Consider the following 288,358-nt stretch of genomic DNA (forward strand, 5'->3'; position numbering starts at 1 on the left):
AGACCCCATCTCCAAAACATGCCGAAAGACACACCATCCAACTCTACCCTGACTGTCATGGCCCAGCTGCACTGCATCAGGCATTTAAGCCATAGGCCCAAGCTCTGCCACATCACCACCCTTTACTTCATTCCCCTGGTGCAGGAAACTGTCAAGCAGAAGCCGTGGTTGCGGGGAGAGGGGTGGGAGGCGGGGGCAGTTGTGTGGCTCTGCTGATGGAAGTACCTAGTGGTGGTATCTATCTTCACTGTGTCAAAAAAAAAAAAAGGGGGGCTTGAAGGGGATACCACAAAAGGTTCAACAATGCAAAGGGCAGTAGGGTGGTGATCATCTCAGGCTCATAAGAAATCTGGGATTATAAATGGGAATATCTGCCCTCAAGGAGACCCAAGAGCATGAAGATGAAGACAGGATGTCCCTGGCAAACCCTCCACTCAATAGGTCCCAGCCCTGCTACGAGGGACACCCAGCACCCTCCGAGTTCCTCCCTAAAGGCCCGTATTTGAATTTTAGTAAATCAGCTCAATATGTTCAAGGACTTTGGGTATTAAATAAAAGAAGTCAGTGAAGTCTCCAAACAATAAGCTCATTCAACACAATCTTTTTTCTCCCCCATCTGGGGACTTGAATACAGTTAACATGAATAAATCCTGTTGTGTAAAAACTGGGAGAGAGGAAAGGGGGGCATGGAGGATGGAAGGAAATGGCAGGACTCCCATTTGTTGGTCTAAGAGAAAGGCTAAGACAGAACCCCACCCCCTCACCCAAAAAATGCCAGCATGGCAAGGTAGCCCAGGGAGACGGTGGTAATACTTTGCAGTTCAGGTAAGGAAGTATCTGGAATTTCCCCGCCTATGCATTCCCAGTTTCTCTGCAGAACTCAGACTAATACTCATGTTTGCACTCAACCTAGAAGTGGGCCCTTGGGCAGCCCCAAAGCTCGCCACAAGCCAAGCCTGACAATGTATCAGGGAAGATTCACTGCAAATATGCACAAGTATTTCCTGCCTCTTTCCCACCCTCGCTGGTGTCCTCCAACATAGTTGAGACCATTAGGACTAAGGACTGCAATTATTCGATTATTATTCTGTTTATTATTCAGGAATTCTTCCTAAATACCCCCAAGAACAGGTGGAACAGCCTCTGTGGGTAATTAGCGTCCTAGACACACGTATGATTAAGAAGAGTTGCGTGTGTGAAATTCTACAGCGTAATTCATGGTTGAAAGTCATCTGGGCCCACACAGTCCTCACAGATCAAAGTTCTACAGCCTTCCAACCCAAAGGAGAAGACACAGAGTCAGCTACGGGGGTCATAGAGCCAGACACCATTCACCTGAGTAACAAGCCAATTCGACTTGGGGTCTGAGTTTTTAAGAAATGGGGAACCATGAAGCTCCTCAGATTCCATTAGGACCACCAGATTAATACTTCCTTATTTTTGTGGGATTCCATATCCCACCTCCCGGACTGGCGAGCAAGGACTAGTGCTGGTTGTGCATCACAGGGTTTTTCCCTGCTTGGAAACAAGAGTTATTGTTGTTGCTCAGTTGCTAAGTCTTGTCGGAAACAAGACGTCTTGTTTCCGACAAGGGGTTAGCCCTTACCTGGCATGAGGCTAGGTGCGTTATTTTGCTAAATCATGCATTCTCCCTCCTCAGAATCAATCCTATCTAGCATAGACATGCAGGACTGCCAAAAACAAAACGTTGGCCGGGAAATAACTATGGTGGAGACTTGGGTACTCAATTCCAATTCAATAACTTCACTGGTGAAAAAAAAACAAACTTGCAGCAGAAAGGCTGCCAAAATGAATACATTAGAGCCATATGTGTGCAGCAGAAGAGTTCCCAGGGTGGGAACCCGGGGCGAAGGCTTCAATATTCCATGACCTTCCTGGGCACATCTGTTGCCTGGGTTTTAGGAGATCAGCTTTTCCTTTTCTCTCAGTAGAAGAAGAGCTTCCACCATCACCCTGGTTGTGCCTCACAGATAAGTCTCTTGCATGGAAGTTACCATCAAGTAGTCACTTGTTTTGTACCAGAATTCTTTGCCTTCTGCTGCACCTCCAGATGGCTGCAGGCATGATCACACCAAGACCTCAGATTCTATTTACAACCCATGATGGCCAACCACACGCTCAATGGATTCTTCATCTTATACCACAGTGTCATAAATGGCTAGGGTTTGTTTTAAAGTCAGCTTTCTGGAGGTATAATTTACATGAAGGGCGAAAACAGAACTGCCCTGTTGACTGCACAGTTCTAGAACTACATAACCAACAGATTCAAGAAATGAAGATTTCTATCATTTTAGAAATTTCCTTCAAGCCCCTCTGTGGTGAAGCCTTTGTCCCAGCCCTAGCAACTACTGACCTGCTTTTCTTTCGGACAGTTTGGCCTTTTCCAGAAAGTCACACAAATGGAATCACACAGTGTGTAGGCTTTTCAAGTCTGGCTTCTCATTCTTAGGACACTGGTGGTATCATGCAGCTATAAACTAAGTTACAAAGTGCTGGTTTTTAAGCTCTGGGCTTTTGCTTTCTTGTCAAAGAGACGAAATAACTGGCTCCGTTCATCTTTGCTGTGGAGTAACCACATTTGATTTCAGAGAAGGCAATGGCAACCCACTCCAGTACTCTTGCTTGGAAAATCCCATGGATGGAGGAGCCTGGTAGGCTGCAGTCCATGGGGTTGCTGAGGGTCGGACACGACTGAGCAACTTCCCTTTCACTTTTCACTTTCATGCATTGGAGAAGGAAATGGCAACCCACTCCAGTGTTCTTGCCTGGAGAATCCCAGGGAAGGAGGAGCCTGGTGGGCTGCCATCTATGCGGTCGCACAGAATTGGACATGACTGAAGCGACTTAGCAGCAGCAGCAGCAACCACATTTGATTTAGCCTTTTAATAAAGCTGAGGCTTGGGAACAAGGTGACTTGACCTACCAATTTCAGTCTGTCTAAGACTGAGGGATTTCCTGGGATGTGGCACTTTCAGTGGCAAAACCAGGAAAGCCCTGGGTAAACTGGGACAGTTGGTCACTCTCCTTGGCAAAGTCACCTCTAGGAGCAGGAATGCACATGGCCCCGCTCAGATTCCTCCTGGGAGCAGAAGGTTGCTCTCTTAGAGCTGACAGCCAACCATCCTTCCCCCACTGAATCAGGAGCAGGCAGTCAATCTGCAGTAGGCTGGGACCGACCTGACCACACTCAATAGGCCTGCTGCTGTCTTTGAAGTCCCTGGGAGGGGCTCAAGGAAGTAAGAGGAGAACTCAGGGATCTGTTTAGGGGAAAAAAAGGGCAGGGCTTCTGTTGCTGTCAGCACAACTTCCCCCTTGCCCTCCCTGGCAGATATTTAAGGTCCACAGAGAGACGGGACATGAGAATATGCTGGGCTCATCTGGTTTATAACCAGCACAGCGTGTCCAGGGTAATGCAATGCATGTTCTTGACTTTTTCTATGCATTCTCCTTACTCCTCCCTTTCAGTGGAGTTTTCCATTAGTTTGAGACCACGGGCTTCCCTGGTGGTTCAGATGGTAAAGAATCTGCCTGCAGCAATTTGGGAGATGCAGGTTCGATCCTGGGTCAGGATGATCCCCTGGAGGAGGGCATGGCAACCTACTCCAGTACTCTTGCCTGGAGAATTCCATGGACAGAGGAGCCTGGCGGGCTACAGTCCATGGGGTCACAGAGAGTCAGACACAACTGAGTGACTTTCACTTTCAAGGAGAAGGTGAGAGTCAAGCCACAGAAAATTAGTAAAGAGCTTGAAGTCCTTGTTAGAATGCAAGGGCCTATCCTATACAAACTTAGTGAGACAGCAGAGGAATTCTTTGCCCTTCCAGCTGACCTCGAGGGAATTACATAGCTGCTCTGAGAACCTAGGCTGCCTGGGAACAGACTAAGCATCCCCAGCTCAGAGCTTCCAGAAGCATGAGGGGCACAGCTGGTACCAAATTAACTGTGAGGACCACCCAGCCCCCTGAAGAAGGCAGGAACTGGAGGGGTCAAAACCATGTCAGAGGTTTCCGGGTATCTGCTCCCCTGAATTAATATAAAATTGCCCCTTACAAGTACAGCACAGCAGCTCTTGCAAGTTATTCCACTAAGCAGCAGTTAGTAGTCTTTATCCTCATTCGTACAGATGAGGAAGCAAGGCCAAGAGGGATTAATTGACTTGCCCAAGGTCGCACAGAGTTAGTGGCCAAGGCCAGATTAGAACCCTAAGCCCCGGAGTGCCCAGGCCTGTGCCCAGCTCCAAAACATCCCTCAGAAATCGGTCCAGAGCATGGGCAGAGCCAGGTCTGTGCCCTCGGGAGCCCTGGAGGCCGGGTGAGCTGCTGCAGGGGGCACAGGCAGGCTCATACTCACAAGCAGAAACCTGCAGCATCCTTCTCTGCACCACCAGACAGCAACACCCCTGTGCTGGAACAGACAGAAACAGGCTCAAGTCGAGAAAGCCAAGGGCGGCCGCTGTGGGCCTGCAATCTCCACGTCTAGAATCTGGCTTTGAGACCGTGCCTCATTTTCCTTGGTGCCCAGGGCTCCTGTTGCCTGGAATTCATTCCTTCGCTCATTCCCCCAGCATGTCCCAGACACTTACTATGTCACCTGGCAGTGCACTGGGGCTGAGAGGGAGCCATCCTTGGAGGAGAGAAACATCCGAGTTTTGAACGGGTTTCAGGGCAGACAGACATAGAGACATATAATGATAAGACAATGTGACTTGAATTCAACAAACAGTTTCTGAGCACTTGGGATGTGCTGTACCTAAAATAGTGAGGGAACACAGAGCAACTCAGGGAAGGCTTCCTGGAAGGGGCCGCACGTGGGCCTAAAGACTGAAGCAAGTTTCACTGAGTGGCTTAATCGTTTCCTGGCTAAAAGGACACTGATAAGGAAAGAGCCTGAAATTGTTCTGAGCACTTCTTTCTCAATAAGCCCTTGCTGTTATTAGAACAGGACCCTACCCATTAGAAGCTCATTTCTTGGGGATCTCTTATCTGGGTTCTGACTTTCTGAGTTAATCTCTTTCATCTCAGTGGATCTGTCTCTCAAATGGGAGCGAATAATCCCACATCTTAGAGAGGCTTCGGGCTTCGGAGGCACGTTCACACAAAAGTGCTTGAGCCACAAATTCCTTGCACAGCTGATGGCATCCTCTTTCCCACCAAGGCTGCCGTGCTCCACTCTCAACAGGAAATTGGTTTTATTTATAAGAATCACAAGCCTCAACTGACGTTTACTGGGCTGCCCACATTCCCTCTCTCACTTCCCTTCCCTCCCCCCCCCACCCCCCGCCCCCGACACATTCACCCTCCAGAGATTCCTCAGCGACCACAGAGCAAGTGGCGCTGAAGAGTGCTCGGGAAAACCGGATGGACAGACGCTGGAGACTGTTTCCTAGAAGGGGATACTGAGGCCTGGGGAGTGACTCACCCGACCAAGCAGAACCCGTGGGGCTCCTGGTTCCCAAAGAGCTGCCTCTTCCTTGCACCCTGACTGTTCTCCCCTCCCGTTTCTGCCTAGGCTCTGGGAAGAAGTGCCATCTTCCCTCAGCTTGGGGAAAGCCTCCCATCTCTGGATGACAGAAGTCTTTAGAGAAACGCTTCCCATCATTAAAGGGATTTGGAAGAAAGCTGGCACAGCTTCCTCAGCTTTGAAGCTCCTTGGCCCCTCCTGCCCTTTAATGGGGCTTGGAACCAGCCCAGTTCTGAGAGCGCTCGCCCCTTCTGAAAAGGGCAGGGGCCCAGAGCAGAATTCTCCCCACCCCTCCTGGCCTTTCAGCACCAAAGGTGACCTCTCAGGATTTGTTTCAGACCACTTCATTGCCAAAGCATTGAGGGCTCCCACACAAAGAGCTTCAAAGTCAGGAGGGTTCAAGGTCAAGTACGATCATGAGCAAACCCCGAGCTTAGGATTCGGAAGCATCACATCAGAGACTGTTCTTCAGTAGCGTTCCCACAGCCTTTTAAAGCCTTTAAAAGCTTCGAGCAATTACGTTAGATTTCTGCACCATCACAAGATTTGGTTAAACCACATCACGTAAGTATGGAAAAGGTATCTGTTTCACTCTACACTTGCTCTTAATTTTCTAGGTTAGGAAAGTGTCACATACTTTTTTTCAAAGGCTCGCATCATTGGCTACACCTTAGAATCACCCAGAGTTTTAAAAAACACACCACCTAAGCTGAACCCTTAAACCAGTTAAATCAGAATGTCATGTGTGTGTGTGTGCGTGCACACGCACATTCAGTTGTGTCTGACTCTGCAATCCCATGGACTGTAGCCCACCAGGTTCTTCTGTGCATGGCATTTTTTTCAGGCAAGAATACTGGAGTGGGTTGCCACTTCCTTCTCCCAGAATGTCTTGGATGGGGGTCATATTTTTAAAGCTCCCTGAATATCTCCTACACGTGTTTAAAGTTACGACCCTCTGCCTTAAGTAGAAATTCAACTGGAAAAACCTGAGCTCCTCGACAAGCAAGAACAACAAATTCAGATGACGCTTCCGAAGGTGAAACAAATACTATCAATCTGTTCATCCCTTTTAATTAGTTTTCCTTTTTCAGACCTTCCTTGGCCACAGATCACGTGATTCCCACATAAGCTTTCAAGTATTTTTACTGGCTTGACTCTTCACAGCTCATCTCTATCTTCCAGTGCCCAAGAATTAAGTGCCCTCTCCTGGCAATCAGGTGATCTGACTCAGAAACGAAAGAACACAGGAAAGGGATGATACACTTTTGACCAATTACTGTGATCCAAATTAAAGTAGCTATCTCAACTGGGCCTGTATGCCTCCAAGTGTGACGCAATTTCAGGAAGCTTTGGCATGGACTTCCAAGTGCAATCCACAGATAGTAGGTCAGTCACATTTGGCCCTGAACACACTCACCAGCTGGAAGAGCAGTAGGAACCAGAATCTCTGACCACATGGTGCGAGTTCAGCCAATGGGCTCATCCACAGGGACACAGGGATGCTCTTATGAGATTCATAAATATGTAAACACCCAAGGACAGGAACCATCTCAAAGCACCCCATAGGATTTAGCACAGCTTAGACAATACCAAAGAAATTCACATGCAAAATACAGCAATTCTACCATCACTTTCTAGGACAACTCTTATAAAAGCTCTACCTCTCTGGGGAAGACACCCCCACATACTTCCTCCTCTACCACCTTCGTTTTGCTTAGGAGAACCATGGCTGTCTAGTGGAATGGCTTAGAAAGGATGAGGAGAAAGCCTGGAAGTTTTATTGCATTACAGCTTATTGCATTACATACTGGGTGATATTCCAAAGACTATCCAGACATCTCTTTACATCTTAAGAAACAATGGAAAATCAGCCCAGAGCCTAAAAATGATAGGCTAGCTTTGGAGATGCACAATATGTAATATGCAGACTGGGGAATATGGAAAACAGTTTCTCCTGTACTGACTGATTTGTGAGATTTACAAATGAGAGAAAACATTTTGAGATTCTGGAGATGGTGATGAGGCAGTTTACCTATTCTTAAAACAAACAATTCTTTACAATTTTTACAAATGTTCTGAGACTCCAAGTACATCTTGCACTTCGATTTAATTTTGCTGTTAAAACCACCATGGGCCTAGTTATTTCATAATTATTCAATCTTACCTTTAAAAGAAAAAGGTCCTCAATCTCTGATAGGCAAGAGGAGTCTCAGATACTAGAGGCTGCACTGGTTAATGGAAGATTGAGACCAACATACTTAATTTTACTTTGTTTGCAGTAATGCTTCCTAAGGCCCATTTGACTTCACACTCCAGGATGTCTGGCTCTAGGTGAGTGACCAAATCATCATGGTTAGCCCAGTCATTAAGATCTTTATGTGTAGTTCTTCTATGTATTCTTACCACCTCTTCTTGATCTCTTCTGATTCTGTTAGGTCCATACCATTTCTGTCCTTTATTGAGCCCATCTTTGCATGAAATGTTCCCTTGGTATCTCTAATTTTCTTGAAGAGATCTCTAGTCTTTCCTATTCTATTGTTTTCCTCTACTTCCTTGCACTGTTCATTTAAGAAGGCCTTCTTATCTCTCTTTGCTATTCTCTGGAACTCTGCATTCAGTTGGGTATATCTTTCCCTATCTCCCCTGCCTCTTGCTTCTCTTCTTTCCTCAGCTATTTGTAAAGTCTCCTCGGACGATCACTTTGCCTTCTTGCGTTTCTTTTTCTTGGGGATGGTTTTGGTCACTGCCTCCTGTACAATGTTATAAACCTCTGTCCATAGTTCTTCAGGCACCCTGTCTATCAGATCTAATCCCCTGACTCAATTCATTACCTCTACTGTATAACAATAAGGGATTTAAGTCATACCTGAATGGACTACTTTCTTCAATTGAAGCCTAAATTTTGCAATAAGGAGCTGATGATCTGAGCCACAGTCAGCTCCAGGTCTCGTTTTTGCTGACTGTATAGAGCTTCTCCATCTTCTCCTGCAAAGAATATAATCAATCTGGCTTTGATACTGACCGTTTTGTGATGTCCATGTGGAGAGTCATCTCTTATGTTGTTGGAAAAGGATGTTTGCTATGACCAGTGTGTTCTCTTGACAAAATTCTGTTAGCCTTTGCCCTGTTTCATTTTGTACTCCAAGGCCAAACTTGCCTGTTACTCCAGGTATCTCTTGACTTTCTACATTGGCATTCCAATCCCTTATGATGAAAAGGACATCTTTTTCTGGTGTTAGTTCTAGAAGGTCTTGTAGGTCTTCAAAGAACCAGTCAACTTCAGCTTCTTCAGTATCAGTAATTAAGAGCACAGACTTGGATTACTGTGATGCTGAATGGTTTGCCTTGGAAAGGAACCAAGATCATTCTGTCATTTTTAAGATTTTTTGTTTGCATTACTGCAAACAAAGCTAGTGGAGGTAATGGAATTACAGCTGAGCTATTTCAAATCCTAAAAAATGATGTTGTTAGAGTGCCCCATTCAATAGGTCAGCAAATTTGGAAAAACTCAGCAGTGGCCACAGGACTAGAAAAGGTCAGTTTTCATTCCAATCCCAAAGAAGGGCAGTGCCAAAAAAAATGTTCAAACTACTGTACAAGTGCACTCATTTCACATGCTAGTAAGGTCATGCTCAAAATCCTTTAAGACAGGGTTCAGCAGTATGTGAAACAAGAACTTCCAGATGTACAAAGTGGGTTTCGAAAAGGCAAAGGAACCAGAGATCAAATTGCCAACGTTCATTGGATCACAGAGAATGCAAAGAAATTCCAGAAAAATGCCTACTTCTGCTTCATTGACTACATGAAAGCCTGTGACTGTGTGGATCACAACAAACTGTAGAAAACTCTTAAAGAGGTGGGAATACCAGACCACCTTACCTGTCTCCTGAGAAACCTGTATGTGGGTCAAAAAGCAACCATTAGAACCTTACATGGAACAACTGACTGGTTCGAAATTGGGAAAGAAGTATGACAAGGCTTTATATTGTGATCCTGTTTGTTTACATGCAGATTACATCATGCGAAATACAGAGCTGAATAAATCATAAGCTGGAATCAATATTGCTGGGAGAAATAAAAACCTCAGATATGCAGATGATACCACTGTAATGGCAGAAAGTGAAGAGGAACTAAAGAGCCTCTTGATGAGGGTGAAAGAGGAAAGTGAAAAAGCCAGCTGAAAACTCAACATTCAAAAAACTAAGATCATGGTATCCTGTCCCATCATTTCATGGCAAATAGAAGGGGAAAAGTGGAAGCAGTGATAGATTTTATTTCCTTGGGCTCCAAAATCATTGCAGATGGTGACTGCCACCATGAAATTAAGACACTTACTCCTTGGAAGAAAAGCTATGTCAAATTTAGATAATGTATTAAAAAGCAAAGACATCATTTTGCTGACAAAGGTCCACATTGTCAAAGCTATGGCTTTTCCAGTAGTCATGTACCAATGAGAGAGTCAGACCATGAAGAAGGTTGAGCGCCAAAGAATTGATGCTTTCAAATTGTGGCGCTGGAGAATACTCTTGAGAGTCCCTTAAACTGCAAGGAGATCAATCCAATCAATCCTATAGGAAATCAACTTTGAGTATTCATTGGAAGAACTGATGCTGAAGCTCCAACACTTTGGCCACCGGATGCGAGGAGGCAACTCATTGGAAAAGCCCCTGATGTTGGGAAAGATGGAAGGCAACAGGAGAAGGGGACAACAGAGGATGAGATGGTTGGATGGCATCACTGATGCAATGGACATAAATTTGAGCAAATTCTGGGATATAGTGAAGGACGGGGAAGCCTGGCCTGCTGCAGTCCATGGGGTCACAAAGAGTTGGACAGGACTTAACAACTGAACAACCAAAACAAAACTTAATTTTGCACAGGTCAACCTTTCAATGCAATGACTGTTCAACATACAACTCAGCTTTTTCAGTGAATGGGGATTTCTACAATCTCTAGCGAGGGGGGGCAGGGAAATTCCCAGATTCCTTAGCTGAAAGGTGCAGTACACAGATCAGTAACGTTCACTAGGGAACCTTGGAGAATTTTCTCCAGAATCAAACACTAAATGAGCCCCTGCAATCCAGATAATTCTCAAGTGTATTCCCTTATCACTGGCTGTGCTTGATTTACTGCAAAATGAGGAGGCAGATGCATGGGTTACCCAAAACATAAACACTCTGAACTGGCAACTAAAATTTCCTTCAGCTGGCATAAACCATTCAAGGATCTTTGAGGGTGGGAGGATTTTAAACTCCCAAGAGAAAAAGATAACCAAGAAGACTTACTCAGGTTAAGGGCCAAGTCGAAAGCTATTAAGACAAAAACCTTCTGATAATCACTGGGTGTTTGGAAAGATGACCCAAAATGTTATCATTTGCCCTAAACTCAGAAGGATTAACATACCGATTTGAGAAAGTAGCTTGCAACTTGGACCTTCCATCAGGAGCTGACACAGTTCAGGAAGGGCAGACTCCTGAGCTGGAAGGGTTTCTCAGAGAGACAGCTCAAAAGTCGAATTCCCCCTGAGGGTCCCTCCCAGAGGGCGGAGGGGGCCCAGCGGGGCAGGGAGCAGCAGCAAACTGCCATTTTAGAAGGAGAGGGTCTGTGGCCTCAAGTGTTCAGAGACTACAGAAGGACACATTCAGCCATCCAGGCACAAAACTGATGTGATCTCAGCAGAATTTGAGACAAAAAAAAAAAAACACAACCCGATTAGAAATGTGAGAGAGGCTCCAGGGAGGGTTCACAGGAAAAAAAAAAAAAGGAAGGTTGCCAGCTTAGTTAACCCTGTCTCCCCAGCCGTCTTCTGTGCTTTTGGCAAAGACCCTTCCTCACCTGTAACCAGCTAACCCAGATGAGAAAAAAACATGAGAAAAATCAAAAGATCCAACTTAGTTTAGAGAACCAAAGCTGAGCCCTAAAATTTATGTCAGTTCAGAAATGAGAAACCACTGGGAGAGAGATTCCTTGGGAATCTGAGCATTTTTCTACATTACTCTTTCCCAGGAGAAAATAAATATAGAAATAGTATTTCCTTTTGCAGGTTTGGTAGAGACAGACCAGGAAAATGCTAGAAGTTTCCCCAAAGGAAAGGAGTTTGGGGGGGGGGGGTGGTCCCCACAGCTTCACGATTAAGGGGCAGCTCCTTAACCTTTTCCAAAAGACGTGCCATGTGCCATCGGAGGCTTCTAGACTCCAGCCCCGGCGGCGGCGCGGGGTCTGAGCTCGGGTGCGAGCCGGGCACAACCAGCACAACCCAGGCCGGCCAGCAGCCCAGGAGGGTTTGGCCGAGATATCAGGGCCCAGGCCAACTCCGAAACTTGCTCAGCTGCGCCGGAGCTAAGCCTTTGGGCTGGGACGCGCTCCACCTGCCGGGCACCCTACTCGGCCCCGAATCCCGGCACCCCGCCCCTGCCTGGGGATAAGGCAGTTACCGGAGCACCCGCACGATTGCGGTGGCCCGACCAAGCCGGGAGACGAGCTGCGCGCCCACCCCACCCCACCCCACCCCACCCCACCGCCCAAGTGCATCCCCTCGCAAGCTTTTATTCGGGGTCTGCAAGAAGCCCTCCACTCTGACTGGCGCCCGCTCCAGAAACCCCGACCACCTGCCCTTTCGCCCCCCAAGCAGCCCCGCACTCTTCCGACCTCACTCGGAAACTCCTCGGTCCCTGGCATCTTTCCGAGGTGGCCGGGGCTTAGAAGGTGGGTCCCCATGTGCACCCCCGGCCCTCCAACAGGTGAGACGCCTCGTCACGCCGAGCCCCCCGGCCTCCGCGCCTGGGAGGATCAAAAGATCTTTGGCACAGGTCCGGGCTGGGCAGGGGTAGCCAGCCTGGCTCACCTGAGCCCCGGAGGAACGCGAGGCGCACTCGGTGACGGCCCCCGCTACCCTCGGCCCTGCTTTCTGGCGCCGTGCAGGGGGGAAGGGGTTGGGGGCGCGCCGCCCCGGGACCCCGCGTCCTCACCTTTGAACCGCTCCATCGGGGCCGCGGCGTGCGCTCCTCGCGGCTCGGCTCGGGCGGCGCTGCGCTCTCGGCGCTCGGCTCCGAGCCCAGGGCCGCCGCGCTGGCCCCTCCCCGTGAGGTCACGCTCGCGCCCGGACCTCCTGGCGCGGCTGCCGCGCCCGGGCCCCGGACCCGGGCCCCGCCCGGCGCGTCGGCCCGGCGGGGGAACTCCGCGGCCGGCCCCGGAGGACCGTCAGCTATCGCGTCCGCTCGCGCCCGGGGCCCCGCTCCCGCGCCAGCTGCTTCACGTCCCGGTTCCGAGGCTTGACCAAACGCTGGGGGAGGCCCCCGGGAGGGGCGGGCTCGGGCGGCTTACGCGAGCTCTGCTTCCAACCACCAGGCGGCGAACCCACTGCCAGGAGGTGGAGACTGAGGTCTGAGTCGGGAGGCTGAGAGGTACCTAGAGCACACCCCGCACCCCGGTTGACCCCTGGGTCTGCGCACTTTTGCCCTTGGCATTTCTCGAGGTGGGACATGGGGAGGGGGGTGGGGACAACCGAGTCCGTCCCCAGTTCTTCAGGACTTGCTGCTACTCTCTCGCAGTCTTTCTGGGTAGCCGATCGCAAAGACGTCTACTTGCTCTCTTCCACCCCAGCCCAGGTTCCCTGGGCGCCTTGTGCCAGGTTCTCCCAGGACTAGAATTTATAGAGCCGCCTAGATAAATCCCGGAGAGCAAGGTTCCTGGACAGGCTAAGCGCCGACCGCCCCGAGGGGCAGCATCTATTCCCTAGGAGCCCAGTCTTGGCTCTAACTCCACCACTGCTGCCGGGAAGCTGCACACTTCCCGTCTTTTACCTTCCTTTTATAATCATTCGTCCCTCCAACAACAGGCCCATGTCCTCCCCACCGGCCCCCAAGGAAGATCCATGTTTTGCTTTAAACTTCCATTTTCGCTTTAAAATTTCAATCACAGTTTGTGCTGAATGCCTGGTTTTGCAGCAAGTCTCCCCCAACTTCCTTGAAGGAACACTTAAGGAAGATTTTGTTGCTGCTGCTGCTGCTGCTGTTTTCCAAAAGACTTCCTAATTCTTTCTTGGAACAGCAGAGTTAGCCCTGATGTGTTGAGACCTTCTGCCCCAGCAGTCTTAGAAATGTTTTTCTCAGTTCCATTAGCAGCTCAAGTTCTCCATAGCATCCATGGAGCTATCCTTGCAAGCCAGGCATGGGATGCTAAGGGCTGTACATGCATAGCCTTTCATTTTTTCCTATAAGCCTGTGATCTGAGTAGTATTATTTCTACCATGTAGGTAAAGAAATTGAGGCTTACAGAGGTTAAACAGCTTGCCCAAAGTCACACAGCCAAAAGAGAGCCCAGCAGACATTAAGCCCAGGTGGTCTGCTTCTAGATGTATACCCACAAAACTTTGCTAGTGCTCGAGGAAGTACCAGGCTGTCTGTCACTGTCTTGGGAAGCCTTAGATCAGAGAATAATGATGGCCCAGACAGGTAGGGGCTCTGGTTAGACCCAAGCACAAGAGATTCTGGGAACCCAGTGGAGGGCCCCAATCCCACCTGGAGAAGCCTCTTAAACCTTCTAGAAGAGGAAATGACTGAGCTGAGTCTTAAAAGATGAGTTAGAGCTAGTTGGGCAGAGTGACTACAGCCTTCCCGGGAGGAAGCGGGGAGCCACTTTAAGGGTCCAACAGTTGCGTGCTGCTGAAGCCAAAAGGAAGACCCCAGGAGCGGAGAAGGTGAGGCTAGAGGGGCAGGCACAGGCCTGCTCTCTACACGGAGTGATCTGAAAGTTAAGAGGATTGCAGCCCTGAAAAGTGAAGGTGTCCGGGATTTCCTGGGCAGCTGAGTGGAGGGTGGAGTGTAGGAAGCAGTCGCACCCGCCAGGTGAGAAGTCAGTGGGGTGGTAGAAACCTGGAGGAGAGGACCGGGGCATAAATAGGCAGAAGTTCAAGGCCAGGGCTCTGTGCCTGAGTGCAGGGCTTGAGGGAGATGGAAGGGCCAAGGCAGACCCTGCGGTTTCCAGCAACTTAGGTGGCCAGGGGGCGAGTGTCCCTACTGGTCAGTTGTGTCTGACTTTTTGCAACCCCATAGACTGCAGCACGCCAGACTTCCCTGGCCATCACCAACTCCTGGAGCTTGCTCAAACTCATGTCCATCAAGTGGGTAATGCCATTCAACCATCTCATCCTCTGTCATCCCCTTCTCCCCCTGTCTTCAATCTTTCCCAGCATCAGGGTCTTTTCCAGTGAGCCAGTTCTTCGCATGAGGTTGCCAAAGTATTGGAGCTTCAGCATCAGTCCTTCCAATGAATATTCAGGGTTGATTTCCTTGAGGATGGACTGATTGGATCTCCTTGCTGTCCAAGGGACTCTCAAGAGTCTTCTCCAGCAGCACAGTTCAAAATAATCAATTATTCAGCACTCAGCTTTCTCTACAGTTCAACTCTCACATCCATACATGACTACTAGAAAAAACACAGCTTTGACTACACGGACCTTTGTCAGTAAGTAATGTCTCTGCTTTTTAATATCCTATCTAGGTTTGTTATAGCTTTTCTTCCAAGGAGCAAGCGTCTTTTAATTTCACGGCTGCAGTGGTTTTGGAGCCCCAGAAAATAAAGTCAGTCAGTCAGTCCTCAGCTATTTATTCGCTAAGCCCCTGTTAGGTCCCAGCTGGTACCAGGCGCTGCAGAGAGCAGAGGCCAGGTAGCAGAAGGACTGCTGTTGGGAGTGTGGGGTGGGGGTGGGGAAGACAAGTGGGAAGAGAGATGAGCATCCTTGAATCAGACGCAGATAAGTGTCAGCAAGTTGGGGTGTTGGAAGCAGAAAGTGAAGGACCCCCACAACTCCAAGTAGGCCTAGGGACCCAGGTCTGAGCTCTCCAAGTCACCCCCGTGCATCATTTCAGTTCTCTCAGCCTCTCTTCCAGGTGGACTGGGCTCATAGGGGTTCAGAAAATAGGAAGAGTGTGGGCATCTCAGGGAACAAGGGAAAGGAAATAGTGTTCCAGGGGCCTCGGGAAGCAGGGACTGGGAACTGGGTTGGGATGGGAGAGGGTCTCTTGCTTTTTTATGTTCTCCCTCCTCCCTCCCTTTCCTCATCTTGCAAATGGCTGGGCATGGCACCCACCCTCCCATGTACAGTGCCCAGAGACAATTGGACATTGCTGGGTCCCCGGTTTCCTTTCACATTCTCCAGGGGAATCTGGTTGTGCAGCTTGGCAATTTGAGACCAGCCTCAAGTCTGGTGGCGAGTCATGCCTGACCAGATTTCAACTCCAGCCATCAGCTGGGACCAGTAGGTTACAGGGTCCAGCCCCGCTCCTCAGTCAGGCCTTTGTCACCGCTGACCCTCCCAGAGGGGTGAGGCTGACTCTAACTGAGGTCACTAAGTACAAAAGGTAGCATTCAAGTATTTCCATCCGATGAATGGAGAGGATTTTGGGGCCTCACCCAAGTCACCAAGTGAGGTAATCTCTTTCAGAACTCAGATTCAGAATTCAGGTTTCCTGGTTCCAAACCCTGGTCTGTGTCTCACCCCTGCCTGGCTATCCCGGGGCTCTAACAGGGCTTCAGCCCAGCCAGTCCTCTGGTGGCCGGCTCTGTTAGCACTTTCTGTAATGGCACCATCCTCTCAGAAAGCTGCGGGGGGCTCCATGTCTCTCCTGCCTGCTCCCTCTCCCCATTCCCCCCACCACCACCCGGCTCCAGCCCTTTAATTGCCTCTTCTTAAATCCTTCTCTAGTTTATCCACGGAGACTTGGCAAATCTCCGAGCCTCTAGACAAACAGAAATCAATCAGAAATGTAAGCAGAATGAATTTAAAATGGGACTTCACCACACTTTTCAAGAATGAAACTGAAACACTGCTTCAAACCATCAGTAGGAATCAGGGCTTTGGAAGGCTCAGCACTGCGTTCCCCTCTTTCCAAGTCACATGTGTGTGTGTGTGGCTCAATTGTGTCCAACTGTTTACAACACTATGGATTGTAGCCCACCAGGTTCCTCTGTCCATGGGGTTTTCCGGGCAAGAATACTGGAGTGGGTAGCTATTCCCTTCTCCAGGGGATCTTCCCCACCGAGGGATTGAACCCCGGTCTCCTACATTCCTATCTTAACTTCCCTGGTGGCTCAGATGCTAAAGCATCTGCCTACAATGCAGGAGACCTGGGTTTGATCCCTGGGTGGGGAAGATCCCGTGGAAAAGGAAATGGCAACCCACTCCAGTACTCTTGCCTGGAAAATCCTTTGGACGGAGGAGGCTGGTAGGCTACAGTCCATGGGGTTGCAAAGAGTCGGACATGACTGAGCGACTTCCCTTTCCCTTTCTCCTACATTGCAGGGAGATTCTTGACTGTCTGAGTCACCAGAGAAGGTCCAAGTCCTGGATGCAGTTTAACCCCATGTGTTTAGTCCCTTTGCAACTTCGATAAAGGAGCCACCCCATTCAAATTCTAATTAATTGAATTTCTGGCCTCTAGGATCAGAGGATCTGGTTTCCTGCACCTTCCCAACCTTCGGAGGGCTCTGACCATCCCCACCCCAGACAGACCACAGGATCCCTAATGGGCTGTTCTGTTGCAGGCAGTCCTGAAACCAAACTGAGTACCTCCAATCTGGAGGGAAGGTAGTGGGTGGCTGTTCCCAGCAAGTTCAGCAGGGGTGGGGGTGCACCAGGGCCTCTGGGTGTTGTGGAAGAGTCTGGAATCTGCTAGAAGGGCTGATTCTCCCCTAATTTCTAAACCAGTTCTCGGTACCAGACAGGTTTCTTCAATCATAAAGTATTGAGGCAATTGCCAGCTAAGGCAATGAGAAGGGAAGCCCAGCTTTATAAAATTTTCCTATTTAATTCTCACAGCCATCCAGGCAGCATATACATTTCCCCTTATTTCACACATGGTGATCTTGGAACTTGCCCAAGGTCACCACTTGGCAGGACCCAAGCCAGTCCCATTTGAGCACCATATCTGACCCAACTACCTAGGAGTATAACTGCTGGGTGATTTGCTAATTCCATGCTTAACTCTTTGAGGAACTACCCAAAATGTTTTTGCAGAGGCTCCACCATTTCACATTCCCACCAGCAAGGCATAGGGGTTCCCGTTTCTCCACAGCTTCATCAATACTTTTTATTTTCCATTTTTAAAAATTATCCCCATCCTAGTAGATTTCATTATTTTTTTAAGACAAGTCAACATGACATGAAGGTAACATTTCTTCTTAAATCTGAGTGGTTGCTACAAGAGTGTATTTTGTATTATATAGTGAGGACCACTGGCTCAGGTCAACCCGCTCATAGTTTTGTTGATGCGCTTGAAGAAGCCAAGGCCTAGAATTTTGAAGTAGAAGTGTTTATTCAATATTCAGGTGACTGACCCTCCTGGCCAGCATGTTTGAAATACTTCAGAATTTGAAATAAGTAAATAACGATAAATATTTGGGTGGCTCAGAGGGTAAAGAATCTGCCTACAATGCAAGAGACCTGGGTTCAATCCCTAGGTCAGGAAGATCACCTGGAGAAGGGAAATGGCAACCCACTCTAGTATTCTTGCCTGGAAAATTCCGTGGAGAGAGCCTGGCAGACTACAGTCCACGGGGTCACTAAGAGTTGGACATGACTGAGTGACTAACACTTTCAAAGAAATACAGACAGCCAAGGCTTTGAGGAAGGGGTGTAGATGGAGGCGAGGAGAGTGGGTGGACACACGCCTCCTTGCTCTGTCTTTTCCTCTCCCCATGCTTGCTTTCCTAACGCTTGCCCTGGCCCATCTCCAGGCCCTTCTGTCTCCTAACTTCTGCCCAGATTCCCAGTCCATTGATGCAGAACATTTCAGGGCTGTTCTGAAACCAGGAATCACCAGAGAATCCAACACTCAGGATGCCAGAATCCAGAGAGGCGCCAGCACCAACCGAAACAGACCAGCAGCTGGCAGGTGGCACCAGCGCCCAGTCTCAGCATCCAGCAAGAGCTCTTCTTCCAGCTGCTTGTGCTCAGGGCTCAGCTGCCCCTTCTCCCTGGGTAGTCCCAACACTGTGTCACCCTAAGTTGTACGGAACCCCTGAAATGTGCCTGAATTATGGTGCCTGGGCAGTGGTCAGGGTCTTGATCTTGGTTTCACTTCTTTTTTTTTTTTTTTTGCTGACTCTTCCTGTGATTGGTAAGATAGTCATTTCTCAGATGAGGCTTGGGCAGAAATGCAGCCGGACCAGAACTGACAGCCTTGCAGGTTCCTCAGAGTCCCCAGATAAGGACACCTTGCAGAGGAATCATTCCTTTGTGCCTGGAAGCTAAAAGTCCTTCCTGCTTCCTTCCCCAAACTCCCTTCCCCCTGCAGAGCCCCAGCTGGTCCTTCCAGACCCAGCCCAGAGGGCCTTTCTCCTTCGTCAAGTCTTCCCAAAATATTTTGAAAGGACTGAGGGATTAAAAGGATTCTTGAAATCCTGTTAACACTTTCCCACTTCCAAAATCCATTTCTCATTTAATATCAGAAAACAACAACCTTCTTTTTAGGTCTTAGGCTCTCCAAAGAGCCTACAGGATCTTGTGAGCAGGAACTCAGTATAAGCCCCTTGATGGCCAGCCAATCAGGACTGGCAAGCCTCAGGTGCCTAGGTTTATAGACTGGCTGTGGGTCCACAGTCCCTGCCATAAGCCCGCAGCCACTTGTCTGCAATAGGTGCTTTCCCAGCACTGTGCTGCCAACAGGCTCAGCTCCCCAAGGCCTCTTAGGGCTGCCTGGGCCCACACCAGGCCAGCCTCTTAATCCTCCATCTAGCAAGGCTGAGCTTCAAATTCTCATCACTACATTTCAGAACCCACTCCCTCCAGGCTGACCTGCCTGGTTACTCTTCCTCCCACTCCTTGGTGTACTCTTTTTGGATCCCTTTCCAATGGCTGGATGAAAGGAGTGCAATTTTAAGTCTTTTGCCCTAAAGTCACTGACTGGGGTAAGGGATAAAATATAAAACCTGGTATTGTTAACTATGGGCTTCCCTGGTGGCTCAGTGGTAAAAAATCTGCCTGCCAATGCAGGAGATGTGGGTTCCTTCCCTGGGTTGGGATGATCCCCTGAGCAGAGGGTGGTGGGCAGATGGCAACCCACTGCAGTATTCTTGTCTGGAGAATTTCAGGGACAGAGGAGCCTGGTGGGCTACAGTCCATGGGGTCACAAATTGGACATGACTTAGCAACTGAGCACTCATACATAGGGTAAAAGGGATGGAAATGGGAAGTAGTTACTGAGTGATTGCCTCAACCTTGCAGAAACAAGATTTCATTTATATTGAAGATAACGTGGGCATGCACAGACGGAGCTCCTGCTAAGCAGCCCCAGGGTAGGCAGGAGGGATTGGAAGGCTGTCTGGGGTGCACAGGCGCATCTCTGTGACCCTGATCCAGGAGCCTTCCCCAGCAGGTCCTCTGTGCTGCTGCCAGCTCACCAATATGCCTACCCTTACACACACAGCATGGTTTTTCTTTAAAAGTATCCACTGAGTTCAGTCCCCCCAGTCTCAAGTTTGATAAGGGATGTGCCGAGAGAATGACTGACCTGGAGCCACAAGAGCAAGATTGGAGTTGGACTCTTGAGTCTCCTGATTCCCAGACCAGGGCTCTTTCTGCAGCAGCCACTGTGCTGAGGGTAGAAGCAGGTCTGAACCCAGTTCCTCCAGGATGGAAAATGCTGCCACAGCTGACCAAGGCGCCTGGTCCTGTTCTGCTCAGACAGTCTTTCTAGAGCCCCAGGCACCAGGCTCTTCACTCTGGGTACAGCCTAGCACATAGAATCATCCACAAGTCATCATGAAAGAGTGAGGCAGTTTCCACAGGTGTGATTGTATCCCTGAGGGGACAAAAATTTGTTCTTGGGAGGGGCAAGAAATATCTCATGGTATATAAACACACACATACAGCATATAAACAGATACACAGTATGACTATGGCATTAAAATTTCATGGGCGAGTAAAATCTCAGCCGCCAATTAAAACATGTTTGGAGCTTTTCCCCACACCACCAAACAATGCTCTGATATCAGCTGAGTACTCTATGATTCGACTCAATTCTGACACCATCTACCTGGAGATAGCATCAACTCCAAAAGATTAAGGGTTCAGTCCTACGAGACTGCACTCCAAGCCCTTCCCCGCCCTTAATCCCCACAGCTTCTGATGCCAATCCTAAGTTCAGGTTATAACGTGTGCTTCTAATCAATTGCCTATATACTGCTGACGCTCAAGACTTTCTTTTCAGGTTTGGTTAATTTGCAAGGGTTGCTCACAGAACTCAGAAATACATTTTACTTCCTAGATTCAGTTCACTTCAGTCGCTCAGTCATGTCCGACTCTTTGCGACCCCATGAACTGCAGCACACCAGGCCTCCCTGTCCATCACCAACTCCTGGAGTTCACTCAAACTCACGTCTGTTGAGTTGGTGATGCCATCCAGCCATCTCATCCTCTGTCGTCCCCTTCTCCTCCTGCCCACAATCCCTCCCAGCATCAGAGTCTTTCCCAGTGAGTCAACTCTTCACATGAGGTGGCCAAAGTACTGGAGTTTCAGCTTTAGCATCACTCCTTCCAAAGAACACCCAGGACTGATCTCCTTTAGAATGGACTGGTTGGATCTCCTTGCAGTCCAAGGGACTCTCAAGAGTCTTCTTCAACACCACAGTTCAATAGCATCAATTCTTCGGTGCTCAGCTTTCTTCACAGTCCAACTCTCACATCCATATATGACTACTGGAAAAACCATAGCCTTGACTATCAGTTTGTAATAAAAGGAAACAGCTCAAGAATGGCCCGATGGAAGAGATGCCAAGGGCAAGGTCTGGGGAAAGGGCACAGAGCTACATGCCTCTCCCAGCTCATCGCTATCTCCATATCTCCAGGTATTCATGAAAGCTGGAAGTTCTCTGAACCCTTTTCTTTTGGGTTGTTACAGAGTCTTCATTACATGGGTATTATTGATTAAATCACCAGCCACTAGTGATTGATTCAACCTTCATCCCCTTCTCCCCTTCCTGGGGGGCGGAATGGGGGTCAGGGGGTTGGGACTGAAAGTTCTAACCCTTAAGTCACATGGTTGGTTCTCCTGGCAACCTGCCCCCAACCTTAGGAGTGCTCCAAAATCACCTCATTAACATAAACATGGGTGTGATGAAAGGGGGTTGTTATGAATATCAAGACACCTTTATCACGCTTATCACTTAGGAAAGTTCAAGGGTTTTAGAAACTTTTAGACAGCTATAAACTTCTTGTTATAAATCACAATATCACAAATAGAACCTAGGAGAAAATGTCTACAAAGGCTCCTGGACAGGGAGTTCCCTGGTGGCCCAATAGCTAAGGGGGGTGATCCCTGGTCAGGGAACTAAGATCCCACATGCCACAACTAAATATCCTGAGTGTAACTTAGACCTGATGCAGCCAAACAACTAAATAAATAATTTTTTTTTAAAGGCTCATGAACAGAGGCGATGATTGAAGAAAGGCGAAAACACCAGAACATAGGCTCTAGAGTCAAGGTTAGACTCTCCCCTCTACCTCTTTCTAGCTGATGACCTTGGGCAACATACTCAACTTTTCTGTACGCCAGTTTATCCCTTAAGTCAAATCAAGATAAAAATTGTATTCACCTCACAAGTTGGCTGTGAGGATTCCATGAGATAGACAATACACATAAGGCACTTAATTCCACGTCTGAGACGTAAGTTCACAACAGGTGTTAGATGCAACAATGATCAAGATGGCTGGAAGGGAGGGCGTCTTCCCCCCACGTGGTAAGAGTCATTCGTGCCTCCTGTGGGCTTCCCTGATGGCTCATTGGGTAAAGAATCTGCCTGCAGTGCAGAAGACACGGGAGACTCGGGTTCAACCCCTGGGTTGGGAAGATCCCCTGGAGGAGGAAATAGCAACCCACTCCAGTATTCTTGCTGGAAAAATCCCATGGACAGAGGAGCCTAGCAGGTTACAGTCCGAAGAGTCGGGTGCAACTAAGCACACATGCCTCCTATGGCAGAGAAAACAAAGCTGCGGCTGGTTTCAGAAACCCCTCTACAGGAAGAAGGGTCCTGCTTGGTGCCAAGGATTAGAACTGGTGCTAAGATGTCAACCACTCATCCACTCACCCACCCACTCAGGTCTCTGCTCTCCATCTCTACTTCCCGGTGTCTGACACTAAGCATGGCACCTGGGGCTTTATTGGATGATAAACTGCACAAAGGGATTTATAGCCTCAAAGGGGACCAGAAACGCCATCTTCACTGGCAAAAAAAACTCTTATCTACTAAGTGAGTGCTTCTTGGATGGTAACATGTATAGCAATCACCTGGGGATCTTCTTAACATTCAGCATCTGATGTGGAAGATCTGGAGCAGGACCAGAGAATCTGCCTTTGTGACAGCCTCCCAGGTGATGGGGATGCCCTGGTCCAGCACTACCAACTGAGGAGCCAAGCATTCACGAGGCTTTCCTTTCCCACAGTTAACCCAACGGAGGGAATGATGCTTCCCTTTCTCTGCTGATGGTTGCCTATTATTTTTTCATGGGCCCATGATAAAAGCATCTAGAAAATGTCATGCTGGTAAATTCTAGAGAAGACTCTTGAGAGTCCCTTGGACAGCAAGGAGATCAAATCAGTCAATCCTAAGGGAAATCAACCCTGAATACTCATTGCAATGATTGATGCTGAAGCTCCAATACTTTGGCCACCTAATGCGAAGAGCTGACTCATTGAAAAAGACCCTGATTGTGGGGAAAGATTGAGGGCAAGATGAGAAGGGGGCAACAGAGGATGAGATGGTTAGATGGCATCACTGACTCAATGGACATGTATTTGAGCAAACTCCAGGAGATGGTGAAGGACAGGGAAACCTGGAGTGCTGCAGTCCTAGGGTTGCAAAGGGTTGGATAAAACTCAGTGACTGAATGAACAACAACAAATTCTGGAACAAAATCTTCAAGGCGAGTCCATTCTGCACCTGGGGTCACAACTGGTTACTGAGGATTCTGAATGCTGAGTTACAGTGAGCTCGCTTCAGTGCTCCTACTGGATCACACAGTCGTACTTGTTTTTCTTTCAGGATCAAAATACTCTGGGGGAGTGAGAAGAGAAGGGGGTGAGGAGGAGAGAGGGGAGGGAGAAGAAAAGGCTGGCCAGAAGGAGACAGCGTGGAGAGAGAGAGGAGGATCCTAGCCAGGAGCTTCCAACTTCCCTTTTGTTTGGAAACAGCCTCAGGTAGCCAGCGTTTCTCCAGCAGAAACAACTGAGAGGATGTAAATGGGAATAGAGGAGGCTCCACCAGGGCAGAGCACTTGAAACCAGGCCACTAAAATCCGCTGGTGTCTGGGGACCGCGTTCTGTCGCTCGATTAGAATTTTTAGTGTAATTCAAGTAATGTTTACGGAAGGTCCCAGAGCAGAAGGGCCTGGGGTGTGGGGTTTGGAGCCAAGAACAGGCAGGTCCCAGATGGCAAGGAACAACAATCGTTTTTCTTTTTTTAAAAAAAGCACTTGAGGAGCAGTTTTCTCAGAAAAAGAGTCACCTGTTAACACACATAACGGTGAGAGTCCAGTCTCTCAGCTTGGACTGTTAGAGAATGCAGCTGCCCATGTGCATGACCTGTGGATGGAATCTTGGGTCGGCCCCGCCCACCTCAGGGCTCTTGGTAGGATTCACATCCTCCCACACACAAATACTCTCACAATTCAAACAACACGTGGGGGGCATCACAGTGCTCAGTGTCTTAGAGTCCATGGTCTCCCCAACAGATGGGCCACCTCCAGCAGGGCTGTAAGACTGGGAGAGCTGGAACTCCCCCCTGCCAAGTGGCTAAGACTGTGTTCCCAATGCAGGGGGTCTGGGTTCGATCCCTGGTTCAGACACAGATCCGGCATGCCACAACAAAGACCCAGCACAGCTAAATAAATAAGTAAAAATAAATATTTAAAAAAAAAAGAAAAGTGGGAGAACTTGGGAGGCTATGATAAAAGATTTTCCTGAGCTGGGTCATAGCTTGACTCAGTCCTTCAGACTGAAGGGCTGGCATGACTGAGTTATCCCAGATCCATCGTTGATGATCAGTATGACACTGGGCATTCATCATCTGTAAAATGGGGATAATAATAATACCTACTTCGTAGACAATGTTGTAAGGATGCTCCAGGATGAAGCACAGAAAAAAGAGCATAACATCTGCTATTGAGTGAATGTTCAAAAGCGGGTTGTGGGTGCATTTATCTAGGGCTTAAGTCTTGGAGTGGAGTGGATGGAGGAGAGAGGTAAAGGAAAGAGCTAAGAGCTTAGAATGTAGTTTATCTCCAAGTGCTTTCCTTCATGTGCATAGAACCAATTCAACACCCTCATCCTAAGCCATAAACGTATATCCTTCCTGCTCAAACTTCTTGCCCACTCTCCACTAGGGAGAAAGCTAACATGGCCACTTCAGAGCCTCTAATGACAGAGCTCTGGAAACACAATGCTCTTTTTTTTTTTTTCCAGTTGTTGCATGCAAACTCTTAGTTGCGACATGTGGGATCTAGTTGCCTGACCAGGGATCGAACCTGGGCCTGCTGCACTTGGAGCATGGAGTCTTCAGCCACTGGACCACCAGAGAAGACCCTGCCCTCGCTCTTGATTTCCACTATCTCCAATCTCCCATCCTTCTGCATCTCCAGTCAACACTTGGTGGAATCTCATTCTTCTCCAGAATCGATTGCATCTTTCTCCACTATATAGCTTTTGGTTTTTATGATAAAAATAAAACTCTGTTTACATTTTTTCAAATTAACTGCCCTTCTTTTAATTGCTGTGTTGAATCCCAAGTAATTGATATGTCATAATTTTTATAATCATCCTCCCACAGAGGGGTATTGAAGTGATTACTAGATTTCAATGTTCTAAATAGAACATAAAAAAAAATCTTAATACAGATTATCTTTCTTCCTTTTAAAAACATTTTTATTGAGATATAATTGACATACTGTGCAAATCACCCATTTAAAGTGTACCATTTAATGCTTTTTACTGAATTAATGGAGTGGTGCAGCTGTTCATGGGGTCACAAAGAGTTGGACACAGCTAGGGACTGAACGACAACGACCATCACCACAGCTGACTTTAGAACATCTTTATTACCCTAAGAGGAGATCTTATAGCTGTTAGTCATCACCCCATTCTTCCCATTCTGTCACCATTAGGCAATCACTAATCTATCTTCTGAATCGACAGATCTGCTTGTTCTGGAAATAAATGGAATTATTTAATATCCCCAAAGACATTCCATTCCACTGTCTCTTCTGCCTGGATTCTTTCAATTAGCATGATGTTTTCAAGGTTCATCCATGTTAGAGTATGTATCAGAACTTGTTCCTATATATTTTCAAGTAACATTCCATTGTATGGCTATATCACATTTTATTTATGAATTCATCAGTTGACAATGATTTGTTTCCACTTCGGGTCTATTATAAATAATGCTGCTGTAAATATTCACATACACTGCTTTCTATGCACGTGTGTTTTCATAGCACTGCATAGCTATGCCCTTACTCAGCTGTTGCTCTTATGGTTCAGCCCTTGTTCATACGCTGAGCTCACGCTCTCCTCTCCACCCCAAACCTGCTCCTCTTCCAAAGCACACTACAGGTTCCACCACCTCTCCTGTTGCACAACCCAGAAACTCAGCCATCATCCTGTATGCTCCTCTCAACTCTTCCACCCTCCTCCCCATTGCAGCCCACATCCAGCCCAGTTGCAATTCAAATAGAAGCATGGCCCCAAGAATGCTTTGCAAATGGTCTAGAATCAGTCAGGCCATTAATTCTTTACACACTCATTCCCCTCAGTTTATATTTGTCGAGCTACTGGATTAATGTCTATTTGCTCACTGTTTTATCTTAAGTGCTCAGCATAGCATCCACTGCCTACTTTATAGCAAGACTGTAAGCCAGTTTGGGTATGTATCACATTCCTTTTATAACATCTCACAGATCCCAATATACTAGTACTGCAATAAAAATGCGTTGCCTTAAATTGTTGTTGTTGTTTTTTTTACAAATTTTTATAGAAAAGTCAACATTTTTGGTGTGAAGTCCCATGAGTTTTGAAAAATGCATAGTCACAAAATCGTCACCACAATTAAGATGCAGAACATTTCGTCACGTCCCAAAATTTCCTTGTATTGCTTTATAGTTAACGCTCCCTCTTCCCTATTCCCCAGTAACCTCTGATTTGTGGTTTTGTCAAGTATGGATGTGAGAGTTGGACTGTGAAGAAGGCTGAGCGCCGAAGAATTGATGCTTTTGAACTGTGGTGTTGGAGAAGACTCTTGAGAGTCCCTTGGACTGCAAGGAGATCCAGCCAGTCCATTCTGAAGGAGATCAGCCCTGGGATTTCTTTGGAAGGAATGATGCTGAAGCTGAAACTCCAGTACTTTGGCCACCTCATGTGAAGAGTTGACTCATTGGAAAAGACTCTGATGCTGGGAGGGATTGAGGGCAGGAGGAGAATGGGATGACAGAGGATGAGATGGCTGGATGGCATCACTGACTCGATGGATGTGAGTGAGTCTGAGTGAACTCTGGGAGTTGGTGATGGACACGGAGGCCTGGCGTGCTGCGATTCATGGGGTTGCAAAGAGTCGGACACGACTGAGCGACTGAACTGAACTGAACTGAGTGGCAACCCACTCCAGTGTTCTTGCCTGGAGAATCCCAGGGATGGGGGAGCCTGGTGGGCTGCCGTCTATGGGGTTGCACAGAGTCAGACACGACTGAAGTGACTTAGCAGCAGCAGCATTCCTATAGTTTTGCTTTTTCTAGAATATCATGTAAATCTAATCATATATCTGTGGCTTTTCGATTCTGGCTTCTCTTCCACTCAGCTAATGACTTTGCACTTCACCCATGTTACTGTGAGAGCTCATTCCTTTTTACGGTCGAGTACTGTTTCATGGTATGGAAGAACTACAGTTTATCTGTTCCCCAGTTAAAGAACATTTGGGATGTTTCCAGCTTTAGGCAGATTGAATCATGGCAGTATAAACATTCATGGACAGGTTTCATGGGAGCCAAGGTTCTGGTTTTACTTGGATGAAGACCTAGGAGATGGACTGCACTGTCATATGACCAGTGTATGTTTAACTTTCAAGAAACTGTCAAACTGTTTTCCAGAGCAATTGTATCATTCTGTATCCCCACCAGCAGTATGTGAGAGTCCAGTTGTCCTGCGTTCTTGCCAGCACTTGGTGAGAATTTTTATGTTGCCTGGATTCCAGTACTTTAGCAGATCGGTGATTTGCAAATATTTTTTTCCCACCTGAGGCTTGTTTCATTCTCTTTCTCCAGAGGATTTTCCTGACCCAGGGATCAAACCCAAGTCTCTTGCATCTCCTGCACTGGCAGGTGGATTTTTACCACTTGTGCCACCTAGGAAGCCCTTTTGAAGAGCTTAAGTTCTTAATTTTAATGAAGACCAACTTATCACTTTTAAAATCTTATGAATCATGCTTTTGGTATCATATCTAAGAAGGCTTTGCCTAACTCAAAGTCATGAACAATTTCCCTTATGTTTTCTTCCAGGAAATGCCTAGGTTTAGGTTTTACATTTATGTCTTTGGTCTATTTAATTTTTTTTATCTCATGAACTTTTTCATCTGCTTTAGGTAAATCTAATCTATGATATACTTGTCCATATTGCTTTCCACCCTTCAAGCTCCTTGAGGGATCATGTTATCTAAACATCAATATTTGTGTGACCCTGGGAGTGAGGTCTCCTTAAATTGTGAGCCCTCGGCACCTCACCTGGCTCCTTCTAGTACCCACCCCTTATTTTATTCATGTTCATATTTTCCATAACACCAAGCATCATGTCTTTCACATTAGGTACTAAATAGATGTTACTGAAATTAAAAGGTGAGATAAAAGAATAATTTTAGCCTGCTTATCCCAATGAGAATGAATAATTAGCACAACCAGGAAAAAGCATTTCTTGACGATGTACTGTATAGCACCTACTGTGTGTTAGATGCTGGAATGCTTCCTGGTGGCCCACAACTCCCAGAGAGTTACTTCATCCTAAGTGGCCTTCTTACAGCAATGCTTATCACATCACCCAGTAAGCAGAAATAGAGTGTACAACTAACCAAAGTGCTCTGGTGGGATGTTTTCAAAGTCTGAAACACATCCAAGTAAAAAGTGTGCTCAGTCGTGCTGTCGTGTCCAACTCTTTGCGACCCCATGGACTGTAGCCTATCAGGCTCCTCTGTCCATGGAATTTTCTAGGCAAGAATACTGGCGTGGGTTGCCATTTCCTTCTCCAGGGGATCTTCCAGACCCAGGGATCGAACAAGTGTCTCTTCCCTCTCCTGCACTGGCAGGCGGATTCTTTACCACTGCGCCACCTAGGAAGCCAAAGTAAAATGCATGCTAGAGAAATAACACGTGAGCCCCCGGAATGGCAGAGATTCTAGCTTGAGTTCAGGTGGAGGTCAGATGTGAAAAGTTAAGGGTCAACCTTGCAGGGCTACTTCTCTCTCTCATTTTCCCTCTATTTCCCCCCTCCCCCACATGCTAGAGTTTTCATGAAAAACCCACTTTGTGGCTCCCTGGGCAGGGAGAAGGTAAGCGGACTTTCTCCATTCAAGGCATGCAAACTCAGAGACTGGAGGAAAAATTCAGTTTGTCTGGCAGGTGACTTCCTATTTAGGCCATACAAAAATACCATGAACTGGGTTCTTTACAACAGAAATGTGTTTCTCACAGCCCTGGAGGCTGGCGGTCTGAGGTTGGGGTGCCAACAGGGGGCGTATGAGGGCCACACCCAATTTGCAGACTTCTTCTGTCCTCACAAGGCAGAAGGGGCTGCGGGGTCTTGCTGGAGCCTCTTTTATAAGGACATTAATCTCATGATGGCTCTGCCCTCATCACCTCATCACCCCCACAAAGGCCTCGCCTCCTGATCCCATCACTTTGGGCACTAGGATTTCAACACTGGAATTCGGGGATTCATGCAGACCAAGCACCAACCTGTTTTGGAACGTTTTACAGGGGGTCCCTCACCTCCCTGTCAGCAGCAACGCGAGAGGCACCCTGGGGCCTCAGAGCAGCAGACCCAGAAGGTGGGCAGACTGGGCTAGAGAGGGGCACGGCAGGTGTACTCAGAGCGGCCAGGAGATGCTGGACCAGTCCATTCTCACCTCTCGAAAGATCTGAAAGAGCACTGAAGCTTTGACGGAACATTTTGTCCCAGACTTCAAAAAAAATTTTTGTTTTAGAATACGGTGCAGTTGTTGTTTATCTTTTCCAATTATATAGGTTGAGAAATGCGGAGCATAAAGCTTAATGATTTGAACTTAAGCACTTTCTAGGGGCAGGAAAAGACTCATTAAAATAAACTTTATGACCTTGGCATTCTGTACCGTTTCAAAGTAACCAATTACAGAAAATGGAAATGAGATGTCAAGATTTCGATTTTAGTTTCAAAGCAAATGCAGTCCCTTCCTAGTGATTAATAATTAAAATAAACTTCATGGTTTAGGGAACAGCCTAATTTGGGCAATGTTTTTAAAAATTATAATTTGTAAACCACCAGCCCCAGAATCACATGAGAGTTTTGTTATTAATCTGCCTTCCTCCCTCCCTCCCTCTTTCTCTCTCTCTCACACACACACACACAACTAGGTCCTCTATTAAACTTATCTGGTGGTGAGGGACCTGGGAGTTTGCATTTTTAATAAGTTCCTGGGATCTAGACATTTTCAATCAGGTTTTAAGCCATTAATGTATAGACTCTTTCCCCTTCATGCTGATAATACCCAATACAAAATACTAATTTAGTAACAATAATAATATTTTTCTAACCTTTTATTATAGTGTTAACATGAGCCTAAGCAATGGTTAGATACCATCACCAACTCAATGGACATAAATATGAGCAAACTCCAGGAAACAGTGAAGGACAGGGAAGCCTGGTGTGCTGCAGTCCATGGGGTCACAAAGAGTAGAACAGGACTTAGCAACTGAACAACAACAAATGGGGCTGTGTTATCTCATGCGTAATTGTTCAGTGTATCTCATGCATAATCCTCTCAGCAACCCCTGGGATAATCAGCATGTTCCCCCTCATTACAGGAATGCAGAAACTGAGGCAGGAGTAGCCTGTCCAGGTCATTCTGCTGGGTAGTGGCTCTGAATTGAAGGAGTGAGCACCCGGAGCTCCTGACAGTCACAGAGAGAGGCGAACTCACAGGCCCCTCTGCCCCTGCACACTGGCTGACGGACGTTTACAGCAATATCCTCGCTGCTTCTAGGCTAGCCAAGGGCCAGGCTCTAAAGACCAAAGTCCCTGGAGGGAGGAGGAAATGCCACCTGATTGGCCAGCTCGGTTCTGCCCAGGGACGCCCAAGGTGGGCTGTGCCTGCTTCAGGCCTTACCTCCTGAAAACATCATAACCAGGTTGGGCCATTGATGCCTGCCTGGCCAGCCAATTGATAGCCAGGCAAATGTTGAACATTTTTTCTAGAAAGAGAAAAATCCGATCCTTATCTGTCTCTCTGGTGTTGGAGAAGGAGGCCTTGTGTCTCCACACCTGGGCAGGGGCATCAGAGTGCCCTGGGGACCTAGGTCAGCATGATGGAGGTATCTGGTTTAGACCAATGCTTGCTCCATCTTGCTGAGGAGTTAAAGACCTTTTTTCATTGATAAAAATGCAATATTAACTTACTGCCGCTACTGCTACTGCTGCTAAGTTGCTTCAGTCGTGTCCGACTCTGTGCGACCCCATAGACGGCAGCCCACCAGGCTCCCCCGTCCCTGGGATTCTCCAGGCAAGAATGCTGGAGTAAGTTGCCATTTCATTCTCCAATGCGTGAAAGTGAAAAGTGAAAGGGAAGTCACTCAGTCACGTCCGACTCTTCGCGACCCCATGGACTGCAGCCTACCAGGCTCCTCCATCCATAGGATTTTCCAGGCAAGAGTACTGGAGTGGGTTGCCATTACCTTCTCCAATTAACTTCCTAGAGCTGCCATAACAAATGAGCAGAAACTGGATGGCTCAAGATGACAGCAATTCATTCTCTCATCATTGCAGAATACAGAAGTTCAAAATCAAGGTGAAGGCAGAGCCATGATCCTGCTCAAGGTGCCAGATGAGGATACTTCTCTGCCTCTTTCAGATGGGTAACTCTTGAGCTTATGGTGGTGGCTGTTTAGTCGCTCAGTCATGTCTGACTCTTTGGTGACCTCAAGGACTATAACCCTCCAGGCTCCTCTGTCCATGGAACTCTCCAGGCAAGAATACTGGAGTGGGTTGCCATGACCTTCTTCAGGGGATCTTCCCAACCCAGGGATCGAACCAGTATCTCCTGCACTGCAGGTGGATTCTTTACCACTGAGTCACCAGGGAAGCCCAACACAACTCTAATCTTTGTCTTTGCCTTCATATGGCCTTTGTCTCAGTGTGTGTCTCTGTCTTCTCCTTTTGAGTGTCTTATAAGGGCGTATATGATGAGATTTAGGGCCCACCTGAATCTAGGATGCTCTTACTCCCAGAACCCTGTCTGAATCACATCTTCAAAGACCCTAATTCCAAATAAGGGAATATTCTAAGGTTCTGGGTGGACCTATCTTTAGACGGACAGTTTTTCAACTCACTGTAGATGCTTTACATATAAGAATTCAAAAATAAAAAACAACCACACTTATGTAAAAGAAAACTTTGCAGACATAACTCTTGGTTTCCCTGTTCTTATTCTCTCTCCAGCCAGGCCTAAAGATAGTTCCCAAATTTCCCTGGAGCAACTATCTCCACAGAAAACTCAAGACTAGCATTCTTTACATGTACCCTACCAGCAAACAATAGAGTTTTGCCAAGAAAATGCACTGGTCATAGCAAACACCCTCTTCCAACAAAACAAGAGAAGACTCTACACATGGACATCACCAGTTGGTCAACACCGAAATCAGACTGATTATATTCTTTGCAGCCAAAGATGGAGAAGCTCTATACAGTCAACAAAAACAAGACCAGGAGCTGACTGTGGCTCAGATCATGAACTCCTTATAACCAAATTCAGACTGAAATTGAAGAAAACAGGGAAAACCACTAGACCATTCAGGTATGACCTAAATCAAATCCCTTATGATTATACAGTGGAAGTGAGAAATAGATTTAAGGGCCTAGGCCTGATAGATAGGGTGCCTGATGAACTATGGAATGAGGTTTGTGACATTGTACAGGAGACAGGGATCAAGACCATCCCCATGGAAAAGAAATGCAAAAAAGCAAAATGGCTGTCTGGGGAGGCCTTACAAATAGCTGTGAAAAGAAGAGAGGCGAAAAGCAAAGGAGAAAAGGAAAGATATAAACATCTGAATGCAGAGTTCCAGAGAATAGCAAAAAGAGAAAAGAAAGCCTTCTTCAGCAATCAATGCAAAGAAATAGAGGAAAAGAACAGAATGGGAAAGACTAGAGATCTCTTCAAGAAAATTAGAGATACCAAGGGAACATTTCATGCAAAGATGGGCTCGATAAAGGACAGAAATGGTATGGACCTAACAGAAGCAGAAGATATTAAGAAGAGGTGGCAAGAATACACAGAAGAACTGTACAAAACAGATCTTCATGACCCGGATAATCACGATGGTGTGATCACTCATCTAGAGCCAGACATCCTGGAATGTGAAGTCAAGTGGGCCTTAGGAAGCATCACTATGAACAAAGCTAGTGGAGGTGATGGAATTCCAGTTGAGCTATTTCAAATCCTGAAAGATGATGCTGTGAAAGTGCTGCACTCAATATGCCAGCAAATTTGGAAAACTCAGCAGTGGCCACAGGACTGGAAAAGGTCAGTTTTCATTCCAATTCCAAAGAAAGGCAATACCAAAGAATGCTCAAACTACCGCACAATTGCACTCATCTCACACACTAGTAAAGTAATGCTCAAAATTCTCCAAGCCAGGCTTCAGCAATACATGAACTGTGAACTCCCTGATGTTCAAGCTGGTTTTAGAAAAGGCAGAGGAACCAGAGATCAAATTGCCAACATCCGCTGGATCATGGAAAAAGCAAGAGAGTTCCAGAAAAACATCTATTTCTGCTTTACTGACTATGCCAAAGCCTTTGACTGTGTGGATCACAATAAACTATGGAAAATTCTTAAAGAGATGGGAATACCAGACCACCTGACTTGCCTCTTGAGAAATCTGTATGCAGGTCAGGAAGCAACAGTTAGAACTGGACATGGAACAACAGACTGGTTCCAAATAGGAAAAGGAGTACGTCAAGTCTGTATGTTGTCACCCTGCTTATTTAACTTATATGCAGAGTACATCAGGAGAAACGCTGGACTGAAAGAAACAAGCTGGAATCAAGATTGCCGGGAGAAATATCAATAACCTCAGATATGCAGATGACACCACCCTTATGGCAGAAAGTGAAGAGGAGCTAAAAAGCCTTCACTTCATGGGAAATAGATGGGGAAACAGTGGAAACAGTGTCAGACTTTATTTTTTTGGGCTCCAAAATCACTGCAGATGGTGACTGCAGCCATGAAATTAAAAGACGCTTACTCCTTGGAAGAAAAGTTATGACCAACCTAGATAGCATATTCAAAGGCAGAGACATTACTTTGCCGACTAAGGTCCGTCTAGTCAAGGCTATGGTTTTCCCAGTGGTCATGTATGGATGTGAGAGGTGGACTGTGAAGAAGGCTGAGTGCCGAAGAATTGACGCTTTTGAACTGTGTTGTTGGAGAAGACTCTTGAGAGTCCCTTGGACTGCAAGGAGATCCAACCAGTCCCTTCTGAAGGAGATCAACCCTGGGATTTCTTTGGAAGGAATGATGCTAAAGCTGAAACTCCAGTACTTTGGCCACCTCATGCAAAGAGTTGAGTCATTGGAAAAGACTGTGATGCTGGGAGGGATTGTGGGCAGGAGGAGAAGGGGACGACAGAGGATGAGATGGCTGGATGGCATCACTGACTTGATGGACATGAGTTTGAGTGAACTCTGGGAGTTGGTGATGGACAGGGAGGCCTGGTGTGCTGCGATTCATGGGGTTGCAAAGAGTCGGACAGGACTGAGCGACTGAACTGAACTGAACCAGCAAACAATGCAGGAGATCTGGGTTCAATCCCTAGGTGGGGAAGATCCCCTGGAGAAGGAAATGGCAACTCACCCCAGTATTCTTGCCTGGAGAATTCCATGGATAGAGGAGCCTGGTGGGCTATAGTCTATGAGGTCTCTAGAGTCAGACATGACTTTGTGACTAAACCACTACCACCAGCAAACAGTAGATTGAAAGAACTGTGAGCACACTAGGGAAAAAATAAACTGTTTTTGGTATAATAGTGGGATTTTGAGGGCATGCTTTCAACCTTCAGGGGTTTCTCAAGCGGAGAAAAGGAGGAAGAGAGATGCCAGTGGATTGTTTTTCCTTTAAGAGACTGGGCACCTGACCTGTTCTCGCTCATCTCATGCTTCTTTCTTTAAAGAGAGATAATCTCCTTCACCTCCTTGCAAAGGAGCTGACATTTGGACAGGTTCTGATTCAGAGAGCTGTGTGAAGGACGGGGCCAGTGATTTCTAAGGAGTCCTCAGGCCTCTTCACGAGGGCAGACTTCCCAGGCCCTGGTCTGACTTCTGGGTGACACTGGGTGACAGTGAGTGACAAGGTTCACAGACGGATGTTTGATGAGTCACAGGCCAGTTCCACTCTAAACCTGAGGCCGTGCAGTGTGGGCCAGGGCTTCCCAAGCTTGGTTGATCATCAGAATCACCTGGAAGCTTTTTTTTTTTTTTAATTCTTTATTTTAATTTGACTGCACTGGGTCTTAGTTGAGGCAGGAGGGATGGAGCTCCCTGACCAGAGATGGAACCCAGGCCCCCTGCCTTGGGAGCACGGAGTCTTAACCACTGCACCACCAGGGAAGTCCCACACCTGGGAGCTTTGACATTTTGCTTTAGGTGACAGCTTTCTCCCAGCTCCCTCCTCAGACCTACAGAATCAGAATCTCCTTGTGGACTGAAGCATGAGCTTTTGTTAGCCCTGGGGCCACATCTTGACTCTCCCCCAGTTCTCCGTGTGAGTCTGGACAAGTCAGCCATGCTCCGATGTGTGTATCGAGGGCAGTGGCGGCTCCCCAGGTTGCCTGTGGGCGTCAGAGGCAATGCCTGTAAAAGTGCCACTTTTATAGTGGAAGCCATTTGACTCAAATAATCATTAATAAGGGACTTTCCTGGTTGTCCAGTGGCTAAGACTTCACACTCCCAATGCAGGGGATCTGGTTTCAATCCCTGGTCAGAAAACTAGATCCCACATGCCCCAAGTAAGAGTTCACGTGCTGCAACTAAAGATTCTTCATGCCACAACTAAGGAAGAGCCAGTGCAGCCAAATAAATAAAAATAAAATAAAACTCAAAAATTTTTAAATGATAAATAAATACTAGCAATTTAATCTGAGTTGTCTGAAACGCCTTATTTTTATGTGGAGGAAGAAGTATTTGTTCTGTTTATTAAAAAAAAGAAAAAGAAACACAGGGTAATCCAGCCGGCTTTGACTCCTATCTGATGGGAATGTAACTGCTCACAACATTTCCTAACTTTTTATTATGAAGCATATGTTTGGGGACAATAGCAGGAATTAAAGAACCTACATTTTCTGTGCCAGCATGTGCCCAGTTGAGAGCAAAAGGTTGTTATTCCTGGCCAGGCTCCACCTTGCAGAGAAAGGTTGGGATTGGTTTGTGCAAAGATGGTCCTTTTGCAAACCTTAGAAGCCATGTGGGCTTCCCAGTGGCGCTAGCGGTAAAGAACTCGCCTGCCAATGCAGGAGACCTAAGAGACAGGGGTTCGATCCCTGGGTTGGAAAGATCCCCTGGAGTAGGAAATGGCAGTCCACTCCAGTATTCCTGCCTGGAGAATCCTATGGACAGAGGAGCCCGGTAGGCTACAGTCCACAGGCTAGCAAAGAGTCAGACACAACTGAAGTGACTTAACAGGCACACACAGAAGCCATGTGCTAATGAAGAGACCCCAGAGAGCCTTGACAGCCTTAGAAGAATATGCCTGTTTGACTTGATGGGAAGGCCTAGAGTCCCACCCACTTTTTAGTGCCCCTTGCAGTCAGAGGTTTACCTTTCACAGATGAAATCATCTACACAGAGTACTGAGTCCAGAGGCTCTCAAAGAACATCAGCTGCTGCCATCAGACCATCACCACTCATCTTCTTCTTAGACCATCTGGACTCACATACCCTCCAGTCTGGTTCTCAAGCTTTGCTTCTGAAAGCTAGGAGGCTCTGCCCTGCCTCAAGGCCTTCTGGAACATCCCAGGATGTTCTGGGAGGGCCCACAAGTAAAACATGCTCAGGACAAAGCAGAAACAGTCTCTGCTTTGGAGGGAGGTTTTCCCAAGCCAACTTTTCTTTTTATCTGATGGGAAGGGTTGAGTTTACACAAAGCAGTGGCGGGGGACAGCACAAATAAATACAGAAAAACCTCTCCAGGGGCTGCTATTGTGCTTAGCACAATGACAGGCCCTGAAGAGCGTTTTTTAACCAGTTGAGATTGGAAACTGAAAGAAATGTGGTCAGATTACACCCTCCTCCGGAGCGGAGCCCTAACTTGCTACAGCCCTCCCCTGTGTGCTGTAGGATAGAAGGGGCATTCCTTTAGTCAGAGTCCTGGCTGCTTCAGGGGAGAAGGGAATTTAGGGTGTGTAGGCAGGTCTGCAAATTTGGGGCTGAGAAGCTTTGGGCACTAGTCCTCTGACCATCCTGGGCTCTCTCAAAAGCTGTTAGCACAAGTTCCCACCCTTCCCAGTGCTTTCCGGCCAACAGTGGGCCGTGTCCAGCAGGGCAGGGCTCATGACACACCCAGGCAAGGCTGTTTGATCCTGAAAGGAGGTGGAGCGAGGCCCCCTTCCAGCAACGGGGGTTGGGCGTGAGGGGTGGGGGCGGGAGTTAAGTAGGACTGGTGGCTTTCTCAAGCCCCGAGGAAATGTCCCCAGATACTGTAAGGACTGGCAGCTCAGCCTCTGTGGCCTTTGGTTGCTTCGAAGTGAGTCATACAATTGGAAAGATTTTTCTGGAACCAAAGTCATCTTTCATGGGAATGAGTCTCAAGTCTTCTGCAGCTGGTGTTTCTATCCCTCGAGTAAGCTGGAAAAATCTACTCAGAAAACACCAGAGTCCAACAGCTTTAAAACCCCTTGGGAAAAGCTGAGCCCCGCACCACCGCCCCCCACCCCCACCCCACCCCTGCAAGCTGGCACCTTAGGATGCTTCCATTGTGGGTGGTCTGGCTCCTGCAGTACCTGTGGGGGCACCTGAGCCCTTCTCTGCATGATACTTACATTTTGAGCTTGAAACTGGGGAGATGGGGTCTGAATCCCATAGGCCAATCGTGTATAAGGCACTTGGTTTCCTTGGGTCTGTTTCATGGAAAGCAGAAGCAATATAAGGGGCTCCATGAAACAGAGCATGTAAGATGCTTAGCTCAGAATGGGCACACAGTGAGTCCTCACTGCATGGCAGCAGTTCATAAATAAAAGCTAATATTTGTGACTTCCCTGGTGGTCCTGTGGTTAAGACTCCATGCTTCCACTGCAGAGGGCCCAGATCCCTGGTCAGGGAACCAGATCTCACATGCTGTAACTAAGAGCTTGAATACACAAGATCAAAGATTCCACATGCTGCAACTAAGACCCAGCACAGCCAAATAAATAAATTAATTAATAATAAAAAAAAGAAGCTAATGTTTGAGTGAGCATTTCATATCATGCCCAGTCCTATTCTACTTGATTCTCACAATAGCTTTTTGAGGTAGGTATTATTATTATTGAAGGCAGGAGGGGATGCCAGAAGATGAGATGGTTGGATGGTATCACCGCCTCAATGGACATGAGTTTGAGCAAGTCCAGGAGATGGTGAAGAACAGGGAAGCCTGGAGTGCTGCAATCCATGGGGTCACAAAGAATTGGACACGACTTAATGACTGAACAGCAAATTGCTATGATTATTCCTATTTTGTAGAAATTAAAATTCAGGCTTAGAGAAGTTAGGCAAATTTTCACTAGTTACACAGCTAATTCGGAGAAGGCAATGGCACACCACTCCAGTACTCTTGCCTGGAAAATCCCATCAATGGAGGAGCCTGGTTGGCTGTAGTCGATGGGGTTGCTGAGGGTCAGACACGACTAAGCGACTTCACTTTCACCTTTCACTTTCATGCATTGGAGAAGGAAATGGCAACCCACTCCAGTGTTCTTGCCTGGAGAATCCCAGGGACGGGGGAGCCTGGTGGGCTGCCGTCTATGGGGTTGCACAGAGCTGGACACGACTGAAGCGACTTAGCAGCAGCAGCACACAGCTAATTATTAATGAAGCTGGAACTCAACCACAGGGAGTTTTATGCTATAGTCCACACTCAACTACCATGTAATATGGTACCATGTAATATGTTATCATTACTATTAACTAGCACATCTTCAGGGGCTCTCAATCTTAAATGATTACTGGACAAAGAGTGTGCTGTTATTGAAGCATATAAGACACATTGTGGGCTTGTTTTAATGTTGGAGAATTCATATAAAGACCAGAGATGACAAAAAGCCCAGAACAAAAACTAAAATTCTTGAACGATCAAACTATTTAAAGTAGTAGTAGAATGCTAGTGGGAATGTAAATCGGTGCAGCTATCATGGGGAACAGTATGGAGGTTCCTTAAGAAACTAAACATAGGGCTACCATATGATTCTACAGTCCCACTCCTGGGCATATATCTGGAGGAAACTATAATTCAAAAAGATAGGGACTTCCCTGGAGCTCTAGCAGCTAAGACTCTGAGCTCCCAAAGTAGGGAGCTCTGGTTGATCCCTGATTGGAAATTAGATGCTGAATGCCACAAGTAAGAACCAACATGCCACAGTGAAGATCCCACATGCCACATGCCCAGAGCAGCCGAATTTAAAAAGAGATGCACGCATCGCAATGTTCATAGCAGCACTATTCACAGCAGCCAGGATACGAAAGCATCTTAAATGTCCATGAATGGACGAATGGACAAAGAAGTTGCAGTATAGGACTTCCCTGGTGGTCCAGTGGTCAGGAATTCACCTGCCAATGAAGGAGACATGAGGTTGGTCCTGGTCTGGGGAGATCCCACACACTGCGGGGCAACCAAGCCTGTATGCCACAACCGAGCCCAAGCTCTAGAGCCTGCGTGCCGCAACTGCTAGACACCACATTTCTAGAGCCTGTGCTCCACAACACGATAAACCACCACAAGGAGAAGCCTGCACATTGCAATGAAGAGTAGCCCCTGCTCGCCGCCACCAGAGAAAACCTGAGCAGCAATAAAGACCCAGCACGGCCAGTAAATAAATATTAAAATAAGAAATTGTGGTGTGTGTGTATATACACACTGCAACTTTTAAACGATTTATTATATAGTGGAATATTAGCCACAGAATTGAGTGAAATAATGCCATTTGCAGCAACATGGATGGACCTAGACATTATCATACTAAGCCAAAGACAAATATTATGGTACTGTTTATAATGTGGAATCTAAAAAAAATGATGCAAATGAACTGATACACAAAATGGAAACAGACCCCCAGACACAGAAAACAAACTTGTGGTTCAGTTCAGTTCAGTTCAGACCAAGGGGTAAAGGGGAGGAGGGATAAATTAGGAGTTTGGGATTAACATATACATACTACTATATCTAAAATGGATAACCAACAACGACCTATTGTACACCACAGGGAACTCTACTCAATATTTCGTAATAACCTATAAGAGAAAATAATCTAAAAAAAAGATATAAATGTACACATAACGGAATCGCTTTACTGTACACCTGAAACTAATAACATTGTCAAGTAAGCATACTTCAATAGAAATAAAACAAAATAATAGCAGACCCTGTCCAAGGGCCAGAAACCCTCATTACACAATATCATCTGTAAACATAGTACTTTCCTGTTTCTGAACAGTCTACTTCATCTGGCTTCAAACCCCATATGATAGCCAGAGAAGGTATTCATTCCTCCTTTACTCATGAGGAAACTGAGGCTCAGGGAGCTTTGGGGATTCTTCAGGTTTAAGTGGCTAATTATCCTTAATGAAGATCACTCAAGCTTCCTGACCAGTGACGACATGCTAGCGCCTGTGCTGTGCTCAACGGATGTTAGGATTTGGCAACTATCTTTTTTTGTGAATTTATAACTTTCTTTAGTAAAAGCCACAGACACAACTGATGAAACACTGCTCTTCTTCACTGTGAAAGAACACATTTTTGTTATTTAGTGTAGCTGCTGCAACAACTCACTGTTTTTACAAACACAGAAACCAAAAACAGATTGTTTACTTTTTAATTTCAGGTTAAGATTAGAATACAAGGCTCAATATTAGACACTAATTTCACGTACATGATACTTTTTAAAAGTTGAAGTGAATTTTCAATTGATTTCAATGTCACTTCCAAAAAGCCTTTGAAATTGACACTACAGAATTAATAAAATTGTCATTTTCTTTTAGAAGTTGTCATGTTTAGCAAAGATCTTCTGATGGGTCTTATTACTTTTATCAACTTTGCAGATGAGCAAACTGAGGCCTAAAGAGGTTCAATGGCTGGCGCTGAGACACACGCCTACTGAGTACCCCCCAGAAAAGAAAAAAAGAATGCTTCGCTTCAGTCATGTCTGACTGTGTGTGACCCTGTGGACTGTAGCCCACCAGGCTCCTCTGTCCATGGGATTTTCCAGGCAAGAATACTGGAGTGGGTTGCCGTTTTCTTCTCCAGGGCATCTTCCTGACCCAGGGATCTTCCTGACCCAGGGATCGAACCGGCGACTCTTATGTCTCCTGCATTGGCAGGCGGGTTCTTTACCACTAGGGCCACCTGGGAAGCCTCAAGCACCATGTATAACTGTGCCTTGGTGGGAGTACTGGAAGGGCCTGGCCAGTCTCACACTGAGAGGCTCCTCTGCACAGTGCAGCCCCCAGAGATGTGGAACGTGGGGGATGTAGTCCTTGCTTTCAGAAAGTCACAGGTGGTGAGACCCAGAAGCAGCACAGGATCCGCAGTGGGACAGACCTGGAGAATCCCAGCTTTGCGGCTCCCTGAGCGATTAGGCATGTTTAATTAGCCTCGGAGCTTTGGTTCCCTCACCTGTTACAGAGGAGCTACAATCATCTGCTCCTGGGGCTGTCCTGAGGGATCCAGTTAAGGGGACGGCTAACACAAAGCACTCAATATGGAGACCATCTCACTGCAGTTCAGCTGAAGAGCAGAAACACAGGCAAAACTAGCAGTATTAGGCAACAGTTGAAAAGCACCAAACGTGATGTTCACCCATAGGCATGCAAAGAATTTACTGGGGCAGGTTGGGCTGGGCCCATCAAGGCAGGCTCCGAGAGAGGGTGTGAACTCGGGCTGGTCTTTGATTTAGGGCCAATGGAGCCCATGGGAAACTCACACGGTAACTCCAAAGAGCTGTGGGCAACTAATTTCAGATAGTCAATACTGCCATTACCTTCCGTCCATGGGGCCAGGTCCTCACGCCTCTCCACCGCCTAGAAGAGCTGGACCTCGTACAGAAGACATGCCCGTGGCAAAGCTGCAGAGGCGGAGAGGGCATGGTGCGTTCAAAGAACTCACAGTGCTTTTGGAAGAGCTGGAGGGCGAGATTCAAAGTGGGAGGGTTGGCTGAGCAGTGGGCAGGGCGTCATGGGCGGAGTGACCTGCAGTGGGCGGGGCCAGGGCCAGTCAGGAAAAGCCTAGGATTCCCAGCACAGCTTGAGCTCCGCTGTGGACAGGCAAGGGTGACCCATCAGTGAGTCAACTTCAGATGCAGCGGTGATCCACGGCGGCCCATGCCACAGGACACTCAAGATCATCTCGAGTCAAGATTGACACTGGCTGTGGGAACCACAACCCAACCCAAGTGGTGATGCGGGTGTGAGCTGCGGCAATAGTGAGTAGAACACAGACCCTGAGCCAGGCCTCCTGACCCGTTTTCCACGGTAGCCAACTAACCTGCCAACTGCCTTGAGAATAACCCATTTCCGGCTTCCAGGTGAGGATTCACATGAATGCTAGGCGAATCCCTGGGTCTGTGTTATATACTGGGGACCGCATGTTTGTGTGCTCCCCAAACCCTTAGACTGAAGTCCTAACACCCAAGGGAATGGTATTAGGAGGCAGGGCCTTTGGGAGGTATCCACCGCAAGGGTGGAGCCCGCCTGGTGGAATCAGTTCTAAGAAGAGATGTCAGAGAGATTACTTCCTGTCTGCTCTTACCATGTGAAGATGCAACTAGAGGATGGCTGTTTACAAAACCAAGAGGGTCCTGGCCCGACCCTGGATCAGCCACCACCTTGATCTTGGACTTCCAGATTCCACAAAGGTGAGAAATCACTGCTGTTCAAGCCATCCTGAGTTTGGTGGTCTGTTACCGCAGCCCACGTGGAGTAAGACACCAGGCTTGTTAGACACACAGTAGGATGGCTATAGTCAGAGAGGCCGTTGTGAGTATACATATATCCTTATGTATTCCGGCAAGCCCCAAATCTTGGCAGTGAAGATAACAATCGAAATCCTAAAGATTTTCCTTGATAATGCAGTGGAGGTCAAAGATGTTTTGAAGACTGTTTCCTTCCCACTGCACTCTAACTTCTTAGCAACGTGGTCAACTCGTGGTGGAACGGAAGTGCTTGTCCTCCAACCTCAAATTCCCAGCCTTGCTTCAGTGATGAGACCACTCCTGCTCTGTGTTGCAAACAAAACTAAACAACAGCTAGATCAGCACAGAGCAGCAGCTCTATTACCTTTTTTTTTTCTTTAGTTGACATGGTCAATATGGTCTGGGTTATTGGGCAAACATTCCTGTAATATACCACTGCTATTTCATGCATTTTCCCCTCTAACCTGCCTGCCTAGATGATAAAATTGCACTCCCAGGACTTTGATTCTGATTTTGTTTGGGTCTTAAGAAGTTGGAATGGCACTTAAAAAAAAATTTCTAGGTCAAAGGATATTTAATTTTTGTTTATTTATGGCTGCACTGGGTCTTTGTCACTGCACTAGCTTTCTCTAGTTGCAGCAAAACAGGGGCTGCTTTCCAGCTGTGGTGTGACGGATTCCCACTGTGGCGGCTTCTCTTGTTGCAGAGCACGGGCTTAGTTGTCCTGGCATGTCAGATCTTCCCGGACCAGGGACTGAACCCATGTCCCCTGCACTGGTAGATGGATTCTTAACCACTGGGTCACCAGGGAAGTCCTCTGGCACTTTTCAAATGGGACAGACCTTTAAAGGGAGCAAGGAAACCAGAAAGGAAACACAGCGTGGAGGCAGTAACGAATAAAGCACACACTTTATTCACTGAGGAATACGTGAGGATAACCGTGAGGCCAGACAGCGGCGGGGGGAGGCAGGTGCTGATTCCAACAGGAGCGCGGAGCAGGTCAGCATCACAAGCGCGGCAGCTCGGGCCCAGGGCCACCCCCGCCTCTGCGCACTGGCGCGCGGCACTCGGGACACCGACAGACACCCACACACTTTCACGGGGGACACGATACATCTTTTAAACAGCAGTTCTTCCAAATATTTGCTTTCATATTTCTGGAAGGGGAGGGGAGGCACGAAGAACAGTATGCCTTCCAACACTTGCAAAAAAAAAAAATTCATTAAACTCAATTTCAAAATGAAGAACTGCAAAAGCTTCAATGCAGGATTGTCGGCAACTCACAGAAACCACACGTTTATTACTGGACAGGTCTGTACAGAACACCCCAAAAGAACACCAATCCCTTGGACACTTCTCTTCCGTAAGAGTAAAGAAACATACACGTATACAATCACTAAGTAGCTCCCTGCCTTTGTGAATGTTAGTGGATGCAGGCTTCTCCTCTACCTTTGCCAAATGGGCTCAGAAAGCGACTAAGGGGTTGGGAGAGACTCTTTGGGGAAGAATTTTATTTAATGAGAGCAATTGCCACTCCATTACACTAAGCATCAGAAAAGATTGGCTTTAATTTTGCTGTGTACAAGCAGATTGTTTAGAAAGCTTTCCAGCTTAAACTGACCACTTCCCCCTTTTGAGTCTGTCATAAATGAAACTTGTCCCAAATGAAAAACACAAAGATTCACATGCAAAGTGTGTCAGTCACCATCTCCCCACTGCTTCTTGGCAGCAAACAGAAAGTGATTTTTTTTTTAATACCAAAGTTTCTCTTTCTTTCATTAAAACATAATTGGGAGGGCATCTGGGAGGGAGGAGACATGGTTGTATGTATGGCTGGTTCTTGATGTATGACAGAAAACCACAAAATTCTGTAAAGCAATTACCCTTCAAAAAAGAAAAAAAAAACAGCATAATTGGGTAGTTCCCTTAATGCAGTATAAGGTGTCATTACAAATCTCAAGCCTGAAATAATCTGTTTTTTTTAATAGAACGTACTTCAAAAGGGAGTACTAATGAGTAAGTTTTAGGGCATCCTGACAAACACTTGTTTTATCAAAGGGAAATAATCTTAATAAGTCAGATAAAATCAAGTCTGGCCTAGGAAGTATAGATTAAACAGTGACTGGAAAAACAGACAAGATGATTTGTAAAAACTGAGCTTCCTGCAGAGGACACAGAAGGGTTGATGGCACAAAGTTCATCTTCCTTCCACCGTCTTTCCCGGCAGTCAGAGAGAGGGCTCTGGGAGCCTACAGACAGGAGGGTCCCCTGCCCCTCAATACACAGGAGAATGCTAACACCAAGTTTGCCTTAAAGAGTTTTCAGAAAGACCTATCTAGTCAAAAGTGAATTTGAATTTTTAAGCTTGTAAAAGCATATATATTTTATATAATCATCTGAGAAGCAGTTCTTTAGAAAAAGGTGTTTGCTTTAAAGTGTAAAGAAATTGGGTGAAAGTTTAAGAAACATTTCCAGTGAGACTTTTCCCAGTGGAGCTGATTGACATCACAGATGGAGGGGATGGAAGTTGAAAAAGGCGTAGTTCCAGCCTCACCCTGGAAGAGGAAACTCAGCTTGGACACAACAGAACTGGGAGAAGAGGGGAGACTGAGGACATGACAGGGAGAAGCTATTTTTCTTCTTTGCACCTTACTACCCATTGACGCTAGCTAGCTTTTCTGTTCAAGGTTTCCGAGAACAGGCAGTTTCTCTTTTGTGATTAAAGAAGTCACATTAAGAACATTTAGTAACGAACCCAAACCAAGAGATAAACGCCCAGCAAGATGGACAAGTTTCCAAATGCTCTTTGTGTCTTGACATAAATCACACCCAAAGACTAAATGGTATCCTGGCTTTTCTGGAAGAAACTCTAAAGGAAGTGCTGACCTTCATGTAACTATAGAGGCCTCTTCATGCAATCAGCCTATGCTTCAAGAATCACCAGTCAGTCCAATGCTCAAAAATGTAGCCCTTTCTGTATGTACTAGGGAAGCTTGCCATGCATATACTTCCTTTTCCTAGAGTAAACAATTCTCATTAATTTGACAGTGTTAAGAACTGGAATTTTTTATGCAGGGCGGGATTCAGGCAGAGAACACTGATTTCCTGTGCAGTGACCTGGACATTCTGGGGACAAGCATGCTGAGCTCAGTTCAACGAAACAGATAGGGTGTTGTAGCCCACTGATTTGATTTGGCAGTTGGGAGAACCAGGTTGTGCCGTGACCCATCACTCCGCCTGGAGCTTTCTGCCGGGGAGTGGGGCTGGGGAGCCCCCACTTCAGAGAGCAGCACTGCTCTGCTTACAGACAGGAAGCCATCGGCACTTCTGGAAAGGCAGTTTTGCATGGTATAGTTTAAATTAGCTAATACATTTGATATGCAAAGAAGCGTTCCCCTCACCCAAGGAGGATGCTGAACTGAATTCAAAAGTAAGAAGAAAAGTAAAGTTTCATTGGTGGGGGCAAATTTAGGGCTCAGTTCTTTAACTATCATTGGGGTTTTTATTCCACTGACATTTGATCGGCAAGTATGTGGGTTTTAATTCATTCACCAGTGAAAAACACTGAGGGTCCTTCTTATCTCCATCATGAAAATCTCTCTCCTCTAGCTGAGCCCTAGGATCCATTCGGCCATCTTTGTCATTGGTCAAGGCAGGGAAACACTGGGTCTACACTGTGGTCCCCACGTTCATACTTGGCCAAAGTGAAGCGAGGATCAGGACACACAGGTGCTGAGGGCTGCCCATGCAGGAGAGGTTAGAGAGAAGATGGGCCAGTGGATGTATTGAATGAAGCAAAAGGCAACAAACCAAACAGATGAAGGGATAAAATTGAAGGGGCTGTGATCTGCCTTCAGTCCAAGGAGGAGCTGGTTTCCTCACATCAACCTCACCAGAACCATTTGCTAAATACATCAGTAGGTCCAACCCACGTTCACACACATACACAGTCCTCAAACATTCAGTGTCTAGCAAAGGTCAGGCAGGTTTAGATTCCTTTGGGAAGAGCACAGAATACAATAAAGCAACTGTCATGTTCATTAAGACACCCAGTCTCTACAGTGTGTCACAAGTTAGGTCTCCAGCACAAGGTCAGAAAGAATATTCTTGCTTTTTGCACTGGTATCAGCTACTAACTCATTCTAATATTTGGTGCCAGCAGGAAGAACTTCTGAGCTTTTACAATTAGTGGCATATACAGGTTCTCTCCTTTGGCTTTAAAATAGAGTTTACAAGTTCTTAAACAGAGCCCCCAAAGCATGAGAATTAATGTGACAACCTCCTATGCTTTCTCCTTTGGCTTTAAATACGAGTTTAAATTCTTAAGCAGCCCTCCAAAGCACACAAATAAATGCGACAACCTCCTACATGTATCTGACATCACCTTCAAGTCTCAGCCAGAGGCTTTCAGGAACCATGGTGGGTGTCTTAAATGCAAGTTTGGGTGTAATCCTTGGCTCCAATGTGAATCTTGTGTTGCTGAGTTTGAGGACTCTGGTGGGATGCTCTGCTGTTGTCTCCTCCCAGCTTGATCCAAAGCCTCGGTCTTCAGTCTGATGCTGACTTGAGCTACATGTGTCAGGGAATATGCCAGCTTCTAACCACCAGCATCTTTCCATGATGGACCTGCTGGCCAGGATGCAGTTAGCCTCACTCTTGACCACTGAGTCACATGCACCTGTGCAAATGTCCCCTAGAAACTGCAGCTGAGTGGGACAAACCTTCAAGCAGGAATGAAATTTAAAAGCACAAGCAGACTCCCCAAACTGTCATGGGTGAGTGAAAACATGAAAACACACACACACACACACACACACACACATATCAGGAAGTCAGCAGAGCTAGGCGAGAAAGCTGGAAAGACCAAATTAAATTAGCTGGGGGCCATCGCCCTTGAGTTTCAGAGCTTTCAAAGAGAAAAACATGCCTTTCCTTAGCCTACTACTGAAAAGACCTTAAAGAACTCAAAATCATCGAGGGCTTGGTGTGATATATAGGATGCTGGATAGAAAGAAGAGGAAGCTGGGTTGGGAAACTTGCATTGGGAAGACACAGATTTTTTTTTTTTTTTTTTTTGGTCAAGAGGGCTATGGCCTTTGGACCAAACTCATCTAACAGTATCCAACTGGGCCAATCAGGAGACAATCTTTCCCTTTCCTTTCTTTGTGAGAGTGGAGGGCTGGGGGCTGAGACAGCTCTTGTCCTTGGTGGGGAGGAACACACTTCCTGAAGCAGAAAAGGGGTAAAGGAGAATTTTCATCCATTCCTTTTTCCTCTCTTTCTCAATTTTTTTTTTAGCAACAGCTAAGTAACTTGCCAAGTTGGGTCCTAGCAAACAGTAGGGAACAAGGAGCTTGTTAAAAATGCCTTTGGTGGCTATTGAAACAGAGCTCCTGGGGAGCCCGACCCTGCTGTCCATCCTGCTGAGGCCTGGGCAACTGCAGGAGGCCAGTGAGGAAAGAGGCAAAGGCTGCTGCCACATGGACCTGTCCCCCAGGCTCTTGCTTCTCAGCCAAGGCGCTACAAGATAAATATATTCATACTTTGGAATTATTACAATTGCTTGCCCATGCGGCATCTTAAGGGCACTTGCTGGCTCTTATTCATACAGACGCACTACTGTTGGATAACAGTTGAAAGAAAATGAAAGAAGTAGCTCCTGTTGTGGACACAAGGTGACGGGAAAAGGTCACAGGTGAACGCTAATGTCGAGCATGGAAACACAGACATTTCTACCCCACTGCTGCTGGGCGAGATTGGCCATGGGCTGGCCCCATATTTGGCTCATGGGTGTTTTAATCAGATTTTTCCCTTTTGGCTGTTGCTGAGGGACTGTAGTTTGCAAATGCTCCAATCAAGTTTGGGCCTTAATTCAACATCCTATGTGTCCCTGCCGTGGTCAGTCCTCCTAATGGCTGTCTACGTGTGGGACTCAGAAGAGTTTTGCTTTTTTCTTCATGTCGTTGCGTCTCCAAAGAGGTAACTTGTCAAACTCCTGGATGGACATTCCAAAGATTTCCCGAAACACTTCTGGGGCTAAGTGGCGCTGTGATGGGAAAAAAGAACACTGGTCAGTCCTGCTGGCCACCTGGGTGGCCTCGAGAGTTGTTCTTCAGTTAACAAGTAATTGTTTTGAAGAGCAAGACTGAGTGACGGAAGAGGAGTTTATCTCTGAGGCTTCCTAGCAGGCACTGGACCCAGCAGTTCCTTACCTGGATGGGTCAGGCGAGGTACCCCTCCTACCAACCAGAAGAGCTAGTGGAGTGCTATTGATGATTATCGTAACACTGAAAGCTGATGGGGCACGGAAAGCTAATTCATTATGCTGGAGGCGACTCTGTTTCAGGTCATTGGAACACTGAGTAGATGTGGAGAAAATGGACCACAGCAATAAGAAAGTCAGAGAGAGACCGCCAGGCTGGTCCTTTGGGAGCCCGGGGGCTTTTTCCTGACTCAGCAACAGGAGTTCACCTGGATGCTTGGGCTACTGATAATGAAGACGTGTGTCCTCTGTCATGTCTGACTCTGTGCCACTGTGGGACTGTAACCTGCCAGACGCTTCTGTCCATGGGGTTTTCCAGGCAAGAATACTGGAGTGGGTAGCCATTTCCTTCTCCAGGGGAATCTTCCCGACTCAGGGATCAAACCCATGGCCCCTGTTGCACCTCCTGCATTGCGGGTGGATTCTTTACCGCTGAGCCACTGGGGAGGCCCTGGTCTATGGACTTCAATCTCTGGTGCCGTCTAGAAAAGTTCTCTTAGGATGGTGGATCCAGCCTTTCTCCTCTGTGCTAGCCTGAGCTCACATACAAAGGTACAGACTTTTGTCAGGGAAAATTAACAATACTTTATGAGACTGGCAGCCAGAGTTTTTCTTAATTAAAACCATTCAGATGGAAAAGTACAAAGATGAGTCTCCCATGTCTAAGGAGGGCGGTTTAGGTATGTGTACCCTGCTTAGCCTTCATCCAGGAATGTGGAAACAGTCAAGATAGAAACTTGTCTAGTACACATCTCTGTATCAAATGCTCCCTCCCTAATCTCAGCAGACTCAACTCAGGCTCAGGGAAAGATAAGGATTTAGGGGTATCCGAAATGTGGTGGAGACTCCATTCTACATTGCCCACTAAATTCTGGCAACATTACATTTCTAAGGAAAGTGAACATGAAAGTCACTCAGTCGTGTCCAGCTCTTTGCAACCCTATGGACTATACATACAGTCCATGGAATTCTCCAGGCCTGAATACTGGAGTGGGTAGCCTCTCCCTTCTCCAGGGGATCTTCCCAACCCAAGGATCAAACCCAGGTCTCCTGCACTGAAGGTGGATTCTTTATAGCTGAGCCACCAGGGAAGCCCAAATTTCTAAGAAAAATGACTAAAATGATACTGCATTTCTTGGGCTGTTCTTCTGTATTTTACCAAACATTTTTACGCTGATTTCCTAGATAGAAATCTGGGTTTTCATCCAAAGTTAGTTTTACCTGGGTTGATCCTTTCTCATTTTTGCCTTAACTGGAACAATTCTTAGGGGAGAGTCACAGGAAACGCACAGGAATACACAGCTGGGACAAGTTTTGTTTTTTACCTCCAGCCTGGTTCTGTCCACATCTCTTAGGATTTTGTTGCGCCCCCTGTTGGTCACCATCAGCATTTCATACGGAAATATCTGCAAAGAAAAACACCTCTTCTAGAACACAGCTGTACCTTTTATTAACAAGCAGAAGCTACCTAAAACCTAGGACTCCCAAGACAGAGCTTCTAAGACACTATGATTAGAGCATTGGAGTGATGGGTGTTCCTCGCTCGAGTTTCCAGTGGACAGGGGCAGGTTCTTACACATTCGCAATCCCCACTGGTGTCTCTGTGCCACTGGGCCTCTGGAGGGCGTGGTTGAGTGAAAGGACCCCACTTACTATATACTGGGTATGAAGGTAAAGATGAGAAGAGAATTGAAATGACAGGTACACGTTTGTATATGGCAGGACATCTTTGCTGGGCTCAACAATCTTGTTCCATGACCAGCTCATGAAACCAGGGAGCCGTGCAGCCCCAGCAGCGGTGATTTAGTGGGTGACATACTTAAATAACTCCCAGTTATGGTCACCAGGGGGCACACCCCTTGGACACCTCTAGAGTCAAAGAATGTTCTAGAGCTGGGGCGACCAGTGATGCCAGTTTTCTGGGGATTGCAGAGGATCCCAGGATGCAAGACTTTCAGTGCTATAACCAGCAGAGTCCTGGGCAAGTTGGGACATGGTCATCTTATCTGGGGTGGGCTGCAGCTGCTCCACGTGGTGCTGGGTAGGCTTTGCTGTGCTCAGGGCAGGGGCTGAGTGGGTACCAAGGTCACAGGAGGGAAGTGCTGGCACCTCACTGTGAACACAGCACCAGACCCAGTGAGGGTCTAACCCTGCTGGCTTGCTGAGACAAAACCAAGGGACAGAAGGATGCTTTATGATACAGCTTGACTAACGGACTAGGCAGAGCCAGGTGGGTCTCAGCACTGAAAAAATAGAAAATCAAGTCTTTTGGGGGTTACGTCCCAGTTTCATCTCCAGGTGAGAGGAAAGAGAAGAAGAGCCACGCTTGCCTTTGGTTCCAACATGTTGGGCATGGAGACCCCCCGGTCCATCCTCATTCCAGGCATGTGGCCATCTGGGAGGGTCTGCAACAGAGAAGCAGGTTTCAGGAGGAGCCCATGGCAGTGTAGGGAGCTGGGGAAGAGCTCAGCAGGCTCCCAGACCTCCTTGTCTGGGTCTCAAATCCTCACCGCCATTTTACAGCTGTGTCATCTTAATGACCATGGAGTTTTCAAAATGAGCTCCTTGCTGAACAAAAACAAGGATACTGGGAATACTGCCCTCTTATAATCCAGCTGATGAAAAGATCCTGGCTTAATAACTATTCACTAATCCCTGAATGCAGACTGCATGCATGAAAGTATATGGTACATCAAAGATTCGCCAAGTCGATGACTTTTTTATTTATTTAAATTTTAGTTTTCTTTGCACTTTTTCCCTTTTCTCACTCTCCATCATCATTTTAGGTTTAGGTTCTAAGGGAAAAAGGAAAGCTACACACAGCAGCTCTTTCCTATTGGCCAAGACAGGGGTTTCATTTGTGACCACAAAGAGGAGAAGAGGGCCTCAAGGAGTGACTGGTTATGATTAAAAGAAAAAACAGCTGTACATGTGCAGACCCTTAATGCTGGGCCACTTCCACCCTGGAGAAGACTCTCCAAGGCAGAGCGAGAGAGTCCTTGCCATCTGGCCTGGTTCATGCCCTGTCCGCAAGGCCTGCAGGACTGGCTTGATCTGGGTGCCAGGCATGCCTGCTGCTCATGGCTTCTCACATCTGTGGACTAATGATGAGATGGATCAACCAAAAATCAGAGTCTTCTCAACAGAAACTCTTCTCTGGAGTAGCAGAAGAGCACGTCTGGATTGGAAAAAGGCTGTTTTGCCCATGTAGCCAACTTGAGAAAGACAGGGGTCCATACCTGGTAGTCTGGAAAGGAAAGACAAAGAAACTCTCAGAAGGGGCAGAACCACAGAAAAATACAGAAGCATAAACACAGATTACATCCGATTGCAATTCTCCAAACGTGCCCCCATGAGCCATGCTCTCCCCCAGCTTTGGGTCTCTGCCCATACTGCCCAGGTGCTCCCTAAAGCCAGGAAATGCCTGTCCCAGTTTTAGTTTAGTTTAAATACCGTTTCTCGTGGAAGCTGACACCCTGAAGATGTGGTTCCCTTTTCTTTGCGTGTCCAATCATACCATTTATCTCAGAGTTTCTCTTTCTCTCTCTGCCTCTGCCACATGCATTCTGAAGACAGACCCACGGCTTGCTTATCACTTTACTTCCAGTGCTCAGCACATAGTAGGGCCAATGAATTCCTTCCTACAAACTTGCTTCGTGCCGTCTCATGTCAGCTAGAGATACTGACATGTTGGCTCAGAGGACAGACGTGATCTGACTGTAGGATGTAACACAGTCCAGCCAGTGTGCCTGCGACAGCACGGCCCCACCCCACCGGGTCGCGGTCAGCGGCACCCGCCCTGAGGCCTCACCTCGCGCTCCCCCGCTGACGTCCCCGTAGCTGTTGTACTGAGCGAAGTCTGTAGAAACAGGCTGAAAGGAGGGGAAACACACCATGAGAAAATCCGCTTCACAGTACTCATTTTGGGGTCAGGTGAAAAGGAAGAAGAGATTTACAAAATCCTAAGAAATTCCGTCCAAGTTGAGTTGCTGGATGAAATCCTTGGGTTTTGTTGTATATTCAATGCTACTGCTCAGACTCTCTGTAAGCAAGTATCTCTTGCTGATAAATAAAAACACATTTCTCCGCTACACAATTCTCAGAGCTACACAATTACACTTGTTCTATGCTTTATGGGGAGGGAGGTTGCAACAAACTTTCCTGTATCATTTTACAGCAGAGATAGTGGCTCCAGTATATAATTACTTTTTACTTGATTGTGGAAATTTGCCACACAATCCAGTTTTCCCACAAGCTTCTATAGGCTTTTTTTTTTTTAATATATTTTACTGAAACCAAGGCTTCCAAAATATTATCATTCTAACATGCAATCAATATAAAAACTATTGGTGAGATACACTTGTAAGAAGGTTTTTGTACTTCTGATATGTTTTGTCCTTACAGCATATCTTAATTCAGATGTTAAATTGTCATGGGATACACTTATCTCATAAAATACAAAGTTGAAAACATAGATTCACATGCATAAGTTGTTCCAAACATACTTAAAATTGGCCAATAACTTAATAAACCATCAAAAAGAATAATCTGTATAGGCTATTGTTTTATCTAAAGTCAATTTCCCTTTCTCTCAAAAGAAATATTTTATTTTGCTTGTAACTCAAAGTGATTTACCAGGAGACCAGAGAGATTACAATTTTCATTATATTCCAATCCTGAGATCATACTGTCAGATATATTCAGATATATTCATTTCAACCAGGACTGAAGAGGGAAGAAACTCAGAAATTAGTCACTGAGAAATCTTACCCGGTGAAGCCCATTTCTTCCATAGCCTGGGAGAGATGAGGTTTTGGACGATAGAACATGTGAAGCTGAATAAGAGAAAGATTTTATAAAAGCAATTGTTAGGAACCGGAAGTGTAATTCTTTCATGAAATTGCCAGTGTTTCTTCTACTCTGCAGAACAGAGGATTTAGACAAGGAAGAAAAAAACAAACCCTCATCCCTTCTGTCTCCTATATCAGCAGGTGGGTCTTTAACACTAACCCCACCTGAGAAGCACCATATTGGGCTCAAATGTTGACAAACCACCACCAGATTTGGGTGATACAGGGAATGGGTGGGCAGTGACATTATCAAGGAGGGGTTGGGAAGAAAGACATGCTTGGCATGCTTCATCTCTGACTCCTCAACACAATCCTAATAATGCTGATATTATTTCCATTTTACAGGAGAAGAAATAGGGACCAAGAGAAGTTAAGTACTTGCCCGAGGTTGCTCCGCTTGTAAAGATCTGAGCAATGATTTGAACCCAGGGCTACTGGGATGCATAGACCCAAGCCCTGGCTGGTATGACAGTGATAACTGATCTGGAGGCCAACATGTAAGTTACCAGGATCTACTGGCCAGCCACTGCTAGACTCCTGGAAGGCCTGTGAAAAAAGGTGTCCCACTGATCAGCAGCATGGATGCCTCATACTGCTGGGTTTTGGAAGGAGCGGACCTGGGCTTGAATTCTGGCTCTGTGACTTAACACCACTGCATCTTTCAGCCTGGTATTCCATCTTTTAAGGTCTTCACTGCTTGACCCATGTAGATGGAGTGCTATTTACTCTTAGAGAACAGATCTGCAGAATTGGAAGGATTTATGCTATAGATTGGACTTCCCTCGTGGCTCAGACGGTAAAGCGTCTGTCTACAATGCAGGAGACCTGGGTTCGATCCCTGGGTCGGGAAGATCTGCTGGAGAAGGAAATGGCAATCCACTCCAGTATTTTTGCCTGGAAAATCCCATGGACAGAGGAGCCTGGAAGGCTATAGTCCACGGGGTCGCAAAGAGTCGGACACGACTGAGTGACTTCACTTTCACTTTACTCTAAAGATTAGAAAACTACCTAATCTAAGATCAGTACCAGTCAGGCATCTGTGAGAGGGAGGAGGGCATTCTAGCTAACAGTGTGGGCTCTGGGGTTATAACACTTGGGCTCCTAATCTTAGTTTTGTAGTTTTCAGCAATGCGACACTGAGTGAGTAACTGAAACTTCCTGAATTTGTTTCCTGATCTACAAATTTGGGATGATAATATCATGTACTTCTGGGTATGCTGTGACAATTAAATGAAGTAATATTCAGCAGAAGTATTTGCATAGGAAAATACTAAACATATGTTTAAAGGAACCCTCAGGAGAGAAAATTATGCACTAGTTTAGAACATGAGAGAAGAAATCTTACAGCTTGAAAGAGCTTTGGCTTATGATAAGTATAAGCAGGGGAAAATTACTGATAGACTATTTCAGCCCAGCAGATGAGTAATCTCTTTCAAAATTATCAAAAAAATCACTGTTAGCCTTCAGCTCTTACACTGAATATATTAGAAAATATAGAAAATAGTGTTCATGCTCTCTACAGTTAGAAAGCATTCTGTGCTCAGACTTCTCTGGGACTCCAGTGGTTGAGACTCTGCACTCCCAAGGCAGGAGACGGGTTTGATCCCTGGTCAGGGAATTAAGATCCTGCATGTTGCAGAGTATGGACAAAAACATTAAAAAAAAAAAAAAGAAAAGAAAGAAAAGCGTTCTGTTCTCTATAAGAACTTCCTTTTGGCCACTTCCCTCTGAGATGGATAGGGATGTATGTTCTAGAAGGTAGACTCAGCACAAGGAACCTGACCCCTCCTGGTTCGTGACACCCTCCAAGGGTTCCCCCCATTTCTAGCAAGAAGGAAACACACTTATGGAAGAGCCGTGGCAGACTCTTAAGCTGAGTCGACACAGATTCCACGACAAAGGATTGTTACACTTCCTCTCCTGGAGCAGCCCTGGAACAGTCAAGATAGGTTCCCCACAGGCAGGTGGCCGGCTCCCGGCTCAGGGAAGGCAGTGGGTCCGCTGCTCACCTGAGTTGATGGGGGAATCACAGCGACTGGCGGCCAGGGAGGCCCTCTCCCGGCTCTCCCTCTCCTTCTCCATCTCTTCTTTCAGGATCAACTGGCCGAGGCCTGAGTTGAGCTATTCGTGGAGAAAAGAAAAATGAAAGTGGAGCCTGCAGTCACTTTCAGGGAGATGCACTTTCTTTTTAGTGGATCCTGCAAGAAGTTCCTGACTCTAAAAAGGCCTGAAGCATAGTGTCCCCAAGCCTGGGGGTTCCCTCAAAAGTCAGCCAGGTTTTGGACCTTGAACCCCACTTGGCCTCTTCAATGTCAAGGCTCGGTTGCCCTCAGCCAGGCTCCACATTGGAAGAGTGTTCTCCTTTCTCTGCCCCTCTCCCCGCCCCCAAAGTGCCAGCAGGGAAACTCAAGAGGCAGTGTGCGAGGGTGTACATATTTTTGACGTGGGAAGGGAAGCTTGGGGATAGCGGCCTTTAGAAAGAAATTATACTGATTTCTTTAAAAAATAGGGAAAAAAATAATGCATGCTCACTGTACAGATTCTAGAAAATCTGGAAAGAAAAAAGAACAGGCCATAATCCACCAGGGATAACCACTATTGCCATTTTGACCTACCCCATGCAGTCTTTTTCTATGCACATAACATATAAAACTGGGATCACATAATACACGCAACTTTGTATCCCCATACAACTAGTATATGTGCATTCCCCAGATGATTAAGTATCTTTGGAAAATAATCTTTATCGTAGGAGTTTACAATTTCTCAGCTCCCCCAACCTGGCTACAATTGACTATCCTTCCTTTGGTCTTCTGGGATGCTGCAGGACTATGCTAGAGACAGAGGCTATCATGAGGGTGCTTTGGTGAGAGTCCACTTTCTCTCTCTCTCCTGGCTCAGATATACACACAAGGTTGTATGAGTCCAAGGAAAGACTTGGAGAAATGCTCTGTTCCAATGGAGTTCCTTCAGAACAGCCTGTGTGAGGGAAGGAAGGTATTGTACTGCCTTGAAGTACACTTGGGCTGTGCCTGGCCTTTTAGCATCCTTTCAATACAGGTACCATACCCACATGCCCCACACGGAGTCTCATTCTCCTTGAAGAAGCCCTAATATTTACTCTGTGCCCATCTGACCTCCAACCTCCACATGCTCTCTTCCAGAACCCACTAAATGTGCTGCCCTTATTGAAGTCACTATGTGCCCATCTCGTCTCTCCTACCGGACAGCAAGAGGTCTGGGACTATCTCTTGCTCATCTTGGTGGCTCACCCACAGTCATCATTCCATAACAAGGATCCGCAGAACTGAACTGAAGGTCTCAGCAAAGTCGTTTAAGGGACAGACCTTCATTAGTTGCTCCTCTTGAAGCTGCCGGCGTCTCAGAAGTTCTTCATCCTCTTCCTCTCGGCCACTAGATCTGCGTCTGGCGTCAGCTCCTAGGTCCACAGCAAACATAACTTCTCACGTTAGCCCCAGGGAAGGGGGGTTGGGTCTCCAGGGATTAGGGCACCTGTGCTCAACTTGTCAGGTGAGCAAAGTCAGCAGTGGTCCTCAGCGTTCGTGAACAACACAAGGGGGAAGAAAAAAAAGAGCCTGCCACCAATTCAGCACCCCTGACTGGCTTCTTGAGACAGGGAGCCCTATTTGACAAGCCAGTGCAATGTGTGATTCAGTAAGGTACGAATTTTGGCCTGGCAACAAATCTGATCTGCTCACTTAGAACTCGGTTTGCGATTAGGATCGGGTCTAAGTCATCCCATTAGCCACCGGCCAGAGTGTCCATAATAGGTGGGAGGGGCATCGACAGTTATTATTTTGATGTCCCTGGGGTCAGTGTTCAAACACAGAGGAATCCAAATTCATCTAGCTACCATCATATAGGCAAGAGAGTCACTTTCTTGTGAGGAGTTTGAAAATCTTATATTTTCCCTTTTTCTGAATATTTAGGTCTGTCACCACACTATCACCCTGCCCTCTACTTTCAATAAATTCATTAAGAAGCATGCTTTATTTTTTTCTTTTAAGGGATGGGTCTCTAATGTTTCCTTGCCTTCAGTCTCTTGGAAAATGGTCCAAAAAAGTTTTATAAGAATGGATCCATAAAAAGGGTTACTGCAGCTATGAAGTTACTTATTTCAGTACAATATAGCAGATAATGTACAAATTTTAAGTTTCCTGGAAAGAAGGAGCTGGGGTAGAAAGGAGGCATCTGTCTGAATAGTTGGAAAAGCAAGATAATTGCTATTTTCCTTCGTTGCCTGGATTAGTCTGGCTGTGGGAGGAAACAGGAAAGCTTGCTAATCTAATCAAAATAAACTTTAATAGTTTCAGTCTTCATCATTTTGATTAATGGACCAGAAGTTTTCTTCATTTTGCAAACCCAAAGAGCTTTAAACTATTTACTGATGACAGTTGATAACAATAAAATGTTAATTCTTCCCCAAAGTTTAGCTGTTTAATGTCCCCACTAAGCAACATGACTGAACCAGGAATCTCAGTAGCCCCAAGAACTGCCTGAAGGATGTGGACTAGCACAAAAAAAGCTGCTGACTGTTTTAGTTTTTAAATGGCAATGTGAATTTTCTCTCTTTAATCTACACTAGCAAAAGTCTGCAAGAACTAGCAATAGATACATCTTAAGCCAACATAATGTATAAAATACACGTGAATAATGAACCAAGGAGGTAGATTTTTCCTTCAACCATTTCTATAACTATCCATGGCTTTAAAGTCCACTTATATTTCTTGTAAAAGTTATTCTAAAAATAACTTGATAAAAAAAATAGGATGAGGAAAATTTGGGAGTTTTGGAAAATTGAAGGCCTTTAGGTTGTCAAGAGAAATATGATAATATAGTCATATCTTCGTAAAGCTAACTCACTAAGTTTTCAGTAGTAGCTTCTGAGTTTGCCGATGCCATTCTTTAGGGTCAAATGATGTAACTAATGACAAAACGGTAAAGACAGAGACACAACTCTAAAGCACAAACGTGCGGTTCAAAGCAAAGAATGAAACAGCTCAAATGTGACATTAGCACAGAAGTCATGGAAATGACAGATGTGAAATCATGTAACTTTGCATGAGCAATATTCCAGAACACCTGCTACTCCGTAACAGCCCTTCTTAGTAATGGAGAACGTGATCAGGCAAGAAAAATGAAAGTGCTTCAGTGTTACGACTGGTTGTTAAGAATTTTAATTACAACCCAGAAATCGTCTAAAATTTAATTCAAAGAAGTCATGCTTCTGTGGACACTCAGTAAATTCACCCACTGTAACTGTAGAGAACAAAGTTCAAGGCAGGAGGCTTTGATTCAACTACATTCAAAAGAGTTACTGATTTTACAACAACCACTGAGAGTCCACACAAAACACATGTTTTAGACCAGTTCTGCCCCTTGTTGGGTTTGGTTAGCGTCAGGCTCTGGTGGTTGGGTTTTTGTAACTTGGAAGTATTCTGCACACATCTTAATACTACATTAGTTCTTTTCACTCTTCTACCCTTGGTCATACTTTTCTTAAAATCTTTACACATTTCCTTGCATATTTTTTAAGCATTTCATTTTGAAATCTCCTAGCAATCCGTCCATTTGGCTTAGCTGCAACAGTGGCATACCTACGGCGGCAAGTGAGGGGGGACCGGGCCAGTGGTCCGTCTCAATCTTTGGAATCTCGCTGGGGTCTGGAGCCTGGGCTGCTGGGAACTTGGAAAACTTGATGATGTCTTCCGAAGATTTGCTCTGGGCTGCCAAGGCAGCTGCATCTAGATGGGAATCAGGGGCAGCTTAGCTCTCAGTCTGCAAGGCCACAGTGGTACAACCCTCTGACATCGCTTTCTTGTGCTCTGGCCAAAGTGTCAACTCCAGATAGCTGCTTATCACCATTATCAATAGCCCAGTCACTAACCATGCCTGGGTGACAACTCATCTTCCTTGTGTTCTGCCAGAAGCAAACTTCACTCCACATCTATTCTACATCTGAAAAAACCCTGTTCTAGAGCTGTGCCGTCCAATACTAGCTTGAGCTACGCGTGGCCATTTACATTTAAATTAATGCAATTAAATAAACCAAAATGATTAATAAAATTAAAATTCAGTTCCTCAGCTACACTAGCCACATTTTATGTGATCAACCTGTGATTAGGGGTCACTGTATTGGACGGCATAATTAAAGAACATTTCCCATCATCACAGAATGTTCCATTGGACAATACTCTTCTAGAGCAATTAGAAACTTGAATTAGTAATTTGAAATTAAAGAGGTAAGTAAAATGCATGACACTGTCAATTGACTGTAGGTGTTAATTGTAAGAGAGTTGGTTCTGGGTCTTTGTGGCTTCTTAGCCATAAAAATATTGATCCGGTTCATTTTAATCCTTGGATATTATATATGCATCCTTGAGTGCCAGGTGAAATGGCAGCAGGAGAGTTCACTATCAGTTTGCAGGAATTAGCCTTGAGACTTAGGTTTGCCATACGCATTTGGTCATTCTGTTCAAGGGTCTGCATATACAAGTGAGTCATCCAACTTTAAAACAACAAAGTCAGACTAGGAGCAGCGTTAGCTCACAGTGTGCTTCATGGCTGTGCTTACAGGAGAGGCCACTGGCTTAGAGCCCTGAATGTTATCACAGAAACAAGCCAGGCTAAATGGTCAGTCTCCGACTCTGGCTAATTTTGCAAACTGATCTGGGATGTTACTAAACATGTCTAAATATATTAATAATATGTATTTATATACCATAGATACAACTTGGCCCCCTCCTGGAGCTTATAGATTTTTAAATCTGGAAGTAACTTTTGAATTTTCAGCTCTGATTGCTCATTTTTTTAAAGTAACCTCTGAGTCTCATTTTGGTTAAATAACTTGACCGAGGTTGCCATGTATAAAAAAGGGGTAAATTCTCAATCAGGGATGGAACAGTGTTTTTCTTAATCTCTAACCTTATGAGGAAAAAAAGATAAAATCAGCTTGGAAAACACTGCCTTGTATATCCTCTTCTTAAAGAAGGATAATAGGTGCTAGCGTGTTAAAGAATGAGAAGTGTGACTTTATTTAAATCTAGCATTTTCGAAATGCACAGAGCACGGACATCAGCTTTTGGTATGGTATGACATCTTTTTCTATCACACAGAGCTGCTCTCTTGCAGAAAGTCCTTTGGATGTACCCCTCTGCTTGTGTTACTCTTCATTCCAATAGACTGATAGAAAGTAAAGCATAAAGTCAACATCACAAAAAGAAGTCAATTCCCTCCAAATAAATAACCTAACATTATCCAATCTCTTTAAATCTTATTTGATTATTTTTGTCTAGAGAGGCAGGGTCTTAGAGATTTTAGTATTTAAAGAAAAAGTCTCTAAATAAATAGTTTCTGATAAGTCAAACTGGGAATCTTATTCTTAAATTTAAAAAAAAAGCCAGACTTCAAACAGTACTTACGCATTAGAATTGGTGAAGTCAGTAAACATTCACATGTTAATGAGTGGGTGAGAAGACATAAAACCATAAAAAAGCAAACAAAAACAATGTTAACAAACTTAAAAAAGCAAGCACAAGGTGTAAACTAAAAAAGAAAAACACAAGTGAAGAAAAAAAAAACCTAGTCTTACAGCCATTACAATATCTACTTTCTCTTTTTTCCCCTATAATGCTGGCCTGAATTTTTTTTTTTCCTTTTTGCATTTCAACTTTAATTGCTTTTCATATCATCCTAAGCCTTCAGAATACATTAATGTCAACTGGATTCTAAAGGCAGCCTTCAAATTTCCAGGCACAATTTGGGTACAATTTTCTGAAATCACCCAAAGTCTTCGGTTTCTACCTATTCATGAAGATTTACAGCAGCGGAATCTATAGAGACCTAAAAATGGTGGAGGGAATAGTGACTTGCAAAGAGTAATACAATTTTCTGGGTTTTAAAATTCTATTTTCCCTGAAAAGGAAAACACAGTTCTAGAGCCACGTCAGTGGTTCTTAGTTTGCAAGAATTTCAGAGACAAGCTGGCCTCAGGCACTGGCTTTTGCAGATGAGAAGACTGAGGGACAGAAATTTCATCTGTGATATCTCGGAATGGTTTACGTGATGAGCTGGGACCAAGGCTAGGGCCTGTGAGTGAGGCTGGTCCACTCTACCACAGGGCGCAGATGTCTGCAGGCCCCATCAGAAACTGGGGAACTGGACAGTCAGGCTGATGGGGGCTTGTTCAAGTTAATTAATTCATTTTCTCTCTCTCTTTTTTTTTTTTTTTTTGGCTGTGAAGCTTGTGGGATCTTAGTTCCCTGACCAGGGACTGAGTCCATGCCCCCTGGAGCAGAAGCGTGGAATCGTAACCACTGGAACACCAGGGGGTTCCCTTGGTCAATTGAATTTTTTACATAGCTAGTGTTCACTCGTTTTAATTAGTTAAACGGCAAGCTCATCAAAATTATCAGAGAGGCTGGTTAAGTTCTTTGATGCCCACCCCCCCACAAAGAAAAGTCTTGTGAGGGTGTTTTGTGAATGACTGTGTGATCATACTTCCCCTCCTGTATGAGTGAAATGATACATGTTGATGGGCTCAGAAAAAGGCACGGCACGGTGTTTTCTATCTAGGAAAACCAATTTTACAGTATTTGCATCTTAGCAGACCATAAAGGCATAACATGCTGGACACCCCAGTTTGATTCTCAAAAGCAACAGCAGATGAGCATTTCAGAGGACAGCAAAGAGTTGAGCCGACGTTGCTACTTAAAAGCTACGTGGAGGAAAGTGGGTTTTACCATGCTGTTTGTAGATGGGTGGTTTTCGGTAAATGTTGATCCCTTGATCTGTGGAAATGAAAAGCAAAGGTGAGTGATTATGGGAACCTGTTCAGCGATGGGAAAAACAGATCAACCCAGAGGCAAACCGAACTGAAGACTCTTGAACAAAAATAACCCAGAACGTTGACTTTTTTTGTATTACAAAGATTGAGGTTACTAAAGAAGAAATTACAGAAATGAGTGAATTACTATAGACATGTGACATGGAATTCTTTGTAATACATCTTAGGATATAGAAAGGTGTCACTCACTCATGAGCCATTTATTTCAAATACACACTTCAGTAAAAGTGGCGTTAAAATGGGGAGAAATGCAAGCAGCGGAGATACTGTGATGGTGAGGAAGACATAACCAGTTTGAGGAAAATCCCCAAATTGCTACTGTCTAGAAATTGAGCTCCCAGTAGAGACTAGCAGCTCAATTTACTTTTCAACTAATGAGTGGAACAGTGGAAAGCAATGAAGTAAAATTAAGAGTACCTTTTTGTAAAACACAGAAACAGTTTTTACGTGCAAGGCTAATCTGATGTATTGACAAGATGTTGGACAAAATCCTAATGTGCATAGGCCAAATTAAAAAAAAAAAGGAAAGGAAAAGAGATGCCAAATATTATTCACATTTTTATACAGAGCCCCATTTGATTGTACAACCATTTCACTTTGCAAATACTCGGGAGGTTTCAAACGGTTTCCCCAGAGCCTTGGGTACTGGATTCTTGTGAAAAAGCCACAAACGTACAACACTAATTTTCAAGGTTTGATGAAACTTTCTTTTTTAAAAAGGCAGTTGTATCTCAGTGGGATGAATCCTATTGAACTTTGTTTGTTGAGTTTTTAAGTTTGTTAAGTTTTTCTCAAAAGAGAGAAACTAATACAGATTCCAAATATGTGTGCTAACATTAACGTAGCAGTCATTTATTAGACTACTTTCAGTAGCTATAAGAACCAAAGCAATGTACTTCTGATGGAAAAATAATATCATGACCTCTGATGGCCAATCTTGCCTTCACAAATTGAGCTGACCCGAAACATGAAGATATTGATATGGGTTCTGACTTTTCCAGTTCCTGTCAGCAAATTACTGTTTGCACCATGACACTAAAGCTTAGCATGCCAAGCCTAAATTGCAAGATCTCTCTGTGGGCTATGGAGGGTTAGTTAATTATACACTGCAGAAAGACCCTCCAAATGACCCAATTTTATAGCTCTCTGAAAAGCCCATAGAAAGAATCTCCATGCTGAAGACAAACAGAGAAAATAAAAGTACTTTCAAGAACGCTGTGGTTCAATCTTTACAATGAGAAGATAACTCGATTGCCATCGTGATAGTCAATGACAGTAAGCCACAGAGTGGTAGCTTAGAAGGTTCCAATATAAGGCTAAAATTAAAATTTTAGTCAAAACAAAATAAAGCGATTCAACGGTCCTTCCTTCACCTTCTGCCTCCCACCCTACTTTAAAAATTTTAGAGAAAACTGACACTTTCAATACAATCCTGGCATTTCCCATACACAGCTTCTGAAAGGCCCTCTAGGTCAGACACTGCAATTTAGGGGTTATTGGCTGTGTGCATCTCAATGAACAGAGCATGAGAGATGGAGACGAGACAGAAGCGACAAGGCTACATTCTACACCGTGACAGGACACCAAGACACAGACCGTGTCAGCTCCTACCTGGAACATGGAAATGTTTAGGGGCCTGAGCGTAAGTTGGAGTGAGAGGGCGGCTGTCTGGCCGGTAAGGGAGAGGGGAGTTCCGGCCGCTGGACGGCTCATTGCCTCCAATGAGAAGAATGGAGAAAACAAAATGAGAGGAGGGAGAGCAAGAAAGAAAACAAAGCAAGCATAATAAAAACTCAAAACAACAAACCGGAAGGAGGTTCATCAAAAAGGAGAAATCAAAGCAACAAACTCAATTCATCAATTTGGCTCACAAAGGTGACTGGAATAAGGTTGAATTTTTCCAAAAGAGAGACTCGAGTTCAAGTGGAACTAGGTTAAAAGCAGCTAGCGGTTAGATGCATCATTCCAATGGCATGCGGTTGAAGGCTGTGAGCTGGCAGCGAACTGATTAGATGGAAAGTACATTGAGGGGAATGGAAAGTCACTTGCTAATGATTTAGGGTCAGTATCAGATGGTTACATCCCAAGCATGTAAAGGGGTGCGATATGCAAACCCAAATACAATCACTTCCAGGCATGATGGCAGAGGCTGGCAATCGGAATCTATTTCTTTGAATGGAAGGCTGAGACTGGGAACCTGTGTAGTCATCCGGTCCTTTCCCTGAGCAACACAAAGTGCCTTTACTGCAACCTACATTTCTGTTGCCTCACTTTGAAATGTACATAATAGAGTCAGATCCCTTTCTTCCAGGTACTTTGGGACCACTTTCTCCACCTTTCTCTTAAAGACAAAGCTTCATCCAGTCTAACAGTTCAATCGGTAAGACATTTACTGAGCACCTACTGTGGCTGGGCAATGAGCTTCAGCTGAAGCTAAGAAGGTGAAGGAGATGTGGTGTCTGGCTGCAAAGGGCTCAGGGTCTACCTAAGGAGACAGAGTTACAACAAACGAGTATATGTAACGCCATACGGGTGCTGACTCAGGGTTATACAAAAAATTCAAGGCACTCAGATGAAGGTGCCATTGATTTTTCAGAAAGGCTGTGGAAAGACGCTAGAATTGAGATTGTGTCACTAGGTGGGTGGGTGGCTAAACGGGTGAGAAGGTCCAGAATCTAGGGAGCTGGAACATCGTGGGGAAGGAAGGGCCGCAGTGCATGGGAGCAAGAGGACAGGCCCCCGTGGCTGGGCAGCACAGGGTTCTTGGAGGGTGGGGGGCAGTGAGGAGGAGGCTGGAAGGGGCTGCTGGGCGTGGCTGCAAAAGCGTAGAGACCCACTTCCATAGCTACCACCACTCTCTCTGATGAGAGCTGCAGGGGTGAACTGAGACTTACGCAAAATCAGAAAGAGGTCAGCTCTTACCCTACTGTCTTCCTTCCACACGACTGAGCAAACATCCATCCCAAGAAAACACCAAAAAATGTAGGACTATCAAAAGTTAATGAACTAGTAACATAATTGTCAAGTGTTAGCTGCTCAGTCGTGTCCTACTCGGTGACCTCATAAACTGAGGACACCACCTGTCCTCAGTTTATGAGGACAGAGATCCTCTGTCCATGGGGATTCTCCAGGCAAGGATACTGGAGTGGATTGCCATTTCCTCCTCTAAGGGATCTTCCCAACTTAGGGACTGAACCCAGATCTCCCATGTTGCAGGCAGATTCTTTACCATCTGAGCCACCAGGGAAGCTCCATAATTATTGAGTTGGCCAAAAAGATCATTTCAGTTTTTCCCATAAGATTTTATGGAAAACCCCCAAATGAACTTTTTGGCCAATATAATACTTTTATGATTGAGTTGTAAGGGTTCTTCACATATTCTGATACAAGTCTCTTATCAGATACACAATCTGCAAATGATTTCTTTCATTCTGTGGTTGTCTTTTAGTCTCTTGATAGTGTCCTTTGAAGCACAAAAGTTTTAAATTTTGATAACGTCCAATTTATCTATCAATTAAGGCTAACAATTTTAAATAAATCACAGATCTTCAGAAAATAGAGCAGGAATAAATTTCTTTTTTTTATCTTAAATTTTAAAAAACAGATATAACTGACATATAACAGTGTATTAGTTTTAGATGTACAAGAACCAATTTCTTCAAGTAAGTTAGTTTTAAATCTGGCCGGCAACACATGAGAGATGTTAACTGCTGCAGCTTCAGAATAATGTTTAATAGGCTTTTTAGTTTTTCAAAATGTGTAGTTTTAGATAACCAGAGTACAGATCTGTACCAAATGGGCAGTAAGATAGTCCAAATGTGAGATCTGAATTTGTTACTCTCTCTAATTTAGATTCCAGGTTTTTGATTATCATGTTCTAAAACTTTTGCCCCTGCTTTTTTCCCCAAGAGTCAGTTTACCATCTAGTTCCCAATATATTATAATGCTGTCTATACTAAAGTCAGTTATTAGCTTTTAAAAATTATGAAGCTTCACCCCAAATTACTGATATATTAAAAAGTTCATTTAAAGAAAATGTTATCTCATTTACTTTCACTCTCCTAAGGAGAAATAACCCTGTCTGAAAAAAATGAGTATGGAAAACACAGGTAGAGGCCCCAAGGGAAGGAAGGATATTATGTTTAGTAGGAAATCTGGCTTTAAACCTAAGGTTGAATCAGAACTAGGTCTCTTTCATATTGGTGTGTTCAGCACAATGCCTGGCCAAGACTAAGTGCTGAATAAATGTCTGTGAATAATGACTGAAGTAGACCAACTAAATAATTCTATAGCAACGAATGACCTAATTTAGTGAGCACCACTCCAGGGTCAACCCCATCTTTCTCTTAATTAAAGGCAGCCAGATGCTAGGGCACAACAGTGGGATCACAATAGCATCTTTTTTGTTTTTTTTTAAATAGGTTTCCCTGGGGTTGATCCTCAATAACCCCAACTGAATTGTGCCACTTCAGAAGAATCCTTTACTCTTGCACACATTAGAAATTACTCACAAGAATAATCCCTAACTGAAAAACAGAATAATTCTTGTGGGCTGTTCTCAAAGGAAGATGTAGAGAGACTCAACTTCCTTGCTTTGAGTGTTTTTTTGAAGACTCTGTATATCCTCAACACCGATGCTACTGCTCTAAATCTACATTGCTCTCTGCCCTTAATCCTGCACCTCTAACCTTCCTGTACCTGGAGAACATCAAATTTTCTGGGGGATATGTTCTCACAGGTTTTGGTTATAATATCCAAACAGATGAAACTCGATTAAGTTTGTTCTGATAGTTAATAGCCAGAGTCATTCACACATAAAAACATACATTTACAGGACATCAAGATTTAAAGTCATTAGAATTAGCATTTGCCCACGAATTAAAAGTCTTTCTATCATTAAGATGCTCTGCTGGCAAGCAGAAGCCCGTAACCTCTATGGCTGACGGCTCTCAAAGTCTATGGGGTGTGTGTGTGTTCAGTCATGTCACTCTTTTGCAACCCTTGGACTGTGGCTGACCAGGCTCCCCTGACCATGGGATTTCCCAGGCAGGAATACTGGAGTGAGTTGCTATTTCCTTCTCCACGGGATCTTCTCAACCCAGGGATCAAACTCATGTCTCTTGAGTCTCCTGCATTGGCAGGCGGATTCTTTACCACAGTGCCACCTGGGAAGCCCTCAAAAGCGATGGTTTGACCGTCTAAATTCCCAAAGGGTGAATTTTGGCTGAATGCTGTCTCCAGTGGGGCAGAGGTTTTTCTGGCAGCATATCTTCAGCAACCACTGCCCTTTCTAGTTGATAGAAAAAAAAAAACCACTACTATGTTGAAGTCTCTATAAGTAGATTTAATTTTATAATCATTTAAAGCCTCCCATAATGACATCTTAACATGCTAGGTAAACAGACACTCAGCAACACAGCCATCTAAGTGCTCCCGAACAGTATGATTTCTACATGTCACATGGCTTGTTGGGAATAAGGTCTTGGAGTATATGACATTGCTAGGTACCAAATTCCTAGTCCTTAAAAGATGAAAGGCATTAAAAATTTTGGCATTTTTAAAAGAAAGAAATTCTCAAGAGGAGGCCTTTTCTAAATCAAACACTCAATCTGTAAGTGATAAAACATTTCACTCTATCCTGAATGGAAATAAATGGTGAAGGCCCCAAAAGGTTATTTTTGTGTGCATTTCATTACTCAGGCGTAAGGGATATATGGGGCATCAGATGAAATAATCATATATGGAAGGTATCATCATCAATATCAATCAGCCTGGAGTTAACGCTGTTTAAAAATATTAGTATATATATCTCATACTCAGCCATTTTGTTCTTTAAATAAGTCCTTGTGTTGGTTAAGTTGTTAGTGATCTTAGCTATTTGGATGAGGAGCTATCATGTATATAGATTTATATTTTCCTGGTCTTCACTTTTAGCTCTTTCCATGTTAGTTTAATGTGTCAATTTTTCAGTCCTTGAGAGATCATTCATTGGCAGGATTCCCACCGTGCTTAACAAATTCAAATGCTCTGTCCTACTTTCATTCTTCTTTCTGGAACACTGAGAGCCTCAGTGACAAATCCTAAGACAAGTCAATCTAAATGGCAATGCTTGTGTCTGCTGTGGGAGTCTGCTGGCGTACCACTTAGCTTCTGAGCTCTAAGTGCTTATGTCCTAAAATATAAATGCCAAGGGGACCTTAGAAATTGGCAGCTTCTAGAATTTCATGACAGAGTTTCAAGATTACTGCTTCTTGTCTAAAGCTTCAGGAAGTGTTAGGGTTTCCTTCAGCAAGTGTCAAATACATATTTGCATCATAGCAACTCATATCTATGGCAAAACAGGGAAGATTCCTCTCAATGAGATTTAATATATGTAGCTCTCCTGTTTGCAAGCCTGATTCACGGACACAGAAAGTAATGTCTAATAGTATTTCAAAGAGAAACTCTGCAAACAGTATAAAGCCCAAGTGAAAGTGAAAGTCACTCAGTCGTGTCCGACTCTTTACCACCCCATGAACTATACAGTCCATGGAATTCTCCAGGCCAGAATACTCAAGTGGGTAGCCTTTCCCTTTTCCAGGGGATCTTCCCAACCCAGGGATTAAACGCAGGTCTCTAGCATTGCAGGCAGATTGTTTACCAGCTGAGCCACAAGAGAAGCCCACAAAGCCCCAAACAAGGTGAAACAGTTTCTCCAAATAGGCAAGCACTTGTCCAGATGGCCCAACAATGACATACTGATATAAAATGAAACTGCAAGGAAGGTCAGAGAACAGAAATAAAAACACAATGAGAAACAAGAAGGGCATTACAGAAAGTAGATGGGGAAGCCAATGACACAGAGAGACAGCTGGTGATGCGCATCTAAGCTCTACACCCACGCAGGCGTCCTTAGCTCAGTGGACCCTGGGGGCCTGGGCCACTTAAGTCTGAAATAAGGGCTAAGAATTAAACTAGGGCAGTGGAACGAGGGCTTATGGCTGCCAGAGTGGCAAGAGGACTCCTGCTTTCAGCTACATCTTCCTGAGACGGACAACCTACCCTAGAGTCCTCAAGCTCCTTGGTTTGTATTTGTTTCAAAAATAATTTCCTGAAGATTACAAAACAAGCTCCAAGATACAGAGTGAATGCTCAAATGAAGAGCCATGGAAAACCTTGGGAGATTTTGCTCCTTTAAAGATATCTTAGATGTGTTTCTCCATGGTCCTAAGTTCCTCTGTGCTAGAGAGGACTTCCATGTAGATATATGTGTTTCAGAATAAGAAAGACATAATTCCTTAGAGAATCTGCATTTAGCTATTCAACTAGACTAAACTTTAAAGCAATATCTTTGATATACAAATTCTGCATGATTGGTTTTGCAGTGTAGCAAAAAGCTTTTATAGCTAAACATATACTGTTATAAACTTCATAGTTTATATCTGAAATACATGAACTATTTCATCTGAACAAACTGTAGACATATGTCCAGTAAAAAGAAAATGGGAAAGAGAGTATTAGATATTTTTAAAGTATAAGTGTGAGACGAGCCAAGGTTTTTTAGGATTTAAACCTATACAATTTGACTGCATACTTTGAATTCTGACAAAACAGAAAAGACTGCATATCTGTATTCTTAATAAAGCACCATTTAGGCACATTGAGGTACTGTAATTTTAATAACTAGTTGGTGTTTCTATTGAAAAGTACACATTTGTTAATTTTATAATTTAAATGACTCAAATAACTGTTTTAGCCTCCATAAGAATGAAATCGCAGCATGAAATTAAAAGATGCTTACTCCTTGGAAGGAAATTATGACCAACCTAGACAGCATATTAAAAAGCCAAGACATTACTTTGTCAACAAAGGTCCATCTAATCAAGGTTATGGTTTTTCCAGTGGTCATGTATGGATGTAAGAGTTGGACTATAAAGAAAGCTGAATGCAGAAGAATTGATGCTTTTGAACTGTGGTGTTGGAGACGACTCTTGAGAGTCCCTTGGACTGCAAGGAGATCCAACCAGTCCATCCTAAAGGAGATTAATCTGGGGTGTTCATTGGAAGGACTGATGTTGAAACTGAAACTCCAATACTTTGGCCACCTGATGCGAAGAGCTGACTCATTTGAAAAGACCCTGATGCTGGGAAAGATTGAGGGCAGGAGGAGAAGGGGATGACAGAGGATGAGATGGTCGGATGGCATCACTGACTCAATGGACACGGGTTTGGGTGGACTCCGGGAGTTGGCGATGGACCTGGCGTGCTGCGGTTCATGGGGTCGCCAAGTTGGACACGACTGAGTGACTGAACTGAACTGAACTGGAGAATGAAATTTTCTAGTTAAAAAGGGATGGAAAGTAAAAAGTTGCTTTAAAAATTATTCTTCAAGTATGTTTATATTGAAACACATCCCTCTAACAGGAATGAAGGTTGAGAAGGCTTGGGGTCTCTCTAGTCCTGGTGCTGTCACTTCTGAGCTGCGGGTGCTTGGCCGGGTCACTTAACCAGGGCCTCAGCTGTTCATCTACCCCAATGCCTCCCGCCTGCTACTTTAATCACAGGATACTGTGAGGAGTGATGTAACCGGAAGTGTTCAAAGACCATCATGCTGAGAGGGAAATCACCGATGCACAGAGCAGGGTGCTCATTATGAGGCGTGCGTGCTCAGTCGCGACCAACTCTTTGTGACCACGTAGACTGTATGTAGCCCACCAGGGGATTTTTCAGGTGGGAATACTGGAATGGGTTGCCTTTTCCTTCTCCAAGGGATCTTCCTGACCCAGGGATTGAACTCATGTCTCCTGCATTGGCAGGCAAATGTTTTACCACCATGCCACCTAGGAAGCCCGCCTATAATACACCAGGGCATTTCACCTTGCCAACTACAAACTGGCACTTGCCATCTACCTCTACAAGGATTAAACCATGAGCTGCTGCAGCTGCTGACCTTCAACACCCCCTGAGAGGAGCTCAGGGTGGAGAATAGGAATGAGGCCCTCTGTGCTCTGGGAAAAACTGGCACAAATAATCTGTCAAGAATTTTAGAAAGTGCTGTGCCTGCTGAAAAAGACAGATGTCTTTGCTAAAGCCAAGTGGTGTGTGTCTTCAATAGGCATATCAGCAATGTTATTTTCACAGCCTAGAAAATGCAAAAAATAGCATGCTCACAAAGTAACTGCTTAGTGATAGGGGCAGGAAATTTCTATTTTAGGACTCAACTGAGTTGGACTCAACTCAATTGTTGCTTTTGAACTGTGGTGATGGAGAAGACTCTTGAGAGTCCCCTGGACTGCAAGATCAAACCAGACAATCCTAAAGGAAATCAGTCCTGAGTATTCATTGGAAGGACTGATGCTGAAGCTCAAATTCCAGTACTTTGGCCATCTGATGCAAAGAACTGACTCGTTTGAAAAGACTCTGATGCTGGGAAAGATTGAAGGCAGGAGGAGAAGGGGACAAGAGAGGATGAAATGGTTGGATGGCATCACCTGACTTGATGGACATGAGTTTGAGCAAGCTCCTGGAGCTGGTGATGACAGGGAAGCCTGGCATGCTGCAGTCCATGGAGGTGCAGAGTTGGACATGACTGAGCGACTGAACTGAACTGACTGAACAACTGAGTCCTGAAAATCCAGATGAGTAAAAAGGTTGGGTAGACTGCAAACAAAATTCAGTCAAAGAGCACAACACTTAGGCTGTTCGAGAGAGTGTTAGTGATGTGAGACCTTGGAGCTCAGGGTTAGAATCCTTCAGGTCTGCCTTAAGACCCATGACAACATCTGTGCTTGCCTGCAACTCTCTCCTTCAGCTCTTGGGTTGGCCAAAAAGTTTGTTTGGGTTTTTCCATAACCATTTATGAAAAATCCAAATGGACTTTTTGGCTAACTCAATATTCTCTTCAGTTACTTTGTTCAAATCAAGGCTATGGAAGAAGTCAGCTTCCCTTTGGGAGCTCCGACGTATTTTAAATTATGGCCCCTTCATGATCCCTCTGTGGCTCCTGGCTCCCCCACCAAGTAAGGAGAACTGAGAACTCCGATTGAGGACTGCTACCAAAGCACAATGAGAACAATGGGAACGACACAGAGGGAAGGGCAGAGATGGGCAGGAACAGAAAACGGAAGGCAAAGCCCCTCTTCTCCATCATGCAGACATCAGGACAAGTCAAAGGAAGATCACCCTAAGAGTTGGCTCAAGGAGAGAAATTTCAGTTACGTGGCCCCAGGTCTTTCATACTGTCCAAACATCTTAGTGGTTACGTGGCTTATCATCATGAGGACAACTTTGGAATCCTTGTTGCTAAATACCGTTGGGTTTTGCTGAGCCATATCACATATCAAAACCAGGAAAATTCCCCAGATATATATTATATTTTGCTTCTAACACAGAGAAAAGCAAAATAATAATATTTTTTTTTTCCTAAGCAGGAGAGAAGGTCTCCAACGTACTTCCTGTTACTTCGTCTAGAGCCCTTAGAAATGACATATTTCTCCCAAGGAGAGATGCTATGCCAGTTCTAAGACATGGCCGGGTGTGAAGTCATGATGCACGCAGGCATGCTGAGAGGTCCAAAGCTGGGGGCTGACTCTTGGAGATGCACCTTATTAGCCTTCCCAGGGCGCTAATAAATCTCCGCTTTGCAGGGTGCTGCCTGGAGAAGCCTGCCTCCTTACCTTTCACATGGGGAAGGAAGTGGTGTCGGAATGGGGAGTTGGGGCGGGAGTCGCTGTGGGCGGAGCTGAGGCTGCTGGTGCGCAGGAAGGACCTCTGCACACCAGGAGACAGCAGCTCTGTGCAGCAAGGACCAGGGGCAGGGCAGGATGGAGACAGAAAAGAAGAGCAGAAATTAACACAGGAGCAGGGATGCCGCCATCGTTCCAAGGGAGGGAAAAGGGAAAAAAAAAAACAAAATAAAGAACATTAATCAGGAGTCTGAAAACAGAGGAAGGAAAAGGGGTTAAGAAGGCGCCTGCGAGGGGTTAGGCACAGTGGGGAGAGTCTGCCAACGGGTCCAGGTCAGTCCAGAGTCACTCTCCGAGGATAAATGGTTTTAGTGGGAGGGAACGGCCACCAAGACATTCTGGCAGGATGACACCCGCGACTGCTGAGTCGGGACCAGGCATGCCACTTAGACTCAACCATGGCTGTTTTTAAAAAGGCACTTAACAGAATCCTCTGACATGTATGTTTGAAAGTTCCAAGAACCTTGCAAAGAACTATTAGGCTGGCCAAAAAAGTTCATTTGGGTTTTACCGTAAGATGACAAACTCAAATGAACTTTTTGGCCAACCCAATACCAATATGTCAGGGTCAGATTCTCTCTTTTTTTTCTGTTGAAGTGGTAAACTTCTCCTATTAGAAGTTTAATTTTACTTTGTACTTGTCTGTGTCCCCTGGGTGGCAAAGAACTGCCTATGATGCCGAGAACTGGGCAGTGGAGGCACTGATGAGCTGGAAACTCAGTTTCGGACCTTTAAGCTAAACCAGACCAAGGGGCGTGCATGACTCTCTGGCGTCTAGAACTTACGGACTGGATACTTCAAGGTGCTCTGTGTTGACCATGACTGTGCTAGCAGAGCCCCTGCCCTGAAAAAATAATCTTAATAACTGGCATCACACAGGCCCATAACACATCGTGGAGGGGGAGAAGAGGTGCTTAGGACGCACAAAATGTTCTGAAGGTTCTTGGCCTCAGAACTACGATGGGAACACAGGAACACTTTCTACTGCCCCGTGAGGACATGGCCTTTTTGGGAAACCAAGTCCCTGACTGACCACTCCCTGGCTATCCAGTGGTCTCTTGGACAGTTTCCTGGCAACCCCATGTCATTCTGACAAGGTCACGGCTGTAGCCTCAGTGACCTTAGGGTATACCCACATGTAGGGATGGTGGCATAAAGGATTTCTCATTACCCAGGCAGATAAGGACTTAAATCCAAACCCAGGAATAAAATAGATATAAAAGTGGAAGTGAAGTCGCTTAGTCGTGTCTGACTCTTTGCGATCCCATGGACTGTAGCCTACCAGGCTCCTCCCTCCATGGGATTCTCCAGGCAAGAGTACTGGAGTGGGTTGCCATTTCCTTCTCCAGGGGATCTTCCCGACCCAGGGATCGAACCCGGGTCTCCCACATTCCAGGCAGACGCTTTAACCTCTGAGTCACCGGGGAAGCCCTAAAATGGATATAAATGTATATGACAAATAAAAGGAATTCCTTTCCTGAAAATTTTCCTTTAATGGAATTCAACAAATACTGAGTAAATGTTTAGGAGCCTAGAGACAACTATATATTATTGAAGGACCCAAGAGTAAAAATTTAATCCTCTACAAGCACTAAATTTCTGGCTTTAAAGAGAAGATTGCAGCCTTTTTACATTTGGTTCATTCCTTTGGTTTTATTTTATAAAATAAGTTCCCATATGAATGTGCTTATGAGCCTGCACAAAAGCAAGAGGCTTAAAATGAAGTCTTGGTAAACATGTGTTATCACCAAGTTTGTTTAAAAAGCCAAGATCTTCCTTGGTGAATGTATTTCTTCTGTGAATTTATTCATCTGTCTTCTGTGATAAGATTATTCTTGTTCTACTCCACATAGGAGACACCATCTAATATGAAAAAGGGCTACATTTTGCAGAGATAAAGGTCGAATGATGATCATCACTCTTAATAGTCTCCATCATAGCTCATCTCTAGTGTTTTTATATTTTCCAAGTCTGATTCAAACTTTTAGGTTGGAAGGCACCTTAAAATTGACCAAATACAGCCCGTGCCTACATATGAGACTTCCTTCTAGTGGGTTCTTAGTCAAGCACCCACAGTAACACCATGTGCCTGGAGAAACATAACAAACCCATCCATAAATGACTGACACTGGATTTTAGACAATGCTGGTAAGCCTAAAGGGCACATCACCATATTTTCTTTCGGAGATCTCCATTTTAAGTCTCAACGTGCTGAAATTATCTTCAAGTCTTAAAAAAATAAATTCCTTTACTTTTTGCTGTCCGCTGTCAAAATGTAACGATTCAGTAAATCATAATAAATATAATCATAAAATGTGTCCTTTTTTTTAAGAAAAGAAATAACACAAACTGTACTTGGGATAGGAGTTTTTGATTTTTTTTTTCTGGGAGAAGGGAAGGTAGATTCGGCAGGCAGCCAGAGTTTTAAATACACTACCAGCGGCGGGGAAAACAATCACACCGAAACACAGAGGGTTACCCGGAGTGAATCCGGGAATAGGTGCCCTTACCGGGTCTGTGAAAATGCTGAGGAGAGCGGGATGTGGTTGGAGTGTAGCTGTGGCGGCTGTACACCGGGGAGTTGATGGAGCCCTGGCTTGTGGACCGGTGGATCATCCGGTCCCGCCCATCCGGGTAACCCTGGAAGAAAGTGTGAGACGGTGGGTGCACAACCCACAGGCAGGCTGTTGTCCGGCTCAAGTGAAGTCGAGCTGCACCCAAGTCCCCCAGGAACTATCGCATCGGCCCGCTCCTGTATATATTTTAGGGGCACGTCCCTTAAGTAGGTACGCAAACGAACACTCCAGGGGTAACACCTTTTGTTCAAAACCTGTAGTCCTTGCCTTTACCAAGATTTTAAGATGTTAAAGTGATAAACTCCAATGTTGACAGAAGTCTGGGAAAAGAGGGAATAATTCCCACGACCATGTCTATATGATGCTTTTCAGTTTTACAAAGTGCATTCACATAGGTTGTATCATTAGACCTGCATCAGAAGGAAGGAAGAACACGTGGTGTTCCCTCCCTTCTCCATAAATGCAGGCTGTTCCAGAAGGTTCCACGCAGCTAAGAGACCTGTGGGCAGGTGTGTAGCTCCTACAGGCGGAACCTGTTTCAGAAACAGCCTCCTGACTCTACTCTCACCCCTGGATCCAACCACCGACTCATACCATCTATGATGTTGATCTGGGGACATTCTAAGTTGATTTTCCTGGAGAATAAGCTTGTGGTGGCCTCAAATCCAATAATTCTATCTCTAAGAGGCAAATCCTAAAAATACTTTAATGATCTTTAAGTAGAAAAATTTCCTCAGATATTTATAATGTCACCATTTATAAAGACAAAGTTTTGTATTATGTGCTCAACAAATGGGGGGTACTTAAGCTATGGCATATCAATTTAATAGAATACAGTAGCATCACACCATGTCCAAATCTAAAGAATACTGTACGTATAAAATTCAAAAAAAATCACACACACAACCATAACATAAAACTGTATAAGAATTAGACGAGTACACGGAATGTTTTACACTTTAGGAGTCTGCTGTCCTGTGAAGTTTTTACTAGCACAGTAAAAATAAAAGTTTGAAAAAATGCACAAAAATGACTTGAAATCTCAATTACCATAGATATATGAAATGCAAGAGGCAAAAAAGCTTTGGTTTGATCCTAGTTGGCTCTGACAATAAATTGAAACAACAACAAAACAAAATTCCTGCGGTAGCGTGCCTCAACCTTGCAAGTGGTCAATTACAGAAATGACTGCTTCATCACTTCAGTTATAAATGCCCATAGAAATTATTCATAGCACTCAGTATAAACCATCACAATACTACAGAGATTGTACCATCTCAAATTACTGTGATTACCTCAGTCCAGTTTTATATAGACTATCCAGAAAGTTACTTGACTTTAAGACAAGACTACTGATTTTATTTATTATTATTCGTAGATGGGGGTAGACCTAACCCCTGAGGAGTTTGCTCACTAGATGCATAAAGAAATGCAGAATAAGAAGAAGCATGCTGGAACAAACAATCCCTTTATTATTATCTCTAACAGCTTACATGAAAGAAGTGCTGGGGTGGACCTGGGTGCTGGACCATGCTCAGATTCGAGTTGGCTGCTTAGGCTGCTAGTTTCAAGCTACCGTCCAAGAGAAAAATTACACAGGAACAATAGGAAGTACTTCTAAGGCTTCTGGTAATCATGTAGGTAAGTCAATGTGGATGAGGGCAAAACCAAGAATTTCTGGGACCAGGGCTATAGTGGGAAGGTGTTGTTTCATTTTCTAAATCAAAATCACCAGCTTCCTGAAGAACGTTTAATAAAATGGGTTGGGAGGAAAAATCATTTGGGAGCTGTGTCTTTGGTGTTGGATGCTACAGAAGGGAAGAGCATGTTTGGGTTGACACGGGACCCATAGCTTACTATGGAACAATCACTGACCACTCTATGTGATCCAGACACTCAGGAGGTTATTCCCAAGGGAACAGACAGGCTGGTGGACTTGATAAAAGCCACTCTATGGTCTATCTACCCTGATAAGGGAGGTAAGACTATTGATTTTAGACTAAGAGGGCTGGTCTTCCATGAAGATGGCTCTGCTGATAGAAACACCACGGCCACGGCTGGCCATTTCAGATACTCTAGTAGGTTGGGAATCAGATCAGTTAATTATGGCTGATGAGAAAGAGCCCAACATAGGGACAGATGGCCCTACTCCCTGAAAACACTTTCCTGCTATTCAGAGGTGCAATGTACAACTGGCTTAATTTCCTTGTCTCCATTTAAAAAGAAATGTGCTTCTGCGTCTTACAGTCGTATCTTACACTAAGGATTCCTACATTCACCATAATCTTACGCAGTTTTTCTGTTCGTTTAATGTCCTTTTGCAAAAATGTGAGTCTAGGAAAGGTCCAAGTAATTCTGCAATTCCACCCATTTAAATTTTCAAAAATGGCACTTACTTCCGCTGATGGAGTAGGAGAGAGAGTCCTTGGAGACTGGAAGAATAAAAGAGAAAGTCACAATGTTAACTCGCTTTAATTAGAGTTGCTTATCAGAATCATCTGGAAACGTTATTCAAACCACATATGCCAGCACCCTTGCCTGTCCTCCATCTTCTGATTCAGAAGATGAGAGTGAGGCTCAGACAGGTACACAATGACAAAGCCCTTGGGGGACTGGGGCGCATGTGTCTGCCTGATAACCATGGGTTTTGACAAATATGCTGTAATGCTTCTAGGTAATTAAGTTAGAGAAATTGGAACTATTTCCCCTCTATATTCGTGGTTTACCACCATGAGTTACAGTGTCTACTGAAACAGAATTTGGTAAGCACAGTTGCTGACTAAGTTATAACCACAGTAAGTAATCACGTAATATGTCATGGTGACCGCCTCAGTGGCATCTTCCCCAGGAGGCCTTGTCGACCTCATCACCATTCACCTTCTGGCTTCCGTCTTTCTAGGATTCCTCGAGGCAGCCAGCAGGCCAAGCACTCTCTCACCTCAGGGCCTTTGCACTTGCTGTGTCCTCTGCCAGCAGTGCTCTCCACTCGGACACCTGCAGGGCTCACTCCCCGTCCTCAGTGAGGCCTCTGCTCAAATGCATTACCACCCAGTACGTTCTGTGATCCTCCCACTTAAAGCAGCAACCCAGCACCCCCCGACCCCCGTGTACTTTCTCCTTACTCTGCTTCATTTTCCGTCAAAGCAATATCACCCTGTGATATTATGTTCTGTATGTGTCTGTCTATTATATGTCTCCCACTTTCCACTGCAAGCTCCATGAGGGCAAGAAATCCATTCATTTGCAACTAAGTGTTCCCAGCGACTGGAGCAGCTCCTGGCACATATTAGGTACCCAATGAATATTTCCTAAATGAATGAATGAAATGTTCACAATTAAAAATGCAAAAAAGCTTTCAAATAGAAATGAAATGCAAATGAAGTGTTCTGAAGAACACAGCCAGTAGCGGATTTCTCAGTTTCAAAATTTGCCCTTCTTTCCTAAGTGTACAAGAAGTAGCTAGCCATCTGTACTCCAGACTTCCTCGAGCCCCGTGGTCTGGTCTGATCTGCTTTCTGGAGGCACAGATGGCTACACAGAACTTCAAGCTTACTTCTCCAGTGTTTCTAAAACGGCAGTATATGGATTCTACGGAAGTGCTAATGATTGAAAGGATAACAAAACAGCTTGCAAACTTTTCTAAGCTGCAAGCTTCATGGGTTGGAGACGAGTTCATGAACACATCTGATTTCTGATGGGAAGGCATCCACCTAGTCCAGACTCTATGCTCAGAGAAACCAGCAGGCCATCATTCTAGGTTATTGTTGAGTACTTGTTATGTGCCAGAATCTAAATATTTCACTTAATCCTTACAGAAAACCTCTACAGTACGTGTCCCTATTATCTTGATTCTACAGATAAGGAGATGGAAATATGCAATTTTCCCAAAGTCATATGGAGAGTAAATATCAGAGTCTGGTTCCAAACACAGAAATGTTCACTTCAAAGCTCAAACATCTGGGCCCATAACACCATAAAGCAACTCGCCTCCCCTTGCTTGTAAGGCTTGAACATTAGGCAATTCTCATTCACTTCCTGTAGGACCAGCTTCTATGCAGTCTGTTCAGGAACCTTCCTTTGCCCCTTATCCTCTGTGAAACTCTGCCCTGCAAAGGCAACTGAACCTCCCAAGCCAATCGGTCAATCAACCTGCACGTCAAAGACTGCAGATGCAGTTACAGCAATGTGATCACTAGGTGGCACTACATGAAAACAGACACCACTTCCCACCCTAGGGATCATTTCGCCCAGGAGCTATGCTCTGGAATACAAAACCAGATTAGAAAAATTAAAATAAATTAAAGATATATATATATGTAAATATATACACACATATGTACATATATACATAGATTCTGTCGTTATCTGCTTTACAGACAAAGAAGTTAGGATTATAAAGGGTGTCTCACGGTCAAAGTCACATAACGAATGAGTGGAGTCCCTGGGTTAAGCCCAGGTAACTTGATTCCAGAAGCCCATCTCATACGACTGTGCTGTACTGCGACCCTATGCATTCTTTTCTTGCCTATACTAATTATCTTACGATGCTGGAAGACACAGTTGTCAAAATTTAGGGGGTGTGCTCTCTCTCCTCACGATCCCCATGAATATATTTCAGCTCGCCCCAAGGCTCCCCTCTCACCCCAGAGGACCCTTTCCCCCAAAGCCTCTGCTCACAGACTCTCCCCAGTTTCGGCTCCCTTCCCAGCAAGTCAGCTCCTCTTCCCTCCAGCTTGGTCCTGATACTCACTCCTCCTGCACGGTTGTTTGCTATGGTTGGTCTGCTTCCCACCTCTCCACACCTCCCACAGGGAGGGGACGGTGCAGTAGGCTTCTGACTACCTGAAGCACCTGCTACAGAAGCCTGCAAACAGTGAGCAATGAGAAGGACTCTCTGACTCATCTTGATTCCAATCAGTAGTTTTTATACAGGTGGCAAAAGAGAAAGAAGTTGTGCCATTCACAGCTTCTGGGAATTTATTACCTCTCCCAGGCTCTGCCTCTCCTGTTTGTCATCATAGCCCGAAGAGTAGAAAGGCTCATAGGTAATAAGATCTGGACGTTCAATGTCATAAATTGCCTTGACCTTGGGAATGGCTGCTAAATCCTTGTAATCCAGGATTTCATTGTCCACTTTTGCCTGCCAAAGTTAAACAGAAAGAAAAATCATTCTGCCATCTTATCTTTGAGGAACTGTGGTTAGTGCATCTCACATCTTATTTAAAGAGTTAAAATCTTAAAAATAAACAAATCCCAAAATACTTTGCTCAGCATGGTCACTGTTTATAAAGTTGCCTGTTTTAAGACTCACAGACATGGAGAACAGAATTGTGATTGCCTAGAGGGAGGGAGATTGGGGTGGGAAGAATTAAGAGTTTGAGACTAACAGATGCAAAATTTCTTATGTAGAATGGATAAACAAGAGTCTTACTGTATGGTATAGGAAACTATATTCAATATCCTGTGAAATAATGGCAGAGAATATGAAAAGTAATATGTGTACATATGTATAACTAAATTATTTTACTATACAATAGAAATAGATACAACATTGTACATCAACTATATGTTAATAAATTTTAAAAACAAAGTTGCCCATTTATACCAGATATTCATGTTTTCAAAAAAAGTCACCAAAAGCTTGGGAAAAAGTCTAAGTAGAATTCATCAAATAGAGAAGAATGCAAACCTTCAGGATTTCCTAAATTTATGACAGAGAAAGGAAAGCTCAAACAGATGGTCAAAAAATCCTCCCAGATGGCTAAAAACAAGAACTGCATATTTAATAAACTAAATATTTAAAGACCTTTGTGGCAGAATTTAATGACACTCAGTCCTGGAATTATAAAACATATAATTAATCTCCAAATATCTATATGCAAGTTAGGTGCAATAATTTTTCAAGTCCTGTATCACATTACTGCATTCTATAGGGTTATCTACTCAGTCACTCTACACTGATAGTCACATCCACAGAAACATTCGATCGTCTGGAGGAAAATGGGATTGAGATGGCTGATCTACAAGAATGAAAATTGGATCTCATAACAGAAATAGAAAGCATTTTGAATTATTCCCTTTCAGATTATCCAGTCCACACTTACCATCTGCTACCTTACCTGGCCTGGAAGTATCTCTTCCAGAAGCGGATACTTACATAGATAGTATGACCCGGGGATCCAGGGATGCTGGAGCCTGGTCGAGAGTAAATGCTTTCGGAGGAAGTCCTGGTAGGCTGTAAAAGAAAGAGTGACATGTAAGATTTCAGATTGTGGCTTCCTAATCACTACTGGCGGAAGTCCCTACACTTGCCTAAAGACTTAAGCTGACTAAAGAGAGAAAGACTTGTAACTGTTCTGAATAAGGGGAAATGTAACCGAGGAAGAAAGGTCAATGAGAACGAACTGGGCCGTCAACCTTGAAAGTGCACTTGGGGGCTTCTTTTTTCTCCTTGTCCCCGACAACACCATTGAGCACATTCCATCTCCACGGCCACCATCCTAGCATCATGCAGTCACCACCCGTGCTCGCCTGGACTCCGGCCATGGCCTCACCTCCAAACCCACTAGGCACCACAGAGATCTGTGAAGAATACAGTCTGAACGGTTACTACCCTTCTGGTGTCAGCATCTGCAAAGAACGGAGTCACCGCTCCCAGGGCCTCGGGATCTCGGCCCGGCCTGCCTTTCCTGTATCTCTCACTGCCCACCGTCACTCACAGGACAGGAACATGTCACTGCCCCAGGATTCTTATCCTTGCTGCTTCCTCGACCTGAGAAGCGTGCCCTTATCCCCCGTTCCACTTGTGCTTTTCTTCCTCCTTCAGTCTTGGCTTAAATATCACCTCCTCAAAGAAGCCTTGCCTGTTCTCTTCCTCTGGAGTTGGTGATCTTGCTGTTTTCTCTCATGGCATTAATCCTGTTTTCTCCTTCATGAATGAAATGAATAATGCCGTACTTGTTGGTTTCATCACCATGTCGATCTCGCTCATTGTTATGACCTCTGCCCTCAGAGGGCTTCTTTTCTTACCACTGTACGTGCCCACCGTTTTGCACAGGTACAGAGTAGGCATAAATATTTGTTGGGGGAATCAGAATTTATTATTTGCAAACAACTACTCAGTTTGTGGATACTTGACTCATGTTAATTACATGATTTGAGCTTAACCACATGGAAGGTCACTGAGTTAAGGTCCGTGGTCGGCCACCAGGGAAAGTATAAAGTGGACTTTGTAACACAGACTTAGAGAACCCTGAGAGGGAGGGATGGTGACAGAAAAGGGGGGGAAATGCATGAACTGGGATTAACGGCCCCCCACCCCTGCTTGGTATGTTCTGGAAAGCTCTGCAAAGACACCAAAGGCCTGGTCTTGGAAGGCTTCTCCCTTCCATGCAGTTATTTCTTGGAGAGGATGATTTATAGATCTGTTAGGAATACTGTTTCTGCTGATATTTTGGTATCCTGATGTGAATATAACTGAGTCCCTACAATCCCCTCTAAAAACCAGGATATTATATCACTATGGACCTCACATCTGAAACAAGGAAAGCAAGCCCACCTGGTCACCTTGAGGCAGGCAGTGCTTGGACCTGCTTTGACAGTAAGAATCCACTGGAGGGGTGGGATCAGTCATTCTCACCAGCGTCCCTGACGTCTCTGAGACAAAAGGGTGGCAAGGGGTGGAGAAAGTGGGCAGGGCACAGTGGGGGTGAGCCAGGCTCGACCCTTCTGGCCCTCCCTCCTTGTACAAGCACTTTCCTCCTCAAGTGACAATTTTCCAATCACAGGAGTATCTCAAGATGATAGAATCCCCACATCTGAATATGTTACAAAAGAAAGGATTCACGTAATAACAGGACTCCCAAAATCCAACTCCTGGATCAATCTGCCAATCAAAACATACAAAGGACACCATCAAAGTGCAGCCTTCCTATAAAAAGAGATGCGACCACTTCAGAAAGCTGAGCCAGTAACCCTCTCTGTGGGATAACTGGGCTTCCCGGTGGCTCAGTGGTAAAGAAACTGCCTGCAATGCAAGGGACTCAGGTTCAATCCCTGGGTTGGGAAGATCCCCTGGAGAAGAAAATGGCAACCCACTCCAGTATTCTTGCCTGGAGAATTCCATGGACAGAGAAGGCAATTATTCACTACAGGCAGTCCTTCAGCTTCAAGTTGCCAGGATCGAACATTTGCCAAAGTCAATACAGTAATGAAGCCTCTTAGGCAACAACATGAGGTTAGCAGTACTGAACATTTCTTCCCCACTTACTCTGTGGCAGGCCCTGTGCTGAGCACTCCCCAGGTATGCTCTCATTTAATCTTCTCAATAACCCCAGGAAGGAGATTCTGCTAACATCTGCTAACATTCTGCTAACATTTATGCCTTTTTCTAAATGACGGGAAAGTCGCACAGGTGGGCAAGGGTCAGGATTTGAAACTAGACACTTTAAAGGCAGAGCTCGAGCTCTTAATCCCCGCACTAAATTTTCTGCCCACGTTGGAGGGCAAGTGTAGCCATTTACTTTTCATCACCATGACTTTGGGACAAATGAGGTGAAAGTAGGAGAAAAATATGGAGATGAACCAGCAGGAGAGAGTGCATGCTAACTGAAAATGTTTTGACTGCCACTTAGAAGCTTCTAAGAAGCCTGTAATAGCTCACTGTTGGGCTGGGGTGGGAGAGGGTGTTCCCCAGGAGAGTCAGATGTTTGGGGTTGCTGGTGTTGCTATGACAATGGCTTGTTTTCATTAACAAGCCATGAGGACGCTGTGTGAATAGCCAAAGTGCTCGCTGAGCTTTGGGGTCTCTCCCACGTTCCTCGTCCTTATTTCTGCCAAAATGTGGGTCAGGTACCCTTTGTGTGTTTCCTGTAACAACGGACCTGGGGGTGGCTCTGAAGTGTTTCATTCCCTGATGTACTGTGCACACTGATAGGACTGCAGCTGGGGAAGAAGGCGCATAGGGATCAGGAAAGGGCCCTGAGCGCTCCCTTCCAGAGATGGAGAAATACTCGGCTAAACCAGCCTGTCCCCAGCTCATTCTCTCTCTCTCTTCGTTCTCCACAGGACTGAGCATGCTGTGAGTGACACAGGCTTTCTCTGAAGCATTTATCTTAGTCATTTACTGTTTTAACATTGTTGGGCTAAAGGTATTAACATCCAAAAATTCTTCTCCAGTTCCACTGTTTTCAGATTGGAGCCTCCTCCGATTTGCATCCAGCTGCCCTGGCTTCTCTGACTGCAAACTAAAGACTTGAGAGTTTCACAGTCAGTTTTTGAAGTCAAGCCAACGTTCAACAAACCCACTGCTGCTCGGGCTCTCTTTTGAGATCACTGTGCCCAGTGTATCTTCAGACCACTTAGTGTATTTCAGAAACAGGTACAACGTGCTGGACGTTCAGAACTTGCTGTCTTTCACTGCCTTTGCCACTGTTTGTTTTAGCTTCATTCTGACCTCCTAACCTTACTGTCAATTTTACTTCCACAGAATCTTGCTTATGGGTTGAGTTACGCCCTTGCTTGCCTGTTTTCTTATAGTGGTCCTAATTTGTTTTCCTGTTTAAAATGAAATAATGGGATAAAATACAGTTCTGTATTGCATAATCTAGGGGGGTTAAAAGGCTGGCTTTGGAGTCTAATACCTTGATGCATATATTGGCTCTATTGGTTGTGTGACATTACATGAGTGTCTTTTCTTCCCTTTCCTTCTCTTTCTCACTCTTTCATTGTTTTCCCTTTAACTTCCTTACCCTTCAATTTATCTACATATAGAATGGAGGAAAGGGTACATACAACACCTCTTTCCTAGCGATAAATGAAACAATACATACAAAGCTTCAAGCACCTTGCCCCGCACATGATGAAGACCCAGCATTTTCTGGCCAGCTGTCATGAGACTGGAGTTCCTTGCCAGCGTCTCAAATAATGAAGGGCAGGACTCACTCTGTTCTGCGCCTCATGACTGGACAGTCATTTTGGATGTGAGCTCCACTGACCAGACTTCCCTCGAGTTCTCACCCTTGGAGACCTTCCCATCAGAACTCAGGTAAGTTAACTGTCTCAGTGGATGGGGCAGTGGTCCCACCCAGAGCTGACAAATGTCCTTCCCTTTCTTGAGAACTCCATGGAACGAATCTGTACCCTCCCAAGATAACGACTTCTCCAGCTGGCGTCTAGGCCCTAGTTCCTATCACCCTTCCATGATGGATAGCAGAGAGCTTGCTCAGGCCTGTCTGATCTGCCAGGATAACTCCTGGTCTGCGCCCTCGTGAACTGTGCTCCAAGTTAAATGGTGCACAGGGATGGTCCACTTACGCCGCAGTTCCTAATGGCTCCCCACACTGGGGTATTTGCTCAACCAGCAGAGGTTAGCGGTCTCTCTCTTGTGAAGATAAAAAAAAAAGTTACTCCTAAAAGTGGGACTATTATTTTTGAGTTTGAATCTTAAATATTTAGAATTTTACATTTCAATTCTAAACATCTAGACTTCTAAACAGGTTGCATTTTATTTTCTCTGTGTTTTAAAGTGTTAATTTAAAAAGAGCCAATTCCTAATATTACATCATATGACAAAAGAAACCCAAATGGTTTAAGACCTGAATGCAAATGTAATTTGAGAGTAATTTAAAACAAGAAAGACAAGAAACATGCTGAATTTTAAATGAGCGTCTTGTTTATCACTGAAGTTCCCCTTTTCTTCTAGCTGTGTTTCCCTTCTAATTAATACACAACTTGCTAATTGTTTGATGGCCTTCAACATCAAAAGGCATAGAGCTGTCTTCTGACATGACAGCTCATATACACACACTCAAAATTAAGGCTCATCTTAACCTCAAAAGCAACAGCTTACTGACATGTTTTCCCTCTTTCAAATTCCACTGACAGTTTCTTCTTTATCATTAATTTAATTCTAGTGTCACCTCTTCAGGTGGTAACAAAGTTACAGATAATCCATATTTCTACAGATGATCTTTACATGCAATTATTTCATCTAAATTACTGTTTCATCCCATTCAGATAACCAAGTTCACAACAGTGATTCACTGAATTAAATCAAGAACCCAAATGAGTCAACAGGCTTTGTCTCTGGAATTCTCTATGAGAGCTATGATAGACACAATTACCCTGTTGCCTATATTATAAATGAAGATAATTCCAAATATTTATCCCCAAAGGTCTTCCCACTTCTCTTCTACAGAGCGAAAAAAACCAAACCTATAGACCTGTGATGAAGTTGTTAAAGCAGATGCAATCTACTTATTCTCACTTTTTCCTTCATGCCTTACAGAAAAAAACAACTTGAAAGCACAGTTGGAAAAATTCAGTTTTTTCTTTTGATGCCATCTTTGGGGGGTGGGGAAGGTAGAGGAAAGCATGGGAAAAGCAAGGTAGGTATAAGAAGGATTATAAACAGTCTGTGATCTTTCAAAGGACTTTGCCAACAGATTAACCTTTAATCCTCATTTTGGCAACAAGTGAAAAGGTTCACTTTTCACTTAGAACCTTCTAGTTGTATGTGGCTTATGCAAGAAAAACTCTTTCATAAAGAAAGTGTCTAAATTTACATTTATTTCTCCAGCACACCTTCACATACCTACTTTCAGTTTCAAAAAAGCTTTTTATTTTCCCTCAAAGGAAGGAAGTAAATCAACAAAGAGAGGTCTCACCAGACTAGTAGTTCATTTCAACGAGAAAAAATGACATATGATTGCTAATAGTAGATGCTTGAAAAATGCACATCTTTTTGTTTTCTGTATAAAACTTTTTAAAAACTCTCTAACTACATTTCACTTGCTATTTCTCTTACCCCTTGACTTTGCCCACCTGCTCTACACTTCAGAAGGCACAATCACAGGATGAAATTACACTGGAGAAATTTCCCAGCCCTCATCCATCTTTAAATGTTTATCATTAAAAACACTTTCCGGAGCTTTGCCTGGAAATTAACCAGAGAAATGACATTTTCGCTTATTTCCAATTGTGGGCTGCCCCACACACCTGGTCCCTTCTTAGAAGCAGAGAGCTGGAGAGCCCTCTTCCCCCAGACCTCCCCTCACCCTGCAGGAGCTGGGGAGTAACAGCTATGTTCATCTATGCTGCATTCGTCCTAAGCCATGCTCTAAGAAGGGAGAGAACTACAGGCAACTGGATCCCAGGTCAGAGAGGTCGTATGAGCGCCTACGGGACCGCTACTCATATAAGGTAGTTGACACCTTATACGAAGTGCTGCTAAGGCTGACAGTACCTGCCTTGGGTTTTTGTCGAAGTTCACCAGACAAGGAGGTGATAACAGCTGCAGAAGAAGGAATACTTTAAAAAAGCTTAACACATACTAAGTATTCACTGCTAAGTCAAAAGAGGAAATCCTTTCGGTTTTTTTGTTTTTGCTTTTATTTTTGGTTTAGTTTCGGCTGCACCACCAGCTTGCAGGATCTTAGTTCCCTGCTGGGATCCAACCCGTGCCCTGAGTAGTGAAGGCACAGTATCTTCTCCAGAACCAGGTGTGCAACCGCCATTAGCCTTTACTATGGCCAAGAGTCCTCATTGTGCAGGATAAATCTTAACACCTATACATTCTGATGAATTGTAAAGACACACCAAAAAGAATAAAATATCTGAACAGAGAGAAAGCTGGGAATAAAGTGGTATGTCTGGTGGCAACATTAATAATACAGTAACCAATAGCATAATTTCCTTATTCTAGATATACTTACAGCCTCTAATTGGCTCCTTTGCAGAAACAGACACGCAGTATTTGTTTGGTATATTATGGGTCCGCAAGTGCATACGTTATAACACAGTGAGTGTTAGTTTCAGAAGAGGAAAAAAAACTCATGCCCATTTTGGATGGCAGCCATTCATGCTTTAGCCTCCAAAGGCACAGCACAGAAGCCCCTTTTTAGAATGAAAGCAAGTGATCCACTCCAGATTACTACAAACTTGGTCCTGGAAATATTGTGTGGTTTGTTTATAATGAATTACCGACCTTTCCCTGTAAACAAAATTTGCTTTCCTTATAAAACTCTTCCAAGTAAGCGAAACCGGAATATATTTTTCTTAGGTCATTCTATTGGGCTGGCCAAAAAGTTTGTTTGGGTTTTTTTCCATAACATCTTGCAGAAAAACTGGGATGAACTTTTTGGCCAAATTGGTAATTTTTTTCCTCACCATTTTCTTTTACCTGTAATTCAGCAAAAGGAAATAAGAGGAGATTTCAAAAAATGAAAAATAAAATGACCTTCCTCCACAATAAAACCAGGCTTATTTCTAGGGCATGAAGTGCTGAAAGTCCCTGCAAGGGGTACAGTTTATCTAACACTAAAGGTGCTTGATATTATCTGGTGAAATGAACTGCTGCGTAGTCAACAGTATTTAAAAGATCAAAGTATCTGTGTGGCTTGAGAATTGCTTTGGCATTTTCAGGCTTGTCAAGGGTTTTGATAAGGCATGATGGCCAATGGGTGAAGCAAGAGCTTGTCAAATGGCCCATTTTCTCAGCCAGGCCCCAAGTGATTTATACCTTTCTGTGACAGGGTTCAGTTAACTTTACTGATATTTAAGGTTCGATAATGGGAATTAGATATCCATGCTTAACAACAGGGTAGGAAGAGAGAAGGTTTTCCAAAATAGACCTCTTTCTCTCTTTTCTTCTTTTTGCTCTCTCTTCTCCAGCCAACCAGTTCTCAAGATACCACACATCTCTTAAATTTAAGGGTCTGGAGAAGACCTAAAAATTTCACAGTTGATGGTATTTTTCTTAAAGTCATGAAAGTGAATCACTTGGCAATAGCCTCAGGCTAATAAAATAAAACACTATTTGAGTTATAAAGCATACTTTCAGGGGAAAAACCAAAAGCTATTGAAAAAGCAATTTCTTGCCAAGTAGGTACTAATTCTAAGAACTTACTTGCAATGGGAATAATTTCTGGCTGTTCCTCTGGATTAGTGACCCTATACGTTAACTGTATGTGAAACTCTGCTATTGGAGCCAAAGGTTTAAGATAGATGAAGATTATATGAAAAATATAAGTTGAATGTAACCCAGCTTCATGGGCCAATCACTCAGGGCCTGAAATCTACATTTAAGTGTTGCTCCTTTTGACCTGCAACACCTTTCAGGGGTTGATGTCTAAAAGGTTTCTTTCCCCTCTGAAACTCTGTACTTCTAACTATCTTTCAAATCATTTAAAGAAAACAGGTACAGCTTTAATGAAAGGAGCCAAGCCCACACTGTCCTGGGCCATCGTGCAGTTCTGGCAGACGCAGAGAACAGGCACAGGCATCGGGCCCAGACTAAAGAGCTGTGTCGCAACCCTGAGTGTCAACAGAGCTACACAATGGGTTTCATCTGGACAGAGCTGGGGCCGTGGAAAGCCACTTGTAACTTAACGGGCCAAAGTTTCAACTGATGCTAAGAAGCCCCGAAAGAAGGTCAAGCGTGTGCAGGGAACACAGTCTCCTTCCTGCCTCACTGCTCATCTGGAGAGCTGGCTGAAGACTCTCCCAGGTTCCGGAGGATGCTCTGGAAAGCTGGTGCCGCTCTTACACCCTGTCTCTTCCTTGGGCACCATCAGACTTGGCCAGTATTTCAGGCTCTCCTCTTTGTGTCTTCCCAGGTCTCTCTCTCACTCTCCCCTTGTAGGACAGTGGAAAGAACAGGAATTACCAGCTCAGAGAGACCCGAGCTCCAATCTTAGCTCTTCCACTTACCACTGGGAGAACTCTGGGGAAGTTAGTTCACTGTGAGGGTCTCAGTCTCTCCATCTGTAAGATGGAAAGGATTGGCAGGGATTCTTAAGGAGAGCCATTGAGAGTGTAGGTCAGTTTCTTGCCTCTGCAAAGCTGTAGCTAGTCTTATTTGTTCCCTTTTCCACTTTGCCACTCCTTCCTCGAGCCAAACTTCTCCTTCCCCAAGTACTGCATTTCCCCACCTCCACGCTTCTGTTGCTCTTTTCGTCAGGCCCACCTCTTTCTCATCATCTCTATGTGTTCAAATCCTATCCAGCCTCTAAAACTCAACTCAAAGACCACTTCTCCCAGGAAGCACCCCTTGAGCTCCTTTCCCTCACCTGACCTGCCTTGATCTTTAAGATCCATATGCTGTGATATGTTTCAATATCTTTTAATAATCATGTACCTGTCTTTTCTTCCTTACTGTACCTGGGTACTTGGCAAATATTTGTTCAGCGAACAAATGTGTGAGTACAGGACCAAAACAGTGGTTTCCAGTGTGCTCGCTGTCCTGAAGACAATGCTTTAGCCACCACTCTAAATGAAAACATTGTCTAGAGTAGGAAACAGCCGGAATCAGAATGTGAGATGCACTCCGTGGGGTGAGAAAAAGCATCTGCCTCTATGGGAGCCCAGAAGTTATGTGGGGAAAGCAGCAAGGGGAGGGAAAGCGACAGAAGCCTGGGGCCCCCAGCGCAGTAGGCCCCAAGCCTCAGCTCAGACACGGTGCCAACCTGCAGACACGGGGACCGTCCTGTGCGTCGAATTAGACTTTTGGGATAAAAGAAATCAGACGGAGATCGACGGACGTTTGGTGGCTGTCATGAAACATGGAAAACGGAAGAATGAAGAAAGAAAGAGCCTCGACTCAGAAACACTATCAGCAAAAAACCTTCAGGAAAACTAATCTGATAAGTGATAAGCAACATGAGGCTTCCCCCGGTGGCTCAGTGGTACAGAACGCCCCTGCCAATGCAGGAGACTGGGTCGGGAAGGTCCCCTGGGAAGAGGAAATGGCACCCCACTCCAGTATTCTTGCCTGGAAAATCCCATGGACAGAGGAGCCTGGTGGGCTACAGTGCATGGGGTCACAAAGAGTTGGACACAACAAAGAAGTGGAATCACTTTAGTCGGGGTGTGTGTGTGTTTTTAAGGTCCATGTTGAAAGCATAGTAACTAGTCTTCATTTTCTTTCTTTTTTCGCCACCCAACGTGGCTTAAGGGACCTTAGTTCTCCGATCTGTGATTAAATCCATGCCTTCAGCAGTAAAAGTGCCGAGTCCTAACAATGGGACTTCCAAGGAATTCCCTAACCAGTCTTTACATTACAGTATATTTACCTATGTTCCAACCTTCCCCCCTCCCCATCATTCCTTTCCATTTATTTTGGCTGAAATATTCTTACATATGAAGAGTTAGAAGCCAGTGAAGCCACTGACAGATGTTCTTGAGAGTCTGTTATTACAAACACCCCACAAGTTCTTGAAATCTGGAGAATGTGGATTACTCAGTGGGGTTGTTGAAAGATCCTTAAAACATTTTCATTTTGCTATGGTAACTGAACTGATGTGACACCGGGAAAAAGGCCTGAAAATCCTGGCTCAAGGCTGTCCTCCATAGACACACCCTTAAGAGAGTACAAGAGTTGTGCCTTCAAAATCTAGCCTCTTTTAAATCCCACCAGCGTCAACATGCACCCCACTTGGGGTGCGTCAGAACCTCATCTCTTTAGAGGTACATCATCCTCACTACTTGGTGAGTGAGCTGGGGGCTGGCCCGACCTCCCAAGTGGTAAACACTAGCTTTAAGAGAAAAAAGTTTCACTAAAGGGAGAAAAAACTACAGCTCCTCTTGGCCAGAATGAGTGGAAGTATCTCACTAGTTGTTTTCATAATCTTATCCAAAGAGTTCCATCAAGATGCGATCAAGAGGGTTGATTTTTTAGAAACCATTTTAGTAGCACAGTCTGCAAACTCAAGCAATCCTTACAGAGAAAGGACACATTCCATTCAGTCTGGCCTCGTTAGCATTCCTCTGTCTCCCAGAAGACTTTGTCAGGGATGAAATAAAAATGATTATTCAACAACTGAGGGCAACACTGTAAAGGTAGTGCAGACCACTAGCTACTAGGGTGCTTTGGGGATAGCATCTACAAGTTATACAGTGAACTCTGCATTCCTATGACTAAAGTGCATGACTCTTGGTGGCTCGGACGTAAAGCGACATGATTAAAGTGACAATAAGTACTATCTTTAAGGTGCTAGTATTTTATAACGATAACCCACTTCAAAGCAGCCATGAGTCATCAAAAATCCCAGAGTCTGGCAACTTCCAGTGTGCACCTGTCTGACTGACAGATGACAGGGTTAGGTACACATGCTTAGGCTGAAGTTCTATGTCGAAACAGGGATCAAATCATCCTGCTGCTCCTGCTAAGTCACTTCAGTCGTGTCTGACTCTCTGTGACCCCATAGATGGCAGCCCACCAGGCTCCCCCGTCCCTGGGATTCTCCAGGCAACAACACTGGAGTGGGTTGCCATTTCCTTCTCCAGTACATGAAAGTGAAAAGTGAAAGTGAAGTCGCTTAGTCGTGTCCAACTCTTAGCGACCCCATGGACCGCAGCCTACCAGGCTCCTCCGTCCATGGGATTTTCCAGGCAAGAGGACTGGAGCGGGGTGCCATTGCCTTCTCCGCAAATCATCCTAATATTGGTGAACAAGTTCCTTTCCAGTTTGTCTGGTCTTTACTCCATTATTTTGAGAAAAAGTGATTTTTCCCCCTCCACTTAAAGTCTGCTCATATTAACTGAATTTTAAGACATCCGTTTTTATTCAGGGTCACAGGCAAGGGACAAGTTTCTAAATGATGCAAATGACAAAATATCTCCATCTGATCTCACAGATGCCAGTTGAAAAGACAAAAGCAGAGCTTCTAGCAGACGAGAGCTTCACTGAGAATAAAGAAAAGATACTGAAAAAGGAAAATACGAGCTGTCATTCCCAGGGGTGGCAGGCCAAAAAAACAAGGCGGGGATCCTGATAATCATTTCTCTGAAGCCAAGTCACTCCTTCACAAATGACATGTTAGTGATCAGGCCACACTGATGTAGCAGCCGTGTGACTGCTGGGGATCATATATATAGCTACCTGTGCCTGCTAACAGCAGATCAAGAAGAAATGATTCCACATTCTAGAATATTGTTGTTCAGTTGGTAAGTCATGTCTGACTCTTTGCGACCCCATGAATTGCAGCATACCAGGCTTCCCTGTCTTTCACTATCTCCCTCAGCTTGCTCAAACTCATGTCCATTGAGTTGGTTATGCTACCTAACCATCTCATCTATAGCATGGCTTCCAAAATAAATTTGAGCCATTCTTTTCCCTGAAACACCAGGTGGTATAGTCCAGCTATTTCAAAGCGGACCACTAAGGTAGTTAAATGGAGGGACTGTGGACTGGGGTCTAGCCTGATTACTGCTCTGAAAAATACTTCACAGCCCAAGTGAAAAACGGGGGGCATCTGAGTAAGAAACAGATCATGTTCATGGCCTTGCAACTGTGTACAGCTCTTTGCTTCTGAAACAGGTAGAATATTGTCTCCTGGTGGTGATCTGAGAACAGAGTAAGATCAAGAGGAGGCTTTAGAATCAAGAGAAATGCTAAAAAACCAAAGGAAAGAAAGGAAAAACAGGTGAGAGATAGAGTCTATCCTCCATGTGATCCATGTTCCAGGGAGTTTTGAAAATATTTTGATGCTACCTAAGGTTTCAGTTCCAAAAACAATCAAGAATATTTATTCCCACTGACTCGTCTGAGCTCATCATGATTTTCCCCAAAGGTTTTTTTATCTAACAAAGCATCAGCTTTTGGAGATGGAGGCTACTTGGTGAACTTGGATTTGAGAGGCCAATCAAATGTAGCAAGAGCTGAGCAATGGCTGCAGAGTTTGGATTGAGTGATGTGATGGATGAAGTACAGAAAAATTCTGGTGAGGGGGTCACCAGATGTTGGACCCAGAACTTGACTTTTCCCCCTGAATGCTTTCCTAAGAACCTGATTCATGAAGCAAGGCTTATTTTGTCTAACACAAGCATTTGAAACAAGAATCACCGTCAATGGCAGGTAGGAGGAAACCTCTTTTTCTGGCCAAATGGCCTTTCTACTTGGTCTGTGATAGAAGGGGGAAAAAAGTCCTAAGAAGCAATTTCACCCAAACTGCAGTCCCAAGAATCAGTGACCGTAGACACAATGGACAGCAAGTATGTCTGGCATCACAGTGCCAAAGCCTTCCTTACCCGCAGCTTTTCCTCAGTCTTGGTCGATTGCTTACAGTCGGGATGCCAAACGGTAGAACCTGGAAAGACAACGCACATCTAAGAATGAAGGAAATGGAAAGCAGCCACAGTCCTATTATACAGAACTTCTGAGAGAGGCCCTGTGCCCAAGTGAATCATGATAGCTCAAATTCCAGGTGAGTTTTCTGCATCTAGTCTGAGCTTGTTCTATAACAGTTATAATCCTAGACCACAGAGACCACTCATTTGGCACAAGAGTGTTTTGATGAAAGAGACATTTAGTTCTCAACTGGGCAGTGTTGTTTTTTTTTTTCAAATGCTATCATTATCCTTTGGGGACTTCCCTGGTGGCTCAGATGGTAAAGAATCTGCCTGCAATGTGGGAGACCAGGTTCAGTCCCTGGGTTGGGAAGATCCCCTGGAGAAGGTCAGGCTACCCACTCCAGTACTTGGAGAATTCCATGGGCAGAGGAGCCTGGCAGGCTACAGTCCATGGGGTCACAAAGAGTCCGTATTGAGCAACTAAGTTTCATTTTTCACTTTCATTTTTCTTTAAAAGTAATGTCTGTGTACTTCCCAATATCTACTTTTAATTTCAGAAATATAAGCCATAAGCCATGTTTACATAACATCAAAACAACCAAGCAATTTAGATGAGGGCAATAAAGTCAAACCAGATCATCTATATCCAGAAGCAAAACTCACCAATTTTTTTTTTGTTGCTTCAATTATACAGTTACCTACATAGACACAGGAAATCAATCCAACTAGCAGAGAGCTTGAAACTTACATTACAAATCCACAAGTTTTCCTTTAACTTTTAACCTTTTAGTTAACTTTAAAAAGGTCTCCACTTTTAAACTAGTGAAGTGAAGTTATTATTTAAGTGTTGTTTTCTGGTCCTGGGTCAATGACTCACTATATAGGAATTTAAGGTGTTTTCTTAGATGGTACCAATATCACAGAACTAAGCAAAACACTTATATCCAATAGAAAGCTCTTTTCTTATAAGATTTCAATGCCTGCCTATGCAATTTTTTTTTTTTTTTTTTTTTTTTTTGCCTAGGTATACAATGTATGTCATTCATGGCTAAGGTCTATATGTAAGTCCTATGTTCATGCAATAATATGTTTAAATGTGGGAATGGTGGAAGAATTTGAAGAGGGACTTAAAAAGACTTGAGCAAACAGTTACTAAGTTGAAAGCAGTTTTTTTTGCCTAAATTTGTAAATTTATTCTGGCTACATTTAAATTGTTAAAAGAGTCGTGAGGTTGTCTGCGCAGGACAATGTCAATGATATAAACTTAATATGAGTCTCTGTATGAATATTTTATGTTTTACATTTCACTGTTGAACTCTTTCTCTCCTGAAAAGCTATCAAATTAAAATAACTCTTGAATTATTTTACACCACTGAGCTAAAAATACTATTAAATTGATGACAGTGTAAATACATTTTATATCAGAATAATACTTTAATCCCTATTTAGCAGTCATTTCTATCTCGCTTAACCCAGGGCCAAAAAATCAAACCAAAGCCAGACAGACACATAGTCCATTCAGCACTGGCTTTTACTCTGAGGCTGGCTTCAAAGCACGGAAATCCTCTTAATGTGGAGAGCCGGGGGGAGGTAGGGTGGGCAACAGGGCTGGAAGCAGGAGCAGGGTGCACTGTCGAGGTTCTACTGAGTGGACATCCTGGCCCAGAACCCTAGGGGTGCACAAGGCATTGAACTGTCCTCCAGAGGTCAGACACACAGGGAATGCAAGCCAGAGAGAACATGAGATGCTGGGGAAGATGAAACTGCTCACTGTTCAAGGATGTGCCGGGAGCACAGGCGAGAACACCAAAGCCCAACTCCAGGAGAGATTTACGATGCTCAAATTTGGCATATAGCCCAAATTACCAGGGTTGTTTATCTACAGTATGAACGTGCTGTACTTGTGCACAGCCTGAAATCACCCTCTTCACTCAGCTTGCAGAACTATGTGAACATACAGAGGTGAGCCCAGAGCCCTGAGTCTCAGTTCTTAGCAGACACTCATGGGGTGATAACCACTCTTGGGTCTTTGATGGTGAGTGCTGTAACTGACACATTCGGATCTAAAACAGAGCCTGGAGACCAACTAAAGAATAAATCTGCTCCATGCTGAACATGTAAAGTGACACCTGTCTATTGCTCTCAAGGATTCACAGTTTGTCCTGGGGGGAAACGTGTCATACAAAGCCCATATGAGACCACAGATTTGGGGCTTGTCACTTGCCTTCATCAGGCCCTTTAAAATTCAGTGAGATTTTCCACTGTAATTTTTTCAGAGAAATCATTCTAAAGCTAAAAAGGATGTCTGCGTTGTCAATTTCTCACACAGCTAGCGTTCTTTAAGGGGAGAGCAGCCAGAGCTTTGATCTAATACTCAAGAATCGTTTCTGGAGATTTTTCTTAGTTTCATAAAAACAAAAATCAAGAGCAAAGCAAACCATTCATTAAAACTACACATAGTGTTACGTGCAGAGATGAAGAAATGACATGAAAAGGCCAATGAGAACTAGTAATTAGCAAACTGAACAAGCAATAGCTCTTATATTCTTGCTAATTTTACTGATCAGCCCTTGTCTATTTAATGACTCTTTCCTGCTAAAAATAGTAAAATGCTTGCACAGATGGTACTGTTTGACTAGAGGAGAATCCTTCCCCAAAACTCTCTGAAAAGCTTCAGAATTTTAGAGGAGATAAAAGCTAATCATAGCTGTACATAGGGAAAATTTCTCAAAATTATTTTCATTAAAAAAAAATTGAATGGCCCTCTGGTAATGAGCACTTCCTTGGCATCAGAAAATTCTTAATTTCTCTATCAGGAACTTTGGGTGTGTTTACTCTCACTCTCTGGCCTTCTCTCCTTCACTATGACAGCGATCTCATCTTCATGGGATGAAGTACATCTGTGATGTAATTCACCAAATATGAGATTTTCTTCTTCCTAAAAGCCTGGATAAGAGCATACTGGGAGGCCCCCCTAAATCCTCCCAGGATAGTAAAGTGAGAAAAAACCAAGTATTATAACCATCCAGTATGTAACATTTCTAGACATTCATTTCCTCTTTCCATCTTTTGTTTCCCAAGCATATTCCTGGGGGTTGGGTGGGAGGAGGCCTAGCTGATCTTTCCTCTTGCCTTATCTCCATGGCATCAAGTTCAATCCATTCATCCATAAGCAATCCACTCGTTTGTTAACAGCCTCAGGGGCTCACTGCCAGCATGTCAATTGGTTGGCTGATTAATACTAACTGATGAGGTCACATTTGGCTACATTCATTTGGGATCTGGGTAGCCTTGCAGCTAATGAAATGCCTCCTTCTCTTAAAAACAAACAAGCATAGCCCGGTTTTCTCTCCCCGCGAGGGGGGGGTGGGGGGGTGGTTATTGCACTCTCCAGACCACCTTACCTTGAAGATACATTTCCTCTCCTTCTGTGAACATCTGGGTGCACTTGCTGCATCGTGCACAACTTGGGTGGTAATGCTTGTCACCCGCCTGTAAAAGAAGAGGTGGGAAATGTTCAGTCTATTGCTGGGTACTGTCCCCGCCTCTTCTCTGCACATGGCAATTCGAGGAAAAGAGAAAAAACCTAAAGGTGGGAAAGATAATTGCCTGACTGACCAAACTTCTCATACCAATAGCCCTAGAAGCTGAAGCCGATGGCATCGGCCCCACGAGGGGCTCAAAGATCAGTGCTCGTGTCTGCCACGTGGGGCTGCCTTGCCTCTTGGGGTTTCTGGCACCCAGTGGTCTCTTGGCTTAGGCTGTCCTGGATAGTTGCCAATTACACACCACGTGCGTGACATGAGTCCGCTCCATCTCCCCAAAAAGTTCACCTCAAAAACATTAACATCCAAATTGATGTTGGAGGCCAATGTTGGTTTGTATTAAAGCAATAGAAAGAAAGGACCCTATTTAGCAGGTCCTTTTCTAGCTAAACAGTGTGAAAATAATATAATCTGCCCAGCTTACATCAAGATGAGAAAACCATAGTAAAAGGTATCATCCACTGCTTTTTAATTTCGGAAAGAGCCCTAACTTGCCTCTCTGCTGCTTATAGTAATCTTCTGCCAATGTCTCATTTTAATTGTTTTCTGAAGAAGGCATTTTATTGAGGCAGCTCTGCATTATTCATGGACTTGTCACTTTCTTAAATGAGACAGATGCCATCATAGCAGGTGCTGACTTCCCCAAAGCCAAATGTCACTGGACACAGGGACAATTCTCTAGACAGGTGCCAAGTCACATTAGAGTCATGCTCCAAATACACGCCTGACAAAATGAAATCCTTTCACTCATAGTTTAGCAGAAAGTCTCACCACCTAAAAATTATCAAATGTACTCTGCAATTAAATCCTGTCATCAGTCAACCGTGAAAACACTTCTTTTGCATTAACTGTGCAGAAGGCAGTGCTGAGAGCCTAGAGTTAGAAGTGGCTTCACCCTGTGCCTGCATGATATTGCCACAGGAAGTCAGGTCAGGTGGTGATTTCTTTCTCACACCCTCCTGTACGAACTATGAGACCACTTGGCCACTGGAGTGTGAAATGGTGGTCAGCTACTCAAGATAACGCAGTGGGGAAAAAAAGTGGAAGTTATTTAAAACTAGAAGCCAGGAATGAATTCTTTTCAGTGGTGCCTGCCAGAAAATTCCAGAAGTGGAATTTTGTTCTTATCCATACAGCATTATTTATTTATCTGGGGGGTGGGGGGAAGGGTATAGGATATGTTAACACAAAGTGGCTCTTTGCCTTGGGCCAGCCAGGGTCCCATGTGAGTGAAGGGAGGAAGAGGGCAAATATTACTCAGTGCTAAACACTGTTGAGTCAGCTGGGAGATTAATGCTGGGAGGTCCCAGGCAGTGAGGACAATCTCTGAATTCTCAAGGAAAATGTAGAGGAGACAACTAAGACCCCTTGACAGGAGTCTGGTGTAGTCTGCAGTGAAAGGCACACCCCTCAGTAAGCTAGCAATAGAAATTTCTGCACGCTGATAAACTGGTCCCACCATATTTAGTGCTGCAATGTTAGAGACATTCTCATTAAAGATAGGAAGCAGGCAGAGATGTACACTTTCACCAGTGTTTTTCTTTACTGTTTTTCCTAGCCAATGTGATAGATCAAGAACAAGAAATAAGTACAAAGGTCACTAATAAAAGAGTTCAGTCAAGTAGCTAGATAAAAATTTAACACATATGTAAAAACCAATAGTTTTTCTATTCATTAACAATACAAATTAAGTCTAGGTGATGAGAAAACAGGTCCCCATTTGTAAATAAATATTTCAGTGCAAGATCTACACAAGGAAAACAGTTGAATTTAACTGATGGGCATGAAAGACTTAAATAGAGACATATGGTATTTATGGCAGGAAAAAATAAATACCGTGAAGTTGCCAAATTATGTAAAATGAACCTCTGAATGCAACAAATTCTCAATCAAAATACGAACAGGAGTTTCTTTTATGTAAACTGACAGGCAAATTTTACAAGTTTACACAGAAGACAAAAATGCAGAAAAATGTAAAAGATTATTCTCCAAAATATACAACAAGCCTCTACAATGAAAACTAAATGGCAATATAGGCAGAAGGCAATTTCTGGAGGAAATATAGATTACCCTGAAAATAAAGAATTAGCTCAACCCCGTCAGGAATCATGGAAACACTGTTTAGAAAAAGAGGATTTTTCTTCAGCAAATTGGCAAAGATAAAAAGAAGACTAAGGTGAGGGACTTCCCTGGTGGCCCAGTGGTTACGAATCCACCTGCCAATGCAGGGGACACGGGCTCAATCCCTGGTCTGAGAAGACTGCACATGCTATGAGGCAACTAAGCCCATGCACTCTACAGACTGTGTTCTGCAGCGAGGGAAGCCACCGCGATGAAAAGCCTGTGCACCCCCACTAGGGAGCAGCCCACACTTGCTCCAACTAGAGAAAGTCTGTGCGTAGCAACACAACCCCAGTGGAGCCAAAAATAAATAAATAATTCTATTAAAAAAAGACTAGCGTGAAAACAGGCCTTCTCACATACTGTCAGTGAGCAAAATTCCTTTTGGAAAGCAATACTTATTTAAATTCAATGTGTGCACACTACTCCCTGATGAACAATTCCACGTGTAAAAGCCACTCTACAGAAATTCTCACACCTGTGTCCAAAAGTATTAAGGATATTTGGTGTGGGATTATTTATAACGGCAAAGAACAAGGAAACAGAAGCCTAGATAAGAAAGTGGTGAAACAAAATATTGACTCATATATAGCTATTAAAAGGATGAAGTAAACCTACATATACTTACATGGAAAGAGTTCAAACTAATAAGGGAAAAAACTCAAACAGAAACACAATACCTATGATACGGCCACATACAGCTGTGGTCAAAAGTGTGGAGATACTGGGTAAGCCTGACTGGATTGAAATCCAGTTTCAGCACTATGTGGTTCTATGAAGGCGGCAATCTCTCTAACCTTCACTTCCACACCTATAAAATGGGTAGACTAATAGCATTTATCTCATGAAGCCGATGAGAGAGGACTAGTATATTTCCTGGCATGCCCCACTCTCGCCAACACTGACCACCAGTCCTATAAGTCAGGCACAGCTATTATTGTTTAAGCCTAAGAAGACACACACACACATTATATATATACATATATTTATATTGATTTTCTATGTGTGTGTCCTGCCCAGAGAGAAGGTGGGGCAAATGCACGCCAATTAGTTTTCTGTGGTTCCTTGTGGAGAAAGAGGAAAGAGTAGAGGTGGGAACCTAACAACTTCCTTTATGTGTTTCTGTATTGCTTTGATCTTTTACAAGAATTCGTTCTTATGTTACTGCGTAATAAGGAAATAAAAACGAAGAAGAAAAAAGTCCATTGTCTCTTGGAGTCGTTACGTGATCTTGGGCAAACCACAGACTCTTGGAAAATCTGTTGTAGAGACGATGGAGTTGATAGCGACAGGGACAGTAAAAGGGAACATTTTTATTGTGATGACTCGGTGTCAGTCGCTATTCTCCATACTTCATAAACATTCAGGCATTCGTTTCACAAGAACCTACTGAGGTTATTACTCCCCACTCTCCAGATAAGGAAGCTGAGGCTTGGAGAGGTTTAGTAAACTTGTCCCCGGCCACACAACTAGAAAGTGGTAGGGCCAGGGTGCGAACCCATGTTGTCTGACTCTGGAGCGCGAGTCCCTAACCAGGATCATAGCTAATCGCCATATGGTACCTCACGGCTGTATCCACCTCACAGGGATGCCAGGGTGAACGATCGAATGACATTGACGATGCTGTGATGCACTGCATAAAACAATAATAGGAAAACGACGTAATGAGCTTCTGAACAGAGGTGGTTCTAGGACCATCCACATAAAGAAGGCTTGCTAGTGCGGTCTGGGATGCTGATAAAAGGCTCTCTGGATGCCACCCTTGCCCAAGGACAGGCACGGGGGAGTAGCTATTACATGAATTGTCACACAAGATAGGTGGGAGGTTCAGGCAGGGCCCCTGTGGCAGGGCTCCGCTCTGCAAATCATTAGTAAAAGCACTGCTGAGAAACATTGCCAGTGTAACTCCAGGGGCATCGGTCTTGACCTGTGTACTTGCTTCATCCCCAGATGCTGAACATGTCAGGAAATACAGTGAGCCAGAATCGAAGGGCAGCTGCACAGCTGTTCAAAAGTCTGTCTGTGCCACAGTGCAGGCCTGGGGGTGGTGGGGGGAGGGCACAGGGTCGAGGGCTTGAGATAAGGGAGCCCCCCAACCCCGCATGTGTTTCACTTCTTCTTACATGACAGTTCTCAGACAAGCCCTGTGTGCAGGGCCAGGAAAAGTACCAGAGCTGAACACAGACAGGGTTATATGCAAAGTAACCAAAAAAAAAAAAAAAAAAAACAGATGTAGCTGAATCCAAAGCATTTAAATTAGAGTCATTTTTAGAAGAAGGAAAAGTATTTCAGATAATGAGCAAAATGAGACTAAACAGCACCCATGGAAGAATGAAGAGGAGCCCACAATTCAAGTGGAGAGGAGGCTGTTGATTGCAAACTTCTCAAGCAGTGTCGGCTTTGCTGTGACAGGTGACTCCATAAATGATGCTTACCAAGTACCTGACCCCAGACTCACATCCTGCAACTCCAGCTCTGCCCCAGCCTGACAGACCAGATGTGTCTTTGGGACTTCCTACAGTCCTGTGGCAAATGGTGACTTTTCATCCATCTTTGTACCTTGCTACTTAAAAAACTACAACATTATTTATTGTCACACATTCAAAACGCATACATTAAAAAGTCTACATTCGGACTGGCACTTAACTCTAGTTGAGTTTTATAAAAGCACCTGCATACACAAAGTGCTAGAAACTGCTTGCCTTTAATAGCACTAATTAAGTCACGCTTCTGCGGTTATTATTTCTGTTTAGTTGATCTCTAAATTGGAGTATAAACTTTATCATACAGGTGAGAATTCCATCTGGGGAAACACCATCTGCTACAAGGCAGAATTCGGTGCAAGGCACCAAATTTGTGAAACTTACTATCTGGAAGAGGAGAAAGGAGCTCTGAGCTCCTTGTGGACACTGGGTGCAGGAAAAGGGCTACAAGATTCCGAATCAGGAGACTGGGGTATCATTTCCTTATTTCTTATTCACGAGACCTCCATTATGTCACTATTTACCGTCTCCAAGGCCCTGGCCCTTGCTTTGTAGAAAGTGAAGGGCTGCTGCTGCTGCTAAGTCGCTTCAGTCGTATCCGACTCTGTGCGACCCTGGACTAGACAATTTCAAGTCCCACCCCGCTGTAAGATTCTATGATTCTGTGTAAAATCCCACCCCTCTCCAAGCTTACATGGCAGTGTTGACAAAAAAAAGCAATTTGGGTAGAGAAAGGACCTTCTTGATGGCAGAGATTGGAAATGAACCAAAGACCCCATAGTTCTAAAAGCCAGGAGGAGTTCTGGTACCCTAAGCCCTGTGCTGGGATAACAGACCACTGTGGGCAGAAAAGACAACTGCGATTACAGACCCCATCCTTGACAGATAATTCTCTTAGCTCTGGGATGGCTAACTGTCCTTTTCAGTTTCTCTCTCCGCCTTTACCCCCCACCATTTCTCTTGTAGTACTTTACTCCTGATACAGCTCAGGAGATATGGAACAGGGTCCCTGAAGTCAGCCTTCAGCCATTTATAGCTCAGACCACACCTCCTTCCCCAAAGGACTTCCGGATGCTTATCGAGAAGGCTGTGATCTGAAAACAATGAAACAAAAGCCTCAGAGGAAAAGAAAAATCAAAAGGTTTCACTCTCAGGCCAACTTGTTCGCTGTGAAGCGAGTTTCTCAGTAGATGAGGACAAAAGAGAAAATGGGCCACTTTGGTCTCACTGGGTTAAAAAATGACCACATACAATTGTCACTAGAAAGGCAAGGTTTCCTGATTCTAAATTAGCCACAGGCTGTGAACCTCAACCATGGGCTGCGGTTCCATAGGGCTTGCTCTGAGTGACAGGTCTCACACAGCCCTGTGAGGGACGTGTTCTTTTACAACCGTGTTCTTCGAACAATGAAACGCTCAGAGAAATGAAAACTCAGAGCAAACAATTTCTCCAAAGCTCCCAGTGCTTCCACAAAGCAGAGCTGGGCTGTGAGTCCTGACTGACTGACTCCAGGCCTCCTCTTGCATAAACTGCCTCCAAAAAGCCCCAAAGGGATACTCACAGGGGGAACCTCAGTTCTGGAGCAGCTAAGCAACTTCCACACTGATTTCCCTGATGGCTGGAAATATCCAAGCAGTTTTTCTTCTATAAAGCCTTGAGAAAAATGGAGGGTGTAGACTAAAGGCCACTGAATGAAGTCATTTTCACAGGGGAAGTTAAACTATCGAGGTCTAGGGTGGTAGACCTTTTTAAAAAAGATCTAACTTGATTCAGAGATGGTGTTCAAAATACCCCAAAAAAGAAACAAATTGCTTTTCTGTCCCTGCATGCTAAGTCACTTCAGTTTTGCCTGACTCTTTGTGACGCTATGGACTGTAGCCCACCAGCCTCCTCTGTCCATGGGATTCTCCAGGCAAGAATCCTGGAATGAGTTGCCATTTCCTCCTCCAGGGAATCTTCCTGACCCAGGGATCAAACCTGTGTCTCTTACAGCTCCTGCAGTGGCAGGCAGGTTCTTTATCCCCAGCGCCACTTGGGAAGCCCCTCAGACTGTTGCAAACACGGCTCTGGTTGATGATGCTTTCAGATTTAAGGACACACAAACGTTTGGAGGTCAGTGTGTTGGCCTAGATCAGGGGTTTTCTAACTTTACTGCACATAAGCAACACCTAAGAGACTTTTAAAAATGGGTTCAATGGCCCTAGGGTGGGGCACAGAGATCAGCTTCTTTCATTTTGTAAGCGCTGACATAAGTCTATGCAGATCACCATGAACTGGGGAAACCTCTTGGTAGATGAGAAAGCCAAAGGTAGCAACAAGGATGTTGCTTCCCTGGCAGCTGTATGGGCGGGGAGAGAGGCAGAACCACACTAGTTCCTGGTATTGCTCCTGAAGAAAGGCAAGGTGGGGCTGACTCAGCCTTCTTTGCATTTGCTGCTTTTTCCCTTGAAGTGGGAGAGGTTTCCAATGCAACCGGACTAGCTTGATCTCGAAGTTACCACTCACCTGTTCCGGAAGGCTGTTTTTCCTGATTCAGCATTCTGATTGGGCAGGATAATGAGGGTGTGCCTTGACCCAAAGTTTGGATCCTGGGCAAAGATGAATAAATCAGTCTGCCCAGGCAGCTTGCACGAAGCCCAGAGGGCTCTCCATAAGTCTGCAAAGCCAGGCTGCGCAGGACTAGCATCCTGCTGCCCCGCTCCCTCACCAACCACAACCCCAACAGTGGCCCCTGCTCCAACTATCAGGGGGAGGGTTCCCCAGAAAAGATGGCAAAATGGTGTGAAGAGATATCCACAAGTGCACTCCAATGCTCTGGTTCCCTTTGACCAGCTCAGAATATAAAAGGATAAAAAGGGCTGCAATATTCCAGTGGAAACGCATATTGGCCTTTTGCAAGTGATTGCTGCTGTCTTTATCTCCTTCTAGATATCTCCTTCTAGATATCTCCTTCAAGGAGCTTATCTCCTTCAAGAAGATCAAACCAGTCAATCCTAAAGGAAATCAGTCCTGAATATTCATTGGAAGGACTGATACTGAAGCTAAATCTCCAATACTTTGGCCACCTGATGCCAAGAACTGACTCATTGGAAAAGACCTTGATGCTGGGTAAGACTGACGGCAGGAGGAGAAGTGGATGACCAAGGATGACATGGTTGGATGGCATCACTGATTCGATGGATAAGTGTTTGAGTAAGCTCTGGGGGCTGGATGGACAGAGAAGCCTGGTATACTGCGGTCTATGGGATCTCAAAGAGTTGGACACAATCAAGTGAATGAACTGAACTGAACTATCTCCTTCTAAGGAACTCAGTACAAAAATTTCCAAGTAGCCTTTGCAGTTTAACAGTACAAGATAAATGCTATCTTTAGATGTGTATATTCCTGTAAGACCTAACCAGCCTCTTTAAATTGATCAACAGGATCAGTGTAATCGCTACCAAAATCCCAGCCAGATTATTTGTACATTGGGAAGCTGATCCTAAAATGTACATGGCAGTGCAAAGGACCTTGGAGAGTTAACAATGTTGGAAAAAGAATAGGATAATGGTAGAGGACTTAAACTACCCGATTTCAAAACTTATAAAGCTGCAAGTAATCAAAATGGCATGGTATCAGCACTGAGATAGACATAAAAGTCAATGTAATGGGAGAGACAATTCCAAAATAAACCCACACATTTATGGTCAACTGATTTCCAATAAAGTATCATGACAGTTTGATAGAGAAGGGATGTTTTCTTTTAATAAATACTGATGAGACAACTGAATATATATGTCCCATCAGATCCCTACCTTACACCATATACAAAAATTAATGTCTAGTAGATTACAGACCTGCATATAAAAGCTAAAACGATAAAACTACTAGAAAAAAACATAAAATCTTTATGACTGCAGGTCAGGCAAAGATTTCTTAGACGTTATACGAAAGCATAATTATAAATCAGATGTTGTCAAGATTAAAACCTTTTCTCTTCAAAAGACATCAAGAAAATGGAAAGACCTGCCACAGACTGGAAAAAATTTCTGCAAATCATATTTCTAAAAAAGGAACAGCATCCAGAATATATAAAAAACTACTAGAGTGCAGTAATAAGAGGCTGCGCAACTCAGTTAAAAAGTGGGCAAAAGATTTAAACAACACTTCACCAAAGAAGATATATGAGTATGACACATGAAAATATTTTAAACATCATCAGTCAAGCTAATAAAATTAAAGCTTCAATGAAATACTACAATGCAATGAGCTAACTACAAAGCAATGGCTATCATGAGAAAGACTTTTCCATAGCACATGTTAGGAGAACATGAAGAAAGGCGAATCCTCATCAATGGCAGGTGAGAATGAAAAGTGGTGCAGCTACTCTGGAAACCTCTTTGGCAGTTTCTCAGACAGCTGAACGTAAATCTACCAAGTGATCCAGAACTTCCACCCCTAGGTTTCCAACTAAAAGAAATGGTAACTTAGGTCCACAAAATTCTTATGTGCAAAAGTTCACAGCAGTGTTCTTCATAACAATCCCAAACTGGAAATAATCCAAATGACTCTCAGCTAAACAGATAAACAAAATGCGGAACATTCACAAAAGAGAATACTGCAAAGTTACTGCTTTTAATGAAAAGAAACAAACCGCTGATACATACAACAACACAGATGACCCTCAATAACACGATGTTCAGGGAAAGAAGCCAGACGTGGAAGACTACATATTGCATGATTCCATTTTCTACGAAGTTTCCAGGAAAGGCAAAAGGAAAGAGGCACAAAGTAGACTGGTGCTTGCTGGGAAGGGGGATGGAATAAGACCGAGCAAGGCTGACTGCAAAGTCAAACTGAGGTGATGACAAAGTGGTAAAACTGCATTGTGCTCATGGCTGCACAAGCACTTAAATGTAATAAAAATCAACTGTATCCTCACAATGGGTGAATTTTATGGTATGTAAACTGTTCTTTAATAAAGAATAAAGAGACAGGACAATTAAAAAATAAGACAACATTGATGGGTTGGGGAAAGACCTAATGGGAAGACCCACTATTTACCTCAAGGCGTGAGTGCACTCATTCCTTTGGTGGGGGCACAGATCCCTTTGGAAAGTTATTGAAAAATAAAGATTTTTTTTTTTTTTTTTTTGCAGAACAAAATATACCTGCATATGTGTGCAGTATTGAACTGATAGCAGTTGTCCAAAGACTTGAACATTTTCAAAAGGATAAGAAAACAATTGTCTAATGTGCTAATCAAATCATTTCTCTTTCTTCAGAGGGATCACTATTATTCTGTATACGAGAGAATTGCAGAGAGACTGAGTAACTTGCTGAGGAACTCACGGGAAGTCGGAATAAAAACCTGGGCTATGACATTAACCTTAGTGTCACTACTAGGAATCTCTCAGGCTTGGTTCTTTGGTTATGTGCTTTCATGCACAGTATTTAATTGCAGTTTTCTCTGAACTTTTGAAGTAGGTGACATCATTCTTATTTTATAGTGATGAAACCTAGGCTCAGAGGCCAAATGACTTGCTGTGCCAAAACCAAAGGCACACAGCTAAGTGTCACAACTAGGAAACATCCCAGGTCCGTGGACACAGGTTCAATTCTCTTGTACCAATATCGCCACATCACAGATAACACTGCTTCTCTTGTTTCAGAAATCCTAGGCAACTAGAAAAATAACTCATGTATGACACAAAAAGTTGGTCAAGATGACTGAGACTGTTTTGTTAACATGTGTTGTAGAAATTTTGCCAAATTTCAAGGCAGAGCAAATAACAACACTGAAGGCAAAACATAAATCAGAAACGCAAGGATCTCCGCATTTGAAACTGACCTCTTCTCCCTGGTATTCCTGCAGCCCTGGGCTTGGACTGCCCCACGTGTTTAACGTTGCCTCCTGTTGTTATGGCAGGGCTGGCTGTCCCATCCCACTGCCCACCATGGAGTGGAAGGAGATGGGCTCTGGAGCCCAGAGAACCCAGGGTCTGCATTGCAACTTTGCAAACGGTGTGGCCTTGGGCTCTTTTGGGGATTTATTTCTCCATCTGTAAAAACTGGTATAAGAAAACCTGCTGTGGAGGATTGTTATGAAAATTAAATGTGTGTATGTCCTAAGTCACTTCAGTTGTGTCCGATTCTTTGTGACCCCATGGACTGTAGCCCGCCAGGCTCCTGTGGCCATGGGATTTTCCAGGCAAGAATACTGGAGCGGGTGGTCAGGCCCTGTTCCAGGGGATCTTTCTACCCCAGGGATCAAACCCACATCTCCTGCGGCGTTGTAGACCCATTCTTTACCACTGAGCCACTGGGGAAGCCCAAAGGCAAGTTCAGTTCATACCAAAGGAAGTATCTGGTTCCCCGTGCAGGGGAGCTTGCTGCTTCTCTTTCACGTTAGATTCTACATCCTTTTACAGATGTGGTCTACACCCACGCCATCAGAACGCTAGGATCTCTCTTGCTTTCCATAAAGCAAGTTCTCTAGGAATGTCAGGTGAATTAAACAGGCCAACAGAAGCCGTTATCCCCAAACCTCTAGATGGATGACCAACTGTTTCCTGAATGATTATGGCCAAAAGAGAATTAGGTGGTGAACTTCTGTGCCCCAGCTGTTACGTCGGTATTTACTTGTTTCCAGACACTATGCTAAGCAAACCACATCCCACCTGACTCTCCCTGCAATCCTGTGAGGTAGGTATTATGTCCATTTAACAGATGAGGAAGTTAAAGCTTCGGAAGATCAATCAATCACCCAAGGTTACTCAGTTGGCAAGGGCTGGAATCATAGTCTGAACTCTGGTCTGTCCAAGCCCAGACTGCACTCACCACCACCAGGCCCTCCAGCCTCCCCCCGCCGCTTAGCAGCTCCATTCACGAGCGGAGACCCTTACTGAGATCAACCCTAAAGAGGCGTATTTCCTATGACTGTACAGCATCATCTTTTAGCTTTTTCTTTTTTTGAAGACTACAAATAAAGTCTTATTGTACCAAATCAAAGTCTTCATATTTTACAGTTTGCTAAGGCTCAAGGAAGACTACACCATTTAAGATCTTGACAAAAATTTTACTTTCACGATCCCTCCCACCACTATTCAAATTGTGTGCTCAAATGTTATAAAACAAAACAAAAACCCCAAACCACAAATAACACCAAGTCCTTCAAAGACAACTCTCCCAAAGTTATTTCTTGACATAGGTGATCTTCGTGGCACGGACAGTGTGATCCTAAACCCTTGTGAAGCAGCCCTGGCAGTTCCAGCCTGCCCGTCATTTTCAAACCCAGTAACAGCTGTGTCACGTGTCCCCGGTACTCAATGTACTTCCTTAAAACCAGGAACTGACTGATCCAAGCAGCATGGCTTAAAGTCATCTTGCTAGTCTCTCTGACAAGTTATTTAGGAATACAACGCAGTTTACAGGGTAGCCAGGGACCCAAGGGTTTGGGGTTGAATTTCCTCAGATATTAGCTGAACTTGGCATTCCCTGACCAGGTGTTTTGTTTGTCTCATTACAGGTTCACCTACAGTTTGGCTTTTGTCAGCAAAAATACCAAGCATTTTACACGTTGTATCACAACGTTCTCCCTCACAAGGTAGGCAGAAAGTCCTGAATGCACCTTCTTCCCTCCTTCTTTGGAGCAGGAAAGAGGTATGCTGTATTTTTCTTAAATATACCTCTTTGTTGACGTAGAACATATACTGAGAAAAGCACACAAATCATACATTTCCAGCTCAATGAATTGTCATAAATGCAACACAACCTGTAACTAGCACCCAAACCAGGTAAGAGAACGTTATCTGTACCCAGAAGCCCCTTGATGCCTTCTTCCAGCCACTGAATTCTAATCGCTATGCCAACTTCTAACTTTTACCTCTCTTTGAAGTTTACATAAGTGGAAGCAGATACGTCTGGCTTCTCTTACTTGACAAGGGCTTCCCTGGTGGCTTGGATGGTAAAGAATCTGCTTGCTATGGGGGTGACCCAGTTTCGATCCTTGGGTCAGGAAGATCCCCTGGAGAAGGAAATGGCAACCCATTTCAGTATTCTTGCCTGGAGAATCCCATGGACAGAGAAGCCTGGCAGGTTACAGTCCAGGGTGGTTGCAAGGAGTTGGACATGACTGAGCGACTGAAGCTTTCACTTTTCTCTTAATCAGCACCATGAGAATTATTCACAATGCTGTGTGTACTTGTACTTCACCACGTCTCACGACTGCACAGCATTCCTTTGGGTAATTACACTACATCTTATTATCCATTCCATTCTTTTTTTTTTTTTTTGGCCACACCATGCGGCTTGTGGGATCTCAGTTCCCCAACCACGGCTCGAATGCAGGCCCTTGGCGGTGAAAGCACAGGGTCCTAACTATTGGACCACCAGGGAATTTCCTATCCATTCCACTCTTGATGAACATGCTGGTAGCTTTTAAATGTTGGCTGTTTTGAACTGTGTTGCTGTGAAAATTCCTATGACTTTTAGTGAATTACATACACATTTCAGTTGTACGTATACATAAAAGTAGATATATGACAAGGTCATTGGGTACGTTTATGTTCAGATTGAGGCCTGCCAAACAGTTAACCCAAATGGCTTTTGCCTTTTATTACAATTTTAATCTGAGAGGAATTTGAAGGAATTAAATAAGAAGAATCAAATTAAGAGCGCTTTACTGACTAGATTCCCAAAGTGTTTTTCTAACCTCTGTGAAGTGATTTTTTTTTTTTTTTTAATAAAACAGTTTCTCAGTAAAAGCTCTGCAGTATAATCTCATCAGGTATCCATTATTCTGGGACCTCCAGAGTGCCACTGAAAAATATCCAATTCTCCTTTTATCCTCATCTTTCTGTTGGTAGAATCCTTTGAACTGATGGAGAGACGTGGATGAAATGCAAATAGTCCTCATGTTTAATTCTGAAATTGACTCAGAATCAGCAGGCGATGGCGGACTCTGCCTGGATCTCTCTGCATAAGTCTTTGTCATGAAGCTTCAAAAGTGACCTCTAGTTAGGACCAAGGTCCACTGGAAAAGGTCAAAAAAGAATTGGGATTGGAAAGTTGAAAACTTTGGTGGCCACTAAAAGATTTCACTTTTCCTCTCGTGATTGAGCTTAAACATTTCATATCAACTGTTTTTACTGTTATCTTTTGCATTTGTTTTGTAATGGAATGTTAGTCCCTTCCCATTTAACCTGCCCAGTGATTTGGGGGCACACTTCTGCCTATCTATGGACTAAGAAAAGTCTTCAAGGTTATAGAACTAGGGTTCAATCTAGAGTTTTAATTAAGTCCATTCTCCCTTTCCACCACATCCAGGTACATGTCAAGGGTCAGAAAGAGTGGAAATTACTTTGGTGACTTGGACAGCTTAAAAAATAATAAGCATTGTCTTTCCTTCTTCCATAAATTCTCATGTGGGAGTACAGCAGCTAACCACCCAGGAAAGATCCAAGGGAATCTTTGAAGACTATCTCCTGTACAACAATAACTCACTTTGGGCAATAATTGTAGAAACTGTAGGTAAGAAAAGGATCTTCCATTCCTGGGGTTTCATCAGAAGTCAGTTGGGTAGGGTCCATTGGCTTGTTTTAGACATTGGGTTGCCCCAGTTCCTGAATGTGCAATGTCAGGCCTGGTGAAAGGTGGATCTTTGAGAAATCTGTTCAATTGAACCCTCCACTGAACTTTCAGAATGATTGGATGCACTGGGACCTAACTGTTCATGTCCCCCAATCCTATGCACTTTCTGAAAAGGCTTGTATGTTCTAGAATGTTAAAATGATGGAAAAGCACTGATTCTGCCTAGTGTACAGGACTGTTATGTAGGTAAAAGAGATGTTAATTACAATAAATTCACCTTGAGTAATATGATACAGGGAAACAACGAACTAGGTTGCAAAACCCCAGCTGATTCTAGGCCATGGACCCGAGAAAGACACTCTGGGAATCCAAAGAGATATTCCTGCAAATATTGAGTAGAATGCCAGGTCAGCTGTTGCTTTGCAGGTGGTAACAACTTTAGCATAACTCCAGGGAAGGACAATAAGAAACTCTTCATGTTTCTGCTTTAATGCAACCTGTTTTTTGAATACAGAGACCATCCTATAGTCAAGCTCAAAGGTTTGACATCTTTTCCTTTCTTAACACCAGGAGATAAATATTTGCTGTCAAGTTCAACATTCTTGAAAGTTACTCCCAATTGGATAATTATCTCTTGTGCAAGGGCAAACACTTACAGTTTCTAATTGCTCATGATCTCATTCCTGGTCTCCTTACCAACCCAAGAGCATGCTGGAGTCAGAAATGCACAATAACAGCAATCCAAGGGTCTCGTCACTGCCTGATGCTCCAGGGAAAGCAACGATCAATACATGTCCTGATGGCCAAATAGCACAAGTGCATGCTCAGGAGAGAGGGAATAGGAAAGAGCATGCAGCTCCCCTTTATTTATTACCTTAGTAATGACTTTGTAACTTGTAGGAAACATATAGAAAGCAGGGCTTTTTAAATTTAAAATATTTAAGCTTGTTATACAATGTACAGGAAATGTCTTCCAACTCCATAAGATTCTAGTTTGTCAGCTGCTTTTCTTCATCAAGTTGCTATCTCTAAAGAAAATTCCAGTTCTGTGAGTTTTACCCTTCTCCAGCAATTACAAACATTTCTCCATCCCATCTCATTCTTTTTCCTTCCTTAATATTTCTAGCTGAATGTAACTCATAAAGGACTTCACAAGAGTCAGAAAAGACACAGGGCCTTGTACATAGCCCTTTCCTTGCTTTGGGGTCTTGGATGATCCTAATAAGTTACTTCCACTAAAACCATGGCTCTGAGTTATCACCTCTTTTAGAGATGGGTCAGCTCTGGGTTGCCTACAGCCCACTATCAGACTAAAAATATTTTTTCTTCCCCAGGGTTAGAGAAGTCGTCAGGGTGGGAACCAATACCAGAGCAGTCAGAAAAACACAGCTTGCTTTTAAAAACATCCTTGTCTGATTTCCTCTCCCACTGTGGCTGGACTTTACCTCCTTTAACAAACAACCAAGCCTTTCAGCCCAGAATCTGTAGGGCCCAGCCTCTTACCATTTCCCTGAGAGTGGAGGGGAGGGGTGCTCTGGCCATCACTGAGTATCAGGGCTAACAGTCAGTAGGAGAAAGAAACAGAGGGCAAATTAAATTCTAAGATGGAGGGGGAGGTGTATGAAAGCATGCAGGAGCCCGGGTTTAACAAGACCCAAATCAAAATCCATTTCAAGCAAAGCTCTTGCCCTTGGATGACAACCAGAATGTTCCCGTATCCTGCAGAGAGAAATACAATTCACATTCCACACTCTACACCCTGGGTGGGTGCCTGCCTCGTCCCTGGTCCTTTGGATTTCTCTAGAAGGGCAAGCCTCGAGGCCGGAGGCAGGATAGGCAGGTGGTGCTGGGTCCCCTGCCAGTCGTACCTGCCACCCCTCCCACCCACCACGTCAGGTCACAGAGGGTCCTGTCAGAGGGGAGCCAGCGACCTTGACGGGGCTGGACGCAGGGACCTAAATGACAGCCTGAGCCACAGTCATCAAAGTGACTCTGTGCGGTCACACAGCTCTAACCTTCAAAGTATTAGACTGTGCAACCTGAGCCGATGTTAAGCCTGTACTTTTCCCCAGTTCTGAGGTCGAGTCATCCAAGTGCTCCTTAGCAAAGCCCACTGAACTCAGTCACAGCCAGCTGGCTCCTTTGACAACAGACAGACGGACAGACAGACAGGAAAAGCCCAGCTGCCTAAGCAAAGTGGCCACACTACAGAGAAATGCTGGTCAGTTCTCCTTCCTCACCACTGAGCAGCTGGATCAGAGGTCCTTTACGAGCGAAGGATGTTTAAATGCCAGGTGCATTTTTACTGAACACCACGTAGATCACAGTCCTCCCTGGACAAGAAGTCTTTAAAGTCATCCCATTACCTACTGATGAAAGGAGATCCAACCGGTCCATCCTAAAAGAGATCAGTCCTGAGGGTTCATTGGAAGGACTGACGTTGAAGCTGAAACTCTAATACTTTGGCCACCTGATACGAAGAGCTGACTCACTCGAAAAGACCCTGATGCTGGGAAAAATTGAAGGCGGGAGGAGAAGGGGACAGAGGATGAGATGGTTGGATGGTATCACCAACTCAATGGAGATGAGTTTGAGTAAACTCTGGGAGCTGATGATGGACAGGGAGGCCTGGCGTGCTGCAGTCCATGGGGTCACAAAGAGTCGGACACGACTGAGCGACTGAACCGAACTGAACTGCACTGATGAAAGCTGAATTCCTACCCCTGGCATTCAACAGCCTCCACTATCTGGTCTCAACCTACCTGTTCAGCTTTAAAAAATTATAGGGGCCCCTGGAGAGAGGGGAGGAGTAGGTCTGAGAGGGCTGGGGAGCCAGCAGTTTTAACCAGCTCCCCTTGTGATTCTCCACTGTAGCCCAGACTGAGAACTGATAAACTAGAGTAAGTCTTTTCCAACTGCCCAGACTCAGGCATTCATTCCCTTTGACTTGCATTTATTTCTTGTTCCAAACATATACTCCTTAAATGTTGATATAAAGTAAGCACCATTTATCCAAAGCAATAAATAACTGCTGTTTACTCAGCAAGTTTTCCCACTACACTTTTCATTTCTCAGAAGAAAGAACACTATCTTACTCATTTTTGTATTCCAGAGTCTCACAGGTGTTGAGCAGATAGGTATTTTTCATAAAAATAGTCTGTTTTATATTTTTAAAAAAACCACACCAATGCTCCAAGCACTGAGCCAAAAGCTGCCTTCTCTAGGGATCTTTTCTTATCATTTTGATTTGGTAGGACCCAGGCCTCATCTGTACTCTTAAATAAGTAGCATTTACTTATCCCATTCATGTAGTGCCTCAAGTTTGTAGATATTTATGTGTTTTTGAACTTCCACTTTTAGATTTTGCAAAAGCAGGGACTGTATCTCTTATTATTGCATATTATAATGATAATTATATAATCAGCTAGTAAGTATAAGCATTAAATGCTAAATTCTCGTTTAAAGAATGAATTATACATCAAACTAGTAGACCCAAAATATCTTAGTAAGTATAGTGCTGAGAAAAATGATAATGCTACAGAACAATGACAGAATACATTTCTGAGAGCAAATTTACATTAGGATTTTATTCTATCCCAGAGTACATCATGAGAAACACTGGGCTGGAAGAAGCACAGCTGGAATCAAGATTGCTGGGAGAAATATCAATAACCTCAGATATGCAGATGACACCACCCTTATGGCAGAAAGTGAAGAGGAACTAAAGAGCCTCTTGATGAAAGTGAAAGAGGAGAGTGAAAAAGTTGGCTTAAAGCTCAACATTCAGAAAATGAAGATCATGGCATCTGGTCCCATCACTTCATGGGAAATAGATGGGGGAACAGTGGAAACAGTGTCACTTTATATTTTGCGGGGCTCCAAAATCACTGCAGATGGTGATTGCAGCCATGAAATTAAAAGACACTTTCTCCTTGGAAGGAAAGTTATGACCAACCTAGATAGCACATTCAAAAGCAGAGATATTACTTTGCCAACAAAGGTCTGTCTAGTCAAGGCTAAAAAAGCTGAGCGCTGAAGAATTGATGCTTTTGAACTGTGGTGTTGGAGAAGATTCTTAAGAGTCCCCTGGACTGCAAGGAGATCCAACTAGTCCATCCTAAAGGAGATCAGTCCTGGGTTTTCATTGGAAGGACTGATGCTGAGGCTGAAACTCCAATACTTTGGCCACCTCATGCAAAGAGTTGACTCATTGGAAAAGACCCTGATGCTGGGAGGGATTAGGGGCAGCAGGAGAAGGGGATGACAGAGGATGAGATGGCTGGATGGCACACTGACTCGATGCACATGAGTTTGGGTGAACTCCGGGAGTTGGTGATGGACAGGGAAGCCTGGAGTCCTGCGATTCACGGGGTCGCAAAGAGTCAGACGTGACTGAGCAACTGAACTGAACTGAAGCTATGTTTTCCTTTTTAAAATTCTTTTTTAATCCTTCATCTCCTTCTAGAAGAGTCCTGTTTTCTGAAATTTTGCTCCTAGTACATTTCCTGGCAAAGAGGAATTCTACCTCTTTCAGTATAAAACAAATAAGTTACCTGCAAAAAATACTCCCAACTTTCAACAGAAAAACCAACTGTCTAGATTCTCCAGTATCATAAAGTTTAAAGGCCTCCCTTTCCTAAGGGACCAAACAGTTGTCCCTCTGCCACTCTCTCCAAGGGGAATACGGTGGCATCACTTCCTTATCAACAAGCTAACTCAGGTGCACAGATGCGCTCTCAGCATCTTCCTGGACAGACTGGTCCAGGCATGCCCCATCCAAGACAAGCCAACAGCCTTCTGTCCAACTCAGGCAGAAAAGCTGCTCCCACTTCCTTGCTGCAGGCCAGCCATGATGAGCACAAGATGACTTAGGTTTGTAAACCTTGCAGGGGTACTTATTCCAAAAATAATGAGTCTATTAAAGGCTGGAGCCAGAACAAAATGCTGTTTTCTCCTATGCCTAAAGCAGGCCCAAATTAGTTCATGGAGAAAGGAAATCTGTTCCGCCCCAATGTAATGCACACGTGTAGATCACCTGGTATAAAGCGATGCCAGGCTGTGTCTTCCAGGGCCAGAGGCCCACCTGCATGAGGCCAAGAGCTTTTAGGCACCAGCCTTGGTCATTTCTGCACGCCCAGTTTGTGCAAATAGTAAGTGCTCAAGAAACATTCACTCAATCAAAGACTCTGCCCCAGGATCAAAGGGAGGGGACAGTGGTTAACAATGATTCAAGGAGTCAGAGAAGATGTCACTGAAAATGGCCCTGTAAATGGAGATTAGAAAGATAAGCAGAATCTCCTTTTCATTTTTACATATACCAACACTCAAGACTTTTCCCGTCACTCACATTGTAGCCAAGAACATATCCACCTGGACCACTCCATTCACCTGCCAATTTCCCCAACACACAAAAGCAAACCCAGAGAACTAGACGTTTCTTTACCTTGAGTTACTTTTCTATGTAATGGCCGTGTACTGGGTTGGCCAAAAAGTTCATTCGGGCCTTTCCACAGCATCTTTCGGACAACCCCAAAAGAACTTTTTGGCCAATCCAACATAATGATCAGCTGAAAGTTCATTTCTTACCTCTTATACATTTAACTGATAGATGGGATAAATTTAGAGAACAAAAATCAAAGAGGGAATAGAATGAGAAGAGACAAGAATATTAGTTCTTCACAGCAGAAAAGCAGTGATCTTAGAAAATGTGTTTCAAACATCCCAACCATGTGACACAATGGCTCAGAACAGGAAGAAATTAGCTTTATTTCAGTGACAGCCAGGAGTCTACCACCTCTTAAATCAAGCAAAAATAATTATCACACACACACACAAAGGCAGTGGCAGGCAATATCCGACAGTAATGATTTCACACTCAGTTTATCCAGAGCTGGCTTATACTACATCACAGCAATTTCACCGGGTCAACTTGCTTTTGTTCACCTCTTCCTAAAGTAATGATCACCAATAAAATTCCAACTCAGCCTGTAGCACTCGTGGGCTTAGTCAATGTGAATGTAAAGTCCCTCACTAATTCTGGTGACTGGTGAGAGCAAAGGGTGGCCCTCATTAACCAGAAATGAAAGAACAGCTAAATGGTTCTTAGCATTCCTGTCTAGTTCAGAGGATGCAGACATAAGTGATTTTTTTCACAAAAGGTGAAGAACTCAATGCTACCAAAAATATATCCTTTACCAAAGAGATGGCAGGGATTCATACCATGGCAGAGTCTAGTCAGAATCTAGTTGGCTACTGAGATCTGCCAAGTTTAGGTCATGTTTCAAATTTCCAAGACAGAAAGATTCTTGAACACGTCATCACAAGGCCTGAAAAGTTTTCAAACACCGAATCTCCTGCATTGCAGGCAGATTCTTTACTGTCTGAGCCACCAGGGAAGCCCTCTTTCAAACACTGAAGTGACGTGAAGTGAAGTTGCTCAGTCGTGTCCGACTCTTTGCGACCCCGTGGACTATAGACTACCAAGCTCCTCTGTTCATGGGATTCTCCAGGCAAGAGTACTGGAGCGGGTTGCCATTTCCTTCTCCAGGGGATCTTCCCGACCCAGGGATCGAACCCGGGTCTCCTGCATTGCAGGCAGACGCTTTACCCTCTGAGTCAATAGCCCTCAAATGATGATACTGTGCCTGGCCTCTAGGCTGTATGGGTATCTCTTCTCGGAGCATCTGCAGATTAATTATCTCAAGTGGTTTGCTCTATGCTACACAGTAGACTCAGAGAATAGAAAGTTATTTTCCAATGTTAGTTAGAAGCAAACGTAATTAAGACATGAAACAGACATTTTGAATTATGAGCTGTTTGGATAATTTATGCAGCCATTCCCTTGAATTATTTTTATAGTTGAACTAGAATCCTACCTCCCCAGCAGAGAGCGCATAAAAACACGTAGAAAAAGGCATTCAAAGTACAGGAAACAGGCTTCCCTTGGGCCATTTAGTGGAGTTTAAAATTGTTTATACATTAGTGAATTTAAGCAAATTCTGGGAGATAGGGAGATAGTGGAGGACAGAGGAGCCTGGCGTGCTGCAGTTCGTGGGGTCACAAAGAGTTGGACAAGACTTGGTGACTGAACAGCAGCAACGACACTAGTGTGATCCTGTTTAGAAGTTAAAAAGCATTAGTTTGAAAGCTAAAATAAGAAGCACCAAGCACTTGTCCTCGATAGCTCCCGCCAACACATTCTTAGGGACTGAAGATTCAATCAAGAGTCTCCAAGTGCTTTTTGCCTGAATGCAAACACACTGGCCTTTCAGAGAAACGAAAAATCTCAAGCACATCTGAGAACATTGCCCAGGACCTGAAAGTGGGTTAGTCCAGACGACCACGCAGTGGATGTAAAAGAGCAAACTCGTGCATGAGGTGTCATCGATACCAAGGCCAGACCAGAGTCATTTAAGAGTAACACGTGGCTGAGGCTACTCCACACTCATGGTCCCCTAGTGAGTGTGTCAAGGCCACCCCACTCTGGGGAGCCTCACCCTCCCCGAGTGCAGTCACAGGAACTGCCATCGTTTCCATGACTGGCCACTGGCCACGGCGAACGATCCAGCCTGGACAGGTGACCACGCCATGGCACTGGCACCTTCCCCAGGATTTCCTGATGTGAGCAGGGGAGAGAAAAATCTTCTTCCACCGAGGCTGAGATGCCCCTGCAGCTGTGCCCTGTTTATGCAGGGAGAGGAGGCTGGTGAGCACAAACACATCCGCAGAGACAAGCCGACAGCCCAGAGCATACCAACTGCGTCCAAGGCCCCACTTCGGTCCCTCCAGCCCCGGTGAGCCTGGTCCTGTTAGCCCTGTCCTGCTTCAGCTGGTGTTAGAGGTTGAATTGTGTCCCCTAAGAAGATATGTTACAATTCTGATCCTCAACATCTCTGAAGGTGTTCTGATTTGGAAACGAGGTTGTTGCAGATGTAATTAGTTAAAATGAGGTCAGACCAGAGCTAGGTTGGCTCTTAATCCTGGATGGCTGGTGTTCTCATGAGACGAGGAAAGGAAAACACACCCATTTAATATGCCAGGTCACAAGGAGGCAGAGACTGCAATTATGCTGCCCGTTGCCAATGGCTCAGTGGTAAAGAATCTGCCTGCAATGCAGGAGATGCAAGTTTAATCCCTAGGTTGGGAAGATCCCCTGGAGAAGGAAATGGCAGCTTCACTCCAGCAGTCTTGCTTGGAAAATCCCATGTACGGAGGAGCCTGGTGGGACTGAAAGACCTAGACATGACTTAGTGACTAAACTACTAACCACAGCCAAGCCAAGGAGTGCCTGGGGCTCCCAGAATCTGGACCAGGCCAAAGGACCCTTCTCAGAGGTCTCAGAGAGCGCCTGGCCCTGCCAACACCTTGACTGCAGACTTCTAGCCTCCAGAACTCTGAGAGACTAAACTTCTGCTGTTTTAAAACCCCCCACTTCGCAGTACTTGGTGACCACTGCCTTAGGGCACCAGTACCACTGGTTTGAGGTGAGTTTCTGTCACTTGTGACCCAAGGTGCTGTCTCTAAATGTCAAATGGACTGGCCTTACTTTTCAGTTTTAGAAATTAAGACCTTTTTGTATTCAAATGCCTTGAGCAGCACAAATAAGTGCTGTTTCCTCAAACTATTCAGAACAGATGGCCTACCCAGCCACAGTCCTTTAGTTTTGCATTAATGCAACTTTCTTCCAAAAAAGTATACAAACAGATGGTGTTGGTAATCTGGATCTCACGCTAGGTGCAGTCAAAGTTTGAAACTCTAACTCCCAGAGCTGGTTAATCTCAGGGCAAGGCCGCCATTCAGCTGGCACCAATAGAACTGAAAACCTTTGGGGATTACAAAAGAGCATTTCCCTTCTGCTTCCTTTTCAATTAAAGTATCAGATATGCAAACACTTTTCTCATTAGCCTCTTATTTTGCTGAAGTCGGCAAGAAAATTCCTAGAAGCCTTGCAGTTCTGTGATTTCTACGACTCATCTTAGATGTGCAAAGAACTCTCAACAGATGCCATTCCTGGGGCTGCCAAGGTTCTCCTCAAAAAAGCAGGGCGGCTGATTATGACAAGGGGAGGCAGGAGGGAAGACCTGAGAAGGAAGAAGACTGATGCTTAGACAGAGGACGTAGAGTGAGCTAGACTGAGACCCCGACAAAGTGTGTCTTCAGAATGTAACTGTGCTTGGAATAGCGGTTTTTGCAGATAGAATTAAGGTAAGGATCTTGGGATGAGGTTGTCCTGGATTGAGGTGGGCCCTAAACCCAATGACAAGTCCTTAAAAGAAAAGAAGGGGAAACAGATCCAGAGACACAAAGAGGAAGGCCATGGGAAGACTGGTAAAGATTGGAGTGATAAGTCCACAAGCGAAGAATGTTTGGGATCACCAGCCACCATACCTGGGATGAGGCTTCCCAGGTGGCACTAGTGGCAAAGAACCTGCTTGCCAACGCAGGAGATGCAAGAGATGCGGGTTTGATCCCTGAGTGGGGAAGATCCCCTGGAGAAGAGCATGGCGACCCTCTCCAGTTTTCTTGCCTGGAGAATCCCATGGACAGAGGAGCCTCATGGGCTATGGTCCATACGGTTACAAAGAGGCAGCCATGACTACAGCGATTTAGCAGCAGCATACCTGGAATGGGTTCTTTGTCAGAGCCACACAGCCTTCTTGTGTTTTCTAGGTCTCAATGTCCTTAACATTAAGAAGACCAGACCAGATCAAATCTATGGCACTTTCCTGCCATGATATTTCTAGGAGTCTTGAGCAGGAATTACCTTTAACACAGAGAAGCAGGTAGAAAAGAAATCTTTCTGACTGGCGCCAGGCCAGGTCCAGGAACAAGCCAACTACGAGGCAGCCCATGTCAGTGTTAGTTCAGATTAGGCAAGGCCCCAATTACCAAATGGCTCTGGGCTGGAATAGAATACGTGATCTCAGTCAGAAATTCCTTTCCAATACTCTCATTGCAAAGTCAAATTCAAGCCACGAGACAGTTATTATGAGCACACCCAAGACCATTACGGGGCTTGAGAGTTGTGTTAAAAAGTCAAACACAACTCCGGTTTTGCTCAGGGATGGTTAAAGGGCCAGGAGTGGCTGTGATGAATGGAGAAGCCGGGTCCCATGTTGGGGTTCACAACAGGGCACCTCTCGGTGGTCTCATCCCCAGTGCTGGCCAGACTTTTGATGTATCACATCAATACACAGCACATGGACACCATCTTCCTGATTATCCTCCCATCAAGGAAAATGGGAACCAGCTGCGTTGGCCTCAAGTCTGGGTGAAACTTGGTTATGTGCCAAGGAAAGGTCTGACGGACCAGCCTGACAAGGCTGCAGGCTCTGCCCTGTTAGAGTTGTCATCAGGGCTTGTCGCATGCTAGAAAGTTGAAGAGGCCAGACGATGAGGGACTTGCACCCAATACAGGCTGCCAAGTTCCCACCTGAACACTCACATTACCAGGCACACCACAGATGTGAACACTCTGGGCATGAGTGCAGTAATCTATTTCCACATCAACTCTATGAAAACTCAGCAGTTTATCATCTTAGAATGGGCTTAGAGAATTACATTTATGTGTCAGCAAAGGCTTCTGATCTTGGCTTTCAACTTCAGCAATGAAACATCCTGCAGTCAACCAAAAAGACTGGTGGCAACCATTCTTCCATATTTTTAATGTAACCAAGTGCTTCCAATTGCCTTCCCCTCCACTTGGTTAAGGCTTCCCTGGTGGCTCAGTTGGTAAAGAATCCACCTGAAATGCAAGAGACCACCTGCAATGCAGGAGACCTGGGTTCGAGCCCTGGGTTGGGAAGATCCCTTGGAGAAGCAATTGCAACCCACTCCAGTATTCTTGCCTGGAGAATTCCATGGACAGAGGAGCCCGGAAGGCTACAGTCCATGAGGTCGCAAGAATTAGACACAACTTAGCAACTAAACCACCAACACCACCACTTGCTTATGCCAAAAATATGGAAGAAAGGCTGACACATTTTACGATTTTAGGCTTTTGCCTAGTCTTTCTCTTAAAATGTTTACGTATGGCTGCTATGGTGATATTTTTTTTAGTAGAAGCTTTATGCTTTAAGGAAAATCAAAGTAACACTAGGAGCTGAAGACAGGGAAACTTATTCCTAGGGATGCCCAGGAACCACCTTGGTTAAAGTTCATTCGGGTGACTCAACAATAGCTGAGCTTTTTACTAATGGATTTGCTTATATGAAAAAAATGAGAGTTTAAAGAATCATTAAGCCTTGTCTGTTAAAAAAAAAATAAATGACTTAAGATATACAAGCTGGTTGTCCTTAGAGATGAGCTTATAGACTCATTTATATAATATTGCAAGTAATATCATAAACCAGGCTCCTCTGTCCATGGGATTTTCCAGGCAAGAATACTGGAGTGGGGTGCCATTGCCTTCTCCAAATAATGTTTATAGTATGCTATAAATAATGTTTATGAGCTCAAAGAATAAGAAACAGAGGGAGTATGTGGGGTGAGGTCTTAGGTTTCATTCATTTGGCAAAAGCTGATGGCAGGCCTGTGAGTTAGGCGCCAGACACCTGAGGAGGAGACAAAGGCCATAGAATCTGCGTTTTGGAGACAGACATCCTGGATTCAAACCTGGGCTCTGCCAGTAACCATTTGTATGCCACTGGGTGGCCGCTCTGAGCCTCAGTTTCCTTTTATGAAATACAAAGGTGAGAGTTATTACACAGCAATGCACACTGATGAAAGGACTTTACTGAGAAATGTTTATAAAGTGCAAAGGCAGTAAGAACCTTCAATAACTACAGCCCACACTACCCTTTATTAGATATTCCTGCCCCAATGCTTACCCTGCAGAAGTGTGCGTGCATGAAGGGTGGCTAATTCCAAAAGAAGGTGACACTGTTGGTATAATATGGCAGGTCAGGAGGGTGCTCGGGAGCCAGGGGGCACCACAGAAGGGGAACACTCGGTTAGATTTAAAGGGAGCAAGAGATTACTAAGCAGAGGCCCCCAATGCCTCCCTTCCTTGCTCCTCATGCATTCATCCATCCAGCCATCCACCATCCATTTATCAAGCATCTACCTACCTTCCACGAGATACCACTTCATTTTACTTTACCAAAGTATAGTTGATTGACATTCTTGCGTTAACTTCTGGTATACAGCAAAGTGATTGCTGTGCTAAAGTCGCTTCAGTCGTGTCTGACTCTGCGACCCTGTGGACTGTAGCCCACCAGGTTCCTCCGTCTGTGGGATTCTCCAGGCAAGAATACTGCAGTGGTTGCCATGCCCTCCTCCAGGGGATCTTCTCAACCCAGAGACTGAACCATGTCTTTTATGTCTCCTGCACTGGCAGGCAGGTTCTTTACCACTAGCGCCGTTCTTCTTCAGATTCTTTTCCATTATAGGATTATAGGTTATTACAAGATATTGAATCTATTTCCCTGTGCTATGGGCTTCCCAGGTTGCTCAGTGATAAAGAATGTACCTGCCAATACAGGAGACACAGGTTCGATCCCTCGGTCGGGAAGATGCCCTGGAGGAGGAAATGGCAACCCACTCCAGTATTCTTGCCTGGAGAACCCATGGACAGAGGAGCCTGGTGGGCTACAGTTTATGGGGTCACAAAAAGTAGGACATGACTGAGTGACTGAGCATGCATGCCCTGTGCTATACAGTAGGACCTCGGTGTTTATCTGTTTTATATAAGGTAGGGTGTATCTGTTAATCCCAAGCTCTTAATGTATCCCTCCCCTTCCCTTTCCCCTATGGTAACTTTAAGTTTGCTTCCTATGTCTGTGCATCTGTTTTTGTTTGTAGATCCAATTGCAGATCCTATTTTAGGCGCTGGAAACATGGCAACACCATCTAGCCACGGGTGACAGACAATGACATGTACACAAAGAAGAATTTCAGATCATGGTGGGGAAAGTGCCATGCAGGGCCAGGGGATACAAGATAACCCTGGGGAAGAATATTCCAGGCAGAGGGAACAGGGAGTACAAAGACTCTGAGACGGCAGGAGAGAGTGCCTAAGGGACAGAAAGCAAGCTAGTGAGCTGGAGTGAATGGGGGAAGAGATGTAGGTGAGCAAGGGAGCAAGAGCTTAATCGCAGAGGGCTGGCTAAGCCAAGATAAGGTTTTACAGTTCTGAGGTTAAAAGTCAAAACAAAAACTCCACTCAGGCACATATTTTTTTCCTTATGCTTTAAAACTCTTTAAAAAACACAAAGAAAGACTGGAAATCTGCACCACCACCACCCCCCTGACCTGGCCCAGTCCTTTGGCCCTAAACTTAGTTATATAAGAATCGACACCTTTAATCTGTTGCCAGAACCAGATACACTTTGCATCCTAAACAAGTTGCCAAAACAAAGCAGAACGCTGGGCTAAAACTCTCTGTTAGAGGATGTTTTAAACTGTTCAAAACACACTTCTCTACCTTTTCAAGTGTGTTTATTTGGACAAGGTATACGGATATAAGCACGGATGCAAGGAGGCAGCTGCGGAGCCCCAGAACAAACCAACACAATTATTATCTAGCAGGAGGGAGAGATAAAAGCAGTCTGAAGCGTAAGCAAGCATTTCTGCTTCATCTAATGTTTATGAGCCAAAAATGACCTCCGTGTGAACCAGCAATGCTGAGAAGGACACAGACATGTATTTGTCAAAGACATTCTGGACTTGGTGAACAAGAAAAGCAGTGAGGTTTGTTTTCTCTTTTGTTTGGGCCCCCTCCCTGAAAGGTCACAATTTAAGCCTGGGCAGCTTAAGACAGTGGTTAGACTCATTCTTGCCCATATAGATGCATACCAGAGGTTCTGCTTTAGAAAAGGGAGCTGGGCAATATTATGTGGTAGCCAGGAAGGGAAAGGAAAAATGGATACATGTGTATGCGTGGCTGAGTCTCTCTGCTGTGCATCTGAAACTGTCACAACATTGTTAATCAGCAATACTCCTATATAAAATAAAAAGTTAAAAAAGGAAAGAAAATGAAGCTGGGGACAGTCCCTGAATCTCAGTATTAAGAATATCTTGGGCTCTTTTACCTACCACCATTGTATCCTTACATCCTGCATATTCCAGGCACATTTCAAGTTATTTGCCTCACCGGGACACCCCACAGCCTGATAGCTAATTCAAGAAACGTTGGCTCTTTTAAGCAGCAGCATCTGACTTTCCAATAGATATTTCTAACTCTCTAAGACTTCATGCTCCAACACATAGAGCATATAAGGCTCTTTTTTTTTTTTTTTCATTTCTGATCTACATGCTCATTTGACTGGATAATTTTCTTGAAAACAAAGAGAATGGCAATGCATTGCCTTTGGATCAAGTGCTAGGGATAGTAAACTCTTTCTCTTACTGAAACCACGAGACAACTTTAGCACGTAGGGCTTTGAATATAAGAGCAGAAGTCTAATTTCTGGGCTTCATGAAGAAAAATTTATAAAGTTCTCCCCTTTATCTTTACAACCCCCAGAACCACTTTTTCTAAATCCTTAAAAGACTTCCTGGTAGTCCTTCAAACAGTAAAGGCTGCTTGGATGGGGACCGGATTTCTCCTCTTAAAAAAAAATACACAGAACAGACTACACGGACAGGACCCAGGTTGTAGACACACGAGTTTTTTGCAGACCAAGCTCGCAGGTGGTCTCTTCAGGAGAATCACTGACATTCACTTGTTTATTTATCATCTACTGAGCAGACAACATTGGTAGGCACTGTTCTGTTAATACATCCTGGTGATAAAACGGGCCTAAATACTAGTGTTCTCTGTATTCACAGATCTTAGGTCTAGTGAATGAGGGGGTGGATTTTTCAAATAAGGAAATGCTTTCAAGAGAGCACAAAGTGTTGGTTACATAGGTACCTCCAGGTAGAGATAAATGAAGCTTTTGTTTTATAATGAAACGCAGAAAACACCATGGGCCATTCCAACCGCATCACCAAGAATGACTCCAACAAGCAGAGGTGTTTCCTGATAAGCTCAACCAATGTCAGGCTCCACCCTTACCCCAAATGGGGGGACTACGGGGGAGGTTCTCTCCCAGAGCGGCCTGTGGCAGCTACCCTGTAATGTACTAAGGTGTTTAGAGCATCTCATGATGTTCTTCGAGTAATGCCAACAAAAATGTGACATTATCACTTGTGTATCAAAGCTGTTTAATAAGATTATAAAGGTATACTTATAAAATTTAAAGCTATAATTGGAGCAGAAGCCCACCAAAAAAGTAAAGTAAAACTAAGCAAAACTGGCTATTTTGTTTTGTCCCAGTATTTGTTACAATTTCATTCATTTTTGTAATCTGTTAACTTCTGAGAGCAAATAAACAACAGCATATGCAAAAGGTGTAAGAAAACTTTTAAATGGAAAATGTTCCAGCCATTGACTTTTGTTATCAGTGAATTGGAAAAAGGCTGTGACTTTTATTTCATTGACAAAATGAGACCCAAGTCTCAGACAACCATGAAGTTTGAGACTCGCTGGGTCAGGGTGGGAAGAACAAAAGAAAAGGAAGCATTACAGGCTCCAGAAGAAACACCAAATAGGTGTGACCAGATTTACACAAAGCTCACATATCAGAAAGACCTGTATTTACACACCTGATAAGTTCTGGGTAATTATTTGCCTTATAAAATGTGCTATGAGGTTCTTCTTTTTTTTAATAGTGCATTCCTGGGATGCACTTTTAGAGAAGTTTGATCAGGAAGTGTATCAGACATACGTATTTTTGTTGTTGTTTAGTTGCTAAGTTGTGTCCCACTCTGCGACCCCATGAACTGCAGCATGCCAGGCTTCCCTGTCCTTCACCATCTCCCGGAGCTTGCTCAAACTCCTGTCCTTTGAATCAGTGATGCCATCCAACCATCTCATCCTCTGTCACTCCCTTCTCCTCCTGCTTTCAGTCTTTCCCAGCATCAGGGTCTTTTCCAGTGAGTCAGCTCTTTGCAAGAGGTGGCCAAAGTTCTGGAGTTTATGCGTGTGTTAGTTGCTCAGTCATGTCTGACTCTTCACAATCCCATGGACTGTGGCCCCTATGGCTGATTCATGTTGATGTATAGCAGAAACCAACACAATATTGTAAAGCAATTATCCTTCAATTAAAAATAAATAAATTAAAAAAAATAAGGCCCACAAAGGCCCATGAGGGGAGAGGCTGGGAGCAGAAGGATGTATACCCAGAAAAGTGCTTACCTCAGCTCCCTGACCCAGCCCAGGATGTGACCTCAAACAAAAAGAAAACAAAGACCAAAATGCAGGACAAAATATTTGTTCTGTTCCTGTTCTTTTGATAAACACCCTCCCCTGGGGTCACGCCTCCCTGTCATGGTCCTCCCAGTGGGTCTCAAAAGTGGTTACTTAATGGTTCTCAACTAGGGGGTGATTTTGCCCTGCACAGAACATTTGACAATGTCTGCAGACATTTTCAGTTGCTGAGCTGGGGAGGGAATTGCTACCATCATGGGTACCAGGGACGCTACTAAACACTGGACTCTTCCCCACAACAAAGAATCATCCTATCCAACATGTCAGCGGTGCTGACTTGAGAAAGCTGGTACATAGGGGGCAAAATCATGATCGTCCCTCTAGACAGCTGGTGTGTGAGTCCTGAGTATTTTGGACTTTTCCATAAATTAGGCTTCCCTGGTGGCTCAGTGGTAAAGAACCTGCCTGCCAATGCAAGATGCATGGGTTCAATTCCTGGGTCGGGAACATCCCCTGGAGGAGGAAATGGCAACTCACTCCAGTATTCTTGCCTGGAGAATCCCACGGACAGGGGAGCCTGGTGGGCTACAGCCCATGGGGTCACAGAGTCGGACACGACTTAGCAACTGAACAACAACAATCCTTTTAAATTAACTACTATTTATTTGGAGGGGAAATCTTGCAGACCTCTGCTGTCATGATATGATATTCCCTGAACCAGTCAGATAAGCCACTGATACAAGGGTTAAACTCAGCGGCACAGGAAAACGCTGTAGGAACCCACCTGAAAACACTAGGTTGAAATGGGCATTCTCATCTTGCTTCAGAGAGGCTGGGCCAGGCCTCACACTTAGTCTTAAACAGCCTTCTCAGAATAATTTATACCAATGAGCCATGGCAAATTCACCTCTTCTGTAAGTCCATCATGACTCAACAAGCCTTTTGATCCATTGTAGAACGGCAACAGTATTTTAATTAGTTATTTTCACTTACTTGTCAGAACCTGTTCGGATAATCTAAATAACTTCACATCCTCTTAACATACCTCCTGAGACTGTCTCAGAGAAAACAGGCTCAATTTTCGCTTAAATCCCCAATCCCAGTTAAGGGATAGATGAGGCTGCCATGGCAACCCCACTCCTGCTGACTTTTTGGCTAGACTCACTTTTTTTTTTTTAACCTTTCCCAAATCATAAATCTATTTCTTTCATGGTTAAGAAGATTTTTCTTGTCTCCTTTCTTCTTGAGCACTTTAAAACATCTTTTTTTTTTCTCACAAATATACTTTGGAGCATGGTTTGATTAATAACTAGGTTTTCAGAAAAACTGTTTGCATTAGAATAAGGCAAGAATCTCTAGATTTCTAACATTTCCTGCCCAAAGATGGTAAAGAGAGACCACAACCAGGCTCTTTCAACCTGTAACAAAATGTGAATAATACCCAAATGTTTTACTTCCTCATATTCATTCATGGGAAATTTCTTAAAGAAAAAAATAATACACATCTATAGTAACAGATAAATTGACTCAAGTCCTCTCACTCCTTTGACCACCGAATCCTCTATGATTCTTAAATTCTTTCATCTCAAATAGAAATTTCATGGAGCTCTACAATTACAGACAGTCAAACAAAACCCTCTGGAAACCACACTCTCCTTTCTTACCTTGGGGGTAGCAGCCTGAAAAAACACAAACATTGTTTAAATGGTCAATAAACTATTCCTCTCATTCAAATAACCCGCCTTCTCCTGCTCTTCATTACTAGATTTTTTTTTTTTAAGCTCCGTAGTTTATTTTGCATCACAAGCAAAAAGTTTAAGCAAAATGTCCTTCGGACCAGTGCAAGTGGTCTCTAGGGCCAGCATCCTGCCCATCCCATCTGGAGGACCCTGGGGGTTTCCGATGTCGCCCAGGAAGCCGGGCATTTCATGTCTGCCCTGCAAAGCCAAGGACACCTCCAGCAATGTCGCTTTACCTTAAGCCCGGGCTCCTTTTCTTCTACTTCGTTCCTGGCTGTTCGGAGAAGGGAACTCCTCTGGGCTTCAAACCCACAACACTGTCAAGAGGCTTGTAAACGGCAGATCTCAGCCCGCGAGACCGGGGCTCCCTGCCCGCCTAGGGGACAGGAGCAAGCTCCCCTCTGAAGCGAGACTAACGAAACCTGTGTGTCTCCGGAGACGCACACTGGAAAAAAGAACTGACTAGGGCAGGCGTTCCCACCCTCCCTCTCCCGCTGCACTTAACTAGTTAAACACACACAGCCACCACTAACGGACCAGTCCATGTGTCTGAAAAAGGAGGGGGGTAGGTTTTCTCTCTTTCTTTTAACTGCAGGTGGGGAAAGTACCATTTCTACACATTCACCCATACTTGTCTGCACCACTGATCTGACAGTGATTGTCCCCGAGGCAGAGGCTTGCACTGAAACTAGAGTATTGTGCTTTTTAAGTTTCTTTCTTAGATTTGAGAGGATGGAAAGATACACAGCCATCAAAGAGCCTCCTCTCCTAAGTCACTGCATCAGAGACACACTCTATGGCACCCTTTATACAAGTATAATAAAACACAGTGAAACTTGATTTTGGTTTCCACTTGTTATTCAGAATTTTTGTATTTCAGACTGTTCATATTTTTTCAGAGAAATGTGATCCCCGCCCCCAAACTTCGCGTATCAAGTTTCCATGATTCATGTTGTTGGTACATTTCATCTTGTGTTCCCCATTGCAGCAAGAATTATTAGTACCTACATTCCAGGTACTTTACACACCTTACCTCACTGTCCACTAAACCTACAGAAATCCCAAGTGAACCCAGCTCTGCATATTTGTAAAGGAACAGATGGAGCCCGAAGCCTTCTACCAGGTAGCCCAGTCCCTTTTCTGAAGCCTTTCCTTAGGAGTAAGGCAAGACTCTGTTACGACTCTTCTCATTTTTAACAAGACTTAAGTGATTTAGGGGAATTTTTCATAGAGATTATTTGCTCGTAAAGATCAGCTAATAAAAAGACTTGTGTGGAATCTAAATTTGTTTGGAAACAATCCCAAACATTGCTGAAGAAATGTAAAGATTTCAGCAATAAAACAGTGCTTCTAAAATGAAGAGGAAGCTACTGGGTTACACATTAGAATAACTACAGGGGATTAGCTAAATTTCTCGTGCATTTTCCTTCCAAGAAGCCTTCAGGAATGTGCTCTCTCCACACCCTTGTCAGGCCAGTTTCTGCAAGTTTGATCTGTAGCCCCCTGGCCCTACCAGAATCACCAGAGCATGGTAACATGCAGATTTCCAGCCCGAGCTTGGACCCCTAGAATCACTGGGTGAGGTCTGGTCATCCATGCTTTAAACAAGATATCCAGGTGATTTCAGAACATCGCCTCTTGTTTGGGATATTAGTAGGCAGTCACTGTCTGTCAGAGGAGGGAAGGAGTCCTCCCTTACAAAGGAAAAAGGGAAACCCAGCCAGCCCCCCAGGCACAGGGCTAGAAATACTGAAACCTAAGAACTGGGATCACTGCCCCCCAGACTTAATCCTCGTCTACTCTCCCACATTTGGAGCTCCTCTTTCAGACTTTATTTCTTTAGCCATCTCTACATCTTCCAGGATGAAGAGGAAGAGGATGGTTCATCTGTAAATTTACCAAGCAAATTTCCAATTGAAAAGGGTCCCAAATCACCAGCAGATGGACTCAAAAGTTTCAAGAAGCCTGCCTGATTGGGTAGCCCTTAATGAGCAATAATGAGGTGCCTTTCCTGTCAACCTGACTAATCTATATTCACATGGATGTGATTGTGGGAAAGAAAGTGAAGAGTAAAGAACTGATAGGTGAACAGAGGGGTCTGCTGGATGGAAATGTCCTAAGACTGGACTGTGATGATGGTTGCACAACTCAGCGAATTTACCAAAGGTGGTTGAATCACTTCACCAGGGTGAACTGTAAGGGATGTAAACAAACGTGGTGCTAATCAAAGCGGCAGTTGGTTAACATATGTTCCAAAGGGACTCAGTTTATATAAAGGAGCTGATATTGGAGCACTTACAGCTGCAGAGGCCAAGATGCCTCTTCCTTGTCATCCCAGATGCTGTGTAGGGCCCCATCTAGGCAGATGGGCTGGGCATCATACAGAGCAGTTACACAGAAAAGACAAGACCTCCAGGAGTCTACAGACCACACTCAGGTGGACATAACAACCGACACTGACAGGAGAAAGACTGTGGGCATTGCTTTCCCACGTGAGGGAAAAGAAACGGGTAGTTAGTGAGATGGTGAGGAATTTAGGCCCAAAGAGTATGTGAAGGCCACGACAAAAATTAATAACAGGAAAAACAAGCATTCATCAACAAATCTGTATTTCATAGCTGCTAGATGCTTTAAATGGAGTAGGAAATGGAAACCCATTCCAGTATTAAAAAGGAATACAAAATACTGCTAAAACAATGGTAGGTTGAATTTATGGGCATGTAGATGTCAAAAGTTAAATGATCTAAGAAAATTTCAAAAGAAAGCATCAGCATGAGTATCAACTTGTGCATCTTAAATGATCACAGACTTAACTCCATCAGAGAGTAAACGATAGGGGTGAGCCTGAATCCATTCAGACAGGAAGTTATGAGCTAATTTAATGTACTGTGTGTGTGAGTCGCTCAGTCGTGTCCGGCTCTTTGCGACCCCATGGACTGTAGCCTACCAGGCTCCTCTGACCATGGGATTCTCCAGGCAAGAATACTGGAGTGGGTTGCCATTTCCTTCTCCAGGGGATTTTCCTGACCCAGGGTTTGAACCCGGGTCGCCTGCACTGCAGGCAGATTCTCTACCATCTGAGCCGCAGGGAAGCCCAATTTAATGTACTAGGGTTTTACAAAAAGGTGTTTCTTTATAAAGGAATAAAACAAGAAAAAATTGTATGTTAACAGTGGTGACTCATTTATAATCTGATTTAAGCCTTTAAGAGGTAAAGATTATCCATATTTTACAATATGAGCATGCTGAGGCTCAGAGAGTTTAAGCAACTGGCTACCCATTGCTCGGCTCTGAATGTAGGTACTGTAATCAAATCCTGGTGTGTGTGGCAGTGGCAGTTCTTTCTACTAACCACACTTCCCTCTCTCACTTTACCTAAAGCCACTTCGAGCTCCAGAATTCCTCATCCTATGTTTCCAAGATGCCTGCAGCTTTGCGTTTACCTGCAGGGCCATGAAAATTTTTAGGTGGTTTATAAGCAGTTTCCATTTGCAGGGCCAGTCCCAAGTGTCCTTTTGGGAAAGGGATTAGTGAACCAGTTCACTTCCTTCAGGCTGGAGAGGCACCAGCCCTCACTGTCACTCCTGGCAAACTCCAAGCAGGTCCATCTGCTGGAACTGGCACAGCATCCCTCACAAGACAGGGAGCCATGAGGTCCAGGAAGGAAGCATATTCAGGTGGAAAACAAGAGGGGAGGAAGCCTGTTCCTAGTAGGAGAGGCAGAAGGGCAGCATCACTGCCTGGGCCAAGGGGACTCAAGGTGCCCATCTCCCCTGGGGCACTCTCCATCTCCTGGACCACGCGGACTGTCTCACATCCTCACCTAGAGAGAACGGAAGTTGTCCTAGTGACCTGAAGACGGCGCCACGCTTCTTTCTCTCTCTCTCCCTCTCTTTCCCTTCCTCTTTCTCTCTCGCTATAGCTGCTCGGGGTCTTAGTTGCAAGTACCCAGGATACTTAGTTGCAGCATGTGGGATCTAGTTCCCTGACCAGAGATTGAGCCCAGACCCCCTGCACCTGGAGAGCAGAGTCTTAGGCACTGGACCACCAGGGAAGCTCCAATAGTTCCATGTCTCAGTATCTAACCATTCCCCACCTCCAGTTGTACATTTGCTTCAAGAGACTAAGTGGACAAAATGTAAGGACACAATAGAGCCAAGGTAACTCAGTATACCACCTTTTGTCTGAGTTTTCACGAATCCACAAGCTAGAGGTCATTTCTTGAGACCTAAAGGGCTGTCACAATCCTCCCCACCCCCACCCCACACCCCCTGGAGACAAAACCTGGATTTCAGGAGAGGGGCTTGATCTGGGCATAGAAAGCCCATCTACCATCAGCCAGGTGGGCAGATCCAAGAGGGTTACAGGCATTTTCTAATAGGGAAGACCTTTCAGATGGAGAAATGGATTCAGATGAACCCACAAAAGTCAATGTACTTCATAATTAAATTAAAATAACACTAGTCACCGATGGAAAAGAGATAGTATTTTAATTTTTCAAGCTTACACCCTGATTACAAAAATGATTTGAAGTGGAGAACGGCACACAATAAGGATGCAATTAAACCAAAAGGTAGCATGAAAATAAAAGAAACAAACAAGGTAGGAAAAAAGTGACCCAAGACGTCAGTCACAAAAGCAAATGGAGATAAACTGCTCGCTCTCACCTGCCTGTACCTTCTCATTCCTCAAGATCCAAAGCTGACTTCTAACAATTAACGAGAATCTCTTTTAAACTCCAGGTCATTTATGATGTGTGCCTCTTACTAGGCCCTCACACAACTGTGGGCCCCTAGTTATCTTGTGTACTGAGATACGTTGTCAAAGATTGAACTCTCTTTCTGTTCCGCCAAGAAAAAGTCATGACAATTACCTTGGAATTCACTGAAGGTCCCAGTGCAGGGCAGGTGAAGCACCCTGGAATCGATCCCTTAGAAGAAGGGGTATGCTGCTGCTGCTGCTGCTAAGTCGCTTCAGTCGTGTCCGACTCTGTGCGACCCCATAGACGGCAGCCCACCAGGCTCCCCCGTCCCTGGGATTCTCCAGGCAAGAACACTGGAGTGGGTTGCCATTTCTTTCTCCAATGCATGAAAGTGAAAAGTGAAAGTGAAGTCGCTCAGTTGTCCGACTCTTAGTGACCCCATGGACTGCAGCCTACCAGGCTCCTCCGTCCGTGGGATTTTCCAGGCAAGAGTACTGGAGTGAGGTGCCAGTGCCTTCTCCAGAAGAAGGGGTATAGTCTTCCTTTTTAGGTTTATCGTGGTGAAGGAGATATGAACAGAGCCAGGGATGGGAACAGGTGGGGATCAGCAGGAAGAAGAAGGACAGGTGCTCTGAGTCCATGAGAACACAGACACATAAGCCTTCTGCAGCTCAGGATGTGCTGGGTCCTGGCGAGGAGAATGGACAACTCTGAGGGGTCATCACATCTGTGCTCAGAACAGTGGCCAGCCCAGAGACCCATCCCATCACTGAACTTGCTGGCCACCTGTCTAGGCAGGCTGCCTCTCTGCTGTTGGGTTCTAGCTTCTTTTTTTAAATTGGAGTAGAATTGCTTTACAATGTTATTAGTTTCTGCTGCACAATGAAGTGACTCAGCTATATGTATACATCTATCCCCTCCTTCTTAGACCTCCTTCTCCCACTCCCCAAGCCCACCCATCTAGGTCATCACAGAGCACCCAGCTGAGTTCCCTGTGCTATACAGCAGGTCTTAGCTATTTCTAAAACTCAATACCACCATTAAGAATTGCCCTCAGACTAAAGATGCTGCAATAGCTTTGGGTACTCATGGGCCCTAGGGGTGCCCTGGACCCTGATTTCTAATTTTGGGCTCAGACACCCTATTACTTTTAGAAAGGTATGCCTTATCTATCTGAGAATGAGTCCTGAATCTCACATCTTCTGCGGCCCCTAAGGCAGGGCCACCAGCACATGCTCAGTACTTCTTGCTGATATCTCAGGAAGAGTCACGTTCCCTGACTGTCACCCCACCCCCACACTTCACCAGCAAGAAGCTAAACTCTCTGAAGTGGAATAACACTGAAAAACAAAACATCTTTTTAACTCAAAACACAAACTCTTTTCAAAATGTCATTTCCGGAGAAGAAAGCCCTTCCATTTGTGCTGGCAGAAATGGGGTGACTTTTAAAAATAAATATCGAAACTTTACTGCCTGTGAACAGTCTTCTGTTACCCTGGCAACATATTTCCTCTTATCATTAATGTAGGACAAAGTGGATAACTTTGGGTGAATCAGAGAAATTTTCCTCCAACCATTTGTCATGTCAGCGTGCTTCTGGTGCTCTCCTGGGCTGATTCCTAATCTATTAATGATGCAGGGAATCAAATATTAGCACCAGGTTATTATCTGCAAATAAGATATTGTGACCAATGCGTCATAAACCATACTTCAAACTTAAACTTGAGTTTCCTTTCCCACGCTGGGGAGATTATATGTTAATCAGGTCACACACTATGATCAAGGGCACAGTTCTGTGCAATGACAACCTATGAGCATGCGAGGGAATGAAAGTTTAAAGCCCACAAAGGAAAGAGGTTCACAGACACTCTGGCACGAAGACATTTATTGACTTGAATCTCTGTTCTTGTCCCTTCCATGCACATGTGCTAAGTCGCTTCAGCGGTATCTGACTCTTTGCGACCCTATGGACTGTAGCCAGCCAGGCTCCTCTGTCCATGCGATTCTCTAGGCAAGAATACTGGAGTGGGTAGCCATTTGGGTAGTTATTCCCTTCTCCAGGGGATCTTCCTGACCCTGGAACTGAACCTGGGTCTCTTGCACTGCAGGCAGATTCTTTACTGTCTGAGCCACCAGGGAAGCCCATTCTTGTGCTTTACCCAATTTCTAATAAGTGAAACTATCAAAGACTGGAAGAAAGGAGAGAGAGAAAGGAGAAGGGACTAGCCTGGCTACTAATTATGCTAAAGATTTTCATGCCTTTATTTTCAAATGCTGCAGCTCTATGAGGTAGCAATTAGCAGCCTCATCTTACAGATATGGAAACTGAGAAATACTGGATTCCAACTCTCCATCACCTTGTATATCTCTGCATAGATGGACAGACATATGTGTATATCTGTCTACTTACCTACCTACCCTGAGATATCCATAAAATTCACCTTTTTAGAAAAAAGTGTACAATTCAGTAGTTTTTAGTATTGATTGATTCACAGACTTGTGCAACCATCACTACTATCTAATTTAAGAACATTTCATCACCTCCAAACAAAACTCCATACGCACTGACCGTCATTTCCTTCTCCCGCCAGACCCAAGCAACAACCAGTAGACTTTCTGTCTCTACAGATCTGTCCATTCTAGGAATCATCTAATTGGTGACCTTTTGTGACTAGCTTCTTTCACTTAGGATATTTTCAAGGTTCGTCCATTCTGTAGCAGGTAATCAGGACCTTGTTCTTTTTTATTGCTAAATAATATTCCATTGTATGAATATAGCATACCTTGCTTATCTCATATTTAAGATGAAGCCATTTCTGAAGTTTATTGTTAAGTTCTAAGTAAAGAGTAAAGCTGAGTAAAGAGGGCAAGACAGAATGAGGCATGACTATGCAGAAACGCCACCTACTCTGTGCACAGGGTCCGTGACCTTTGGCAACATTTTACACAGGAATAAAGGAAACCAAAGAAGCAGCAAATGTTTACTGCCCTGAAAATAGATATAACAAGGCTACTCATCAGATAGATTTTCCTCATCTCACCAGGAATGGTAAATATTGGTCCTTCTGTAAGTTATTTCAGGAGGCAGTTTAGTTACTTGTTCTCTGCAATGATTACTGCCACGTGGATCATGAATCAGTGTGTGTGTACGTGTGCATATGTGGGTGTGCACGTATGTACATATGTGTTTCTATCTTCTGAGAACTGAGACTTCTAATCATGGTTCAGTTACCAGTCAGCCTCCAGGTCTCTAGCGCAGTAGCCTCATCTGTAGATGGAGGTCAGTAGTAACTGCTTTCATCACTTTACAGGCCTATTGTGAGGATCAAATATTTATGAGATCACTTGTAGATGTTAAATATTTTTATTATGCAAAAGCCCGCTATTGTGGTGGTTCATTCTTCACCAGGGCAGGGACCATCTGACTCAAAACTTCTAATATTACTTGATTCTTTTCCCTTCCGTGATCCAGAAAAATATTTGGGTTCACAATTAAGGGGAAGGAGGTACAAATTCCTGGGGCCACAGTAGGAATGAGAAGAATGCAATTAGTTTTCTGCCTGAACATGGTTTATTAGCCTTGCTTGCATTTAAGGACATGCACAAAACAGGAAAGGAGGGACTTCACCGTTCAGTCTGTCTTTGCAAATTATATGTTCGATCGTGACAAAAAGACCGTCTGCCATGCAAGTGCCCTGCAAGAGCTTATGTTTCCTCTCATTAGATAACAAGTAAGCCCAGACCAAGACCTACTCATTTCAGAGCATGCTTAAAATACAGCAAAAGGAAGGAAGCAGATGGGACCTCCAGTTTGTAATGTGAATTAGTTCTACAGGAACATCATAAACATTTGTCCTTAGGCTTTATGAAAAAGGAGTTTTAATTGAAAAGTAAACAAAGTAAAAACAAAACAAGATAAAACAAAGCCACCATTTTTAACCCTTCAGAGAATCAAGGGAAAGGATTTGCTGAATCACGTGGTGCGTACATTTGCTACACTGCAGGGGATCCAGCAGGAAGGGTCTAAAGCCAGCATAAGTCCTGTCCTTTCATCCGTCACTTCCAAGTTAACAGATAAAGACAGTGCTGCCCGTGTGTAGGGATGGAAAGGCACTAAGGATTGGCCACAGGCCGCGTGTCAGGGTCTCTTACATTGTGAGACATTCGAATTGTAACAGAACCTGTCACACATTCTTCCCAGGAGAGCACAAGCAGCATAGTAGACACCCCACCCCAGCACAATGTGGGCCACCAGCCCTTCTGGAAAGACAGGAGGACTGATTTCCTGGGTGTGGTGCCTGAGGAAGAAGGCCAGGGAGAGACTCGGAGCCCTGCCCTCCTCTCCTGGGAAGAATGCAGACACACCACTTTCCTTTTGTCTCTGGGGTCTGAGCACACAGGAGGCTCCGGTGCAGATGGCCAGGTGCCTGCTCAGGGTGGCCCTGTCTGCAGAGCCAGCCAATCCAGAGAGCACTGGTCTTGAAGGAATGTGAGAGAGCTTGGTAAACACTGAGCTCCCTGGGGGAGGGAGTTGTGCAAAAGGACAGACAGACTAAGAGAACTCAAGACCACCCTCGGTCTGCAGATGGAACAGCCCTGGACAGGGAGGGGGTGGACAGGCTCTTTCCCTTTACCCTCCAGACTTCTGTGTCCAGTTTGACATTCGCTTTTTTTTTTTTTTTTTTTCCTGAATTGCATTCATTTTGCAATGATTTTGTTGTTGCTTTCTTTCTTGGAAAAGTTGGCAGGTAACAACCTGAACCCAGGAAATGAAGTTTGTCAGGGTCAGAGATCTCCTAGGACCATCCAACAGAAAGATGGAAGGAAATTCACACCAAAGGGATGCCCCTAATGTCTACTGACATCTGTGAGCTAAGTCTGAAGGCTCACGCCGAGTCCTGTTACCTCTGGACTGCTAAAGCAGAAGTGAGCAGGGTGGGTGTAGGGAAGGGAAGTAAGGACCAGGAGGAAGGTTGCTTCTGAGAAGACTTTAGAAATGGAGATGGAGATAGCAAACTGTTGGCTGTATCTCATGCAAATCTGCTTTTGGACTTCTTTGTTAGGAGGCAGGTTGTAAGCATTTTCAGAACGCGCCTGAATTTATAGGTTAATTAGCATGAGCTCTAAAAGAGGTGCCACTTATAGCAAGATGACCCTCAAAAACAGAACTGAAAGCAAGCTAATGAGAAAACTACAGTTTGAGTGTATGCTATGTGCTGAGTGTTCTAGAAAATCTCTCCAGAAAAAAAACCTGTTGGCTCTGACCCCTTAGATCCAAGACTATATCTAAGACAAGGAGAATTATAGAATTCAGATCCTTAGAACCAAAGGAAATTTAGAGGTCAAGTGCCCCAAGTCTTGGATTTACATATATATTTTAACATTTGTATATTAAAGAAAAAATCAAGGTTCAAAGAAATTGATTTGCCCAAGGTCACACAGCTGTGAATTCCAGAAACAAAAGTAGATCCCTGATTTCCTGTCACTGAAGCCCTTTTCATTAAAACACATGAAGGCTCTCCTCCCCATCCCCTCAAGCCCACATCCTGGGAAGGGTTTATCCCAGCAATCCCACTACTGGGCACATGAGAAAACCATAATTCAAAAAGACACATGTACCCCAGTGTTCATAGCAGCACTATTTACAATAGCCAGGACAGGGAAGTAACCTAAATATCCATCAACAGAGGAATGGGCAAAGGAGATGTCTTACATGTATACAATGGAATATTACTCAGCCATTACAAAGGAATCAAATAGGGTGATTTGTGGAGACATGGATAGACCTAGAGTCTGTCATACAGCGTGAAATAGGTCAGAAAGAGAAAAACAAATATCATATTAATACACATATATGGAATCTAGAAAAAACGGTACTGATGAACCTATCTGCAGGGCAGGAACAGAGACACAGACATAGATAATGGACTCGTGGATACGGTGGGGGACAGAGACGGTGTGATGAATTGAGAGAGTAGCATTGTCATATACACACGACCACGTGCAGGACAGACAGTTAGTGGGAAGCTGCTGTGCAGCACAGGGCGCTATAGCGCTCGGTGCTCTGATGACCTAGAGGGGTGCAAGCAGGAGGTGGGAGGGAGGCTCAGGACGGAGCAGATACATGTAAACATACAGCTGATGCACGTTGTTGTACAGCAGAAACTGACATAACGTTGTAAAACAATTACATTCCAAAGGAAAACCAGTAACAGAGGGAGACAGAATTTCAGAACAGGAGGGGGAAGGGGCAGCCATGGGGCAGGTCCTCTTCCTTTACCTTCCACACTTCTATGTCCGGAAGTCCTTTTACCTATATATGAAGATGGTCTCAAAGAGGCTAAATGACCTGTCCCAGATTCCTCAGGAGTTACTGCCATAGCTGAGCCCGGAGCTCCTTGATCACTGTTCTGGGACCTTTTCTCCTTCTTAAAGCTCCTTCAGGTGTCTGGTGGCATCTCAGATGAAACGCGTCCAGAGAAGCGGTCTCAGGACATCTCTGATGCTCAGTGAGGGTTCCATTAAAACCACATCAGAGCTTCAGCCCTCACTGGGACGAGACTTGTGTCAGTTTCCATGTTGACTGAAATGGTGCCCCCCTCCCTCCCACCAAAGATATATCCACACAAAATCTCTGGAACCTTGGCATGTCTGAAAAAAGGGGCTTTGCAGATGTAATTAAGCTAAGGATCCTGGGATGAAGGGATCATCTTGGAAGATCCTGTGTGTGTGTGAAGTCTCTTCAGTCATGTCTGACTCTTTGTGACCCTATGGACTATAGCCTGCCAGGCTCCTCTGCCCACGGAACTCTCCAGGCAAGAATACTGGAGTGGGTTGCCATGCCCTCCTCCAGGGGATCCTCCCGACCCAGGGATCAAACCTGCATCTCTCACGTCTCCTGCACTGGCAGATGGGTTCTTTATCACCAGTGCCACCTGGGATGCTGATGAAACTTAAAGCTAATGATAAGGGACCTTCTAAGAGGAAGGCAGAGGAGGTTTGACACAGAGAAAGAGAGGGCACAGAGGGAAAGGCTCTGTGCAGACCAAGGCAGAGGTCAGGGTTATGTAGCCACAGCCACCAGAGTCTGGAAGAGGCAAAGAAAGATCCTCCCCTAGAGCCTTGGAAGGGAGCCCTGCCAACACTTCAGTTGTGGACTTCTGGCCCCAGAACTGTGAGAGAAAGTTTCTGTGGTTCTAAGCCACCACCGTTACAGAAGACACGGCGAACTCACAATACATTCACAATCTCTACGGGTAAAATCAATCAGAAACAACAGCAACAACAAAACCAAACATCACAGACTGGAAAGGCAAAATGTGGTATGTCCATACAATGGAATATTATTCAGCCTACAAAAAGAAGAAGAAACTGTCACACACTACCACATGGATGAAACTTGCGGACATCATACGAAGTGAAAAAGCGAGAGTGAAAAGTGAAAGTCTCTCAGTCGTGTCCGACTCTTTGCGACCCCCATGGACTATACAGTTCAAGGAATTCTCCAGGCCAGAATACTGGAGTGGGTAGCTGTTCCCTTCTCCAGGAGATCTTCCCAACCCAGGGATCAAACCCAGGTCTCCCACATTTGCAGGTGGATTCTTTACCAGCTGAGCCACCAGGGAAGCCCAAGCGTAAAAGGGCCATCGCAAAATCAAACGAACAAACAAGACCCCACAATACTGTATGATTCCATTTACATGAGATACTCAAGAGTAGTCGAATTCATAGAGACAAAGTGGAATGGTCACTGCCAAGTGCTGTGGGGAGAGGGGGATGGGCAGTTACAGTTTAATAAGCACAGACTTCAGTTTTATAAGACATAAAGGGCTACGGAGCTGGATGCTGGTGACGGTTTCACAACATCATAAGTCTATGTAATACACGGACCTGTACTCTGAAGCATGGTTAAGATGTTACATTTTATGTTACGTGGTGTGTGCTCAGGTGTGTCCAACTCTCTGTGACTCCATGGACTGCAGTCCACCAGGCTCCTCTGCATGGGAATCTGCAGGCAAGAATACTGGAGTGGGTTGCCATTTCCTGCTCCTGGTATATTATGTGGATTGCACTGTAATTTTAAAAATGGGGAATACCCAAACCAAAACCAGGATTATAGTATTTACAACAAATCAGACCCATCCTGCTGCACCTACGTTGGCTCAGAGAATAAAAGTGGAGGGAGGAGCTCAGGGTTTTCTGCTGGGAGCTGGGCCAGGCTGACTCACGAGCTGTCACATGTTGGCGTGCTCACAGCGCAGGACGATTTTCTAGATCACACACCCATCTGAGAGGGACAGCACGCCCACTGGGTGGGTCTTGACTCTGCCTGGAACCCCACTGCAAACTGCTCCCAGAAGCCCCACCTCTGTGGGTCTGTGTGGAAAGGGTGCAAGGTCTCACCCCCACCATTGGCCCTCACGGAGGCCTGAAGCCAATGTGGTAAGGGGCCCTCACAGCCCCTACCAGCATCGAAGTACTCGGCCTCCAGGGGAAAAGCAGAGCGAGCAGATGTGTCTTCAACACGGCACGTTCTTGGATCCAGTTTTCTTGTAGAGATTCCTTCCCACAGCAGTTGAACTAAATCTGAAGGCAATCAACATCCCGCCCTCCTCAGTCCTTTTGTCTCCCCAACTCTTTTTTTTTGGGGGGGGGGGCCCACAGTCCCACATGTAGCCTGAGGAGAGAGCTGCCTCCATCCATGCTGTCTACAAATGTGGGGGCTCCAAGCTGGGGGCGGCATTCACTGTCTTCCTGCCCCTTTAGCTATAGCCAAACATCTGGGAAATAGTTCTAGTGTTTTATTTATTTGTTACTGAATTAGGATCCACATACAATATTATATTAGTTTCAGGAGTACAGCATAGTGATTTGGTTTTTTCATGCATGGATTACTCCAGTAAGTCTAAACCCCATCCTCCTGCTGTTTTAAAATGAAATTTCCTAACTGCTCCCACCTCAACAGGTTTATTTCAGTCCCATGTAGCAGATCAAACTTGGGAAGCTCAAAGGAAATGCTGTTGAGTCTCTCGCAGGGCTCCTTGCTCTGTGGAGGGACGAGGGACAGATTGAGAGGACAGACAAGGACCACTGCACTTGTCTGGGGATGAGATGGCTGGACTTCAAGCGATACTCTGGACACATCACATCCATCTTCTCCAATAGCTTTCCTAAGGATGTGCATGACCTTGGGCCCCAAACCCAGCCTTGAAGTATCCTTGGACTCGCAATAAAAGCCTTATTGGAAGGGCCATGAAAAATCCCCCTTACCCCAACTGTGTGTGGGTGGTGGGGGTCCACTTCTCAGGTGTCACTCTAGCCAGTGGCACCACTGTTTGCTGTCCAAAGCTCTCCTCTACCTGCCCTCCCTGTCTGCCCCCCAACTCCATTTACATCCATTAATGTTTTTCATTTGAGGTGAAATTCACATAACATCAGATACACCATTTTAAAGGGAACAACTCCATGACACCTAGGATATTCACAAGGTTGTGCAACCACTTCCTCTACTTCTGAAGCAGATTCATCACCCTAAGTGGGAACCGATAATCAGTTACTCCCCACTCTCTCCCTGCCTTCAAGTCCAAGTAACTGCTTTCTCTATGGATCCATCTACTCCATATATTTCATGTAAATAGAATCACATAGTATGCAGTCTTCTGTGACCGCTTCTACCACTTGGCATAATGTTTTCAAGGTACATGCATGCTGTAGCACATGTCAGAATTCCTTCCTAAGGCTGAGGGACAGGCTACTGTCTCTAAATACTACACTGTGTTTATCCATCCATCCATATACTCATGGGTTGCTTTCCCTTCTGCCTGGTGTGAGCAGAGCTGCTGTGAACAGGGGGGCACACTCATTTGAGGACTCCCTCCCATTCTTCACACTGCAGTCTGATCCTATCACGTGATGTTCCAGATACAATCACTTCAATACTTCCCACCATCCTCAAGGTAAAGCCAAACTCCTGACTGATTTCTGAGGTCCTCACACTCGGGCCCCTCCCTTCCTCCAGCATCCTCTCTCTCACCCGTAGTCCTGCCCAAATGACTTGGTTTCTTGGGTATGCTGTACTTGTCCTTGCTGCTGAGCCTCTGCCACTGCAGTTTCCTCTTCCCGAAACACTGTTCCTCTGGGTCAGGAATTGCACTGATGACCTGCATCTCAAATCTAATTAGCTGGACTAGGTCCAGCACAGAGCCAGCACTGCCCCCTGTCCTGCATTTCATGGGCAGGAAGGCATCACGGGGCTTGCTGTGGGATTAGGAAGACTACACCCACAGAAGATGCCCAGGGACACCTCAGGGGCCACTCAGATTCATGTCCTGGGTCCCTGGACCACACCCTGCTGGGAAATTTGAATGTGGTGATGTGGATATAGTGACCTGGTGTCTACAGAAGCAATGTGACAAGTTGCCCGGTCATGTTCCCAGGACCCTATTGGGCGTCCTGACCCACCTCTGCTCAGCACACATCCTCACCCTGAGACTTGGGGTGGGTGTGAGGCAATGTTTACTTTTCCTGTGTGTGTGTGTGCACTCAGTGGTGTCCAGCTCTTTGTGACCCTGTGGACTGTAGCCCTCCAGGCTCCTCTGTCCATGGAATTCTCTAGGCAAGAATACTGGAGTGGGTTGCCATTTCCTCCTGCAGGGGATCTTCCTGACCCAGGGGTCGAACCCAGGTCTCTTGTATCTCCTGCGCTGGCAGGCGGATTCTTTACCACTGACCCACCTGGGAAGCTACCTGGGAAGCCCTTACTTTTCCCATAAGAGTGGGTTAATATCTTGCAGGCTTGTGGGCAGGCGGGAGTGACTCTCTGACCTCTGGCCCCAAGTCTACTGATGGCGCCAACTCAGGAGCTCAGTTCCGCCCAGACGCAGAAGCTGGTGGGGCAACTGCTGAGAAAGCAGGAACCAAGCTTCCCAGTGCGAGGCAGTCACACCTGAACTTGACAGGCTTCTGTCAGCCTGGGCCACAGGACGTTCTGGGTCACACAGGATGTGGTTTTCTAAGGGTGAGGAAGCCTACACCCTCACCTCTAACGACTTTCTTCTCTTAACTTCCATTCAGAGCCTCTGCTCCCTGAGTCTGTATGCTCCCATGTGTACACACATGAGCACACACATATGTGCACACACAGATATGCGGGCACATGTTGTAGCTCAGTTGGTAAAGAATCTGCCTGCAGTGCAGGAAACCCAGGTTCGATCCCTGGGTTGGGAAGATCCCCTGGGAAAGGAAATGGCAACCCACTCCAGTATCCTTGCCTGGAAAATCTCATGGACAGAGGAGACGGGTGGGCTGCAGTCCATGGCGTTGCAAAAAGTCGGGCATGACTGAGCAACTAACACTTACTCACTTACTTATACACACATTTGTACACACAGACACACGTGGCTCGAACACAATCTTCATTTCCTCTTTTCTAACTTCTAAATAAAAGAACAGTTTAATATAACCGTGCCTCCTACATAATTCCTCTAGACTTTTTTTCATTCTTTTTTTCCCTCATGTTCTCTATCCTTCCGGTTTCCAGCATGAAGTAGACACTGCCTGAGAAGACAGTGTTACACAGACATTCTCTACTTTCTTTCCTCCGCACGTGAGAAAAAGATGGAAAAAGAGACCCTTGTGTGTTTCCGAGAGCCTTGAGGACCATGGCGGTGGTTCTGAGGGGCGCCCGTGTGTCACTTACCTCCAGGACTTTCCCTGTGATGAACTGGTGGCAGGCTTCACATTTTACCCCGAAGAGCCCCTGGTAGTCCTTTTCACAATATGGAGCACCATCCCTGCAGGACAAAGACAGCTCAGCTTCCGAGGGCAGGAAAGACGCTCAGACCCCATCTCTCTCCGCCCAGTTGCGCAGAAGGGGAGCAGAAGTTATTTCTCACTCAACTACCATTCACATGCCTGGAGGAGCCCTGGTGGGGGAGGGTCAAAACCCACAAGAGCAAACTCTCCAGCGAGAGTGCTGAGGTCCTCCAGGCCACACGGGAGTAACAGCCAAATGGCTGTCGCTGCGCATTCCTTGACTGCCTCAGACCTCACTAGCAAAAACCAAGGCGTCCCTCTCTTGCAGCACCAGGCCTGGCAGGCTTCAGCTGTAGTCCCATGCTCCTCTTCCTTGTCTCCTCCCCCACACCTCCTTGATTCACACACCAGAGCCTCCTAAGAGCGCAGAGACGCCTTCTCCTTGGCCCTGAGGGAGCCTGGAGGCCCAGGGCCTCTCAACCATCCTCCTGAAACTGCCTTCATTTACCTGTTGCATGCGTGCTAAGTTGCTTCAGTCGTGTCCAACTCTTTGCGACCCTACGGACTGAGGCCCACCAGGCTCCTCTGTCCATGGGATTCTCCAGGCAAGAATACTGGAGTGGGTTGCCATGCCCTTCTCCAGGGGATCATCCCCACCCAGGGATCGGACCTGCATCTCTTATGTCTCCTGCATTGGCAGGCGGGTTCTTTACCACTAGAACTACCTGGGAAGCCCCTCATTCACCTCATGACACAGTTAAAATATCATGTTCTAGGTGTGCCATTGCATGGGAGAGTTAAAACGTCTCCAGACAGCCCAGTTACCTAGCTCTGCACAGGCGTCAGTGTTAAAGGCGGAGCAGTTCTCTTTGGCTGTGTCTCAGAATCACCTGTGTAGTTTCTGCCTCCCGAATACCAGGGTTTGCTTTACCCCAGATCTGGAGAATTAGATTTCTAGGGGGTGGGGCCCAAGCTACTTATTTAGTTTCACTGTGTATATTCATACATTAAATTCATTAAAAAAATTTTTTAATAGATGCTGGTTGGAGAACATTTTTAAAAGTGGATAGGGGAAAATTTTCCCTTACTGCCTCTAGGCCCTCCCCCCACCCCATGCTCATTCTTTCCTCAATTTAAAAGGTAACCACTGTAACTAGCTATTCAAGGTCACATTAAACAAAACCCTCAAAACGCCACCTGCTCTAGCTCTTCTCTACACCAGCCTCTGACTCTAAGGAACCTACTCCAGAGTGGTCCTAATGGGCTCTGTGCCTGGACGCTGAGTTTCTTTTTGGGGGGATGGGGGCAGGGGAGGGCCAGCAGACATGGCTGAGACCTGGAAGGAGGATAAAGGTTTACCATCAGTAGTTTCAATGGGGAAATGACGGGGGTGGGGAGGATTAGCGAAAGTAAAATTACTAAATGCTTAATTGGTTGCAACATACAGCCTACCATTATGTCAGCTTCGTTAATTGTTACATTAGGCAATGATGAACATTTCATTAAATTTATAGCAGGCAACAACAGAAGAATAAAATTCCTTTCCAAAGTTTCATAGCAAAAAGTTCATATGGATTGTGGAATGTGAAGGTCTTTCATTATGTCTGATGGGCTGGGCTGGGTTAGGGTGTATTCCGCGAGCGCAGGGCAGCCCACGATGCCCCACCCCTGCTGAAGGATCCATCCGCGCCTGCGCCCCAGGCTTACTTGCTGATGTACTCGCCGGTGAGGACTTTCCCGCAGGACTTGCACTTAAAGCAACCCAAGTGCCACTGCTTTTCCAGCGCCAGCAGGGCCTGTCCATTCTTGATGTCTCGTCCGCAGCCAGCACAATCTGGAAAAGAGCAGCCGCCGGCCCTTACTCCACGTTTGTTAAATCCATAGCTTTGCTAATCCAAGCAGGTGGACCCCCTTTGATCCCCAGCATGCACCCACCACATACTCAATAACTATTTACTTAAGCGCCATTTCATTCCGCGTTCTCGCCCAGGAGGCTCGCAGACCCACCATCCTCCCTTAGAGCGGGAACATCATGAGCCTCAGCAGATCCAAGGGCCTGGATGTCCTTCATCTGTTTATTTCCTTGGGGGTGATTTAAACAGCCTCTGAGCTCCAGCTGGCTCAGAGAATACTTAATTATAGCGTCTTGGCTGTGATTTTAAGAAGGCGCTCCTCAGCCTTTATTAATTGAGGGCACCTGTGAGTAGCTAAGTACCAGCTCCCCCTCCCCCTCCCATGCTGGCTGCCTCCCTTAATACTATATATGCGACTTCTGGAGCAATGCCCATAAGTCTCATTTTTGTAAACAGGACTCTACTTCCTTATCACCCTAAAACCAGACTTTCCAAAATTTGTGATCATCAATTCAGTGGCTCTTAATTCCTCAGCTTTAAATTCTCCGTGGCAGGATCCTGTGAAGAAGATAAAGAAGAAAGTATTTCTTCACAGTAAAGAATGTAGGCCCTGGAATGGGACACCCTGGTTCTGAACCCCAGCTCGCTGTTGGCTAACCATGTGACCCAGCCTAGTTCCCCCCTTTTCTAAGCCTTGGGATCCTCATATGAAAGCCAGGGTGTTATTAGTGCCTGTCTCAAGTTCTCTGATGAGGATTCAATGGAATAAAGGACTCAGGTCTCTATGAAAGTTTGCTATTATTATAGTTGCTGTTATTCTGGTTATTAGATACATCATTATTAGGGAAGCTGAGTATTTAAAAGAACCCAGAAGAATGTATAGGCATACACCATTTTATTGTGCTTCGAAGATAATACTTTTTTTTAAAACAAATTCAAGATTTGTGGCAATGCTACCTCGATCAAGTCTATTGGCATCATCATCTTTTCAAAAACCTTTGCTAACTTCATGTCTCTGTGTCACATTTTGGTATTCTCCCAATTTTTCAAACTTTTTCATTATTATTATATCTGTTATGGTGATCTGTGATCAGTCATATTTGATGTTACTACTATGACTCACTGAAGGCTCAGATGGTAGCATTTTTTCAGCAATATTTTCTAATTTAGGTACGTACATTGCTGTTTTAGACATAATGCTATTGCACACTCAGCAGACTACAGCATAGAGTAAATATAACTTTCATTATGCACTGGGAAAGCAAACAATTTGTGTGGCTCATTTAACTGCTGTATCTGCCTTACTGTGGTGGTCTTGAACCAATCCACTGAGCATGCATTATCTCTGAGGCTTGCATGTAAATTGGGCAACCTTTCTGGAATGCAATTTAAATGTCTGCTGCTGCTGCTGAGTCGCTTCAGTCGTGTCCGACTCTGTGCGACCCCATAGACGGCAGCCCACCAGGCTCCACCGTCCCTGGGATTCTCCAGGCAAGAACACTGGAGCGGGTTGCCGTTTCCTTCTCCAATGCATGAAAGTGAAAAGTGAAAGTGAAGTCGCTCAGTCATGTCCAACTCTTAGCGACCCCATGGACTGCAGCCTACCAGGCTCCTCCGTCCATGGAATTTTCCAGGCAAGAGTACTGGAGTGGGGTGCCATTGCCTTCTCCAAATAGAGACACTTAAAATCAATGTACCCGAGAAAGGGAAAGAAAGCATTGCTGGCAGGTTGCCCCTGATATCCCCAACTGATCACAAAAATCATTCAGAGAATAAAGAAATGTGCAGACAAGTCCCTTCAGTACACAAAGTGATTCAATACCCCCCCTCTTCTGACCACATCTGTGGCTGCTGCTCCTGTACTAATGATGACATTTCTAGCCCAACTTGAATTCTCTCTTCTTCTAGAAAAACTTTCCTATAGTACCTGGCACAAGCTCAAGTCCCATAAAAATTCCTCCAAATGTCCCCCAGCAGTGGCTCACAATTATTGTGGTTTTCTTCCTTGCTGAGGTTTAAGTACACTTGACTTTTATTTTTTGACTACAGATGTGTTTCTGGTGACCTTTGGGCACTCGGTATTTACATAACCTTTAGATCCAGCAATCTCATGGCTAAAATTTCACTCTGCAAATAAATTTTGAAAAGGATGTGCATGTGAATGTATGTGTTCTATCCCCTGAAAAATATATATTCACCCCCTACTGCATTTTTGTAACAATAAAACTGAAAACAACATATGTGGACATTAATGATAAAGTGGTTAAATTAATTATAGTATAGTCATTAATGGGATACTACACACTGTTAAAAAGAATAAGGTAGATTTGTGTGCAGACATGGAAAGACATCCTAAATAGACTGGGTAAAAAAACAAGCTGTAAAACAGTATGTACAACATAAGCTCATTTTTCTAAATCATGAGAACGTAAAAAGAATTGAGCAAATAAATATTTAAAAAGTTAAAAGTATACTATACAAGTTATGAATACTGAAGTTTAGAATTTCTGTAAGTATAGCCCATTATAAGCTAGTGTATATTATATGGTCACAAAGCATGAATTTTTTTGTTTTTAAGCTGGGATTTACATGATGTCCAGCATCTCACCAAACTGCTTTCAGAGGGAATCACACATCTGGTAGTTTACTATAAAGATAAAAATGGAAGACCATGATATTTGCTCAATGCAATTTCTAAAAGATAACAGCACAAGATGAATATAAGATGAATTGGTAGGTTTTATTAAGTGAACTGAAATTTTTTTTCATTCTTCTGATTAGATTATGCCCACTAGGTGGCAGTAAAGATTTAAAATAATATGCAAGATGCCGGTTGGTTGAATTTTTTCAAGAAGAAAATAAACTTTAGAGATGGCTTTTCATTTCTACAGCAGAGGAGCTCAGGGAGGTAGGCGGGGCTGTTCATATCTCCCCCTTCGTAACACTGGGGTCCAGGGAGATCAAAGGTGGGGAGACAGCCACAGGGCAGGCTTTAGAATTAGGAAGACTTGGGCACTAACTAGGAAAAGTTACTCTCTCTGAATCCTCATTTCTTCATCTCTGAAATGCAGACTCACTTCTCAGGTTGCTGGGAGGAAGAAGAAGCACTCTGTATTGTGAAGTGCTTCATATGACTTAGAACACTTGGTACCTGTTGGTTGTTCCACATAGTTCTCCTTTCCTTGAAAGGGTCTGAGCTAGGACTAGAAATCAGGTTTCTTGACTGTCTTTCACTTTTTCAGAGACATTACTTTGCCGACTAAGGTCTGTCTAGTCAAGGCTATGGTTTTTCCTGTGGTCATGTATGGATGTGAGAGTTGGACTGTGAAGAATGCTGAGTGCCAAAGAATTGATGCTTTTGAACTGTGGTGTTGGAGAAGACTCTTGAGAGTCCCTTGGACTGCAAGGAGATCCAACCAGTCCATTCTGAAAGAGACCTGCCCTGGGATTTCTTTGGAAGGAATGAGGCTAAAGCTGAAACTCCAGTACTTTGGCCACCTCATGCGAAGAGTTGACTCATTGGAAAAACTCTGATGCTGGGAGGGATTGGGGGCAGGAGGAGAAGGGGATGACAGAGGATGAGATGGCTGGATGGCATCACTGACTTGATGGACGTGAGTCTGAGTGAACTCCAGGAGTTGGTGATGGACAGGGAGGCCTGGCATGCTGCAATTCATGGGGTCGCAAAGAGTCGGACATGACTGAGCAACTGAACTGAACTGAAGCACATTAATGCCCAGATACCCCAGACCTCTAACAGAAGCAGAGACACAATCTCAGCACAGAAATGACCTCTCTGATTATTCTGCACCAATGGCTTTGGTAGACCAGGCATATTGTGAGGGCTTCATAGACATACTCTTCAGGAGTTATTCTCCACAATCTATTATTCTTCACAGTAATGGAGACAAAATTCTGGCCAGTCAGCTTAGTTAGAGCGTGGTGCTAATAATGCCAAACTCACAGGTTTGATCCCCATATGGACCATAAAGAAGGCTGAGCAGTGAAGAATTGATGCTTTTGAACTATAGTGCTGGAGAAGACTCTTGAGAGTCCTGTGGTCAGCAAGAAGATCAAACCAGTCAATCCTAAAGGAAATCAACCCTGAATATTCATTAGAAGGACTGACGCTGAAACTGAAGCTCCAATACTATGGCCACCTGATACGAAGCATTGACTCCTTGGAAAAGACCCTGATGCTGGGAAAGACTGAGGGCAGGAGGAGAAGGGAGTGACAGAGGATGAGATGGTTGGATGGCATCCCGACTAGAGGACATGAGTTAGAGCAAACTCTGGGAGGTAGTGAAGGATAGGGAAGCCTGGCGTGCTGCATTCCATGGGGTTGCAGAGTCAGTCATGATGCAGAGACTGAACAGCAATGGGGTCAAAGTGCCTGCCGTTTGGAAGCCTCTGACCTCACAGATGATGTCCTGACTCTCTCAGATCCTCCATGCCCTGTAGTGCCCTGGGGAGGGCACATATTCTACAGCTGATATTTTTTGAATATATTTATTTATTTGGCTGTGTTGAGACTTAGCTGTAGTATGCGGGATCTCAGTAGTTGTGGTGTACAGGCTTAGTTGCTCCAAGGCATGTGGGATCTTATTTCCCTGACCAGGGATAGAACCTGAGTCCCCTGCATTGCAAGGCAGATTCTTAACCACTGGACCCCTGGGCAAATCCCATCTACAGTTGATCTTGATCATGTTTCATAGAGAAGCATTTACCAAATGTGACTACCTAAGAGCCAGCCATCTGGTGAAACTGGGCTGGAAGGAGAGGTTAGGGATGAGCCTCCTTCATCCCAAACCGCAAGACGTAAATTAAGCAAATCAACAAAGACGGCCTTCTGGCCCAGAACACTGGCCCAGCTGACTCAGAATATTCTAGTGTACTCGACAGAGGTTACACATTCGTTCCTCTTTGGACAAAAGTGTATTCTCTCCTTAAACCTGACATCACGCTGGGGAAAATAGAAAAGATGCAGAGATAAAAAGATTCATGCTGATGGTTCACGCTTCCTATGCTCATTCCAACCAAGCTCTTTTATAAAGAACAAAATGTCCTCCTCTCTATCTTCATGTTTTTCAGCTGTTGAGAAAATTGTTTGCACGTCAGTGGAGCAGCTGCTGATAAATATAGAAAGTCGGTTGATTGGCACTGGAATTATTGCCAAAGTCAGAAGTAGGTGAATATGAGGCAACGTCAAGGAAATCAAACCCTCCAGCAACTTGCTGGTCCTCCCCTGGGGATAAACAATGGCCAAGTGTGAAAACAGAAGAAAGCTATAATAAGAAGGGGATGACAGAGGATGAGACGGTTGGATGGCATCATCGACTCAATGGACATGAGTTTGAGCAAGCTCCGAGAGTTGGTGATGGACAGGGAAGCCTGGCATGCTGCAGTCCATGGGGTTGCAAAGAGTCGGACAAAACTGAGCGACTGAACAACATAATCACCTTAAACACTTTGCCTGAAGCATTTCATTCTTGGCACCAGAAGCCAAGAGAAAAACAGGGATTTGGCTACTTCCGTCCAAGTTAAACTAACATCCAAGTACACACCTGGCTTCATATTTACACCATTTTGTTCAAAGTCAATAAATATCCTTGAGAATAGGGATCCTGTCTGTCTTTGCTTGGCATAGGGCCATGGACACCTGGGCTTCAAGAGTATTTAAGATGAAAAAGGTGACAAATGGCTCTCTGGAAGGTGACCTCTGTTCCCAAGCTAAGAAAGGTGTCATCAGTTGGGCTGCCTTTAAAGTCCCGTCAGCCTAGATACCTATGTTCTTTGTGAGAATAATTTCAGCCTTCCTAGAGTCTCCTGTTTGGGAAGGGTAAGAGCTAAAAAGATGTCTTACTCTGTGAAGATGGCTCTAGGAACAGAAGGCTGAAGAATGAAACTACAGAAAAGGGATATCATGGGACCTGAATTCCTGATCATTCCCACCTTCCTGGGCTTCTGTCAAGCCCAGAACCATCAGTGGAGGTGGAAGCTGCTACTCACAGTGGCTACCGGTCTGGGACTAAAGTTTCTAGAATACAGAATGGGGCTTTCCCCAGAGTCTTGAAAATTTTGACTATTGTTTTAGAGCTGAAAACGATGATAAATATTCCATCTCCTAGAGCAGGTTGCTAGCAGTACCCTGGCTGGACTTAGCAAAGGATTGTAGAATCTACCTGATGACTCAACCCCTACTGCCTCCCCACATCTGAAATGATCTTATTAACATTTCTAGCATCCTTTAAAAAAAAAATTTCAAAAAAGCAGAGAGGAGAGTGGGTTGGGAGCTGTCTACACAGCAGGCATGGGTGTTCGCTCCGCTATATTGTGAGAGGAATTAAAGGACCCTGGGAGAAGGGGGGACTGGCTCCCTGCTCCCCACCTAGATGTTCACTAAATGGAGGTGCTCAGGCCCTGGTGCTGTTGTGGGTCCATGAGAAGCTTGATGTTAGAGTCTTGGGACAAACTTACTGGACTGTCCTGGGGCTTGGTGATGTTCATGAACAGTCTGAAGCCTGTGGGAGTCTGGAAGATCTGGAAATTAGGAAGCTGGCTGGACGCCTTCCTGAAGGCAGGTGAAGGAGGACAGAAGGCAGAGAGGTGGGCATGGCCACTGTTTGGCTCACTGAGGATGCCCGTGTGTCCTCTGGCTGGTACCCACATCGAAGCATCATGAATGAACCCACCTGGGAAAGCTACCTGCTGAGCATGGGAGATTTCATTAGAAAGAGGCTATGAGGAGCAGGGGCTTCGCAGGTGGTGCTAGTGGTAAAGAACCTGCCTGACGGTGCAGGAGACATAAGAGATGTAGGTTTGATCCCTGACTGGGGAAGATCCCCTGGAGAAGGGTGTGGCAGCCCACTCCAGCACATGGGTTTGATCCCCGACTGGGGAAGAGCCCCTGGAGAAGGGCATGGCAACCCACTCCAGCATTCTTGCCTGGAGAGTCCCACGGATGGAGGAGGCTGGCAGGCTGCAGTCCATAAGGTCGAAAAGAGTCAGACACGACTGAAGTGACTTAGCATGCATGAGGAGTAGGGCCTGAGGCTGGGAAGGATGGAGGGGGTTTGTTGAAATAGATTAGCCAGAAATTGCACACTTCTGTCAAGGAATTAAAAATGGGCCCTATACATACATATATATATATATATATATATATATATATATATATATATTTTATGTCTCCAGCCAGTGTTAGCTGAAAGTCAGTATGACAATGCCAGTATAACATCTTGTCCCCTGTACCTGTCATTTCCCTCTCCTCTGCCTGGACCCTCAAAGAACCACAAGCAGAACAGGAAGGAGGTAATAAAAAGGGGCAGAAGAGGCTGTACCCCCTCCTTACTGCAGGTCTCCTATTTGGATCTGATCTGAACTGGGAAAAGGGTACAGATCTGATATGGATGTGAGAATAAAGGCTTTGACTGTACTGGACTTTCAAGAGCTGAAAGTGAGCAGAAAGCTATGGAACCGCCTAGGATATTATTAAGGGTGAGAAAGAGAGCTCTGGTAGAGGATAATAAAAGTAGCAACAACAAAACATAAGACCATTGTTTTGTCCCACGAGTGTTCTGACCATTCTACATGCTGATTGTGCAACACACAGGGATGAAGAACTTCTGGACAAAGAGACCTGGGGTCAAATTCCAGCTCTGACACAGAACCAAGGGACCCTGCGCAAGCTAGGTAATTTGGGCTTCAGCTTCTTGATTTGTAAAACAGGCAGATGAACAGAACTTACCTTCTGGGGCTGTTGTGAGGGTGGACAGAACATGTGTAATCTGCAAGCATGGTGTTGGGCATATGATAAACAATCCAAGCCTATCCTCACCCCTGCAGTAACCTCATAAAACCAACATTGCCTCTTTCCCTTAACAAACAACTGAAGTAAGTTAGATAGAGAAGGAGAAATATCCTATGACATCCCTTCCACTGTGGAATCTAAAAGGAAATGATACCAATGAACTTACTTACAAAACAGAGAGACTCAATGACATAGAGAATGACCTTATGGTTGCTGGTGGGAGGGATGGGGTGAAGGGATGGTTAGAGAGTTTGGGATAGACATGTATAATCTGCCATATTTAAAATGGATAATCAACAAGGGCCTACTGTATACCATGTGAAACTCTGCTCACTGTTATGTGGCAGGCTGGATGTGCCAGGAGTTTGGGGGAGAGTGGATACATGTATATGTACGGCTGAGTCCCCTCAACGTTCACTTGAAACTACCACAACATTGTTAATCAGCTATACCCCAACACAAAGTAAAAGGTTCAAGAAGTAAAAAAACAAACAAAAACCAAATAACCAAGACCCACTGTGAGTCTCTGGAAAAGGCATTTTGGTTTCTCTGATTCCACAGTCATCACCTTTCCATTAACGTTACTATTGTTGTTATTATTGTTCACCCCTACACTTTTACTTTTTATTTATTTAGTTATTATTCAGCCCTTATCTTTTAAAAGATCTTGCATACTTTGCCTAAGTCCGCCCTTAGGCCTTCCACTAACCTGGAAGGACAGTGGTTATCCACATTTCACAATTCACAGGACATCTGAGATCCAGAGAGACTTTGAAGACATTTGATGCAAAAGTTTCATTTTGCACACAGGAAAGTAAGGCCCGGGGTGGGCCAATGCTTTGCACAAGGTCACACAGATAGAGAGTGCCCCATTAACTGCAGAGTGGAAATCTTTATTCTCAAATGCTCTTGAACGTGAACCCAGGCCTTCACAGCTTACAGGGATTTTCTGGGCTTAAAGTTCTAATCGTGCATTTGTTCCCCTGGTTATTGCCTCTTTTGCTGTCAACTGGCAAAAACATCCACCATGGAGCTGAAGCATGGTTTCACTTGTGGGTATAGAGAATTATTGTGCAAACAATGTAAACTGTAAAGACTGTGATGCTGGGAAAAATTGACGGCAGGAAAAGGGGGCAGGAGGAGAAGGATTGACAGAGGATGAGATGGTTGGATGGCATCACTGACTTAATGGACATGAGTTTGAGCAAACTCCGGGAGATGGCGAAGGACAGGGAAGCCTGGTGTGCTGCAGTCCATGGGGTCACAAAGAGTCAGACACGACTGAATGACTGAACAACAAAAACAAATGTAGATCATCGAAGGGGCTAGAGAGAGACTTTACTCATTCAACTGATGTTTGCTGAGATGCTGAGAAGTTATGTCAATAGAGATTTTAAGTCAGTTCAGAGTATTTCCTTCCTCTATTGTAAAGTCTTTAAAATTAAGAATTAAAAACTCTCCTTTCAGGATTGATACTGTTGCCTATTTAAGTTCCAGAAAATTTAAGTTTTCCCTGGAATCCGTCTTAAAAATTATAATAAAAAAAACTCTAGTTGTCAACTAGAGATGACCACATAAGTTCATGGCCATACACGTGGATGAAGAATAAATAGACACCAAATTATTTCAGATTTAGGTCATTATTAATAGATAGCAGATAAGACTTTGGAAACCCTATAAAATATTCAAGTGGTGTCTTTTTAATAGACTGTTAAATAGGAGCACTTTATCCCTGGCCAGGAGTCAGTATAAGGCGCTTTAAGGAGAATAAACAAGCAAAATCCCCTGATTTAAGTTCTGGGGTTTGGCTAATGTGACTCCTGAATTTAATGACATCGTATCTTGTCATTCAATGGCTCCTACAAAGTGTGGATTTCCCATGACCCTGTGTGATAAAATGGTGAATATGCAGAATGCCAGAGAGCAGTCATTCTCTCCAAAAAAGAGAGAAACTGGAGACAAGAGCAGAGTGACCCAAACATAGGTCAGATGCTGTGAGGTTAACAAGCTGCCTTTGACACAAGCTTTCAACACATCTGATGAGCCTCTGACATGTGGATCCCTCCATGGGAATAACTGTGGGAGGCACGTAGTGGCTGCCTGCTTTATACAGGACAGATATTTTTATTTTGCCAAGGTTTCCATCCTTTCCTAGGGTCGAAATGTCAACTGCCATCTGTCCTCACACATCTGACCACATGTTCCTATGTTACCAGCCTGGCCCTTTTTTGTAGCCTATGAATTAAAAAAAAAAAATCCAGACTTTTTAATGCTATTTTCTTGATAAGACTTGGCTTACAATTTTAGCATCTTTAAGGTATAAGGGATTTGGAATTTGGGCATTTGAAAATCTTCCTTTGATTAAAAAGACCACATCATTTAACAGCAATAAGAGCATCCATCTAGCAAGCAGACACTGTTAAATGCTGACCTCTGAACTTCACCTGTCCTGTTCAGTGTTGTCAGGTTCCAACCAGACATCTATGAGTTAGCAACTATTGACTGGCCGCAGTCCATGTCAAGTCACTGACACGAATCGGCAGTTTTCTTTCCTAGCATCTCACGGCAAATACCATGGGTATGAGGTCACCAAAAGGAAGGACACATAGAGGGCAAAATGCAAATACGTTCATATGAAGCACTTTTACGGAGTACTTTCTGGGACTTCCCTGGTGGTCCAGTGGTTAAGATTTCACCTCCCAATGCAAGGGACTCAGGTCAATCCCTGGTTGGGAAGCTAAGATCCTGCATGGCTTAAACTAAAACATAAAAACAGAAGCAATATTGTAACACATTCAATAAAGATTTTTAAAAGGGCCCACATAAAAAAAAAGGAATTCATTTTTAAAGTACTTTTTCACTTCTGAAATTCTATACTGCACTGGCCAAAAAGTAATTCATGGGGTCATAAGAAAATACCGGTTGGGGCTGAGGGGTGGATTGGAATATTTATATTTATTTATATTCAAATACATTGGTACAGTGTATTTGCCATGGCTCTAAATAATTTACATTCTCAAATTCACTAAAAACAAGGCAGAATTACTTTAAAACATTATGCATTGCCTGACGATGTAACCTTGAACCAAACTTTGCACAGTCACCCATGACCTCGCTTAGGTCAGTTGCTTCCTTTGCTATCTTGATGGCCATGATGGAAACGTCACAAGCCAGAGCAGCCTCTGACCTACTATTTTAGGTGAAGGTTCTTGTTGTCTTGGGAAAACAATACTGCACAACAAGCAAGTTTTCATGGGCCACAGCAGCAGCACATTATCAGCCTCATTGAGAAAGCTGTAGGCAGGCCCGGGAACAGCTATTTTCTGAGACCTCTATTACCTAGTAGTATTCAGCAATCGAGCCCATCTTTCCTCCTTTTAAAGTGTATCTCAGGACTTCCTAGGTGGCGCTTCAGATCAGTTCAGTTCAGTTCAGTTCAGTTCAGTTGCTCAGTTGCGTCCGGCTCTTTGCAACCCCATAGACTACAGCTCACCAGGCCTCCCTGTCTATCACCAACTCCCAGTGTTTATTCAAACTTATGTCCACAGAGTCAGTGATGCCATCCACCTATCTCATCTTCTGTCATCCCCTTCTCCTGCCTTCAATCTTTCCCAGCATTAGGGTCTTTTCCAAAGAGTCAGTTCTTCACATCAGGTGGACAAAGTATTGGAGCTTCAGCTTCAGCATCAGTCCTTCCAATGAATATTCAGGACTGATTTCCTTTAGGATGGACTGGTTGTATCTTCTTGCAGTCCAAGGTATACTCCAGAGTTTTCTCCAACACCACAGTTCAAAAGCATCAATTCTTCGGTGCTCATCTTTCTTTATAGTCCAACTCTCACATCCATACATGACTACTGGAAAAACCATAACTTTGACTAGATGGACCTTTGTTGGCAAAGTAACGTCTCTGCTTTTTAATATGCTGTCTAGGTTGGTCATAACTTTTCTTCCAAGGAGCAAGCATCTTTTAATTTCATGGTTGCAGTCACCATCTGCAGTGATTTTGGAGCACCCAAAAATAAAGTCTCTCATTGTTTCTAATATTTCCCCATCTATTTGCCATGAAGTGATGGGACCAGATGCCATGATCTTAGTTTTATGAATATTGAGTTTTAAGCCAACTTTTTCACTCTCTTCTTTCACTTTCAGTAAGAGGCTCTTTAGTTCTTCTTTGCTTTCTGCCATAAGGGGTGGTATCATCTCCATATCTGAGGTTATTGATATTTCTCCCAGCAATCTTGATTCCAGCTTGTGCTTCATCCAGCCCAGCGTTTCTCATGATATACTCTGCATATAAGTTAAATAAGCAGGGTGACAGTATACAGCCTTGATGTACTCCTTTCCTGATTTGGAACCAGTCTGTTGTTTCATGTCCAGTTCTAACTGTTACTTCTTGACCTGCATACAGATTTCTCAGGAGGCAGCTCAAGTAGTCTGGTATTCCCATCTCTTGAAGAATTTTCCACAATTTGTTGTGATCCACACAGTCAAAGGCTTTGGCATAGTCAATAGAGCAGAAGTAGATGTTTTTCTGGAACTCTCTTGCTTTTTTGATGACCCAGTGGATGTTGGCAATTTGATCTCTGGCTCCTCTGCCTTTTCTAAATCCAGCTTGGACATCTGGAACTTCACATATTGCTGAAGCCTGGCTTGGAGAATTTTGAGCATTACTTTGCTAGTGTGTGAGATGAGTGCAACTGTGCAGTAGTTTGAGCTTTCTTTGGCATTGCCTTTCTTTGGGATTGGAATGAAAACTGACCTTTTCCAGTCCTGTGGACACTGCTGAGTTTTCCAAATTTGCTGGCCTACTGAGTGCAGCACTTTCACAGCATCATCTTTCAGGACTTGAAATAGCTCAACTGGAATTTACCTCCACTAGCTTTTTTCATAGTAATGCTTCCTAAGGCTCACTTGACTTCCCACTTCAGGATGTCTAGCTCTAGGTGAATTATCACACCATAGTGACTATCTGGGTCATGAAGATCTTTTTTGTATAGTTCTTCTGTGTATTCTTGCCACCTCTTCTTAATATCTTCTGCTTGTTAGGTCCATACCATTTCTGTCCTTTATTGTGCCCATCTTTGCATGAAGAGTTCCCTTGGTATCCTAGGTGGCACTAGTGGAAACGAATCCACCTGCCTACGCAGGAGATACAAGAAAACACAGGTTTGATCCCTGGGTCAGAATACAAAAAGCCACCCATGTATGATTCCATTTATATGAAATGTCCAGAATAGGTAAATAGAAATAGAAAGCAGATTGGTACTTCCTGGGAGGGCAATGGCATCCCACTCCAGTACTCTTGCCTGGAAAATCCCATGGACGGAGGAGCCTGGTAGGCTGCAGTCCATGGGGTCGCGAAGAGTTGGACATGACTGAGCAACTTCTCTTTCAGTTTTCACTTTCATGCATTGGAGAAGGAAATGGCAACCCATTCCAGTGTTCTTGCCTGGAGAATCCCAGGGACAGGGGAGCCTGGTGGGCTGCCGTGTATGGGGTCGCACAGAGTTGGACATGACTGAAGTGACTTAGCAGCCGCGGCAGCAGGGGCTAGAAGAAGGGGTGAATATGGCGTAACTGTTTAATGGGTACGGAGTTTTCTTTTGGGGTGATGATAATGTTTTGGAACTATATAGAGGTGATGGTTGGACGATGTTGTGAATGTATTTAACATTGCTTTAAAATGGTTAATTTATGAATTTCAATTTAAAAAAATCTGTACCAACAAGTTTTGTCTTTGCACTTAATTAAGCTGTGAACTTTAACCCGGTGAGGAGGTTCATGATAAATCTTTAACTGGCTATGGTCAGCCAGCATACTGGGCTCTTGCCAAAGAGGAAATCATACTTGAGTTTTACGTCAGTTTCTCAGATCCAGTATTCATTAGCCAACATCAGCTCATTGACTCTATTCCAAAGATAGGAAGAAGAAAAGAAGGGGTAGAATGTCAGTTTCAGTCCTTTCATCATGTGACTAGTCACTTAATACACACACAACTGAGGGTCACAGCAAGGGCAAACTGCAAGGAGGCTTCAGTCTGGAATGAGGGTTTTAGTTTTTAAATTTATTATTATGCTATTTTTGAGGTGCTTTTGTTTTAAACAGGTAGTATATACACATGATTAATTTTTTTCATACAATAAAAATAATTCCCTCCCTTCTGCATCTCCCTGTGACTCCTGCCTCTCTTCTGGAGAAAAGTACTAAGAGTAATTCATCAGTATCCTTCTGAGAACAGACTATAGGAACATACAACTGTAGCTATACACAACAATCCTTTGAACAGCTCAATCATTACTGCTGCTGAAAAATTAAACTGGGGAATAACCACTCTTCCAATCATTAAAATTCTAGTTTTATTGATGAGCTGTCAGAAGATGTGGGTCTTATTACATAAAAGTCATATCTAATGAAATGAAAATAGCAAATAACACAATACCAGTAACTTTCCAACCCCTGAAACATTTTTTGTACCCATGTTCACTTTTTGTCCTGAGTTGGACCCGTTTCCTATAAGCCAGGAACTTTTCTTCTTTTCTTGCAACTGAGATAATCCAGATTCTGGTTAAGTGAAAATATAATGTCACTCTGGGATCTTTATGTCTGACTCCTAATTCTAAGAGATTTCAGTCTGAAAAATCTAAACATTAATGCTCTGTTTTGCAACATACCTTGTCCTTCTGCAATGAATCTCTGGCTACTATGTAAATGGCAAACTCTCAGTAATACAATCCACACCCAATAGAGCAACATTGGAACTTCCATGCCAGGTTAGACTGTGTCCCTTGAGGCCATGGGCTGGCACCCTCAGCTCCCAGAGAGGTGAGGCCTGTCTCAACCTCACACTCAAAGTTGGGAAATATATCCCCTGACACTTCTACTTAAAAAACAAACAAACAAACACATGATGCCTTCATCAGCCAAATTATCTAAAGCAATAACTCCTTTCCCTTTTATAAAATAAGAGGAAAAATTTGTAAACAAGATGAGAAGATGAATGTTTAAATCTGCCAGTACACCTTGTCCTCATGCACCCAAGCTGTACAGTGTAATTTTTACAAAACCACAAGAGCCATCTCACCATCATCATTCAAGTAGCATGCAGAACTCAGCATTCTGGACCTGGGAGCTGAGATTTACTGCCTCAAATGCTCTCCTGGGATGGCATCAATTTACCCACTAAATGAACATTCATGTGCTTGCTACATGCACAGTGCTATTCATAGGGACAAAAGAAAAAAACAAAATAAAACCAACAGTCCTTGTTGTTAGGTAGCTCATAATCTGGCTGGAGAGATAAACGTACAAAGAACCAGTTGGGCTATATAGCAATAACTGCGTCAGTAGAAATGCGCAGCACTGTTTTGGCCAGGACACACGTGAGCTGCCCCTGTAGCCAGGGGCCTAAGCAAGTTCAAAGCTTTCGGCCTTGTGTGTGAGACACTCAAAAGAACAAATGATTTTTGACAAGAAGACACATGAACAAAATGCTATGGGAAGAATTTATTAGAAATTATACATGTGTCTAAAGCACTTGGAACTAAATCCAGAAGCATGTCCACCAAAATGTTAATAGAGGTGATCTCACTGTGATGGGGTTTCAGGTGATTTTTAATCTCCTTTTTTGTACTTTTCTGTAATATTTGTATTGTTTTACAATGAATATTTAAACCCATTCTAAAAGAGAAGATTGTTATTAGCTCTGTTGAGACATTAAGATGGCTTTGATTCAATTTCCAGAATATTTGTCTAGGGCTTTATGTGCTAGACCTTGTATAAAAGAGAAACACAGCAGGGTCCTTATCTTTAATGAGTTCATTATCTTGGTGGTGGAGGTGGGCACACATCTAAATAGTTAAAAGGCAATGGACCACACATCAGTGTTGATTTCTAAACTGTGACAAACATATCATACTAATACATGACGCTGGCTGTGTAATGAAGAATTTGGCTGGCGCCTGAAACACAATGGGTGTGCAAAGAAATGTTCATTGAATAAATGAGTAACATCCATATCTTTCTTTGACATCATCTTTTCATTCATCTTTCTCATCTTTTCTCATAGCCACCACCACAGTCAATGGGGTCCTCAGCTCACTGATGCCAAATCACTGATTTTGCACACCACCATTGCCATCACTAGAGCTTCCCTAGTGGCTTAGTGGTAAAAAATCCATCTGCAATGCAGGAGGAGGCTTGGAGACATGGGTTTGATCCTTGGGTCAAGAAGATGCCCTGGAGAAGGAAACAGTAACTCACTTTGGTAATCTTGACTGGAAAATCCCATGGACAAAGGAGCCTGGCAGGCTACAGCCTATGGGGTCACAGAAGAGTTGGGAACAACTGAGTGACTAAACAACAATTGCCATCACCACCTTAATCTTTCTGGAACATTGCTTTCCTCTGGTCACCCTCCAGGCTAAGCCAAGCTCCACATTGCCAAGCTCCTCGAGGCCTACAGAGGCCTACTCCCCTCACTCTAACTTTCCAACTTCTCTTCTCAGAAGGTGGAAGAACAAAGTCTTTGTCTGGGTCCCCCAGGTGCTGTTTTAATAAGTACCCTCCCCACATTAAGACTGTTCACCCCTGTAGCATCTTATTTAATTCTCATAACAACCCTTAAGAGTAACTATTATCTACTTTTCAGATGCAAACCTGAAGGTTCTGAGACATCCAGTAACTTGCCCCTGACTCCATGTCTAGGAGAAGACAGGACCAGGAGTCAAAGCCAGGCTCTGGAATACAGAGGCCACATTCTAAACTGTTAGGTTATGCACTCTCTTTCTGTTCCTTTCCGATTCTAAATTATCTCTAAGCTCACGTTCTAGTCTCATAACTTCCTTCAGGAACAATGGTCAACATCTGGATGAGCTTATTAGGTGTCATGCGTCTTTTAAGTACTTTCACTTATATAAATCCCCACAACAACCCAATAAGAAAGGAACCATTATTGTTTCCTATTTTATAGACAAAGAAATGCAGGTAGAGATTGAGTTCTCAAGGTCACACAGCATTGTAGAACTGGGATAAACACAAACACTAACTATCAATCTGTCCAGAACCTTTAGCAGTGCCCTGCCAAGCCTCCTCTGCCACCCTACCCTCCAGCAATAACGTGTCTCAAGGAAGGGGGGCTGATCTGTTTTGGAGACTCTGCCGTAAGACATATCACCATGAGTCAAAATCCAACGATCCATGGACTGCTTGTATGCATGTGTTCCTGCCTTCATTGGCTTTACACATTGGTAGAAAATATCAGATGAACAGAAAAGCCAGCCACTGTGAACACCAGAGTGAAAAAAAAGCACAGTCACAAAAAATTGAGACTGTCCTACCCAAAAATTCATGCATTGCCTAACTAGTAAGTTCTTGTTTGATAAGTATTCAGTACTTTTATCTGTTTACTTATTTAATCACACAAGGCAGGTCCCTATCGCCATCCCATTTTACAAACGAGAGCCTGAAGGATGGAGACGTAAGGAGATGACTAGAGCCAGAGCGTGACCCAGGCAGTCAGGTGCCAGCATCAGATCATCACCACTCCACCTACAGTCTCAGCAGACAAGCCCGCTCAACCCACAGATGCTTTTTTGAGAAAGAACATAGATAGAAGAAAAATTATAGTGCAACTATTAAAAGCGATTGCACCAAATAGAAAAGTAAAATAATTGAAAAATTCATCCTCCCCTTTGAAAACATGTGCATGACTGTTTATCTGAAAAGATTTTAATTCAGTCTGAGTAGACCATTGCTCTAATACCTGTGGGAGTTCCAACTGCAATTGGAACAATGACAGTGCGGTACAGGGTGGGTAAAGGGGAGGAAGATGGCTTTGGATGTATATGTGTGTGGGTGTTCATCGCATCAATCTGCCAAACCCACACACAATCAGACACTAGTCAGACACCCTATGAAATGGAAAGGGTGATTGTAGACAGCAACCCACTTCTGCTCAGATGCCTGAAATAGACCAGAGCTGTGCAAGAAGCAACATCCAGACCCAATTCCCTGCCCTCTAGATTGTCACACGTCGACTCTCCCTCACATGGCTCCTTAACCCATGAGAACCTGTCCCTCAGTCAGATGGCAGATACAGGAAAAATGGAGTGGAGTTAGGCTTTACAGGAATGTCAGTAACCTTCTGGAAGAGTGTCATGCTCTCTGGACATACATTTCCATTTCTAAAGTATGAATCAGCTAGACATGGGCAACTGATTTTTTTGTTAATAGTAAAAGCAGTCTAACGAACGGTCATCATAACCCTGTGAGGCAACGTTTACTGTTATCTCCAGTTGGTTGCTTATTGCATTAGATTGTATGAAGCAAAAGTTTTAACTAATTCAAGGGCAATCATCTTTCAATGAAGGTAGTGTGTTTCTATGAATCACGTCCTGATGGTTTTCATTCACCAAACGTTGCTACACCAGGGGGGCAACTGTGGCACACAGAAAGTGCATAGCCTTTGGAGGCAGACACTCCGGTAAATCTGCAGACAAGTCAGATCATTGCTCCAAAGCTCAGCACCTCATCTTCGGAGGTCAAAGAGATACCACACTGGGAGATAAATATCAGGGATGGTAACGTGGCATCTGGAGCCTGGGTTCATATCCCAGCATCACCACTGTGATCTTGGGCAAATTATTTAACCTCTGAAGAAGCTGAAGTTGAACGGTTCTATGAAGACCTACAAGACCTTCTAGAACTAACACCCCAAAAATATGTCCTTTTCATTATAGGGGACTGGAATGCAAAAGTAGCAAGTCAAGAAATACCTGGAGTAACAGGCAAATTTGGCCTTGGAGGACAGAATGAAGCAGGGCCAAGACTAATAGAGTTTTGCCAAGAGAACTGGTACTGGTCATAGCAAACACCCTCTTCCAACAACACAAGAGAAGACTCTACACATGGGCATTACCAGACGGTCAATACCAAAATAAAATTGATTATATTCTTTACAGCCAAAGATGGAGAAGCTCTAACATTCAGCAAAAAAAAAAGACTGGGAGCTGACTATGGCTCAGATCATGAACTCCTCATTGCCAAATTCAGACTTAAATTGAAGAAAGTGGGCAAAATCACTAGACCATTGAGGTATGACCTAAATCAAATCCCTTACAATTATACAGTGGATCTGTGAAATAGATTCAAGGCATTAGATCTGATAGACAGAGTGCCTAAAGAACTATGGATGGAGGTTCCTGATTTTGTACAGGAGGCAGGGATCAAGACCATCCACAAGAAAAAGAAATGCAAAAAGGCAAAATGGTTGTCTGAGGAGGCCTTACAAATAGCTGTGAAAAGAAAAGAAGTGAAAGGCAAAGGAGAAAAGGAAAGACATACCCATTTGAATGCAGAGTTCCAAAGAATAGTAAGGAGAGATAAGAAAGCCTTCCTCAGTGATCAACGCAAAGAAATAGAAGAAAACAATTGAATGGGAAAGACTAGAGATCTCTTCAAGAAAATTAGAGATACTAAGGGAACACTTCATGCAAAGATGGGCTCGATAAAGGACAGAAATGGTATGAACCTAACAGAAGCAGAAGATATTAAGAAGAGGTGGCAAAAATATACAGAAGAACTGTACAAAAAAGATCTTCATGACCCAGATAATCACCATGGTGTGATCATTCACCTAGAGCCAGACATCCTGGAGTGTGAAGTCGAGTGGGCGTTAGGAAGCATCACTACGAACAAAGCTAGGGGAGGTGATGGAATTCCAGTTGAGCTATTTTAAATCCTAAAAGATGATGCTGTGAAAGTGCTGCATTCAATATGTCAGCAAAATTGGAAAGCTCAGCAGTGGCCACAGGACTGGAAAAGGTCAGTTTCATTCCAATCCCAAAGAAAGGCAATGCCAAAGAAAGCTCAAACTACTGCACAATTGCACTCACCTTACACACTAGCAAACTAATGCTCAACATTCTCCAAGCCAGGCTTCAACAGTGTGTGAACCATGAACTTCCAGATGTTCAAGCTGAATTTAGAAAAGGCAGAGGAACCAGAGATCAAATTGCCAATATCTGCCGGATCATCGAAAAAGCAAGAGAGTTCCAGAAAAACATCTATTCCTGCTTTATTGACTATGCCAAAGCCCTTGACTATGTGGATCACAATAAACTGTGGAAAATTCTGAAAGAGATGGGAATACCATACCACCTGAACTGCCTCTTGAGAAACCTGTATGCAGGTCAGGAAGCAACAGTTAGAACTGGACATGAAACAACAGACTGGTTCCAAATCAGGAAAGGAGTACATCAAGGCTGTATACTGTCACCCTGCTTATTTAACTTATATGTAGAGTACATCATGAGAAACGCTGAGCTGGATGAAGCACAAGCTGAAATCAAGATTGCTGGGAGAAATATCAATAACCTCAGATATGCAGATGACACCACCCTTATGGCAGAAAGGGAAGAGGAATTAAAAAGCCTCTTGATGAAAGTGAAAGAGAAGAGTGAAAAAGTTGGCTTAAAACTCAAAATTCATAAAACTAAGATCACGGCATCTGGTCCCATCACTTCATGGCAAATAGATGGGGAAACAGTGGAAACAGTGAGAGATTTCATTTTGGGGGGCTCTCAAATCACTGCAGATGGTGACTGAAGCCATGAAATTAAAAGACACTTACTCTTTGGAAGAAAAGTTATGACCAACCTTGACAGCATAGTAAAAAGCTGAGACATTACTTTGCTGATCCATCTAGTCAAAGCTATGGTTTTTCCAGTAGTCATGTATGGATGTGAGAGCTGGACCATAAAGAAGGCTGAACACTGAAGAATTGATGCTTTTGAACTGTGGTGTTGGAGAAGACTCTTGAAAGTCCCTTGGACTACAAGAAGATCCAACCAGTCCATCCTAAAGGAAATCAGTCCTGAATATTCACTGGAAGGACTGATGCTGAAGCTGAAACTCCAATACTTTGTCCACCTGATGTGAAGAACTGACTCATTTGAAAAGACCATGATGCTGGGAAAGATTGAAGGTGGGAGAAGGGGACGACAGAGGATGAGATGGTGGGATGGCATCACTGACTCAATGGACATGAGTTTGAGTAAACTCTGGAAGTTGGTGATGGACAGGGAGGCCTGGCATGCTGCAGTCCATGGGGTTGCAAAGAGTCAGACACGACTGAGTGAGTGAATTGAACTGTCGCCCTTGTTTCTTCATCTGTGAAAAGGAGATAGATAGTGCCACCCTTTAGGGTGGTCATGAGAATTAAATAAGTTCAAATTTGTAGACCAGCTACGCAATGCCTGATCAGATGAGTACTATGTGAATGTTTGAAGAAGACAATAAAATAAATATAAAAGTGAGAAGAATTATTATAATGTGGAAGGAAGCACCCAGCAGGGTGCACAAGATATCATAGGCATCCCACTGGGAGTTCTCCCTAAATCAGAGCAATACAGACATGGCGGCCCCTGCACTTCTACAGAGTAAGCACAGATGGAGGCTGTTTTGTGTAAATTCTCATCACATTATTCACTTGTCTTCTGTTGATCACTCTTTCCTTCTTCTCTCCCTCTCTCACTGTCTTTGCCTCCTATTCAGTGACGATGGAAAACCAGCCACAGAATGTGAAATAAAACTTCAGTTCAGAAGTGCAAACATTTTTGAAAAAACATTTCAAAGGAAAAAGAAGACCTTGGCTCTCTAATTTCATCACCACTGTAAACGTATCAAAGAAGCGTTCTTTTCTTTCTTTTTTTTTTTTTTTTTTGCTTTCCTTTAGCTTTGCCAAGTTAAGAAATTTTAAAAAAATATTAGAATCAAAGTAAAATCAGGATAGTTTTAAAATATAAGGCATTTCTTAAAGAATTGTGAAGAACAAACAAGTGTTTTGTAATTATGTTCCAATGAATTTTAGAAACTTGCTGAAAATTCCCTTGCTCTTGTATTTGTGTGCCTGTCTCCTTTGGGTATTTTGCATGTGTGTATCCATATATAAGAGTTCTCTTTTTGACAGATACTCACACCCACATGTTCCAGAAATGCTATTTGAGTGCTTATCTAAATAGACGAGTACTTGTTGAAAATAAAAATGTTCTGACCGAAAGAGCAGCACAGAGAAAAGGATTTCATCCATTGAGAGCAAAAGAGAGAAAAAAAAAAAAGGATTTGGACCAATAATTTGTATGCGTGGCAGATTCATGTTAATTGCTTTTTTATGTGCATAATGACTATTCATATAAAAGAAAACATAGGTAAAGCAAAACAATGTTTAATAAAAATCAGAATAACCATTTTGGTGGAGTTATGATTAGAAATATGTTCCCAAAAATTACATGAAGGAAAAAGACCAAAAGCCTTCAAAAATATCTTGGTTCTATTTCTTAAACCAAACAAAGAGGGGTCTTGGATGAAACAAAGACAGCCCCAAGCCAGGAGTCAGGAGACCTGGCTCTAACAAGCTACCTATGATTGGGTAACTTGTGTGACTTTGGGCCCGAATTTCCTCACCTATCAAGAAATACAGCTGGACTAAAGGGCTGCACAGAATCTGAGGACAGTCATTCCTATTCTAAGCCTAGGGATATGATCCTCTGTTATAGCTGTCATCCGATCCTGGGACTCATGCAACTTTCTTTTTCTTTGCTTTTCTTTTTTAAAGTTTTTTTTTTTTTTTCCCAATGTGGACCATTTTTAAAGCCTTTATTGAATTTGTTACAATATGGTTTGTTTTGATGTTTAGATTCTTGGCCAAGAGGCATGTGGAATCTTAGCTCCCTGACCAAGGATTGAACCTGTAGCCCCTGCATTAGAAGGTGAAGTGTTGACCACTGCACTCCCAGGAAAGTCCCAATCCTCTTTTCCTTAACTATACTGAAGAATTCCTTCAATGTTTACGGTAACATACTTTCAAAGCAAGCCATCTTAATCAAGGGGGTCGGGGTGCCTGTTCTCACCCCAGGTCACCTTCCCGATGACCTTCATAGGGCAGAGTAGGCAAGAAGAGTGAAGGACCTGGGACTGTCTTAGTGGTCTAGGATTGTGCTCTGTGCGGTAGCCCTTATCCTACCCAGGCTGCTGTTATTTAACAAGAGGGCAGATAAATCCACATGCTAAGGATCTGATCATGTGTATTGAATAAGATGTATTAATACATTTCTTTCTTTCTTTTTTCCCAATGGTCAAAATCCAATTTCTATGCAAATGCTTTTGGGTCATAACATTCTTATTTTTAGCAGGTATAAATCTACTTTAACAGGAAGATTTGGAATCGCTGTTATTAATGACACAAAATTCCTCCAGAGCAGAAGAGGTTTATCTCATTCTTAGGTGCTGAGACTGGCAGGGCTTCAAGGCATGTGTTCTCCAAGGATGGGCACAATTCACAGAAACGGAGGCAAACCTTCAGTCCATGTCCTAATGCCCCAGGAAGGAGTGGGAAGGAGAGCTTGGTGCTCTGAGTTCAGAATCCCTCTCAGTTCATCGTGAAGTGACCTACTCAATGTTATTTACTAGAAGAAATACTTCAATTGGCCACTGCTTTTATCTGGAGGGAAGTTGGTTTTCTTTGGACTCCTATAGGTCAGACAAGCCCTTGTCATAAAAAATCACAAATCCCATGGTGTATGGACAGCTTGTCCCCATATTTCTTCAGATCTATCCTTAGGTAACAAGAGAGGTTTCTCAAATTGCCCTATACAAACATAGACCCATTGCCCTGCTTTTTCCCCCTGTGTTAATCTTCTGTGCATATTAGATATATTTGTACCTCCATTTATTATCTGTCTACCCCACTAAAAAATAAACTCCCTAAGGGTGTTGAGTATGTTCTATTCCTTCTATATGTCCAGTGCAAACAACATGCATTGTAGGTGCTCAGAAAATTATCCATTTGATGAATAAATGTCAGAAACCCTCCAGGTGGGAGATTTCCCCAGCAGTCCAGTGGTTAAGACTCCACCTTCCAACCCTGGGGGAGTGGGTTTGATCCAAAAAATAAAAAAAATACATAAGCAACAAGGACTTACTATAAATAAATAAATAATTAAGAAAAAAAGAAAAAAAATCCTCCAAGGGAATAAGGAATAGTTGAGGATAGCAAGGAATAATTTAAGAGTCAGCCCAAGGCACAGTGGGGATAACTTTTTAACACACAGCAATATCAGTCACATCATCACTAAATGCGCTCACAGTTTAACCTCCATGCCCAGAGAGGGGCACTTCTGATGTAACACGTTATAATTCTTTTTCCTTCGTTTACCATCAAAATGCACAGTTGAATGTCCAATTCTCTTGCTTTTCTTTTGAAAGAAGGGAGACACCTCTCTCTGCCTTGCCTTTAGTGAAGGCTTCTCCACACATCACATTTTACAACGAAAATGCCTTAAATAGGCCTACTCTTGACTGTGGCTACCAGAGTTTCTCAGCAAGGAAGGTACCTCCCTAAGCTGCCTTTGAGGAATGAAGGAATTCATGTCAACACGTGGCTGGGGCACTTACTGCCAGAGCAGGAGGCTTCTTTAGGGCTGGAAGACATTGGCTGCGCGCAGAGCTGGCAAAGGCAGTCTCTCCCATTGAACGTGACTCGGTCTCCGGGTGGAAACGGGCGCCTGGAAAGACATTGCCCTCAAGGTTATTGTGGCAACTTCATCCCTTTCCCTCACCCCTTCTGCTTTGCTGCCCTCCAGTGCCAATTCATTACTTGGAGGAGCACCAGCCAAAACGTCTGAAATGCAGTCTGAACCAAACTGGCCAGCTGGATCCAGTCCAAACAAACAAAAGTGCCTCATTTTAAGAGGAAAGAGTGCACAGCTTCTACAGGCAACCAGATAGTAAATGAAACCATTTACCTCCACTGCTTAGTGGAGGGATGTTCCAGCAAGCCATCCAGCAGGGCACACATAGTAAAATTTTCCACTCCCAAATTGAAATACTACCATGAAGAAATGGTTGAAATGTCATGAATTCCTATTCAAGCTTAAGGCGCCTCCAAGAGAACTGGTCATACAGGGCAAACATTAACTCTTCACATTCCCTAGACCTAAATGATAACGATGCTGAATTAGACACTGTAGTTCAATGGGCAAAATGAATACCTCACATTGATTGCTAGGGACTCAGTCCCTTATAAACCTGGATTAAATATGAAAATGCTGTAAATATCTGTTTAAAAATTAGTATTCACTTCCTTTCAGATATTATTTCCTTTCACATTAGTGAAAGTGAAAGTCACTCAGTCTTGTCCGACTCTTTGTGACCCCATAGACTATACAGTCCATGGAATTCTCCAGGCCAGAATACTGGAGTGGGTAGCCTTTCCCTTCTCCAGGAGATCTTCCCAACCCAGGATTCAAACTGGGGTCTCCTGCATTGCAGGTGGATTCTTTACCAACTGTGCTATCATATCTGTTTAAAAATTAGTATTTGCTTCCTTTCAGAGATGATTTCCTTTCACATTAGACATTCATCAATAAATAACAGCACACTTTTTCAAAAACATTGCCTTCTGCAGGTATGTTATGTTTCTTCTCCTCCCAGCAGGCAGATAGCTTTAAAAAAGTAAGTCATTAATTAATAGCCATATGACAGTTTCCATGCCTGCTCACTTGCCATTGGCCAATTTGCCAATGATCTTCAACATGAATTTTCATATGTATGATTCTATCAATTAGGAAATTTAAAATTAATAAGCCAAACATCCTCACCCATCTGAGTCAGAAGGAAATTCAGGCTTCTGGACATGAATTTTATGTTCACAGGTACTTTAAGTTGCCCTTCATCACCTAACAGTTGGTGATTAACTGTCCTGCACACACAGGTAGTAAATCTGGGTTTAAAACAACTCCATAAATGTGCTTGGTGCCAGTCCTTGAGGAGAGTTTTAAATCACACCCCCAAATTTTAGAAGTGCTGGGTTGAGGCGGTCTCCTGGTTCCATGTTATTTTCCATTGCTCAGATGAAGCCCAGAGAGGGTAAGTGACTTGCATGGATTGACCAACTAGGGAGAAACATGCTACAGGCATGGGTGGATGGTGTCCACCAACCCAGAACTTGCTGTCTCTTCAACAATCAAGGTCACACTCTGGTGGGTGCCAGCCAGCCTATCAATTCACACTCATCATTTAAAGCCAAACAAACCTCCAGCCTCCTCTGTAACAAGGCCATCAGGAAGTGAAGGGTCTGTTGACATAATAAGCACAGTTTCTTTGCCTCTGATCAGGGCCAGGGCCAGAAGGAGGCCAGCGAGGCACTCAGGATACAGCATTTAAGGAGGTCCCCACTCGCAGGAGGACCGCATGACCCGGGAGTGAGCACCCCCTTTAAAGTGTGTGCCCAGGCACCTCCCTGGCCTCATGCTAGTCCAGACCCTGTCTCTGATTTAGGCTTATATTAATAGACTTGAACCCCACACAGATCCACCATGGAACAAACCAGAGTCAGTTCTCAACAAGGGGCAAGGTGCTCTGAATTTTGAATTCTGTTATTTCATAAATGATCCCTTTTATTTTCCTAAGTGCTCCGCCTATATGGGTTCACTTCCTTCTGTTATTTGCATGAATGTTTGTGATAGAAAGAGAATTGGATTTAGAGTCTGAACATGTGAGTTCAAATATTGGCTTTGTGATGTGAAGGACTGGGAAAATCCCTTAGACTCTGGTTCTCAAAGTTACTCATCAGTAGGAATAGGAATTGCTGATTGACCTCACAGAATTGTTGAAAGGGTTAGATTAATTTCTACATGAATGTAATTTGTAAGCTGTAAAGGTGGCCTCCCAAGCAGGAAGAATTGGTGTCATTAGGCAGCACCAGCAGCTTAGACCACCAGTAGCAGGCACCTCTCTGTTGGTTCAAACCTCCAGAGACAGGGCTATGGCTGATGAATGTTTGTCCATTGTTACCAACCTGAAGCAATGATCTCTCAGGGCCAAGATCAGGAAGGCTGTTAGAGTTTACCTGGGCCAGGGCCTTCTAAACTTTTTAAAAATTTTTTAATTGTAGGATAATTGCTTCATGATTTTGTGCTGGCTTCTGCCACACAATCACGTGAATCAGCCAGAAGCATACATACATATGTGCCCTCCCTCTTGTACCTCCCCCACCCATGCCTCATCCCACCCCTCTAGGCTGTCACAGGGCACCCCACTGAGCTTCTTGTGTTAATACATAGAAACAGCTATTTTTAAAAAGACCCTTCCTAAGCTCCAACCTGGTCATCTGTGACAACCTAGAGGGGTGGGGTGAGCTGAAGTTGGGGGGTAGGAGGGAGGTTTAAGAGGGAGGGGACATACGTATACTTAGGCCAGATTTGAGTTGCTGTATGACACAAACCAATGTAACACTGTAAAGCAATTATCCTCCAATTAAGAAAAGAACAAAAGAGACCCTCCCTTGGGGATTCCAGTGACCACCCAGGTTTGGGGAATCACTATTATCTAGTTCACAGCCTCTCATCTTACAGACAAGACAACTGCCGTGGAAGAGTTAGCTCATAGAGGTCTCAAACCAGCCCAGGAAAGAGGATCAGAAACAGGGCTTCCCGAATGCCAGCCCAGGGTTCTCAGCCAGACTGTGGGCGGCAGCCTGAATAGGGAGAGGTCAAAAGGAAATTTTGCTGTTGATTAAATAGAGAAAAAATTCAGCTCATTAACCCAGAATTTTAAAATTATGACTTAAAAATACATAATTGAGAAATGACCTAATAGCTACAAAAAGTTACTAAAATAATTTGATTATGCATATTTCATCTAAATCTTATTATGATTCATCCAATGAGTATTATCCAGTTAATTAATTGTATAAAATCAAATTTACCCTTCTAGAGTTTACATTTCTCTGGCCTAAAAACAGGAAATACTGGAAAATAAAATGAACTGAACTACAGTTTTTACAAAGGCATAGCAAAATTGAACACATATGATCAAATCATACCAAAAGACATGGAATTACTCGATCAGTATGGGTCAACTAGTTAAATTCCCTCTTTTCTCTGATTGACCATTTTAATCAAGCTGCTTTGTGCAATAATGATTTAACCTTGATTGATGATAGGTGCCAAGAGAGGAGGGGTTGACAGCTTTTCCCCCCGAAAGATCAGACTGTAATATTTTTTTAGACTGCGCAGATCATAAGGTTTCTATCTCAACTACTCTACCACTGTCACTTGGAAGCAGTCATAGACAATATATAAACAAATGGGCATGGCTGTGTTCCAATAAAACTTTATTTACAAAACAGGTCTAATTTGATCCTTGACACTGTTAGCTCTCCCTGGCTATAGAGCAAATGAGATAATTTTACACACCCACACCCACACATGTAAGAGCTGATACTTCCAAAGAAGCTTCATCTTTCCAAGTATTTATGCCATCTCCTCCCATGTTTCCACTGCTCAAAATGTCTCAAGACCTGGAGCTGCTTTCAGATTCGGCTCCCAGCCACTTAAGATCAGTCACACAATTTAGTGGTGGACATTCCATATAAAGTTTCCTAACTAAATGACTTTTTAACTAAGCCTGATAAAACAGTAGGAAAACAAAAACATCTAAAGGTTCATTGGAAAAAATATATACAGAGAAATATACGATATCACTTATATGTAGAATCTAAAAAAATGATACAGATGAATTTATTTATAAAAACAGAAATAGGCTCAGACACATACAGAACAAACATGGTTATCAAAGGGGAAAGGAGAGGGGAAGGAAAAATTAGGAGTTTGCAATTAGCAGATATAAACTACTATATTATAAAATAGATAAACATAAAGATTTTACTGTACAGCACAGGGAACTATATTCAATATCTTATAATAATCTATAATGGAAGAGAACATGAAAAATAATGCATATAATTAATAAATATAGTATATATGTACAACATAAATAATACATATATTATATATATATATATAAATATATGAAGAAAGTATGTTAGTCACTCAGTCATGTCCAACTCTTTGTGACCCCATGGACTGTATGTAGTCTAGCCTGCCAGGCTTCTCAGTCCATGGAATTCTCCAGGCAAGAATACTGTGGTGGGTTGCCATTTCCTTCTCCAGGGCATCTTCCTGACCCAGGGATTGAACCTGGGTCTCCCACATTGCAGGCAGATTCTTTACCACCGGAGCCACCAGATAAATAATATATATAATATATAGAGATATAACTGAAACATTTTGTTGTTCACCTGAAATTAACACAACATTATAAATCAACTATACATCAGTAAATATAATTTTTTAAAGGAAAAATGTTTTAAGACTAAGTACAACTCAAGACCAAAGCACACATTCCAAGCTCTGATAGCAGAATCCAACACTTCCCTGTTGGTGGAAGCCACACCTACTTGCAGATCGTGCAGGCAAAGCAGTTGGGATGGTAGGTCTTGCCCAGGGCGGTCACCACCTCTCCTTCCACGAACTCCCCGCAGCCATGGCATCGTGTGCCATACATCCTCTGGTAGTCCAGGGTGCAGAGATACTCCCCGTTCTTTATGAAGAAGCCCCCTTGGGCCAGGTCACAGCCGCACACTGTGGACAGACAAGTTCACATCTGGTCACAAGCTGCCAAGCTACTGGGCAGCATCGCCTTCTACCACATGCTGCTAACTTACTCTATGATCTCAGCAGTATGGGGTTCGGGGTGGGGAAGACTGGTACAAAGAGCTATTTATTGTTGGCCTCCAAGTTCTCTCTTGCCTCCCTCCCCCTTTGTTTCCCTTCCCTTCGGGAGCTATGCAATATCTCATGCAAGTAAAATCCATTGGCTAGGTCTCAATAGCCTTTGCGATACAGCTAAGATTCAGAGATAATCAGTCTTTGATGGAAAGATACCTTTGGGTCACGCTGTCTCTAATAGGAACAAAACTGTCTCTGGCAGTGCTATTGAGGAAAGATAGACACTGCTTGCCCACACAACTGCTTGGTTTGGCCTAAACTATTACTGAGCTGAGTAATAAATTCCCACTCTACCAAAAGCAGGAGCTGAAATGTCCAGTGTCTATTTTTTCACACTCTGGAAATACTTTCCCATAGTCGTAAAACATTCAGGCATTTAAATTTCTCTTGGTGCAGCAAATAGGATAAGTCCATTATTTATATATTAAAGAGAGAGATAAAAATGAACAAGCCACAGAGGAAAGAAAAGGGAACATGTCCAAGATAAAACTGTCATTCCGGACCTCAGCACATGCAAAAGAGGCTGCTTTGCTGTGTCTGGATTTTGGCACCTCTTTCAAACCTGCGCAGCTGTGGAGCATGCAGATGGTGTGAAAAAGTAGGTCCTGAAACGTCAGGTCGGCATGTTCAGACAAGACCAGAGAAGGACTCAGCAGCTTGCCCAAAAATAAAGCCAAAGGCGGCTCCTGGGAGTAAAGACTTTCCATTGACAAATGACCGGGAAGTAACACCAAAGCTGGAAATCTCTGTTCTTAACCTCTGTATTCCCAGGGTTGGTTGACTCCTATACAATTCAGATCCTTAGGCAAAGAGTCCAGGATTCGTCTTGATTTTTCCTGCCAGCAGCTGGAATAGGCTTTTAGCTGGGGTAAGGATGAACTGAATTCAGTCACTACATAGTTTTCCTAAGGACCTGCTAGAACATATCCAGGGTTCCTCTGGTAAGTTCCCATGACCCATGAAAGCAACTAGTGTTGAGCACAGCAAGATTTTGATGGATTCGGATAGAAGCTTACACTCCCACCCCAGCTCGCAGTCTCTGCTAATTGCAACTACTGAAGATATTCAAGGCAACACAGAAGCTACAACAAGCTTTCCACTGGGGGTTCATCTGTCTAAGTCCACACTCTACAGTTATGACCTTCTTCTTTGCAGTTTATCATCAAGTAACCCAAGATGATGGCCTGAGTCCATCGTGCTGAAAATGACCATACAAACTCTGCTGTGATCACATTACCTGGAAACCAGCTTGTTTACCACCTGCAGCCTCCCTAACTTGCCAGTGCCCCCACTGTTTCCATTCCTGCCTTTTCCTACAAAATGAGTCCTGTGGGTCAAGGCAACTGAAGTTGGGACTAACCTCGCTCTAACTGCAAATTCCTTCAACAACAATAAACACAACCCTGAGGGTCACAGGACACCTCAGAGATTTTTCTTCAGTATTTTTCTATGTATTTTTTAAGTTTCACACAAGACGACAAGGCACTTTATGGGTAAGAGTCTTCAGCTTTACTCCTTTTGATTTGTAGAAACCTCTAACCATGGAATTTAATGTAAGGTTGGGAACCAATTTTTTAATTAAACTGAATCCACTTCAAATTTGGAGTCAAATAGACTCCTACCTATTTCACTCCTTAGTGGCATGAAGTAGTTCCAATGACTTAGTTGCTCTTTCAAACTCTTTGTCAAAACCATGACAGGTGACAAAATAATGCATTTGGACTGCTAATAGTTTCCTTCAGTTTCTCCTCCGACCCCCTAAGGTAGACAGAATGTAAAAGTTCACAGATCCTTTATAAAAAGCTCTGGTGGCAACAGGGTCATCTTGTAGGGATGGCTTCAAAGCTAATTCTAAATGTTTTAGAAATCCCTGTACTCACCGCTTCCTTAGGGTATCTTTCCAGGCTCTCTAGTTCACATGGTTTGGTGAAATTGACATATGCTCTCCTTTAATAATAAAGTCTTAGTTTGTGTGAACATAATATAGCCTTAAAAGTGATTTTGTAATTACTGTTGAGAGATGCCAAACTGCAATGAAACTGCGCCCTTTGCAGTTTGATTTGGCTTGGTCCTTAAATTCAAGGCAGTGGCTCAAATGTGCTTACCAAACTGTACCATTGTTTCTGGTGGTTTATACCCAAGGAAACTAGCATTTGAAAACAGACTCACAGAGGCAAGGGTCACAAAATGCATACACAGTGAGTAGTGGGAGGGAAGGTCTATGCTGCTCAGACCTAAAAGTACTTAACAACACATTACATTTCCAAAGAATGGACTAGTTGGGAGGTAATCTCCTACCTTTCCCTCTTTAACTTCTCCAGGTGTACTCGTCTATCCCTCCTCCTCACACCTTCTCAGTCTCCTTGGCCACACCCTTACAGGCAGGTAACTCCCTAGGACATCACCTTCTTCCTCTAAAATATAAGGCCTCCGTGGAAACACGGCTTCCCAGGTGGCGCTAGTGGTAAGGAACCCGCCTGCCAACGCAGGAGACCAGAGACGCAAGTTCGATCCCTGTGTCGGGAAGATCCCCTGGAGGAGGGCACGGCAACCCACTCCAGCACTCTTGCCTAGAGAATCCCAAGGACAGAGGAGCCTGGAGGGCTACAGTCCGTGGTGTCACCAAAAGTGGGACTCAGCTTAAGTGACTTAGCACGCACACGCACTTTGGAAACAGATCTCATCCACTCTTAGAGCTTCAACTATGACCGCAAAGGATTCTCAAATCAATGTCTGTGTGACATCTTCCCCAACCTGGGCACAGACAGCACACTTATCTGAACACAGCATCATCCAAATGAACTCTATTCTCTCAGCTTCTCTGCCATCTCTTCTAAAACGTTCCACTAGTCCCTCTTCCAATAAAATGGTAGCGCTATGCATTCTCCCATTCTTAAACCCAAATTTTCAACTGGCGACTAAATCCAATGTGTTTTCCCAAGAAAACATTTGTTTGATCCATCCCCTCCTCTGCCTTCTTACCACCTCTACTCAGATCCTGGCCTTTAGTATCTCTTGTACAAAAACAGTTTTATTATAATAGTGTTTGTACTGGTAGAAAAAAAAGAAACAAACAAACCTGGGAATAACTCAACTTTTCATCAGTAGAGCAGGAGTTGGATAAATTATGATATATCCAGTCTGTGGAAACTCTTTTTTTTTTTTTTTTTGGAATAGGTCAGATCAATATCTGTAACCTAGAGGTCTGTCCATGATACATTGTTAAAAGAGAAAATTTCACAAAGAACTTCAACAATCCCATTTTTCAAAAGCCTACTTATGTTTTTACAAGCAAGGAAAAGTGAATTAACACAAACATAGGATTGTTAATGGGTTATCTCAGCAGGATGAATAACTATTCACTTTTTATTCACATACCTACGTGTCAGCTCACTTTTAAAAATTATTTAATTTTGCTAAACACACATAACATAGAATGGACCATCTTAACCATTTTTAAGTATACAGTTCAAGTGAAATTCAGCACATTCACCTAGCTGTGCAGCCATCATCCCCATGTATCCACATGACATCTTTCATCCTGCAAAACTGAAACTCTAGACCCATAGAACAGTAACTCCCTATTCTCCCTCCCTCTCCCAGTCCCCTGGAAACTGCCACTCTAGCTTCTATCTCTATGAATTTGACTGCCCTTGGTGTCCCATATAAGGAGAAACTCACTTTATAATATGCTAAGAAAAATTCAAAAAGCAGAGACATTACTTTGCCAACTAAAGTCCGTCTAGTCAAGGCTATGGTTTTTCCAGTGGTCATGTATGCATGTGAGAGTTGGACTGTGAAGAAGGCTGAGCGCTGAAGAATTGATGCTTTTGAACTGTGGTGTTGGAGAAGACTCTTGAGAGTCCCTTGGACTGCAAGGAGATCCAACCAGTCCATTCTGAAGGAGATCAGCCCTGGGATTTCTTTGGAAGGAATGATGCTAAAGCTGAAACTCCAGTACTTTGGCCACCTCATGCGAAGAGTTGACTCATTGGAAAAGACTTTGATGCTGGGAGGGACTAGGGGCAGGAGGAGAAGGGGCCGACAGAGGATGAGATGGCTGGATGGCATCACAGACTCGATGGACGCGAGTCTGAGTGAACTCCGGGAGTTGGTGATGGACAGGGAGGCCTGGCTTGCTGCAATTCATGGGGTCGCAAAGAGTTGGACACGACTGAGCAACTGAACTGAACTGAACTGAAGAAAAATTATCAAAAACATGTCCGAAAGGTGAAGGAAAGAAGCAGTTTCTCCAGTGTCATGCTGGAATTTTAACAGCTCACACAGAATTATTTCATGACCCAAGGCACTGGATCTGTGTTTGACAAGATCTTTACCTGGGTTCAATCCATGGGTTGGAAAGATGCCCTGGAGGAGGGAGAGGCTACCCACTCCAGTATTCTGGCCTGGAGAATTTCATGGACTGTATAGTCCACGGGGTCGAAAAGAGTCGGACATGACTGAGTGACTTTCACTTTCATTTTACTGCTAATTAAAAGCCCAGACTTTGAAAGTTAACTCTGACTTGTAGGTTCTTGTCCAGTAGATGTGCAGATGATTTCGGTCCAGGTTTACGATCCCGTTCCCTGTTAGACGGCTAATCAGTTTTATATTTAACCAGGGCGCCTTATCCTACATCCTCTTTTTCTTTTCTCTTTTGGCCTCATTGCACGGCATATGGGATCTTAGTTCCCCCAGGGATCGAACCCACGTACCCTGCATTGGAAGCACAGATCTTTAATCACTGGATCGCTAGAGAAGTCCCTGACATCCGTTCTTGAACACCTTTAAACCCATTCCTCTGGTTCTCCTTTGAGCTGGCTTTACATTCTACTAGTTCCCTCATTGGACTTCCCTGGTGGGAGTTGACTAAACCTCTGGTTAATCTTCGTTCTATATTGGTGTGAGAGTCATATATTTAACTTTTTGAAAATAACACTTTCACAAAGTGTCATTAACCAAAAATGAAAACCAAAAATTAACCAAAAATATCTGAAGGTAAATTATATAAAAATTTTTAAAGGTGGGAGGGGTGCTTCCCTGGTGGCTCAGTGGTAAAGAATTCTCCTGCTAATGCAAGAGACATGGGTTCGATCCCTGATCCAGGAGGATTCCACATGTTGAGGAGCAACTAAGCCCATGTGCCTCAGTTGTTGAGACTGGGAACCTCAGCTGCTAAAGCCTGCACGCCCTAGAGCCCGCGCTCCTCAACAAGAGAAGACACTGCAATGAGAAACCTGAGCACCTCAACTATTAGCCCACGCAGCAGTGATGACCCAGCATGGCCAAAAATAAATTAAAAAAAAATTTTTAAACTAGAGTTTAAAAATAGAAGTCACTGTTAAAAAAAAGTTTTTATAGTTCAATCTGTTTATATTAATGACTTAGCAAATACTTTTAACTGGTGGCACAAAGCAAAACTTCAAAACTTCCCACTCAAATGACCACACAGTCCCAATTAGGTCAAACTTCAGTAGGCTATCTTTAGGTTTTTACCTTTGGATCTCTATTTGTCTCTCCTTTGATTAAAAGTTAACATATGCCCAGGGAAAAGAATAGATTCCTTTCATTAAAAAAAAAAAAAAGAGCTGCCAGTGAAAGAGAATTAATTGCTTTCTTCTTGATGATCAATTATTTAAAACATGTCCCACTCAAGGCCTGCCTGAATCTTGCCTCCTCTGTTATCACTAAAGCACAGCCACAAACAGTCATAGTCTTGTAAAAGTTACACTCTTGAATTCATTCTCTACATAGCAATGAATACCAGTAACTAGGAACATGTACATCAAAGCAATTTAATATAAAAGTTGTGAAATTAATAACAGCACATTTTAAAATCTTATATGTTTAAAAAAAACTTAACAGGAGCTTGCCTGTGTTGTAAAAATACCACAGAACAGGAAGCGCACCGAGCACGGAGGTGTCAGATTAAGGGGGAAAACAGTGTCGTATTTTAGTGGCAGGAATAGGGTTGTAGTAGCAATTATTTCTTCAACTTTCTAAAAACAGAAGTTACATTTTAGGTTGCAACAAAACTCATTTAAGAGACATTCCATCTGTCAGCTAGTTCATACTGCCAGAAATTTAGGAGCATAGGTAATACTTCAAACTCCGACCAAAGGTTGCTTGGAGGTGAAACACGAGACATCTTCTTCATCTAGATCAGGAGATTGGGCATCTCTGCTGGTCTCATTGTGGTTTTAATGAATTCATCAGAATGAGAGAGGGAGGGACGTCAAATCAACACTTCCAATTTAGCTTTGAGCAACGTTAAGAATTCTTGCTGGGGGCCAGGAGCCTAAGGTGGGTTCTTTCTTGTCTTTTCTAGGGCAGGAGCTGGCTTTGTGGTTTGGCACTTTGCCAGCCCGTCAGCTCATCACAGCTCTTCTGAATCTGCCCCAGGGAAGTGGAGGCCCTGCATGGCAGGACCTGGGTTTCACCCACTCATTTCAGGGATTAAGGACCATGTGCTTTCTGCCCCTGCCTTCCTTCCTCCCCCCTTCCCTCTCTCTCTCTCTCTTCTTTCTTATTTTTTACATTATCTTTTTTTATTTTTTATTTCAGTTTTATTGATACAATTCACACACTCCACCATATAAGTTTAAGGTGTACAGCATAGTGATTTGACTGACATACATCATGAAATGTCTATCACAATAAGTTTAGTGAACATCCTATCTCTTATATAGATATAAAACTAAAGAAAGACATTTTTTTCTTGCGATGAGAACTCTTTACTCTTTTAACAACTTTCATATACAACACACTGCCATGTTGATTATATTTATCATGTTATATTACATCACTGGGCTTCCCTTGTTATTCAGCAGTAAAGATCCACCTGCTAATGCAGGAGATGTGGGTTTGATCCCTGGATCGGGAAGATCCCCTGGAGAAGGAAATGGCAACCCACTCCAGCATTCTTGCCTGGGAAATCCCATGGACAGAGGAGCTTGGTGGGCTATATTCCATGGGGTCACACAGAGTTGGACATGACTTAGTCACTGAGCGTGCATGCACGCATGTACATTGCATCACTAATATTTGTCTTATATCTGAGAGGCTGTACCTTTCGGGTGCCTTCGTCCAATTCCCCCCCACCCCTCCCCTCCCCTCTGGTAATCACAAACCTCATCTCTTTCTCTATGAATGTGTTTGTTTCTGAAGCACAACAGACTTACAGCACTATCTTAGTTCCTGGTACACAACACTGTGATTCGATATTTCTATACATTTCAAAACAATCATCACAATAAGTCTAGTTACAATCTGTCACCACACAAACATATTACATAATTTTTGACTATATTCCCCACACTGTACATTTCATACTGGTGACTCATTTATTTTGCAACTGAAAGTTTGTAACTCAGTCTCCTTCACCTATTTATCTTCTCCCCTTCAACCCTCCCCGCTAGCAACCACCTGTTTGTTCTCCGTATCTATTTATGACTGTTTCTGTTTTGTTATCTGCTATTTGTTCATTTGTTTTGTTTTTAGATTCCATGTAAAAGTGGAGTCATACAATATTTGTTTTCTCTGACTTATTTTGCTTAGCATAATGCTCTCAAAGTCCATCCACATTGTCGCAAATGGCAAGATTTCAGTCTTTTTATGGCCAAGTAATATTCCACTGTACATATATGTACCACACCTTCCTTACCCATTTATCTATTAATGGGCATTTAGGTTACTTCTATATCTTGGCTACTGTAAGTGCTGCTGCAATGAAAGGGGTACATGTATCTTTTCTTTTTTTAATTGAAGTATAGTTGATTTACAACATTGTATTAATTATTGCTATACAGCAAAGTAATTCAGTTATGAGTTCATGTATCTTTTCTAATTAATGTGTTGGTTTCTTCAGATAAATACCCAGGAATAGGATTACTGGATTGTATGGTAGATCTATTGTTAATTTTTTGAGGAATCTCCATATTATTTTCCATAGTAGTCACACAATTTACATTCCCATCAACAGTGTACAAAGGTTCCCTTTCTCCACATCCTAAAAGGGCTCTGTGCTCTAGAAGTTCTACTTTACAGGTGAAAACCCTTCTCTGCCTCCCCTGGACCAGCACTGCCTCCTCCTAGGCTGCCCTGTGCAGGAGCAGGGGGGTGGGATAGACACAGGGTACGGAATTCTCAAACTCCTCATGGGTGGATTTGCACCATACTCTTCCTCCATCTTCTACTCAAGCTAAATTTTTTAAAAAGATTATTTCACCTAAGATGTTATTCTATTCATCTCCTCAAACCCTTTCTTCATAGAAAATCCAAAGGCAGACTTTGACATAGCATCCTCTCAAGCCACCTCCAATGTTACCTTACAGTGTGGGGTCTCACTGAATCAGACTTTGCCCTGAAATCCAGAGCAGTGTGTTTGAAAGTACCATGCACTGTAGCTCCAAAGTATGACATGCTGTAGCCCAGAGCTCAAAATAGCTGAACAGAGACTCATAAACAATAATAAGAGGGGGCAGCTTCCACCAAAAATAACTATTAGCTAATGCATCATCCTGGAAGCAAATACTAAGCCTCAAAACATATTTAAAGAGCTTTTCACACTCATTTCTAAATGTGCCTCAAAATCTATGATTTTCCTGGGAAAAAAGTTAGGAGTCCAACTAAATGACAAAATGAGACCCCAAGGTCAGGCATTTGAGGTGTGGTATTAATTCAGAGCTTGAATTTACAATAATAACAAAAGAGATTTGATTGAAAAGGAATCAATAGGACCCTCTTTTATTAATAAAATCTTCAACTACATAGTAAGTTCATTTTTAATGCTTGTCATAGAAATTCATGTGCAAATGACATTAATTATAACCAGCTCAAGTAACAAAGATATCATCCAGAATAATACCTCTCACTCAATGTATTATGTTTTTGTTTGGGTCCGTAACACAGAACAAGTATCAAAGTCTTCTCTGATAGCATAGATTACTTAATAAGCAGGAAGTACCATGTATAAACGCTGAAAATGTACACAAGGAAGAAATGAAAGGCTGGCCAGATTTAATAGGGCCTTGCTTATCCCGGGTAAAACTACCTCAAGTAAGCCACCCATTGGAATTCTGGGCCCACAGGTAAATTTTCAGGTATATTCTGTCCTTTCCCTTTCCCTGTTTCAGTCCCCAGAAAAAGTTGGGTCATGAATCTTTGCCTTTTACAAGCTCCCAGACCCCAAGGACACAGCCTCAGTGAGAGTTCTGTGTGTCTATAAGCTGACCCTCTAGGAAATAGAAAAAGGTAAGGATGCATTGCTATTTTTACCAGCAACCACAATAAGTAATTAGCATCTGGCTTCTCCCACTCAATCTATCCTGCTCACATCCTCTAAATTAACATGGTAAATGCCCTCCTTCTTCACTCTGCAAACACTTTGATCTTGCATTGAAGGTTCTGGCATCTACCAAACATTCATCTGACTCTTCCTGACCATCAGTGCTTTATTCCAGCCAAACTGACCCTCCCATCCCCCATGCCTGATAGACACCTCCTCCCACCTCCTGCCAATGCCCTTGACAACCCCAACCAGCCTCCTTGGCCCCACTCAGGTTCTACCTTGTGATGAAGCTGCTGGCTTCTTCCAGTCCTGTCTGGCTCTGCTTTCTCAAGGCTCTGAACAATGATTAACATTTGATTCTTAATCTGTGTTACTTTATACTGCCACCAGGATTTTCTCCTTATCTCAGTCGCAAACTTATTGAAGGCAAAACCCACTTCTTATCATGATACTTAGAGAGATGGAAACTTATTATTGTCCCTTTCCACCTATTCATACCGCTTTAAACCAGGCTGGCATCCGGACTGTGTGGGTGGAGCCAAGTTGTTCTGGCACAGAATAAAGAGAGCCAGTAATCCTGCCTTTGCTTCTGAAAGTACCTAGTTGGCATCAAGATAGCGGTGCCAAGGTAGCAACTCCACCCTCTCTCAACTTCTTCAGTCTCCTGAGACTCTTCCTTCACAACTGAAATTGACTACAACTCAACAACTCTAGAGATCATTTTAATTCGCAAGTGTAGGGTCAGACTATGCTCTGCTTTGTGCTCAGTAATAACCAAAAAGGTCTTGATCACAGAGAATAAGACTGCAACTGGTTAAGTGCTCCATGATTTGAGGTGCATGACAGGAAACTAGAATGAGATTACAGGGTAGCAACAAGAGTAATCCTGTCTCTAAGAGAGAACATCTGAGTGGGGAAAAAAGTAGATGGAATTGGGATTATACCAAAGAAAAACAGGGCAGGGTAATAACGGCCTTTAAGTGTATGGCAGGTTATTTTAAGGAAATCAATAATCAGCTCTTTTCCATCTAAAGGAGAAATGGGGAATGTTTGCTTTACATGTATCAAGAGATGTAGGTTAGATAAGCTTATAGCTATCACTATAGAGGTGATTACAAATGAGAACAAGCTCCTGAAAGACACTATCTTACATCTATGATTAAAAATATTTATGGCAGGTGAGGTGAGATATTAGTTGCTCTTTGCATGTCTGACTCTTTGCAACCCCATGGACTGTAGCCTGCCAGGCTCCTCTGTCCACAGAGTTCCCCAGGCAAGAATACTGGAGTGGGTTGCCATGCTCTTCTCCAGGGGATCTTCCTGACCCAGGCATTGAACCTGGATCTCCTGCATTGCAGGCAGTTTTGTGTTTTTGTGGGTTTTTTTGTTTGTTTGTTTGTTTGTTTTTTACCGTTTGAGCCACCAGGGAAGCTATTTATGGTAGAATAAATGGCTTTCCCATTTAGGACAGAAGGGGACTTATCCTTTTGAATACAGACAAGGTGATAATGTGACTTTCCTGACCTGTACACCTACATCAAATCACAGGGATTACAGTGCAATGAAAAAAAGCATCAAATTTATTATTTTACCAACACCTAAAGTTCCATTTTGGAAATAAGATATAAACATAAAGAGTTAGTTCTTATAGCATATACATTATATAATACAATTTTACTTTAAAAAAACTATCTAAACACAGAAAACTCTTAATCTGTATATTAAATTCACCCACCCCTCAATTTTCATTCATTTTACTCCACAAAATCTTTGCATTTTATAAATACACATATTCTATGTAGAATGATCCTGATCTAGTAAACATTCTATAAACCCTAGGATGACAAAACTGGTATGCTTTTTCCCAAGCCCTTTCACTGAACCCAATCTTTAACTCTTGAAAGGTACATTGTAATTCACTGGCATAAGTAGAAGCTGTAACCTGAATTTTCTAATAGTTTTAGATAAACATGAAAAATAATTTTGATATTCATGGGCTACCTTCATGCATTGAACGTTACAGAGGATAATGGACTTTTAGAAGCTTTCAAAAGATAGCATTTTTGACACCCTCTAACTATTACAGTCTAACACACAGTTAAGACTCACATTGCAAAGTGGCAACAGTCTCTATTAAGACATAATTCTGTACAAGGATTTCTGCCAATGCTATTTGGAGAGATGAGCTCACATGATCTGATTTTTTTAAACTTCTACAGACATTATCCAATGTTCAGGAATCTTTCTAAAACTATGTGGCTATAAATAACATATAACTCTAGTGCCATTTTTGAAATGAAATTAAGTTACTCTAATCAATGTTTAAAATGCCATCTTTCAAATGACAATAGGAATGTTACCACTCCACTCATTTCTGGCAGGAAACTTGCTTGCCCAAATGAAGGCCAGTGTCAACTCCAGCTACATCCCTGTCTCTACCGCTTTGAATAAGGCAGCCCCGACCCCTGACCACAACTAGCATCCTCTTTTCAGTCCTGGGAAGGTTTATGATGTTTTTATTGAGCATCTGTGCTTTATCATACCTTGCCCCCTTCTTGGTAACATCCCCAGGCCATTCAGCTCTACGTGTTCTCTGCAGCCTCAGACTCGCTGCACCTGTGCTCTGGACCACTTTCTACACCTGTCCTGCTACTAGCCGTGGCTCCTCCTGTAAGCGCATGCTTGCCAGCAGACCACATGCTCTTCAGGGGTAGATACCACGTTATAAACACATATCTTTCCAGCCTCCACAGCCCACCATGGTGAATGGAGAGATGACAGATGCTCTATCAACATTTCACATGGTAAACATTTGAAGGTCATCAATTGTCCATATTCCCAGGTTGATTTATGCAAAAACATTAAGTGACTTTTAGTAAGAAAAGAATTCAAATCTGCTCTTAGGAATAATGAAGTCCATTTAGTTGACTTTTCGTACAAGGAGAAATTAAGTAGTTATTATATTTTCATCCTTTACAGACTAGAAGAGAAGTTTGAGCTGCCCTCCCTTCCCAGAGAGGTGGAGGTGGGGTAGGGAATAATTTCCTGACCACCTGTCCATCTCCCCACCACAAACACACAGATAGATCCTTCTGTTACAAGCTTATTTTCACTGGGGCGGATCTTTTTATTTTCTCTGTATTACACCAATGACAGTTGGTAAGTCATAGTTTTATGATTATTTCAGTGTCTGATTAATATCCTGTCTTAATGCCTTCAGGTTGCTGTAACAAAATACCACAGACTGGGTGGTTTATAAACAATAGAAATTTATTTTTCACAGTTCTAGAGATTGTGAAGTCTAAGGTGAAGTTGCCAGCTGATTCAGTGTCTGGTGAGAGCCTGCTTCTTGGTTCAGACAGCAGTCTTCTCACTGGGTTCTCGTGGCACAAGGGATGAGGGAACTTTTGGGGTCTCTTAAAAAGACACTAACCCCATTCACAAGGCCTCCACCCTCATGATATCAGTTTGCTTCAGTCATTCAGTCGTGTCTGACTCTTTGCGACCCAATGAATCACAGCACACCAGGCCTCCCTGTCCATCACCAACTCCCAGAGTCACTCAAACTCATGTCCATCGAGTCAGTAATGCCATCCAGCCATTTCATCCTCTGTCGTCCCCTTCTCCTCCTGCCCACAATCCCTCCCAGCATCAGAGTCTTTTCCAATGAGTCAACTCTTCGCATGAGGTGGCCAAAGTATTGGAGTTTCAACTTTAGCATCAGTCCTTCCAATGAACACCCAGTACTGGTCTCCTTCAGAATGGACTGGTTGGATCTTCTTGCAGTCCAAGGGAATCTCAAGAGTCTTCTCCAACACCACGGTTCAAAAGCATCAATTCTTCAGCGCTCAGCTTTGTTCACAGTCCAACTCTCACATCCATACATGACTACTGGAAAAACCATAGCCTTGACTAGATGGACCATTGTTGGCAAAGTAATATCTCTGCTTTTCAATATGCTATCTAGGTTGGTCATAACTTGCCTTCCAAGGAGTTGGTGTCTTTTAATTTCATGGCTACAGTCACCATCTGCAGTGATTTTGGAGCCCAAAAAAATAAAGTCTGACACTGTTTCCACTGTTTCCCCATCTATTTAGCATGAAGTGATGGGACCAAATGCCATGATCTTCGTTTTCTGAATGTTGAGCTTTAAGCCAACTTTTTCACTCTCCACTTTCACTTTCATCAAGAGGCTTTTTAGTTCCTCTTCACTCTCTGCCATAAGGGTGGTGTCATCTGCATATCTGAGGTTATTGATATTTCTCCCAGCAATCTCGATTCCAGCTTGTGCTTCTTCCAGTCCAGCATTTCTCATGATGTACTCTGCATAGAAGTTAAATAAGCAGGGTGACAATAGACAGTCTTGACGTACTCCTTTTCCTATTTGGAACCAGTCTGTTGTTCCATGTCCAGTTCTAACTGTTGCTTCCTGACTTGCATATAGGTTTCTCAAGAGGCAGGTCAGGTGGTCTGGTATTCCCATCTCTTGAAGAATTTTCCACAGTTTAATGTGATCCACACAGTCAAAGGCTTTGGCATAGTCAATAAAGCAGAAATAGATGTTTTTCTGGAACTCTCTTGCTTTTTCCATGATCCAGTGGATGTTGGCAATTTGATCTCTGGTTCCTCTGCCTTTTCTAAAACCAGCATGAACATCTGAAGTTCACGGTTCACGTATTGTTGAAGCCTGGCTTGGAGAATTTTGAGCATTACTTTACTAGCATGTGAGATAAGAGCAATTGTGCAGTAGTTTGAGCATTCTTTGACATTGCCTTTCTTTGGAATTGGAATGAAAACTGACCTTTTCCAGTCCTGTGGCCACTGCTGAGTTTTCCAAGTTTGCTGGCCTATTGAGTGTAGCACTTTCACAGCATCATCTTTCAGGATTTGAAATAGCTCAACTAGAATTCCATCACCTCCACTAGCTTTGTTCATAGTGATGCTTTCTAAGGCCCACTTGACTTCACATTCCAGGATGTCTGGCTCTAGGTGAGTGATCACACCATTGTGATTATCTGGGTCGTGAAGATCTTTTTTGTACAGTTCTGTTTATTCTTGCCACCTCTTCTTAATATCTTCTGCTTCTGTTAGGTCCATACCATTTCTGTCCTTTATCAAGCCCATCTTTGCATGAAATGTTCCCTTAGTATCTCTAATTTTCTTGAAGAGATCTCTAGTCTTTCCCATTCTGTTGTTTTCCTCTATTTCTTTGCATTGATCACGGAGGAAGGCTTTCTTATCTCTCCTTGCTATTCTTTGGAACTCTGCATTCATATGCTTATATCTTTCCTTTTCTCCTTTGCTTTTGCTTCTCTTCTTTTCACAGCTATTTGTAAGGCCTCCTCAGACAGCCATTTTGCTTTTTTGCATTTCTTTTCCATGGGGATGGTCTTGATCCCTGTCTCCTGTACAATGTCACGAACCTCCATCCATAGTTGATCAGGCTCTCTATCAGATCTAGTTCTTTAATATCACCTCCCAAAGGCCATACTTCCTAATACCATTAGGGATTAGGTTTCAAAATATGAATTTGGGGGGAACACAAGCAAACAGTCTATGATATATCTCTATGAAGGCAGAGATCATCTCTAACTTATACATATAGCTTGATTGTGTATGACTTATTCTTGAGCACCATGGCACTTGAAAAAAAATATCTGTGGGGCCCCAAGTGGAGAAACCTCTATGGGCATAAGAGTAACATGCTAAGCTTGGGCTTAAAGAAAACACACGCATTGCGGTTAGAAGCTAAGATGGCGCCTACAGGAAGGCGTGAAGGCATGGTCTGTAGTGTTTGTCAAAATTTTTGATTGGCCCTCTTGATTTCCATGCTCGTGGGCAATGCGTGATCACCATAGACCCCTGTCATGATGTAAGCGCATGGTAATCTGACCTTTAACTTGATTGGTAGAACTATGGAAAGTCCCTCGCAAAACCCCCCCCCTGCTTGCCTTTATAAACCAAGAGCTTATGACAATAAAGCGGAACTGCTCAGACAGAACCCCTGTCGCGTCTGATTGTCTCTCGCTCGCCGGGGGGCTGTCCAGCAGGCTCACCTCTCCTGGGGACCCCTCGGCCTTGCTGAGGGAAGTTCCACGGCCTCTCTCTTTTTGCGGTACGCCCCCCACAAATATTTGTTGAATAAACAAATGTTACCATTTATCCTCAGAATTTATAGTACACCCTATAGGTTAGCCAAGGTTTTCATCATTCATAACCATTTGACTTCAGCCTTATGCTTTGCACTTGTGGATGCTGACAAACTGTGCAACAGGGAATTCTAGACCCTTGCTTCTTTTGCCCCATTCAGAATTTCTAAGACATATCTCAATATCATGACTTTTTCCATCTCCATATTACCAGTCAGGTACGTTGAGAACATAAAATTTTATATCTACTTTTTAGTGGAGCACTTCCTACCTAAATTCTATATTTAATGAAGCTGCTCTAAAGAAAAGCCCAATTCCTGGGAACTTCATCGGCTGTGAAGGACCATGACCAAAGAATCATTATCTGGATGGTTCCCAACAGGCTACTAATATACTCCTGCCCCCGCCCATCATCACACCCCCAATTCCAAGCCCATGTGCAGCAGAGCAGTGGTCATCAAATTTGGTGAGCTGGTTGAAAATGCTAGACCCTGATCACCAACATGCTGATCAGGGAGACCAGGGTGAGACCAAGAAACGGAATCATTCACCAGCATCAGAGCTACTCTGGTAGGTGCTTCTTGGACCACACTTAATCAACTCTGCCCTAAATGCTTTTATAAGTTTAATGCCTCTCCAGGTAGCTGCGTACTATACACATATCTCCTGATAATTAATACATCACAGGAGATTCTCCCTACTTCTTACTAAAGGTTCAATGAATAAAGAGAATCTCCGAGTTTTAGAAGCTTCCAGGCACAGCAGAAAAGCAATTACTGGCTCTTAGGTCCAGTGTAAACACTCTTTCCTGGAGGGAAAGTAGGACCCACTCAGTTGCCCTGCACGGGCTATTCAAGGCAGATGATGGGAACCCAGTGGGGACCTACAGGGAAGGGCTAAGGACAAATTTGAATGCCAATGCCAGAATGCCACCTCACAAATGTCACTTCCATCATGGAGAAAGATGACTCAAATCTCTCTGCCTGGGTTTAAGGTGGATTAGAAGGTTTCAGGGTACTTATCTCATTTGGGAATTGGTTGATCTTATCAACCAAAGAAGAATTCCAAAAGGAATCCTACTTTTTCCCTCTAGCTTTCACTCAGTAGATAATACCACTTTGGTGTGTGTGGTTAGTTGCTTAGTTATGTCTGACTCTTTGAGACCCCAAGGACTGTAGCCCAAGAGGCTCCTCTGTCCATGGGGATCTCCAGGCAAGAATGCTGGACTGGGTTGCCATGCTATCCTCCAGGGGATCTTCTCAACTCAGAGACTGAACTCAGGTCTCTTGCATTGCAGGCAGATTCTTTACTGTCTGAGCCACCAAGGAAGCCCAGTACCTTTCTAGACACTATCAAATTCCCTCTCAGATTAAATCAAAGAAAAAGAAATGACCAAGGTAGAGTCAATTCTTACAGGATACTTTTCAAACTGCAACCAAAATTTACTAATTGAATCTAATTAGTGGCAGGCAAATCTCACCATAGAAGTTTAAAAGCTGAAGTACATTTACCTAAGTGCAGTTTTTCTTCTTGAAGGCAAAAGAAGAAGGGAGTGACAGGATGAGATGGTTAGGTAGCATCATCAACTCAATGGACATGAATCTGAGCAAACTCCAGGAGATCGCAAAGGACAGAGAAGCCTGGCGTGCTGCAGTCTATGAGGTCGCAAAGAGTTGGACATGACTTAGTGACTGAACAAGTTTTTCTTATTCAGTAAATGGCATGATTATAATATGGTATAACATTTGAGTCCCAAGACCACACTAAAAACAGCCCTATCACTTCAGATGCAATCCAAGCCCACTACCAGAATAAGTGTTTCCCAAACTTTTCCAATTTCACTCATGTTACCACCTTCACTATTTTTTTTTTTTTGTCGTAGTTTTTGAACTATCTATTTTGTTTCCTTTGTTGTTATTTAGTCACTAAGTCATGTCCGACTCTTGTGATAAAACAGTGTTCCAGAAGGATTTAGGTGATGATGGCAATTGTTGTTTGGTTGCTCAACCCCATAGATTGTAGCCTGCCAGGCCCTTTCTGTCCATGAGATTCCCCAGGCAAGAATACTGGAGTGGGTTGCCATTTCCTTTTCTAGGGGATCTTCCTGACTCAGGCATAGAACCTGCTTCTCCTGCGTTGGCATCCGGTTCTTTACCACTGAGCCACCAGATAAGCCCATGCCTTTTAAAAAAAATCAGCTCTCTCTTAACAACTATAATTATTTTCAAAGGCAAAAACCATAAATCAAAACTTCCAGGGCCACTTCCCCTCTATATAAAGTATCTATATAAGTAAATAATTAAATAATGCAATTCAATTTGAGCTTTGATATCATTTCCTGAACAAGGCCCTGGGGCTGACAGCTATTCTCTCTTTGTTATAAAGATCTTCCGCTTCATGAAATTAGAAGGTTGCAAAAAGGAATGAAGAAAGAATAGTTCTTCACTGTATGAGAGAAATGCTGTGCCTGAGAACCAAAAATAATTTTCTCCTTCCCACACTTAAAAAGACATTGATTGAAGTCAAATCTGGGTGACCCAGATTTAATAATTTGGAAATAATAATCTGTAATTAGTATCAATCAATGATAAACATTTCATTCACTCTTTCAACAATTATTATTGAGTGCTTAATGTAAGCTAGGTTTTTTTCTAAAGGCTGCTATACAAACCCTGTTGGTGCCTAGCAGAGGGAGACAGGCCACAAATAAACACTACAGAACTTAAACTGTATATAAATATATATATACTTAACACACAGATATACATACACACATCTATACATGACAGATAGTGCCAAAGATGATCTCAATGATAAGCGACATTTGAGAAGAGATCCCAAGTAAGTGGGGGAGGACTCCAGGCATATACCTAGATAAAAAGCTCATCAAGCAAAAGAAACAGTAAGTGGAAAGGTCCGAAGGATGCTCGGTTTAGGAATGATCAAGCAGGCCAGGGTCACTCAGCAGAGTGAGCCAGAGAGAAAGTGGTGGGAGATGAGGACAAGGAGTAACGATGAGGAGGGGCTTTGGAGGTCACATTAAGGTTTTTGGACTTCATTCTGAAAGATGAAGGAATTCTTTGGAAAAGGTGACAGGATCTGGCTTTATTTTTAAAGATCACCTTGGCTACTGCATTAAGAACAATCTGCAGTAGGGGTAAAGGCAGATGCCAGGAGGCCTGACACCATTATTAATCCAGGCAAGATGTGGTGGCAGCTTGGAGCAGGAGCATTATCTTTGGGATGGTGTAAATGGCCAGATTTTTTATATACTATGAAGATAGGGCTGAAGGGATTTGTTGGTGGAATATTTGTGCCATGTGAAAGAAAAACAGAAGTCAAAATAACTCTTAAGTTCTCAGCCTAAGCAACTGGGAAGATCCCCTGGAGGAGGGCATGGCAACCCACTCCAGTATTCTTGCCTGGAGAATCCCCATGGACAGAGGAGCCTGGCAGGCTACAGTCCATAAAGTCACAAAGAATTGGACAGGACTGAAGCAACTTAGCATGCACACAACTGGGAAGAAGGTCTTGACAATGGCTGAAACGAAAAGACTGGAGAAGGAATGGGGATGGTGCTAGTAACCAAATAATCCATTACTAGTTAGGTTTGAGAGACCAACCGGAGATGCTGAGCAGGCTTTTGAAGACACCAGTTTGAACCACAGGGCAGAACTTTGGAGTTGGTCATTTTCAGGGCACAGATGGTACTTCTAAACCGTGAGACTGGATGAAATCACTAGAAAGCAGACACACAGATGAGGTCTGAGCATGTGGCACTTCAAGGTTTCAGGGTCAGGATGTGAAAAGAACCAGCAATAGGATAGGTTCAATGCTTGCTTTAAAAATGATTGAGGAACATTTCAGTTTTCTCCCCTCCTCTATGATATAAACATTCCCATAACCTTTGCTAAATAAATCATTTTTTTTAGAAGATGTGCTCTTCCTTCATTAAGCTAGGTGAAACTCAGCATTCCCTTTCTCGAAATATAAGCTATCATTGGACTTCCCTGGTGGTCTAATGGTTGAGAATCTGCCCATCGAGCAGGGGACACAGGTTCAATACCTGGTCTGGAAGGATCCTGCATGTCACGGGGCAACTAAGCCCGTGTGCCAGAGCTACTGAGTCCAAGCTCTAGAGCCCTCAAGCCACAAAAAGAGAAGCCACCTCAGGGAGAAGCCCTAGGGCCACAACCAGAGAGTAGCCCCCACTAGCCCCAATTAGAGAAAGAGCACACACCCAGCAACCAAGACCCAAGGAAGACAAAAATAAAATTTTTTAAAATATATTTTAAAAAAAGCTTTCACGGACATGAAACTCAGAATTCTCAAGAACTATAAAAAATTTGAGATTTTACCTGCAAGCTGGCAAGTTAGCCTGCCCTGGTTTCATGGACGCTGGCAGAAGACATGAAACTCCTGGGTCAGAGCAAACGACCTTTTGACTAAGGGCAGGCAACATGAGCTGCATATTTGTTATGCATTCCTCATGACCATGCCACATTGCTCAGAGGCAAGAGAAGCAGCTCACCAGGATGCTCCATGTGCAGGGGGTTTGTGTCCCAGCAAGGACCCTGACTACGCTAAAGCCTTTCACTGTGTGGATCACAACAAACTGTGGAAAATTCTTAAAGAGATGGGAATACCAGGCCACCTTATCTGCCTCCTGAGAAACCTGTATGCAGGTCAAGAAACAACAGCTAAAACTGGATATGAAACAACAAACTAGTTCCAAATAGGGAAAGGAGTATATCAAGGCTGTATATTGTCACCCTGCTTATTTAAATTATATGCAGAGTACATCATGAGAAACACTGCACTGGACAAAACACAAGCTGGAATCAAGATTGCCCCGAGAGAAATATCAACAACCTCAGATATGTAGATGAAACCACCCTTGTGGTGGTAAGAGGGACAGAAAGGAGAGAGGAACTAAAGAGCCTCTTGATGAAAGTGAAAGAGGAGAGTGAAAAAGTTGGCTTAAAACTCAACATTCAGAAAAGTAAGATCATGGCATCTCGTCCTATCACTTCATGGCAAATGGAGGGGGAAACAATGGAAACAGTGACAGACTTTACTTTCAGTTCAGTTCAGTTGCTCAGTCGTGTCCGACTCTTTGTGACCCCATGAACTGCAGCATGCCAGGCCTCCCTGTCCATCACCAACTCCCGGAGTTCACTCAGACTCACGTCCATCGAGTCAGTGATGCCATCCAGCCATCTCATCCTCTGTCGTCCCCTTCTCCTCCTGCCCACAATCCCTCCCAGCATCAGAGTCTTTTCCAATGAGTCAACTCTTTGCATGAGGTGTCCAAAGTACTGGAGTTTCAGCTTTAGCATCATTCCTTCCAAAGAAATCCCAGGGCTGATCTCCTTCAGAATGGACTGGTTGGATCTCCTTGCAGTCCAAGGGACTCTCAAGAGTTTTCTCCAACACCACAGTTCAAATGCATCAATTCTTCAGCACTCAGCCTTCTTCACAGTCCAACTCTCACATCCATACATGACTACTGGAAAAACCATAGCCTTGACTAGATGGACCTTAGTCGGCAAAGTAATCTCTGCCTTTGAATATGCTATCTAGGCTGGTCATAACTTGCCTTCCAAGGAGTAATCGTCTTTTAATTTCATGGCTGCAATCACCATCTGCAGTGATTTTGGAGCCCAAAAAAATAAAGTCTGACACTGTTTCTACTATTTCCCCATCTATTTCCCATGAAGTGATGGGACCAGATGCCATGATCTTCGTTTTCTGAATGTTGAGCTTTAAGCCAACTTTTTCACTCTCCACTTTCACTTTCATCAAGAGGCTTTTTAGTTCCTCTTCACTTTCTGCCATAAGGGTGGTGTCATCTGCATATGTGAGGTTATTTGATATTTCTCCCGGCAAGCTTGATTCTAGCTTGTGTTTCTTCCAGTCCAGCGTTTCTCATGATGTACTCTGCATATAAGATAAATAAGCAGGGTGACAATACACAGCCTTGACGTACTCCTTTTCCTATTTGGAACCGGTCTGTTGTTCCATGTCCAGTTCTAACTGTTGCTTCCTGACCTGCATACAGATTTCTCAAGCGGCAGGTCAGGTGGTCTGGTATTCCCATCTCTTTCAAAATTTTCCACAGTGTATTGTGATCCACACAGTCAAAGGCATTGGCATAGTCAATAAAGCAGAAATAGATGTTTTTCTGGAACTCTCTTGCTTTTTCCATGATCTAGTGGATGTTGGCAATTTGATCTCTTGTTCCTCTGCCTTTTCTAAAATCAGCTTGAACATCAGGAAGTTCACGGTTCACGTATTGCTGAAGTCTGGCTTGAAGAATTTTGAGCATTACTTTACTAGTATGTGAGATGAGTACAATTGTGCAGTAGTTTGAGCATTCTTTGGCATTGCCTTTCTTTGGGATTGGAATGAAAACTGACCTTTTCCAGTCCTGTGGCCGCTGCTGACTTTACTTTGGGGGGCTCCAAAAGCACTGTGGATGGTGATTGCAGCCATGAAATTAAAAGACAGTTGCAACTTGGAAGAAAAGCTAGGACAAACCTAGGCAGCATATTAAAAAGCAGAGACATTATTTTGCTGACAAAGGTCCGTCTAGTCAAAGCTATGGTTTTTCCAGTAGTCATGTATGGATGTGAGAGTTGGACTATAAAGAAGGCTGAGTGCTGAAGAATTGATGCTTTTGAACTGTGGTGCTGGAGAAGATTCTTGAAGAGTCCCTTGGACTTCAAAGAGATGCAAACAGTCCATCCTAAAGGAAATCAGTCCTGAATATTCATTGGAAGGCCTAATGCTGAAGCTCCAATACTTGGCCACTTGATTCGAAGAGTTCACTCATTGGAAATGATCCTGATGATGGGGAAGACTGAGGGCATGAAGAAAAGAGGGTGACAGAGGGTGAGATGGTTGGACGGCATCATTGACTCGATGGACATGAGCTTAAGCAAACTCTGGGAGATAGGGAAGGACGGGGAGGTCTGGTGTGCTGCAGTCCATGGCGTCACAATGAGTCAGACACGACTGAGCAACTAAACAACAACAAAAGGACCCTAAAGCTTAGAAAACCCCAGTCTTTCATAATGAGCTGTGAACAAATCAATCCAACCTTTGTTCCAGAGGCAGATATTATCTTTATTATACCAGACAGCGAACAAATCCATCCTCTAGTCCGGAGGGAAATGCTGTTTCTGTCTTTTGAGAATATTCACTATACAAACATCCTTGAAAGATAATGCAGAACAAAAAGTGCCCACACTAATGCGAAACCCATGGATAATCGTCTCCCAACAAAAGTCAAAACTGCGAAGCAGCATATTTTGAAGAATTTCTGAGTCCTTATCCTATTTCACTTTGGAATTCAAAATCTTAAATATTTTTTTAAAAATATAAATTATATTTATTTAACTAGGTAACACTTTAACATGGCATAAAATTCAAAAGATAAGCTATACAGGATTATTCTTTTATCAGCAAAAGATGACATCAAAGTGGTTTCTCATTTGTTGTGAGAAGGGAGTACGTTTGTATCAGACTCATTTTCTTGCATCCTGTTTATTCTGCCTTCTACTCAATTTCCAAATGAGTCAGAGTCTCTAAATAGATGTTAAAAGCCGGAGCTCAGCACTTAGGGAATATAAGAAACTGTCTCCATTTTACTAGAGCTTTATCAATGTCCACCTGAACCCCAAATAACCCACATGCAGTGGGTTATATCTAGTGGGTTAAGCGAAAGCTAAGGATCTAAACTGGCATAAGGGTCTAAACAGCAGTGATATCTCACCCAAGTGCTGCCTGACAGTAGCCTTTAGCACAGGTTCTCTTATCTGTTCCATCTGCCAGGCAGAGACGCCTCGCTCTGTAATCAATGACAGATAGCTTTATTTACACTCTTTTCAGCGATAATGGTGCTGTCTAGTAAGCATGTGAGGGTATATATCATAGTAAGCACTTGATAAATCTTGGTGGCTAGCTATGCCATTAGAAGCACTTACAAATATTCACGTTCCAAAGAAATACAGGGCTACTGTTCACTCATTTGTGCAGTCATCTTTCACCTTATTGAGCACCTAATGCATCAGGCATTGTCTTAGGTACCAGGTACACAGTGATAAACAAGACAGACAAAAATCCCTGCTCTCAAGGGGAGCTTACTCTCTCGCGGAGGAGGGAGACACATGAATAAAATATGCTAAATAATAATACATGTTACGGAAAAAAGATCCAGTGGAAAGAGATGTGATATCTAGAGAAGCTGACATCTTATACAGGATAGTCCAGGAAAGGCTTAATAAAAACAGAATATTTGGCTAGGCAGCCCTTCTCAATCCTTTGTTCCCCGGTCTTTTCTAAATGCTCTAGAACATTCTGATAGAAAAATGGATCTAAGGCATTATCCTGAAAAAAATGCTCAAGGTAGACAACAATAACTATAATGAACAATATAATGTATCAATAAGATAAATCATATAATCATAATTAACTTAAATATATCAATTATTGAATATTCAATACATAATTATTAAAGATCAAATTTTTACTACTTAAATAATTTCTTATTCTCTTATAGAATATGTGTTACAATCATGATATAGACAAGGTGGTACATTAAAAAATGGTCATATCACTGAAACAACATCTGAATGAACATATAGCTTTAAAAAAACAACAACAACCTCCTTTAAGTTAGTGGAATGGTTGCTGCTATTGGGCAAGAGTGAAAAACAAAGCTGCTGAGTACTAGAGACAAAAAAACAGCTCCATCAGAAGCCTGCAGCCATTTTTTATCTCCACCGAGTTATTATAAATTCTTTAAATAGCAGAAGCTTTGGGGATCTCCTTTTCTTTTAATTATAGAATCCACCCAGTAATTAAACCACTTTTCTCATCTCATTACCAGATGGGTACATTTTCCAAGGTTACAAATGGAAATCAGTTTCTACTTCCTTCAGATGCTGGCTTTGTTATTACTCAGTTCCTGTCCTTTCCCAGGGGAATTCCACACACAATCATATAGCTTTAGCCATTATCTGGACGCCGAACACTTTCAATCTTTCTTCCCAGCACAGACCAGTATCTCTTGAGTGCTAAGCCTACGAGACGTTGTAAGGATCACGTATGCTCAGCCTCAATGTATTATCTAAACTGAACTCCTTCCCCACCCCCCATAATAGCCTATCTGAAGTGAAGTGAAGTTGCTCAGTCGTGTCCGACTCTTTGCGACCCCATGGACTGTAGCCTACCAGGCTCTTCCCTCCATGGAATTCTCTAGGCAAGGGTACTGGAGTGGGTTGCTATTTCCTTCTCCAGGGGATCTTCCCAACCCAGGGATTGAACCCTGGTCTCCCGCATTCCAGGCAGACGCTTTAACCTCTGAGCCATCAGGGAAGCCCAATAGCCTATCTAGTGCTCCTATATTTTCTTATTTGGTGGCAACCTTATGTTTACCCAGGCAGTCCAGCTGGAACTTTGGATCTTTCTTCATTCCTCACATTCAATCAGTCATAAAATCCTAGCAACTTTAACTGGGTTAAGGTTAAATGTCTTCGGTTAAGGTAAGGTTAAGGTTAAGCTGGTTTAATGTCTCTTAAATCTGTCCCCGAGTCCCTACCACACTTGGTTCTATGTTCCTTACATTATTTCCACCTGGACTACCATTATATCCACCCCCTTTCTGGCTCTATCTGCCTGCCTCCAGTCTACACCCTGTATTTCTCTCCATCACAGCATTTATTATTCAGTATCCTGTGTGAATGTGCTCAGTTGCTCAGTCGTGTTTGACTCTTTGAGACCCCATGGACTGTAACCCACCAGGCTCCTCTGTCCCTGGGATTTTCCAGGCAAGAATACCTGAGTGGGTTGCCATTTCCTACTCCAGAGGATCTTCCTGACCCAAGGACTGAACCCAGGTCTCCTGCATTGCAGGTAGGTTCTTTACCATCTGAGCCAGTATGTATCTCTTCAAATACCCCCACGAGTTCCTTGACACATGGAGTATGTATTCCATTAACATTTACAAATTGGATATATAACTCTTGGACCATTAGATTCCAAGATGCCAGACATCTTAGGAAGTAACAGACATTCACCAACAAAACTCCTGCTCACCAATCCTGATCTTGCTACAGCTAAACATATGAAGTCCTGGACAGTTTACTGGTTTGTGCTGTGAACTCTAATTCCTCCACTGCAACCCTTTTCCACCTTCATACTTATCTAGCTCTCCTGTAAGATGTTCAGTGTCCTCTTTCTTCCTCCTCTTTCAAAATCCAAAAGAGTCCATCTCTTCTTTTTATTTCCACAGGCATTTGTATCTTAGGGCTTTCTTTCTAATTGTGGAAAGTCACCTCTGGTCCCATTCAAGGGCTTTGGGACCTGGTTACTTTAAAGTCGGAGTCCTCATCACAGTTGAAAAGAAACATAAAGGACAGATAAATAAAGGGGTCCTACCGTATAGCACAGGGAACTATACTCAATATCCTGTGATAAACTGGAATGGAAAAGAATATGACAAATAAGATATAACTGAATCATTTAGCTGTACAGCAGATATTAACATCACATTGTAACTCAACTATGTCATGTCTGAAAGGGATCCTTGAGAGTTCCTCGGACAGCAAGGAGATCAAACCAGTCAATTCTAGAAGAAATCAGTCCTGAATATTTATTGGATGTGAAGCTGAAACTCCAATACTTTGGCCCCCTGATGCAAAGAACTGACTCATTGGAAAAGACACCGATGCTGGGAAAGATTGAAGGCAGGAGGAGAAGGGGGTGACAGAGGATGAGATGGCTGGATAGCATCACCAGTTCAATGGACATGACTGTGAGCAGACTTTGGGATATGGTGAAGGACAGAGACCTGACCTGCTGCAGTCCATGGAGTCGCAAAGAGTCATACACAACTTAGCAACTAAACAACAACAACATGCCATGTCATGTGTGTGTCTCAGTCACGAAGTCATGTCGAACTCTTTTGCAACCCCCTGGACTGTAGTCTGCCAGGCTCCCCTGTCCATGGAATTTTCCAGGCAATCAAATGTACTTCAATAATATTTAATTTTTTTTCCAATTTTTTTAAAGAACTATAAAGCACAAAACACAAAACTTCATTGCTCTTTCACAGTTAGTCTTCCCTCTCAGGATGAGGAATCTCAGTGAACACCCAAAGGCCTGTGTACCCCTGGTCTTGGGGCTGGGGAAGCTCAGTATTCCCCTTAACTTCAATCTATTCCTGAATTAGAGAAGGCGAACAACTTCAGGACTTGGGAGCACATTCAATTATCAACTGGTATGGAGTTAGGGAGATGGGGCTGCCTCCAAGACAAGCTTTGACCGTGACATGCCACATTGCCAGGAAGCCAGAGGTGCCTTACCTTTGCAGGTGAAACATTTGATGTGGAAATGCTTGGTTTGGACCCGAAGCACTTCCCCTTTGCACGGCTCTCCACATTTATGGCAGTGAATGACAGGCTTCTCTGACGGGTGGTGAGGGTCTTGAGGGTGGGCCACTGAAAGAAAACCAGGGAAAGATCCATGTGAGTAGAAAGCATTCCTATAAAAGGAGTCATTGTAGGTGGGCATAAATATGCCCATAATTTTAGTATCAAATGAGCCACATATTGATTCAATAAGCACCAATAGAGGCCCTGTCATCATGTCATAATCATGGGGATACACAAAGCAAAAAGAGAGTTGTGTAACAGTCCACTGTTGGGGAAAATACTGTGCTTATTTCTCTGGGAGCCAGCACTCTTCTCTCTTCTTCCCAAACATCTCGAGGACTATGTATTAAATTTTTGAGTCATTAAGTACATAATCTTGCTTGGTTCAATATGGTGTGATATGTGCCTATCTTGATTTAGAAAATGCCTTTCAGCCAGGAGTTCACTGCAGACTGTAAGTTCCCTGAGAATGAGGACTAGTTATTAATAAAGTTCATATATTGTTTCTCCCCACTGGGACTCCTCTTCCCTTCCCCCAGCTCCTCAGAACATAGCAGAGCACTCGTGCACTAAAGGGGCTCAGCCAACATTTATTTCCTTCTTAGCAGGCGCTGGCTAGTTCCTCGTCTACCAGACAGTCATTCCTCATTTTCATTTGGCAGCTCATTGAACCTGTTGGAGGTCTATTATGAGCCTCCCATTGTGTGTGCTGGAGAAGGAAGTGGCAACCCACTCCAGTATTCTTGCCTGAAAAATCTCATGGACAGAGGAGCCTGGTGACCTAAAGTCCATGGGGTCACAAAGAGTTGAACATGACTAAAGCGACTTAGTACACATCATGTGCACGGTTCCCAGTATACACACTGCAGGTAGTCATTAAAGAAAAAATCAATTAAAAACTATGTGAATGTCTCTGAACCTCAGACTCCTTTCCTGTAAAATAAGGGGGATTGGATCTGAGGCTCTTTCCAGGCTCTACAATCATATGATGGGGTTTACAGGGGTTATTCTTTCAGTTTACAGAGTGTAGCCTTCAGAGAATGGAAGTTATTGTGACCGCCCCACCCCAGGATAGGATTACAGGCTCCCCTGACAAAGGACCAAGAGAGAAGACAGCAAGAGGCCACCTGTGACTTGATGCTACCCAAGGGTCTTCACTGAACTTGCAGTTTGTTCAGCCAGAGAATGCAGAGAGGCATTTTTTGCTATTAAATTCCTTTTCTGATCTGGGTCCTCAGAAGGAGGAATCATGCGATATGTAAAAACGTATTGCGTAAGTACCGACATGAGTGTGATAGGGGATAAGAACAGTGAGCCTAAAATTAATCAACCAGCACAAAGAACAAAGGTCACTTTTTTTTTCAAACAGTCAAACCGGGTTGGACGTGGTGAGAGAGGGGGGTGTGGGCAGGTATTGCTGAAACTGAACTTCGAAATCACCTCCCAGCAAGGAGCTCTCTGTAACACGCCAAGTATAATAGCTCACTGTTTCTCTCGGACCATTGTAACGTTCACATTTCGCCTGGAAAGAGCTTGGGCAAGACAGTCCAAATAGTCCATTACCAGCTAGCTTAGCAGGAACAAGGTTCTTCTTGTGAGACTAAGACTAGGAGCAGCTGTAGTTTCAGGTTCAACACCTGGTCCGAATTTTCTGCACTGGACCCTGAAGTGTTTGGCAAAGGTGGCAACATCATGATACTCCTGCATTTCCCTATCGGCCTGCTGGGATCTCTCTTGGAAACCTATATTCACAACAGAAGTCAGTAGTGCCTGAAGGAATTAAGAAGGGACAAGCTTCCAAGATCTCTAAACAACCACTGACTTCTAAAGTGATGTGCAATAAGGCCAAGAATCGATTGATCTGGGCATTAAAAAAAAAGTTTCTCATAACACTGTCTGCTTTATGCAAGGTTTTCCATGTGTTTGTTTCAAATTCTTGCTTCCAGTACGAATGGAGGAAAATAATATTTATTTAGCATCTGTCTCTAAGTGCCAGGCTCCCCTGTTGGCAAGGTGCTTACACATAAGTCATTTTATTCCATCCTCACCACCCCTCTCTCAGTAAGGTGGGTAATACTGTTACCATTTGACAGATGAGGAAACCGAGCCTCAGAGAAGCTGAGCAGCCTGCTCAAAGAACAGTAAGTGGAGGCTCAAATATCTACACCCAGGCCTTTCTGACTCCCGAGCTCATGTTCTTCCTGGGCCATTTGTCTAAATCAGAAATTATTATGAGCCCAGCAATGACTACTGCGAGTTGGGCAATAATTTATTTAGGTGGCCTCAAGAGCTATTTCAAAGCCACAACTAGGACTTGGCTTGTAAAGGCTTATACATTGTGTGTGGTAAAATATTGCTAGCTGGGCATGGTACCCAGATGGTGATCCTCAGGATAGTGCTGCTGATCCCCTTTAACAGAATCCCCCAAGTCATGTATTAAAAGTGCAGATTCCTCCATGCACCCCAGTGTTCGTTGCAGCGCTATTTACAATAGGTGGGACAGGGAAGCAACCCATGTCAATCAACAGATGAATGGTTAAAGACGTGGTACAGATACACAGTGGAATATTACTCAGCCATTAGAAAGAGTGAAATAATGCCATACGCAGCATCATGAATGGACCTGGAGATTATCATATTAAGTGAAAGAAGTCAGACAGAGAAAGAGAAATAACGTATGACATCCCTTGCATGCGGAATCTAAAAAGAAATGATACAAATGACTCACAGACTTATTTTCCTTAAAGTAACCAACTTATGATTCCCAGCGGGGAAGGATGGGGGAAAGGGATAGTTTGGGACGGACATGTACACACTGCTATATTTTAAATGGATAAGGTATAAAGTCCTGCCTCCCAGGTGGCTCAGTGGTAAAGAATCCACCTGCAATGCAGGAGACTCAGGTTCCATTCCTGAGTTAGGAAGATCCCTTGGAGAAGGAATTGGTGACCCACTCCAGTATTCTTGCCTGGGAAATCCCATGGACAGAGGAGCCTGGTAGGTTACAGTCCATGAGGTCTCAAAAGAGTCAGACACATTTAGTGACTATGACAACAAGGTCCTACCAAAGGCACAGGGAATTCTGCTCAATGTTATGTGACATCTGGGATGGGAGGGGAGTTTGGGGAAGAATGTATACATGTATATGTGTGGCTGAGTGCCTTTGCTGCCCACGTGAAACTATCACAACATTGTTAATCAGCTATTACCAATACAAAATAAAAAGTTAAAAAAATAAATAAAAATAAAAATGCAGATTCCTCAACCCCACTGAACTAGGGATTAAAGTCAGGAGACCTATCATTTTAGTAAGCTCCTCAGGTGCTTCTACATACTACAGTTTAAGAACGATTGGCCCCATAGAATTCAGACAATATTGTGAAGCAAGTTACAGAGTAGAGTTAGAGTGGAAAAAATTAACCCACAAGACCATCCATCTCAAAAACAATATTAGAACACAGTGGATCTCTTGACCATGAGGGAGAATGCATTGCAGTTTCTCTTGACACTTGATTTTTTCTTTATAACTAAGCAAGCTGGCGATGCTTGCTGAGTAATGATGGGGGAAGGAAAATATCATTTCACTTCTTGGCTCTCCCCTTTGTCTCAACAAAGGTGCCAGGGCAAAGGCTGGCACCAGTCATGAAGTCAGAACTGGGATCAGCATCTGCATTTGCAAGCATTTCCCTTTGGAAATATATATTACACTGCGAAATCCTCCATGCCCAGAGATGACCTCTGTTTTCACCCAGAGATGAGTGGAGACTTTCTCATTTAACTTACTGTTCCATCCCACATCAGCCTAGGCAGACACATCGCAGAACCACCTACTTGTGAAGAAATGGGCTTTGCTTGTTAGAGGACAGAATCCAAGACCAAAGGAGACTCAGTATTGATTTCATGCCAACCCAAATCAGGATAGAAGAATGTCTCTCCTTTTTCAAGCCCAATAAAGAGGCTTTACATAACTTCTTTGGCAGTTTGGTTAATACCAAATGTATGTTCTTTGGCTCAAGTCTACATTTTTGAAATATGCTGAGTCAGCTGCAATATAAAAATGACATTAATTCTGTACTCCTCTTATTTGCCAGCTGGCCCTGTTCCTACTTTTTCCTTGATTGCTTCAACTTTCAGAGCCTGGGTGGTCCCTCCTTATTCTACTGATAGAGAAAATGACGAGCCAAGAGCTTACATTCCTTGCCCAAAGTCAGCCCTGAATTATCAGCAGAGGTACACTTAGCACTCGGACTTCCCAAATCTTTCTACTGTACCAAGTAGTCAGTGGTTCATCCCGGCATTTGGGCAGACATGGTTAAAATTTTCCATGGCTCATCAGTTGTTGCTACAATAAGAATAATACAATGGAAAACCTGAAGCATGGTTGCGTATCTCCTTAACAGTGAGGAAATGTGTATGAAGAACCAAGAGTCTGTTTGCCTGAAAAGGTAAAGGGATTCATCCACTCCGGTTTGGAGGGATTCTGGAGACTCAGTTAAGGCAGCCTATTGCAAACCTAACGTAAGTTTCACACTGCCTCTCACAGTCAAGCGAAGCCGGTTAGCCTTATCCCTGAGACTCTAGCACAGAATAGGAACCACAGTTCCATTAGGGTGTGTTACTTTGGAAATGCCTACTGGAGATTACAGGCAATGAGACTGGGACAGGAAGTGGAGATCACTAAGGAAAACTGTCACCTTCAGTGTCGTCAAACAGGAAATTATGGCCATAAGAGGAAAGCTAAAATGATTAGCTGGAGTCCTTCCTAATATTCAGAACCAGCTTCACCTCATCTAAGTTCCTCCTATCTAGGGGACAGACCATGAAACTAGACCATTAGAATCAGAACATTTGAGAAAGCATATTGGAAATAAATATCTCTTTAGTGGGTGACTATCATGAACCTATATGACAGCATTCTAATTCTAATTCTAATGCATTATAATTGCCCCAGGCTTTGATGCTGGGAGGGATTGGGGGCAGGAGGAGAAGGGGACGACCGAGGATGAGATGGCTGGATGGCATCATGGACTCGATGGATGTGAATCTGAGTGAACGCCGGGAGTTGGTGATGGACAGGGAGGCCTGGCGTGCTGCGATTCATGGGGTCACAAAGAGTCGGACACGACTGAGCAACTGAACTGAACTGATATGAACTATTCACATCTGTCAAGATGGTGTAGAAGGAGGTGTGCTCATCTTTTCCTGCGAGAACTCCAAAATTGCAACTAACTGCTGAAAAGTGATCGACAGGAGAATGTTGGATCCCACCAATAAAAGATACCCTTTTACTTTGCCCACAAAGGTATGTATGGTCAAAGCTATGGTTTTTCCAGTAGTCCTGTATGGATGTCAGAGTTGGGCCATTAAGAAAGCTGAGCACTGAAGAATTGATGCTTTTGAACTGTGGCGTTGGAGAAGACTCTTGAGAGTCCCTTGGACTGCAAGGAGATCTAACCAGTCAATCCTAAAGGAAATCAGTCATGAATATTCATTGGAAGGATTGATGCTAAAGCTGAAGCTTCAATACTTTGGCCACATGATGCTGACTCATTAGAAAAGACCCCAATGCTGGGAAAGATTGAAGACAGAAGGAGAAGGGAGTAACAGAGGATAAGATGGTTGGAAGGCATCATCAACTCAACTGACATGAGTTTGAGCGAGCTTCAGGAGCTGGTGATGGACAGGGAAGTCTGGCATGCTGCAATCCATGGGGTTGCAAAGAGTTGGACACGACTGAGCAGCTGAACTGAACTGATTTGAACTATTCAGAGTCTCCCAGGTAATACATCCCCCTCCCAAGTGCCCTTCCCTCTCATTAGCACCATCAGTCTCTCCACCAGCCTTTGAAACCATACCAGGCTTGATGGTTTTCAAAACCCTTCCATCTGCATTATCTCAAGTCACTCTCACAAGAGCCTTATGAGGTAGGAAGAGCAGTAACAGTCAAGCCCATTTTTAAAACAGGCAGACTGAGACTCAGGAGGGACAAAATGACTCACCCAAGGTGACACAGCCATGAAACAGAGAGTTGGCAATAAACCAATGCAGTGCTCTTTACACCCTAACAAGCCCCTAATCACTGATGCTTGGAACCTCTCAGTCATCCTGATCCCACCCCCTCACTCATCTCCCATGAAATTCTGTCCACCCTCCCATCCTTTAGTCATCCTTTTGCTCACCACATAAATCCAAACTTCAGCCCCTTTCTCAAGATTGCTGAGAGTTCCCAGCAGCTTGGCTCTTTCTTCTTCAACGTGGCCTTGGAAGTGTAGGTCACTCAAAGAGGTGGACATCAGTCCCCACTCCTTAAGCTCAGGCTGTGCTTGGTGACTTCATTCCAGAGGGGACAGTATGGAAGAGGGGTGGGAGAGAACCTTTACAGTGAACAAATCTGACAAGCACTACCTCACCTGGGAGATCAAAGTCGACATCAACAATCAACATCATGTTGAGAGTGTGTACCTCCAATATGATGTGATGACAACTGGCACTTTGCCCCCATGACCTTCTCTCCCATAAACTTCATAACCCTAGTCTAATCATGAGAAAATCCCCAAAATGAGGGACTTTGCACAAAAACCTGATTAGTACTCTTCACAATCGTCAAGATCATCAAAAACAAGAAGGAAAGTCACATTGTCGCAGCCAGGAGGAGCTGAAAATGATACGATGACTAAATGCAGTATGGTGTCCTGGATGGAATCCCAGAACAGGAAAAAGACATCAGAAAAAAAACAAGAAAATACAAATAAAATACAGACTTAAGTTATTAACAACGTGTCATTCTTGGTTCATTAACTATTACAAAAGAATTATGTTAATGCAAGATGTTACTCACATGGAAAACTAGTATATGGAAACTATTATTTTCTCAAATTTTCGGTAAGTCTAAGACTGTTCTAAAAATAAGATTTATTTAAATAAAAACAAAATAACTTCCATTATTTCTCTTAGTCCCAATCTATCAAATCTAAAGTTCTTGGTACTATTTCAGAGATCTTCAATAACATGACCCATGATAGCTATTTAGATATTTAAGAAGGGACTACATTTGTTAAGTACTTCTCACTGTATTGATTGGTTCTGAGCTCAGGCTAGCCTGAAAGATGAACACTAAATTCCTCTGATGTCCATTTCTATGAATATACAAAGTCTCCTTTAATGAGGCCTCCTGACTACTTCCTGATCTTTATCTTCCTTGCCTTCACTCATGTCATATGCCTCACTTAGAATAACTTGTCCTTTCCTCATTTGCTTGCTCCTTGGAAGAAAAGTTAGGACCAACCTAGATAGCATATTAAAAGGCAGAGATATTACTTTGCCAACAAAGGTCCATCTAGTCAAAGCTATGGTTTTTCCAGTAGTCATGTATGGACATGAGAGTTGGACAATAAAGAAAGCTGCTCACTGAAGAATTAATGCTTTTGAACTGTGGTGTTGGAGAAGAATCTTGAGAGTCCCTTGGACTGCAAGGAGATCAAACCAGTCATGACTATTCATTGAAAGAACTGATGCTGAAGCTTCAATACTTTGGCCACCTGATGTGAAAAGCTGACTCATTAGAAAAGACCCTGATGCTGGGAAAGACTGAAGGCAGGAGGAGAAGGGGACAACAGAGGATGCAGTGGCTGGATGGCATCACTGACTCAATGGACATGAGTTTGAGCAAGCTTCAGGAGATGGTGATGGACAGGGAAGCCTGGTGTGCTGCAGTCCGTGCGGTCACAAAGAATCGGACACTACTGAATGACTGACCAACTCCTCATCCACTCAAATCCAACCTGACACACAAGGCCTGGTCCACAGCCTGGCTCTTATCTGAAGCTATCACTGCAGTTCATATTCATAAAATATCTCCTCCTCCTCCAAGTCCTAAAGCACTAAATACCTGCACGGTCATCCAGCACTTAATTGTTTCTTATTTTGTATTTGCTTTTGTTTCACAATGCATCAGTCCTGACCCTATAAAATCCCAGGCTCAGGGTTCAATTTCTCCAGATTTCTGGGATTCTTCTGATATCAAATAACCTGAGTTGTTCTCTCTGTGCTCCTCAGTTAAATTTTTAGATCAGGGAAAACGGTTACCATTCAATACCACTACTGAGGTACCTCCCCCATGAAGCTAGAGACTCCTGAACATATGACATCTCAAGGTCACTCTGTAACATTATTCTATTATTACAACAAGAACAACTTATTGAACACTTACCATGTCCAAGGCCCTGTCATAACTGTTTTATCCCGGCAATCACAGATAATCTTACAACTGTCTTTTGGGGGGAGTTATTTCATTATTCCTGTTTTGCAGAGCAGAATACCAAAGCAAGGAGTTCAAAACCTTGTTCAAGATCACACAACGAGGAAGTTTTCTGACTCCAAAGCCCAGGCTCTGAAGCACTGAGTAGGGGGTTTCCACAGGAAAGTCTTGTGCAGCCTAGACGGAAACCACGCTAGTGTGATGTATTAGATTCTGATTACACAGTTCAGAAATGCTGAATACCCAGCTGCATGAGAATCCCAAAGGTAACACCTGCTAGTAAACAAGCAGATGGGAAATAGCACTTCAAATACCAAAAGTTACTCCAGGCTGCAGTGATTTACGGGAAAAGAACAATTGCAGGGGAAGGGGAACAGACGGAGGAAAAGCAACCCGACTTCGGGAGGACACTGCCTGCAGCTTCCACTCTGAGCAGAGGTCTGGGCTGGAAAATTGTCTCTGGTTAGGACTAGTCTGGATTTGCAATCACACGATGATATTCCTCTGGTAAGCTTGGTTTCTGCCTAAAGACAGGAATCCTGTTCTCCTGGGAGTCTACATTTCAGAGAGACGGCTTTACTACTAAGAATACTTTCTAAGCTTCTACTGCATTGCTGCTGTTTAGTCACTAAGCCGTGAAATGAAGTTGCTTAGTTGTGTCCGACTCCTTGCGACCCCATGGACTGTAGCCTATCAGGCTCCTCGGTCCATGAAGTTTTCCAGGCAAGAGTACTGGAGTGGGTTGCCATTTCCTTCTCCAGGGGATCTTCCTGACCCAGGGATCGAACCAAGGTCTCCTGCATTGCAGGCAGACGCTTTACCATCTGAGCCACTAGTCGTATCCGACTCTTTTGTGACCCCATGGACTGTAGCCCGCCAGGCTCCTCTGCTCATGGGATTCCCCAGGCAAGAATACTGTAGTAGGTTGCCATTTCCTTCTCCAGGGGATCTTCCTGACCCAGGGATCGAACCTGCATCTCCTGCTTTGGCAGGTGGGTTTTTTTTTACCACTGAGCCACCAGGGAAGCCCTTCTACCCTAGTTCCCACTTAACCGTAAACACGTATCACGCAGATGTATTCTCCCCCTCCTACCACTTCTCTCCGCCTCCTACTCCCTTTCTTTATGCTAGAGTGGCACTATTATTGAGCCTAGGAATCAAGAAACTCAAGAGTTTAAATAAATGCATAGAGTGCTTAATTCACAGTTTACCTAAAAGTCCATTTCCTGCTGTGGCAAGTGGTAGTTACAGGAAGCTACCCACTGTTACTGTGTCGTTAGTCACCCCAAATGATCCTTCTCTTGAATTGGCTTCCATGACCTAATTTTCTCCCACCACGTTAGTCTGGTAATCAGGATTATTATTTGGCACAAAGCACAGGGCTGCCTTAGCACAAACACTCCCAGCGAGCAGTCAGACGGCTCTAACTTTCTGCCACTTTGGGCTTTCCATTTGTAAGAGGTCCCAGTATCTGATGTTTCTTTGCTGAGCCAATGCCATAGGCCTCTGCTATTCCTCCCAACATAAAAGACACCGTCAGCCATGGGGCAGCTGGGATCCTGATTATAGAAACAGCCCAGGCTCTAATCCAGTTAATCTGATTCCCCCAAGGCAAAGAGGTGCTAGGATAATAAAAATTCAGCTAGGAAACTTCCTCTGTGTAAATCATAGGATGCTTCTACCCTGCCATGCTACCCCTGCCATTTACATACAAAGGTTAATTTTAGAAAGGGTTTAACATCAGCTTGGGTGTCTTATCCTCCCACTTCTAAAAGACTGACTCCCTCAACACACCTTTTGGTTGAGATGACTCACCGAGGCAACACCCTTCTTTGACCTCTCCTAGTCCATCTCTGACAGCACTGAGTGATTTAACTTCGAAGCACAGTCATGGGTATAAAGCCCCACCTCTCCTCTTGAATAGTAATTAGAAAGGACCTTGGGTTAGGAGTTAGGAGACTCCCAATCTCCTGCCATGTGCCTCCACTGCCCCAAGGCCACACAAAAGGGCTTAAGAATACCTCACAGGGTGGAAATGGAGACATGAGGTCAGCTTCTCATGGGAGCCCCCACAGCGCCGGCCTGACACATTGATGCCCGAGTCAGCTGAATGTCGGGAGAGGCAGTCACCAATCCCTATGAGCAGGAATTTCTGAAGTATAATAAAATTCCCTGCTGAAATGTGATACAGCCTTTTAAGGTCACCCGGGGCTCTCAAATTGTCCCCGTAGCAGCAATTCCATTTAGAAATGGATCAAATTGAAAGATTAGGCTGTGACTTCAGCCTGAAGCCTGCTGCGAGAACACCACATCTTTCTGGACTGCTGGAAGGGCCACCTCTGTGCTGACTCTGAGATTGGGATGGATGCTGGCCCCCCTGGGGCCATTGAGGGTACTCAGGTGAAGACTGAGGGTCATAGGCTATCAGCATTTAGGCCTTGGGCCCTGGGATGGGGTTTAACTTTAGGCCTGAAACCAGCATGGCCTTTTCCTGCTAATTCCAAATCCAGACACTTAAGAGGGGTTTGAAAAAACAAAGAACCAAGAAGTTGATTCAGGACCAGGATGCTTCCCAGCTGTGTTTGCCTTTTTGATTTTTGGCTACTTCTACTTATTAGTGCACTCAGAATTACTAATTAGTTAAACAGTATTTTAACAGCCACTGAAGAAGAAAGTAGGGAAGAAGAAAGTAGGGAAAACCACTAGACCATTCAGGTATGACCAAAATAAAATCCCTTATGATTATACAGTGGATGTGAGAAATAGATTCAAGGGATTAGATCTGATAGACAGAGTGCCTGATGAACTATGGACAGAGGTTCGTGACATTGTACAGGAGGCAGGGATCAAGACCATCCCCAAGAAAAAGAAATGCAAAAAGGTAAAATGGTTGTCTGAGGAGGCCTTACAAATAGCTGTGAAAAGAAGAGAAGCAAAAAGCAAAGGAGAAAAGGAAAGATATACCCATTTGAATGCAGAGTTCCAAAGAATAGCAGGAGAGATAAGAATGTCTTCCTCAGTGATCAATGCAAAGAAATAGAGGAAAAGAACAGAATGGGAAAGACTAGAGATCTCTTCAAGAAAATGAGAGATACCAAGGGAACATTTCATGCAAAGATGGGCTCGATAAAGGACAGAAATGGTACGGACCTAACAGAAGATATTAAGAAGAAGTAGCAAGAATACACAGAAGAACTGTATGAAAAAGATCTTCATGACCCAAATAATCACGATGGTGTGATCACTCACCTAGAGCCAGACATCCTGGAATGTGAAGTCAAGTGGGCCTTAGGAAGTATCACTATGAACAAAGCTAGTGGAGGTGATGGAATTCAGTTCAGCTATTTCAAATCCTAAAAGATGATGCTGTGAAAGCGCTGCACTCAATAGGCCAGCAAACTTGGAAAACTCAGCAGTGGCCACAGGACTGGAAAATGTCAGTTTTCATTCCAATCTCAAAGAAAGGCAATGCCAAAGAATGCTCAAACTACCGCACAATTGCACTCATTTCACACGCTAGTAAAGTAATGCTCAAAATTCTCCAAGCCAGGCTTCAGCAATACGTGAACCATGAACTTCCAGATGTTCAAACTGGCTTTAGAAAAGGCAGAGGAGCCAGAGATCAAATTGCCAACATCCACTGGATCATGGAAAAAGCAAGAGAGTTCCAGAAAAACATCCATTTCTGCTTTATTGACTATGCCAAAGCCTTTGACTGTGTGGATCACAATACACTGTGGAAAATTTTGAAAGAAATGGGAATACCAGACCACCTGAACTGCCTCTTGAGAAATTTGTATGCAGGTCAGAAAGCAACAGTTAGAACTGGACATGGAACAACAGACTGGTTCCAAATAGGAAAAGGGCTTCCCTGGTGGCTCAGATGGTAAAGCATCCACCTGCAATGGAGGAGACCCAGGTTCGATCCCTGGGTTGGGAAGATCCCCTGGAGAAATGGCAACCCACTCCAGTATTCTTACCTGGAGAATCCTATGGACAGAGGACCCTGATAGGCTAAGCCCATGGGGTCGCGAAGAGTCAGACACGACTAAGCGACTTTACTTTCTTTCACTTATTTAACTTATATGCAGAGTACATCATGAGAAACGATGGGCTGGGTGAAACACAAGCTGGAATCAAGATTGCCGGTAGAAATATCAATAACCTCAGATATGCAGATGACACCATCCTTATGACAGAAAGTGAAGAAGAACTAAAGAGCCGCTTGATGAAAATGAAAGAGAAGAGTGAAAAAGTTGGCTTAAAGCTCACATTTGGAAAACTAAGATCATGGCATCTGGTCCCATCGCTTCATGGCAAATGTATGGGGAAACAGTGGAAACAGTGACTGACTTTATTTTGGGGGGCTCCAAAATCACTGCAGATGGTGATTGCAGCCATGAAATTAAAAGACGCTTACTCCTTGGAAGAAAAGTTATGACCAACCTTGACAGCATATTAAAAAGCAGAGACATTACTTTGCCAACAAAGATCCGTCTAGTCAAGGCTATGGTTTTTCCAGCAGTCATGTATGGACATGAGAGTTGGACTATAAAGAAAGCTGAGTGCCGAAGAATTAATGCTTTTGAACTGCGGTGTTGGAGACTCTTGAGAGTCCCTTGGACTGCAAAGAGATCCAGCCAGTCCATCCTAAAGGAGATCAGTCCTGAATGTTCATTGGAAGAACTGATGCTGAAGCTGAAGCTCCAATACTTTGTCCACCTGATGCAAAGAACTGACTCATTGGAATAAAACTACCATGTGACCCAGCAGTCCCACTACTGGGCATATATCCTGAGAAAACCCTAATTGAAAAAGCACTTGTACCCCATTGTTCATTGTAGCACTATTTACAATAGCTGGAACATGGAAGCAACCTAGATGCCCCCTGACAGATGAGTGGATAAAGAAGCTGTCGTACATATAGAATATTACTCAGCCATAAAAAGGAACTTATCTGAGTCAGTTCTAATGAGGATGAACCTAGAGCCTATTATACAGAGTGAAATAAGTCAGAAAGAGAAAAACAAATTTCATATATTAATGCATATGTATGGAATCTAGAGAGATGGTCCTGATGAACTTATTTGCAGGGCAGCAGTAAAAACACACACATAGAGACCAGACTTATGGACACAGTGGGGAAGGGGAGGGTGGGGCAGATTGAGAGAGTAGCATGGAAACATATACCTTACCACATGTAAATCAGATCACCAGTGGGAATTTGCTGGATGATGCAGGGAACTCTAACTGGTGCTCCATGACAACCTAGAGGGGTGGGATGGGGTGGGAGGTGGGAGGGAGGTTCAAGAGGGATGGGACATATGTACACCTGTGGCTGATTCATATTGATGGATGGCAGAGACCAACACAATATTGTAAAGCAATTATTCTCCAATTAAAAATAAATAATTTTTTAATAGAAAAATAGTATTTTAGACAAACAAATGAATGTAGGTAATGTGTGTATGCTTAGATTAACCTCGATGAGCCCTTGAGCACCTAGGGTGGTGAGCTGTTTGGCTCCTGCCTGCTGCAGAGAGCTGGCTGCATAAGGCTCTGCAACTGTGTGCTCAGTGACTTCATCTTAGTAGCTTGAAGTCAGCCGTGGGGAGGGTATTTACACCCCAGAAACCAGTAGACTTAACAAATCAGGGCTTTGCCCTATGCCTACTCCCAGAGTCTGCTGTTACACATTTACTAACACAGCACTGTGCCCGAGGTTTACCTGCTAGGAAACAGCAACAGGAGGCTTTCAATGCACATGGCGGTAAATTTCAGAAACAAGATTCGAATCCTCTATGAAGTGGCCTTCCCACTCCTGCTCTGTGTGAATAAACACACACCGTCACCTTTCCCTGGGTGTCTCCTGGGTCTGCACACCCAAGGGGAGGAGGAAAGCAAAGGACCTGAGTTCACAGCATCCAACGTGCAGAGTCAGACATGACCTTACGAACGCTGGGACTGCTCTTTAGGTGTTTAGGCTCCTTCCAGAAATGAAGTTCTGACTTGTTCAGGCTTTCTGTATGACACAACTCTGCCCAGTGTTACCTTTGCAAGAAAAGGCAAACACACATAATCTATACTTGCCACCTTGCCGGGTATTTTCCTAGTCACCCAGGTGACAGAGAACCTGACCCTGAGTGGTTTGATCATTCTCTCATTTAACTTCAGGGGTTCATCCACAGGAGTGGGAGAAAAGAGATTATTTCCTGAAGTTTAGCAAAGCTCAGACCTAGTAAAATCTATCACTGGGAAAGAAAGAAATATATTTGTTCAACATGGGACCAGGGGAGAGGACAGAGAGATATTAACTGGATACCTCCATTAAAACTCCTAAATTCCAATGCTTGAGAAATAACTTCTTATCTACAGTCAACAAATAATGACCACGTGAGAGCCGCCGTGTGTGCTGTGTTGTCCCAGGCCTTCTAGGGAACTGTGGAGACGGACCACCCAGGCCCTCCCCAGTGCTGTGCAGAGCACACAGCAAGCTCTCCCTGGGGAGCTGATCAATGCAGAGAGAAAATGCTGTTCTGGGAGGTTAGGACAGCCTTCTGTCCTAGGCTGGGACTTCAGAGGGCTTCCCTGGTGGCTCAGCTGGTAAAGAATCCGCCTGCAGTGCAGGAGACCTGGCTTTGATCCCTGGGTTGGGAAGATCCCCTGGACAAGGGAATGGCAACCCTCTCCAGTATTCTGGCCTGGAGAATTTCAGGGACTGTATAGTCTATGGGGTCGCAAAGAGTCGGACACGACTGAGGACTTCTGAAGAGAGACGCATGCAGTAGGCTGGGACAAATAGTTGGAGAAAGTTTCAGGGAATTTGAGACCATGGTGTGGGCAGAAGGTAAACAGTGACAAGGGAGGAGGTTTTAAGGGGAGGGAGAGTGGGAGCCAGGCCTGGAGGTGGGAGAGCCATGGCTTGTTGGGCAGCCTTCTGACCCAGAGGCTTCACAGGCAAAAGCAATGGAAGGTGAAAGTGACAGCCCTTCTTCCAAGACATTCATGTAAATCGCAGAAACTGGTCTCAAAGAGTTTACAGTTTAATCGGGTAGGGTAGGCGGAGGGAGGTAGAGGAAAGGAGAGACAGACAGATAAGGAGACAGAGAGATGGAGAAAGAGAAAGACTGTGAATGGGAATAAAAGGTAGAGAGTAAATCATGTGCTGCAATAAAAGTATAAATTGAGAGAGAAACCAGAAAGTATCCTCTCAGCTGGACCTTTAAAAAGGGTAGGTGGCAGGATTTAAGTGAGTAGGAAGGAAGAGTAAGGCATCGTAGACAAGGGAGGGGTGGGTTGGGGTATGTTTGGGGACCATCAGGACACCTGGTTTGGCTTAAACATAGCGAGCAAAGGGCAACATGGAATAGAAGACAGTGAACAAGGTTCATCCTGGACATCCTTTCAGGAAGCTAAGGACCAGACTGCGGCTTCCTCATCTCCCCAGGAAGGAGGTCTTGAGATGGGTGAAAGTATCAGAGTAAGCTGGCCTATTTCTTGCTGAGTTAGGACTATCTCACAGCTCGCAGTGCAGGCAAGTTGGGAGCCATGCGCTATGACATGATGGCTCTCAGGGAGGGGTCCCTCTAGCCGTGAGAGGATCACAACCTGGATTCTGGTCGGACAGACCTCATGTGAATCCAGGTTCCACCCCTCTTGGCTCTGTGGTCTTGAAACAAGTTACTTTTCTTCCCCAAGCCTTACTTTCCTCATCTGTAAAGTGGGGATAAATTCTATTCAGACTCTGACGAGGATAAATGAGTTAATGTCAGGATAAATGAGTTAATGTCCGTAAAGTGCCTGGCACTTTTCCCAACAGACAGTGAGCATGCCCCAAAGGGAAGCCATGATGGTTCCCATGGTGTTTCAGTAAGGGAATAAGGTGAGCTGGAGTTTAAGGTCCTTGATCATAAATAGATAACCATGTGCTCCACCTGAAACACAAATACACTGAATTTCCAGCTCTGCTGTCTTTTATGACTTTTAGCAACAGACACATGCTCTTCTGCTGCGTAACACCCAGTGAATATTCAGTGCGCTTAATAACTTTCTGGATCATCATTTCAGTTTAACTTATAAAAGCAAAATAGCAGACTTTGTTTTATCAGCATATAATTCACATATCCTAAAATCTAACAGCATATAATTCACATATCCTAAAATCTACCCATTTAAGTGCACAACTCAGTGTCTTTAGGAATATTCCCAGTATTATGTGACCATAACCATAAGGTATAATTTTGGTATTTTTTGGTACATTTTCATCACCCCGAAAAGAGACCCCACACCCATCAGCAGTCACACCCCACCTCTACTCTGCTTGTGCACGTGTGCTAAGTCACTTCAGCTGTGTCTGACATTTGTGACGCTATGACTGTAGCCTGCCAGGCTCCTCTGTCCATGGGATTCTCCAGGAATTAATACTGGAGTGGGTTGCCATGCCCTTCTCCAGGGAATCTTTCTGACCCCGGGATGGAACCCGTGTCTCTTATGTCCACTGCCCTGGCAGGCAGGTTCTTTACCAGTATCGCCACCTGGGAAGCCCCTCCCCTGTTCAAACCTGGACAACCACCAATCTATTTTCTGTCTCTATTTTAAATAGCAGGTCTGACTTGCATCTGTTAGTCTCAGCTTCTCAACATTAGCACAGCAATCAGAAGGAAAAACTGTACATGCACAAACAAGGATTTTCCCACCCCTCCACACACCCACCCTTTACTGATGCATGGAGTCCTCCCCGCTAAAGTATATCTTTGTTTTCCACCGACACATCCCCACTCTGACAAGTGTCCTCATTAGCACTTCATTTCTGCTGCCCTCTTGAGAAAGAGCCCATTAGGAGGAAAAAAAAAAAAAATTGAATGAGATACCATCAGACCCAGTCCACATCTCATGTGGGAGTTTTCACAAACACAACTTGCCTAGGGGTATGTAAACACTGGAGATTGGCCAGAAAACTAGAAACAAGAGGATGTACGTCTGAGTAATTAGTTCCTCACCAAGCAGGGTGCCGCGAGGGGTTTAGGGGACAGTTGGGAAGAACGCACAGAGTCTATGTCTTCCAACAGTGTGGGCTTTTGACTCATGCATTCAATTCCTTTGCTACAGAGCAACGAGAGCGATCTTTTAAGGGCATAATTCAAGCAGATCATACCACCAACTAAGGCCTCCAGGCAGCTTCCGCTACATTATCCAGGACGCCCTAGGGTAGCCCACAGAGCCCTCCCACCAGTCTGGTCCTTCTCACGCCCTCTTCACACTGCTCCCCAAGCTCCAGTTCCTGCTCCTTCAAGGTCTCCACCTGTCCTCTCCTTTCCCAGAAGGGGCTCATCCCCCAGGTATTTGCAGACTGGCTCCTCCTCTTCCGGTCTCATCCTAAAGCAGCTCCCATGCCATCCTTCTGAGAACTCTCCTGGGACCACCCAAGTCGAATCAGTCTGTCTACTCCCCCCAACTCTGTTTAGTTGCTTTATACTTAGCACCATCTATCCATTCTCATTCTTTCCTTCTTTTCTGTCCTCTATTACGAGGTTATGTCACTGCATTCCCAGGGTCTGGCAGAGTTCCTGACACAAGGTCTGTGCTCTATAAATGTGGGTTCAGTGGGTTCTTTCACTTAACACTAGCCTGGTTTTCTGTCTCTTTTCCATAGTAACAGCCTTTGGGTGACATAGAAAGTTGGTTAAATGCCTTGGGTTTGCCAACAGTCTCTATCAATTAGGTAATTTTGAAGATGTCAATAAACCCAACTAATGACATAAGATACAAGACTTGCTTAAATTTCTGACTCAGGAGAAAAAAAAAAAGCTGAAGGAATGAGCTTACTGGTGGGCCAGTTTCAAACCCACGGTGGCCGACCTTCTCTCTGAATGAGAACCACACAAAGGAGCACAATTTCCAGTTGAACTGACCTGAGGCAGAAGCAGAGGTGGCATCAGAGCCTTGGAAAAGCTAAACAAGGGCACTGTCCCCAGAGCACGACATGACACGACATGATGATGGGAGGAGCCAGCACGAGCTGCTGCAGAGTGGGTGGACAGCTTCCTTGGCAAGAATCCTGGGCACACCTGGCTTCGAGCCTCAAACTTTTTAGAACAACTGTTCTTACAAAATCCACACATTCCTGCACCAAATTATTATCAGACATCTTGTTTCATTCCACAGGGTGAAGATGAACTGGGATCGGCAGCTTGCTTGCCCAGAGGGTTTGGGGCTCAAGAACCCAACTGGGAGAGGTCCTTAGTGATGTTTTATCCCAGGACAGTAGCCACGGGAAGCCACTCGTGTGGTCCTGAGCAGGGTCTCATGACAAAGAGTTACAAATTCTTGCTCTGCTAGAGGTGAACTTCGAAGAGACTGCTCAGCAGGAATGGGTGGTTTCTCAACTCACCCATCCAGCTTTGTTCACTTGCCTGCACCCTCAGACTAATCTGATCACTGAACTCCATCCCAGGGAACACACTGGCCCCTTCACACACAATTTCACTCAGTCTAGAAGGATAATAATAATCATGGCAGCAAGAGCAAGCAATTACTGAGCTCTTGCTGTGGGCTTCCCTGGTGGCTTAGATGGTAAAGAATCTGTCTGCAATGTGGGAAACCTGGGTTTGATTCATGGGTCAGGTAGATCCTCTGTAGTATGAAGTGGCAACCCACCGCAGTATTCTTGCCTGGAGAATTCCATGGACAGAGGAGCCTGGGGGGCTACAGTCTATGGGGTTGCAAAGAGTCGGACATGACTGAGCGACTAACACTTTCACTTATTAGGGTCCAGGCATTATTTTAAGACTTTTTGATGTGGACCAGTTTTTAAGTCTTTACTGAATTTGTTACAGTATTTCTTCTGTTTTCTTTTTCAATTTTTTGGCTGTGAGGCATGTGATATCTTAGTTCCCCAACCAGGGATCAAACCCAAAAACCCTGCATTGAAAAGTGAAGTCCCAACCACTGGACCACAGGGAAGTCCCCCTGGGCATTCCTTTATTATTTAATATATATTAATTATATATTAATATATATTATATATATTCCTTTAATATTTAATATAAATATTAACTGATTCAATCCTCACAACAATCCTATGAAGTTGGTACTACTGATATTATTTTCTGATGAGAAAACCGAGGCTTGAGGGAGCGGGCAAGGATTCAGTGACTTGCTCCAGGTCACACAATTAGTAACAGTAGAGTTGAGATCCGAACCCTGGGCAGTCTGGCTGCAGACTGCCGGAAGCAGTCTGCTGCTTCGAGGCAAGCTTATAATATCTCGAAGGCTTTGAGGATAATCTTACAAAGTTCTCAAGGTAAATGGAGCAATTGTACTGCAAGGGACAAATGAGAAAGAAATGAACATATACAGGGAAGGGCTTTACCAGGTCAGGTCCAAACTTGTGTCTCCTAAAAACCCCAGCTACAGGCAGTTTGACTGCCTCTCCACTCAGCTACAAGTTCAGTTCTCATTGCCTTTCTCACTGCCTACATTTTAGGTTTATTTTTCTTTGCAAGGAATATTGGGCCATTCCCTCTGGCTCTACAGAGGGAATGGCCTACTATTCTCTACAGATCAGTCAGTTCAGTTCAGTCACTCAGTTGTGTCCGACTCTTTGTGACCCCATGAGCCGCAGAATGCCAGGCCTCCCTGTCCATCACCAACTCCCAGAGTCCACCCAAACCCATATCTACTGAGTCAGTGATGCCATCCAACCACCTCATCCTCTGTTATCCCCTTCTCCTCCTGCCCTCAATCCCTCCCAGCATCAGGGTCTTTTCCAATGAGTCAGTTCTTCGCATCAGGTGGACAAAGTGTTGGAGCTTCAGCTTCAACATCAGTTCTTCCAATGAACACCCAGGACTGATCTCCTTTAGGATGGACTGGCTGGATCTCCTTGCAGTCCAAGGGACTCTCAAGAGTCTTCTCCAACACCACAGTTCAAAAGCATCAATTCTTCGGCGCTCAGCTTTCTTCACAGTCCAACTCTCACATCCATACATGACCACTGGAAAAAACATAGCCTAGACTAGATGGACCTTTGTTAGCAAAGTAATGTCTCTGCTTTTTAATATGCTGTCTAGGTTGGTCATAACTTTCCTTCCAAGGAGTAAGCGTCTTTTAATTTCATGGCTGCAATCACCATCTGCGGTGATTTTGGAGCCCAGAAAAATTAAGTCAGCCACTGTTTCCACTGTTTCCCCACCTATTTCCCATGAAGTGATGGGACCAGTTGCCATGATCTTCGTTTTCTGCATGTTGAGCTTTAAGCCAACTTTTTCACTCTCCTCTGATCAACTGATCTGCAATTAACATTTCTGTGTTTTTTCCACATGTTATCTCATTGAAATGAATCTTGACAGTAAAGATATGAGATGGGTAGTATGAGTTTCCTCCCATATGTTTTGCTTTTACCGAAGTTTAAGATATTAAGAAGGCTTATATGCATAACAAGCACAGAGACTGCATGATGGCAACTGCCTGCGTCACCGCTCCTCCCAACCCCTCCGCGCCCACCATAAGAGAGTGTGTTCAACCTTAGGTGTTTTTCTTGGACTTCATCACTACATTTCCTGGTCTTAAGAAAGTCTTACTGTTATTCTTATTGCTATGTTCTTATACTAACTTAGCCAGTACTTATTAACATCTTGTTCTTACTAATATGGCAGAACCACATTTTCAATTAACTGTGATCAGTGCTTACACGTTGAGAATGTAATTGTCCTTGTATTAGAACTTGCAGTGCAATCTGTGAATACAGTGTCTTTCTTGTACCTTTTTTTTTTCCTTCTAGATTTCATCATTTCCATGGGTGAAGAAGCTGCCTGCAGTGCAAGAGACACAGGAGATGTGGGTTTGATCTCTGGGTCAGGAATATCCCCTGGAGAAGGAAATGGCAACCCATTCCAATATTCTTGCCTGAAAAATCCCATGGACAGAGCAGCCTGGCGGGCTACAGTCCACAGGGTCTCAAAGAATCAGACATGACTGAGTTGACTGAGCATACAGCTCAGACTAGCCCAGTTTCTGACGAACAATCCATAGTGAAATTTTTTTTTTTCTTTTGCAGATCTAACCAATCATTCTTTGCAGTGCTCAAACTTCTCAGATAACTTATCAAACCTCCACACTCGGAGAGAAAAGTGGGTGTTCTCTGCTATTTTCACTGAAGAAAGAAACAGAATCTCACTCAGGTGAAGAGCTTGGCTCTACATCCTCTGGAGAGTGGGGAGTCGTGATTCAACTGATTATCAACCCCAGCATTCGTTCCCTAGCATTACTGCCTCTGGGGAAGGAAGATGTGCAGGCTGTGGGCTGCACAACTCCCGAGAGGGCCGCCTGCCCGTGTGAGGATGAGAATGCAGGGGGGCAACACAGAGGTCCTGTAAAAACAAGGGGACTTCCCATCTCATCTTCAAACCTGCTCCTAATGGTCTGGCACTGCACAGGTAATATTGTATCGGATACTCTCTGGCCTAGCAGACTGCTGCTCTCTCTCTGGCCTTGCTTGTTTCATTCATGTTTGTCAGCTGCCTTTTTTTCTACCTGTCTTGCAAAGCTATCATATCCATGCTGCCTCTCTGTGGTCCTGGGGCTTTTATAGTAAGCACGACCTTTCCCTAGGGGTCTCTCCATCATGGCTGCTCCTTTCAATGGCGAGGAGCCTCTCTTGCATTCTTGTTTCATAGTCTGAGCTCTTTTTGAGTCCTGTTGCATCTTGCAGGAATGCCTCTGACTCAAGATAGGAGTGACGGCAGACACACTCGGAATTCAAAGGATGACCATCCCTTTCCTGCTGCACAGTAGCCTTGCAATGACAGATCACCTCTCAGATATTCCAAGAGAGGGGTGCATGTGTGCTAAGTCGTTCAGTCATGTCTGACTCTTTGAGACCCTATGGACTGTAGCCCCCAGGCTCCTTTGTCCATGGGATTCTCCAGGCAAGAATACTAGAATGGGTTGTCATGCCCTCATCCAGGGGATCTTCCTGACCCACATCTCTTATGTCTCCTGCATTGGCAGGTGGGTTTTTTCTTTTTCTTTTTTTTTTTTTTTACCACTATCACCAAATGGGAAGCCCCAAGAGAGAGGTGGTCTCTCTCCAAAGCCCCTACATTTTAATGCTTCTTGAGATGTTCTGATAGGTCCATCAGTTCAGTTCAGTTCAGTCGCTCAGTCGTGTCCAACTCTTTGTGACCCCATGAATCGCAGCACGCCAGGCCTCCCTGTCCATCACCAACTCCCGGAGTTTACTCAAACTCACGTCCATCAAGTCGGTGTTGCCATCCAGCCATCTCATCCTCTGTCTTCCCCTTCTCCTCCTGCCCCCAATCCCTCCCAGCATCAGAGACTTTTCCAATGAGTCAGCTCTTCGCATGAGGTGGCCAAAGTACTGGAGTTTCAGCTTTAGCATCAGTCCTTTCAATGAACACTCAGGACTGATCTCCTTTAGGATAGACTAGTTAGACCTCCTTGCAGTCCAAGGGACTCTCGAGAGTCTTCTCCAACACCACAGTTCAAAAGCATTAATTCTTCAGTGCTCAGCTCTCTTCACAGTCCAACTCTCACATCCATACATGACTACTGGAAAAACCATAGCCTTGACTAGACGGACCTTTGTTGGCAAAGTAATGTCTCTGCTTTTTAATATGCTGTCTAGGTTGGTCATAACTTTCCTTCCAAGGAGTAAGCATCTTTTAATTTCATGGCTGCAATCACCATCTGCAATGATTTTGGAGCCCCAAAAAATAAAGTCTGACACTGTTTCCACTGTTTCCCCATCTATTTGCCATGAAATGATGGGACCAGATGCCATGATCTTCGTTTTCTGAATGTTGAGCTTTAAGCCAACTTTTTCACTCTCCTCTTTCACTTTCATCAAGAGGCTTTTTAGTTCCTCTTCACTTTCTGCCATATGCTATATAAACACATGATGTCCAACCAATGGAGGGGAATAGCTGCTGCATTGATAATGGGTGACATGATACCTCACAGACTGCCCAACTCCTGAACTTGTTCTCCTCTCCCTGGCTGTGATGTACAAGCAAAGTGACCAGGTGAGCATGGTCACAGAAGAGAGGTGATGTGGAATCATAGGGGGAAATTCTTCTAAATGAAAAACTCATTCCGGAAATATCAGGTTTAGATGCTAATGAGGCCTCCTGAATGGGAGCTTCCTTTGGACTTTCTGCTGAACTTCAACCATGTAGCATTTTACTCTGAAGTTAATAGCTGGGTCAGTTCTTAATTGTATCAAGCACCCCAGAAGATGACACCAAATTCTGGTAAACTTCTGTTTAGGATAAAAATGACCATTAAAAGATTTGGAAATCATTCTGTCAAAATTTTTCTAGTTGTAAGTGAAGAAATTCAAAATAATCAAAATCAAAATTAAGCACTATTTTAAGTGTCAAGAATGGAAACATGCTTGTCCCTGAAAGTACCTTATTCTGTTCTTATCTAACAGTAGTTTGATGCAGATGTTCTAAACCAATGGTTTTCAAATTTCAGGTCTTGACCCAATGAAACAAAATGAATCATGACCAACTTGTGTGCTTAGTAGCTCAGTCGGGTCTGACGCTTTGCAGCCCCGTGGACCGTAGCCCGCCAGGCTCCTCTGTCCATGAGATTTCCCAGGCAAGAATACTAGAGTGGGTTGCCATTTCCTCCTCCAGGGGATCTTCCCAGGCCAATGACTGAACCCAGATCTCTTAAGTCTCCTGCACTGGCAGGTGGATTCTTTACCACTGAGCCACATAATAAAAAAATTGAAGAGACTAGAAAAGAGCAGAGAGTAAAGGCTGAGTATTGCTTCACATACTCTTTCATTAGCCATCTATGTTGTAAGGGCACAAGTCTTTAGTCCTTTTGTGTGAAAATGTGTTTCTTATTGTGGGTAGGCTTGGTGAGCACAGACCACAATCAGACCACAATCAGAAGGTCCTTTGGCTGAGTCTTGCCCACAGATATGTTTTGTTTGGCCTACATGAAGATTTTTTGAAAAGAAAGTTGAATCATTTGCCAAATAAAGCATCTGGAGATTCTTACATAAAAACCCCTATTTCTAGTCACTCTTGGAAACTGGAAGGTCTGGCCCCGTAGCCCACATCCCTCTGTTCCTAGTTTTGTGTGAACCAGGATAGAGCAATAGGGTGGTTTTTCCTGTAGAGAAGGCCCTGCTGGCCTGTCTGTCCCCATCTCCACTCATCTAGGTTATCTGCCTGATTCTTAGGGGCATCTCAATGTACAGCCTCTGGTTCTATCCATCCTCAACTCAACCTGACCTGCAGAGCCTTCCGTTTACCCTTCCCCATGGTTACTGCAGCACCTCGTGACTAATGGTAGTTCCCGCCAAACTCGGCTGGCTGCATCTCCTTCACTGCTTCTGTTTTGCCAATTAGAAACCCTTCTCTCATTTCCCCTTTATTCATCTGCTGCACTCCTGTTCATCCTTCAAAGCCTAGTCTGCCACGACCTTCCAGGAGAATTAACCAGCCACCTGCACTGCAGTCCTGGAAAATCCCATGGATGGAGGAGCCTGGTGAGCTGCAGTTCATGGGGTCACTAAGAGTAGGACACGACTGAGTGATTTCACTTTCACATTTCACTTTCATGCACTGGAGAAGGAAATGGCAACCCACTCCAGTGTTCTTGCCTGGAGTATCCCAGGGACAGGGGAGCCTGGTGGGCTGCCGTGTATGGGGTGACACAGAGTCGGCCACGACTGAAGTGACTTAGCAGCAGCACTGCAGTCCCACATTAAAGAGTTCTTTGTTGCATACATTTCACACCGTATCATAATTATGTATTTTTGTGTTTATGTTCCTTGTTAGAATCTGAGTGCTTTTAGGTCAAGAATTGCATTTTGTTTCTGTACCCAGATTGCTCATCTCTTATTAGGCTCTGAATAAACACTTAAGAATACCCATCTCTCTACCCATACACATCCTTCATCCACTTTTCAGTTCATTCAACATTCACTGAATACCTACCATGGAGCAGACACTGTATAATAGGTTTGAACTGAATTAAACACCATCCCTAACAGGAAGAAATTAACAGAACCCTTCAAGGCCAATCTTAAGTGCCCCCTTTTCTTTAAAGCCTTTTCTGATTCATTTGGAACACTAACTCTTCCTTCGAACCTCAGCAGAATACCATTTATACTCCTTCTGATCGCCCTGTGTTGCTTTTATTTTCAATCATCACCCCTCCCACCACAGGGATTTCATTAACCTGCTGAAGGCAGGACCTTTTCCATGTATTAGATTACCCTCGAAATGCCTTGCAGAGTAGACCTTTATAAATTTGTGATGCGTTCAAGACACCGGTTGCTATGGCTCACTGCTTCAGGCTGGGCGCTTCACACACGGCAGGACTGGCAATATCTTCTAGCTGAGCAGGAACAGCATCACTGAACCTAGTCCAGCAGATACCATTCCCACCAGTCAGCCCTAAAACTGTGCCCCAGCAGCTGTCCATACAGGGCTCCCCGATGTGGTGCACAGCAATCCTGCAACACTCATCTAGACCCACATGCCACTTAGAGGACCCTCCACAGACCAGGGAGCCCACCGGCCATTTTTCTGAGGGGTGTAGCCTCTCTCCCGTGTCCCTCCAGATACTCCAGTGTGAAATAACCTTGCTATCTTTTTCTACCATTCTCTGCTTCTTTTATTTTTTCTTAAATTTCTCCCCTCACAGTGTTTCAAATAGCACCATGAATACAGATTGTTGAACAATCTGTGATTCAACAACAACAGAATATAGACAATGCAATGGTCTCTATTAAAACTGCTTGAGGTTTTAATAACACATTTTAGCTCCTCAGAAACTAAACGGTTGCAGCTCTTGTGAGCCAAGATAGCTCCTGAAACTGTCTCTAACCAAAGGATTCCAAAGAGGTCTATGAACCCCAGTAAAAATGCTCAAAGAACCCTTCAGAATTGGGAGCGATGGTTATAGAATGGCATATTTGTGCCTTGACTCCCCCAATCCAAGCTGAGCCCCAACTCACTCCCAGGAAAAGGTGCCCTATAACTTCCCCCCGCTCCCACCCTGCCCACCCCCTGCACATCCAGTGTCATATACTGACAGCAGTCTCCTGATCACTCAAGTCTCAAGAAGGTTTCCATTTTCTGAACCGAAGCTTCATCCTATGCTGCAAGAGAGTCAAAATGAAAACGATGCTCTTGACTTTGCCATCTGCATTATAAGCAAGATGAAACTGGCAAGAGGGAGCAGAGAGGCTACTTATATAAAAGTTCTCTCTTCTCTGCCTAGAACGCTGATCATTTTACGGACAAGAAACTGTGATAGTGTCCAAGTATGGTCCCTGAACCATGAGCACCAATATTACTTGGGAACTGCTAGAAGTGCAAAGCCTCAGGCCCTTCCTCAGATTTACTAAATCAGAACTCTGGGACCAGGGTCCAGAAATCCCCTCTCTGACCAAACTCCAGGTGGCCCTGATGTCTGCTAACACTTGAGAACCACTGCCCTAGACAGTAACTTCTCTGAAAGCTTAAGAAAGCCAGCATCTTCACGGTTAAGTCTAAGTATTAAAAAAAACTCAGCCTGTTTGATTGCAGTGGAACACAGAAACTCAGCCCTGGTGCCCCCAGGGCACACTGGACCATAATAGCGTTAATCATGTCAGTGTGAACACAAACTCAATGCTTCAGAGAAAAGAGGTCATGCCTACAAATATTCACCCTCCCCCACTGCTAACAAAATTTGCCCTTGAATACACAGCTCCTGCCAGTTTGGGATAAACATACCTCTCAGTATGAGTCACCATCAGACCAACACACAATGAAATAGGAAGCTGGGCTGGTTTCTACTGTGGTGTGCCCAGAGCAGGCTCAACCACAATGGGAAGAAATCCTGCACCACTCACTCATCACTGAACCTTCTGAAAAGTCTTCTGATGCTCTAATGCTGGCTCAGGAAAACCCTCAGTGTTTTGGCTTTGGCATATGAGATGCCAGCAGTATGAGGACCCTCCTGCTTTCCTCCCAGGGGCAGTGAATATGATGATGATATCAAGGGGCCCCCTCCTCACAGAGAATCAGTGCCAAGATTTTGCTTTTAGTGGGCTGGGTCTCACTTAGAACATCTTTTCTGCAGGACTTTGGGAAGTTAATTTCTTGTTCTTTTAAAGAGAGTTTCTGTGAAGCAGTACTGGTTGTTTCATCCACCCTGGTCACCTGACCAGGTCATCAGAGAAGCAAGAGGCAGGATCACTTCTAAGTGGCCCAATCAGCTGAAGATTGCTCTCAAGAGCTCTGGGTAAATTTAAGTCAATGTATTCCTTCTCTCTGGATAAGGGAAAGGCTACCCACTCCAGTATTCTGGCCTGGAGAACTTCATGGACTGTATGGTCCATGGGGTTGCAGAGTCGGACATGACTGAGTGACTCACTTCACTTCATTCCTTCTCTCAGATGTCTTTCCATAGTCAGCCTTAACTCTAATTGTGGAAATGAGGTCTTTTTCTTCTCTCTCTGGATAAGCATTTCTTTAGACATTAATGAGTAGGTGGCAGAGGGCAAGGATTTGTTGTGATTTTTTAAAACGTGAAGTTCTTTCCCTTAGCCTTAGAAATCCCATCATCTAGACAGCCCTTTGGGCCTGAAGACCAGTGGGGCAGAGTCATACTTCCTGGTGAGAGTAGTACTATTTCATTTATAAAACAGTAAGAGAAATTCACACTTGGGTTTTTTTCCCCTCTCCAGTGGAATATGGAGAGAAAACTGGGTCTCCGCTCCCTCTGAAGATGCAAACTTCACAACTGAGATGTGTGTGTAAGTCGCTAATCCAATGTATTCTGAAGCTTGTAGCATTGTGGTGTCTCTTTAAATCAATAGTTCCCCTTCTAGACTTTACTTAGGAAATGTTCTTGCCATTGGTGTCCCCTTGAAAAACTTAGGGCTTTTCAAGTTAAGGAAAAAGGAACAACCTAGACAGTTTCAAGAGCAGGTCAGGGTAGGATATGAAACATCCACCTGGGAAGCAGGGTTGGGAAACCAAATCTAGGAGGAGCTAGTCTATACCAACAGGGGGCCTGGAAGGTGACTTGAATGGATGATGAATTATCACACTGCAGAGAGCAATCTGTTCTCAGACTTCCCCGAGGATGGAACAGAAAAGGGTTTCGATTACATTAGGCTGTGTGCACGCTCTTGAGTGGGGAGTGTTTGTGTGGGTGTGGGTGTTTGGGAGGAGGGGGATGGGGCGGAAGGACAGACACCATTAGAGGCAGCGACACTTGGCAACGCTAAAGCTTGTTTCATAAGATGGTATATGAAGTAAGCAACTCCTGAGCGAGAGACGGACACTCTTATGTGAAGTCAGAAACTCCTGAGGGAGAGACGGACACTCTTTCTTAAGTCGTACAAGTGATAGATTGTTGTTTAATTTCTCTGGTGTTGACTTAGGTGCTCAGAGTAATTCGAGAAGAATTTACAGAAGGGATGGGCCTTTGAAAGCCATTGTAAGGAAGCAGAACTTGAGTTAGGTCATGGGCAAATGTGCAAAAGGAGACAATATGTATTTCTCACTGGGCAGGAGGGGCAGAATGACACCATGATGGAGATGGAAAATATATCCGTGATTATTCAAATAGGAAAAATTGCGGGAGGGGGTGGTTGGAGCATAGGTACAATTAGTGCAGATTCTGCAGCCATAACGGCCTGGGTAGAAAATCAGCTCTTCTACTTTTTGGCTAAGTGATTTCTGGCAAGTGGCTAAACTCCCATGAACCTCCTCTTTCACATTTACTAAAGGGGAGGAGTGCCACTGACCCTGATGGGCTCAAAGATTAGAGGTGATGTATGTAAAGGTGTCAATGCAAAGCCTGCCACTCAGTAACTGGCAGGTTTAATAATAATATTAAAAATAAAACAAGTTTGGCTTAGATGGGGGTAGGGAGGAGATAATTTAAGGACTTGGAGACAATCCTCAATGATTAGCAGGAAGTCTTGAAATTTACCTTGTCACTCATTTAGGTTTTTCACCTGGAAATATGATGACATCAGCATCCTACGAGGATTACTTTGGTGCCCTTCTGTAGGACACATTTGGACCCCGCATACCACTGTTCTTAGAAGCTGCTAAGAAACAAGATTGCCCCATGTGTGTGTGTCTGTGTCCCATACTCTGTGAGTGTGTGTGTCCCATATTGTGTGTGTGCGTGTGTGCGTGTGTGCATCCCATACACTGGAATGTCGGGAGGATGGTGAACATCTCTCCATCAAGGATGAATTAGAATGAGTTTCACTGGGTCCTGCTCTACTTAAAAGAGCTTCCCTGGTGGCTCAGATGGTAAAGAATCTGCTTACAATGCGGGAGATATGGGTTCAATCCCTGGGTTGGGAAGATCTCCCAGAGAAGGAAATGGCAACCCACTCCAGTATTCCTGCCTGGAGAATTCCATGGATGGAGGAGCCTGGTGGGCTACAGTCCTTGGGGTCACAAAGAGTTGGACACAACTGAGCAACTAACACTTTCACTTTTCACTACCTTGAAAGCAAGTTGGGTCATCCAACAGTGGCAGAAAACTGCCAGGAAACACAACAAACAAAAATTGATGTGCTCAGCTGTAGAATTGTTTTCTGTAATGTGCTTCCCTCACTGCTGAATTTCTATCCTTCTTACAAGAAGGATCAAACCTTTTCCAAACCCTAAGCTCCCTTATTATTTAAACAAATGAGTGTTTACACAACTTAATCTCTAATATTTGCTTATACTTGTTTCCTCTGACACTAAGAAATAATAAATCCCCTTCATGTTTATTTATTTATTTTTTTCATGTTTATTTTTAAAACTTGCACTAGGACACACATAAGCAAGAATTAAAGTTTTTAATGAGTAGACTAGGCCACTGGAGCTTAGGTAGATGAAAGTGTATTCAGGAAGACAGATATTGACTGATAAACCCACAAAAATCTCTCCTGCTTCTTTGTTACAGGACACAGCAAGGTTAAGATGCCCTTGAATGCATCAGAGAAACAACTATTTCATGAAGATTCCCAGATCAATAAGGGTCTGGGACTGGAAGTGGGTGGGTGCCTGGTTGGGAGAACAGAAGAGAATGAGGGTCAAAGTCAGTCGGCCAAGGTCATTCCACACTTGCAGACCTGTGATCTGCCAGCAGGCTTTCTTTCTGTCAGTGTCATGGAAACTTTATCCAAGAGAGAAAATGGAAGCACAGACCAGCGTGACCTAAACCATCTCCAAGTGATGAGCAACGGGGCACCTATGTCACTCCTTCAGAAGACTTCCCGTGTTCCTCAGGATGGTTGCTACCATGACGCAAACTCGCTCCCGGCTGATTCATGTCTGCCCCAAGAGGAAGGAAGAAGCTGGAACTCTCTGGAAGCAAGAGGAAGCAGAGCGTACTGGAAAAGTCTCTGGATCAGGAGGCCACAGGTTCCAGATCTAGCTCTGACAACGGGCCAACCTGCTTCAACTCTGAGAATCTATGATGTGCAGGTGTCAAGCTATGAACTGAAAAATTAAAGGCAGAGACACAGGGCTGCTTCTGAGAGGTTCACTGTCTAGTGATGGAGCCAGGGGGTGATAAATGCAGACACTGAGCCATGTCCTCCTGTGATGGAACACAGAGGATGAGTCTCCTCTATGTTCTCCATCCACCCACTAGTCTAATAAACCTGAACTTAGTCCACTTGCCTGCTGTGTGATTTTGAGCAATTTACTAACCCTTTCTGAAGCCCAGTTTTCTCAGGTCTAGGATGAATGCCTGGACTGCAAGCGCTCCTGTGCCCTTCTGGCTTTAGAAGCTTTAATGAAATTCCTTTCTTTCCACTGAAGCCCTTGTGTACCCACCAAAAACCCTGCCTTTCCCTGCTGTTGACTGAGGTCAATGCAATCAGGGAGCTGGGAGGCAGAAGTGGAGACTGACATGGACCTCAAAATAGAAAAGGAACAGCCTTTAATCAGTGGCTAAGGGCTTAGATAATACTAGTATGTGACCTCTCGGTGGCCTGTCCAAAATGTTCTAGTCAGAAAGTGGTTACTGACTTGTAAAGCAAACGTGAGCCCAGGCAACCCAAGCTTTGGGAAGTCTCTAATGACTTAAGAAGAGTTGCTATTTGGGGACTACTGCCCTATAAAACATTCACCGCGAACAGCAAGTCCAGCGCTTCCATGGGCCCCTGGGGGATGGAATTGGGAAGTGACCTTTGCAAGCCCCTTTCCCATTGCTCATAAATTACTCATATTGGGGAAACAAACTCGAAACCATTAGCAGTAGAGATCAGAGTCAGTTTGTTTCAGCTGTGGGGGAGGTAAAAATGAAGAGACCTGACCTTGATTAAATGTCAAAGTCTTTATTAAGGGTTCCTGGTAGCACCCCAAAAAGAGAGGAAATATTATTAGGAGCACTTTTATTCTCACTAAATCATTTCATTCGATTATCCCTGAGTCGGTGTAAAACCAAAGCTAAACCCTGCGATTTATGAAAGATACATAGGAGCAGAATGGACTGACCAGAAGCTGTTTCTCTTTGTGCTGAGGTGCGGCCCTAACATGGTTAGCTGTCATGATCCTATTCCTCCATTCATCCACTAGTATAATAAACCTGAATTGAGTTTCCAACAATAGGGATCAGCTTGAGTTCAGCGCATTCACCTCACCTTTATTCCCTGTAGGGGCTTTAAGAGAAAGTAGACAAAGATAAATCACGGAAATGTTGAAGACAGCGCCCAAAGAGCAGACATCTGTGTTTATGGAGAAAAGTATGTCCACAGTCAGGAAATGTGGCAGAATACATCCAAGCTTACCAAAATGCAAAATTCAGTGGTGGTTACTCACACTCTCAAATCATGTAGTAAAAAGTCCCGAAGACATATTATTAACAGAAAAAAATCGAGTCACGAAAAAAATGATCAGAGAATGATCCTTTTTTAATACTTCTATCTATCTATCTTATTCCTTCTATAAGTTCTTGAAGGATACACTATTAACAATTTTGCCTCAAGAGAAAAGGGGAAATGAAAGTGAACCAGGCAAGGGCAAGGAGATTTCATTTTTCAGTCTCTAATCTCCTGTGACACTGCATTTTCTTAACATAAGACATATTTATATATTACTTGGATAACTAAAATCAAACATTGTTGTGCTCTTTTACATTTCCCAGACAAATGAATAAGTTAAATAACAATTCAATTCTGAAAAGTTTAACTTCCATTTCGAACCACGCCCAGAGCATAAATACGGTACACCTGTGCAAAGCGTGACCATCCTCTCCCTTTTCACATTCTTAAGACACGATTTGCCGCCCTTGACATGTAACCCATCTTTTAAGGTGTTTGGAGGAGTGATTAGGAATGCTGCTGAAATGACAGGTTATTAGAGAGGCACACCTGGAACCTTAAAGACGGACCGCTTGGAACTTTGAGCTAAGCTTGGGCAGGTCCCAACACAGCCTAGACCTGGTAGAAGGGCCCTTTCATTACACATCTTCATTAATTTATTGATTAGGGTGGGGGTGAGCGAGGAAGAGTGAAGGCTAGGATGAAGGCAGGAAGACAAGTCTCAAACACAACCAAAAATTCCAAATGCAATAGCAATCAAAAGAGACACACGCCCTGGGAGCTCGGCTGTGCAAACACTCCAGAAATAGGAATGCTCTTGGGACGCGCCGTGGCTAAATGAAAGGCTCTTAATGAAGTAAGTCTCTGCTCTACGCAAACCCGGACTTCACAATACAGAGTCTCACACCCAGAACATGTCTGCCTGGCTTTCCATTGATCGTCCCCCATCAGGTGGCCGAGCCCTGCAGCACCAGTGCAACTTCTGCAGCCATGCCCAGGGATCGATATTAATAATTACCTTTCTCCTTCACCATGGTAACCGATGCCTTTGGCGAGCAGCGCGGGAGGAAACAGGAACAAAGTCTAGGAGTGGGAGCGCCGCTGGGCAGACAGATCGGCTGCTGCAGAGGCTGCGAGAAAGCGCCCGGCCATCCACTCGCCGAGTCCGGGCTTCTTTCTAAAATCCCGCCCCCATCTCGAGGGCCGAGCTCGGGTGCCGCCCCAGCGATCGCCGCCAAGTGGTGGCCGCGCCCTGCTCGGGGACGCTGCCCTTCGGCCGGCGCAGCCACTCGCTACAGCTGCTGCTGTAACAAATGCAAAATTCCAGTGTCCTAAGCTCTGGTCACTGACACCACGTAGCATTCCTCGCGCCGGCAGAACCGGCATCAAAACGATCCCCGAGCACCGGGCCGCTCCCGGGGTCTGATAAATGACTGCCAGGAGGGGGTGGGTGGGCCGGCGAGGGGCAGCCAGGGACTGTTCCAGTAAGTCAAACTCGTCGATTGGTAGCTTATTAGTTTCCTATAACTGCTGCTCTCTCAGATTCAGCTTCTCTCAGACCAACTGAATCAATAAAATTAACCTCAGTAGAAAAATAATGCAAATGACGACTTCCAGTTCATTTCCTTCAACTTTTAAGGTCCTGGAGGCTCAGTGATCATGAAAAATGAATAATGATGTTTGACTTCCCTCGTCCCTCTTTACCTGAAACAGGGCAGGGGTGGGTGGAGGGTGGTGAGAGAAGAGGGGAACAGACTGGGACAATGAGAGGGAGCCTGGGAAGAGGCTTTTTTCAGGCTTCAGTCCCTCATCCAGGATCAAAGTAAAAATCTGACTTATCCTGTTAGGTAGGGTTCTGACTTTCCCCTTCTCCCCAATTCTTTAGCATTTTCTAGACAAGCCCCCTTGGTTCCCTATGTGTCAGGGAGGAGCCCTCCCAGGCCACAAAGCAAAGGGAGAACAGTCACATCCACATCCCTCACCAGGCTAACCCTGATCCTGGCTTTCAATTTCTGACCCGCAGAAGCACAGGTCTGTCTGCAGGGAGCAGGTGACTTCCAGTGGGTGGAGTCACCAAGCCGCCTACCCACCCCTTTCCAGCACCTGTCTCCCAAACCCAGATGTTCACAGGCTCCCCACGGTGTGGGAGAGAGGTGATGAGCAAGCGACACAAAGGCAGATGCTGCTGCTCTGGGAGAACAGCAGATGGACCACGCATCTTTCAGAACCAGAACAGGCCAGGATTAGACTGTTTTACTGCAAATATTGTACCGTGTTGGGTCTAAGAGAGCCACGGTAACAGCAAAGAATGAAGTCAGGCAACCTGCCTCATCGTAGCCTCCGAGCTTGTTTAGAGCTGAGATGACACCGGGCGGGGCTGGTTTTCTGCCGGCTTACAGTGGCAGAGCTCAAGCGGCTGACATTCCTACATCTGTGATTCAGGGCTTTACTATTTAAAGCCTGGGCATCTCCGCCTATAAGAAAGGGCGAAGGCCCCTCCAACCCCTGGGTCGTCTTTCCTATGACACAAACTTCTCCCACAGCCCTCCCTACCCCCATCGCAGCCCCACAGGGTCATGTTTTTCCTAAGTCAGCGGCCAGCTGGAGAGTAAGCACTGAAGAGCCTTTAAGCGGCTTCTCTAACTTCCATTCATAAAGAAGAGCCTAGCATGAGAGCAGCGCGACCTCAGGGCTGGGCAGGGCTCAGGAGCAGGAAGAGAAGCTCTTTCAACCCCCCAAATGTTCACAGCCAGCATCGCACAGTCTCCTTCCCCCACCCCTAACCCCCCCCAGAACCCTCGAGGAGATGCTGACAAGCAAAATGAAACTCAGCGAGCTAGAATTAGTTTGGCGCTGTGAGCCTCGCAGGTGAACTTATTTTATTATATTTTGGCTGCACAAATAGATTAGCACCTCACTGAGGTGCTTCTCCCCAAGGCGTTCATGTTTTCGGTGCAAAGCTAAGGGAACAGAACTCTCTATTTATCTCCCTCTCTTCCTAATGGAATGCGACAGTAAAAACACCATTAGGTTTCTGGTCCAAACCAAATCATCATATAAATATTCCAGGTACTATGAATGCAGTGAGTTCAATTTCTCTTTTATTCAGGTGACCGTTTTTAATCCCAAGATTTTAGTTTATTAACCAAACTGATCCCTTATTGCTGCTCTGAGCCTACCTGTATACCTTTGTGGATGAACTGCTCAGAAAGTCCAGTTGAGGAAGACTCTCCAGGAGCTTTGGGGACCAAGCCAGCAGAGTAACAGCTGGTGCCTATTCATTTTCAGAGGAGCCTTTTCCAAAGGAAAATACTACACAGTGGTTCAGAGAGATTTCTGCCCCCCTCCCTTCTTGTGTTTTCCATGGAAAGAATTTTCCTGTACCACAGTCAAAGTGAATGAGTCACCAGCATTTAGTTGCTAAATAACAGTCATATAGCTAAGGTCTCCCCCCGCCCCGCTCCCCCGCAACAGTCAGACACTGCTACTTTGGGATAAAAGCCTCCACACTATACTTTTAAGATAACCAAAGAGGATATTACTACAGTTATTTTGGAATGTGGCAGAGTAAAACCAAATTGTTTTTGTCTCCTTGCCTCAGGGCCAAATAGTTAAGAGCTTTGAGAACAGAAGCAAAGCACAGATATTTTGTGCTTTATAGTTAGTTCAAGCTACAAGAAGTGCAGCAAAATAAATGAAAAAAGTTAAAAACTGTACAGCTCATAAGACGACAGGACTTTTTATTATCATTTCTAGAGAAGATTTCCAAAGAACTTATCTCAATCTCATTCCACTCAGATGAGATAAGACTTCATAATATAGACACCAACCCGTGGGTTCATCTGTTGTTTTATTCTCTCAAACTGACTTACTGCTGCCTTGTCATTCACTCACAAAATGAAGGCAGGGTTGTCCACAAGTGGCCAAAGGACAGAAACCATTTTGTTGGAGAGAAAAGCTTTGTGAGCACACAGGCACTCTTGGCAAAAATTCAAGAGTACATCACTTCCACAGTGCCTGCCTGTATGCTATCCATTTCGTTGCGTCTGCCTCTTTGCAACGCTATGGACTGTAGCGCACCAGGCTCTTCTGTTGTAGGGACTCTCCAGGCAAGAATGCTGGAGCAGGTTGCCATTTCCTTCTCCAGGGGATCTTTCCAACCCAGGGATCGAACCCACATCTCTTACGTCTCCTGTATGGACAGGAGGTTTCTTAACCACTGGCACCACCTGGGAAGCCCATGCCAATTAAGAGGGAAATGTGAAGATGAGAAAAGAAGCAACTGGATGGAGTCCACGCCCTCACTGCTCTCTTCTCTACAGAGTCATGGGTTTCCTGTGGCTTATGCATCCACAAGACAGGAATTTCCAGACCCCTCCATCATGGTCCCCAGGAGCCCAGGCTTCCAGATACCCCCTCAAAAGCTTTGGACTCATTGGCAAAAGAGTGCTCAAAATTCTTTTTAGCAGCATCTGGCTGAAAGAAAACTTGAGAATGAGTTTGTTATTTGCTTTCTACTTAATGTTTCCATCTACCAATCTCACTGCAGACATTTATGGGGCATCGATGGTACCCCAGGTCCAGGGCTGGCTGTACCATAGCAGGAAAATCACTCCTCAGGGGTCGCTTACCATCAGGTGAGGCAGATGCTCATGCACAAGGACTCAACATGATTAGGAAGGTGCTAAGACAGAAGCCGGTACACAGGACGCAGGGCAGTGCTGAGCCCAATCTGGGGGGAGTCAGCAGAGGCTTCTAGGAGGAATGAAGGGGCAAGACAGGGCTGCCAAATGAACAAAGCGGGGAAGATCATTCCAAGCGGAGTCACAGGGCAAGAAGGTATCAAGATCAGTGTTCACAAGGATTAGGGAGAGCCTCAAGCTAAGGCCTCAGTGGCAGGTCATGGAAGGTTCAGAAGGCCACGGTAAGGAATCTGAGCGTTTGAAGGGATGTGATGAGAGCCTCAGACGTGAGCTACCTATTTCTTTACAGATTAGGTTCAAAAGACTGTGGGTACATTTCAAAGTCTGCCATGATGTGTGTCCAATCATACTGCCTCCTTCCTACAAATTGGATTGTGTTGGTGTGGCATGTCCAGTGTTAACCAGATTGTGCCCATTTGTGCCTATGTTTATTCATTGTTTTAAGAAAGAGTCGACTCATTGGAAAAGACTTTGATGTTGAGAAAGATTGAGGGCAGGAAGAGAAGGGGGCAACAGAGGATGAGATGGTTGGGTGGCAACACCGATTCCATGGACATGAGTTTGAGCAAACTCCAGGGGATATGAAGAACAGGGAAGCCTAGCATGCTGCAATCAGGGGGTCACAAAGAGTTGGACACAATTTAACTACCCAACAACAACAAATATTTCCCCCAAAAATAGAATAAAATGACAGTCACACAAATAGCTTTTTGAGTGGTGCAAACAATTTGGGATTGACTTATCCTCCCGTAATAATGGCTTGATGTCCACAATGAGGCTGTGAGTGTTTGTTTCATACTTTTCCAGACTCCTGAGAGCACAGTCTGCAGACCTCCAGGGAGAAAAACACTAGGGGTGCTTTAAATGCATACACCTGCTCCCATCCAAGGTCTGAAGATTCAGATTTTCTGGTTAAGACTTGAGCTGCACCATCAGCTCCTTAAGTAATGAAGGACCACTGACTGGCTTAGCACACTGGCCTGTATCACTGAAAGTGACTGAACATGTAATTCACAAACATAGCTATAGCCGACGCTGTCCCATCTTAAAAACAACGCCCATCTTCTCGGTGGGCTGCAATAATAACTGTCATGACATTCACTGTAATCTTCATGAAAATTTATTGGTAGTGATTTCAGGCACATGAGAAGCTCACAAGAAGTACAGAAATAGCCCTGAAGTACTTGGGAAAAAGCCTTTTTTTCCCCCAAACAATTTACTAGTGAGTTGGCCAAAAAGTTTGTTTGGGCTTTCCATAACTACTTCTGGAAAAACCAAAACAAACTTCTTGGTCAATCCAATATTATTAGCTTTTTCTTTTTCCCTAATATGTTCCAGGTAGAAATATAGTACTGGGAAAGAAAAATGGTTATTTACTATCATCTGAAGCTGGGATGCATTTCCTAGCAACACCCTCTTCTTTCTGGTACTTCATGTCACCAGTGTGGCTTCCCAGGTGGCACAATGGTAAAGAGCCCACCTGCCAACGCAGGGGATGTAGCTTTGACCCCTGGGTCTCAAAGATCCACTGGAGTAGGAAATGGCAACCCACTCTAGTATTCTTGCCTGGAAAATTCCATGGATAGAGGAGTCTGGCAGACTATAGTCGCTGGGGTTACAAATAGTTGGACACGATTGAGAGCCTGAGCATTGCACACGTATGACATTTGTGTGAGCATTTGCACACGCGTGTCATTAGTGCTCCAAATATGATGACACTGCAGTGAAGCATTTATGTGTCTATTTTTGCAAAAGGTGGGCTCTCTGAGGGACGAGATCGCATGTGAACATCTGAATACATATAGTGATAGTCACAAAGTAGGCATACGACATTTGATAAATTCTAAGGCACAAATGTCATTGACTTACCACGGCAGGTCAAAATGCTGGCTAAGTGTTCATTTTCATATCAAAAAGACTGATTTTGAAATCTCATTCAAGTAAATTAAAAGTAAATTCAGTCTCATACATAAATCAATTTAGTGGCTGCTTGAAAGTAATTGCCAAGATGCAAACCAGTAATTCACTTTGGGAGAAACAAGTTGAAAGGAACTTAACCAGGTAGCATTTTATGAAATCTCCTTTATAACTACTCCTAAGTACCACCTTTTCCCCTCTTTTAACACATTTATTATTGGGGTTAAATTATAGTAATTCCCAAACTCAACCCCCAAGAAACTGTTATCTATGCCAAGCTTACTTCGTACTAATTTTCTTTTCTTCCTTTTTTTACAACTTCATTTTTTTATTGGTGTATAATTGCTTTACAATGTTGTGTTAGTTTCTGCTGTACAACAATGTGAGTCAGCTGTAAGTTAATTACCACTTTTGTTGTCATTTACAGGGAGCTTATTATGTGTCAGCCACCATTCTGGTCTCTTTACAGTCATTTATCACCTCATTTAATCCTCCTAACAACTGGATAAAATAATATTTTCTTTACACTTGAGGAAACAGGTTTGTCAGACTCCAAAGCCATGGGCTCTCCCTTTGTTTTGTTGGGTCTTCGTTTCCACAGGTCACACAAGAGTCACCCTTTCCCTATGCCCAGCTACACACACACACACACACAAACACACACATTTTTTTAGTCAAGATGCACTCAATGTCTATCAACTTCTTTGGCATTTCTAGAAGAAAATGATGTTGCATTTTGCCTCTATAAAATGATCTTCTTTCCTGATATTTTATCCTTCACTGGCTTTTGGACTTCTTATGATAGGGTTTGCATGTGAATGGCATCATCTTGGCCTGTTGGGCTCATCTTTGGCTGGACAGGGAAAGATGTTGTACTCAGATCCACATTCTCAAGTCTTTTAGGATGCAGTTCCATCATCCACCCTCTCTGATCATCCTCAAGGAATAGCATTCCTGCGTGCATGCTCAGTTGCTCAGTCATGTCCTATTCTATGTGACCCCATGGACTGTAGCCTGCCAGGCTTCTCTGTCCATGGGATTTTCCAAGTGAGAAAACTAGGGTGGGTTGCCACCTAGCATGCCCTAGAATGTGCATGCATCCAAAAAGTAAAATAAACACAGTTGAGCTAGTCGAGTGCAAAGTTCCCACACTTCTGGAAAGATTGAAATGCATATGCCTCTACAATCTATGAAATATAAATTGTGCAATTTCAGTGATTCCACAAATGAGTTCAGTCCTCTTATATTTGCATTCAAAATAAGCAGGGCATAGCTTAAACACCAAAGGTCAAAATTCATGTCAACAATGTAAAATTTTACTTTATTTAGGACAACATTCAGTTCAGTTCAGTTCAGTTCAGTTCAGTCGCTTAGTCGTGTCCGACTCTTTGCGACCCCATGAATCGCAGCACGCCAGGCCTCCCTGTCCATCACTAGCTCCCAGAATTCACTCAGACTCATGTCCATCGAGTCCGTGATGCCATCCAGCCATCTCATCCTCTGTCGTCCCCTTCTCCTCCTGCCCCCAATTCCTCCCAGCATCAGAGTCTTTTCCAATGAGTCATCTCTTTGCATGAGGTGGCCAGAGTACTGGAGCTTCAGCTTTAGCATCATTCCTTCCAAAGAAATCCCAGGGCTGATCTCCTTCAGAATGGACTGGTTGGAACTCCTTGCAGTCCAAGGGACTCTCAAGAGTCTTCTCCAACACCACAGTTCAAATGCATCAATTCTCCGGTGCTCAGCCTTCCTCACAGTCCAACTCTCACATCCATACATGACCACAGGAAAAACTACAGCCTGACTAGACGGACCTTAGTCGGCAAAGTAATGCCTCTGCTTTTAAATATACAATCTAGGTTGGTCGTAACTTTTCTTCCAAGGAGTAAGTGTCTTTTAATTTCATGGCTGCAGTCACCATCTGCAGTGATTTTGGAGCCCCCCCCCCCCAAAAAGTCTGACACTGTTTCCCCATCTATTTCCCATGAAGTGATGGGACCAGATGCCATGATCTTCCTTTTCTGAATGTTGAGCTTTAAGCCAACATTTTCACTCTCCACTTTCACTTTCATCAAGAGGCTTTTTAGCTCCTCTTCACTTTCTGCCATAAGGGTGGTGTCATCTGCATATCTGAGGTGATTGATATTTCTCCTGGCAATCCTGATGACAGCTTGTGCTTCTTCCAGTCCAGTGTTTCTCATGATGTACTCTGCATATAAGTTAAATAAGCAGGGTGACAATATACAGCCTTGAAGTACTCCTTTTCCTATTTGGAACCAGTCTGTTGTTCCATGTCCAGTTCTAACTGTTGCTTCCTGACTTGCATATAGGTTTCTCAAGAGGCAGGTCAGGTGGTCTGGTATTCCCATCTCTTTCAGAATTTTCCACAGTTTATTGTGATCCACACAGTCAAAGGCTTTGGCATAGTCAATAAAGCAGAAATAGATGTTTTTCTGGAACTCTCTTGCTTTTTTCATGATCCAGCGGATGTTGGCAATTTGATCTCTGGTTCCTCTGCCTTTTCTAAAACCAGCTTGAACATCAGGAAGTTCACAGTTCACATATTGCTGAAGCCTGGCTTGGAGAATTTTGAGCATTACTTTACTAGCAGGTGAGATGATAGGTAGAATATAAAACACTTTGACAAGGTGAGAAAGAGTCTGTGGAATAATGGAAAAAAACTTTATGTTGTAGAACTTTTAATGGAAGGGCTTCCCAGATGGCACAATGGTAAAGAATCCACCTACCAATGCAGGAGATGCAAGAGACGTGGGTTCAATCCCTGAGTTGGGAAGATTCCCCTGGAGGAGGAAATGGCAACCCAATCCAGCATTCTTGCCCGGAAAATCCCACAGATAGAGGCGCCTTGGGGCTACTTGCCCTCACCATTCCTCGTCTGTCCCCTCTTTTGAGTGGGCACTGGGCAATATGACTTCATGCCTTGGCCGTGGCTCACTGGATCACAAGTGGACACTGGATGAACCAGGGGGACCCACACCTCAGCTGGCCAAGCACTTGCAAGGTATATCTTATCTTGAGAAAGAGGATCTGGGTCAATTAGGTTTTCACTTCTGAGGATCTAAACTCAGAGTAAGTCCCAGGCAGGAGCCAGTATTGTACTAAAAGATCAAGTAAGACCAAGCAGCAATAAGCTTCCCAGAGACACGCAGATACCAAAATCCTGAGGAGTTAAAGAGGAAGCCAATGGCTAGGGAAGAGACTGGGACTGAAACGACAGCCCTGGGGCAGCCTAGAATCCTATGCTTCCCGAGGCCTGCCTGCTCAGCACTTTCTGGGTTCCTATGAGTCCTCCCTATGTTCTTACACATATGCATTCCTCCTCCTCTTATTTTTTATTGGGACCATTTTTAAAGTCTCTATTGAATTTGTTACAAAACTGTTTATGTTTTATGTTTTGGTGTTTGGGCCACAAGGCATATAGGATCTTAGCCCCCTGACCAGGGATCAAACCTGCACCCCTTGCATTGGAAGGCAAAGTCTTAACCACTGGGCCACCAGGGAAGTCCCTGATTCCTCCTTCTTTTGAATGTCGGTATCTCCTTGGCATTCACTTCTAAAAGTCAAACCTGGTTCCTGGAAACATCGCAGTGAGTTAACGTCCCTGGAAGCAGCTTTCCATCAGTGACTGATGGGAAGATGGTAGACAAATACCCTAGCTTCCTTGTCCCTTGGCTGGGATATCCCTGGGGTATATCTGCACTGTTTACCAGAGTTCCCAATCAATTAAGTCTTGGCTGCCCACACTGGTAACTAGCTTGATAATTCACCTTTCTCTGGCTTCACTCCCCTGTTATTGCTTCCTGGGATCATCTTTCAAATATATGATTTGTCTTTGAATCCTTGTCTCCAGGTCTGATTGGAGTGGGGAGAGTTTCAACTCAAAAGAGAATCTAGGTTATCTATACTTTTATGCGTAAAAAGAAAGAAAAATTAGTCTTGATCCACGGATTACTTTCTAGTCCTTTGCTTTAGATGGTAGAGACAGATTCTAGAACAATACCCTGAAGAGACCAAATTTGCTCATCAGGCAGAACGCATGATTTTTTTCTCAAGAGAACCAGTGATTAATTAGATCATTTTTTGTACAAACACGATGAATTTATATGCACACACACTGTGCTCAAGTGCTTCTTCCTTTAAATATGTAAACAAGGCTACTTGGATTAATTCTGGTTGCAGGGATCAGAACTAAGAACTGCCTCATAAATCAATAGGCCCCTAAGTGCCTTTTAAGCCTGCAGTTATATTTTAGGGGGAAGGGTGTGATTTATGAAATTTATCAAGTTCTGTAGGAATGAGTCATTTTCTAATATTATTCTACTGTATTTCCATATATACTTGGGCTTTCATTTTAAAAATTTAAATAGTTTCACATCGCTACCACTACCATTCCACCAAAGACTGTGCTAGTACTATGCGCCATATGCCACATTGGCTGTATTTCTGAAAGCAGTATAGAAGGTAGTTTGATTCCTTTCCTCCCCTCTCACCATCCCCCAGCAAAATAGAAACACTCTGCATATGCATAGGATTTGTTGGGGTTTGGGGAGATGGGAGGGAGGACAGGAAGGGAAATATTTAGAATTTAAATTTCCCTTGGTATTGGATCTGGATCCCGCAATATATTTTCCCCTTCCTGAATAAAACATACTAAGAGTGCTGAGCATTTGCCAACATGCTTCATTGACTATTGGGCTTCCCTTGTGGCTCAGCTGGTAAAGAATCTGCCTGTAGTGCTGGAGACCAGGGTTCAATCCCCAGTTTGGGAAGATCCCCTAGAGAAAGGAAAGGCTACCCTCTCCAGTCATCTGGCCTGGAGAATTCTATGGACTGTATAGTCCACGGGGTCGCAAAGAGTCGGGTACGACTGACTTTCACTTTCATTGACTATTAAATTTACACATGGAAAAAAGTAAGGAAGCTATAAAAACAGTCATATCATCATACAATTGAAGGCAAAGTGGGCAACATTCAGTGAAGAATGAAAAGAAATTGCCACTGATTCACTAATTATGCTAAAAATATTTACTGAACATCTACAATACACAAAACTTCATAAAGCTTCATAAAGTTGACAGTGATATATAAATCAAAGATGCCTAGATTAAGCCCTCATTGAGCTTACATTCTAGTAAGACAAGTAGCGCAGGTACTGAAATAACTTTAAAAGGAGGTAGAAAGGGATGGGAATCAGAAATACTGAGAAAATGCTATAAAGTTTTGGAAAATGCTTGCCATTTAGCTAAAAAGATAGAGAAAGTTTCAAGTATTCATAGAACGTGGTCCTCCCAAAATACAGGAGGAGTTACAGAAAGTTGGTTGAGTTCTCCATCTTCTCACCAGTTGCTACGGATAGAAAATGAACCAGACTACTCCTGGTATCCAGATAAAAGAGGAAACCAAGAAATTTGTTGAAAGTACCTACCTGCGTCCTCTTTAAACTCTTAAAATAGACCAACTGAACCATGATCTATGCAAGTTCAAGTTCAAGTGAAGTATTACTAAAAAAAAATAACATCACATAGTATTTCCACCAATGATAATATTGCAGCAATAGGTGACCTCAACAACAGGGCAGTTATTTATTAAGTAGCCAGTACCCCTGCAACAGGGCTAGCTACCAAGTGGTTACAGAATTGGAGTGTTGCTTCGAGGACAAGTCTGGCCCAAGGAAAAAGTAACAGATGAAACTATGCAGCTGCATACTAGGGTCACGTGATAGCACTTCGGGGAAAAGAGTGATAGGAAGCAGAACTGGGAACTGTCCTCCACAAAGAGCAAATGCTAACTAGTCTAGAACATTCTAGTGATGTCACAATGACCTGACAGCATGATCTGGGGCGGGCCAGGCAGAAAGGGAGAAAGCTGGTTGCTGGCAGTGGCTCTAACTATTTTAATTTAATAACTATTTCATTTTAATTTTCTTCCTATCTTTATCCCTGGGGCCTCTTCTGTGTCATGAGAATTCTCCCTTTCCAGTGCACCACATGCAAACCTCTGTGAACGGGATTTTTCTGGGCATTGTGAGTCAGAACATCTCTGACATCCTCTGATTCATTTCGGTTGCTATCTATGGCTACAGAACTTGGATGAGGAAAGATCTTTTAACAGCAACCAAACAAAATTTGGAGGCTATCCTAAGGCACCTGCAGAGGAATAACAAAACCAGCTAACTAATGTCATCGAGTAAAGAGCCTACCTTCCTTTACGTAATGTGTTTGCAGACCTTTGCGTTACAGGGATGGGAACTTACCTGGTGGCCCAGTGGCTAAGACTCTGTGCTCCCAATGCAGGGGGACCGGGGTTCTATCCCTGATCAAGAAGCTAGATCCCTCATGCAGCAACTGGCAGTTCCTATGACATAACTAAAGATCCTGCATGCCACAATTAAGACCCAGAGCAACCAAATGCATAAGTAAACATTTAAAAAATTGTAGGGATATACAAGGTTTTGAAGATTAAGGTACAGGGTACAAACAGGTATGAATGTAAAAATGAGATTTTTCACTTTAGAGAAAATTGGTTATTTCATATTTGGGGAAAAATTCTGACTTAATTTTAAATTATATTAAGGGCAATTTTAATGCAAAATAGTGTTTTCCCACTGGGGAAAACAGTCTGACAGTTCCTCAAAAAGTTAAACACAGAGTTAACAGGGACTTCCCTGGCGGTCCAGTTGTTAAGACTCTCTGCTCCCAATGCAGGCTGCGCGGGTTTGATCCCGGGTCAGGAAACTAAGATCCTGCATGCCGCATGACATGGCCAAAACAAACAAACAACAACAACAAAAATAGTGATAACATATGACCCAGCAACCCCACTCTTAGGTATTCCAAGAAAATGGAAAACATACGTCTTTTGTCCATACAAAAAGTTGTATACATGTGTTCATACCAGCATTATTCTTAATAGCCTAGAGCAGAAGCAACCCAAATGTCCATCAGCTGATGAATAAATACACTGTGGTATATGCATACAATGGGATACTGCTCATCCATAAAAAAGGAATGAAGTAGTGATACATGCTATAACACCAGTGAACTGTGAAAACATTATGCTAATTGAAAGCAGCCACATACAAAAGGTCACTTGCTGTGTAATTCCAATTATAGGAAATGTCCAGAATAGGCAAATCCACAGAGACAAAACATAGACCAGGAGTTCCCAAGGGCTGGGGAGTGTTGGTAACAGGGGTGACTGCTAATGGTTACAGGGTCATTTTGGGGGGTGATGAACATGCTCTGGAATTAGATGGCGGTGATGTTTTTAGAAAAGGCAGAGGAACCAGAGATCAAATTGCCAACATCCACCGGATCATCGAAAAAGCAAGAGAGTTCCAGAAAAACATCTGATTCTGCTTTATTGACTATGCCAAAGCCTTTGTGTGGATCACAATAAACTGTGGAAAATTCTGAAAAAAATGGCCATACCAGACCACCTAACCTGCCTCTTGAGAAACCTGTATGCAGGTCAGGAAGCAACAGTTAGAACTGGACATGGAACAACAGACTGGTTCCAAATAAGATAAGGAGTACGTCAAGGCTGTATATTGTCACCCTGCTTATTTAACTTATATGCAGAGTACATCATGAGAAATGCTGGGCTGGAAGAAGCACAAGCTGGAATCAAGATTGCCAGGAGAAATATCAGTCACCTCAGAGAGGCAGATGACACTACCCTTATGGCAAAAAGTGAAGAGGAGCTAAAAAGCCTCTTGATGAAAGTGAAAGTGGAGAGTGAAAAAGTTGGCTTAAAGCTCAACATTCAGAAAACGAAGATCATGGCATCTGGTCCCATCACTTCATGGCAAATAGATGGGGAAACAGTGGAAACAGTGTCAGACTTTATTTTGGGGCTCCAAAATCACTGCAGATGGTGATTGCAGCCACAAAATTAAAAGACACTTACTCCTTGGAAGAAAGTTATGACCAACCTAGATACCATATTGAAAAGCAGAGACATTACTTTGCCAACAAAGGTCCGTCTAGTCAAGGCTATGATTTTTCCTGTGGTCATGTATGGATGTAAGAGTTGGACTGTGAAGAAAGCTGAATGCCGAAGAATTGATGCTTTTGAACTGTGGTGTTGGAGAAGACTCTTGAGAGTCCCTTGGACTGCAAGGAGTTCCAACCAGTCCATTCTGAAGGAGATCAGCCCTGGGATTTCTTTGGAAGGAATGATGCTAAAGCTGAAAATCCAGTACTTTGGCCACCTCATGTGAAGAGCTGACTCATTGGAAAAGTCTCTGATGCTGGGAGGGATTGGGGGCAGGAGGAGAAGGGGACGACAGAGGATGAGATGGCTGGATGGCATCACTGACTCGATGGACGTGAGTCTGAGTGAACTCTGGGAGTTGGTGATGGACAGGGAGGCCTGGCGTGCTGTGATTCATGGGGTCGCGAAGAGTCGGACACAACTGAGCGACTGAACTGAACTGAACTGATGTTTGCACAACTTTGTGAATACACTAAACCCCACAGAATTGTACATGATATAATGGTATATTTTTATGGCATGTGAATTATATCAATTTTTTCAATGTATGAAATACGTTTATTCACCAAGCACAGCATGTAATATATACTAGAGAAGCAAAGCCTGTTAAAACAATTTTCTTGCAAATAAGAACCTTACTACTTGGCAAAGAGAGATACACAGACAGATAGATATAACCAAGCATTATGTTGTTGTTGTCGTTCAGTGCTAAGTCGTGTACAATTCTTTGTGACCCCATGGGTTGTAGCATGCCAGGCTCCTCTGCCCATGGGATTTCCCAGACAAGGATACTGGAGTGGGTTGCCAAGCACAGGAGTGCATAAAGGTGTAAATACTTTTCCATAAATGGGCATTTGTGTGATATTCCCCAAAGAAGGGACATCTTGAGAAGATTCAAAGGAAAGTTTCACATGAGGTGAATCTCAAACTAAACTAAAACAAGTTTTGATAACCCATTGGTCTTCTCTTTTGTAGTGTTAAGCAGAGAGAAAGAAGGACAGTTCTTTATGTAATTCTACCACTAACTTATCTAACAGAACTGGCAAAAGTCATTTTACTTCTCTGGACCTCAGTTTCCCACTCCTGGTAGGAAGATGTTGATGTCAAAATTATATTTCCATATTTAGGAAACATCTAGAATTCTAAGGCATACCATAGTCCTTCTAGAGTTCTCACATATTAGTTTGACGGGCCCATGAATTCTGCTTCTACAGAGGATTTCTCCAACATATTGAGTGTGGAACCTTCTGGAAGTACAGAAAGAAATCACCACTCTCCTGCTACATCAAGAATAGTAAGCAGACTATGCAGCTGCCTTCCTATTGACTGCCTTCATCACGCATCCAAGGGCCATTCCAGATTCATGGCTGATTTACCAAGGTAACAGGCATCTATAATGATAAGCACTGGGTCATACCCCAGATTCACTGGGATCAAATGATGCTTAATCAAGGATTTCTATGAAGGTAGGCCACTCTTAGGAAGAATCAAAAAAAATTTTAAGCCAGGAAAAAATATCTGAATGCTAAACAATAAAACAGATTCCCTTATTTTCTGACTTCAAATATAATCAGTTTTTAAGTACATATAATTAAAACTAATGGGGGCATTTCAGCATATTCAGTTACTCAAGGAAGCAAATTAGATGGGAACATCTTCCTGTGAAAATAAATTACTCATCCATTTTCCTAGACCCAAAAACTAAATAAATAAAAACAAAGAAACACATCAAAACATTAAGGCTAGACCAAGCAGACAGAGGCCATGAATGAAGTGAAAAATGTCTTCTTTTTTCTTCTCAATCTCATTTCACTGGAATATTTTCTTTCTGCTCATACTCTGGGTATGTCTTTTCTATTTTGCAGCTCAAATCCTACTTTCTATTTCCCTGGCCACTCCCAGGTCCAGGTTATCTTGCCTTGCTTGGAAAACTAATTGCATTTATTACCTAAGAATTTCTTTTGTTTCTCCCACATTTGAGCAGGAGAGAAGAGGAAAGAGGGGAAAAGTTCTTGAGAAGCTACCAATGCTAGTTTATCCTCTTCTTTCATATTTCTATTTTATTTCAGTCCTCACACCATTATAGCCATATGGTAGTATTATCCACATTTGACAAGTGATAAAACTAAGGCTCAGAAACATGAAGCATTGCATCTAAGTCACAACATCTAAAATGAATGGTTACCCTGACCCCGCAGCCGCGGAACTTGCGGTCACTGCACCAAACTGCTTCTTCCAACCTCGGCTACTTGAAGGGAGGGGATAATTTTAAGCCCACTGTATTCTAACGTAGTGATTTGATTTCTACAAGCATCAATTTATTCCTTTACTCATACACTTACAGTCTTTTTCCATGCCAGGTACTATCATAGAATAAAAATTGAAATGTGGCTCCCTCCACACTCTCAGAGAGGACCTCACAGTGTACTAAATAAGACAGGCCTATAAACAGGCAGCTCTAACAGAGTTCTCACAGAGTTCATGCATGGGATACTGTACATCACAGAGAGGATGAGGCAAGAGGTAAGACAAGCCAGCCCAGAGGAGGAAAAGCTTAACGCAAACTCCACCTGAGAGTCACAGGAACAAGGAAGGCTACACCAGGCAGCCGAACATAACACAGTGAGACCCAAGGTGAAAAGGCCCTTGAGACATCTGTGACAGAATCTGCTGTGAGTGTTCTTGGGGTGGGGTAATGGTTGAACATGGTAGAAAGGCAGGGTCTGACCGTCAAGGGCTTGAAATTCTGATTCTGGGAAATATTATTAAACTAATGGAACAGGAGCTTGGGAAGTTAACAGGGGTTATAGATAACTATAAATCAATGGAAAAATGCTGGCTGTCTAATGCTTTGCATGCATGCTAAGTCGCTTCAGTCAAGTCCGACTCTTTGCAACCCCATGGACTGTGTCGCCTGCCAGGCTCCTCTGCCCATGGGATCCTCCAGGCAAGAATACTGGAGTGGATTGTCATTTCCTCCTCCAGGGGATCTTCCCAACCCAGGGATCGAACCTGCATTACAGACAGAACTCCTGCAGCCCTGGCATTACAGACAGACTCTTCACCGCTGAGCCACTGGGAAGCCCTGTTTAATGATTTACCACATATTAAACAGCTGAAAACCGAATCTCTCCTTCCATGCCCTCCCAAGATTTAGAAGAAACCACTCATTATCATTTCCCACCTCAAGAGACTAGGGAACCACTTCCCGTCAACAAACGATGAGGCCCTGGTGGCCGGGTGTGGTGGAGGAACGAAGACCATGGCTGAGGGCATCACCTTGCCAACGCCGGATGCCTGTCACTGCTTTGCGTCCAGACAGCCACTCATGCAGCTGGCAGCGAGGACAGCAGGGCTGACAGGAGGAACCAGATATTGCTCCTTGTCACAGCTTCTGGGAAACATTTTTTCTGGCCAGAAGTCAAACACCGCTCTCCGATTTAAGGTGGGGTAGGGGTCTTCACCATTGAGTCTGAGTCTGCCAAGTGTTTAAAACATTTTTCCAACACAGCATCTCAATAACACCAGGAAGATGCAACAGGAAAGCCATACGGAGCTTTGGGAGATACGCTCCTCAAGCAGTGGACAACAAAGTCCCTTTTTAGCCTTTGACAGTGCCCAAGACCTTTCCCTGGCCCTTTGACATCAATGTCTGACCCACGGGGATGGGACTGATGACAGCAAATGGGATGAGAAGGGACTTGAAAGTTAGAGAACCACATGAGTTACATGCCATGAACATATAACACAACAGGAAACAACAATGTATTAATCACCTATGATGTTCTCTCAGTGACACAGTAAATCTCAGAATACTGGAGTGGGTAGCCTTTCCCTTCTCCAGGGGATCTTCCCAACCCAGGGACTGAACCCAGGTCTCCTGCATTGCAGGCGGATTCTCTACCAGCTGAGCCACAAGGGAAGCCCCTTAGGGAGACAGACCATTCCAAATGAAGACAGACCTAGGAGGAGTACAGAAGATAATAGGGCGGACACAGCAGGTCCCTGAACCAGAGCAAAATCACCTTCTACTTTAGGGGATATGAACTGCTTTACCAGGGAGGGGACTGTCAATTCTGTTTTGGTCACTGGTATTCAGTCCAGAACTTTCTGCTTTGGGATATAGACTCAGCTGACAACATAATCATTGAATCCTTTCATTATAACCTTAGGGCTTTTGATAACAGTGCCAGTCTTTTCTTGTTTGTTTGCTGAGAAGGTAATTGCGCCAAATATGCCTCTTTCATTTGTACTGGACCCAAAAGCTCAGGAGGTCAGAGAAACACACATTCAGAAACTTACTCTAAGTTTCTACTGGAAGGTGATGAGAAAACCCCATACAGAGAGCTTGTAATCATGAACTAGGAAAAAGAAATGTTTGCCAATTTTCCTTGAAAAAATAATTTATTTGATAAGAGAATCTTCAGATCTGAGTTATTAAAGTACTTCATCAGCACTATTATTTACAAAATTAAAGTGTGTCAAAGATGAGCAATTTCTATGGATGACCTGACCTTAAGCTCCCGGATTGAGGCCTTACAGTATCATGGTTTAAGACCATGAACTTGGGTGTCAGGCCAACCTGAGTCCAAATCTAGCTTTCACTTAGTACCTATGTGACTTTTAGCACGTTTCTTAACTGCATATGCCTCACTCTCCTTATCTGTAAAATGAAAAGGAAAGTAGTACTTGCTTTGTTGAGTTTTTAAGAATGTTAAATGGGAAAGGTTATAAAGCACTTGGCACGATGTTGGACACACAGCAGGCCCTCAATGAATGACCCTGGTTCTAATGGTATGGTATCCATGATCAGAGATAACAATCAGATCCACACGCAGAAGCTATTTTTTATGTTCACTTATCTATTTGCTTTGTCTACACATTCAGTTTCTTGCCAATTCCTTTCCTGTTCTGAAATGGGGAAAACAGTTCCTTCTCTAGTGACTTCCAGGGGTTGTTTTGAGCATGACAAAGGAGAGAGACATATAGGTGGAGCCCTGCACAGCTCAAAACAGGAGTGAGTACCAGACAAAAACAGGAAGTTGCGGCATCTTGAGGTCCTTCTGGCAGCTGCAGGAGGCCTCTGCCAAATATCCCTGAGTATCCTGCCAGGAGCTGCCCCTGAGCACTGCGGGGCTTTGCTTACACAGGAACACAGATGCCTTCAGGAGGAGGGGCTTCCTTCAAGCACCTGTCCTAAACAGGATACTTCAAATTCACATAGTGGCTTCCTGGGAACCCCACTTCCTGTGCTGTGTGTATACTCCTGGGCCCCAGCGGCCCTGGAAACTGGACTTCTATTGGTTTACAGACATGGAAGACAAACAATAAAAATCATTGCTTTCAAAATAATGAATGATTTCGTTGTACTTTTATTATAGTTAAAATTTAATGGGTGCTTGTGTGCGTCACTATAGCAAACACCTCTGATGTGCATGTTCTCATTTAATCCTTATAATCAGTGCTACCCTTAGACTCAAGCAAGCACAGGTCCTGGTCCTAAACCATACCTTCCTCAAAAATGTCTAAGTCCCCATCATGAAGCTGCAGAACCAACACTGGAACTGGAATTATGGTTATATTAACACTAAACATCCTTATGTTTTAAAAAAGAACTAAGTCCCTAGAGAATGAACTTATGGTCGGTGGGTTGGGGGGAAAGATGGAGGAAAGGCATAGTTAGGGAGCTTGGGACAGACAAGTACACACTGCTACATTAAAAATGGATAACCAGAAAGAACCTACTGTAGAGCACATGGAACTCTGCTCAATGTTATGTGGCAACCTGGAAGGGAGAGCAATTTGGGAGAGAATATATAAATGTATACATATGGTTTAGTCCCTTTGCTGTTCACCTGAAACTATCACTGCATTGTTAATTGGCTATATCCCAATACAGGCGCTTCCCTGGTAGCTCAGCTGGTAAAGAACCTGCCTGCCAATTCAGGAGAAGCAAAAGACAGGGGTGTGACCCCTGCATTGGGAAGGTCCCCTGGAGAAGGAAATGGCAACTCCCTCCAATATTCTTGCCTGGCAAGTTCCATGGACAGAGGAGCCTGGTGGGCTACAGTCCATGGGGTCGCAAAGAGCTGGACATGACTCAATGCACGTGCACACACATATACCAATACAAAATAGAAAGGTTTTTTTTTTTTTTTTTTTAAATAAAGACATAGGAGGAAAAATATATCTAAATCTCTTCTGGTGCCTTGGCTGGAGCCAGCAGTGCTATCTAGGCAGGGAAGTCCAGCCTCCTCTTTGGAGCTCTCTCTGATGATCCTCTGTGTCCCTCCCATGCAGTGCAGGGGGTTGACCAGATGCCTAGAGGCACTCTAGCCAGCCAGAGCCCTGGAGTCAGCTCAATTCCAGGAGGGGAGTTTGGTGAACAATCACTCTCTGAGGCTGGCATGGTATTTTTTAACCGTGATTGAGCAGGGTTGGACTGCTGACACATTGACTCGGAGTGACTAAAACTCTTTATATAAACAGGATCTCCACAAAAACTATTTGCCCAGGAACCCATATGCCCTGGGGATGGACCTGCTCATAGCAATCATGTGAAGTGTGCATTCTTCTGCATACCTTACCGATGGGGAAACTGTCACTTGGAGACATTAATTTCCCAAAAACAACACATTGAATAAGTTGAAGAGTTGGAAGTCAAATTCTGAAATGTCCAATCCTAAAGCCACACACTGAACTAATTCCCCAGATATCCTTATATCTGCCCCCAGTAAGATACCAGTACCCTAGAGAAGGTTACATTTTCCTTTACCCAGGCTCTGTTTGATACTGTCTATTCTCTTGTTCCCCTGTGATTGAAACTACTGACAAGCCATTTTCCAGCACACTCTCCTTTGGCCACAGGTTACCTGGTCTCCTCCTGACTTCCTGCCTTCTCTACTGGCAGACCTTATCTCTTTCATGAGCATCAACAGCTCATTCCAGAAACATTTAATTTGAATCTCTTTTAGTAGAGTCACTGAACAGAAGCACCAAATTCATTCATAACTGTTAGTTCTAGAGGAAAGCTACATGTTTTCTTTTTACCCCTAATTGATGAATTAACTTTTTTAACTCAATAAAGGGACTTTAGGTATCCACCAGCACAGGAATCCAATATTTAAGAGAGGGGCCCTAAACTACTGCAATATGGGTGGTCAGCTGGCTCTGAACCAGCTTCTCTTAGAGTGGCTTGTAAGAGGCCTGAGGGCAGAAGTCATGGTTTCCCTATCCCTACTCCTTGCTCCCCTGAAAAGGATGAGCCTGGAGTAGTGAAATGAAGACTGTTTAAGAGTGAGAGCGTCAAAGAGCTGTCAGCACCTGTCAGACCAGTATCCTGTCCTGCCTTAGCATGGATCTCCTAGCCAGCCTCTCGGTAATTTGCATGATGTATGAATTGTATCTCAATTTGTTGTTGTTCAGTCACTCAATCGTGTCTGACTCTTTGCAACCCCATGGATTGCAGCACACCAGGCTTCCCTGTCCCTCACTATCTCCAGGAGTTTACTCAAACTCGTGTCCATTGAGTCAATGATGCCATCCAACCATCTCATCCTCTGTCAAACCCTTCTCCTCCTGCCCACAATCTTTCCCAGCATCAGGGTCTTTTCCAATGAGTCAGTTCTTCGCATCAGGTGGCTCAAGTACTGGAGCTTCAGCTTCAGCATCAGTCCTTCCAGTGAATATTCAGGACTGGTTTCCTTTAGGATTGACTGGTTTGATTTCCTTGCAGTCCAAGGGACTCTCAATAGTCTTATCCAGCACTGCAGTTCAAAAGCATCAATTCCTCAGTGCTCAGTCTTCTTTATAGTTCAACCCTCACATCCATACATGACTACTGGAAAGACCATAGCTTTGACTAGATAGACCTTTGTCAGCAAAGTGATGCCTCTGCTTTTTAATACACTGTCTACGTTTGTCACAGCTTTCCTTCCAAGGAACAAGAATCTCAATAAAGCATCTCAATATCTCAATAAAGCTGTTCAAAAATTAATTGAAAACAGAACACCCTACTATAAGTTAACGCCCTTCCCTGACCTAGCCTTAATCCAATTGTGCCATCCTCTATAGCAAAGAATTATCTGGTATATATTCTGTTTTCTTGCTCTTTGGGGTCATCTTCACATGTTTATAGGGACCATGTCTAATAGCCTTCTACTTCCTGTATGAATTCTAGTACTGATTTTGACAAGGAGTCAGCAGTTGGGTCAGTGTCATCTTCTCAATAAAGAAATCATAATTTCCAAGTCTGAGAACTCTTAAGTGTAATAACTCTTATCCTCAGACTGGGCTTTCTCAACTTCTTTCCCAGGCCGATAGATAAGTGACCACTTTTAACAAGCTTCACTGAAAAGAAGCCTCAACAAGTTGTCTCAACATTTTACATCCTTTCTTTTTCTTTTCTTTTTTTTTTATTATTATTTTTTTCATTTTTACTTTATTTTCTTTTACAAATTTCATAAGTATACCTAAGGCAGTTAACACAATTTAGATTTCAACTTCACTTAGGTCCTTTTTCACTAGTAGCAATCTGTTGCCTTGACTATTTCTTTTCCATTCATCCTATATTATATGAATAGAGATCTTTTTTTTTCCAACTCTTTGCAACTCCATGGACTCTAGCCTGCCAGTCTCCTCTGTCCATGGAATTTTCCAGGCAAGAATACTGGAGCAGGTTACCATTTCCTACTCCAGGGGATCTTCCCAACCCAAGGGATGGAACCCACATCTCTCACATCTCCTACCTTGGCAGGTGTATTTTTTACCACTGTGCCACCTGGGAAGCCCTCTTTTCCATCACACTTCCTGTTAGAGATGGTTATTAGTACAAAGAGGACACAGAGCTGCCTCATCGGAAAAGACCCTGATGCTGGGAAAGATTGAGGGCAGGAGGAGAAGGGGACGACAGAGGATGAGATGGCTGGAGGGCATCGCTGACTCAACGGACATGAGTTTGAGCAAATTCCGGGAGCTAGTGAAGGACAGGGAAGCCTGGCGTGCTGCAGTTCATGGGGTCACAAAGAGCCGGACAGGACTGAGTGACTGAACTACAACAAACTACCAAATTTGGAAAGAGACATATTTGTTACTGAGATCGTAAAATCATGGACAAAAATACTCTCAGAATTTAGATCCATGACTGTACTTCTGTTACATCCTCCATTCCTCCCACCCTCACCCCATTCATTATATATCCAGGATAGTGTTTCTTTTGAAGAATACATAATGGAAGAATGGTTCTAGACAGTCCTTTACTACTTATGCCAATCACAAAACACAAAGCCATGTCCAGAGTGGGCTCTTTTACTTACCAAGAGGATCAAGGTTGCTCAACAAGTGCTCAAACGTGCAGTAGACGTCAGGATGTAGATACAACAAGTGAGTAAGAGTGGCCCGCCTGTGAGCGGGGTAGGGGCTCCCAGGGAAACTCACATCCTCGACAACCAGTCTCCTTTTGCACGAGCCCCTAGTGCTGGTTTTCTCAGATGAGGTGGCTTTGCCTTTCCCCGAGTTGCACAATTTCCCCAGGGCCTTTAAACCAAGGAAGCAAGGCATCTCGGCACAAATTGCAAAGAAATGAGAAATAGATACCAGGCTCCCAAGAAGCTGTGCTTCTCCACAACTCTTCTGACTCTTTATTGTATTTTTTCCCTCTCACTGCCCAGCAAAGAAGATTAAGGAAGATGTATTTAAGTGATTACCTTCAAGGGCTTAGGTACTGCTCTGTATATACAGATGATCAGGTTAAAAAAAAAGATGACTACTAGGAACTCAAGACTATTTTAGTCTGAGACATGAATGAATAGTTAAAAATCAGATTAATATCCAGAGCAAGAGAAAGGACAGAGCTTCAGTAGCAAAAAGGATTCACCCACAGACATTCCTAGGATATTCAATATCATCTGGTAAGAGTGCTGTGAATAGGCATATCTATTGATATGAATGAAAAGAGGCATATCAGAAAAAAATCATGATAATAATTCCAAGTTCTCTCGTGTTTCAGCTCTCATGGAGAAGAGAGCTCAAGAAAAGTTCTTCAGCTGCAACTAACAACCAAGCTAGCTCCAGGCCACCGTAAATAATCCTTCTCATTTTCTACAGGGAAACTCCTCCCCTCCCCCTGGTGTCATGAAAATCCTTCAGGCTCCTTCCATTAATCCAATGGTAGTAATATTCTTAACATTGTTTCACATGTTTTCTGCTACTGCAGAATCTCTAGCAGAATCACATGATGAGAGAGAATTACCATGAAGGTGGCTGCATGAATTAATAAAGTTATAAGCGTGCAGCAGCATCACACAATTAGCCTGCTGCTGTGCAAAGCAGCAAATGTACAAAGACTGGTAATGAGCATTTACCCTTGACATCCACTCAGTCGGGTTAATAAGCACATGTGACCGAAATACCACACAAGAGTCACAAGTCAGCATGAATAAAACCACACTCCTTCTCCTGTCATTGGGATATTATATTCTAAAAGCACTTTCTTTTCAATAAAACCCTTACACACTTTAAATAGGATAGAATTATAGAGCTGGAAAGGTCTTCAAAGATAAGCTACTCCAATGGTTCACAAATATCACTGCATGCAAGAATTTTCTCTAGAACTTTTGAAAAATACAGAGACCGGGGCACAAGCTCAGACCTCTAAATGAGATTCTTTGGGGGTAAGGCCCAGTATTACTCAAAGTTCCCCAGATCAGGACCAACATTCAGGAAACAGGGAACTTCTCTAGCCCTTTAATTTTAAGGTGCAGAAGGTAAGCCTTGGGGATGCTAACTGGCTTTCCCAGGACAACACAGCACATCCAGGATGGAGTCAGGTCTGAATCCTAAGCTATAACTGTTTCTATCACAGGCATCAGGTCTTTCCATAAAGCTACAGAGGGATGAAGGAGAGAAAAGAATTATTTGCTTCTTTTATTGAGGAGAGTGAAAAAGCTGACTTAAAACTCAGCATTAAAGAAAAAAGATCATGGCATCTGGACCCATCACTTCATGGCAAAGATATAAGGAAAAAGTGGAAGCACTGACAGATTTTATTTTCTGGGGCTCCAAAATCACACAGCAGATGGTGACTGCAGCCACAAAATTAAAAGATGCTTGCTCCCTGGAAGGAAACCTATGACAAACCTAGACAGTATAATAAATAGCAGAGACATTACTTTGCTGACAAAGGTCCATATACTCAAAGCTACGGTTTTTCCAGTAGTTATGTATGGATGTGAGAATTGGACCATAAAGAAGGCTGAGTGCTAAAGAACTGATGTTTTCGAATTGTGATACTGGAGAAGGCTCTGTGAGTCCCTTGGACAGCAAGGAGATCAAACCAGTCAATCCTAAAGGAAATCAACCCTGAATATTCATTGGAAAGACTGATGCTGAAGCTGAAATTCCAATACTTTGGCTACCTGATGCAGAGAACTGACTCATTGGAAAAGCTCCTGATGCTGGGAAAGACTGAAACGGAGAAGGGGGCGGCAGAGGGTGAGACGGTTAGATAACATCATCAACTCAATGGATATGAATGAGAGCAAACTCCAGGAGACAGTGGAGGATAGAGGAGCCTGGCTTGCTGAAGTCCGTGGGATCTCAAAAAGCTGGACACAACTTAGCAACTGAATAACAATCTTTAATGCAGGATTTGGCAACAGAGTTCAAGAACCAGAGAATTCAAATTTGCTAGAATGATTCTAAGCCAATGGGAAGCACAGTGAAAACAGAGATAGACTGCCCCAGAGGCATCCAGATTGGGCCAGAGATACAGAGGGTGGAAGTGTGGAAGCTTCTGGTACTGTAGTCACATGGTGAAATTTCTCTTCTTAAATTTGGAGAATTAAGTCCTATATTAACATTGCCCCCAGAAAAAAATCCTTCCAGGTTCTTCCTCTAAAAACAGCATTCAAAGCAGGAAAAACAGGGTGTACTTCCCTGCTGGCTCAGTGGTAAAGAATCCACCTGTAATGCAGGAGACGTGGATTCAATCCCTGGGTTGGGAAGATCCCCTGGAGAAGGAAGTGGCTGGCTACCCATTCCAGTATTCTTGGGCTTCCCTGGAGGCTCAGACAGTATAGAATCCACCTGCAATACACAAGACCTGGGTTCGATCCCTGAGTTGGGAAGATCCCCTGGAGGAGGAAATGGCAACCCACTCCAGTATTCTTGCCTGGAGAATCCCATGGACAGGGGAGCCTGCAGGGTTACAGTGCATGGGGTCACAAAGAGTCAGACACGACTGAGTGACTAAATGACAACAACAAACACGCTGTATGTGTTCTATTTCTTGTTTATTTCAAAGAGCCTTAGGCTGTACAATTAAGATATTTTATCAAATGTTTCCAAAGTGTGGCTCCTAAACCAATCTGTTTAAAACACAGATGCCTGAGGCCCTGTAGACTTACTAGGTTCTTTTATGTTCATACTAGTGTCAGAACCTCTGCCCTAAACCATTAATTCCTTCTTCCTATGGTTAGTTTCCTATAGGACTGCTCTTTGCAAACTGAGAACCTGAGAAGATCTATCTGCTTACATGTTTGTTTACATGGTCCATTTGTGAAACATATATACATGCTTATATAGAGAAGCCAGACATAGTCACTCAAAACATAGGCTCTAGGATATACTAATGATTCACAAACATAGGCTTTAGACAGATTATTATTATTTTTTAAATCCAGCATCTTTCTATGCCAAAAGTATAACTATTCTATAACAAAGCTGTCCTGCCTTCTTGTTCCCTAAATTTGTCAACCATTTAGCACTGACTCCATCTCAATGCTTAGCTGTTATACCAGCAGAATCTAGTCAGGCCACTCCTAAATTTTAAGACAAGTTTATGGATGTATATATGTAGTTAAAAAGTGGCTATGTTCTGATAGACTATACAAGGGAAAAAATTAAATTCTTCTTCAATAAAAGGATTATATATAAGAAGTTTTATCTACTTAATGAATTTTAGATCAGGATGAATCATAAAGAAGGCTGATTAGCATACCAGAGGTTGGTTTGCTCATAAAGACAGTCTGATTACATGTAAATGTGAGATGCTGACTTATTTTTCAGGTGGTGGAGAAAGAGGAATTCAGATACTGGCTGCTTGGGGGTTGGGGCCAGCCATGACAGTGGGCACCCAGGAGCTACATTCTGCTTTGTACAGTGCCTAGAGTTCTTAGCTTAACCTCTTCCATGTAGCTCATTGTAAACACCCAGCAGAGGCCACAACTCCAGTATTAAAAACATTTTTTTCAGTGGAACCACCTGACAGCCTTGAAAACACAGTATAGAGAAGATCCTTAAAGAAGCACCAGTGGACCTGTGTCTTCCACTGCTGTACCAACATCAGCCTCTTGCCACAGTTCATGTCAAATTACAGTCACAGCATTTACAAAGGAGTGGAGTGGTTTCTGGGGTAGTTCATGTGGTTATAAAAGAAGGCATCACAAGGCACTACACTTCGAAGCTAATGCTAACTACAAATGCATAATTTGTTTGGGTGCCCTGCATATCCTATCAGATAGGCATTCCTAACACTGCTAGCAACAGTTTCATTGCATCTAAACAAGCTCTTCTTCTATGATAAGCAATGAAAAGAAACTGTCAGTGGCAAAATTAACCAAGAGCTTCAACCCAGCCCTGAGAGACCCTGGGCATTCTGCCTTTACACACTGTAGAACCTCAATAGTGAGATGAACCCCAACCTCAGAGCCAAGCACTTTGGGGGTTACACAGTGCTTAGAGGACAGATGCCTTCACTACTCTTAATTCACCAGTCACAGGTCAATCCCTGCAGCAATTTTGTGCAAATGAATTCTGACTTTATTCCATGTAATGATTTAAGTCTTTATATTTTTCCAGACAAATGTCCCTCCTCCACCTTTAAATCATCTGGTAAAATTTATCTGCTTTTTGATAAGAAAAAAAAAATTTTTAAGAGAGAAAATTACATCAGGAAGGAAATCCAAAGCAGAGAGGATATATGTAAACATGTAGCTGATTCACTTTGCTGTATAGCATAAATTAACACAATATTGTAAAGCAACTCTACTCCAATAAAAATTTTTTAAATACCAATTTTTAAAATGCTAATTTTTATGGGATTTAGTTTTACAATGAATTTACAGTCTGCAGTTTCATCAGTGTCAAGGAGATCGCTTGCTTTTCAGTTCGGGATTTTGTTTTAATCAGAAGTGAGCAAACACAAGAGCTCAGCAAATCCACTTAAAACACCTGCAGAAGCTCACAGTCTTCAGGATGGTCTTTGCTGCTGAGCAGAACAGAGTAAGTAGACAAACAGCAGTGTTTTAAGTGGGAGCACTCAGAAGAAGGGGCACCATCGAACTTCTAGACGGTGATGTCTCGACCCACCGGAGGGTCTCTCGCTCCAGCAGCTACACCTGTTCCCTGCTACCATCAAGTCTTAAGTTCAGTTCTCCTGCTGGCGGGCAATGTCAACCCTGTGCATCGCCTCCACAAAGCCCCATGCCTAAGGGGTCTTACCCATCCCTCCAAAGCAGGCCGTGATTTTCTGAGCATACTGGCACAGGCTCCTGTCTGGGTAGGGCTCCTCTGGAAGACCTGCTTTGTCCATCACTCTGCAAGCAGCTGCCTCTCTTCCCGTAACGCCACCCGTCTGAGACCTGCTCAAAACGGAACACGCAGCCAAGCCCCCTCTCCCATATCGTGTCCATTAATAATTCAGATACTACATCAAATCTGCTGAGCATTCAGGATTGAGAGCACCAGGGCACTCTGCGGACCGAAGCATAATTAGTTTAACAGACAGCAAGTGTCTCAGATTACCCTCTGACAATACACTTCATAGACAAGATTTCCAAACAGCCATGAGAGGCAGGCTTGGAATGCCTTCACGGAAGCAGCCACAGATGGGGATCGGCTTGGGAAGGGTCACACGCATCCCCGGAGCTCAAAGCCCATCTGGCTGCCACATGCATCTGTTTCATAGAACCAGAGCACTACATTAGTGACCACAGATCCCAGCCCACCAGGCTGGAGTCTCCTTCAATTGCCAAAACTTCTGCTCTAAATACACCTCATCCTCCCCAACCTTTAACTATTTCTGTGCTTCTTCTCTTTTCCCGGCATATCTCAACCTTCTCCCACCTGATCTTTCTGAAAATCCACCTGTGCTTAAAAATGCAGCTCAACTGCTACCTTCTCCATCAAGGTTTCCCAAATCCCACCAGCTAGAATCAATTTCTTCCTGTCTTTGCTTCAAAAGCAGCTCTACTGCGGCATTTTTTTATACCCTGCCCTATAACACAATTACCTGTAGACTGTCTTATTCCTGTTAGCTGCTAAGCTTCTGGACGGCAGGAGTCTTGCCTCAGTCGTCCTGTTTCCTTCACATAGGGCTCTACATATACTAGCTGCTGCATGCATGCTTAATCGCTCAGTCGTGTCTGACTCTTTGCGACTCCGTGGACTGTAGCCTGCCAGGCTCCTCTGTCCATGGGTTTTCCAGGCAAGAATACTGGAGTGGGTCGCCATTTCCTTCTCCAGGGGATCAAACCCAGGGATTGAACCTGCGTCTCTTACATCTCTTGCATTGGCAGGCAGGTTCTTACCATTAGTCCCGCTAGCTGCTCGGGATCCTATAAATAGAACTGGACAATTCTTGACAAGAAATCCCTGTGACATACAAGTATACCATACTTGGATAGAAGGCAGATATCTAGGATGAAACACACCATGGTCATTAGTAAGTGCTTTAGTGGTCTGAGAACTTCTGTTTCCACATGTGCGGATGCAGGATATGGTTATTTTCCTGCTGGTCAGGGCTTACCTAAGTGCCACTGGACTGGGATGCACTAGGTGACAGGCACATGCCTGAGAGGCAGCTGTCCCAGTGGTTGGTCATTAGGAGACAGGCTGTCCTTGCCGGTGGGATAAATAGCTGAGCATAGGAACGAGAAACCTCACTGTCAGCACTTCCCCGCGGCCCCACTGACGGAGGTGCTGGCCCTGGAGCAGGTGTGCGGTGCCTGCCTGTTTCTGCTTCCCTGCCAGGGCCCTCCCAGGAGGAAAGCTGCAGAGGGGAGTGATCCAGCGGCATGGTTTGAAGTATTCATAATTCATCCATCTCGACACAGAGTAGCTCCGACTCACTCTGGCAAACCTCATGTTCACTGTCAAGTTACTAGAAACTGTCAATCTATTTCTCCCGAACAGTTTATTTCCTGACTATGTTGTAATCAGTGCCTCTTGCTCACCAGATTTTTTCTAAAGATCATTCACCTCTGGACTTCAACTTTGACTTCCAAGAGGAACTCCCTGGAGTTCATGGTCACAAGACAGACATGAGACACACAAGGACTATAACAGGAGGCCTGCTGGTGCAAAGCAGCATCAGGCTTTCCTGCATCCTTTGTTTAAGGCAGCTATCTTCATTCCACAAACACGTACTGAGTGCCACCAATAGGACACGCCAGGTGTTAGTTGCCTTAATGATGAATACCACAGGGGCCTTCAGAGAGCACGTAAATTAGCAGGCGACATGGGTATGTATATGCCAAACTATCCTGCTACTCGGTAAATCCACCCCAGTGTATGTGAAAAAATGAAAGTTGTTTTAGTTGCTCATTCGTGTCCGATTCTTTGCAACCCCATAGACTGTGGAGGCCACCAGGATCCTCTGTCCATGTGATTCTCCAAGCAAAAATACTGGAGTGGGTTGTCATTCCATTCTCCAGGAAATCTTCCTGAGTCAATATAGTTAGTGAAATAAAAGATGGAAGAGGGATTTGGTTTAGAGATTTGAAATGTGGTTAGCAGTACCTTTTAATTTTCTGTCTTAAAAGAATGTGTTTCAGAAAGAGAAGTGATTTATGGTTCAGAGTTTACATGGACAACTTTATGCATTTCTGTTACATTCCCAACAATAATACACACAAAAAGGCTTTCCCTCTAAGGAGTCCACAGGGCGTGTGTGTCAAGCCTGTTCACTCATCATGCACTCAACACCATGCTCTGAGGTTATGAAAGTGCTTGGGAAAGAAAGATTGAGTCAGCCTGGTGCTTTGGGATTCTGGAGAATGGGATGTTCGATTTGAAACCAACTTATGGCTTCTGGGGGGAAGGGACAGTTAGGGATCTGGGGGTGGACATGCATACGCTGCTATATTTAAAATGGATCACCAACAAGGACCTACTGTATAGCATATGGAACTCTGCTCGATGTTATGTGGCAGCCTGGATGGAAGGAGGGTTTAGAGGACAATGAATACATTTATATGTATGGCTGAGTCCCTTCGCTATTAACCTAAAACTATCACTACATTGTTAATCACATATATCCCAATACAAAATACAAAGATCAAAATTAAAAAAAAAAAAGAAGGGGATTAGAATAAGACAGAAAAGAACAATCCAAATAGAATGCTCCAGAGAAAAGCTTTATTCAAGTCACACAAGTTGATGGAAAGAAGTTCAGGGAACACAGGTAGGGTCTTAGAAGGTAGAACCTACCCATCCACATATAAACAGCTTCATTCAGAGAAGTAACATGGCTAGCACAGACTTACCTGCCAAGCTCTGCTCACTGCCATTCTTTAATGGCAGAACTCTAAGAAAGCTCCTAGAACACACCCACAAATGCACTTCTCCCTGACTCGTTCCTGCACTGCCTCTCTCAGCACTTGCTTTTCTCCAAGTCCTTTTTAACCACAGTTCTGTTGATCACGGCAGCAGTCCCATGAGGCCCGAGGACGGCAAGCTCGCCAAGGAGCCCCCACAGCTCAGACTGACAAACTGAGACCCGGGAGGGGAATTCCACTTCTTGAGATTAAACTCACAGTTGCTATTAGAGATCTGAAAAGAACCCATGCTGCTCAAAGGCCAGTCTGAGACCGTAATAGCAATGAAAGATGCCATTGGCTATTTTCAAGTTCAGGGCTATAAAAGGTTTTAGAGCACAGTGGCTACAGACGGACAACTGTTTTTCTAACAAAGGAGAATTCTGTTCTCTCCGTAATCTGGACTGATGTGGTGACTATCTACCACACCCTCTATCTAGAAGGGACAATTCACTGGATACAAAATTGGGAGTCTCTGACATGAGAGATGTCTTCAGGCAGAATCATGGTCCAGGCATTGTTTCAGGTACTGGTCAAAACAGGGTAGGCAATGCCTAAGAGATAATTTATTGTGGTGTAAAAAGAAAATTCTCTCTATATAAATATATACATAACATCTTACTTTTTAACATTTTAAAAATATATATGCTTTAGACTATACATGCTATTAACATAGATCAAAAGAGTATTATTTATTAGTAAATAATAGACATAAATTGGTAAGTTTTTTTCACTGCTAAGGATGCAGAATCAAGAGTTTGGAGACCGGGGGTTACTCTGAAAACAAATCATAAGGAAATGTACAAGAACTCAACCAGAGGTAGGTACTAAATAATGGATGAAACCAAACCTAAAAATAAACAAAGGAGAACAACGTGATGGGTAATGCATGGGCTCTGGATTAAGAAAACCTCACTCAGATCCTGGCTCTGCTGCTTCTGCTGGGCAACCTCAGGTAAGTTCTTCACTTATTTAAACCTTGGTTGCCTTGTGTGTAAAATGGATATAATAATAGTATCTCCCTTGTGTATCTGCTAAAGCCTATAGTAGTCTCTTATACTTAGGAGGGGATCTATACATGTTAATTCAAAGGCTACATATTCAAACACTTACAGGACTGAAAATAGACATTAAAACAACAATTGAGGCAGTAGGTTGGTCCTGAGATATACTTGTGATACTTGTAACAATACTTGTGTGTAAAGTATGTTATCTACCTAAAGAAGGAGCCACCACTCAGATCCAGGCAATTACTGCTGTTTTAGAATGCCAGCCAAGGATTGCCAGGTGTTCAGATTTTTATGTGAACTCTCCCAATTTCAAACATTTGCAAGTAATTACAAAAAAAAAAAAAAAACCTATCTGTATATCTCTGCCACAACCAAAAAAGAGAAAAAAAAAATAGCACACGTTCACAGGCCTGTGGTGGCCTATGGTTACCAGTCTGGGATCTATGTATTAGTTATTACAAGCCCATGATGTAAACCCTCCTACTCACCAAACTTAAACCAAACAGTAACAGTTGAGATTGATTTCAGGTACTAGAGGAAGGCAATGGGGCGGAAGACTTTTAGAAGCACTGGAAGTTTTCACATACCAGATTCATACATTCTTGTTTGCAGAACTAGATTTTAATTATGGAATTTCTGTTATGAACCACCACAAAACAGCCATTATCTTCAGAGTACTCAGTGTATGATGCCAACGGCAGTACTTTCAGAGCAAATCTGACCACACTTTTTCCTTGCCACAAATGCAAGAGCGTGACTTTTCTCTTACATTGCTTTCTTTATACCTACATTACATATTTATTTATCTTTAATCACTAGTAGCATACTCCAGTGTTCTTGCCTGGAGAATCCCAGAGACAGAGGAGCCTAGTGGGCTGCCGTCTATGGGGTCGCACAGAGTCGGGACACGACTGAAGGGACTTAGCAGCAGCAGCAGCAGCATACTACTATGCATTTTACTCTATATTTTTCCCCTTAATTTTTTGTTTCTTTCATGAGATTAAGATTTATCTACAGTAAAAAGTATAGATCAATGAGTTCTGACAAATGCTTTTGCCCTTGTAACTCTTATCTCTGTCAAGATAGAGAACTCATCCACCTCTTCAGAAAATCCCCTGTGCTCTGCCCCAGTCACTCTCCACCCCCGCATCAGAACAACCACTGTTCTGCTTTCTGTCACCACTTTTCTCATTCTAGAGCTTCATATAAATACAACTATCCAGTATGTACCCTTTTTCCCCCAGCTTCTTTTGCATCAGCATATTTTTGAGATTCATCCCTGTTTCCCCATTACATTTTGCCTCTCACATTTCCCCCAGTGCAAAAATCACAGCTTCTCTCCAGCATGCTATAAATCATTATCTGACATTATTATCCCAGGATGCTATGTCTGCTTAGTTGCTTCAGTCGTGTCCAACTCTGCGACCCTATGGACTGTAGCCCACCAGGCTCCTCTGTCCATGGGATTCTCCAGGCAAGAATACTGCAGTGAGTTGCATGCCTTCCTCCAGGGCATCTTCCCCATCCAGGGATCGAACCCACATCTCTTATGTCTCTTGCATTGGCAGGCGAAGGAAATGGCAACCCACTCCAGTGTTCTTGCCTAGAGAATCCCAGGGACGGGGGAGGCTGGTGGGCTGCCGTCTATGGAGTCGCACAGAGTTGGACACGACTGAAGTGACTTAGCAGCAGCAGCAGCAGCAGTGCCACCTGGGAAGCCCCTATTATCCCACAGTAAACACCAGTTCATGAACTTTTGGAAATGGAAAGCAATGCAAAACTTACTTTTGGAGTCTTACAACATACTCGTGTTGATATCATGTCACTGATTGGGGCAGGCCATGATCCAGGGGCCACCTAAGTGGATGGTATTAGAGGATGGGAGAACCACAGGCTATGCCAAATTGGAAAGGGCAGTGCTTGAGGGAGAGAATCTATTGGAAGAGCTACCTGTCTCTGTAAATACTGAATCAGAAAGAGAAGTGGGAACGGGGAAGTAGTCAATTATGCATGAGCATTTAGGAGAACAAAGGGAAGGGAAAGGACCCAGTCTAGGCTGAGATAAGGAAAACGAGATCGTCCTGCGATCTTCCCACAAATATAGGGTGTCCCCTGAGCCACTGCTCTCTTGCATAGATTCATACACCCAGTCACTCTGAGCATGGGCGTTGTTCACAGGCAGTGACTCCAATGGACAAGTGACCAGAATAAAAGGAGGTGGATGCTTAGTAAGGGGAAGTAACTCTGTCATGTCAGAGGTTTGGTTAGAAGCCCCAAAGATTAGAACTTGAGTGACTGGAAAAAAGTTGAGCCATTGAGAAAAGAGACATGGGGAAGAGAATGAGTTTGGGTAGAAAAGGTGATAATGAACTAATTTCAGAGGTAATGAGTTTAAGATGTCATCAGAGCATCCATGGAGTGGTGACCAGTAGGAAACTGGGCATGCTGCTGTGGCTCCCAGGGGAGAAGTCAAAGCTAGAGATGTGGCTTTGGCAGCATCGACCAAAGTGAGGGTTGAGGCCATGGGAATGAATGAAAGATGAAAGAACTCATTGGACCGTGAACTCCTTGAGAGCAAAAGTGGTCTCTCTCATTTCTGTGTCTGTTTCAGGGGAGACGCTTCACAGATATTTATGAACATTGGACCTTAAAATGAATACTATATGGAAGTTACCTGGGAAAAATATTAAAATTACCCATATATATTCAACTTACTGAGACTGACCCTCTGCACATAAATGCTCAAAACCTCTCAGCTCATTGCATTAACTAAATGATTCAACTCAGCAGTACTTCCCAGCATTCTAATTAAAGTCACATATATTTTATTGACTAAAATTTCCAGTAAGAGCATAATGCTATTGCTTACCCTGCCAAGAAAAGAAGAGAAGCAGTTTTTAAAAAAAGTACTTACAAAAGACTTCACTCCATCATTCAATTCATCAGGGAGAATTTGAAAATGTAGTAATTAAACTCACGTAAGAAGATACAGGTTTGCAGAGAACAGATTCAGAAAAACATTGGATTCTAAAGAATATGACTCCTTCTACAATCGACTTCATGATTATAAATGTGTACCCATCAATAAAAATGTGCATGGAAAAACCTACACGTGGCATAAACCATGATCTGTAAAAAGGCAATTAAATCAGCACTTATCTTTGCACCCAGCCTGGCAATAGGTTTTTTGGTTTGTTTGTTTTTCATTTTTTGATGGAAACCAAAGTATACTCTTTAAAAGATTTCAATATAGGAACTTGCAAGACATAGCAAACAAAAATAGCCTACACCAGGATGAAGCGAGCGGTGGATGCCTTCAGCAGACGGATCATTTGGAGCTGTGTGTGTGTGCGTGTGTGCGTGCGTGTGTGCGTGTGTTTCTGGGGTTCTTTTATTTATTTATTTTTTCCAGAGGAGAGAATGCCTTGGCACAGGTTTTAAACTCACATTGGCACATGGAGAAGCAGGGGGGAGGGGAGGGTGGGGAAGGGCAGGAAGTCTCAAGATAGAAAACAGAGTAAACAGTAATGCCGGAAGACTATAAAGGATAGGAAATGAGCTTTTTAGGAATAAGAATTACAAATGATGGCTTAAAAGATCAACATGTTAAGCGTTAAAAATAAAGCAATTATACACTTGAAAGTATGAAAGTGAAAGTTGCTCAGTTGTGTCCCCAGGCCAGAATACTGGAGTGGGTAGCCTTTCCCTTCTCCAGGGGATCATCCCAACCCAGGGATCAAGCCCAGGTCTCCCACATAGAAGGTGGATTCTTTACCAGCTGAGCCACCACAGAATCCATGAAGAGGACAGAAACACAGTCAGCCAACACAGACTGAGGAACACAGGCCAAAGGCAACATCACGCAAGGTCAGCTGTCCACCCCACTCTTGCTTCCCACTGTGACCTTCCCTAAATGCTGTCTCAGCCCCTCTGAGGTCTTCTCCATGAAGCTTCCTCTAAGCCTACAACTCCTGAATTTGCCTGTCTCTAAATGGCTATTTTCCTTCCCAAAATATCAAAACAGATTTATGATCGAAGTTCAAGTTATCTCAGATATCTCCTTAGTTATACTTTTTACCACTTCAACTTTTCTGTTATAGAAGGAATATACTTCATTAGAGAAACTTTGGAAGACAGACACTGAAAACTATTACTAACACAGTTTTACCATTTGGAAATCACTTATTCTTCAGTATACTTTCTTTCAATTTTCTTCCTATGAATTTATGCCAGATCATATTTCATATACAGTTTATAACTTTGGCTTATCAAAACTTTCCCCCATGTTATTCAAATCTATTACTATGATTTTTAATGTTAAAATTTTAATTGAAATTTGTCTTACATGCAGTAACATTCACAAATTTCAAGCATTCGGCTCAGTTAGTGAATTTTTTCATGTGTCCATGTAACCACCTCCAAGATCAAGGTCTAGATCTGTGCCTCTCTGTGTGTGTGGAAACAACAGTAAGAAAGGAAATTAACCAGAGAAAAGAGAACATCTCAAGAAAATGTAAAGTATGTAACAAATTAAAAGACAATGTAAGACCCAGAAATCCCACTGCTGGGCTATACCCTGAGAAAACTATAATTCAGAAAGACACGTGTACTCCAGTTTTCACTGAAGCACTATTTACAACAGGCAGGGCATGGAAGCAACCTAGATGTCCACTGACAAGGAATGGCCAAAGAAAATGTGGTACATGTATATACTGAAATATTACTCAGCCATAAAAAGGAAGGGAACTGAGTCAGTTGTAGTGATGTGGATGAACCTGGAGTCTATCACAGAGAGTGAAGTCAGAAAGAGAAAAACAAATATTGCATATTAATGCATATATATGGAATCTAGGAAAATGGTACTGTTGGACCAGTTTGTAGGGCAGAAATATAAATGTGGAGGTAGAGTCTGGACTCATGGACACACTGTGGGAAGGTGAGGATGAGACAAATTGAGAGTAGCATTGCCATATATATACTACCATGTGTAAAACAGATAGCTAGTGGAAGCTGCTGTATAACACAGGGAGCTCAGCTAAGTGCTCTGTGATGACCTAGAGGGGTGGGATGGGAGGGTGGGAGTGTCCAGAGGGAGCAGATATATGTATACATATAACCAATTCACACCATCGCACAGCAGAAACTAACACAATATTATAAAGAAATCATACTCCAATTAAAACAAGACAGTGTGAGATAATAATAAATAACAGTGAGAGTGGATTTATATGATTATGCTACCTGGGAAAAATTGCATTTTTCCAAGAAACTCAGGGGACTTCAAATGATGTTCTTAAAACCTACCAGGAATTTGTTTTAATTTTATTGCTACCCTCAGGTACAACCATCATAAATGCTGATGGTAAATGAATAAACAGGTATTAAAGATTCTAAGCAAAAAAACATCTATATTTTCTAATAGTATTCTGGGCTTTTTTCTATCTTCAAATATGAGGGGAGCATAATCATTGCTAAGGAAAATCTAAGTGAAATAACAATTGAGGTGGAAAAATATCCACTTGAATCCTGCATATTGTTTCCTTTAAAAAAAAAACCTTTATTTTTATTTTAATTATTTATTTATTTGGTTGTGCTGGGTCTTAGTTGTGGCTTGCAAACACTTAGTCGTGACATGTGGGATCTAGTTCCTTGACCAGGGATCAAACCCAGGCCCCCTGCTTTGGGAGTTCTGTGTCTTAGCCACTGGACTACCTGGAAAGTTCCTGCAAACTGTTTTTTAAAAGTTAAAAATAAATCATTCATATCAATCCCTCTGGTTCCTTTATACAAATCTAGGTCACATTAGTCAAATGCAACTTTTTTAGTGGCATAAAATCAAATCACTTTAATTAGCTATTTCATTTTATTTTCAAATGCTTTCTTCCTCATCCACCAATGAAACAAAAATATTAACATTCTTAATAAACATGTTTTCAAATAGGCATTCAGAAGCAGAAATCATTTGTAGCAAGTAATACTATTAAAGAGTGATGAGTTCTCATTCTGACTGGACCACATTAACCTGTGGTAAAATCTACCTTACTTGCTTCTTGGAAGAAAAAAGATACTTGCTCCTTGGAAGAAAAGCTATGACAAACCTAGACAGCATATTAAAAAGCAGAGACATTACTCTGCAAACAAAGGTCCATCTAGTCAAAGCTATGGTTTTTCCAGTAGTCATGTATGGATGTGAGAGTTGGACTATAAAGAAAGCTGAGCGCTGAAGAATTGATGCTTTTGAACTGTGGTGTTGGAGAAGACTCTTGAGAGTCCCTTGGACTGCAAGGAGATCAAACCAATCAATCCGAAAGGAAATCGGTCCTGAATATTTGTTGGAAAGACTGATGCTGAAGCTAAAACTTCAATACTTTGGCCACCTGATGCGAAGAAATGACTCATTGGAAAAGACCCTGAGGCTGGGAAAGATTGAAGGCAGGAGGAGAAGGGGACGACAGAGAATGAGATGGTTGGATGGCATCACCCACTCAATGGACCTGAGTTTGAGCAAGCTCTAGGAGTTGGTGATGGACAGGGAAACCTCACGTGTTGCAGTCCATGGGGTCACAAAGAGTCAGACACTACTGAGCGACTGAACTGAACTGAAAATCTACCTGTTGAATGACTATAAGTTTTTTCTTACTGCATATTAAAAACAAATTTTGTTGAGCTAAATTAATCTTCACTATTACTCCTTTTTCAACAAGTCTTCCACAACTGATCCTTTCTTATTTCTTTCAATATTCCAGTCCAGTGGTCTTTAAACTAATGCCTGAAGTCTGGTTTTGTATTATAAATACAGATTTGCTGGGACACAGTCATGTCTATCCATTTGCGTATTGTCTATAGCTATTTCTGTGCTGTAACTATAGTTGAATAGCTGCAACAGAGATCACTCAGCTGACAAAAAGCTAAAATATTTACTATCTTATCCTCCACAGCAAAAGTTTGCTTTAGGCTAGTCACATACAAAGTGTTAAAATCTTCCATTGCTTAGCTTTTTGCTCTATACCCACTTCATTCATTAATTTCATCTGTAGATCATTTTCTCAAGTATGGCTAGTAAAGTCCTTGAGGGTTAGAATTCTCTTTTCTTAAATCCAAATGAAAGCCTGGCAAGGTTAGCTGGACATAAGACTTCTATTTCTGTGAGTCTCAATAAGTGTCCATTCATGCCAGAGCTGCTGCTACTGCCTAGAAGGCCAGATAGGTTGCCTCAGGGGCCCTAATTTATCTTCCTCCCTTGTATTGCCTTTTACCATGTTATTTTGCAGTGCCCTCCCACTTTGACCATGTAGCTTACTCTGGCCTACAGAATAAAGAGGACAAAAGCGACCACGTGCTGGTTCTGAGCTTAGGTTCAAAGAGGTCAAGCATGTCTCTATTTGCTCTTTGTCCTTCTGCTTCAGTGTGATGAGGGCATGACTGGGATAGTCTGCTGGTCCCAAGAGGAGGATGAGCAATGCACAGAGCAGAGCTACCTCCAAACATGTTGGCCTGCCAAATTGCCCCCTGATTCAGCAGAAAGCAGCTGACCCCCTGCCAACCCTGCAGACTCATGGAAAATGATGGATGGTTACCGCTTTAAGTTTCCAAATTTTGGAATGGCTTATGAAGCAACAATAGATAATTGATACAAGAGTATTCTGTCTGATCACACTTACAGCTACTTATTATTCCTTGGAATCTTAAAAGCAAAAATGAAAAAGTTGCAATATTTTTAGTGGCATGGTTTCCATGGGACCACACTAATAATGGTAGTATATATGATGTCACTTTTTAGCCAAATATGAAAAGCAATCAACTACTCAACCAGAATTTAGTGACTATAAAGAACTCCTGCAACTCAACAACAAAAACAAACAAATGGATTAAAAATAAAGAGGATCTGGATAGATATTTTTCCAAAGAAGACATATAAATGGCCAACAGGAAAATGAATCGCTAACATCAGGGAAATACAAATCAAAACCAGAAGGAGACATCAATTTACACTCATTAGAAGGGCTACTATCAAAAGACAAGAAATAATAAGTGTTGGAGAGACTGCTGAGAAAAGGAAATCTTCATGCACTGTTGATAGGAATGTGAATTGGTATAGCCACTATGGAAAACAGAATGGAGATTTCTCAAAAAATTGAAAATAGAATTATCATACAATCAAAACTATTCCACTTCTGGGCATTTTCCAGAAATATAAAAATACTAATTCAAAATGATATATGCATCCCTATGTTTATTGCAGGATTATTTTAATAGTCAAGATATGAAACAACCTAAGTACCCATCAACAGATGAATGAATAAAAAGATGAGATATGGCGGTGCTGGTGGCAGAGAATATGTCTGTCAATGCTAGAAATGGAAGAGACGCGAGTTTGATCCCTGGGTTGGGAAGATCCCCTGGAGAAGGGAATGGCAACCCACTCCAGTACTATGGTCTGTAAAATCCCACGGACAGAGGAGCCTGGCAGGCTATAGTCCATGGGGCTGCAAAGAGCTGGATGTGACTAAGCACACACACGTATACACCATACTATAGTGTATTTGGAAGTCAAATTGTAATATTGCACATGTGAAACTTATACAGTGTTATATATCAATGTTATCTCAATTAAAAGAATTTAGTGAGCACACACCATGTATTCATTACTGAGATTTCTGAAAGATATAAAAATCACAGTTCTAAAACCAATGAACTCATAATTCTCTTGAAGAAGATTAAATGAAATGTGAGATAATTAGAGTACAAGATATTAACTGAGTGGGAAAATCTACAGAAACTTTGAGCTTCTGGCTCAACATGGTTCTGGGAACATGTGTTTATCTCTGTGCCTTCACAGAACCCCAGAAAGAACAAGAGAGGAGCAACATCAGCAGACAGATGTTTGGAAGCTTCCAGTTTGGAAGCTGGAAAGTGAATGGATGACATAAGAAAAGAAGGAGGAGAAGCTGAAACTTAGCCTGCAGGGGGACAACTCTGGGGGCAATCCAGGAAAGGCTGGTGCTGGAGGTACCAAGTGCCACTGAAGGCCAGGATAAAGGATGAGGATGAGATGAACAAGATGACGTGAACAGGAAGATGGGATGATGTCTTTATGGCAAAGAGTCATCATCTACACCCCCTCCATTTCTTCTCTCTGCAGGAGACTGGCCCTCACCAATAGAGGTGAAAAATAAGACAGTCAAAAATCCCACCTCAAAGAGCCACATTCTGTTAATAGAAATGTCAGTTTTGATCACATTAGGAAATCGGGCCAGAAAAACTCCAGAATCTTTGCCTCTTACTCCTTTGTCTCCCATTCTTTACAGAAGATACTATTTGACTTTCAAAACTAGAAATATGCACTATCTTGGTGAAAATAAAATGAATAAATAAAACTGATAATAGTAGTTACCGCCTAGGTTTGTCTTTCATAAAGTATTTGAAATTTTGACAGTGAAAGCTTACGCTTGTATGTTTGTATAATTTAAAATAAATAAAACACACACATAAAAATAAAATAACCAAACTAGAATCAAGGCCTATGGATTTCAAAGCACTATCTAACAATAAAAATAATTTGGAAGCAGCTGAATTACTCAGTTGGTGCCATAATTGCTAATGCTAGAACCCATTCATTATTACAAATTAGACACCATGCCTTGAGTTTTATAAACATCCTCATTTAATCTCACAATCTCATAAAGCAGGTTGCCCTATTAGCTCCATTTTATAGATGCGGAAACTGAGGTTTGGAGAAATGCAGACACTTTCCCATGGTTACTTGGCTAGTAGGTATCAAAGCCATGATGTGAACAAAATCTTGCTGTTTCTAGAGCTCAAGAACTTAACGTTGTGTCCAGAAGGAACACAGTTTCCTTTTACAGGTCCCAAATCATATATTTACATTAGGAAAAAATAACTCTGAAATTCACCAAAGAATAGCCATTTTAGCAAGAGGAAAATAAATCCCCAATCCTTGGGGCCCTGGCAGTGGGGGGTGGGGGGTAAAGATGATTCCTGAGGACCAGAGCCATACTGATCCAATGCTGGAGTCAAGGTGAGAGGTGACCTGTGGTCAGATTGCGCCCTGATGAAATCAGTGGGGTCATTTATATCCCAAGGAGCCCCTGGGGGCTTTCCTGGCTACCATCCTAACCACTTTAGGTGACTACATCTTCTTTTTTAAAAAATTGAAATATACTTGATTTATAAAGATATGTTACTTCCAGGTGTACAGCAAAGTGATTCACTTACAAATATATATTTCTTCAGATTTTTTCAATTACAGGTTAAGATAATGAAAATAGTTCCCTGTGCTATACAGTAAATCCTTGTTGTTTATCTACTTTATATATAGTAGTGTATATATGTTAATCTCATATTCCTAATTTGTCCCTGCCTACGTTTCCCTCTTTGGTAACCATAAGTTTGTTTTCTATGTCTGTGAGTAGGTTTTTGTTTTGTAAACAAATTCATTCTGCATCATTTTTTATCAGTGACATCATATGGTATTTGTCTTTCTCTTTCTGACTTATTTCACTTAGTATGATAATATCTGCGTTTATGCTTAGTCACGTCCTACTCTTTGTGACCCCGTGGACTGTAGCCCACCAGGCTCCTCTGTCCATAGAATTTTCCAGGCAAGAAGGCTAGAGTGGGTTGCCATTTCCTACTCCAGCAGATCTTCCAGACTCAGGGATTGAACCTGTGTCTCTTGCATCTCCTGTAATGGCAGGCAGGTTTTTCACCACGGCACCAACTGGGAAGCCCATGATAATCTCTAGGTGCACTCATATCGCTGCAAATGGCAAAACTTCATTCTTTTTAATGACCGAGTAATACTTCTTTGTGTGTGTATGTGTGTGTGTGTATCAGTTCAGTCACTCAGTCGTGTCTGACTCTTTGTGACTCCATGGACTGCAGTACGCCAGGCTTCCCTGTCCATCACCAACTCCCAGAGCTTGCTCAAACTCACGTCCATCAAGTCAGTGATGCCATCCAACCATCTCATTCTCTGTCTTTTTTATCCTTTTATCTATTGATGGACACTTAGCTTGCTTCCAGGTTTTGGCAACTGTAAATAGTGGTGCTATGAACACTGGGGTGCCAGTATCTTTTCAAATTAGAGTTTTTCATCATTTCCAGATATATGCCCAGAAGTGGGATTGCTGGATCATATGGTAGTGGTATTTTTAGTTTTTTAAGGACCCTCCATACTGTTTTTCATACTGGCTACCCTAATTTACATCCCTTAGGTAACTACATCTTACATTTTTATAGTCCAATACTGATATTCTTCACCTGGCCCTGGTCCTTACTAACTTTTCATGCTGGTTAGCTGCCCAGCACATCTTTGGCACACACCTGCCAGGGGTACTTCCAAGACTACAAATTCTAAATGACAGAGATTTGTTCTGAACAATATCTAGCACAGTGCCTGCCACCTGCTGAAAGATGCCTAGTAAATTAATGATGACAAACAGAAGGTTAACGGGCCACTCTGATGCCAAGCCAGGAGAGGGCTCTATGACATATATGCAGATCCTACCTGATGAGACTGCTAATTAGAGGCAGACTGTTATGGTGAGAGTGCCTTTAAAGCCAAAAAAAGAAAGCGAAGACATGGGTGAGGCCAGGAGCCTCCAAAGTGAAGCGACTAATGAAATCCATCAATCTGTATGTGCATTTGAACTACACAGTATATATGAAAAAGAGACAAAAGGGACCATTTAAAAATAGTCCATGGAGGGACTTTCCTGGTGGTCCAGTGGCAAGACTCCAAACTCCCAATGTAGAGGGCACGGGTTCAATCCCTTGGTGGGGAACTAAGGTCCCCCATCCCAACAGGGCATGGCCAAAAACTAAAAATACAAACGAATAAATACTTTAGAATTAAAAAACAATATAAAAATAATCCATAGAGATGTGTTTCCACTAAATAATACCACTCTGCTAACACCTTGAGACTTTCCCTGGAGCACTGTGTGCCCCACTTCACCTTGTATTTCTGCCACTTCCATTCATGCCTCACGTGGGGTATGGGTCCCCTGCAAAGTATTATAAAGAAAAGTAACACCAGGCTCAGGGAGTTTCTATTCCACTCAGATCTTTGAAGTATGAGGTGTGATCACAAGCCCAGGGAGCCTGTCAACAGTGACTGCGGGGGAGGTGGGACTCAGACAGGAATCCTCAGGGCCCTGTTTGTCACTGAGAGCTTTATACAAACTCAACACTCAGAGCTCCTGGGCCTGCTCCTACTGCTCGGGCACGTCTCTGGCAATGTCATGCTCTAATAGACCCACTGGCTAGCGACCAGACAGAGCTCATTCATTATGGCAGCTATTGATTACCTCTTAAAGCAGAAAATGGGCTTCCCTGTCGGCTCAAATGGTAAAGAGTCTGCCTGCAATGCAGGAGGCCGGGTTCAATCCTTGGGTTGCGAAGATACCCTGGAGGAGGGAATGGCTACCCACTCCAGTATTCTTGGTGGAGAATTTCATGGGCAGAGGAGCCTGGTGGGCTACAGTATGGGGGTCGCAAAGAGTGGAATACCACTGAGCGACTAACACTTTCACTTTTTCACTTGACGCAGTAAAACCTGCCCAGCACTGCACTGTCTCACAGGGAATCTAAAAGGAGCGCCAGTCAACACGCTGCGTTTCCCTCCCCCTTTTGGGAAATGCATTGCATTTAGAGCTGTCTTGTTAAATCTCAATATTCTGAATTAATATCCTTACGCTGACCCCAACCTTTGAAGTATGTTAGTGATGGAGAAATATGTGTCAGCAGTCAGATTTTAATATAAAAGAGAGGCTGGGTGGCTCAGATGCCTAAATGACTGTTAATTGTATGCAAACACTAGCTCTCAGCATATCCTTTAGTGCAGAAGATAGTAAATCGCTGTATCAAAGTCTTATATCAACAGTCCTCTAAGTAACTAATGCTTTCAAGATGTTCCAGGAGAGACCAGGGTGATGCACTCATTACAGAGGGATGGATGAGGAGCTGAAAACCTGGTTGTTTTAAAGCATCAGAACCCAGCTACCAGGTAAAATACCAAATTTAAGCATAGTCAAACATGTTTATTAGATATCCTTTCAAAACACCCTTCTATTTTTAAAAAGAGTCACGAAAAATATTGTCAATATTCTCTATGGAGAGTACTTTTAAAACAAAGCAGAGTAGTGAAACTCCTTGTTAGGAACATAATGTGTGCCTCTTTTTAAGCCTCAGAATAATTTGTCAACTTCCAATTTAATTATAACTGAGATTCAAGTCAACTGTTGAGGGTTCTGGGGATACACTCTCCATAGATTCTAGCCAGTAGCAAGTGGAAAGATTCCAAATGCATTAAAAATATACCATGGAAAGGAGGGGAGCAGGAGAAATTGAAAAACAGAAAAAATGAAATTCTTTGAAAAGAAAAATTTCTTTTTCTTTCTGGCGACCACTAAAAATATAATCTGACATGACTTACTCTGCTATAAACTTACTCTGTTTATAATCTCTCTGTCATGTAAGATTTTCCAAAACCTTCCTTATCTTTCCTGGAAATCAAAATTAAAACCTACCCTTTTTACAGTGCAAGGAAAACAGAAGGTTTCAAATTTATTCAAATAGAGAAATATAGACATCTTGAGACAGTCTAGTTTTATCTCTAAAACCCGTTTCAGTTAAGAAAAGCCATCGAATCATAGTTTCCAACTCTAAATATCAGTACTCTGTTAATACTAATTAATATGTACAGTGTTATCATTAACATTCAGATTCTATCTTCAAAGAAAGCCCAGAGAGTACCAAAGAATCCAGAGGCCTTCTGTAAACATCAGGTGATGTCACACTTTAGAATGAACTGGGAAGAAGCTGTGACTAAGTTGCTGGCTTCCTGCCCACCCAGGGCCACTGTCAGCTTTCAGTTTAATTATTTGGATGTTTGTCAACTTCTGCCTTCCCAGTAAATGTTGAAGGCAGATCATTAAAGAACATGATGCCACATTTCCAGATTTTTCAGTCAGCATTGTCTTTCAAAATAATGTTCATTTACAGGAGGAAATCTTATGGCACAGAAAGCCCTCATGAATTATTCATCAGTTACAGAGCATGCCAACATTCAATTCCTTTGTACCTCTCTGCGAGTGTGCACATGTGAAGTGGCGCATGCCTTGGCTCCCTAGTCCTACGGGAAGGCAAACTCGAGCTCATCGGAGGTCCTGGTAAACAGAGAAGAGCAGAGTCTTCCAAAGTAGAGGTGGGAGGTACACAGCATTTCTGCCTTACATGGGATTGATTACCTGATAGTCTACTCTCCAGAAACCAAAAGAAGTTACAATCACTTGCTCTAAGGTCTAGTATCAAAAGAATCAGCATGACTTGATATGGTCTGCTGGTTTCAATACAGCAGCCAGAAAGATCGCCTTGGGATGCCTCGGAAGCTGTGGCGTTGGCTGTGGGTCCCTGGGGATGCTGAGCAGGAGAGCTGGGTCCCTCCTGAAGCCATTCTCCCCAGGGTACCAACTGTCACATACAGCACAACTGTAGGGGAAGCATCCTAGGGACAGCATCCCTGTGAAAATGGAATATTTCCTGCCACATCAGTAAATGAGGATGTCACAGTCATCAGTGATTATAGCCCTCCAATGTGAGTTGGTGAGCCCTAAGGGCACTCAGGAAGGAGAATACCTGCCATCTAGAAGCCATCAGACTGCAGCCACTCCCTATGGTGAGCCCCAAGGGAGCTCAGGATGTGAAAAACATAGGCTACTGGTCCCAGATAGCTGAGGTGCACATGAAAGGAATGATTTCAGACTCTTGTACCTTCCCATACAAATAAATGTGCTAAATTCCTTAAGCTGGGATACCTAGTTTTCTTTAATTAGCAATAATTGTTCACGTTCAGACTACCTGCTTTTTTGTTGCAAAACTTCTATGTAACTTGGTTCTTCCTCTTGCCTCCTCAGAGAAGTTCTCTCAGGGTTACTTGAGATGCTGTCTCCTGGTATTGAAGTCTTAAAAATTTCCACTGAATAAAACAAAACTCTCAGCTTTTAGGTTGTGAATATTTTTAAGCCAACACCTAGCTCAAACAAAGTGTCTGATGTACCCAATCTACGCAGACAAAAACAACATAACATAAGAAGATGGGAGAATTCACCTCAAAGCTATGTTCACACAGATATACTGGCATGGAGATGGGGGATATGAGGAAAAGAATACAGAAGCAGAAATGCAGGTCACAGATTCTCACTCACAGTCACTCGGAACCTCCAATGTGCTCCAACAGACCAACCCACCCAAATTTGACTTAATGGAGCTGGACTCCTACTACGTAAGTCATATCCATTTTTTAAAATCCCATCTAATGATATTTGTAAATGTTTAAAGAGTAGTAAAGAATACTATTTATAAATATGCTTAAATAGTGGTGAAGAACCCACCTGCAGTGGTAAGAAGCCTGCCTGCCAATGCAGGAGACATGAGAGACTCAGGTTCGATCCCTGGGTCAGGAAGATCAAGGAAATGGCAACCCACTCCACTAATCTCATCTGGAGAATCTCATGGACAGAGGAGCCCGGAGGGCTATAGTCCCTAGGGTTGCAAAGAGTCGGACATGACTGAACCAGCTTAGCACAGCACATAAGCATGTTAGTCTATAACATATGCATATTATACAAGCATGTGTTTGTATTAACCTCAAGGGTTAATATAACAAGTGCACCAACTATTTTAACCAATGGAAAAATCCCCGCAGCTCTCCTCATCTTTAAATGCACAGCCTACCCCAGACAGCACACATGCCAAGTTTATGAAAAAGACAGCCAAACCTCGGTGGTCTTCGAGGATGTGATGTGGGTCCATGAGCTCAATGGGTTCCCAGGTCACGTGCACAAAGCTCTAAGGCTTCAGCTTTTCTTCCCGAGGTGGCTGACACGCGGAAGCGCTGCATCCACTCCTCAAAGGGGAGGCCTGGGCCCTGGTTCTCCTTCCACGAATCTGTGGGCTGAGCTGGACTCCAGGGAGGGTGTGCCACCCCGAGGGTGTGTCACAGCAGCTCAGGAAGAATGAGGAGTTTCCTGGAGTCTAGCTCCTTCCTCCAGCACAGAGTCCTCATCTCCTGACCCTCCCCACTCTGTCTCCTGTGCTAATTCTAAAAACCACTCCAAACAGCACATCAGTTCATTGACATCACAGATGCAGAACACCATCCTTGCTGCAAAGACACTATTAAAACATGCCCGGAACGTTCCACGGGTTTTCCGCCACTCTGAATCCAGATTTATATCACTGTGATTGCACAATAACTCAAACACAGGAGACAAAGAAAGAAAAAGATCGATTTTCCCAAGCCTTCTGCTCCTCTTTTCACTTAATGAATTATCATCTCACCAGATGGGCTTTTAGTACTTTTTTTTTTGTACTAGGATTTAACAAAAATACTCCAACTTGGGGAGGCTCCTTTTACTATCAGCCTGGTTGTTCATCATGGCTTTGAATGTTGTTCCCAGACAAAATGCTGGTCTGAGGCCAGTCATGGACTTTGAGTCCTTTTGTATTAGGTAAAGTCTGTCTGAAAACAATGACCCCATCCGGTAAGGTTCAGGAAAGAGGCATTTTTTTCCTTTAGTAGTCAGTAATGCCCTGATGCAGGGCTGGATTACCCACCACCCACAGTCCAATTTTTCTCCCAATTATTTTTGAACACCAAGGCTTTTGCAAATTAGAAATGTTATGAAGACAGTTTAAATGGGAAAAGATACTTAGGACAAATATCCCCAGCATCAGATGCATTTATAGGCTAAGATGTAGAAGGAAACTGGCATAATTGTTTTAAACGTGAGAACAGATCATTTAACTCCCGCAAGAGACACAAACTCCAGCACCCATTCTGAAATAGTAATTTAACATAAGGCACATAATCTACCCAATGAAAAGGAAAGACTACATGATCACATTGTTTAAATATAAAGCTTGATTAATTGAACATTCTCAGCTTACTTTCTTCTCCATCTAGGTGGGTTTTTTGATTTGTTTTGAAATGGCTTTGGGCCATACTCTGGGGTCACCCCACCCTCCCTTCCTCGAGTCCAGGCCACTGCCTGGAACTCTGTACCCCTGATAACATCCTCCTGACTTGGCCAAAGCACCAGGCGCCAGGCAAAAGATCACAACTGGACCACTCGTTGATAAAATGCTTGGCATTTGCAGAGCTGTCATATGTTAGCTGCTGCCAAAAGGCCAGTTGCATTTATTGAAATCTTCTGATTACGCCTAATGCCCAGCATGCTCGTGACTGATTTCGGAGTTTAGCCCTAATGCTTTTTGTGTTAGTGTTTCAGGATTGTTACCATAAGGATAGAACAGAAGTCTTTTATAGCTGCATTTTTTTTCTCATTAGTTTTCATTTCAGTTCTAATGAAAGCTAGTTTTTCCTATTTCTTTGAAATCTCATATTATAATCCCTAACTGATTTTAAATGAAAGGGAGGAAAAGAAGCCACGTGTAGTGCTGTAGCACTTTTCTGAGGCTAAAAC

At 43.8% G+C, this 288,358-nt stretch overlaps 1 protein-coding gene across 4 annotated transcripts; it reads right to left on the reverse strand.

Moving 5' to 3' along the window:
* Nucleotides 1-44,179: 44,179 nt before the first annotated feature.
* ABLIM1 (actin binding LIM protein 1) lies at nucleotides 44,180-238,761 on the reverse strand. 4 transcript variants are annotated; one of them, XM_052660977.1, is made up of 26 exons: nucleotides 238,630-238,761; nucleotides 205,462-205,596; nucleotides 178,324-178,507; nucleotides 173,478-173,587; nucleotides 149,070-149,196; nucleotides 147,307-147,400; nucleotides 98,661-98,748; nucleotides 95,215-95,273; nucleotides 91,653-91,736; nucleotides 88,433-88,480; nucleotides 82,346-82,423; nucleotides 81,173-81,328; nucleotides 78,585-78,620; nucleotides 76,123-76,252; nucleotides 73,544-73,660; nucleotides 64,500-64,604; nucleotides 62,785-62,832; nucleotides 59,641-59,781; nucleotides 57,370-57,461; nucleotides 56,032-56,143; nucleotides 53,943-54,007; nucleotides 52,984-53,044; nucleotides 52,412-52,419; nucleotides 51,503-51,577; nucleotides 50,498-50,578; nucleotides 44,180-48,956 (listed from the first exon to the last, which is right to left on the reverse strand). In XM_052660977.1, exons 1-26 carry the CDS (start codon nucleotides 238,643-238,645, stop codon nucleotides 48,843-48,845), a joined length of 2,364 nt encoding a protein of 787 aa, XP_052516937.1. In that variant the 5' UTR covers nucleotides 238,646-238,761; the 3' UTR covers nucleotides 44,180-48,842. The 4 variants fall into 4 exon arrangements, with proteins under 4 accessions (XP_052516937.1, XP_052516938.1, XP_052516940.1 ...); XM_052660978.1 differs by lacking the exons at nucleotides 44,180-48,956; nucleotides 50,498-50,578; nucleotides 51,503-51,577; nucleotides 88,433-88,480 and having other exon boundaries at nucleotides 52,030-52,419; nucleotides 59,641-59,787; XM_052660980.1 differs by lacking the exons at nucleotides 44,180-48,956; nucleotides 50,498-50,578; nucleotides 51,503-51,577; ... (1 more) ...; nucleotides 205,462-205,596; nucleotides 238,630-238,761 and adding an exon at nucleotides 188,222-188,341 and having other exon boundaries at nucleotides 52,030-52,419; nucleotides 59,641-59,787.
* Nucleotides 238,762-288,358: the final 49,597 nt, after the last annotated feature.

This window comes from Budorcas taxicolor, chromosome 23 (assembly GCF_023091745.1).
Source record: "Budorcas taxicolor isolate Tak-1 chromosome 23, Takin1.1, whole genome shotgun sequence".
NCBI lineage: Eukaryota > Metazoa > Chordata > Mammalia > Artiodactyla > Bovidae > Budorcas > Budorcas taxicolor.

Coding starts and splice junctions, on each gene's coding strand:
- ABLIM1 (XM_052660977.1), bottom strand. Junction 88,481..91,652: donor GACGGTCCCCGTGTCTGCAG/GTTGGCACCGTG, acceptor CTTCTTCTGCAG/CTGTTATCACCTCCTTGTCT. Junction 76,253..78,584: donor CTCCTACTCCATCAGCGGAA/GTAAGTGCCATT, acceptor ACTTTCTTCCAG/GGTTACCCGGATGGGCGGGA.